This window comes from Halichoerus grypus, chromosome 8 (genome assembly GCF_964656455.1).
Source record: "Halichoerus grypus chromosome 8, mHalGry1.hap1.1, whole genome shotgun sequence".
NCBI classification, from domain to species: domain Eukaryota; kingdom Metazoa; phylum Chordata; class Mammalia; order Carnivora; family Phocidae; genus Halichoerus; species Halichoerus grypus.
Genome location: NC_135719.1, coordinates 47,741,812 through 48,024,979, shown reverse-complemented (window position 1 = coordinate 48,024,979; position 283,168 = coordinate 47,741,812). Strand labels below are relative to the sequence as shown.

The window sequence follows — 283,168 nt, the reverse complement described above, 5'->3', positions numbered from 1 at the left end:
GAGAGAGAGAGAGCACGCACACAAGCAGGGGGAGCGGCAGACAGAGGGAGAAGCAGACTCGCCGCTGCGCAGGGAGCCTGACACGGGACTCAATCCCAGGACCCTGGGATCATGACCTGAGCCGAAGGCAGATGCTTAACGACTGAGCCACCCAGGCAGCCCTTAAGACAGTTTTAAAATAGAAGAGAATGCATCAGATAAGCAAACTGACAGCTAAGTGACACAATGCAATAAAAAGTAAGGACCTATTTAAGTCACAGCAAATGGCTCTAAAATCCTCAAAGGGTGCACAAGGCATTCTATATGTTTAGGAAAGTACCATAATAATGAATGTTCAGAATTATGATGCTAAAGATAAAATATGGGGCTCAGTTGGTTAAGCATCTGCCTTTGGCTTAGGTCATAATCCCAGGGTCCTGGGATCAAGCCCCATGTCGGGCTCCTTGCTGAGCGGGGAGCCTGCTTCTCCTTTTGCCCCTCCCCTCCTTGTACACTCTCTCTCTCTCTCTCTCAAATTTTTAAAATCTTTTAAAAAAATAAAGATAAAATACGTGTCACATACTTTAAGGAGTCAGGGAAGAACGTATTTTTGAAAGATTCAGAATCAAGTTGAAGTGATTAAAAAACATTTTTAAGAGGTACTCCGCTATCCGGAGAACCATCTTGGATTCATTTATTCTTTGAGGATTCCAAATAGCTCATGCTCACACACACACACGCTCTTTCTCAGATATACATAAACTTAATATATCAGATTTTTCTATTCCTAGAGGCATTTTATTTTGCAGATAGTAAAGAAGTTAAAATTTCTAACATGCCCCTAATATATTAACGGTAGCACATAAAACCCAGCATAAAATTTACCATTTCCGAGGGACTGACTGTTACTCAGTAGCTTTGCCTGCCTTCTTTCCAAGGCCAGTTGTTTATTTCTCTCAATTCTCTGTTGTTGTTCTTCTGTTAGGCTTCTACCTGACTCAGAAGCAAAATTCTCACTTTCCAATGAGTTTGTCAAAAAGGGATCTGATTGGGTAGCAGTTACATCATGGCCATGATTTTCTCCTCCTTCATCTGCAGCAGAGATGAAAGTTAGTACATCTTTAGTTAGAAAAAGCTTAATGCAGCTATTAGTTAAAAACCAGTTTAAAGTAACAAGGTGCCAGACCTGAAGAAACTATTTGTTTCCTCAAATTGCTCTGGGGTGTGAGAATGTTCCAAATACTGATGACCCTTGAACAACAGAGGAGTTAGGGATGCCGACCCCCAGCACAGTCAAAAATCCACATAGAACTTCTGCCTCCCCCAAAGCTTAACTACTAATAGCCTACTGTTGACCAAAATACAAATAAAATAGTCAATTAACACATATTATCTATATGTATTTTATACTATACTTTTAAAGTCAGCTAGAGAAAAGAAAATGTTATTAAAGAAAAGCATAAGGAAGAGAAAATACATTTACAGTACTGACCCTTAAGAAATCTGTACGTGGACCTGCTCAATTCAAACCTGTGGTATTCAAGGGACACCTGTACGTGCTTGATTCAAACAAGTAAAAGGAATATTTATAAATCATTTTATTTTTTTTTTTAAAGAGGAGTGATCACTTTTTTTTTTTAAGATTTTATTTTATTTATTTGAGACAGAAAGAGAGAGAGAGCACAAGAGGGGGTAGGGTGACAGGGAGAAGCAGACTCCCTGCTTGGCAGGGAGCCCGATGCAGGACTCGATCCCAGGACTCCGGGATCATGACCTGAGCTGAAGGCAGACGCTTAACCGACTGAGCCACCCAGGCGCCCTTATAAATCATTTTAAAGAGACATTTTAAGTCAAATGGAACTACTAGTTTAAAAATATGCATGAACAGAAAGCACAAGTTCTTAGTTATGATTAGAAAATATTTTCTGCTTGGGCTAATGAACTTAAAAGAATCCAAACCATATTCTTGCTTTACCTGAAACAAAAACATTTTTTTTTTTTTTTTTTTTTTAAAGATTTTATTTATTTATTTGAGAGAGAGAGAATGAGAGACAGAGAGCATGAGAGGGAGGAGGGTCAGAGGGAGAAGCAGACTCCCTGCCGAGCAGGGAGCCCGATGCGGGACTCGATCCAGGGACTCCAGGATCATGACCTGAGCCGAAGGCAGTCGCTTAACCAACTGAGCCACCCAGGCGCCCTGAAACAAAAACATTTTAATAGCTTGCTATAGTGTCTCTATAACACAGTAATAATTTTATATAAGCTATTTTTTAATAGGGTAAAACTCACACACAAAATGAAAAAGGAGGGGTGCCTGGCTTGCTCAGTCAGAGCATGCAACTCTTGATCTTGGGGTTGTGAGTTTAAGACCCACAATGCGTGTAGAGATTACTTAAAAATAAAATCTTTCAGGGCACCTGGGTGGCTCAGTTGGTTAAGCAACTGCCTTCGGCTCAGGTCATGATCCTGGAGTCCCGGGACTGAGTCCCGCATCAGGCTCCCTGCTCAGCGGGGAGTCTGCTTCTCCCTCTGACCCTCCCCCCTCTCATGCTCTCTATCTCATTCTCTCTCTCAAATAAATAAATAAAATCTTTAAAAAAAAAAAAAAAGAATTTAGAAAAATTATTGAACTAACTTAAAATTATTGAACTAACTTAAAAGAAAGACAGGCAGTGACAAACTATCATTTATCCATATGACAGTTACTGTGTGGCCTGGGTGCTACCTTAAAAGAAGACAGCTCCACACGAGAGCTGGGCCCTCACTCATTTTTTAAATTTCAGCATACTGTGACATACAGCTGATTCTGATCGCCCAGTTAAGCAGACTGTCTAGTTTTAACACCAAAACAACCCCAACAAAATGCACAAGTGGTAGCTTAAAAAGATTTTTGAAAATACAATATATAGAAGAGAAGGTAGAAAACAGAGAAACAAACAATTAAGAAAACAGCACTTCACCTTCTTCCTACATCATTCACATTACAGGGTTAAAAAAAAAAGATGTCATCTGATCTGACAAGTAGGCAAAAAAAAAAAAACCACCAAGACCACCATTTGAAATACGAATTTTCACACACTAACCTTATTCTATATATATACTGTGCCTTGAGGTATTAGCTAATATAGTAAAAACCATCACAACTAGCAAACGTTTAAAATAGGTCCTTTATAATTATTCCGGTGAGGTTTAAAAATCCTATGATATTTAATTTTACAACCAAATCCCTTTTGATGTTTCTTCCTTAACAGTGAAAGACAAAAATCAATACACTTGTCCTTCCTGACATGGGAAAAAAAAAATGTAGCAAGAAACTAAGATGCATTCCTTTGTCAGGAAATATTGATGGGGTACAGGGAGAAAACATTGCTAGAGAAGTTAAGAAACAAGTATTAGAACCAATCATGCAATTCTGGGGTTTCTACTACGCTTCACCTTACCGGGTGTACAGGATTCCCAGTTAATGGTAATGACCTACGTAAAGAACTACTGTTTGTGAGCCATGAAAGGAGTCATCTCTTCCATAGTCCATGGCCTCTTTAATACAATATTTTATGGGAAACCAATGTGAACATAACCACTGATAGAGTGACTGATAAAAATGGGATTAAAAAAATTAGAACCACACATGAAATTCACTCACTGCAACATTAACAGGCAAGCGACTGTGGCAAAGAAGCTTAAGACAAATATTCAACGTGCTACACGATGCCATCATTTTGGCACATATAAACAAACAGATAAGCAAATATAATTAAAGGGAAATAAGTACTATGGGGAAAAAGGATAGGAGAATCAGGGCTGGGGGTTCCCAGTGAAGTACAACTTCACTGAGTTGACATTTGAGCACAGTTTGAAGGGGGTAAGAGAGCCACGCAGACTTGGGGGTGGGAAGGAGGACGAAGGGTATGTTCAAGGCAGAGTGTAAGAGTGCAAAATCCTTAAGACAAAAATGTGCCTGGGAGGTTCAAAGAACAGCTAGGAGGCAAGTAGTCGCTAAAGCAGTTTGAGTGGGGAACTGTAAAAGATACAGTTGTTAAGCGTCTGCCTTCGGCTCAGGTCATGATTCCAGGGTCCTGGGATCGAGCCCCACATCGGGCTCCCTGCTCTGCGGGAAGCCTGCTTCTCCCTCTCCCACTCCCCCTGCTTGTGTTCCCTCTCTCGTTGTGTCTCTCCCTGTCAAATAAATAAATAAAATCTTAAAAAAAAAAAGTGTTAGTTATCATATCAGTAGTACATGTACTATAAAAAATAAATAAAATGCTCAAAACACTTTTCCCGTTGTAGTGCCTTTATCCAAAAAATCTGAAGACCATTCTCAGAATACAGAGAAGACAGATTCAACAACAAACAAGGCTCTATGATAGAGGCCTCTTCTATGTATCCAGTATTTCAGCAAACCTATAATCCCATCAGTAGTCCCATGTTCACTTATGCCTCTGCACAAATGAGTCCCTCTCTCGAAAATCACCTTGGCCTGAACTCTACTGCTTATCATTCAAAGTACTTGTGATTTGTCCTCTGTGAGGTTTTCTTTCCCCTCCCCTGGGTAAAAGCAACTATGCTCTCCTTTGCAACCTACACTATGCCCTGTTTCTCTAATTTCAGCACCTATCAGATGATGTTATGTCTCACTCATTCACTAGTCTGCTAGCCCTTGAAGCAAGGGGTCTGATCTTATTCACCTTTATCCCTGAAAATCAAGCACATACTATGCAGCTCAAAAACTGCTACCAGAATAAACTACCTAACCCAGTGGCATGTGCTGTGGAATTTACTGTAGTTATTAATTCCTTTCCATATACCAAATCCTATGCCAGTGATACATACCATCTCTTACCAAAATATTAAATCTTGGATTAGTTAAATCACAATTCTTCACATTTTTAAAACCAATTTACCAATAACTTGGGGGGATTCTACAGGGAGCCTGTATTTTCTACCACATCTATTAAAAGTTTAAAAAACAGAACAGGGCGCCTGGGTGGCTCAGTTGGTTAAGCGACTGCCTTCGGCTCAGGTCATGGTCCTGGAGTCCCTGGATCGAGTCCCACATCGGGCTCCCTGCTCAGCAGGGAGTCGGCTTCTCCCTCTGACCCTCCTCCCTCTCATGCTCTCATCTCTCATTCTCTCTCTCTCAAATAAATAAATAAAATCTTTAAAAAAAATAAAAAACAGAACAAACAAACATGTATGGAGCCATCGCACAGAGAATCTGATAACTATACAGACCCTGTCGGCAGGAACCACGTTTTGATGTGTGTGACCGCCTATGGTTGCACTGTACAACTAACAAATGCAATCAATACCAGGAACAGTCACATGGGTCTTACTGAAGTCCTAGAGAAATCTTCCTCAACTAAAAATGGGGTTACATCCTGATAAGACCATCATCAGTTGACAATGTCTTAAGTCAAAAATGGATTCAATATGCCTCACCTATCTTAAATGTGCTCAGAACACTTACATCAGCCTAGTTAGGCAAAATCATGTAACACAAAGCCTATTTTATGATACAGTGTTGAATATCTCATGTAATTTATGGAATACTGTACTGAAAGTGGGAAAGAGAATGGTTGTATGGGTTCAAAATGGTTGTCAGTCTATCAGCTGTTTACCCTCATGACCATGTGGCTGGCTGGGCAGTGTGGCTGCTCCTGCCCAGCATCACAAGAGACTATCACAGCACATATGCTAGCCTGGGGAAAAAATCAAAATTTGAAATTCTAAGTATGGTTTCTACTGAATGCCTATCACTTCTGCACCATCATAAAGTCAAACAACCATAAGTCAAACCATTGTTAAGTTGGGGACCATCTGTGTACTGGATCTGTACTCTTAAGGGAAATGTAAACTATTTCATCATCAAATTATTCTAATTCCCCAGAGTCACTTTTATTGGTGTATCTGTATATGAACACTACATCTTGTCATTTATTTTCATTAACAAAGCACTACAAAGGATCAGTGGGTATCAGTTCTCAAAGGCTCAAGTTCTCTGACAATATATTTTTACAACATCTCTTAATGGCACTGGAGGCACGTCTTTAAGAAACAAGTGTCAAACAACATTCTAGATGTACCAAGGCATTTTAACTCATTCCTGTTTACTGTAATTATGTTTACTCAATTACTCAATATAGATGAAGAACCCAGTGCTTAATCTACCCTGCCCCAACTAGATCTATTTCTAAAAGCCATATTATTATAAATAAACCTATATTCTTACCATTATTGCTAATAAAATCTTCATGTAAAATAGGCAGGTCAAGTCGAATTCGTTTTAAACAGGTCTGAAAATAAAGAGTATTTTTACATTTTCATCAGTAACATTTGGGGGAAAATGAGAATTTATTCAATTCTTAGTTTCAAAAAAGTTGTTCGTCAAATAACTACTATTAACTTCTCTTGTACCATGACAGATTTCAAAATGAAAATGCCAAACAGTGACTTAGCCTCAACTAAAATCCATCCTTGGCACTATTTAGCATTATGAATGATATTCATAATAATCTCAACACCTACCTGAACTTCCTTTTTACTTCCCAGGTATTCAACTCTGTCAATAAAATCCTCGAATTGCAGTTTAGGGAATAGCCTATGTGCCCAATGCTCCATGTGTCTGATTAGCGTTTTCAAGTCTTCAGCCTGGCACATAAAAATAAAAATGCTAAATAGAAGACTCGTTCTCACAACTGACCTTGTCAGCAGATTTTAGAATTGAATAGTAATGCCAAAGTCACTGGTGTCATTTTATATTTATAAGATTAAGAAACTTCTGAAGAAACTTTAAGAAGAGAACTATTTATTGAGCTTAGAGGATTACAGTCTAAAAGAGCACTGGATATGATTAAAAAAAAAAAACCCCAGTATAAAAACTTAATGAAAGTGGGGCGCCTGGGTGGCTCAGTTGGTTGAGCGGCTGCCTTCGGCTCAGGTCATGATCCTGGAGTCCCAGGATCGAGTCCCGCATCGGGCTCCCTGCTCGGCGGGGAGTCTGCTTCTCCCTCTGACCCTCCCCCCTCTCATGTGCTCTCTCTCTCAAATAAATAAATAAAATCTTTAAAAAAAAAAAAAAACTTAATGAAAGTTAAAAGATAATCATGTATCTTTTTTTAAAAGAATTTATTTATTTGCGAGAGAGAGTGTAAGAGAGAGCACAAGCAGGGGGAATGGCAGAGGGAGAGGGACAAACAGTCTCCCTGCTGATCAGGTAGCCAGATGTGATGTGGGGCTGATGCAGAGCTCGATCCCAGGACTCAGGGACCATGAACTGAGCTGAAGGCAGATGGATAATCATGTATCTTTTCAGAACTGTAAAGTAATATGTGAAAATAAGCTTTAATAAAATATGTCAAGATATCTTTTAGGAATAACTAAACAAAATGACAGGTCCCTAAATCATATATAGAGAACAAAGCATTGAGAATTCAAAACTGAAAATATATTCAGAAATCCCAAGGGCAAAGTACAAAGACCAACAACAGTTTAAACATTCTCAGCAACTCCTCTTTATATATGAAATTTCAATTTAATACTAAAATTTTTAAAAATTAAAATGAAAAACAAAGTTTAATAAACTGGACTAATGAATAACAAAATTCCAAATTCCTGGTTTTAATGTAAAATATTTTGTTCTTTTCTTAACAGTATTTTAAAGATTTATTTATTTATTTTTGAGAAAGAGTGTGTGAGAGAGCTTGCACACACGAGTGGGGGTAAAGAGCAGAGGGAGAGAAATCTCCAAGCACACTCCCCACTAAGTGGGGAGCCCAATGTGGGGCTCTCTTGATCTCACAACCCTGAGATCATGACCCGAGCAGAAACCAAGAGGGGGACACTTAACTGACTGAGCCACCCAGGCGCCCCTTAACAGTATTTTAAAATAGAATAGTCAAGGGGTGCCTGGGTGGCTCAGTCTGTTAAGCATCTGCCTTTGGCTCAGGTCATGATCCGGGTCTCCTGCGATCGAGTCCCACATCGGGCTCCCTGCTCAGCGGGGAGTCTGCCTCTCCCTCTGCCTCTGCTGCTCCCCCTGCTTGTGCTCTGTCAAATAAATAATAATTAAAAAAAAAAAATAGAATAGTTGCGGGGTGCCTGGGTGGCTCAGTTGGTTGGGCAACTGCCTTCGGCTCAGGTCATGATCCTGGAGTCCCAGGATCGAGTCCCTCCCTGCTCAGCGGGGAGTCTGCTTCTCCCTCTGACCCTCCCCCTCTCATGTACACTCTCTCTCTCTTTCTCGCTCTCTCAAATAAATAAATAAATAAATAAATCCTTAAAAAAAAATAGAATAGTCAAAAGCACAGGCTCTGGATCACACTGTATAGAATCAAAATCTCAATCTGCTACTTAATAGTTGTATGACTTTAAGCAAATCACTTTGCCACTGTGCCTTCTTTTTCATGTATGAGAATAGTATTATACACACTTGGTAGGGTTATGAGAAATAAGTAATACAAGTAAAGTGCCTGACACAAAGTATACACTCAAATACTGGCCATTATTGTTGTTATCTGATCTTGTCTAAGAAGCCAATGGTCAACCCTACCAGTAACTAAACATGTAATACTAAGAGCTTGCTTCAGCAGCATATATATTAAAGTAATACTGAGAGTATGTGTTATCCTTCTCATTCTGATAATAAAGTTTATTTGTTTGTTTTTAATTCAATCACCTAAGATTATTTTCCAGTTGTTGGGGGGAGCTGGTCAGTCACCTCACAATGTCATGTTAGACCTAGGGGTCACAAGAGAAACACCTAAATACACCTAAATATGTCCCAAGTCATACATGGAGAAAAAAGCAGTGAGGATTCAACTTTGTGACAAAACAGTAAGAATTTCCAAGGGCAAAGTACAGAAGACTAAAAAGCATAAATGCCTGGAGCCCACCCTCACCCAGTGAAGAAACACGAAATTTTTATCCTTCATATAAACTCATTTATTTTAATAAAGTACTTATTATGAAAATGATGACTTCATTAAATTCAAAGCACCAATTCATCATTACAACCTGAAAATTTCAACAAGGGCAATGAATTAACTGAGATGAGTATGGTCTGGAGTTTTGTTTTGTTTTTGTTTTAAGTAAGCTCTACATCCAACCTGGGGCTTGAATTCACAACCCCAGATCAAGTCCCACGCTCCACTGACTGAGCCAGGTAGGTGTCCCTCTTTTTTTTTTTTTTTTGAGATGGGTATGCTTTTAAAATATCCTGATTTACATTTAGTTTTGTGGCAAAATAGGACACAGACTTCTCTCTTCCTGTCCGCTGAAGCTGAGCAAAGGTACTACAATTTTTCAGCCTCCCAGCTTCTGAAATCTTGGATTGATTGATTGATTGATTGATTGATTTTTATTTATTTATTTATTTAAAGTAAGCTCTACACCCAATCTGGGGCTTATATTCACGACCCCAAGATCAAGAGTCACATGCTCTACCAACTGAGCCAGCTGGGCACCCCTCTTGGGATTATTTTTTACTTTTTACCTCCTCATATCCCATTGCCTACAAGTACTGTATGTTGTTTATCTCTCTACTACTACCCTATCAGGCTATCTTCACCTTGTTCACCTTCACCCTGGTAGTGCGACAGTATCTGAATTTCTGAATTGCTGTCTGCTTCCAACCTCTTCCCTGTTTCCCATTATCCTGCATACCACACTAAGATGATGCTCACTGTTGTATTAACATTACTCTAGCTGGGCTATGAAAGAGGAAGTCTAAGCTCTCCCCTTAACTGTTGGCATTGGACACTTAAAACTCTAAAATTCCAGCGCCTGGGCGGCTCAGTCAGTTAAGCGGCTGCCTTCAGCTCAGCTCATGATCCCAGAGACCTAGAATGGAACCCCCAATCGGGCTCCCTGATCAGTGGGGAGTCTGCTTCTCCCTCTCCCTCTGCCACGCCCCTGCTTGTGCTCACTGTCAAATAAATAAATAAAATCTTTTAAAAAACTCTTAAAATTCCAATTTCCTTAACTAGATAATGGGACCAACACCTACCCTACAGGTTTGAGAATTAAAGTATTTGAAAATACTTCATAATCTGCAAAGTTCTACAAAGATATCTGCAAAAAATTGTTATCTATACTCTACATTATTCAAAGATAAGAGCCTTTTAGGGGTCCCTCGGTGGCTCAGTCAGTTAAGCATTTGACTCTTAATCTCAGCCCAGGTCTCGATCTCACAGTCATGAGTTCAAGCCCCACACTGGGCTCCATGCTAGGCATGAAGCCTACTTTAAAAAAAAAAAAGGAGGCGCCTGGGTGGCTCAGTCGTTAAGCGTCTGCCTTCGGCTCAGGTCATGATCCCAGGGTCCTGGGATCGAGCCCTTGATCGGGCTCCCTGCTTGGCGGGAGGCCTGCTTCTCCCTCTCCCACCCCTGCTGCTTGTGTTCCTTCTCTCACTGTGTCTCTCTGTCAAATAAATAAATAAAATCTTAAAAAAAAAAAAAGATAAGAACCTTTAAAATATACATTTAGACAGTGATCAACAGTTCTTAAATGTCTTCATTTTTCAACTTAAATGATGCCTATTATGAATCAGACACATGACAAGATATGTGTCATATCTTGGGGACACGTAAGTGATTGATACAGGTAAAGTCCTTGCTCTCCTGAAGCCTAAAATCACTCTTTAAGGTAGACTAAGTCAGTTTTATTCCTAGAAATTATAAAGTACAAACTCAGAGCTTACAGACTTCGATGTGATTTTCCTAAAGCCATACAGTGGCAAAAATGAGACTACAAGGTATGTTTTCTGATTCTTCAAGCAGTGCACTTTCCAGTACATCTTAGTTTCTCAAGAGATATGATGATAAATGATGGTATCTGTGAAACATTCTAAGAGTCCTCAGAACATGATCATGGGCCCACAGTTCTACTGATATTTGAAAGAACAAAGAATAAAAATCAGACATTTCTTACCTCATGACCTTTACCTTTGAATTTTGCCTTATCAAACACATGCCTTAATGCTGGAAGCCCTCTCTCTGAAGTTAATCTGTGAAGAGAAATATGTTTCGAATTTCAAGTTTTCTAGAGCCTCAAGGCCAAAGCAAAACCATAAGAAGAAAAAAATATCATCTGCTGAACTGAAAAAAAAAAAAAAATGCGCCTGGCTGGCTCAGTCAGTTGAGCATCCAACTCTTGATTTCAGCTCAGGCCATGATTTCAGGGTCGTCAGATCAAGTCCCACAGTGGGCTCCATGCTCAGGGCGGAGTCTGCTTGAGATTCTCTCTCTCCCTCTGCCCCCCCACTCTCTCAAATAAATAAATAAATATTAAAAAAAAAAAAAAAAAAGACAAATACTGATCTCCAAATCATCCCAAGTAAAAGTTTTTTAATATAAGGGGGAAAAAATAACATTAAAAAAAAAAAAGGGAATAAATGTTTAAGGAAATAGTAAATGTACCTCTGAGCATCCAGCTTGGGTATATTCCGTTTAACTGTTCTCTTTGGAGGTACAGGAACAGGTGCTCCTCTCCCTGACTCTGGGGAAATATACCAAGATTTGATATTACTTAAATAATTTAAGCCTCATCTATAAAACGTATCATTTCTATGCTAATAGATGGATAACTGAACACAGGCACTTTTTTGGAATTCTATACAGACCTTCATCAGGTTCAGCTCCTTCACCATTTTCTCTCTGTGGAGAAGCTGGAGGTGGAAAAGGAGGAAAAGTTTCATCTTCTACATGCTCATAATCTGGTAGGTCAATCAAGCCATTCTCCTGTGGCTCCAGCATCTTTTCCTCTACAGGAAAAAAAATAAATAAATAAACCTGTTTATTCATCCAAGTAGTCTCCTTATTACACAGTTAAGTTCCACCGGCAGCAAAATGCATGTGTTTCAGTCGGTTAAACCGTATTTCAAACTCACATCATGAAAAGAAGTACAGAGTAGTTATGGGAAAAAACCAGGTTAGAAATCAGAAGAAGTGAGTTCTAACATAGACCCTACCACCCAGTAACTGCATGATTTTCAGCAAATCATTTTACCTCAACTGTTGAGTCTCCCCTCAGAGGGTTTCAAACTATGGTCCAAATGGGTGTGAAATAGGCAGGGTTCAGGTACCTCACCCCCACTATAACCAGAGTAGCTTTTAAAAAATCTGTTTACATATTCCTCTTCTAGTTAAGGTTTCCTTTGACAGAAGGGAAATAATCCTCAGGTTGATAACCTGAAAGGATGCTTTTCAGTACCATCGAACTTGACCTCTTAGCAACAGCTAACACTTTTGATCAGTTTCTTTTTCTGGAAAAGCAGTTTTGTTGGCTTCTGAATCACAGTACTTACTTGGTTTTCCTCCCTTTCTGGACACTCCTCCTGGATCTTCTGTGCAGATTCATCTTCCCCTAATCTGGTCAGTAAGTATTCAAGACTCCATCCTAGGCCCTCTTCACTTCTTTACATACATGATTTTAATAATCATTTATAGATGAATATCTCTAATTTTTTATCTCTACCCAGAGATACCATCAAATCTAAGCTCCAGATCCCTACTTCTCATTTTATAGCTCTTCAATTTCTCAAAGGCAACTATAACTTCTCATGTACAAAACCAAACTTCTAAATTTTCCCAATTCAGTGGGTGATATCTATCCAGCCATGCAAGTAAGAAACCTGTAAGTCATTCTTGATACTTCCTTCCCCCATCCTACATATCCTGTCCATTCTACTTCTTAAACATCAGTTGAGTCTTTCATTTCTCCCTATCTCCACAACCACTTCCTAACATTTCTTCCTTTGGTCACTCCATTACTCATAACCACTTTTGCCTTTTTCAAACCATTCTCCATATTACAGCTAGAGTGAAGGTCTGGAAATATAAAGCCAATCACATTACCACTTAGCTTAAATATTTCAATGGCTTCCTACTGCTCTTGGGCTAATGATAACACTCCAAGGCTCTGTCTGGTTTGGCACCTTCCTACTTCTTCAGCCTCACTTCACACAACTCTTCATGATCTTTTCTTTCAGTTTCTTGAAAGAGCCATATCCCTCGGGCCATGAGTCCTTTGCTAAGGCTGTTTCCTATCTTGAAGGCTCTTCCCGGACTCCTTATCTCTTTCAGATCTCAACTCTCACCTCCTCAGATAAGTCTACCCCAATTTCCCTGAATTAAATCCTCCTATAATAAGCATTCAAAGTGTCAAGTACCAATTTCATAGCATTTACCCAGTTTCAATATTATATTCCATTTCTGTGATTATCTAATGTTTGTCTTCCATACTAGACTGCAGCTCTAAAAAGGCAAAGACCAGGTGAGTCTCTTTGTGCTCCACCACTGTATCCCCAAAGCTGGTATACAGCAGATGCTCCATAAATATTTGTTGAATGACGGAATAAAGATTCCAAAGCTTCCTTCAAACTGTAATACTACTAGAACTAAATGATCCCTAAAGGCTCTCCGATTCTAAATTTCCATGACCACAGATAACGTAACAACGTTATCAACTCCTTTTGATGACCCATCTTATCTTCAAGTAAGGTTCAATAACCACAGATTTTCAAAATTGGAAAGGCAGTTAGAGGTCATATAATCTAAAGTAGCCTTCTATCTACAATAAGGATATTCAAGTTAAGTTTAATTCTAGTCAAGTTTCTTTGGGAAGAAATGGAGTTCACACTCTTGAGAACAGGGAGCTGTGAGTTTGATGGCAGGGCACAAACTATATTAAGTGTAGCAAGATGCAATGTAAGGAACTGGCGAAGCATGGGGTGGGGTCTGTCAGTAAACTGGCTGTGAATAAGGCAGCTCTCTTATCTTTCACTTCTTGACGGTGGTTGCATACTGTTTTTAGACATCGATGAAATTCTCTTAGCTTCCCCGCCCCCTCCCCCAGTCCTCAAACTCTCACAGGAGTGAAGGTAACTAAGAAATTTAATATCCAAACTCCAATTCGTTCCCAGACCCTTAGGGGTCCAATGTCCAACTTCATCCAAATTATCAAAACAGTGGCCCGTGTCGAAAGGGAAGTCCCACCAGACTGACTCCATGTCCTCCTTTGCTAGCCACCCTAAAACCACTCTCCCACCCCATCCCCCCTCTCCACCCTTCCCATCCCCGCACCCCCCCAGTCTCCCTTCAACTTCATTCATCCATTCATCCCACATTCACAGGACGCTTTCTGTGCTTAGAAGCCCGTGGACTGATGCACGTTCCCTCCCGCTAAAAGGCTGGGTTTGGCGAGAGGCCGACCCGAAAGAGAAACGACAGGTAAAAGTGCCCGCCCTCTTCCCCACAGGTCGCGGCCTCTCCAGTCCCGCTCTGCCCAGGTCCGTCTCAGTCTTCTCCTCCGGCCTCCACACTCCCTCCCCGCGACTCCCCAGCACCCTGCTCCTCCGTCCCCCTCGCTCGACAGCCGCTTCCCGCAGGCCCTCCCACTCGCCCGCGTGCCCACTCTCACCTCAGGCCCACTGCGGCCGCCGCAGCGCGCGGTTGAGCGCGGGGCTAAGCGCGGCGGCCACACAGCGTTGATCGCGAGACTCTGTAGATCCCGCCGCGAGAAGGGGCCTCGGCGTTTGGCGCCAAATCTGCGCAGGGCTTGGGCGGAGTCCGCGGGACCCGCCTCCCCACAGGCACCGCCCACCCGCGTCCGTCCCCGCCTTCCCGGGGTCCCGCCCTCCCACGGCGCCCCTCCCGCCGCCTCCGCCCTCCGGAATTCCTTAGAGGAGGTGAACTTTATTTGCTTAAAGCTCGTGTTTGTTTCGCTCTAGGCACTTTAGACTTTCGGGAAACGTCTGTTTTCTAGAAAACTGGCTTGTGGATGGAGCAGAAAGAATAGAGGCGAAAGAATTTGATAAGAAACTACCGATTCTTCAGAGTTAATAACAATTCCTTGAACATTGAGTTTTATTGTTTATTGAATAATGAGCTGAGGAAAGGGGGGGGTAAAGCGTTAGTGTTAGGAGTGTAGACACAAAAATGTAAAAAATATGTTACCTTTAATTTTTTTTTTTTTTAAGTGAGTTAAGGGGAGCCTGACTGGCTCAATCCATAGAGCATGCGACTCTTGATTTCAGGGTAGTAAGTTCAAGCCCCACTTGGTATAGTTTACTTAAAAAAAGTGAGTCCAAATATATTCGTATTTACTTACTTGCCCACCCATTCACACAAGTGAGGAGAATAAATATGTAACTAATGGGGATGGGAACTGGGCATATGGGATGAGGTAGGTTGGGGACTTAACTCTGGACCTTTTTTTTAGCTTTACCCCAAAGTAGGGTCTGAACTCATGACCATGACCCTGAGATCAAGAGTCACTCGCTCTACCAACGGAGTTAGCCAGGCGCCCCTACACCTTTTTTAAACATATAAATACATTATTCAAAAAACAAAAAAAGTTATCTGTAGCAAATACAGCATCAAGATTTGACAAACCACGAAGATGAGTAGTGTTGCAACATTATTCTCTCTACTTTTCTATAGCTTGAAGTATTTTATTAAAATTATAAAAGAGGGTCGCCTGGGTGACTCAGTTGGTTAAGCGTCTGCCTTTGGCTCAGGTCATGATCCCAGGGCCCTGGGATTGAGTCCGAGTCTGCCTCCCTGCTCAGCAGGAAGTCTGCTTCTCCCTCTGCCTGCTACTCTCTCTCTGACAAAATCTTTTTAATAATAAATAAATAATAAAAGTATAAAAGAATAAATCAAATGTGTGAGAAGAATAAGATAAAATAAATTGCAAGCTATATTATCTATAAAGTTATGTATGCAAATATGTACATGTACCACATTTTCTTTAATTTTATGATTTTATTTATACATTTATTTATGTAAAAATATATATAAAACACATTTATTTATATCTGTACATGCAAGATAATATATGTTAATATTAAGCAATTAAGGGCGCCTGGGTGGCTCAGTTGGTTAAGCGACTGCCTTCGGCTCAGGCCATGATCCTGGAGTCCCGGGATCGAGTCCCGCATCGGGCTCCCTGCTCAGCAGGGAGTCTGCTTCTCCCTCTGACCCTCCTCCCTCTCATGCTCTCTGTCTCTCATTCTCTCTCTCGCAAATAAATAAAATCTTAAAAAAAAAAATTAAAAAAAAAAAAATATTAAGCAATTAAGAAAATGACCACTGGGGTGCCTGGCTGGCTCAGTGGGTAGAGCATGCAACTCTTGATCTCCGGGGTTGTAAGTCTGAGCCCCATGTTGGGAGTAGAGATTACTTAAAAATAAAATATTTTTTAAAAGAAAGAAAATTAACATTAATTTGAAGAGGAACTGTGTCAACTTCAAAAGTCTGAATAACTGAGGCAAGAGGCATTCTTCCAATTATCCAGATTACAGTGTATATTCCACACAAATAAAGTAAATGTAAAAGCACTTCAAAAAATTGAAAAGTTATACGTGTCCCCTCACCCACTCCCACACACAAAAGCCCAGAGCAGAAGCTCTGAGGATTTGAACCTCAGTTCCATCATTTACTACTTAGTGACATTGGACTGTGCTTCTGTTTTCTCAGTATTAATAACAGAACCTACTGAATAGGGTTATGAGGAGGATGAAATTATAGTACTTAATGTCACCTGTTATTATCCATATAATCTTTAGAATGTTTGACCCTTTGAGAAAATGTAAAGACTTTGGTAAGTTAGGGTGCCTGGGTGGCTCAGATGGTTAAGCGTCTGCCTTCGGCTCAGGTCATGATCCCAGGGTCCTGGGATGGAGTCCCGCATCGGGCTCCCTGCTCAGCGGGGAGCCTGCCTCTCTCTCTCTCTCTCTGTCTCTTATGAATAAATAAATAAAATCTTTAAAAAAAAAAAAAGACTTTGGTAAGTTATTTGTGGGCCCATGTGAATATAACTATCACTGACATATTATTGTCAAGACTAATTGTCCTTTTTGTTCATATGTGAGGAATACTAGAAATATATTTTCCGTAGCAATTTCACCAGAGATCTAAAGATAGCTTTCCCACAGACCATGTCATTAGCACGCTTTTAAAATAGCTTAATGGTTTTTTGTTTGTTTCAAAGATTTTATTTTAATCTCTACATCCAACATGGAGCTCAAACTCACAACCCTGAGATCAAGAGTCACATGCTGTACTGATTGAGCCAGGCAGGCCCCCAAAGAGTTTAATGTTTTTAAAAACGAATACTTTAAAGAAAAAAACAGACTATTAAAAAGCAAAGATTGAGTATGGAGTGTAAAAGTTTTTCTGACAAGCAGAGTACCCACCCAGTCCAGAGATGAGGTTTGAAAAAAGAGGAATGGAGTACATCTTTTACAACCAAAAGACCATGAACTATTTCTATCTATATCTATTAAGAAAGTGAAGTCTCGGGGCGCCTGGGTGGCTCAGTTGGTTGGGCGACTGCCTTCAGCTCAGGTCATGATCCTGGAGTCCTGGGATCAAGTCCTGCATCGGGCTCCCTGCTCAGTGGGGGGTCTGCTTCTCCCTCTGACCCTCTTCCCTCTCGTGCTCTCTCTCATTCTCTCTCTCAAATAAATAAATAAAATCTTTAAAAAAAAAAAAAAAAGTGAAGTCTCAGGGCGCCTGGGTGGCTCAGTTGTTTAAGCGACCGCCTTCGGCCCAGGTCATGATCCTGGAGTCCCGGGATCGAGTCCCACGTCGGGCTCCCTGCTCAGCAGGGAGTCTGCTTCTCTCTCTGACCCTCCCCCCTCTCATGCTCTCTCTCTCAAATAAATAAATAAAATCTTTAAAAAAAAAAAAAAAGTGAAGTCTCAGATTCTTATTGATTGGTTGGTGTTATTTGGGTTTAACACTTAGGTGAGTGCTGGGCTGGCTGGTGGTAGTGGTCTGCTGTGTATTTGGGGACTACATCTCAAGACTGTGGCATCCATTTGTCCCTGGCTTGTACATGACGTGCCCAAGTTGGGATTATATCACCCAATCAGGTCTACATCAGCATTAGCAATTGAGGTGGCGCAGGCCAGGAATAATAAATTCAGATCTGATTCAGCTACAAATAACAGAAAAAAAACTAAAATAAACTGAAATAGCAAGAAACAAAACAGAAAGCTTATTTGTTTCTCATGTATAAGAAATCTGGAGGGGGATGCCTGGGTGGCTCAGTCAGTTAAGCGTCGGCCTTTGGCTCTGGTCATGATCCCAGGGTCCTGGAATCAGTCCCACTTTGGGCTCCCTGCTCATCAGGGAGCCTGCTTCTCCCTCTGCCTGCCACTCCCCCTGCTTGTGCTCTCTCTCTCTGACAAATAAATAAATAAAATCTCAAAAAAGAAAGAAAGAAAGAAATCTGGAGGTAATGAGTCCAGTTGGTAAGGGGTTCCATAGTGTTAGGAATCCAGGCTCCTGTCTTCTTGCTTTACCACATAAGCATCTCATTCTCAAGTTCACCTCATTGTCCAAGATGGCTTCTAGAGCTCCAACTACATTCCAGTCAGTAGGAAAGAGGAAAAAACAACACATTTTAAGAACATTTCCCAGAAGTTGCATACAATTCTGTTTACATCTCATTATGCAGAATGTAATCACATGGCTACACACAGCTGCAAAGGAGACTGGGAACATTATCTTTACTGTTAGTGGTCATGGCCCAGAAAAAAATTTAGGGTTTCTGTTACTGTGAAAGGGGTAAAAAGATGTTGGGGGACATAGCAGACTGCCTCAAATAACAAAATAGAAATAATAAAACTAATACATTTATTTTTCAAATCTATAATTTTGGAGTATTTCCAAAAATATTAAGAACATGAATAGCTAGTACTTTCACAAAAATGCACACAAACAATTCTCAGCATAAGAAGACTATTACATCACTGTGCATTGTGTTATGCCTTCTGGAATCTTTCCTAGAATACATTCTTAAGCCACATTTTCAGCTCTACTAAGAACTTAAAAGTCTGACATGATCAAATCACTTTATTGCTCTGAGTCTGTTTGCTCTTCTGTAATACAAAAGGTGTGGATTAGATGATCCCCAAGGTACCGTTTTAATGAAGGACACTGAATAGTGATAAACCAGCAGGTACCTCTTGAGTGCTCTGTATTTTAGGTAATAAATCAAATGAATTAATATAAGATAAACTTTGAATATGCTATGTTTGGGAACTCCCATCATTTTATGAGTTTATCCCTAAGATTAAAGTTGAAAACTCACCTCTGCAAGGTTCCTTACTGCTAGGTCTACACTGGTTGCCCCAGTTTCTACAAATGAATGAGATTTTAGGTCAGAAGAGGGTGAAGTGAAGACAGAGGCACTGCTTACAATCTATTCTGACCGTCCCCGACCTCCCCTCCATAACAATAGTAACCACCTTCCAAAGGCAGGAGGGCTAGAGGTGCTTAGTGGTCATGTTGAGCATCTAGCATCAGTGGTGAGAGTGGAAGTCCACTTTTGCTCAGTGGTAGAGACACTTGTACCCAACCGTGGACTTACTACCCCCAGGCTTCTGGGGTCTCCAATGGAGCAACAGAACAATACAATTTTGGCATTAGTACTATATAGCTCCCAAGCCTTATTTTCTGCCCACTCAGATTCTGGGAGCCATCTGTATCCTTTAATACATTTCTTTTCTATTTAAACTAGTAATGAGATGAGACTGAATTGTGTTATTTGCAATGAAGAACCCTGGCTAACACATGTTGACTGATTATAAATGATAAAAGAAAAAAAAGGATAGAAGACAATATACTATTAAATGCTGATTTACTTGGAACCCAAAAGTTGTTAAGTGCTAGAAGAAAAATGAACAAGAGCTGGAGTAGTCAGGAAAGACTTCTGGAAAGATCTAGAACTTGAGCAGAATCTTGGAATCAACTCAGATTTGGATATATGTATGGGAAGTTGCCCTAAGATAAGGAAAATTATAGAAGTATAAAAAATTATTCAGCTTAGGGGCACTTGGCTGGCTCAGTCTATAGAGCATGTGAATCTTGATCTCACAGTCTTGAGTTCAAGCCCCATGTTGGGCATGGAGCCCACTTTAAAAAAAAAAATAATTAAGCTTCAGTAAAGAAACTGATCTGGTTGACTCAGATTGTGTTGTTAGGAAGAATGAAAAACAAGATTAGGACAGCTGTTTTGAACGGAGGAGTCTCATTATAGATTCTTTTTTTTCATAGCCCCTGAAGGTTTTAAATATTATTTGTATATAATTTTTGATACCTATAAAATAATATATGTAATATTCATGTATGTTATAAAGCATAACAATAGAATACACACACATGTCAACATACCATCCAACCAAAGAACTATTCCTACTATATGTTTATCCCTTTTCCCATTCCCCTGAATCTCCCATCCCACTGAGACCACCACTATCCTGAATTTTGTATTTATAATTCCTTTAAAACTAGTTTTAGTATGTATGTATAGGCCTAAAAATGTAAGCAATATGTTGTTTGGTATTGCTTCTTTTTAAGCTTTATACAAATGATAACAAAATGTATGTAATCTGCTTAGGCTTGCTTTTCTCATTCCATATTTTGTTCTGTGATTTTTCTGTGTTGTTTCATACAGTTGTAGTTTAGAAATTTTTCACTGCTGTATATTATTCTATTACTGGATGTGCCATAATTTATTTAACCATTTTCTTGTCAATAAACATTTGAAATGGTTTGAGGGTTTTGCAACTATGAATAGTGCTGCTATTGAGCATTCTTATATATGTGTTTCACATATGCATTCTTAGATGTGTATTGTTACATATGTATTGATTGTTATGTATATATTGATTTATATGTATATAAATCAAAGGAGCAAAGACCTTGAAAAGACAGATGGAATGGGATCCAGATCACAGAGAGAAGAGATAGCCTTTGATGGGAGGATACAGCACGTCTCTCCATTCTAATATGAAGGATGAAAAGCGTCGATGTAGGTTTGTGATAGGAAGTGAAGGATCAGAGAGGATGACTGGGTCACTCCATGGTTGTAGTTTTCCCAGGTAAGGTAAGTGCAACGGAAAGAGAAAGGGACAAGGGACTTGAAGTATTTGCAGGAGGTGATGGACCTTGGACTCTGCATTGAATGCAATAATGACAGGAAGAGACTGAGTGAAGACAGAGGCTTAAAGGAAGCTGAGTTCTGAATGGTGCCTCAGGTTTTTCCAGGAGAGCTCTTGAGCAAGTCAGCCCATTGTGGTCAAGGGTAGCATGTCTAAATTTGTGATGTTGAAGGCTGTATCATGCAGAGGCCCAGAGTATCAACTGGGTCTCCCTACTCCTTAAAGGTTAAGTATAACTGACTCAAATCCCATCACCTCCACTGCCTATGGAAGTTGAAGGCCCTCCCAAGATTTTTGTAAATACCCGGTGAGCCCTAGGTCCTCAGGGTCATCTGGGCCTCTGAGTGCCTGAATCTCACATATTATTTCTGTTCTGAACCATTTCAACTTAGGCCCTTTCTCCAGTTCCAACAATAAAAGTCACTCATTTAGTAGATATAGACACTCTTGTAAGGTTCCTGGAGAGAGGGTTACATTAAATCTAGCAAAACCCTCATCTTGATACCACTTTTCCCACTTTCCTCTCTCCTTCCCATCTCCTCTGTTGTAGATGCCATCTGTGTTCTGTCTTCTTAAGCTTGAGACCAACTGACACCTGCAGGATATGATTGGGAGGCAGTGTATGTGGGTGCTCACGAGTTCAAGCACTTAGAAAATAAAGGATTTCCCACTGGACAGCAACATGCAAAAGAATAAAACTGGACCACTTTCTTATTCTATACACAAAAATAAATTCAAAATTGATTAAAGATCTAAACGTGAGACAGGAAACCATTAAAGCCCTAGAGAAGAACACAGGCAGCAACCTCTGTGACATCGGCTAAGCAATTTCTTACTAGATATGTCTCCTGAGGCAAGGGAAACAAAAGCAAAAATAAATTATTGGGACTTCATCCAAATAAAATTTTCTGCACAGAGAAGGGAACAATCAACAAAACTAAAAGGCAACCTATAGAATGGGAGAAGATATTTACAAATGACATATCTGATAAAGGGTTAGTGATACAAAATATGTAAAGAACTTATAAAACTCAAACACCCAAAAAACAAATAATCCAGTTAAAAAATGGGCAGAAGACATGAATAGACATTTTTCCAAAAAAGACATACAGATGGCCAACAGACACATGAAAAGATGCTCAACATTACTCACTATTAGGAAAATGCAACTCAAACTACAATGAGATATGGTCTTACACCAGTCAGAATGGCTCAAATTAACAACACGGGAAACAACAGGTGTTGGCAAGGATGCACAGAAAGGGAAACCTTCGTGCACTGTTGGTGGGAATGCAAACTGGGGCAGCCACTCTGGAAAACAGTATGCAGGTTCCTCAAAAAGTTAAAAATAGAACTACCCTACAACCCAGCAATTGCAGTAGTAGGTATTTACCCAAAGGGTACAAAAATACTAATTCGAAGAGATACATGCACCTACATGTTTATAGCAGCATTGTCAACAATAGCCAAATTATGGAAAGAGCCCAGATGTCCATCAACTGATGAGTGGATAAAGAAGCTGTGGTATCTGTATACAATGGAGTGTTACTCAGCCATTAAAAAGAATGAAATCTTGGGCGCCTGGGTGGCTCAGTTGGTTAAGCGACTGCCTTCGGCTCAGGTCATGATCCTGGAGTCCCGGGATCGAGTCCCACATCGGGCTCCCTGCTCAGCAGGGAGTCTGCTTCTCCCTCTGACAGTGCCCCTTCTCATGCTCTCTCTCTCTATCTCATTCTCTCTCTCTCAAATAAATAAATAAAATCTTTAAAAAAAAAAAAAAAAGAATGAAATCTTGCCATTTGCAACGACGTGGATAGGGCTAGAGAGAATTATGCTATGTGAAATAAGTCACTCAAAGAAAAACAAATACCATATGATTTCACTCCTATGTGGAATTTAAGAAACAAAACAAACAAACATGGGGGGAAAAAGAGAGGCAAACCAAGAAACAGACTCTTAACTCTAGAGAACAAACTGATGGTGACCAGAGGGGAGGTGGGTGGAGGGATGGTTTAGAAAGATGATGGGGATTGAGGAGGGCACTTGCGATGAGCACCGGGTGTTGTATATAAGTGTTGAATCACTAAATTCTACACCTGAAACTAACATTACACTGTATGTTAACTAACTGGAATTTAAATAAAAACTTGGAGGAAAAAAAATACAGGATTTCCCAACAAGAAAACTTCTCTCCCTAAGAGGACATTCGCGCTATCAGTTAAGGTAATAAAACGTTATTCTCCATCCAAATAGAATTTAATGGAAATGAAGAGTGATCAGAAAGTATTCCCAAGGTGGGGTGGAGTGGAAGAAAGCACTCAGCCATCTGACATACTGAGACCAACACTATTTGATTTTTTTTTTTTAAGATTTTATTTATTTATTTGACAGAGAGAGACACAACGAGAGAGGGAACACAAGCAGGGGGAGTGGGAGAGGGAGAAGCAGGCTTCCCGCCCTGCAGGGAGCCGGACGCGGGGCTGATCCCAGGACCCTGGGACGATGACCTGAGCCAAAGGCAGACGCCTAACTACTGAGCCACCCAGGCACCCCAACACTATTTGATTTTCATGTCTCATGTTTCCGGTTATTTCTTCTGTGTTCCCAATAGTATCTGAAAAAATATTTGAAAAAAGAAAAACACTTAGGTTAGTTTTGACTCTTTCATAATTTTAAAATATTTTATGATCAATGCCTCATAGAAGCACTCTCACCAGGGGAGGGAGCTGAGGAGCTGTTCCTTAAACATTTTCACGAGCAAGGAGTATGTTTTAAAGATTCAAGGTTGAAGAGGTGTTATTCAAAACATGGAAAAAAATTTCCCTGAGCGCATTCAAATAGCAAAAATGTCTTAGAACACAAATAACACGAACTACAAAAAGAAAGATCAACAAATTTGACTTCATCAAAACAAAATGTTTGTTCTTCAAAGAAAATTAAAAGACAACCCACAGGCAGGTAGAAAATGGTTACAAAACATATATTCGACAAAGGACTTGTATACCATATAGCATATTTATAAAGAACTCTTGCAAGTCAACAATAAGACAAGCAACCCAATTCAAAATGGGCAAAGGATTTAAACATTCACTTCCCCAAAGAAGATACATGGATGTTAAATAAGCACATAGATAAGATGCTCAGTATCACTAGTCAGTAGAGAAATGCAATTAAAACCACAGCGAGGGGCGCCTGGGTGGCTCAGTCGTTAAGTGTCTGCCTTCAGCTCAGATCATGGTCCCAGGGTCCTGGGATCGAGCCCTGAGTCGGGCTCCCTGCTCGGCAGGAAGCCTCCTTCTCCCTCTCCCACTCCCCCTGTTTGTGTTCCTGCTCTCGCTGTCTCTCTCTCTCTGTCAAATAAATAAATAAAATCTTAAAAAATAATAATAATAAAAATAAATAAATAAATACTTTGAAAAATAGTTTGAAATTTTTTAAAAAGTTAAACATACACCTACTCTATGACTCAGCCGTTTTACTCTTAGGTATCTACCCAAGAGAAATGAAAACATATTCATGTAAAGACTTGTATACAGATGTTCCTAGCAGCTTTATTTATAATAGCTAAAAAACTTGAAACAACACAAATGTCCATCAAAACGTGAATAGAGGGGCGCCTGACTGACTCAGTCCCTGGAGCATATGACTCTTGATCTTGGGGTTGTGAGTTCGAGCCCCACGTTAGGTAGAGATTACTAAAAAAATAAATAAACTTCAAAAGAAAAAGAAAGGAAGGAAAACAAATTGTCGTATATCCATAAAATAGCACACTACTCAGCAGTCAATGAACTATTGACAAACACAACAACACGAATGAACATCAGCAATTATGCTCAGTGAAAGAAGCCAGACGTACAATTTCATTTATAGAAAAGTCTAGAAAATGCAAACTATACTAGGGCTATGGGCAGATGAGGAAAGGATTCTAAACAGGACGCCTGGGTGGCTCAGTCAGTTAAGTGTCTGCCTTCAGCTCAGGTCATGATCCCAGGGCCCTGGGATCAGTCCCGCATCCAGCTCCTTGCTCAGCAGGGAGCCTGGTTCTTCCTCTGCCTCTGCCTGCCGCTTCCCCTGCTTGTGTGCTTGCTCTTTCTCTCTCTCTCTCTCTCTCTGATAAAGAAATAAATAAATCTTTAAAGGGGCATGAGGCAACTATTGGGGTATGATGGGTGTGTTCGTTGTCTTGATGGTTTCTCCACATATAATGAAAGTGTTCAAATTTTATACTTTCTTTTGTTTTAAAGATTTATTTATTTATTTGAGAGAGAGAGAGCATGAGCACGAGCAGGGGGAGGGGCAGAGGGAGAGAGAGAGAGAGAAAGAGAGAAGCAGACTCCCCACTGAGCATGGAGCCCCATGCGGGGCTTGATGTAACGACCCTGAGATCATGACCTGAGCCAAAGCCAAGAGTCAGGCGCTTAGCCAACTGAGCCACCTGGGCGCCCCCAAATTTTCTACTTTCAATGTGTGCCATGTATCTTACGTGATTATGTCCCAATAGATCTGCAAAAAAGATTCAAAGTATAAGAGATGTTTTTAAAATATAGAAGAAAATACTCTCAATAGTATTTAAACTAATTTCATTATACTCACTGAGTTCCCAGTTTTCAAGGGCATACAGCACTGACTTCCTCTTACCTTATCGGAATTGAATGAGTAATTGCTTTTTTCTCACTGTTACTTTTAATTTTTTTTGTATGAAAAAACAAACAAACAGAAACAGTGAATAGAAGAAGTACCGCAGTTGTTAGGAGGGGAATTAAAAAAGCCACATGAATTAGCTGATTATTCCGTTTTATAGTTGTTCTTTCCAGTGGTTTTAACCCTTCACGGTGAGAATGCTTCTTTTTATGTTTACATTGTAAACAGATTAAATGGCTTGAAATAAAGCAAAATAATTTCATGTGGAAAGACACCATGCAATTTTTATTGCCCACAAGGGCAGAAAAGTTACAACAAAAAGTTTTTGAGTAAAAGCCTTGGAATATTTCTTTTTTTATGAGAGGACACTGCAGCACATTACAGATGGAGTTTTTTAGAAACCTGCTAAGGATTTTCCCTTCTCTAAAGTAGTACAGTTTAGTAGTTACTTTTACAAAGACTATAGACAGACATGTGAGGATAGATTCTTAGGTTTCCATGAGCTCTCAGGTAGGTAGCTCATCACCATAGAAAGAGCCCGGGGCTGTTGAAACAAGAGACCTGGATCCTAACCAATACTTGCTACTGCTTTATAATGTAACCCAAACTTTTCTGGCTACCAGTCTCTTCTATAAAACAGAGATCACACTGGATCATACTACTTCAATTATGTGCTTCAAGAGATTGTTTACAGGATCTGGCCAGAAAGAAAAGGGAGCAATCTCTTCGTTCGACATATATTTATGGACTGACTGTATGCCAGGTATGGTTCTCAGAGCCAGTGATGACATGGTGAACAAGACAGGTGTCCCTCTCTTCCAGCAGGGAACCAGAAAATAAGTAAGTAAAAAAACAAGGAAGATAATAAAGAAGAAAATAAAACGGTAATGTGACAGAGAGTGACTGGAGGGATAGTGTAGTCGGGATGAGGAAGTGACATTTGGTCGGGTCTTACGGCAAGAAGTAGGCACCCAAGCAAAAGGCTAAGTTAAGATGGCTCCATGCTGAGTGAACAGGAAGTCCAGAGGCCCCAAGGTAGGAACCAGCAGGTGTGTTCAGAAGGAGGAAAGGTCACAGTGGCCAGAGTTTAGTGACTAAGAGGGAAAGTAGGATGAAGTGAGGTGTGGAGGCAGGGGAGCTAGAAAGTTCTGATGACCGTTTTGGAGTTGGATCCATTGGTGGGCCATAAGCAGTAAACTAATTTTCGTTTGTTTGTTTTTTAAGCTCCTCTATGAGAAATGGACTCTCAGGATGTCAGAGGGAAAGTGGAGGGCCAGTTAGGATTCTTACACATTTGGGAGATAGAACTTACAGGCAGGCCCACCCCTGATGTTTGTAGGGCCCAGGGCAAGAGAATAAATGGAGGCCCAATACCAAATGATTACATATGTAGAAGTTACAAATTACAGGGGAGATCATTAAGTAAAATATGTTCTATCCTCCTATCTTGAAAAATACACTTTCAGGGATGCCTGGGTGGCTCAGATGGTTAAGCGTCTGCCTTCGTCTCAGGTCGTGATCCCAGGGTCCTGGGATCGAGTCCCGCATCGGGCTCCCTGCTCAGCAGGGAGCCTGCTTCTCCCTCTGCCTCTCCCTCTCTCTCTCTCTCTGTCTCTTAAGAATAAATAAATAAAATCTTAAAAAAAAAAAAAAGAAAGAAAGAAAAATACACTTTCATAACAAGGTGGAAGTCCAAGTCGGGATTTAGATTTCTCAGATTCCTTGGAATGCCATAATGAAATATGGGGAGAGCTGATCCCTAGCTTTCCTTCCTCGTCTGCTCCCTCTTCTCTTCCCACCTCCAATTGCACCCCACATTTCAAAGTCCAGAGATACTTGGACATCTAGCCCACCAGCCAAACTCTGTCTATCCCTTCTTCAAATAGGTTCTTGGCCACCCCTTGAACCTAGGGGAGTCTATGCCTGGGTGCAGTGCACCACTCTGTTCTTAGGAGGATGGACAGGAGAGGCCCCTGCAGGCTCTGGAAGCAAGCTCTGCACTGTTTGGACATGGAATTCTGGAGTCCTGGGTGACTAGAGAATGGTCTAGAAAGTGGGAAGCACAGACCCTGTGCAGGCGTAACCCCTTGGCCCTGTGGATGCCTCACAGTGTGGGAAGGGGTGTGGCCAGACAAGGGGCAGAGTGGAGCCTCTGAAGCTCAGGGCTGGAGCAGGACTACTGAGTTTTGTGACAGTTTGGATATGGGTGGTGCTGGAAATAGAGGAATCAAGATGGTTGCAGTGGGGTGAAGGACTGGAATCAAGTGTTTCAGTTAAAATGTTTTGAGTTTGAGGGGCTCCTGGGTGGCTCAGTCAATTGAGTGTCCAACTCTTGATTTCAGCTCAGGTCCTGATCTCAGGGTCGTGAGATCCAGCCCTGTGTTGGGCTCCGTGCTCAGCGGGGAGTCTGCTCAAGATTCTCTCTCTCTCTCTCCCCCTGCTCCTCCCCGCCATGCTCTTTCTCTCTCAAAATTAATAAATAATTCTTAAAAAAAATGTTTTGAGTTTGAGATGTACATTGGTACATCCATGTAGAAATTCCAAGGAGGCAGCTGGCTGTGTCTGAAATGCAGGAGGAGAGGTCGGGACTAGCAGTAGCAAAATCTGGAGCTCATCAACATATATGGTAGAGGTCACCTAAGCCAAGAGTGCAGACAAGAAAGGGACTGCGTCTGTGGCACTATGAACTAACAAATGCTCACCAACAAAATCTGGAAATACTGAAAAACATAAAATAACAAATAAAATAGTCACATCTATACTTTTATCTCTTAAAAACAAACACCGTTAATATTTTGACATTATTCCCTTTGTCTTTCCTTTCTCAATCTCTCTGTCATACATGGTTATATTGTATTTTAATAATAAAATGGTGCTCATTCACATTACTCATATACTTTTTATAAATTTTTTTTAGTAATATTTTCAGAATACTTTCCCATGCCACGACTAGTACTATCTTAAAGAGAGGTTTTTTAAAAAAGATTTTATTTGTTTATTTATTTATTTATTTATTTATTTATTTATTTATTTGAGAGAGTAAGTGCGCAAGCAGACGGAGGGGCAGATGGAGAGGGAGAGGCAGAGAATCTCAAACAGACTTCCTGCTGAATGCTGAGCATGACGTGGAGCTCCGCGCAGGTCTTAATGCAGGATTTGTCGTGGGGCTTGACCTCAGGACCCTGAAATCATGACCCTGAGATCATGACCTGAGCTGAAACCAAGAGTTTGATGCTTAACTGAATGAGCCACCCAGGCAACCCATAGAGATTTTTAAACGAATGCAATGAATTTCGTCATGCCGATATATCGTAAAATCCTCTAGTTTTGCACATTAATTTTTAAGATAATATAATTTATTACTTTTTTAACAGAGAAATCCAAAGAAGGAAACCAAAAATTGTCCATAAGTTTCCCACCTGGGAAATATCTGTTGATATTTTTGAAGAAAATAAAGTAGTACATTTATACGGACAGAAAAATCAAACAATATAAAAAGGTACAAAATAAAAAGTGAAAGTTTTTCTTTCCATTAAGCAAGTCTTTCTATAGGCAATTACTATTGAGGCACCTGGCTGGCTTAGTTGGTAGAGCATGTGACTCTTGATTTTAAGGTTGTGAGTTCAACCCCCCACATTGGTTGTAGAGATTACTTAAAAATAGAATCTTTTTTATTTTATTTTATTTTATTTATTTATTTTTAAAGATTGTATTTATTTATTTGACAGAGAGAGACACAGTGAGAGAGGGAACACAAGCAGTGGGAGTGGAGAGGGAGAAGCAGGCTTCCCGCTGAGCAGGGAGCCCGATGTGGGGCTCAATCCCATGACCTGAGCCGAAGGCAGATGCTTAACGACTGAGCCACCCAGGCGCCCCTTAAAAATAAAATCTTAAAGAAAATATTAAATAGAAGGTAATTACTATTAACAAATTCTTATAGTTTCTTCTAAGAAAAAAAAATTGAATTCAATAAAAGAGAGCAAGCAAGTTGAGTATAAAAGAATAATTAATTTCTATCTACATCTTAGTATTATGAGTAAAGGTAAAACAAACGTCCCTTTGTACATAAATCTTTGTGTACATCTCTGTTTATTTTCCTGAAATAAATTTCCAAATTTAGATTGTAGACATTATGGACTTTACATGAAATTTCTTCTTCTTCTTCTTTCTTTTTAATAGTTATAAACTGAGTTTGAATGATATCTAGATTTGTCATTTTCTAAGTTGGGCCCCAAATTCACAGAACTTAAAAAGAGTGTGGATCTGTCCAAATATACTGAGCTTATGCCAAATATGTTTGACATCTCTTTTTTTTTTTAAGATTTTATTTATTTATTTGACAGAGAGAGGCACAGCGAGAGAGGGAACACAAGCAGGGGGAGTGGGAGAGGGAGAAGCAGGCTTCCCGCGGAGCAGGGAACCTGATGCGGGGCTTGATCCCAGGACCCTGGGATCATGACCCAAGCCGAAGGCAGACGCCTAACGACTGAGCCACCCAGGCGTCCCTGTTTTGACATCTCTTGACCCTGAAGGTATCAAAATCAGAGAAAAGGATATTAGAAAAGGAAAAATAATCATATGTTGTTATTTGTGGCATTACCAAGATCTTTAATGTGTTTATAATTGGAGATACTTGAAAATATCACAGCCAGGGGCCCTTGGGACTCTTGATCTCAGGGTTGTGGGTTCAAGCCTCACATTTGGTGTGGAGCCTACATAAAAGAAAGAAAGAAAGCAATAAAGAAAGGAAAAAGGAAAGAAAGAAGAAAGAAAGAAAGAAAGAAAGAAAGAAAGAAAGAAAGAAAGAAAAAACACCACAGCCAAACAAATTTACCTGATGACTATTAAACAAAGCTAATTTGGGGGCACCTGGCTGGCTCAGTGGGTAGAGCATGCACTCTTGATCTCAAGATCTTGAGTTCAAGCTCCACAATGGGCATAGAGCTTAGTTAAAAAACAACAACAACTAATTTTACCTATCTATTTAGCAAGATACCAAGACTTTTATTTTTTTTTATTTTTTAAAGATTTTATTTATTTATTTAATTGACAGGGAGAGAGAGAGAGAGAGAGAGAGACAGCATGAGAGGGAACACAAGCACGGGGAGTGGGAGAGGAAGAAGTAGGCTTCCTGCTGAGCAGGGAGCCCAATGCAGGGCTCGATCCCAGGACCCTGGGATCATGACCTGAGCCGAAGGCAGTCGCTTAACCAACTGAGCCACCCAGGCGCCCCAGATACCAAGACTTTTAAAAGATTGTTGAACTGGGGCGCCTGGGTGGCTCAGTTGGTTAAGCGACTGCCTTTGGCTCAGGTCATGATCCTGGAGTCCCTGGATCGAGTCCCGCATCGGGCTCCCTGCTCGGCAGGGAGTCTGCTTCTCCCTCTGACCCTCCCCCCTCTCATGTGCTCTCTCTCATTCTCTCTCTCTCAAATAAATAAATAAAATCTTTAAAAAATAAAAAATAAAAAAATAATAAAATAAAATAAAAGATTGTTGAACTGGAAATCAGGAGACATGTCTCTGGTCTACCCCTAACTAGCTACATGACCTTGAAGTATACCACTGAACCCTCAGGCTGTGTTCCCCATTTATAGAAGGGATAAAATGGACTGCTTGGACACCATGACTTTTATGGTCTAGCTAAAATTCTAAAAGGAATTCAGTATCCCATTCTCTATATGCAGAAGCCCCATATCAGATGCCAGTCTAGGATCTAGTTATAAAGATCTATTTATTCAGAGAAAGCACACACAGGAGCAAGGATAAACAGCCGTTTGGTTTAGTAGTAATTATAATGACATTACCATGCTATCATTATAACAGTAACAATACTTTATATTTTATGAGGCTGTATAATGAAAACAATCTGGCACAGTGCAGAGATTCTTTGCTCCTTGGGAAGAGGTACAACTGCAAAATACATTGATGTATCAATAACTATAGCTCAAAATCTCATAAAATATATATAAACCCAGGACTACAATGTCGTGCACAGTTCATTGTTGAAGATGAAACTCTTTTCAGGCAAATTCTCAGCTCTCTGCAAGCTGACCTGGCCTTTGAGCAAGAGTGTGAATTATAAAAAGATTGCCAGTCAGGTGTTAGGATGATTCTGCCTGTGGAAGCCCTGTATGCTCTTATCACAGCTCCCAGATCACTGTAGATCAAACGGTCACTCTCATTTTAAATTTCCTGCTTATTATCTTTGCAAAGCACTTGGCAGAAAAAGGTGATACAGGGGTTTTCTATTGAGTAGAAGAAAGCATGAAAAACAGAAAAAAAAAAAAAAAGTCCAATGATGACAAGCATTCAAATGAATGTCCTAGGAAAGAGATTTGTTTCATCTCAGACCAGATTTGAGAAAAAGAATATCCGGGATCCTGGATTGTGATTCCAAAGGAAGTCAATACTTCCTTTCCACAGCTGCCCTACATGTAGGAAGCTGGTATGTCCCGAGTATATCTTCTTTCACTGTGCTACCCAAGGGTGAAAAGCAAAGTAGCACATCTCTCGGATGCCAAGCCAGGGTGAGGTCCCTACCCCCACTCCCCTCCAAAAAAGGTGCCGGATCTGACATCCTGCCTGGTTGAAGCCACATCCTTAGAGAGCAATTACACTGCGTCATTCCTCACCTTGTTGAGGCCTCTTTTCCTTTAAATGAAGGGGAAGTGACCATTAAAAGTGGTTCCCAAAATAACGCAGTGGTTTCATTGCATTCGGAATGTCAGACATCCGGAATTGAGGAAGCGGATGTACCTCCTCTGGGGGGGGGGGGGTTGCGTTGCCCTTGGCACTGTGACCCTTCGCTCTGTTAGTAGGAACGGCTGCCAAACTCACAGGGAGCTTAAAAATCTAGACAATGGATCATATTTCTTAGCTATTTATTTAAACCATTTAAAAATTAGCCCCACCCTGAACAAATGAATTATAGGCAAACAAAGTTAATGTTAGTAAAATTAGCAGAATCAGAGTTCACTTAACGATGGAAGAGTAGAAAACTGTAGTATTAAAACGAGAAAAAAGTGGAAGGTTGAATTTTTTCATATAGAATAACTTTTATTTGCAATACCTTGGCATTTTTTTCTTTTTTTTTTTTTTAAAGAGAGAGAGCGTGGGGGAGGGGCAGAGGGAGAGAGGGAGCTTTTTTCTTTTTTTTTTTTTAAGATTTTATTTATTTATTTGACAGAGAGAGACACAGCGAGAGAGGGAACACAAGGGGGGGAGAGGGAAAAGGAGAAGCAGGCCTCCCGTAGAGCAGGGAGCCCGATGAGGGGCTCTATCCCAGGACCCTGGGATCATGACCTGAGCCGAAGGCAGATGCTTAATGACTGAGCCACCCAGGCGCCCCTCTTTCTTTTTTTAAAAAAGATTTATTTATATTAGGGGGAGAGAGAGAGCATGAGCATGTGAGCTGGGGTAGGAGTAGAGGGAGAGGAGAGGGAGAATCCCAAGCAGACTACCTACCCACTGAGCACAGAGCCCAACCCAGGGCTCCATCTCACAATGCTGAGATAAAATGACCTGAGTCAAAATCAAGAGTCCAACACTTAGCTGACTGAGCCACCCAGGTGCCCCAATACCTTGGCATTTTTTATTTTGAATCTCCCAACAGAATTTTTCATAAGAGAATAAAAGAGCTTAATTTGTAAGGAACAAATATGGACTTGCCTCTAAAATAAAGCTCATAAATTGATAAAGTTCATCGATCCTATAATATCAACCACATGTGAGTACGGCTAAGCTAAACACCAGACTCCGTAATGTAAACGGAAGTTATCATTCAGTAGTGTATCATGAATGGTTTTTAATTTCCTTTTTACATTTTTCCAGTTTTTTCCCTACATAATACACTGGGATTAGTTATATAATTTTTTAAAAACCCACAAAATCTGAAACAAGAAACACAAGATGCTCAGAAGATGTAGGATTTGTCGTGGGGCTTGACCTCAGGACCCTGATGAAAGGCCTTATTACTCTTTCGATCTAAAAAGCAAAGTAAAACAAAACACATTTTGGTCAGTCTGACCTATTTTCTGAGAAAAAAACGTTTGATCGTGATTTCTTTTTTTAATCCCAGCTTTATTGAGATGTAATTGACACCGTGACATTCTGTAAGTTTAAGGTGTACAACTGCTGATTTGATACATTTGTATATTGCGAAATGATTTACCACCAAGGCATTAGCTAACACCTTCATTCTGTCGCGTAATTACCATTTCTTTTTTGCTATGAGAATATTTAAGATTTACTGCCTTAGCAACGTTCAAGTATATAATACTTGAATTACTAGCTATAACTGCCATACTGTACATTACATCCCCAGAACTTGTTAATCTTGTAACTGATAGTTTGTATCCTTTGACCAATATCTCCCTATTTTCCCCTCATCCCAGTCTCTAGTAACCACCACTTTATTCTCTATTTCTTGGAGTTTGGCTTTTTTAGATTCCACCTAAGAGGTATCACATAGTATTTTTCTTTCTCTGTCTGACTTATCTCACTTAGCGTGATGCCCTCATGGTCCATCCTTGTTGTTGTAAATGTCAGGATGTCTTTTTTCTTGAGACTGAATAGTATTGCACTGTGTATATATACTACATCTTCTTTATGCATTCATCCATTGACAAACACTTAGGTTATTCCCATATCTTGGCTATTGTGAATAATACTGCAATGAACATGGGATCGCAGCTATCTCCTTGAAATCCTGATGTCAATTCTTTTTTTTTTTTAATTTTTTTTTTTTTAAGATTTTGTTTATTTGCGAGAGAGAGAATGAGAGACAGAGAGCATGAGAGGGAGGAGGGTCAGAGGGAGAAGCAGACTCCCTGCTGAGCAGGGAGCCTGATGTGGGACTCGATCCCGGGACTCCAGGATCATGACCTGAGCCGAAGGCAGTCACTTAACCAACTGAGCCACCCAGGCGCCTCTGATGTCAATTCTTTTGGATAAATACCCAGAAGTGGGATTGCTGGGTAATATTGATGAGGGAACAGAAGGCCCCTGAGGACAAAGCCAAAGCGGGCACCCTACACGCCCCCCCACCCCCGCCTTGGGATATATGTGACATTCCTCAGGCACTCCTGGCTGCTCTAAAGGAAAAACAAATGGTTAACTGATAGAGATCACAGTCCTGCAGGACAGGAGTCTCCCTCAGTTTACAAATGTCCTGGTGATTTACAAGGAAGAAGCTTTCTTATCAATGGCCTAACTTCCAGAGACCCGTAACTCAGTTTCCTGAAGCCCTAACATCACCCTCCCCTCCATAAAATTAAGGGAGGCTGAGGCAGAAGGAAATGTAAATAAAATTGAATTTCTTTTGAACCTGAAGCCCATTGACAAGGACATGTGATAGGAGGAATGTAACATTCCTCCAGGAAACTCCCAACTGTCTTCATGTTAGTGCCTCATTAGAGGGAAAAACAACCTTGGCTTGACAATAACCAGGCCTCCAGTATCCTGAGAGTCTTTAGCATATGACAGTCCTTCTGGTCACCCCCTTTGTCCTTACCTCCTCAACTCCTGAGTGTATAATCAGCCACCGCTCACAACCCCGGGGGCTGCAACTCTTTCTGCCCATGGGTCCTGTCCCTGTGCTTTAATAAACCACCATTTTGCACCAAAGATGTCTCAAGTATTTTTTCTTGGTTGTCGGCTCCAAACCTCACCCCACTGAACCTGACATATATTCTAAAAGTTCATCATAATGGTAGTTTTATTTTTATTTTTACTTACTTAATTAATTTATTTTTAAGGAAACTCTGTATTGTTTTTCATACTGGCTATATCAATTTGCATTCCCACCAACAGTATACAAGGGTTCCCTTTTCTCCACATCCTGCCAATGCTTGTTATCACTTGTGTTTTTGATAATAGCCGTTCTAACAATATCTTATTGTAGTTTAGATTTGCATTTCCCTGATGATTAGTAATGCTGAGTGAATTTCTTTTTCTTTTCTCTTGTAATTGTTTTATTGAAGGGTAACGTACATCCAGAAAAGTACATAAAGCATAAATGGAATACACTTGTATAACCTACACCCAGATCAAGAAAGCAAACAATACTAGCACCCAAAAAACCCCCTTTAACTCACTTGCCTATCACTCTGCTCCTCAAGGATAACCACTATCCGAACTTCTAACACCATAGATAGGTTTGCCCATTTTGTACCATATATATTTAAAATATATATTAGTATTACTTTTTTGTGTCTTTGTGTCTTCCACTCAACAGGATGTTTGTGAGACTCACTCATATTGCTGCAGGTAGTCGTCTATTTTCACAAAACTATAGAATGTTACATTGTAGGAATTTACCACAATCTATCCATTTATGGCTGATGGACATTTGGGTTGTTTCCCCAATAACTGTTACAGATAGTGTTACTATGAACATTCTTGTACATGTTTTCCAATGAACATATATATTGATTTCTCTAGGTATACCCTTGGGAGTAGAATCTCTGAGTCATGGGGTAGAAGTAAGCTCAAACTTAGTAGATATGGTCAAACAGTTTTTTCAACTGGTTTCACACATTATTACTCCCACTATTGGGGTGAAAATCCTCTCCTAGTTGCTTTATATCTTAACAACATTTGATATTATCCTTTCCAATTTAGCCAGAATAGTGAGTGTAGTATCATAGTGTTTGGGTTTTTTTTTATTTTTTATTTTTTATTTTTATTTATTTATTTATTTTAAAGATTTTATTTATTTATTTGAGAGAGAAAGAATGAGAGACAGAGAGCATGAGAGGGAAGAGGATCAGAGGGAGAAGCAGACTCCCCGCTGAGCAGGGAGCCTGATGCGGGACTTGATCCTGGGACTCCAGGATCATGACCTGAGCCGAAGGCAGTCGCTTAACCAACTGAGCCACCCAGGCTCCCCTGTTTTGTTTTTTTTTAATTGTGATGAACTATACATTAAGTTTTTACCATTTTGGCCATTTTTTATTTTTATTTTTTTTTAAAGATTTTATTTATTTATTTGACAGAGAGGGACATAGCGAGAGAGGGAACACAAGCAGGGGGAGCGAGAGAGGGAGAAGCAGGCTCTCCGCTGAGCAGGAAGCCCGATGTGGGGCTCGATCCCAGGACCCCGGGATTATGACCCAAGCGGAAGGCATGATACTCAACGACTGAGCCACCCAGGCACCCCTTGGCCATTTTTTAAAAAGATTTATTTATTGGGGATGCCTGGGTGGCTCAGTTGGTTAAGCGTCTGCCTTCAGCTCAGGTCATGATCCTGGGGTCCTGGGATCGAGTCACGCCTAGGGCTCCCGGCTCAGCAGGGAGTCTGCTTCTCCCTCTCCCTCTGCTGCTCCCCTTGCTTGTGCTCTCTCTCTCTCTCTTTCTCTCTCTCTGTCTGTCTGACAAATAAATAAATAAAATCTGAAAAAAAAAGATTTATTTATTTTTAAAGAGAGAATGGGTGGGGGGAGGGGCAGAGAGAGAGGGAAAGAGTCTTTTTTTTTTCCTTTTTTGTGGTCTGTTTCCCCACTTTATTTTTTATTTTATTTTTATTATTAACATATATTATTTGTTTCAGGGGTACAGGTCTGTGATTCATCAGTCTTACCCAACACAGAGAGCTTACCACAATATGTACCCTCCCCAATGTCCATCACCAAGCCACCCCATCCCTCCACCCCCCTCCCCTCCAGGAACCCTCAGACTAAGAGTCTGTCATGGTTTGTCTCCCTCTCTGGTTTCATCTTGTTTCATTTAGAAAGAGAGATTCTTAAGCAGACTCTGTACTGAGCGCAGAGCCTGACTTGGGGGCTCGATCTCAGGACCCTGAGATCACAATCTGAGCTGAAACCAAGAGTCAGATGCTTAACCAACTGCACCACCCAGGCGCCCCACCATTTTGACCATTTTAAAGTGTACAGTTTAGTAGAAATAAGTACTCACGTTGTGATTCTTAATTCCCTCATAACTAAGGAAGTTCAGCATCTTTTCATGATTATTAACCATTTGAATATCTTCTTTTATTAAGTGCCTATTCAAGTCTTTTGCCCATTTTTCTATTGGATTGTTTGTCTTTTTCTTGTTTATATGTAGGAGTTTCTTTTTTTTTTAATTTTTAAAGATTTTGTTTATTTATTTGACAGAGAGAGAGAGAAAGAGCTCACAAGAAGGGGGAGTGGCAGGCAGAGGGAGAAGGAGGAGCAGGCTCCCCGCTGAGCAGATAGCCCAATGTGGGACCTGATCCCAGGACCCTAGGACCTGCACTGAAGGCAGACACTTAACTGATTGAGCTACCCAGGCTCCTCTATGTGTAGGAGTTTGTATATATTATGGACATGAGGTTTTCCCCCCAACATATGAATTGTAAATGTCTTCTCTATTTTTACCCTTTTTGAAGGTCAGAAGTAACTAACATTAATAGAGTCCAATTTATTGTATTTTTCCTTTATGATTTGTTTTTTGTGTCTTGTTTAAGAAATCTTTGCTGAGGTGCACCTGCTGGCTCAGTCATTAGAGCATGTGACTCTTGATCTTGGGGTTGTGAGTTCAAGACCCAGGTTGGGTGTAGAGCTTACTTAAAACCAAAGAAACAGGGGCGCCTGGGTGGCCCAGTCGTTAGGCATCTGCCTTCGGCTCGGGTCGTGGTCCTGGGGTCCTGGGATTGAGCCCCACATCGGGCTCCCTGCTCCGCGGGAAGTCTGCTTCTCCCTCTCCCACTCCCCCTGCTTGTGTTCCCTCTCTTGCTATGTCTCTGTCAGATAAATAAATAAAATCTTAAAAAAATAAAATAAAAACAAACCCAAAACAAGCAAACAACTCCCAAAAAAACACCCCCCCAAAGACTTCCCCTACCCTAATATTATGAAGATATTCCCCAATATTTTCTTCTAAAAGCTTTATTTAGTTCTATAATCCATTCAGAGTTGATTTGTTACATATGGTGTGATATAGGGATCAAGACTTACTTTTTCTCATATGGAGATTCAATTGGCCCAGCACCATTTATTTAAAAGATCATTCTTTCCCCCACTGCACTATATTATTATCTTTGTCAAAAATCAGGTGATCAAATATAGTTTGTTTCAGACTCTTTATTCTACCCCATTGGTCTACTTGTCTGCCCTCATGCTAGTGCCATACTGTCTTAAATACTCAAACTTAGATGGATCTCAATATCTGGTAGTACAGATCTTCCAGCTTAGTTCTTCAAGACTGTCTTGGCTTTTCTTGGCTCTTTCCCCTGAATTTCTTTGTTGATGTTGTTGCTTTAATAACAGCTTTATTGAGAGACAATGCATATATACCATATAATTCACTCATTTAAAGTGTATAATTCAATGGTTTTAATAAATTCACAGAGATGAGCAACCATCACCACAGTCAATTTTAGGACATTTTCATCACCTTAGAAAGAAACCTTATGCCCTTTAGCCATCATTCTACTGTCCCCAGTTCATCTGCCCCACCAAGCCCTAAACAACCACTAATCTATCTACTCTCTGTCTCTATAGATTTGCCTATTCTGGACATTTCATATAAATGGGATCATACAATATGTGACATTTTATGACTGACTGCTTTCACTTAGCATCATGTTTTCAATGTCTTTAATGCTGTAGCATGGATCAGCACTTCATTCCTCTTCGTGGCTGAGTAATATTCTATTGTATGGGTATGTCACCTTTTGTTTATCCATTCGTGAGTTGATGGAAATTTGGGTTGCTTCCACTCTTTGGCTATTATGAATAATGCTTCCATAAACATCTGTGTGTAAGTTTTTGTATGGATATATGTTTTTCATTTCTCTTGAGTATATAGTTAGGGTAGAATTTCTGGGTCATATGGTAGCCATATTTAACTGGGGGATTTGCAAGATGGTTTCCCAAAGTGTCTGCACTAGTTTACATTCCCATACTAATGTTAAAAATTAAAAAAAAAAAGTTTTTAACTGAGTAAGTTATATGCATAATAAAAAATTCAAACAGTACCAAGGGCTACAAGAACAAGAGGAAATCTTACTCTTTATATACTGCAGACACCTGGGTGGCTGACACCCTGCTCTGGACCACCAGGTGCAGGTGCTTACTTTGTGTTCTGCATACTTAATACCTTTAGGACTGAATAGGAAGGGGGAAGAGAAGGACTGAATATTTATTTATTTATTTATTTATTTATTTATTTATTTATTTATGAGTTGGGGGGAGGAGAGAGAGGCAGGGGAGGGGCAGAGGGAGAGGGTGAGAGAGAATCTCAGGCAGGCTCCATGCCCAGTGTGGAGCCCAAAGCTGGGGATCCCATGAACCCATGACCACAACATCATGACCTGAGCCCAAATCAAGAGTCTCCGCTTAACCAACTGAGCCACCCAGGCGCCCCTGAATCTACATTTTAAAAAATATGTATGGTGCCTCCTTTATACTTTATTAAGCTCTTTATTCACATCTTATTTCTTCAAGTTTCATATAACTGGACTCATTGGTTTAAAGGGATTTGTTTTTTTAAAGGGGAAGTTTCAAGGCTTTAAAAAATATTATCAATCTGCTCTCAAAAAAGGTTGCCCCAATTACGATCTTATCAGCATTGAGTACCCATCTCCTTGTACCCTCATCAGTAGATCAATAGTGTGTATTACAATTTTATATAAATCTATGTATCTATTTGCCAGTTTGTTAGGCGCAAGGAGTCTCTTGACAAGTTTTCTACTTCTTCACGCTCCCTCTCCTCTAGAAATGAGAAGAGGAGTTCTTTTTCTTATTCATATTAGAATTTCATCTCCTTCAACGTGACTCGGCCCTGGGAGGGTGCCCCAGTCACCGCAGAAGAGGAGACCGACTGGCACCGGGTCGGGTGAAGCCCACCTCTGGGTTAGCTCCGAAAACCTTTCCCGATGGGTCCACCTGAGTGCCGCGTGGCAGCAGAGGGCGCTGTGGAGCCAGCGCCGGACCCCGCCCCCAGGGCCGCGCGCCGCGCCCCCGTGACGTATTTCCGCGTCATCTGCCGCCGAGGCGTGCTCCTATTGGCTGTCGGCGAGGCAATAGGGGCGGAGCCGAGTGGGTGTGTGGAAAGCGCCGCAGCCCGGGTGGAGGGGGCGAGGCTTCCCTCTTCCACGCCCCTCCTCCGCCCTCCATTCCCTCCCTGGGACGTCTGCGCCGAGCGGCTGGAGCGCTGCGGTGGCGGCGGCGGCTGTACTTTCCGGGTTGAAGCTGGACCAGGGCTGTGGCGGTGTCGATCGAGCCTGAGGGACCGGTTGACTGAGGGAGTCAAAGAGGGAGGGAATCCCGGGCTGCCGAGCTGTGCCGGCGGGGAAGCCCTTCGATTCCCTGCGAGCCCCGGGCGAGCGGGGCGGGGGTCCCCCGAGACCGCCAGCGGCCCCTCGGCGCTGACGGGACCACGCGGGGCGCGCCCCCCGAAGGCAGCCTCGGGGCCCGCGGCCCCTACTTGGCCCTGCGCGGCGGGCGTGGGGCAGCTCGGAGGGAGGAAGCAAGAGAGGGGCCGCCCTCCGCTCGGAGTTAGAAGCGCCTTCCCGGGTCCAAAATGCCCAAGAAGAAGCCGACGCCCATCCAGCTGAACCCGGCTCCCGACGGCTCCGCGGTTAACGGGACCAGCTCGGCGGAGTAAGTCTGGGGTGGGCGGCGAGCGCCGGGCCGGGCTGCGGAGGCCCCTGCTGGGGTGTAGGAACCGAGTCGGTGTGCGCGGCGCGCGGGGCTCCGCTCGGGTTCGTCACGTACGTCTCAGGCTGGCAGGGGCCAGGAACTCCCGGCCGCCGAGGTATCGGTGACTAAGCACAGATTGTGCTCCTGACTCAGACCAGTCAGTGGACCCAACGGGTCCCGATTTTCCCCCTCTCCCGACCCTTGCAGTCATCCTTGGCCACTGACCATTCACTTTCTCCCCCTCAAGGATGAACACTGGTTCATCCCCCGCCCCTCCCCAGGATCGTCTGGGATCCTGGCCTGAGAAGGGAGCAAATGTCCTGGAAAGAATTAAGATCGCATCTGCTTCTTTGAGGCCGGCTCAGGGTATGGAGTGGAGTTGGGACGAGCAAGCCACGTCCTCACCTTTGTGCTTGACACCTGTGGGCCGGGAGTGCCGCCTCGTTGTGGCCACTGGCTGGCTGGCAGGGGCGTGTGTACACCGACATCCCCGTAGCTTTTCCCTTGCCGACTTCGGGGGCTCCAGCCCCTTGGCCTTCTTCCTGGAAACTTCTTGTCTCCAAGGGAGCTGCTTTCCTCTTCTTCATCTGACTCTTCATTCATTAACAAATCGCTCCTCACCAGTGACTCTCCTAACTTTCTGTCCTTTACCATGAGCCCTAAACTGACCTGAGACATGAACACCCATAGCCCTGAAAACCGCGCACAAGGTGCTCCATCTCTGCAGCTTCCAGTGTTGCTCACAAACCAGCCCTTGATCTCATTAAACAGGGAGGAGGCTGTTTAGTAGGGTGTTTCCGAACTCCCACAACTCTTTTTGCGTCCTGAGTAAGGGACAAGACTGTGAGGGAGAGAGACCCGGCTAGCTGGAGAATTAATCAGAAAAGATTCTTAATCTTTACCGGCACACTGGAGATGTATGGAAGCTAGCTGATGAAATGAGTGGAGTAGGCCTGAACCGTCTGCCCTTTGGTGATTTCTATAACCTTCCTTTCTTTCTTTAGATTTTAATAGCCTGGGGACCTGCTGGCTTGGTGACTCTGTCCATCCCTGTAATGATCACAAGGCCAGTGGAGGACCTATGGTGTGAACTCAGCTAGTTTCCTCAGGCCTGCTCCCAACAGATGCTCTTTGGTACTATAATGTCTCTTTTGTATAATATTGACTTGTACAGGTCAGATTCTATGCAGACAGTCCTTCAGACTTACTGTACAGAATTTTACCCCTTTAAAACAGATTGACATCCCCCCAGCACAGGGCAGGACAAGTTTTGACCACAGTGGCTGGTTGAATGTTGTGGCCTGACCATCCTGCTCCTGTTTGATTTGGAGGTAGGTACTGAGTGGAAGTACCTGTTGTCATTCTCTGGTTAATTGTGGCGCCACAGCTGTATTCTTGCAAATGGGAGGAATCTCATTAAAAAATACAGGGGCGCCTGGGTGGCACAGTCAGTTAAGTGTCCGACTCTTGGTTTCAGCTTGGGTCATGATACCGGGGTCCTGGGATCAGGCCCTGAGTCCAGCTCAATGAGGAGTCTGCTTGAGGATTTTTCTCTCTCTCTGCTCCTGCTCATGCTCTCTCTCTAAAATAAATAAGTAAATCTTTAAAAAAAGAAAAAATGCAAGCAGGAAAAGAATAAACTACTCTGGAGTTGGTGGCAGAAAAGTTTGGTGGGACTGGGAGGTTCTCAACAGTGATTAGGAGGTTGAACTCTGGAGTCAGGCTAAGTTTGAGTCCTGGCTCTGTTACTTTGTGGTTTTGTGACCTGGGACAAGTATCAGTCTTATCTAGCAGCTAAGGCTTAGTTAGGTTTAGTTTTATCATCTGCAAAAATGGAGCTAATGATACAACCTACTTAGGGTAGTCTTGAAAGTTAAATGAGCTAATACATAGTCAACCTTCCATAAATGTTGGCTGCTGGTGCCTTTGTTACTGGGTCAATGTTGAGAAAGCTGAAGGAAACTGGAAGGTAATTTCCATTCATGGTGGTGGATATGTATGTTAAGGTGCCTTTGCTTCTGGATAAGTGAGTCCCCGCGATTGCTTAGTTTTTTGTGCCATCTGCATCTACCTCCATGACTCATTGCTGTGTTACAATAGGGGGCACCTTTGTGTAGGCTGCCTGAGACAAACAGGGACTGTTCCCCTACATTTCCTGGCACTAAAGGGAGGAAAGCTGCACACATCTTCATCTTTCACCTTCGAGAGTGTTTCTCAAGTAAGGCCGCTGTTCTTGTGATTTCTGTGATTAGACCAGGGCACAGTTGTGAACATTACCAATGTAACGTAAACTAAAGAAGAAGGAAAAAAAAAATCCATTGACATTAAGGATCTCTTGGTACTAACTTGGCAAGGTTGCTTCTCCTCTGTGGCTCCTTGGCACTTTGGGATTTACCTCTAACTTAGCAGTTAATGCATTCAGATGGAGCTGGGTTACATGGGACCTGAAGTTTATGCAAGTTGCCAGGGTCCTTGAAGAAAAAAGAGTGCAAAAATACCTCTTTTGCAAATTTTGCAAAAATGCACGAGCATAATGCAAGGGTACTAAGTGTTAGCATGAAATAAATTGGAAATAAGATCATATCATTCCCGTTTCAAATGTTTTCATGGTTCCATTGCAGTTAGAATAAAATCCAGACTCCTCTTGGGCTGTGAGACCCAGAGATCTGCCCCCTGTGCCCCCCCCAACCACATTTCCTGCTGCTCCTTTCTTCCACCATACTAGTCTTCTTTCACTTCCTCCTTGGGATGGTCTGTACTCCCTCCAGGCCCTTGCACATGCTGCTCCTTTTGCCTAGAATGAATCATCCCTTCCTCTTCCCAAGCTAGGAAGGAAGTAATCATCATCTCTACCTAAATGTCATTTCCTCCGAGGTGTTCACAGACCACCTAATCTCTAAAGGAGGTCACTTTCCCATGTCATCTGATTTTTTTTTTTTTTTTTTTTTAGACAGGGCACTTAAGAGTGCCTGTCTTTTTAAAAAAAAAAAATTTTTTTTAAACGTAGGTTCCATAGCCAGTGTGGGGCCCAAACTCATGACCCTGTGATCAAGAGAGTCACATCTCCATTGAGCCAGCAGGTGCCTATCACCTGATTTTTTTTTTTTAATGACATTCATTCACTGTCTTTAGTTTTTTATTAGGATATTTTATTTTATTTTTTAAAGATTTTATTTATTTTTTGACAGAGACACAGCGAGAGAGGGAACACAAGCAGGGGGTATGGGAGAGGGAGAAGCAGGCTTCCTGCAGAGCAGGGAGCCCGACGTGGGGCTCGATCCCAGGACCCTGGGATCATGTCCCGAGCTGAAGGCAGATGCCCAACGAGTGAGCCACCCAGGCGCCCCTAGGATATTTTAAATATCTGTCTTTTCTGTACACCATAAACTGTAAGGTTAGGGCTGCCTTTTTCTGATTCATTGCTCTGTAAGTAGTCCCTGGAATACAGTAGCTGGCACATAATAAGTGCAAATGTGTTTGAGTAAATAAGTGAGTGACTTAAATTTCTAATATTTGCACAGTGTGTTAAACAAATCTTTTTGTACTTTTTCATTTATTTTCCCCTTTGCTGTTATTTCCCCCTCCCCATTTCCTTTTCTTTCACAGGCATTCACTCACCCACTCTAGGGTATTTAATATATGGTCTTAGAGTTCCACCCATTTGTTGGGTATGTGTACCTTTGGGAGGCAGATGGTATTGTTTTGTGGGTTTCTGTGCGGACAGTACTGAATGCGATTGTGCTGTTATTCTGCGTTAAGAAAGGAGATCCTGCCATTTGTGACAACATGGGTGAACCTGGAAGACGTTATATTAAATGAAATAAGTCAGACACAGAAGAAAAAAAGTGCTGCATGATCTCACTTATATGTGAAATCTAAAAAAAGGGTGGGGAATAAATACAAGCAGAGAGTAGATAGGTGGTTACCAGGGGTGGGGAGGTGGGGTGTTGGTCAAAGGGTACAAAGTTGCAGTTAATGTAGGATGAATAAGTCTAGAGAGCTGATGTACATATAGTTAATAATACTGTATTGAACACTGGAAATTTGCTAAGATAGTAGATTTCAAGTGCTCACATACACCAAAAAATGGTAATTATGTAAGGACATAGATATGTTTGTTAATTAACTTGACTGTAGTAATCATTTCCCTGTATGTGTATCAAATCTCATGTTGTATGCCCTAAATATATTGAAATTTTATAAAAATTACTGTTGTGCTGTTAATATGCCTCAGCTGGGATAGATTAGGTTATGTTGAGATTACAAACAACCAAAAAATCAGTAGTTCGACATATGTTCAGGTCAGTGGCAGTCTCTGTTCATTGGATTCCATTGGGGATCCAGGCTTATGGAGGTACCATCTCTGAAATATGGTCACACGAGAAGGGCATCTTGTGAACCACATTCTGGCTCCTAAAGTTTTTGTCCAGAAGGTCACTTTTGCTCTCATTTCATTGGCCAAAGCAAATCACATGGCCATACTGACCTTCAAAGGAAGGGGGGCTTCTTGGAAGGAGGAGAACCAGGACTATTTGAACAGAAGCAATGACCACCCCCAACTTTTCTTCCAGTTTATCTTTACCTTTTTTTTACTATTTATTTATTTATATTTATTCATGAGAGACAGAGAGAGAGAGAGAGGCAGAGGGAGAAGCAGGCTCCCAAGGAGCAGGGAGCCCGATGCAGGACTCAATCCCAGGACCCTGGGATCATGACCTGAGCTGAAGGCAGACGCTAAACCATCTGAGCCACCCAGGCGCCCTATCTTTACTTTTTTTTTAAAGAAATTTTTTATTTATTTATTTGAGAGAGAGAGAGAGAGAGCACAAGCAGGGGTGGGGTGGGGTGGGGAGGGAGAAGCAGGCTCCCTGTGGGGATCCAGACTCGGGGCTCGATCCCAGGACTCCAGGATCATGACCTGAGCCGAAGGCAGACACTCAACCAACTGAGCCACCCAGGCGCCCCTCTTTACTTTTTTTTAATGAAATACCATGTTTATGACCTATTCATGATGCTACATGATGCTATTCACTATTTCTCTTGGTTGCAGAGCGGTCATGTACCACATTTTACTTATTATCCTATGTCAGATCCCCTCTGTTTTCAGCCTTTTGCTGCATCAAACAGTACAGGCATGACCATCCTTGTGCACGGCTCCTTTTGAACACTTGTGAGAGTTCCTTGTGGGATATACTCAAATGGGATTGCTTGGTGTACCTTGTGTCTCCTTCCATGATGAGGCACATACTTAATCTCTTTCTTTGTTTCTGAAAGAACACTTTTAAAGTAATCTCCACACCCAACATAGGGCTCGAACTCATAACCCCAATATCAAGAGTTGCATGCTCTACCAACTGAGCCAGCCAGGCGCCCCTTAAAGAACACTTTTAATCTCCATGAGGAGAAGCTTGAGCCCTGAGAAGAAATCCCAGCACAGGGCAGTTCCCCAAACCTCACTTTTTCTTTAACTTCAGGCAAGTCCTTTGTACTTCCTGACTTTTGTTTTTTTATCTGTTCAGTACAAGGGGCCTTACAGAATCTTGACCTTAATGGCCTACAAGGTCCCACCCTATCAGGTCCTTTGTTTTCTTCCCCTGCCCCCCCTTACACCTGCACTCCGCCCCACTGTGCTCTGGTGTCGGTCTGCAGTGGGTGGGGCACATTCCCATCTCAGAGCTTTTGCATTTGCCATTCCATCTACCTGGAAGCTCTTCTCCTAAAAAACGTGCTTCCTCACTTCCTTCAGACCTGTGTCTGCACAAATGTCTCTTCACAGAGGTCATCCTTGATCACTCTGTCTAATCTGTAACATAGCACTCCCTGTCTCTGCCCCTTCCTTGTGCCCTGTCTTTCTTCACAGCACTTACCACTAATAGTGCACTGTGTGTGTTCGTCTGCTCCCCCTACCCTGCAAATGTGTAAGCTTCACGAAGGTGGGGGCTTGGCTTTGTTCCTTGGTCAGTGAGTAGAACAGTGTCTGTTCTTCAGTAGACACCTGCTGATGAAATGAAGCATTCCTACCCTGAAAGAGTATTGGGAAGATTAAACAAGGTAACTCATGTAAAAGTGCTTTGAAGGCCATAAAGTGCTGAATAAACGGGAGGGTGCATTGCTTGGCCGTGGTGTCATCCACAGATTTTGGCTTTTGAACTGTTTCACCGTAACCCTAAAACACTCAGACTGACTTAATGGTTGCATTCGGAGCATAGTTCCTGGCATCAGCACTTCTGCCAGGTTTGTAAGGGACACACGTCTATTAGGATGTGAAGGCCCTTCAGGAAGGGGACGGAAAGGTTAAGACAGGTTGATGTGCTTTTCGGGGGTCTCTGATGGCCTTTTCTGGGTTGTGTACCATGATAACTAGGAGCCTTTCAAGTGGTTTTAACTCATTTGTAGTAGAACTTGGACGTGTCTCCCTCTTTGTTGCTGCAATAACTAATACTGGCGCTGTCATTTGAGAACAGCTTCAGGTGAGTAGTCAGGCCAGCCGAAGCCTGTGTTCCTGGGAAGAATGCCCCTGCTGTTGTGGCAGCAGGTACAGAAAAGGCAAACAGATTCCTACAGATGACTTCGCCCATGGCAAGGAGATGTGGGGGGCCCTTGTTTGAACATAAACACTTAGAATATTCTAGTTTCACTTACTTGTGCATCTTTGAAAGAAAGGGAGAGGTTACTTTAGTAGAATAGCTATTGGCCCTGCCTTACCTATCTAGTTTGATTTTTCTCTATCCCAGTTCACCTGTTGTGGTCCACGCTGACCCCTTTACTGTCCTCCCTTCACCCCAGGATACTGCTTCCTACCTCTGTCTGGTTTTGCTCACATGGTTTCTTTTGTCTGGAATGCCCTCCTCCGCTTTCCTATGTGATTGTATTTTTGTTTTGTATTTGCCACCACACTTTAGCTTCCATGAGGGCAGGGACCATGACTGTCTTGTGTACTGATCTTTCTCCAGCATCTAGCAGAGTGTCTGGAATGAGTGAATGCTGCCCATCTTACAAGACCTAGCATAAATTTCATCTCCCATGTATACATATACATAATCTTGAGATTATGTAGTTTTCTGAGTAACTCCGTGCTATTCTAGGATTTGTCTTCAAGACTTATACTACTTCTTAATTGTTGATCTTGGCTATGTCATTTAACTTCACTGAGCCTTGGTTTTCCTTATTAGTAAAGTAAGGGTGATGATGTAACAAACTGTGAAGAAGGTGGGCAGATAAGCATCATCCAAAATAATGTATATGAAAGCACTTTATGATTACTGGAATGCTATTCAAAGGGGAAGTGTTGTTAATGATGCCATTTTGATTTCTTCCTTCTCAGAAAGCTGTTATCTTTTTTTTTTTTTAAGATTTTATTTATTTATTTGACAGAGAGAGAGCAAGAGAGGGAACACAAGCAGGGGGAGCAGCAGGCAGAGGGAGAGGGAGAAGCAGACCCCTTGCTGAGCAGGGAGCCTGATGTGGGGCCCGATCCCAGGACCCTGGGATCATGACCTGAGCCGAAGGCAGCCACTTAACTGACAGAGCCACCCAGGCGCCCCAGAAAGCTGTTATCTTTTGCTCTTAATACCAAATTCCAAATGCTGAGAAATCATGTTAATTTGGACATTTTATATGCTGCCTGTCTTTTAAAATCTAAGCCAAATCTGTATCTAATCAAGCCTTGAGACCTAACTTCCTGTTTACAACAAATACAGGGACAGAGGAACAAGTCAAATGACACCAGGAGGAAACCATCAGACAACTCCAGGATGTGGAACATGCTTTATGACAACTGACCTAGTCTTTTTAGAAAGTCAGTGTCATGGGTAAAAGCGGGGGGAGTGGTGTGGTTCTAGAATAACAGACTTAAAAAAAAAAAAAGGCGCCTGGGTGGCTCGGTTGAGCAACTGCCTTCTGCTCAGGTCATGATCCCGGAGTCCCGGGATCGAGTCCCACATCGGGCGCCCCACTTGGCAGGGAGTCTGGGTTCTCCCTCTGACCCTGCTCCCTCTTGTGCTCTCTCACTCTCTCTCAAATAAATAAATAAATCAATAGAATAACAGACTAAAGAGACATGCCAACCAAATGTAATGCATGAACCTCAGGTGGATACTGAGTCAAAAATGAAATAGTGACCAAATGCATTCTTGGGACAATTTGGGAAATTTGAATAGAGAATTATTAATTTTTTAGCTGTAATATTATGTAGGAGAATGTTCTTCATAGGTGATGCATGAGACTCACTTTGAAATGGTTCAAGAAAAAAATGCACATACACATATAGTAGATAAAGCAAGTGAGGCAAATTGTTCAGTTGTTTAGTTGGTTAGTTTATGAGTTTCACTCTTTTATTCTTTCCGTTTTTCTGTATGTTTGGAAAAATTCATAGTAAATATTTAAGGAGTATCCAAAGAACAAAACTCATCCTGAGTCTTATGCCCTTTTTAATGTTAACTCACATTTTCTTTCTCTTTCCCCTTTTGTACTTCTGGTCTATGTTATGTAATGAACATCACATTAAATGCAGTATCATTTAAAAATCATAATGCTTTCTTATTCACTAAGTGTTCCTTATGTCTTTTTTCCCTTAACTTGATTAGGGGCCATACCTTTTTGGACCCCTGGGTTTATAACACTGCTGATACAGTTAATCATTATTGGTAGATTGGACAAAACCAAAGTAATGTTTGTTTATTTATTTTTTTAAAAAGATTTATTTATTTATTTATTTTAGAGGGTGGGGAGCGGCAGAGAGAGTCTTAAGCATGTTCCACGCTGAGCACAGAGCCTGTCGTGGGGCTGGATCCCACACCCCAGATATCAAGACCCCAGCTGAAACCAAGAGCTATCAGATATCTAACTGATTGTGCCACCCAGGCACCCCAAAATAATGTTTGAACAAAGAAACTGGAGCGCCTAGGTGGCTCAGTTGGAGCATCAGACTCTTCGTTTGACTCAGGTCATGATCTCAGGGTCCTGGGATCGGGCCCCATGTGGGGCTCAGCGCAGAGTCTGCTTGAGATTCTTTCCCCCTCCCTCTCCCACCCCCTCTGCTCCTCCCTCGTCTCAAATAAATAAATAAGATCTTTAAATAAAGAAAGCAAATCAAAAACAAACCGACAGCAACAAAAAACCTCTTTGCTAGAGGAAAGCTTAAGGTCCCAATTTTGTTTGTTTTCTTCCAGAAGCTGCCAATTCTGAAAAATCATCTTACTGTCTTACTGCCGCTTGATTGTGTTTTTACTTCATGTCCTGTGTCCTGGTTCTGTTGCCCAAAGGCCTGTGAGAGCTGTTTGGAAGCTCCTATACCTGTTTGCTGAGTTAACTCCGCCCAGGATGAATGGTGTTTTGTTTTAAAGCAGCAAGTATTTTCTGGATCCTGGTGCAGGACAGACTGAAAGAGCTGATCCTGCCTCTGATTTCTCAGTGTAGTTCCCAGGGGCGTCCTGCTTTGATGTCAGCAAGGGAGTCAGATTAAGAAGAGGTTACAAGGGGGTTAAGAAGTGGAGAAGGGTAATGTGACCTCTTTTCCCCTCACCCCTTCTTTGAATATTTGCCTGCTTAAGCACAACTCTTTAAAAAATTTGAATGTATTAACACCTTTTAAAGAAGGAAACTACAGACATTAAACTTTCCATTTTAACTTTTTTTTGGACATTCCATTATATACGTGGCTGTGATCAGTTGATAAAGTACCCCTCCCCCGTCCAACCCCCCCCCAACTTTTACACATGGACATAATCCTCATGCTTGTCATTTATTTTTGGCCGAAGAGTAGAATTTGATGGAGTCTGGCTTTATAAATGATACTTCGTTGATTCGGGGGCTTCCAGATTTTTTTTTTTGAAGATTTTATTTATTTGAGAGAGAACGTGCAGTGGGGGGCAGGAAGAGCAGAGGGAGAGAGAATCTGAAGCGCAGAGCCTGACTTGGGGCTCCATCTCACGGCCCTGAGGCCCTGAGACCACGACCTGAACTGAAACCAAGAGTCGGGCACTTAACCGACTGCACCACCCAGGCGCCCCCAGATTTTTATTATGTACTGATAGTCTGATAAATGTTTTGAACCAATTTGTTTTGTTCTGCTTTTAGATTAATTCATACACCAAATCAGAGGCAGTGAACCATGTTGCCGCTGTTGTTACGTATTAACAGAATATGTTCCAAAAAAAGATGGAACCAATTATATTTCACCTGTTTCCTCAAGCTGCAGAAAGGTTTTTTTCTTCTTCTTCTTTTTCTTTTTTTTATAAAGCGCTGTGATTTTTGATAGTTTAATAGGTGGAAAGGGTTCCTTTGAAGGTCAATCTGCTTTACTTCAGGTGTTAGCCAGGCTGTATTTTTGAAATGGGATTATTTTCGGTATTTCCTCAATTCCGTTTGAACTAATATTTATTGAATGCTTAATGTAATTTGCTCTGCTAGAAGCTGGAGGCAGTTGAGTGAGATTGTCTTTGTCTCCAGGGATTTTATAAAATCTCATAAATTTTATGAGGACAGGGAGAGGTTGCAGGGGCACAGGAAGGAAACAAACGGATGCAGAGTAAGAAAAGTGCCCTGATGTACAAAGAAAGTACTGTGAGAGCTCGTTGAGAGGAGGAAGAAGGACTTCGAGTGGGGGAGATTAGGAGAGCCTTCGCGGAAGCAATGACATTTGAGCTGGGTCTTGAAGGATGGCTAGGATTTCCATGGGAATGGGGGGGGCAGGGCATGGCAGGAAGAGAGCACAGGATGGGCCACTTCACATAAGTGGGAAAGCCTGGGATGTCTGGAGGAGCCAGCAAGAAGTTGAGTGCGCCGGTGCATGGGTGCGGGTCAGAGGAGATGAAGCTGGAGAGGTAGGTGGGCTGGCTTTGTGGTAACCGCTAGACGTTTCAAAAAAGTCACATGCAAACTTTTCTTCTCTGGTGATTTTTTAATAGGTATGTCTGAATAGTTTTTATGTGCTTTGTATTTATTTGTTCATTTATGTCTTTTATTAATCACAATTGCTTGTCTTGTGGTTTGTTGAGGTCAGTGTGCTTTGTATTTTAAAGTTTTATCAATTATGTGGCTACTATGTTGTCCCATTGGCCAGATTTTCCTTTTATGTTGTGTTAAGAAAAACATCTTTATTTTTTTTGTCTTTAAAAGCATGTCTTTTATATGGGAGAGCCCTACTTTTCTGTAGTATTTAGACCTACCTCTTCACAACTTCACGGGAGTATGTGGCTTCTTTTTCTTACAGCCATTTCTCTCTTATTGGTTAATTCTGTGCCATCTGGAATTTATTAATGTGTTTGGTGTGAGGAATGGGTCTAATTGTTCTCCACAATGAGTTCTAGTATCTTATAGGACTTTATTAAATATAATTTATCTACCTATCTGTTGTATTTTCAGGTTTACTTTAATTTGGTTGTTAAGGTATTTTGATGTATTTCTAAAATTGCCTTTTAACTCTTATGTAGTTTTGATAGTTTTTTTTCAATTTGGTAGGGTTAATGAAAACTTTATTTAAAAAAAAATTTTTTTTTAAAGATTTTATTTTTTAGTAATCTCTACACCCAGCTTGGGGCTCGAACTCATGACCCTGAGATCAAGCGTGGCATGCTCTACCAACTGAGCCGGCCAGGTGCCCCTAATGAAAACTTTAACAACTTTCCTCGTGTACCTTTCCATTTATTAATGCCTCTTTTGTCTCCTATTGTAGTGGTATAGTTTCTTCTGAATAATTCTTCTGTGTCCTGAGTTAATATTTTAAAGACTTAACATTTTGATGTCATTTTTTGGATGCCATTGTGATTGAACATTTTTTAATTTCTATTTTCCATCTTGACCATGGTTTGATTTGTATGAATTGTTTATATCCTGCAGCTTTGTTAAAATCACTCATTATATCTAGTAATTTTTTGGTTGAATGTATATGCATTTCTAGGTTTACTAGTGTCATCTTTAAAACATAACTTATTTTTTCCTCTGAACACCTTTGTATTTTATAGCCATCCTGCATTGCTCTCAATAGCAGTTCTTGTGTTCCAGGGGAACACTATTAAGTATAATGATGCTTCCCAAGGACCTTCTGGGCAAGGAACATTTCTGCTTTTTCCAAAGAGCCATGAAAATAGGAAGCAGCTGCCTAGCTTAATAGAAGCAGAGCCTGTTCGGGCTGGATGGGACCTTACAGAGCCTTTAGCCCCCTTGCCTGCATTTGCAAGATGAAACCAGACCCAGAGAGGAGAAAAAACTTGCTGGGAGCTCACACAGCTGGAGGAGGAGTTGGTTTTCAGACTTGGATTTTCTTATGGTGTATGTATTACATGTTTTCATTTAGGATACTTGGTTGGAAAATTTTCCAGCCAAGTTTACCCAACACCAAATTTTGGTAACTTTATCCGGTATCCTAAAAAAAATTTTTTAAACTAATAATCTGAATTTTTTCAAGAAATAATCGGAATTTTTCCAAGTAATAATCTGAAGCTCTTGAAAAGGCACCCCTCTATATCACCATTCTCTTAGGTGTTTGAGTGAAAAGGGAATAAGGAAATGAGGGGAGGAAAGGGTATTTTAGTCCAGGATCCTTAGTAGGAGGGCCTATTTTTAAGCTTCATAATGTCAGTTTTAAAAGCAGTGGTTTTCAAAATAACCACAGACAAAAGTCTCCTTGAAATGAATGCCTTTCTGGAATTGACCTATTTTGAGTTTGTTACCAAGAAAGGTTCAGAATCTCGAATGCTCTTACTTGCATTTACTTTTCAGACAAAGTAGAACAATAAGTTGAGTGAATGATCTTCATGGATTCCAGATTCAGGTTAAATCTAGGAATATGGGAAGTTGTAAGAAGACATGACTAGCCAATCATATTGTTGTACTTACAGGCTTGTCTGGATCCAGGATAATTATAGTCTCTTTATTGAGTTGTAACTTATATTTCCAGGTTAATTTTAAAAACCTTCACCATGTTTGAGAGTCCAGAGTCAAAGTTATTTACCCAATTTGATTTCATACCATCCTTCAGTAAACGGTCCTTCCAGAACAGTCTGTCGGGGGAGGCCTCAGAGGTTAGCAAGAATTCCAAGTCAACTGTAAACCTTTTGTCTGATGGTTTACTGGAATCCAGATTGAAATCCTACCAAAATGCCAGCCTGTATTTCAGCTTCTTCCCCCCAGCCCCCAACAGGAAGACGGCAGCGGCTTAACATTCCAATAATCATTAATAGAAAATTAATACTGCTTCTTTTAGGCATTCATTTATGTCCACTATAAAGCTTGGTCATTGGTGCTGTGGAAAGGTTCCAGTCACTAGAGGATGGGCCAATGAAACACTTGGACCAGGCTTTTAACAAATATTAATTTAGGTAGAGACTGGGGCACCTGGCTGACTCAGTCAGTAGAGCATGCGGCTCTTGATCTCAAGGTTATAGGTTTGAGCCCCATGTTGGATATAGCGATTACTTAAAAAAATAAAGTCTTAAAAAAAATTTAGATAGGGACTGCAACATTTTTAAAATTTTATTGGAACACTCCCTTCTAAAACATAGTCTCTTTTGCCTTGTTTTATTTTGGTAACTATAACTAATGCTGGGCTAGCCATAAATGTAGCTTGTTGCATTTCTATTTCTGAGTGTTCTGAATCACTGAGCAATTACAAAATGAAAGGTTATCCTAAAGCGTTTCCAAATAAAGAAACCATAAAATATTAGGGGAAGTCAAGAGGAGAGCTAGGGAGGGAAGTACCAGAACCACCAACAGGTGTTCTGGTTGCATTGAACAAAGTGTCGCTTGGTATGCAAGCATGGGGAAGAGTTCTGTGAATTCCTGAATGCTGGTGTGAGGTGGAGGGGACCCAGGGTGAGCAGAAGTCAGCAGTTCCGGAGGCGCAGGGGACTTGGCTTACTGGCTCGCCCACAGCTGAGGACCTGAATCAATTCCTGAGCAAGTTGCATTCTTGAAAGACAAGGGCTGCATCTGTAGGAGCACAGCTGTTCATCTGTGGGGGTAATCATTAAGTACAGGTCCTAGATCCGGAAGGAACAGTAGGATGAAGTCCAAAGACATGAAACTTGTATCCCTGAAGGACACCATAACTGGAGAAAGAACTAACATTTATTGAGAGCCTGTCTGTCCTATTTACATGCATTATCTTGAATTTGCACTAAAATTCTGCAAGAAAGGTCGTAATATTCTGTTGTACAAATAAGGAAAATGAAGTTCAGGGGAGTTAAGTAATTTGAGGAAGGTCGCACAGCTAGAAAGTGTTGGGACTAAGTTTAGAACCCAGGTCTGACCTACTTGAACGTCCATGTTTTTCCCACATGACTGTCCAAAGATTATGTAAAATGGTAGAGGTCTTTAAAAAACAAATTTTTTAAAAGTAAGCCCTACGCCCAGTGCAGGGCTTGAACTCACAACCCTAAGATCAAGAGTTACACACTCTACCGACTGAGCCAGCCAGGCGCCCCACTAGAGGTCTTTTTCGAGTTGTACTTTCCAGAACTGGAGCCACTAGCCATATGTAGCTATTGAAATTTCAATGTATTAAAATTCAGTGAAGTTTAAAAACAAAAATCAGTTCCTAAGTTGCATAAGCCACACTTCAGGGGCCTGAGGTGGCATGTGACTAGTGGCTACTGTATCGGAGAGCACAGATAGAACATTCCCATCATTGCAGAAAATTAGTGCCTAGCGGTCATCCAATTTTACCCTTTTATTTATTTTTGCCTCTTATTTTGTGAAGGAGAAAATGAGGGACAAAGGAGGGAAGTAACGTGTTGAGTGTCCTATGTCTGGTTAATCCGGGCCTTTGGGCTGATTGCCTGGTGGCTTTCCCATGGTCCACACTCTCCTTTATAAACAATTAATAGACCGGAGGTGTGACTGCCCTACTCTCCCAGCCTTGCCTGGCCTTCAAACTAGATTCTTTTCTCCCAGAGTGCAGCCCTGTGTTTTCCTAAGTTCAAAGGGCACGTCCGGATTAGTTGCCTCTAGGAAAATGAGAGATGTTTGTTGGAAAGGAATTCCATGCTTAATGTATGAAACAGCACTTTGATTCCCCCTGCTTCGTGCTCTGCCTTCCTACCAAGCACTTTGTAACTAAATTTGCAGCTGCTAGCCATTTGTCTTCCAATCAAGGCCAACTTCAAAACAGTTCAGATGACAGAGGTATGTATACTTTGAATAGAAGCAGCTGCTTGTTGTTTGCTGTTGATTCGAATGGCTTTTGTGTGAGGGTCAAATAGATTTAGATTATGACTAAAATTACAACAATAGGTTTCAGACTTCTGTGTTAAGAAGATTCAGATGTATTAACATTCATTTAACTGATATTTATTACATACCTAATATAGACCAGGCACTGAGCTGAGAAATGGATGAAATGGACTTTTGCTGGAGATGGAAAAAGATGCCAGTATTCTGGGCGAGTCTAATGCACTTCAAAATCTTGCCTGAATTTTATTGTCAGCATTTGTCATCCATGTATTTACCTATTTTAGTCCTGAAATGCAGTGAAAGCTCCAGTTTGGATCATTGCTTTGAAGTAAAGTGAAAAATCATGTGCAAATGTCCTTTTAGTAGATGCTATTAAAGACAAATTATACACGCCAGTGTCTAAATGACAGTCTAAAGTGTATGCGTGTGTGTCTGGGGGATGGGCACGTGGGAACAAAAAGGAGTCATTGTACTAGGGTAGTATTTTTAGGAAGCCTTAAATGTGATATTTGATTTCAGTATATCACACTCATTGGTTTAGAAAGTTGTCTTTTAGAAACAGATTAAAGTTTGGGTTTTTTTCCTAAAGAAATGTTAAAGTCAGGTGCATGAGTATGGTCAGAGATTAAAAACAAGTTGAAGTGATGGCAAGGTATCCAGGAAAGTGCCTGTCTTTTCAGAGAGTACAAAGGCAGAGGTGGAGAGGACGTTAAAGATGGCGGGCACAGCTGGAAGGGGTCCCAGGGAGCCCTGATGTCTGGTCTTTAACTGCCTGAAGTGGTGTGGTGGTGGTGTTGGGGGGAGGGTGTGGGCAGAGCCCCCAGCTGACTTCTTGTATAGTTTTATAGAGTAGGGTCTCATTTCTAGAAGGTTGGGAATGGGCTTATGAGCGTTTTGGGGTCAACAGGCCCAAAGGCACGGTGGTCTGAGGAGGACATACTGTTCCCCTCTCAGAGTTTTGGATGCTAGCAATGCAGGGAAGAGTCCACTTTCCCAATCAGGTTTTAAATCATTGTTTCTACTTCTCCAGGTGTTTCATTTGAATCCAGAAATTAACCTCTCTTCCAGAGGGCTCCCTAAGTCTGCAGGCTTGAGAATTGTCAGGCTGCAGTGCTTTTGAGTAACAGTGTCTTGTGTAGAGGGAAAGTGAGATCTCAGCTCGTTCTCTGGGAGAACTGTTAATTTGCCATGTGACCACCCTCTGCCTGCTTGTCTGCAAAGTGGGCTGATGGGAATTCCTTCCTACCTTTCAGGGTTTATATAATGAGTCCACATGATCATAGAGGTCACCGCTGAGCACATTTTCAGGCTCATGGTAGATATCAAGTAGATTAAATTTTATTATCAAAAGGAATCTTGGAGGTCTCTCTTGGCATTCCTCTTTTTTGGCAGATAAAGAACCAGTACTGCAAAGAAGGGTTAAGGGGAGTGGGCCTCGTCATACAGTAGGTTCTCCTGTGAATGTGACTTTTGAGTAAGCATGGCCTGGAGACTGTGTGACATGGGGAAAAGGCTTTGGAGCTGGCAGACGTCGGTTTGAATCCTGACCCTGCCTCACTCTCTTGAGCGATCTTGTGCAAGTTCTTTCGCATCCTTGAGTCTGTTTGCACGTCTGTAAAATGGGCATAATGACACCTACCCAGCAGAAAGGATTCGTAGACACTCCATGTGTGTAAACTGGTTTTTATGATTAACAGGACTAATGATAAGGGCCAGAACTAGATTCCCTGCCAGGGTGCCTTATTCTCTATGAGGTGAGAAGGAGAGAAAATTCTTACCTCCCAAAGCACTTCCAGTGATGGGGCTCTTCAGCTGTTCTTTATCCAGACAGACAGACTAGAGACAGTGCTGGGCATATTTGCAAATTTGGGGAAGGAAGCAAAAGAATTCTTTTCAGTGAAACGGGAGGCTGCAAAAGGTGCCCAGGAAACAACTGGTACACAGTACATCCCAGTACAGACTCCTCCTAGCTTCTCCAGGACCGCTGTCTGCCCGACAAGAAGCAGCTTCGCTTTCTTCTCCAAGAGTTCAAAGGGGCTTTCCTGAGCCGTGCGTGCGTGCGTGTGTATGTGTGTGTGTGTGTGTGTGTGTTAGGAATAGGGAGGCGTAGACACTGACATAAAGGGAAGGTACCACTCTGGTGCTTCAAGCCAGATGTGGGGGCATCTGCTCTAGGTGGCTCTTGGGTTCCACTTTTTCATGGTTCATCCAGATGTCTTCCCCAATGGGTCCAGGCCTCTGCTCAGACTGTGTTCTGGGGATTCCCTTCTCTACCTTTCAATCCATGTTGCAACCCTAATCTTGTGTCAAAGCTCACTTTGTAGGTCACCTTTTATTTTATTTTTTTAAGATTTATTTTATTTATTTATTTTTAAAGATTTTATTTATTTATTTGACAGAGAGACAGCGAGAGAGGGAACACAAGCAGGGGGAGTGGGAGAGGGAGAAGCAGGCTTCCTACAGAGCAGGGAGCCCGATGCGGGGCTCCATCCCAGGACCCTGGGATCATGACCTGAGCCGAAGGCAGACGCTTAATGACTGAGCCACCCAGGCGCCCCAAGATTTATTTATTTTAGAGAGTGAGCGTGAGTTGAGGGGAGGGACAGAGGGAGAGAACCTTCAAGTAGACTTCCTGCTGAGTCCGATGCAGGGCTCGATTGCACGACCCGACCCGTGAGATCATGACCTGAGCTGAAACCAAGATGCTTAACTGACTGAGCCACCCAGGCGCGCCTGTAAGGTCACCTTTTGTGTAAATCTGTCACAGACCTGTCCTCCGCCTGACTCCAGGCAGTGGTCATTTTTCTGCCCTCCAGGGCTCTCTGTACATATCTCATCACACTGCAGTTGTTCTCGGAACTCCTGTCCATTTGGACAGAAATTGGGGAAACCTGGGACTGGGTCTTACTCATCTTTATCTCCAGTGCATGGCATGTTCCCTGCTGCCTGGTTTGGTGAAATTTTGCTGGGCGACTAAGTCCTGACATGGCAGTAAAGGCAGAGGGCAGAAGACACTCCTCTCCAGAGGTCAAGGCTCTGCTCAAGGCTCTGCTCATAATCCCTGCCAAATCTGACTTTGACTTATTTTGATTATTTTCCATTTAATATTTTGGCACAAGAAGGTCCCAGTGTTGGTAGTAATCATAGCATTTGTTCTGTGAGGCTTTGTATACTCCATTTTTTTTTTTTTTTTTAAGTTATCCAACGTGTCCAACGTGGGGCTTGACCTCATGACCCCAAGATCAAGTGTCCCATGCTCTACCAACTGAGCCGGCTGGGCGCCCCTCCTCTTCATTGTTTTTACATCCCTTTATTTCCTCATTCAAGCACATGAGGCGTGCGGGATGTGTATTATCTTTACTCAACAGATAGGAAACGGATTCTGGTTAAGGCTCCTGGTCTGTCACACCGGCAGCTAAGAGTGTTTATAGTCCTGTGTACTGCCTTTTCAGCCCGCAGCCCCTTCCTTGCGCCAAGGGGAAGCATTTGGTAAGCATATACTGGCAGTGACAGCTTCCCTATCCTCTGGTGTTCCCTCAACCCCCTGCCTGGTGCAGAGGAAGGCTCCGGGAATGTTTGGAGCCCGATGCATCAGCGAGCCTCTTTTGCATGCTGAGCTGAACACTTATCCCCAGCAAATGTTGGGCTCCTTTGATGGATATATGACATTGGTGGCTGAATTGTGGCTTTTCACACTCTCCCCCCACGCCTCTCCAGGGACTGGGATGGGACAGATGGTCATGGGCACAGGATTCTCAGCTCTGCATCCTCTCTGCAAATCACATTTGGGGAAAAGTTAAGTTTGTGCAATAATACAATTTCGGTAACACGGTTTCATGCTGCCGGTGAGTTGTTTAACACTCTGGATAAATCACACTTCAGCAGAACTCATTTGGGAACAGAGTTTAATTTCACTGTGGGTGGCTGTGATTCTCACCCACCAGCCCTCCCACCCCCCTAATAAATCTATGCTGATAAGGTGAATGCAGCTCTAAGCCAGGCTATTTCTGGACCTGGGAGAGCATTACATTGTATTAATCATCCTTTTCACCACCAACACCTTTCATTCCTTCTCCCCTAAGGATCGCTCCTTGTTTGTCCTTCAATGTTGTAGATGGAGAAGACCTTTATAATTCATCCTCCTGGCTGTGTGATGAAGGGATTGAGGCCCAGGGAGGCCAGGCGGCTTATGGCTAGTGAGCGACAGCCTGAAGGGAGATCCAGGATCCCCGACTTTTCTCTAGTGCGGGGCTCCTGTTCTCTGCCCCGCCCCACCGCCCACCCTTTGATTCTGTTTTACAGCCAGGGGAGAGTCTGTTCAGTTTAGAATGAATAGAGGTGACTGGGTCACTGTTAAACGCCCCCAGCCCAGAGTGAATTCAATTCCTCTTAACCCTTAACAGCCTCTCTTGACGTATCTTTGGTAAGGGCCGTGAAAGTCTTGACCGATTTCTGTATGGTCAGCTGCAGCCAGTGGGGTAACCCTGTGTGGGTTTGACTGATAGGATTTAACTTTTAGGGAAAAAAAGGAGAGGGATGATAAGAGTATGTGGAGGGAGAGAAAAAAATATTGTTAAATTCTCTCTTAACAGTATACCTTTTAACTTTCTGGCTCTAAAAATCACCATATTTTGATGGTTCAAATATGGCATATAAGACCTATAACCCAAGAACTGCTGAAGATTATTAAAATGTACAAAAGGTCCAAGCTTGGAGTTTGAAAAAGACTTCTCATTGATTCTAGAAGCTTCACTGTTCTATGTTCTCATGTTAATGGGGTTGGGGCGTCCTGGGAGCTCAGCAACTGGTGTGTCATTGACTGCTCTCTGGCCCTCCCCTGTCTGGGGGGCACACTCTTCGTCTACGTGGGAACTTTTGGGAGGGATGCATATGCCTGGCCAGCGAGAGGGGCCCAGCCGAGCTGCATGGGGGTGCACCCCATGTATGTAGCAGGAAGCCAGTTGTAACAGCAGAAGGTAGTTTTCCTCTGTACAGGATCTTACATGTAGTACGTAGTGTTTATTGATATTTTGATTGATTAAAAAAATATATATATATGTATCTCTTCCTCTTCTTTCTTGACTACAAAGATCTCGTCTCTTTAAGGGGAGAAGAGGAGCTTAATTGTGCCCTGCTCCTCTTCTAATACTGTGACCAGCATCCCCACAGTTACAGACTCTGTTCTGGAACTTAGTGGGCGCTCTTCCTTGTGTTGTAGGAGTGATCCCTAGAGGCAGACCGCTGAGGTTGGAGTCCTCCACCCCTGAACAATTATGTCATTTGGACTTCTTAAGTAAGGTCTGTCATCCCTAGCTTCCTCATTAGTAAGTGTGGGGGTGGTGGGAATACCTAACTTGTGGGGTTGTTTTGAGGGTTAAGTGTAAAATCATTAGCATAACACCTAAATCATAGTAAGCACTCAATAAAATGTTACCCATGACTTTGTACATTTCCTTTGGGGTTTCTCTGTCAAGTTTATTGGCAGTGTTTGCGAGCCTACCCTCTCCTTTAAGGTTGAAGTCCAGTATTATCTTGTCCATGAAACTTTGCTCTCCCTTAGAAAACTTCCAGTGGGGCTGTCCATGAACTACTTGGGAGACAAACCACTTTGTATGTGTGTGTGAGTGAGAGATCTTCATATGTATCTGTTGTTTCATTATGTACCTTGTGAGCTTTTGGAGACTAACAGTTTTGTCTTGATGCCCCATCTCTAGTCCAGGTCTGGTGTGTAGTAAGTGGTCTGTAAATGTGGAATGAATGAATGTTGGTATTAGCTTGCAGAGCTCATGTGGGACAGGAGATTTGCTTCACTGGTTTTTCACTGATACCAAATACAATGTTATGTGCACTGAGTTTCTCAATAGCTCTTCTTGAATCATTTCTCCTTTTTTAAAAGATTTTTATATGAGGGGCGCCTGGGTGGCTCAGTCTTTAAGCGTCTGCCTTCGGCTCAGGTCATGATCCCAGGGTCCTGGGATCGAGCCCCCCATCGGGCTCCCTGCTCCGCGGGAAGCCTGCTTCTCCCTCTCTCACTCCCCCTGCTTGTGTTCCCTCTCTCGCTGTGTCTCTCTCTGTCAAATAAATAAATAAAATCTTTAAAAAAAAAAAAAAGAGTCAGTTGATTTCTTCTTTTTGTCCTTTTTGACTGATTAAGCAAAGCTGGACCAGTTGGGGCCCCGACTTGGGACCAAGGGATGTGGCTCCTCCCAGATTCTGTTGTAGGTCAAATGCTTAAATTCAGTGCATGACATGAAGGAAGTTGGGAGTATTATCTGATTGTATGGATTCTAGTTACTAGACTGTAAATGACTGTGGTGGGTGAGGATGTCATAAATACACTAGCGGTTTGGGGGCCTAAAGGAGTTAAAGCTCCTCTCAGAATAGCCCTAGCAGCTCCTAGGAAGTAGCTTCCGAGGCAGGATGTGGCAAACCAGTGTGTAAATGAGCACGTTCTCCTTTGGAAGAAAAGGAAGTAGGTGGGGAGAAGTGAAGAGGAAGAGCTTGGTGGACAAATCTTTTTATCTGCTGCTGTAAGAACAAGCTTCTCTTTTGAATGCCAACCAGAGCCTGTAGAATTTTAACCCCAAGCAGCCAAGGTCCAAAGAATGCTTAATGATGCTGGTCTTGCAGTTTTCTTGTTTTTCTCCACAATGCCTCAAATTTAATACTCGGTGGAGTGTTGTCTTAGTAGGTTTTGTTTTCTAATCTTGATCATTGGTTATTAATGCTGTTTGAGGATTCACAGTTAATGTGAAGTGTCATCACAGTCACACTCTTCTAACCAAGAGTTAATTAATTAATTAATTAATTAATTATTGGCTTTTATTTTTAAGTAATTTTTCTACTCCCAACGTGGGGCTCAAACTCACGACCCTGAGATCAAGAGTTGCACATTCCACCAACTGAGCCAGCCAACCACCCCTAACCAAGAGTAATTTAGAAGAAAGTTTTTTGTCTCTTTGATGTGTTTACTTATTTATCTGTTTCGGAACACGTTCTCACCCATTGTCTGTCCAGGTGCTCATAACAGCCCTTGTGATACAGGGTAAGAGTGTGCTCTCATTTCAGGGTTCAAGGTTAGATGGCCTGTTACCGGCTCCGGACCTCCTGACTTCAAGTCCAGGGTTGTTCCCATAATCTTGGTACCTTTTGTTAAAAGCATGGTTTATACATTGGAGGTGAATTATTCACGGTGCAATTTTGCGAATAAAAATAGCCCTCTGGGATTCAGTAAGGCATGTGGGAAATGAAATAGGTGAACTGAACTTGGTGAGCTTCAGGCATCACTGGAAAGGCAGCTGCCACTTCCATTTGGATTGCATGGAGAGCAGTAATGCACGTCCGTGGTGGGTTTAGGAATTGGATCCGGGACTGTGGATCGGTGTGGGATAAATACTGTCAAAGGCTTTTTTGAGTCTGTCTTTGGACGAGGTAATGAGAGTTTAATTATCTGGAAGAGAAGTCTCCTGTGGGCTTCCAAGGATTTGGAAAGCAGAGCTCAGCAGCTTTTTTTTTTTTTTTTTTTTAAGATTTTATTTATTTGACAGAGAGAGACACAGCGAGAGAGGGAACAAAAGCAGGGGGAGTGGGAGAGGGAGGAGAAACAGGCTTCCTGTGGAGCAGAGAGCCCATTGCGGGGCTCGATCCCAGGACCCTGGGATTATGACCTGAACCGAAGGCAGACACTTAACAACTGAGCCACCCAGGCGCCCTCTTGACTCCATTTCTGTGAAGGTTCCAAACTAGAATTTTTGCACTTATCCGTATGGCTGTTTTGCACAAGCACAATATAGGTGATTTGACTCCAAAACCACACACTTAAATTGCATCCTGGTCAAATTGTGATGGTTTGCATGTATTTAGATTTTTAAATATAAAAAAAGTATTCTTAAGGCATTTTACATTTTTTTGTTTTTTTAAATTAAAAAATTAAAAAAAAAAGTCTTGTGGCATTTTTAGAAGCTAAGATGTCAGGCTGCTCTTTGCTGAACCCTGAACATCCTGAGGCATTCTAGGCTGGTGTGCTGGGACCATTTTTTTTTTAACTTAAGATTTTTTTTTTTTGAGGTATAATTGACATATCAGTGTGCTGATTGATACATTTGTGTATTGCAATATGATTACCACCATAGCCTTAGTTAACATCTCTATCATATCACATAATTATCATTTCTTTTTTGTGGTGAGAACATGTAAGATCTAATCTCTTAGCAGCTTTGCTGTATATGATACAGTATTGTTGACTGTGCTGTGCATTAGGTCCCTAAGACCTATTTTCCACTGCAGGTTTGTATCCTTTGACCAACATCTCCCCAATATCCCTTCCTTTTCCTCAAACCTAATTCTTTAGCCTGCTGTATACTGTGCCTTTCATGGACTAGCCCCAGCTTACCCTCCGGCCTCATCTGGATGATGCACCTACTCTCTGGCCACTTGGAACAGCCTGTAACTTTCAGTGCCTCTTTATTCATGCTGATGCCCAAGCCTGGAGTGCTTTTTCCCCTGCTGCAAAAACTTGGATTATCCTTCACGACTAAACTTGGACGTTACATTTGCTGACTTTCTCTTTCCCTTCCTCATCTTAGGTGGAATGGGGAGTCTTATTTCTGTTCTCATAGGCCCCTGTGCCCACCTCACTTTCAGCATTATGATCTACCTTACCCTGTAGTCATTTTTTTTTTTTTTAAGATTTTATTTATTTGACAGAGAGTGAGAGCAGGAACACAAGCAGGGGGAGTGGGAGAGGGAGAAGCAGGCTTTCCGCGGAGCATGGAGCCCGATGTGGGGCTCAATCCCAGGACCCCGGGATCATGACCTGAGCTGAAGGCAGACGCTTAACGACTGAGCCACCCAGGCGCCCCACCCTGTAGTCATTTCTGTACTTGTTGGTATCCTTCCCTGTGTTTGGCTTGCACTGTGATACCTGTTTGTTTCTTTCATCTCTACATCTTTTTTTTTTTTTTTTTTTTTTTAAGATTTTACTCATTTGACAGAGAGGGAGAGCGCACAAGCAGGGGGAGTGGCAGGCAGAGGGAGAAGCAGGCTCCCCGCTGAGTAGGGAGCCGGATGCGGGGCTCAATCCCAGGACCCTGAGATCATGACCTGAGCCAAAGGCAGACACTTAACCTACTGAGCCACCCAGGTGCCCCATCGTCTCTATATCTTTATCTTCCTGTCTCCCTCTCTCTCTCTCTCTCTCTCTCTCTCTCTCTCTCTCTCACACACACACACACACACACACACACACACACACACACACGCACACACACACTGCCTGGTGAGAGCAGGGACCTAAGTCTTCCTCATCTGTACCTTCCTAGCCTCTAGCATAGATAGTGCCTGTCCCACAGTGGGTGCTCCATGATAAATCTGCATTGCGTTTTCACAGCTGTGGGCGTAAATGGGTATAAGGCAGATGTCTGCTCAACCTCCCTATCCCCTGCCCTCCTCTAGATTGGAGCAGTCCTGCAGCTTTACATTCTCATGGTCACTTTTGCTTCTCTAGGACCCGCGGTTCCCTTTCTGTGTTTTTTTCTCTTCTTTTTGCTCTGTGTTGAATCAGCTTGGAATTTGGCCCTTTCTTTCTGGTTTCCACCAAACAACAATAAGAATGAAATATACACAGAGCTATTTTCGGGCACAGCAGATTGGACTGAAGGTCTGGGGTAGGGAGGGTGTATTACATTATAGCAATAAAGATAGCTTAACTTCTAGTGGTGTTAACTATCTTTGGTCTTAAATGACCTTTGCCCCTTTGCCATGGTGCCTCCTTCCCTCTTGTGCCACTTTACAGCCACTCTCCAAACAGGCTTCTCCCATCTTATTCTGCAGCATAAATCATTTCTCCCTCTGCTCCACCCTCCATGCTGTTCAGGCCTGCTTCTGCCCATCCCGTGGATCAGGCCCTTTTAAACTATGGGCAAGCCTTCTGGTCCTCTGGTAGCCTCTGCTGTGAGGGGGTTTGTTAACACAAACATTTACCTCCCCCGCTTCTTTCAGAAGACAGAAGCCAGCACAGTCCGTTTTGGTTTTAGTTAAGTTTTGTTTTCTGTGGTCTGTGATTTTACTTCTGCCAGGTAGGTTTTGACCCTACCAGGCCAACTGCTATTAATTCGAGGGCCTGACTAGTAGTTTTCTACAAAGCGAGCACTTGTATGGACTTCTAGTCATGGTCCTGAGACTGGGTTCCGTGCGCATTGCCAGACAGTGAAGTAGGGAGTGGAATTTTTTTCCCCCAGAGATGATGTGTGCTCAGAGGTGAGGTTTGCTGACCCCTCTTGTGGGTACTTTGATTAAGGAGAAGGGCCAGGCTTTCATAAACATGTGTTCTCGTATTTAAGGAAGGAACAAGTCTGGAGAACTGATGATTTCTCCGTGGGGACTAGAATTGGAGACACGTTTTGAATCTGTGTTGCTTCTGACTGTATCTTCCTGCCTTAGCTGGGCTTCTGAGCATTGGCTCTTTCCCTTTTTGCCCTGGGGACCCGACTGTCCTCATGGTTCTGGGTTAAGAGGTCTAAGATGATGGTCACTTTGGGTCCTGTACCGTTGAAGAGCAACTTGCACTGCGGATGCACAGAGTGGCAGGGGCTATTACTACGTAGGCAGTCTCTTTCTTCCTTTCTCTTTTTTTAAGTAGGCTCCATGCCGAACATGGGGTTTGAACTCACAACCCCGAGATCAAGAGTCACACGCTCTACTGGCTGAGTCAGCCAGGCACCCCTACATAGGCAGTTTCTAAAAGGTCTTTATCTACGTCAGCTTCTTAAGAGCAGGGAATGGGTGGGGTCAGATACATCATTTTTCTAAGGCCACAATCAGCCAGCTTGTCCTTTCAGGAACACGCCCATTGTGTGGCCACCACCAGACCCAGGGCTCCCTTTCTTCCTCGGATGATGACCACATATTTACTGGATGTTCCACTTGGGTTGTCCATAGTGTTTTCTCCCTTCCAGTACTGCCTGCCGCCTCCTCTCCGCCCTGCCTCCCTCAGTAGTCCCCTGGCTGTCTTCTGGCCACCTGAATTTTTACTGCTTCTATCGGCGTGCTTCACCTGGGCAGTGTCCTTCCCTTCCCGTCCCCACCTGGGCAGTGTCCTTCCCTTCCCGTCCCACTCAAAATGACTCAGCCTTGGATGTTCCTCTGAAAGGAATTCCTCTCTGGCCAGATTTAATTTGTTGCCTTTCCAGGAACCTTTTAGTAGAGTAGAGCACAGTTCTTTGCCTCAAAGGAATAAGTCGCTAACAGGTAAAAATACCTGTGTGATCGCTGATCGGGTGGGGGATTTGTTTGAAGGACCTGAGCTCTTTGGCTTATGGTGTGGAGAAAAGCTAGCTTTTGGAGTTCCAGCCCTACCTAGTCTTGCTTGCTCCTGGCCTCCATTTCCGTTTCTGTAAAATGGGAACAACGTACGTAATTTTTAATGTTGTGAGGATGAAGTGAGTTAATGGGAATAACATGGCTAGCATTTAAGAATCTCAGGTCTTCATCTAAATTTCATTCTTTATCAGACGGTGTCCCCCATTTGTCCTTATCAAGTAAAGGCTTTATTCCTTTTCATCCTCCATCTTCTGATCCTCCCCCTCCCCCCCATCTCCAAATTTCATCACTTGTTTTTTTTTTTTTTTTGTGCTTCTCCGGAAGACTGATCCTTTAGAAATTAATTCATATGTGGCTAATATGAAACAAATTTTGTCCATTGGAGAAGAAACCATAGTCTCTCAGTTCTTTCAAGCAACAATATGACACCCCCTCTCCGATTCAGGATGTTGTTCAATATTTAAGAAGAGTCTGTGTGAGTGGGTGGTCCTATCACTCCAGAGGTTCCTCTGTGTGGGTGCGTGCATGTGTTTTTCATCCTGACTCTGCAGAAACACACCATGGGAAGGCAATTTGTATCATTTCAGAAGCCTGTTTGATTCCAGGGAGTAAGTATTTGTGGATTTTGTTCGCTTTTGTTTTGTTTTCTAAGGGTAGGAACATGTGATTATTTATCCTTTTTTCCCTTTTTTTAAGTAGGCTCCACGCCCAGTGTGTGGCTTGACCTCATGACCGTGAGATCGAGAGTTGCACACACTACCAACTGAGCCAGCCAGGCACCCCACCCCTGTTTATGTTTTTTTTAATTAAACCTGTTTTCTTGACTTTGAAAAACATTTGTTGATTGGCCTGGAAGCTACTTGATTGAAAATGAAATTAAAGAGAAACACTTGTCCTGACCCTCATTTTCTTTTTTCTTTTTAAGTTACATTTCTCTAACACTTTCTGCTTATCACAGCCATATTCTCCATTTTCTACAGGGCAGACCGCACTAGAATGCCCTTTTTCGTTTTTTGCTGTCTAAATTTTATTTATCATTATAGACCAATTCAGGGCTCCTGTTCCTATAAAGCTTAACACTGATTATGCCAACATTTCCTGAACTACAGAGCTGTCTGTGTCCCAGGCCTCTTGAGAAAATTAGGGGAACTGGGAAACAGTCTTTGCCCCACAGTCTTTTTTGGGCGTGGTGGTGAAACCAATGAAAGGCAATAAGGGCAGTTTTTTTCTTTTTCTTTTTCTTTTTTTAAGTAGGCTCCATGCTGGGCTCGAACTCACAAGAGATCAAAGAGTCGAATGCTCAACCCACGGAGCCATTCCAGTGCCTTAAGGCAGTATTTAACTACATTGTACATTTTTGCCAGATTATTTATTATGTGAAAACATGAAGATGCAGGAATTTCATCAGTAGAATGGGACTGACAGTGGTGATCACATCATGGTGTTGTTAGACTAAAGGGACTCATCTACCTTTCGCAGAATGCCTGTCACACAGTACTCAGTAAATCAGTAGGAAGGACTAGCAAATTAATGTTACCCTTACTAACCAATAATTACTAACCAATACTATTAAATACTTGTTTAGCACTTTAGATGATTTCAGCATTTTTTACATTCCATTCTTAACTCTCCACAACAACCTTTTTTAATTTTTGTTTTTGTTTTTTTTTTTTTAAAGATTTTATTTATTTATTTGACAAAGAGAGAGGGAACACAAGCAAGGGGAGCAGCAGAGGGAGAAGCAGGCCTCCCGCGGAGCAGGGAGCCCGATGCGGGGCTCGATCCCAGGACCCTGGGATCATGACCTGAGCTGAAGGCAGACGCTTAACGACTGAGCCACCCAGGCGCCACCTAATTTTTGTTTTTTTTTTAAGTGCGCTCTACACCCATTGTGGGGCTTGAACTCATGACCCCAAGACAAGATCAGGAGTCGCATGCTCTACCGACTGAGCCAGCTGGGCACCCCATCCACAACAGCCTTTTATTTCTCATCACGTCATTGGCTTAAAGTGCCCTTAGCTGCCTGTGTTCCTCTCCCTGCTTCCCGAAGGGCCTTCTGGTGCCGAAATGTGTGCATTGTCAGAGAAGGCCTGTGAAGATAAAACAGTCCATATAGTCTCAGAGGAAAAGGCAGTGAGGATGGGAAAACGGTCAACGTGTGGACAAGCAGTAATGACCACGGGCCTCAAGCTGTACAGCATGGGAAGGCAGCCACCGTGTTTGTAGAGATGCATGGCCCTGGGACTTAGCTGCAAAGTTCTGTCCTTGGAAAACTGCAGGACGAATCTGGTTTTAGGATTAGAGAACTTTAGCATTGAAAAGGACTTTAAAGACCACCTAGTTTAACTCTGTTTTACCTGTGGGAACAGTCGAGGGGAAAGTAATGTGAATAGTTCACAGACTGAGTGCTTTCCAAGTTGAACCCAGGTCTGCTGACTCGCAAAGCCTTCACACTTATTTCTTAAACAAAGAGTATATGGCAGCCACATGCATGTTTTTTGTTTTTTTTCCTTTCTAGTAGTTTTATGTCCCACTGTGAAAGACCAGCTCTGTGCTGACCCAGAAGCAGCTCATTTCCTACATATGTCATTGGCCCTGGAAGTGGATCTGGGGGCTGCTTCCAAGAACGACTGTGAGACTCTGCTCACCTCTACGTCTGTCAGCAAGCAGAGGAGAGTAGGCGGCCAAGATACGATTTACATTAGCAGCCAGCGTCAAGGAAAAGGGAAAAAATACTTTTGCTAAATTCAGTGGAGCACATTATGAACTGGGCAAGGGAACGGCTGTACTGAAGCATGTCTTCCCGCAGCTGCTTACAAGACTAAGCCCAAAGCCGGGTTCAACACCAACACAAAGCAGAGGTCCATTGCTGGGGGAGGAGTCGGAAGCTTTCTCCTGCCCAAGAACTGCCACAGATGCAAGGTCGTTTTGGTTGCCATGGGGAGGAGGGGAAGTCCATGTTCACAGGGCCTGTTTAAGACTGAGGCTGGCCCAGGACAGGAGAGAACTTCCCTATCACCATTGGCACAATGGCTGGCTTCCCATGCTGTATAGTTTGAGGCCCGGGGTCATCACTTCTTGTCCACATGTGCACCCCACTGCCTGTTTTCTCATCCTCACTGCCTTTTCCTTTGAGACTGTTTGGACTGTTTTATCTTCACAGGCCTTCTCTGGGAATGCACGCATTTCGGCACCGGAAGGCTCTTTGGGAAGCAGGGAGAGGAACACAGGCAGCTAAGGGCACTTTAAGCCAATGACTTGATGAGAGATACAAGGTGGTCACAGAGATGATATGAGGGTGTTATGTAAAAGTAATTGCCCTCAACCCCTGGAGGAGGGGCAAAGGCATGGAGAAAGATCCCACTCTGTGGCCAGGCATCATGGGACAGTTCAGAGCTGAGGGAGGAGTAGGAACACTGAGAAAAAAAAAAAAATCTCTGCAGCTCAGGCTCCACTCTGAACACAAGATAAAACCCACTGCTGGAGAAATTGGCAGCCTGTGGTGCACGGAAATTACCAGTGTTCACCAGAAAACCCAAACCTAGCTCAACTCCCAACGAATACACGCTAACAGCATGACCGAAGAATGTGCCCGTTTCTAAGCATAAAGATGATGTACCTCAGTCCTTATTCTTCTATTACGGTGTGCACCACTCAGTGCAATATTAAAAGACACAAAAATCAAGAGAGAGAAAAAACCTGCAAGAGATAAGGCCGTCGATCTAGAACTAGACTCGGAGATGACCCAGCTGTTGGAATTAATGGACAGGGGCTTTAAAATAACCTATGATTGGGGCGTCTGGGTGGCTCAGTCGTTAAGCGTCTGTCTTCGGCTCAGGTCATGATCCCAGGGTCCTGGGATTGAGTCCCACATCGGGCTCCCTGCTCAGCGGGAAGCCTGCTTCTCCCTCTCCCACTCCCCCTGCTCGTGTTCCTGCTCTCGCTGTCTCTTTCTGTCAAATAAATAAAATCTTTAAAAAAAAAAAAAATAAAATAAAATAACCTATGATTATGGACAACATGCATGAACAAATGAGGAATTTCAGAAGAGATGGAAACTAAAGATAAAGTGAAAATGCTAGAAAATTTTAAAAACATGACATCAAAGGTCAACGGGTCTATCAGCAGACTGGAGGGAACTGAGGAAAGAATCAGTGACCCTGAAGATAGGTTAGTAGAAATTATCTTAATTGAAATAAAAAGTATCCAAACTGAGACACAAGGAGGAAAGGAATAAAAAGAAATCAGATCACAGCATCCAAGATATATGTATATAGAGAGAGGAAGAAATAGACATTGAGAGAGAGGAAACACAGACAGACACTGACCTGACTGGAAGTTTTTAAGGAATTGGCTTATGTAACTATGGAAGCCTGGGAAGTCCACAGTCTGCAGGGTAGCCTGGCAGGCTGGAGACCCATGGAAGACTTGAAGTCCAAAGGCAGCCTGCTGGCAGACTGTGAGGTCATTCTTTGTTCTGTTAAGGCCTTAAACTAACTGGATGAGTCCTACTCACATTACGGAGAGTAATCTGCTTTACTCAGAGTTCACCAATTTAAATGTTATTCTTATTCCTCCCCCCTCCCCACAAACCCCACTTTTGTAGAAACATTCTGAATAAAGTTTGACCAAATATCTTAGCATTGTGGCCCTGCCAAGCTGATACATAAAATTAACCATCACATGTCCCCTTCTGGTTACTGCCCCCACCCAAAAGCGTGTTCACTTTTCTAATTTATAACTGCATAGATTAGTTTTGCCTTTTTTTGAATTTGACATAGATGCAGAAGAACACATACTTTGTTGTTCCATCTGGCTTCTTTCTTACGTAATCCTAGAATTTTATTGCCTAGTTAGTTAAGCAGCCCTTCCCAGAGTGGCCTGCCGGGTTGAGGGGTAAGGGTGTAGAGCCCCTTCTCCACCATGCTGTTTGGGGCTGGCCTAAACTGTGCTCCCTAACACTGATGGGCTAGCCTAGGGTGGAGTCTGGAATCGGTTAGCTGTGCCTTTGGTCCTCTCTGCCTTCTCCCTTCAGGCCCATTCTTCTTTCCTTATACTCTTTGTTGTTTTATTTTTTAAAGATTTTATTTACTTATTTGAGAGAGAGAGAGAACATGAGCAGGGGAGGGCAGAGGGAGAGGGAGAAGCAGACTCCCCGCTGAGCAGGGAGCCTGATGTGGGGCTTGATCCCAGGACCCTGGGATCATGACCTGAGCAGAAGGCAGACGCTTAACCCACTGAGCCACCCAGGCGCCCTTTTCTCTTATACTCTTTGTAACTCCCACATCCCCCCTGTCCATGGTTTGACTCTGTAGAGAACCCTAAAGGCAGTTCTTTTCTTTTTTCCCCTTCACATTTCCCTTCTCTTGAAAATCTTCAGCTTTTCAACCAGAACGCACACTCAGTCTTACTCTCTACCTCCTCAGCTGGTTGTCACATTGACACAAGCTTGGATCTCAGAGACACCTAGACAGCTCTCCCCTCCCTTCTCTCCTCCTCCTCATGTACTTTTTTTTTTAACTGGGTGTGGAAACTGAGTACCAGAAAGAGTGGTAGCTTGCCCAAGATCTCACAGATGCGGGTGACAGAGCGTGAGGAAGGAGGGGTTGCAGTCAGTCTCTTGATGTGTTTGCCCTTGGCTTGGGTCTTCTGCCTGTTCTCTTCCTTCCCAGCCCCAGTAGCATTCTTACCTTCCAAATGTCATGGGGGAGAGAGAACTTCCCAACTCCCTGAGCTCTCCGAGGACACCCGCCTGCCTGCACTGGGATCTTTTCTCTGCTCCAGCACGGTGATTGTCATCCTCTGCTCGTCCCTCTGTGCTCCTTCCTGGCAGGGCCTGCCACCCGGGCTAGAGCAAGGCTCAGGCCGGTGACAGACCACTGGCTGGTGTTTGCATGCTGCTGTGGCTCATTTCTGTTTGGTGTGTGGCAGTTGGAAGCCCCCTTTCCTTTGTCTAGACGTCACCTCCCTCCCCCTTAAATCATTCCTTTAGGTCAGCTTCCCATTTCAGTGACCATCAGGGTTGGAGATGGTAGTGTGGGGCCTTGAGGAGCTCTGTTCTAAGAGTTGGGAGAGCTGGCCCGCCAGTAAGCTGTGTGACTCTGTCCTCTCTGGACCTCCGTTTCCTCACCTATAAAATGGGTCTTGCAGGTCCCTCCCTGTACCACGTTTTACACTGCTCCCTGATTTAAGCCCCCGAGCCACAAATGCAAGATTGCAGTTGTGGCCGAGTATTAGGCTTAGTGGATGGGTGGGATGAGGGAGAGGGAGGGAGATGTTCTTGCCCATAGGATCATCCTTTCTCCACCCACTTCATTGTGCCGCCCTCGTGTTTTCAGAACACAAATGACAACCCTTGTTTTTCTCCACTTTCCTTGCTCTTCTCTGCATTCCCATTTCAAACCTATAATCTTCTTGTATCTTGATGAACTTGTGTTTACTGTAAGACAGCCAGGGTGCAGAATTCATATTGCCCTGAGTTATATTCTCTCTGCTGTGGTGCATGGGGTGATGGGAGACAGACATTCACAGCTGGTCCCCGGAGAGGGCTGTGTGTGTGTGTGAGTGAGTGAGAGAGAGAGAGAGAGATTTATTGTTCTGGGCTCCAGAGTCCTTTCCCGATCCATAGTCCTGATTTTGCTGATGTCAGTTAAAGCCAAAGATTGTGCAGGAGACAGGTCCTGGTCCTCTGAGATTTGGAGACTTGTGGTGTGGTTGAGGGGTGACAGGCCCCTCTCTTCCTATTTTCTTTGCTGGAAGCATTTCACCTTGGGGTCGGGTGGGGCAGGAATGAGCCTTGTTGAACATCATTGACTCCCCGTACGGGAGGAAGCAGTACTAAACACTGCTGCGTTATTGATTGATTTCTTTTTAATGAGTACTGAAAGCTGTTTAGATGCCAGGATTTTCCTTTTGCCTTCAGATAAAATCCTTTGTCTTTCATTCTCTGCAACAGTTCTTAAGAAACTTTTCAAGGGTTTTAAGAGTTGTTACAGGAAAGGCAGTAACTTCTGGATCCCACTCTTGCTGCCTTGGCAGCTTCTACTCGTTCTTCAGCCTGCCCGCACCTGACCTGACACTAGTGTAGAAGCGTGTCAGAATTCCATTGTTCCTTCCCCTTGGTTTTCTGTTGTGGCCCTCCCCTGGTGAAGGAAGCAAGCATGGCGTCGTGCCTCCATTTGACAGAAGAGAAAAACGGAGCAGTGTCACAGTTCAGTGAGCAGTCTGGAGTCGCACAGCTAGCTGTTGACTACTTTGGGGTGAGAATCCGGGGTTCCTGACTACTACTGACTCGTCAGCTTGGCAGCACTGCCCACCCCCAGTCATCAGGAGAGTCAGGGCACCACAGCGTAGAGTCTGTGCTGTGTCCCTCTGTGGCTTAGCCTTCTGGAAGGACAGAGCAGGAGCCAGCTCCTTAGCAGTTAGACGGTCAAGCATAGGCGGTCGAGGAGGGAGGAAGCCCATACTGAGTTTTTCTTCCTGAAGGTGGGAGAATTACTTACTTCTACAGAGAGCGGGGAAAATGAGCAGAGTCAGCATTTCTTCTTTTTCTTTGCCAGCTGGATGGGGTTTCTTGTGGCCAGTGTTACTTGCAAGGCAACGTTGAGCTTGAGATGGAGGGCAGGCTGGATTGCATCTGGCGCAAAGGGCTCTTTGTGGAGGTGCCCCATCTTCATGTACAATTGAGCCCTGCTATGGCAAATGCCCTGCACTAGGATCTGACCCGTGTCTGCACGTTGCCTCCCTTGAAAGTATTGAACTTTTTGAAGAGGTAGTATAGCATTATGGTTAAAAATAGAGATTCTCACTGCCCAGGTTTCCATCCTTGCTCTGTTGCTTACTAGCTGTGTGACCCTGGAGAAGTCACTTCACCCATCTGTGCTTGAGTTTGCTATCTGATGTGGATTAAATGCATTAGCAAGTGTAAAACAGTACATGGTGCTGTGAGGAGAATGACTTCCTTCCATTCAGTCCTGCCCCCTCCCTCCTACCTGCTCAGCATGAGTGCGTGTTTGACGGAAGCCCTTAGAGTGGACTGCTGAGCCCTACAGGCAGCTGGAACCTCATCGAAGTTTTAGCTGTGGGGTGTGTCTGCGTTTGACAGGTCTCTCCAAACATCGTCATTGATGGGTTCCTGAGAGTCAGGAAACCTGAAGGTGGCTGTGCCCTCCCAGCCATGCTTCTTCTGGGCCCCTACACCTGAGAGACCGGGGCAGCTGTGAGACTTAGTTGAGCCTTTCAGCAGGATGAGAATATTACCAGGCGTCTTAGTCTGTTCAGGCTGCATAACAAAATGTCATAGACTGGTTGGCTTAAACAACAGAAAGGTTATTTTCTCATGGTCCTGGAGGCTTGAAGCCCAAGATGAGGGTCCCGGCGTGGTTGGGTTCTGGTGAGGCCTCTCTTCCTGGCCTGCAGACAGCTAGCTGCCTTCTCTTGGTGTCCTCACACCACCTTCTTTGGCGTGTGCCCAGAGGCAGGAAGGCTACCTCTCTTCTTATGGCCACCAGTCCTATCTGATTAGGATTCCACCCATATGACCTTATTTTAACCTTAAGCTCTTGAAAGTCCTGTCTCTAAACATACATACATTTGGGGTTAGGCCTTCAACATATGAATTTGAGGGAGACACAACTCAGTCCATAGCACCAGCCTTCCTTCCCTGAGAGCTACCCAGTGAGGACACTTGGTGAAAACAGCCTGGTGTCCTCTGTGGCCCTTATACTGTTATTTGTAAGGTATGTTGCATCTTCCCATAGACCAGGGAGGCGGGAGGTCTGGATCTCCCTGCCTTCTTGAGAGTTGGAATAGAGGGTGAATGAAAAGTGGAAGATTATGCTTACTTTTACCCGTCAAGCTCAGAAATGGCGTGTATGTTAGGGGGTGGGCACCAGCCTTCTGATGTGTAATGATGCTCTGTCCTGCCGCCCGAGTTGTTTGTTTAAACTAGGACTAAAATCACATGAAACGCAGTGGAAGCTCTCCTTACCACCGTCCCCTTAACGAACTCCCAGGAATAATGAATGCTTTTCCGTCCTCTGTAAATTCAGTACTGCCCACAAGCGTGCCGAATGCACAGCTCACAGGCTGCTCTCTGCCCTGCCCACTCGCCTCGGCACCCACTGGCTGAATTATGTGCTTACCAAAAGCCACTTTGTTCCCAGAGTCATTTGTACGGTTGTGGCTGCTATTGTAATTAAGTAAGGTACTTAAATATCAGATAAACTGGTGAAATATGCCTGCAAATGAAGTGGGGTTCCCCCCCCCTTTGAACACTAATTAAAAGCCATGGAAAGACTCAGTAAGTCCAACTCACTAAAACATTACTATAAAATTAGGTGAGCATTAAGATTGGGGAAAATCCTGAAACTCTTACAATTCTATGTTGATATTCTGTATCTACATTTTTACTCCACTTTAAAGAATCAGGCATTGGAAATGATAGTGTATCATGTTCTGGTTCATGTCAGGAGGATGGTGTGGGGCTCTTACCAGTGGAATTTTACTCAAAGAGAGGGCCTTGCCCTACCTACGTTAGAAGATGGGTGAATAAATGCACATTTATATATATTATTAAAAAATAAAAATTTTAGGTAAATATTTTTAGGATTCCTTGCTTTGATTAACCTGGTTCCTGACCTGATGACATTAGAGAGAAGAGTTTCTGCTGTTAGCATTCAGTTTAGAGCCTGTTAGAGCCTGTTTTGATGGTTTGGTTTGATTTCAGTTTAGTGGTTTTAGGAAATAGATTTTATTTTGTGTACGGTGTAAACTTAATAAATCCAATACTAGTGGGTCTTTTGGAACTGGGGTTTTAAAGCAAACGAAGGTGGCTCATTCTGGATTTTAGCAGATTCTTTGGTTCCTTCTGTAGACTTGCAGCATAGTGAGACCTAATTCCCTCATTTGACAAATGAGGAAACCAAGGCCTGGAGAGGAGAAGGGTGTCAGCGGGGAGGGGGGTCGGGTGGCGTAATGAAGGCGGTAGAGCGTGGAACCCTCCCCTGGAACCCCTGCGCTGGTTCTCCGGTCCGGCCCCGGAGCTGGAACTCTCCAGCACACAGATGCTCCTCTGGGGGGACCCCTCTGATGCTGGTTGTGACTTGTGCTCTCCCTTTGGGACAGGACCAACCTGGAGGCCTTGCAGAAGAAGCTGGAGGAGTTGGAGCTCGATGAGCAGCAGCGGAAGCGCCTTGAGGCCTTTCTCACCCAGAAGCAGAAGGTCGGGGAATTGAAGGATGATGACTTCGAGAAGATCAGTGAGCTGGGCGCCGGCAACGGTGGTGTGGTGTTCAAGGTCTCGCACAAGCCCTCCGGCCTGGTCATGGCCAGAAAGGTGAGGCCACTTAAAAAAAAAAAAAAAAAAAGACTGAATCAGGTTGGCCTTTGTTGGCCTTGGTGAATAGGTAATTGGATTATCTCTTGGAAGATCTGGGGCCTGGGGCCTGTGGGAGGAAGACTGACTTTTCACTCAGTACCTTTTTGTGCGGTTTGAATTTTGAGCTCCTGTTACCTGTCAGATTATAGGATAAACACCCTGATGGTGTGTTAGTGTATTTATCCCCACCCCCAGACTGGAAAAGAAAGGCAAGTGACCTTCCTTAGCTTTCTGCGTGCTCTGGAAAGAATGCAAGGGTGCCTGTTTGCCATTATCCGGGGCAGGAGAAGCCGCTTTCATTTAGGCAGCCCCGGCGATGCACCAAACACTGGTTTCGAGTGGTTTGCCTGTGCTCTGGCCCTGTGGGCGCTTCGCCTGCATCCCCCTGCAGTGTGGACATCTCTGCTCCCCGCCGTGGCTGGCAGTGTTGGAGCTGGACTTCCTGTCCACCCGGGGTCCTCCTCTTTCCGGACACGGCCCCTGCTGTGGCAAGGCTGGGCTCTTCCGTGGTTCCCGGCACACCGTCTTTAATCCCATCCGTATCCGTTTGCTCAGCCGCCCCTTCCCTCTTCTCAAACAGTGCCCACAGTGGTAAGCACTGCTCCCATGTCCTCTGGCACTCATTGTCTGTGACCCTTGCTAGCAGCTTAGTCTTACTCAGTAGCTGTTTCTTTTTTCTTTTTTAAGATTTATTTATTTATTAGAGAGAGAGAGAGCATGCAAGGGGGGAGGGTCAGAGGGAGAAGCAGACTCTCTGCTGAGCAGGGAGCCAGATGCGGGACTCGATCCTGGGACTCCAGAACATGACCTGAGCTGAAGGCAGTCGCCTAACCAACTGAGCCACCCAGGCGCCCTTAGTAGCTGTTTCATATGGCAGATGTGTCTGTCACCTGTCTTCCTGGGTGAAACCAGTGACAGCATGAGGGGCACATAAGGTGGCACCTGAGGCCCCGGCTGAATCTCCACCACCTTAGGCTCCAGAGGTCAAGGGGCAGTCTCCTGGGCAGCTCAGGTCCACATAACCAGTTCCTCATACCCTTCCACCCCCACAGCCCTCAGGTGACAGCCAGGTCTTCAAGGCTGCTTCTCCCTCCTCTCTCAGCTTCACAAATCCTTTGGGAAGAAACCCTCCATTCAGCTTTGTTCTTGGGAGGGGTGAGCCCCCGTTCCTCACTCTGGGCTCTAGGAGCAGAGGCACAGCCGCCCTCCCCTGGTTACAGCTCCCCCGGTACCAACACCTGCCTTGATAGGTTGGCACCGAGTGCTTTGGTCGGGCAGCAACTTGCCTGTGTTCTCTCTTCCTACCGTTAAGAGCTTAAGCATTGAAGAATGCTTGCATCCATGTGTTGTCCCTCTATCCATCCCTCTGTCCCTCCGTGCATCTATATATTTTTAAAGCCTCTCTTCCCCCCACTTTCTTTCCCCAGCTCATTCACCTGGAGATCAAGCCTGCGATCCGGAACCAGATCATACGGGAGCTGCAGGTTCTACATGAGTGCAACTCCCCCTACATCGTGGGCTTCTACGGTGCGTTCTACAGCGACGGCGAGATCAGTATCTGCATGGAGCACATGGTATGTGGCAGCCTGGCAGCCTCTGGGGCAACGGCCTCGGAGTTGGAGCTCTGGGCTCTTCTTTGCTTTGGGAGGCACCCCGCTGCCTCCCTGTTCCTCCCTGGATCCACATCCCTGTCTTGGGCATGTGGGAAGCCTGACCGTACAACCTGGAGTAACCGAAAGACCACAGGCCTCTTTCCTAGGTCCCCCCTCTCTTCAAAGAGAGGTGGCAGCAACCGGGTATCCCTGGTAGGTAGGCCTAGAGCACATCTCCCAATTTTCTTGTCCCCAAGGTTTAGATATGGGTGAAATCTGGTTAGTACAGTTTAAATCCATTTATGATGTACAGTGTTGTGTGCTAGGTACCCGGTTCTGGGGTTATGAGATGAGACACCCCTGTCTTCAGAGTCTGTGATCTGCTTGAAGGACAGTCTGGAGGGGTCTTTGGGCGTACAGAGAAGTAATGCCACCTGATGCACATCAGAGAGGGCAAGTAAGGGGGCACTTACGGGCTAATTGTGCGGATGTGAGCTGCCACTCTTTGTAGCATTAGCTGCCTGGAGTCCCTTCCTCCTCTTGGCGGTGCCTAACGAACAGTAACGGCGTCCACGACAATGATAATGCTAGCAATACTGATATGGACTAATGTGTTGGGTGTGTAGCATATCATGTACTATCCAACGCAGATTAATATTTTATTGCATTTTCTCAACACCTCATTGGATGGGTAGATCATCTGCATTTTACAAATGAGGAGACTGAGGTTCAGAGAAATGAATGACTTGCCCAAGGTCATGCAGCTAGTTAGCGGAATCAGTAGAATTTAAACCGAGGCTGTTGGACCCGAGTGCCTGTACTTTGTTGAATCTACTGGATAGTGACTGGGGCTCTGTTTCCATCCTTGATGCCAGAATTTCAGAGAGAGAGGCTGGCTTTGTGATCGCTATTTTTTCCTGTCCCCATGAGGCAACAGGGGACTTGGGAATCCGATATGTTTATTCATATCTCCCTTCCTCACAAAAATCCAAGTAGACGCTGTCTTGTTTGCCACTGTGTCTCCAAAGCCCAGAATAGCCCTGGGACACAGCAGGTGCTCAATAATGATTTGTTTATGGACTGTCACCTTCTCGTCAGGACCTGGGGCAAGTTTCTTTCTGATTCTGTTTCCTCGTTTTGTAAAACGGCCATTACTCTGCCTACCTCCTTGTAGATTAATCCTCGAGGATTAGTGAAAATAACGGAGTCTTGGCGCACTGACTCCAGGCCTGTCTTGGCGAACAGTAGCGCTTGCTTCATTCTCGATGGAGCCGACGGCTCGGAGACAAGAGCTGACGTGACCGAGTCTGCGCGCTTCTGACTGCCGTGCTTTCAGTCCTCGGGCCGGCAGAGTGTCCCTCAGCAGCTCCACTTCCTTCCTGACCCTGGATCTGCCCTGACCTCTGGGAATGAGCCCCGGTGCCTGGTCGTAATGAACTCCAGCAGCACCCTCCCCGGGAGGTTTGTCCCTTGCCGGTGCCCCATTATTTTGAACTTCTCTTCATGGTAACGATCAGGAAGTGCCGTGCACGCTCTCGTAGGCATCTGCGGACTGGTGTGGTGCCACGTGGAACGTGGAACCTGGAATGTCTTCTGCGTGCCTGCAAGTTACTGAGAAAGCTCTCGTTCTTCTTGCTTGAACAGGAGTGAAGCAGCCTCTGGGCAGCCTGTGAACATTTCTGGTTTGGTCCTCCCTCAGCCTTGGAGTGCTGATATTTTCTCCTTGGGTCTTAGCCGCCCTTTGGTGGGGTGCAGCGCAGGGGGAGCGGGCTATTCCTTACGCTTTGGGTTTCTTGGGCTCCTGGTGCTGTTGATGGTTGGTTTTCTAGCTCTAGCTCAGAGTTTTGGCATGAAGATGTGTAACTGGCAGTAGAAGTCCTTGAAAACTAGAAGGGGAAGAGGCTGGAGGTAATGGTGAGAAACCGGTGATGGGAAAGGCCAGAGGAGCCTTTTTCCTCTCAGGTGTTGCCACAATAATGGAAGGCGGGTGGCGGCATGGCTGGACATAATAGTAACTAGTTTTCCCATTTTGCACCACTTGGTGAGTCCTTTCCATGTTATGTAAGTTATTAATCACATCAGCCCTCTCCTGTGAGACACAGTGTGGACCACCCTCCCCAAGGTGGAACAAGGCCTCGAGAGGCTTAGTAATTAGTCTGAGTTCTATAGCCAGTAAATGTCAGAGAGCTTAATTCTAACTAGTGTCTCTAACCAGGTCTGCTTTCTTTAAATTTCATGCTCTTAGGATTTTCTCATCGTGCAGAGAAATGTTTGGACCGGCTCTTCTCTGGGGGCTCTTCTGTTTTTGGCACTTGCAGCCAGTCAGCGTTTACACTAGTTAGCATGGGTCCGGCTTCACAAACACTTACTTGTATGTAATACCTGTAACGTGAAGGGTGCCACAGGAGCTGCTGGGGGGATGGAGACCCTGTGAGCGGCCTCTCTGCTCCCCAGAGCTGGTCACAGGCTGGATGGCTGTGCTCTAGGGCCTTCTTAGGTGAGGGCTTCTGAGCACTGGCTCTGTGTCATCTCATGCCTACTGTCTTCTGACCCATCAGGTAATTTCCTGAATTACCTCCATGTTCTGTGTCACTCGGTGTTCCCCCTTTGTTAGAGGAACCAGGATGCTGTGTGTAGGGTGAACATGGTTGAACTCCAGGCTGCTTGCTTCAGAGGTGGGGATTAGGCCCCAAACATTGATAGCCAGTGGCCTTTTTGTTTATTCAGAACTTGCTGGAACCTGTTCTATTAGCCTTATGTCACCTCTTGCCATTTGGAGTTTAGTCTTTTTATTTGTCTTAAATGCACCTGTAGTGAGGCTTCCTCATTCTGGAATCCTTTATTCACTTTGGATTCATAGATATTGATCACAACCTTTGTGCCTCTTGCTCTGTCCTTCCCACCCAACCTTTCCCTCCAGGAGGACAAGAGGACTCAGGACGTGACAAGGGTTGGTTTCCCATTCTCTCAGCCCATTTCCAGTATCTGCAGGTCAGTTTTCCTCTCATGGATTTGGCTCTGCGGGCAGGGCAGGGTCCTCCCACATAAGCAGAAGATATCTCTGGAGTTACCCTGGGGAGTCTGAGCCTCGAAAATTGGCTTTCAGAAGCTGGGAGGGCCAAAACCTTTTGAGGGCCAAGCACAGTGTCTGGCACCTGTTGGGTGAAATGTGTTGAGGGACTGAATGAAGGAGGCCCAGATGGGGAGGGCATGGTCAGGCCTGCGGCGCAGTGGGAGAGAGAGAGGCCTAGGGTTTTCTGTTCCCAGGCATCCACAGGCCCCGAGAGCGCTGGAACAGTCTGTTGATACTAGTGGAGAGGCTCAGAGCTACCAGAGACAGGACCATGTAGTGAAGCTGTTGTGGCCTCAAGTCCAAGCAGCCACGCTCCAGAGTAGCTTTCTGCTCTAGCCCTGGACCCTCTTACCCCTTCTTCGTCCCTGAGCAGGCCTTCCCGCAGGAGAGCTCCTGTCCTGGCCTCCTCTGACAGGCAAGCTCTCTGACTGCTAGCAGCCACTTCTCTTTGGGGATTTCTGTTTTGTCTCAGCTTCCACATTTCAAAGGTGTAGTCGTGTAGAGCTCTGTTCATTAGTCACATCTCAACTTCAGAGGTTCTTGGCTTCTGTCTATGTCACTGTCTCTGTGTGTTCTTTGTCACTAACATTTTCCCCCAACACTTTATTAAGACAATTTCAAACACAGCAAGGTGTAATATGCCCTGTAAACCCACCACCCAGATTCTGCAGTTACTGCTTTGCCGTATTTGCTTTACCACATATTGCCCATCTATCCCTTCCTTGCTCACATCATTTCTTAGATGCATTTTAAAACGAATTTGTGTCACTGGCATCCATTGGGCCCCATCTTCTAAAGCACTCAGCCAAGGGCTGACCTTTGCTAGAAAGAAGCTGCGCTTGCACTGCCCAGTCTGGATTTTTTGAGACCGAGGGGTAAACGGATACCCCCTGATCAGGATAGGAATGCTTCTGCCTTGGGGGCAGTAGATTCCTGCTCAGGTGGTAGCTGAGCAACCAGGGAACTGAGGATTCAGGATGGATGGTTCTCATGCAGGAGTAAAAGCTTTTGAGCTCTCTCTCTTTTTTTTTTTCCGTAAAGCATTTGTCTCTTCTATAGAAAACCTTCACAAAAGCACCATTGATTTACTTAATAATTGGCTTCTAAAAATAAGCACAATTTCATCAGCTTTAGTCAAGGAAGGCAAGTCCTCGGCAACAGTGAAGTGAAATTAAAAGGTTGTAAGGTGAGTTGTAGGCAGCTCTGGGTAATTCTGACTGTGGTTCATGCTTCGTAAATCTTGCTAATAATCCCATTGTTCATACTGTAACTCTGCTTATAGCTGGGAAGGAGGTGAGAGGAAAGAGAGCCAAGGTTTCTTCCTTTTTTTTTTTTTTTTTTAATTTTATTTATTTATTTGACAGAGAGAGACATGGTGAGAGGGAACATAAGCAGGGGGAGTGGGAAAGGGAGAAGCAGACTTCCCGCTGAGCAGGGAGCCCGATTCGGGGCTCGATCCCAGGACCCTGGGACCATGACCTGAGCCGAAGGCAGACGCTTAGCGACTGAGCCACCCAAGCGCCTCTCTTCCTTTTTATTTTAATTTTTAATTTTTTTTTTTAAAGATTTTATTTATTTATCTGACAGAGAAACAGCGAGAGCAGGAACACAAGCAGGGGGAGTGGGAGAGGGAGAAGCAGGCTTCCTGCTGAGCAGGGAGCCCGATGCGGGACTCTATCCCAGGACCCTGGGATCATGACCTGAGCCAAAGGCAGATGCTTAACGACTGAGCCACCCAGGCGCCCCTCTCTTCCTTTTTAATAGGAATATTTACCCCCAACCTCCAGGGAAAGTGGGAGCCAGGCTGCCCTCTGTCCTAGGCTGTGGAACCTGAGAACCAAAGTTAGCATTTCTGCCTCATTTGAGTCAGATTTTGACAGTTGCTTTGTTACCTAGTTTTAACTGCATAGTCCTCCCTGATAATTAGGCAAAGCTGATCAAACAAAGGATCTGAAACCATATCCAACTGGAAGCAAAAGAGAAATGGCTTGGAAACTTTCTGCACTGGAGTCCCTCTTCCCATTGGTAAAGGAAATTGAGAGGTGCTATCATGTTTCTAGAAGCCTGCTGACTTGGGTGTGGTTACCTGGGCTCTGATGTCCTGATTTGGCCACCAGGGGCTTGCGGCATTGTGAAGGCGGCCAGGCTCACAGGTGACTCAAAACTCAGCCTGGATCACAGCTTGAGTAGGGCTCTTCCAAGGACTCTTGGAAAATAAATGGGTTTACAGGGGAGTTTTGTTTGGTTCTAGATTAATGATTCCACTGTCATGTCTGTGTGGGAATTCTGGCACATAGGCAGTTTTAGGTTGAATTTCAGGATCTTCCATCGTGCTCTTTGGTTGACTGACCCACCCCCCATTAATTCTGATTAGAAGACAAACATGTTCAGGGGTACTAGTGTGCATTTGAGAATTCACACTTGTACTGCTTTCTTTTCCCTCAGCATCTGTGATCCAGAGTTGACTATGACAGAGAGTGACTGGTCCAAATGCTCCTTTCCATAAGCATAGGATTTTTAAGTGGATAATCTATTTTTAACATTGTTTTAGGAGACATTTCCTGAGGGGTCTGTATCCCTGAATGAATCTTACTTATTTTCTCACCTCCTCTAGAAAGAAAGCAGTGTTGTATCTATCTTAGACTCCCGTTGCACAAACTGGACGTTTAGTAAATACTGTTAATTGATTTGCAGATTTAATTCTCCACTTTCATAAAGGAGTTCAATAATTTAAAAAGGTAAAACATTTATTCATTGTGGAAAATTTATAAACAATAGGAAAGCACAAAGAAGAAACTATCTTGCAACAAAAATCCCTCATCGTCTTACTACCTAGACTGGAAATAACCATTGGTAACATTTTGCATGTTCTGGTTTTGTGTGTGTACACACTTTTTTATGTCTATAAAAGTGTGAATATGGGACGCCTGGGTGGCTCAGTCAGTTAAACGTCTGCCTTCAGCTCAGGTCATGATCCTGGGGTCCTGGGATCGAGTTCCTCGTCGGGCTCCCTGCTCAGCGCGGAGCCTGCTTTTCCCTGAGCCGCTCCTGCTGCTTTGTGCTTGGACTCTTTCCCTCTTTCTGACAAATAAGTAAAATCTTAAAAAAAAAATCATTTATAAAAAAAAAAGTGGGAATATGTTCTGTCCTTCCGTTTATCATGTTGTGCCTTGTTCTGTGACCTTACGCTTGCCGACTGTGTCATTGAGGCTGGTGGTTTTGGAGGCAGGAAGCGTACAGAGATGTCTCTCTGCTTGGCCACATCTTGCCACCTCAGGTGCGGTTTCCATGTCCCTCCTGCTGCCAGCTCTTCACTTAGCCACTTCCTCCTCCGAGCATGTGGAGTGATGTCTGTTCTCCTCATTCAACTGTTTGTTCCCTGCCTTGTTTCAGAGGAGGATTTAAGGTGCCTTGCCTCATTGTGTTTTTTTCTGTATTTATAGGTTTTTTTCCATCCCTAGTTTCTCACCTATCCCTATGCCTTTCACAGAGGTGATTAATAAATGATAAATGACATTGGTAACTGCTCAGTGTAGATGAGATACTTTAAAAATCAGTCTAACACTCTCTCTCAAATAAGTAAATCTTTAAACAAAAAAAATGGGGCGCTTGGGTGGCGCAGTCAGTTGAACATCCAACTCTTGATTTCAGCTCAGGTTGTGATCTCAGGGTCGTGAGATCGAGCCCCGCATTGGGATCTGCACTCAGCAGGGCATCTGCTTGGGTTTCTCTCTCCCTCTACCCCTCGCCCTGTTCGCATGTGCTCGTGTGTGCATGCGTGCTCTCTCTCTCAAAATAAATAAATAAATCTTGAAAAATCAGTCTAAGTTTGCAGGAATTGTCTCTACTTCTGAGGGTGTTTTTAAATTATGGCTGGTAATTGGCAGCCCTTGAAGCCAGAAGGATATGAACCTGGTCCTGCCTCACTACATCAGGGTTCCCTGAGTGAAGCTTTTCTTCAAAATCTTAGGTTACAATGTAGAATCCATGAATGGGAAGGCCCTGGCGTGCGAGCCTGACAGAGGCTGGCTTCATACCCCATGCGTGTCGTGTCTCATATTCTACCTTTCCACCACCTCAGTCCAGGGTCAGGCCGTGTCACCCTGCTCATCAGCTCCTTCATGCTCTCCCTGCTCTTTCTCTCAGCTGCTGTGGTTTCCATCTGAAAGCAGGCAGCCTTCCATCTCCATCACAAAGGCATGTCTTGTTTTTTTCGGTGGGGCTCCATGACCTGGTCACAGATAGCCGTTCCTGGCCTGACCCATCCCTGCATTTCTTCATGCACCCACAGGGGAGTGAACCACATGTCCTCCCAGGAGGACTAAGCAGTCTGAGGTTTCTCTGCTTTTGATCTGATTGAAATACCTGTTCTTCCTCCACCATTCCAGGTATAGAAATCACGTTCATTTTTTGAGTAAGACTTCAACTCAAATTTCATCTTCTTCTTCTTTTTTTTTTTTTTTTTTAAGATTTTATTTATTTGAGGGGGGAAAGGGGCAGAGGGAGAGAATCTCAAGCAGACTCCCCACTGAGTGTGGAGCCCGATGCAGGGCTCCATCTCACGACCTGTGAGATCATGACCTGAGCCGAAATCAACAGTTGGACCTGTAACCAACTGAGCCACCCAGGCGCCCCTCAAATGCCTTTTTCTTCTCTTTCGTTTTTGTTTTTTAGTATTTAATTTATTTATTTGAGAGAGAGAGTGAGCGAGAGGGAGCACAAGCAGGGTGAAGGGCAGCGGGAGAAGCAGACTCCCCACTGAGCAGGGAGCCCAACACGGGACTCGATCCCGGGACTCCGGGACCATGACCCGAGCTGAAGGCAGATGCCCAACCAACTGAGCCACCCAGGCACCCCTTCTTGTCTCTTTTTTTTAAAATTTATAATTTAAATTCAATTTAATTAACATTAGCGTATTACTAGTTTCAGAGGTAGAATTTAGAGATTTATTAGTTGCATATAGCACCCGGTGCTCATTACATCACATGCCCTCCTTAATGCCCATCACCCAGTTACCTCATCCTCCCACTCACCTCCCCTCCAGCAACCCTCAGTTTGTTTCCTATAGTTAAGAATCTCTTACGGTTTGTCTCCCTCTCTGTTTCTGTCTTAATTTATTTTTCCTTCCCTTCCCCTATGTTCATCATTTTTGTTTCTTAAATTCCACACATGAGTGAAATCATACGGTATTTGTCCTTCTCCGACTGACTTATTTCGTTTAGCATAATATCCTCTAGTTTCATCCATGTCATTGCAAATGGCATGAGTTCATTATTTTTCATGGCTGCGTAATATCCCCCCCCCCCCCCCCCCCCCCCGTGTCTTCTTTATCCATTCATCTGTCGATGGACATCTGGTCTCTTTCCATATTTTGGCTGTTGTGGACATTGCTGCTATAAACATTGGGGTGCATGTGCCCCTTTGAATCACCTTGTTTGTATCCTTTGGATAAACACCTAGTAGTGCAATTGCTAGGTCATAGGGTAGCTCTATTTTTTACTTTTTGAGGAACCTCCATACTGTTTTCCAGAGTGGCTACACCAGTTTATATTCCCACCAACAGTGTAAGGGGGTTCCCCTTTCTCTGCATCCTTGCCAACATCTGTTGTTTCCTGACTTGTTAATTTTAGCCAACAAATGCCATTTTATAAAGTGAAGTCAGAATTACTTCTCTCTTCTGCATGTGTAACACTTTTCTTAAGAATTTATTCTGTTTTGTTATATTAGGAATTGTATATTTACCCTCCTAGTTTGTACATTTATTTTTTAAAAGATTTTATTTATTTATTTATTTGAGAGAGAGTGAGTGAGAGAGCATGAGCGGGGGGAGGGAGGGTGGGGAAAAGGGGCAGAAGGAGAGGGAGAAGCATACTCCCCACTGAGCAGGGAGCCCGATGTGGGGCTCAATCCCAGGACCTGGGATCATAACCTGAGCTGAAGGCAGATGCTTAACCAACTGAACCACCCAGGTGCCCCTGCACATTTATTGAGGTGGGAACTAGGTCTTTTTTTGTATCTCTTTCCTCCATAGAACCTAACACACTTCGTGACACTTGGTAGGATTTGTGGAATGAATTATTGCTTTCTGTGACATTTTTTCTTTTGATTTTATTAACTATGATTTTTTAGGATAATACCAAATACAAGTTGTGACTTATATGCTGGTGATAAAATGGCTGACATTTAGCGAGCATTTACTGTGGGCTAGACGTTGTCCTGAGTGCTTTATGTGTATTAGCTTGTTTAATACTTATAGTAGCCCTATGATTATTATAGTAGCCTTAAAATATCACCCCCATTTTACAAGTTGTGAGTGACATGGTCAAAGTTCCCTTGATAGTGAGCGGCAGAGTTGGTGGGATGTGAATTTAGACAGTTTGCCTCTAGAGCCTCTGGTCTTAACCATATACTGTTCTGTCAGTTCAGCACAAACCTTTTTTTTAAAGATTTTATTTTTAAGTAATCTCTGCACCCAATGTGGGGCTCGAACTCACAACTCCAAGATCAAGAGTCATGTCTTCTACCGACCGAGTCAGCCAAGAGCCCCAGCAAAGCTTTTTTTGATTCCTGAATTGGTAGTTCATTTAACAGTTATTCATATGATTTGAGTTTTTGGTTATTTCATCCCTCCCACAATGTTTTGCATTTCTGTCTTTGAGGTCTGGAACAAATCAAACGGTACCCTTCCAGGGGGATTTGCCACGCATGAGATACACTTCCCTGCTGAAGTTTAACACTAGAAAGAATAGTTAGAAACACTGTCACTAAATGGGCTGGTTTTCTTTTTCTTAGGATGGGGGTTCCTTGGATCAAGTTCTGAAGAAAGCTGGAAGAATTCCTGAGCAAATTTTAGGAAAAGTTAGCATTGCTGTGAGTATATTGTGCAATTTTTCTTCCAAGCCCCCTCATTGAGAAGTTAATGAGTTGGCAGGAAATGGACAAGGGAGGAAGATAATTAAGTCAATCAAGGGAAAGTTTATAAGAAAAGTAGGGTCTTTGCGCTAGAATTTTCTGTGTCTAGATTCTAGATACAATATTCTCTCTCTCTTTCTCGTCAGAACTAGAAAAGTAACTTTTTTTTTATATTAAAATCTGTGTCTGCAGAAATAGGACAGGGTGTCCAAAAGAATTCCCATTTGTGGCATGAGAAAGCCTCTTTTTATATTGCAGCTTTAGAAAACAAATTCAAGCACAGGGGTTTTTAAAGTTGTCTAAACTTGCAATAATCAGTGTTGCTTAAAGTAACTGTATACTGTGTAAAAAGGATGGTTTCTTTTTTTTTTAAGAATTTTTTATTTATTCATTTGAGACAGAGAGATAGAGAGAGAGAGAGAGAGAGAGAGTAGGAGCAGTGGGGAGAGGCAGAGGCAGAGGGAGAAGCAGACTCCCCGCCGAGCAGGGAGCCTGATGTGGGGCTCGATCCCAGGACCCGGAGATCATGACCCGAGCCGAAGGCAGACGCTTAATGACTGAGCCACCCAGGCGCCCCAAAAAGATGGTTTCTTGATAAGACAGGTTAAAAACCAAATAAAAAATAAGGGAAGAAGGCAAATTTGTGATGTTAGATGAAATATTTTCTAGATCATTTTAGAATACAGAGGCTGACTAACCACCATCATTTCAGTTTCCCATCTTGTGACATTGTCTTTCCTCTAGGTAATAAAAGGTCTGACATACCTGAGGGAGAAGCACAAGATAATGCACAGAGGTAAGAAGTTACTTGCTAGTTACTATGTTTTGAATTTTAGCTGAAATTGAAAAGTTGTTGCATTCTCTTTTGTGTTTGTTTCAGTGTAAAAGCCATTGAATAGTGTTTTTAATCTTCATAACAAGTCTTTGACTAGTTAGTTATTTAGTTTGAAGTAAGCTTTACGTCCAGCATGGGCCTTGAACTCAAGACCCTGAGATCAAAAGTTGCATGCTCTGCTGACATGCAGTCTCTCGACATTCCAGTAGGTGTGGAGGGATATCTCATTGTGATCTGAATTTACATCTCCCTAATGACTAATAATGTTCAATGTCTTTTCATGTGCTTATATGCCACCCATATATCTTTATTAGTAAGGCATCTGTTCAAAGGTTTACCCATTTTCCCAATTGGGTTATCTTTTTATTATTGATTTTTAAGAGGTCTTTATATATTCTAGACAGTGCTACTTGACAGATAAATGTTTTGCCAATATTTTCTCTTAGTCTGTGGCTTGCCTTTTCATTTTTGTATCTTTTGAAAAGCAAATGTTTTTTATTTAGATGAAGTTCAATTTCTTGATTTTTTTTCCTTTAGACTTTGTTGTGCCTTTTGTGTCCCATTTAAAAACCCTTTGCTGAAGCAGAGGTCACTGAGATAGTCTGTTTTCATTCAGAAGTTTTACAGCTTTAATTCATACAGTTAGACCTATGATCCCCTGAGAGTTCATTTTTCTTTGTGGTATGAGATAAGAGTAAGGGTTCATTTTTGGGCAAATGGATGTACAACTGTTACAACATTTGTTGACAAGTTATTCTTCCTCTATCGAACTACCTTGGAATCTTTGTCAGAAATCAACTGACTATATAGGTAAATATCTATTTCTGAATTCTTTTCTGTTCGATCTATTATGTTTAACTTCACACCAACACAACACTACCGATTATCACAGTGATAGCTTTATAGTAAATCTGGAAATCAGGTAGTCTAAGTGCCCCAACTTTGTTTTTCTTCAAAGCTGTTTTTGGCTGTTCTAGGTCCTTTGGCATTTCCATGTATATTTTAGATATAATTTGTCAATTCTACAAAAAAAGGTTATTGGGATTTTCAGTGGGATGGCCTTCAATCTACAGATCAATTAAAGCAAAACCGACACCTTAACAACCCTGATGGTGGTGGTTGCATAACATGAATGTATTTACTGCCAGAACTGTATGCTTAAAAACAGTTAAAATGGTAAATTTTATGTTATGCATATTTTTTATAGTGTTTGAAAAAAAATACCAATTTTAGCAATGTATCACCTAATCTACAGTGGCTCCTAAGCTGGCCAGTTGATTTCATCAGCCCACCTGACTCCTCCTCAGCCCTCCCTCCTCATACCTGTCACCATTAACACACTGTGGCTGAGTGGACGTGGTTCACAGCCCTGTGTTCTCCATTTTTCTGTCCTCTGGCTTCTTAAGCTTTTTTTTTTTCTTAATAAACTTTATTGAGGCATAATTTATATACCATAAAATACAGCCACTTTAGTGGAAGGTTTGATGTTTGATGTTTGATAAATCCATGCATGCTTCTAGTACCATGATTAAGATAGAACATTTCCACCACCCCAGAAGTACCCTTGCACTTCTGATGTTCATTTCTCCTTAGACCCTCAGGCAACCACTGGTGTACTTTCTATCACTATAGATTTGTTTTTACTTTCTCTATTTTATATAGATGGAAATAGTTTGTACTGTTTTTTAAGATTTTATTTATTTGAGAGAGAGAGGGAGGGAGAGAGCACAAGGGGTGGGGGGCTGCAGAGGGACAAGCAGACTCCTTGCTGTGAGCACGGAGCCTGATGGAGGGCTCCATCCCAGGACCCTAGGATCATGACCCGAGTTGAAGACAGATGCTTAACTGACTGAGCCACCCAGGCGCCCCCTGTGTGCTTCTGTTTATATAATTCTAGAAATTACAAACTGATCTGTAGTGATGAAGTGGAAACCAGTGGTTGCCTGGGGAGTGAGGGAAGGGGGGAAGGGAAGAATTAGAGGGGGCATAAGAAAACTTTTGGGGGTAATATGTTTATAATCTTGATTGTGGTGATGATCACATATATATATTCGTCAAATGATACACTTTAAGTATATGGGGTTTATTGTGTGAAAATTATATACCAATAGGGGTGCCTGGGTGGCTCAGTCAGTTAAGCGTCCGATTCTTGGTTTCAGCTCCGGTCATGATCTCAGGGTCATGGGTGGGATTGAGCCCCGTTTCAGGCTCTGAGCTCAGTAGGGAGTCTGCTTGAGATTCTCTCTCTCTCTCCCTCTGCCCCTCCGGGCTTGTTCTCTCTCTCTCTCTCAAGTAAGTAAATAAATCTTAAAGAGAAAATTATATACTAATAAAGCTGTAAAAAAGCAAAAAAAAAAAAAAAGTGAAGTTGCTGAAAATAGTGATAAAGCAAGTTTCTTAAAAGCAGCCAGGGAGGGGCACCTGGGTGGCTCAGTCGTTAAGCGTCTGCCTTCGGCTCAGATCATGATCCCAGGGTCCTGGGATCGAGCCCCGCATCGGGCTCCCTGCTTGGCGGGAGGCCTGCTTCTCCCTCTCCTCCTGCTTGTGTTCCCTCTCTCACTGTGTCTCTCTCTGTCAAATTAATAAATAAAATCTTTAAAAAAAAAAAAAAAACAGCCAGGGAAAGGGACAACCACTTTGAAAGAGAGTTTGGTAGTTTCTCTTAAAATTAAAACATACAACCAATCCATCAGCCCCATATCTCAATATTGACTTAGGAGAAATGAATACATTTGTCCACATAAAGACTTGTGCACAAATATTCATAGCATCTTTATTCACAGTAGACCCAAACTAGAACAAACAAAATATTCATCACCAGATGAGTGAATAAACAAATTTTGATATATTTAAACAACAGAATGCAACTCAACAATAAAAATGAACAAACTGTGTTGATACAGCTTGGATGAATCTCAAAAACATTATGCTGAATAAAGGAAGCCCTAGACAAAAGAATATATACTGTAGGATTCCACGTATATGACTGTCTAGGACAGATGTAATTAATCCACAGTAACATAGTAATCAAGTAGATTAGTGGTTGCCTGAGGGTGTTGGGGGCTGGAGTGGGGATCACTTTCAAAGGATATGAGGGAACTTCCTGGAGTAATGAAAATATTAAATCTTGATTTTGGTGGTGGGTTCACAGGGGTATACTGTATTCACAACGCATCAAACTATACACTTAAAATGCAAAACTGTAGAAAGCTTCCTACTTTCTAACTGCACTAGCTACCATTTTGTCCTTTTTCTAGTGATAATTAAGAAAAGTATCAATAAGGAGGTACAGTATGACTTGTGTGGGAAACAGTTTTCCAGCAGTATATGGACCTTGATCTGTTTTTTTTTTTCCCCCCCTCCAGACCTCTGAGTTCCAGGATAGAATATTCTAGTGTACTTATTTCTAGGAAATAGGAGTAGCTGAAAGGAGAGGAGAAATAAACATTTCTTGAGCATAGAGCTGTGTTTGAGGGCTGCAAATGACATAAATCTCACTTAGCGGGACCCATGAGGGACCATCAGTGTTGTAGAAGGATCTGGTGGAGGAAAGTCATTGTATCTATAAAATAGAGTCCTCTTCCTAGGTTGCTGTGAGGATTTAGGAAATTATATATGGAAAGCAACTAGCAAAATGGCTTGCATAAAGAGGGGCCGCCCTAACAAATGTGAATTGCCTTCCTTCTGCCTTTATGTAGTTTGTGAAGAAATGAAGACCCAGTGAGACTGAATTCCTTTTATGAGCTGGACCTTTGTGTGCTGCTTGCTTTTGCTCTTATTACTGCCTTTCCTGGGAATGCTTACTTCCCACCCCCACCCCCTCCCTCATACTCATACCTTTTCTAGGCTAAGTCTGCTCATCTTTTTAAGTATAGCCCTGAGGCTTGGGAATCTGCCAGTTAAGTTCAAATCTTAAGTCTCTTACAAACAGGGTGGATAAACTCTGAGTTATTTATTCACCTGTAAAGTGAGGAGAGTTCATGCCAAAGGGCAGTAATTGCAAATTACACACATATTTTGTATATTTGTGAGGATTAAAAGGGCGGCCTCACATAAATCATTAATAAATAATGTTACTGTTTAGCTTAGTTATATTGTTACTATAGTAATAGTGTGACTGTTTAGTTCAGACATCTCTTCCAAGAAGCGTTCCCATGAACCAACCCCTTCCCAAAGCAGATGAAGTGCTTTGCATCTGTATTCCTTTGGCACAGTGTCCATCCCTTTCTTACTGTAATAAATAATGACTGTTTATCGAGGGCCTGTGAGGCACCATGTGCTGTATTATGTGCTTTAGCTACTTTTCTCATTTATTGGTCACCCCGACCTTGTGCTAGGTCTCTTTTGCCTACTTATTACCGATGTGGAAACTGCGGCTCAGAGTTTGTTTTTCTCTCACTTGCCTGTGGTATCTTCAAGTCAGGAGCCATGTCTCCTTCATCTCTGCATCCCCAGCCCCTAACATGACAGCAGACAATGGCTCGCCCTTGAAGGGTTGTTAAATGGGTGGATGTGTGATTAACTTGTGCCAGAACACACAGGAATCAACAGTGAACCCGGGCCAAGAAGCCGTGTCTCCTGCTCCTAACACAGTCATTAGTCTAGGCCTGTGTTTTTCTCTTCCCCCTGCCTTCCATGTACCTACCGTGCGCTGTGTGTTTGATGGAGAGCTCTGACTGACTTCTGTTCCGGAGAGAGGAAAGTTTCAGCTCATTCTTGGAATAACCAACTTGCTTTTCCCTTTTGCCTGGTGCTGCCCCACTTTCTCAGGAATTTCTTTTCTGGCTCCACCAATTACTGTTCTTTGGCATGAAGAGCTGCTCTGTGAGCCAGATGGGTCTCTGGACAGATATCTTCGGTGGAGAGTTCATTCCTTGCCCAGCCAAGAAGGGGAAGTCACTGGGACTTCTGCTGCAATGAGCCGTGTGCACACGCAGCTTGGCCTGACTGCTCCGCGGTTCAGACTCCCGCTGTCATTCGTCTTTTCCAGAAGCCCCGAAGGAATTCACTGGGAGGCCTGGGCTGTGGAATGGTCTTCTTGCACAATGTGATTCCTGAGCAAGAAGAACAATGAGTGGATGATTCCTGGAAACCTGAGTTAGGGTGACAGTGGGACAGTCAGTCTCCCTGCCTCTGTCTTTAGGCTTCCTTGCTGCCAGTAAGTTTTTCCTCTGGTCTAAATACATTCTTTCCTGATGGAATTTAAACTCTGTTTCTTCTCGTTGTGTCCTTGAGGAGAAATGGGGAAGAATGAAGAGGCTTTTTCTCTGCCTCACATTTTTCTTTATTCCTACTTGTTGATAACTGATTTACTGGTGATAACTTAGTGATTATTTCAGCGAGCTTTCACTGTGGAATACACCAGCCCAGCACTTAGTAGTTTGTTTTTATTTTTTAATTTTAAATGTTTCATTTATTTGTCAGAGAGAGATAGCACAAGCAGGGGAGCTGCAGGCAGAAGGAGAGGGAGAAGCAGGTTCCCCGCTGAGCAGGGAGCCCGATGCGGGACTTGATCCCAGGACCCCGGGATTGTGACCTGAGCTGAAGGCAGACATTTAACCAACTGAGCCACCCAGATATCCCAGCACTTAGTAGTTTAAAAACAGTAGTGTTAAGGGGTGCCTGGGGGCTCAGTCGGTTGCATATGTGATTCTTGGTTTTGGTTCAGATCATGATGTCACGGGTTGTGAGATCGAGCCCCATGTCGGGCCCCATGCTCAGCGAGGAGTCTGCTCAAGATTCTCTGTCTCTCTGCCCCTCCCCCTGCTTGCTCTCTCTCAAATATCTTTAAAAAAAAAAAAACAAAAGAGAAAAACAGCAGTGTATTACTTTCTATAATTTTGTGGGTTGGTTGGGCCTCTTTCCTCATGTTTTCACTCATCCTCTGACATGGTAACGCCCTGGTTTCTTTCCACAATGGTCTTGGGGTTGAAACTGCTACTGAAGTAGTAGGAGGGGTAACTCTAATCAAGCACCATTGAAACCTCTGCTTCCAACAGGTTCGTTAATGTCCTGTTGGCTAAAAAAAAAAAAAAAAAAGTCATGTGATCAAGTCAGGACTTAAAACGTAGAGGGATAGATTCTATGTCGTTGGGAGCAGCTACAAAATATTATGGCCACAGTTTTTTCACTCTACCCTGGTGACAAAAGTTCAGTGTTTGAATTCTGACTATGCTATTTAATGTGAAACCTTGGGCAAGTTATTTAACTTCTCCAAGCCTCAGGGAAATGGAGAAAATAGTCTACCTACAGGGCTGTGAGGATTGAGACAATACCTACAAAGCACTTAAAATAGTGCTTGACCGACATAGTCGACATATATGTTACTGCGCTTAGCAGATGAATTAGTAGGTTTTTATGATTGCCAGATGCTGGTTTAAGCATCTCAAAACTTTTTTTTTTTCTTAAGGATTTTTATTTATTTGTCAGCACAAGCAGGAGGAGTGGCAGGCAGAGGGAGAATTAGGCTTCCCGCGGAGCAGAGAGCCCGATGCGGGACTCGATCCCAGGACCCTGGGATCATGACCTGAGCCAAAGGCAGACGCTTAACCGACTGAGCCACCCAGGCGTCCCAGCATCTCAAAACTCTTAAACGTTTTGAGATCCTGGGAAAGTTCAGAGAATTTTTTGAAGAGCTGGACCCACACACTTGAGTGGGGCAGGAACCAGGGCTACTCTGGTTGGGAGGCTGGGTTTCATCAGCAGAAAAGCAACTGCCCTCAGTCCCCAGCTAGCTTCCACGGTTGCTGCTGCTGGTCCCATTCGGCCTTCTTAGCCTCATGGTGGGTGTGGGAATAATGTCAGTAATGTAAAATGAAGCACACTTGTACTTACCAATTGCTTTTTCATTGAGAGGAAGAGCTATACTGGTAGTTGAAGGGGGGGTGGGGGACGACTGTTTCTCCAGCTAGGTAGCAGTCTCTTGAAAGTTTTTCATTTATCTTTAGTCGACCCGGTGAGTTGAAGGACCCTTGGTCCTAGTGAGATACCCTGCCTGGGGCATGCATGTGGCTAGTTTTCCTACATTTCTGATGTGTCCATGCTGGGTGCGAACCAGGTTCTCACCCTCATTCCTGACATGATGTGTCTTTGCTGCCACAGAGTGGGACTCCGTGGGCAGGACTAGTACAGCTGATATTCCCAGTGTCTGAAGTGATGGCTAGCTCTTCTGGACTCTTCATCTGCAGGGCACCAGTTCGCTCTGATCCTGTAGCTGGGGTGCAGGGGTACAAGAGCACCGGGCTCTGGGGGTTCCAAACAGACCAGGTTTGGCCACTGGCTGCTGACAAAATCCAAAGGCAGAGAGAGGACTGGTGGTGAAAAAAGAAAGGAATTTATTCCATTGAGGCCGACACCAGGAATATGGTGGACTGGTGTCTCCAAAGTGCTGAAAACACTTTCAGGTGGGGTTTTTTTTTTTTTAAGATTTTATTTATTTATTTATTTGAGAGAGAGTGAGAGAGAGAGAGAAGAGAGCGAGCGCACACAAGCCAAGGGGAGCGGCAAAGGGAGAAGCAGAGCAGGGAGCCCGATGTGGGGCTCGATCCAAGGACCCTGAGATCATGACCTGAGCCAAAGGCAGACGCTTAACTGACTGAGCCACCCAGGTACCCCACTTTCAGGTTTATTAAAGGAAAATGTGGGACAAAGGTTGGTGGGTACGTGCAGGTGGGCAGTAAAGGTCAGATCATTGTCTTGGGGCCACACAGGGTCTTGCTGGCGTCAGGGCAGTCCCTATTGCTTGAGGGGATAGTTCCCATCACAGGATGCTTTGCCCTCCAGGTCTTCTGCCTGAGTTAGAAGATGAGCTGGAAAGAAGAACTTACTCAGAAAGAACAGAGTGAGGTCGAGGAGGTAGTTGAGGTCCTCTGTCAGTCTGTCCTGGTGTTGTGAAGACATCGTATTCTCTTTCCCTTGGGTGTTCAAAGGGCGAAGCAGCCTGTGTGGCTCAGCCTGGTGTGTGTGGTTTGTGGGCTGTTGATCAGGGACTGGGTGTTAGATATGTGAGCCCCCTGGGACTTAAGTTGTGTCTGGAATCTCTGGGTAACGTTCTGGTGTCTAGTCATGGGTAGGCATGTGCTCATGTTCCTCCATGTTTATTTGCCCTTCTCCCTCACCGTTGCTTCCCCCATCCAAGGAAAGTAGTATTTGTATAATATTCATAGAATACCTACCAAGTGCAAGGTACTGAGTGCATCACTACAGAGGGCATGAAGATGGCTCAGAAATGAATTGCGTCCTCCAGGAGCTTGGAGTGTAACGGGAAAAGTGACTCTAAATACATGGTGGAACACAGCCAGTGTCATTTTTTATGCATGAATCGCTACCCTGCCAACTTTCAAATAGAATTTGATGTGATATAATTAGTCAGGATTCTTTGGTTGTGTAAGAAATCCAGTGCAAGATTACTTAATCAAAAGAGGGCATGTAATGGCGTGGGTCACCTGTTGGAAGGCAGGGATGAATATGGGGTTGAAATGACAGTCTCAGGACCCTGTTACCTCTCGGCCTTAGTCCTCCTGCTGTGGGCCTCCTTTACAGTCCGAGTCTTTTCACTGGGAGCAGCATGGACCCCACCAGCCCCGGGCCTTAGTGCTCTGTGCCAGAGAAAGCTCTGCCCACTCTCCCGCAGGCTTGAGTCACTGACTGGCTGCGGTTGGAGTGCCCGCCCACTTCTGAGCCAATCACTGTGTTCCAGGGCCTAGCGTGGTCTGGTTGGCCGTCTGGGATTATAAGCCCGCCCCCTGGCGGGATGGAGGGGCTTCTTGGTTGACTCCCTAGCAGAAACACTTGTTGGGAGGAGCATACCCCAAAAGAGAAGAGGGGTTTTATTACTAGAGGGTGGGGAGGAGGAACAGATGCTGAAAGCTAGCAAATTAGGAAGAAAAATTATTTTTCACTACAAATACAATTAAGCACTGGGTCAGAAAGACAAAAAACTGTTAACAGATCAAAACAATAATTAAACATTTAAGCAGAGGTGGGCAGACTGGTGGCCCACAGGCCACATATGGTCTACTGCCTATTTTTGTAGGGCCTGCAAGCCAAGAATTGTTTTTTCAGAATTTTGTGACATGTGATAATTGTGTGAAATTCAAATTTCAGTGTCCATAATGAAGTTTTGTTGGAACATAGCGTGCTTATTTAAGTGTTTTCCGTGACGGTTTTTGTGCTATAATGGCAAAGGTGAGTGGTTGCTTGTGAAAGAGACCATATGGCCCTCAGAGCCTAAAAATATTTGCTCTGTGGTCTTTTACAGAAAAAGCTTCCTAACTATTGAGTTTTAAGGGGAAGACGAATTCCCCAACTGAGGAAACTTTAGAATTTAAGCACAAGATTCAGCTCTAAGGTTTTCAGCTTTGAGTTCTTGGTGAAAACATGATGGACGGCATGGGTAGGAGAGAGGGTTTTTTCCCTGATCCTGAAGCTCTGAAGGGATTTAAGCACAATGGTTTTGAGGTGGTCTTTCCACTCCCTGTAGAAGGAGCTCCTAGGTCTGGTGCATCTAAAGCTGATTCACTTGGTTAGGCTATGAGTGCCAGGGTGGGAGGTGGGGGTCCTAAGGGTGCAGCTCTGATTTGCGTTGCCACCTGTCGTTCTTCTTAGCCCACTCCACTAACGAGGTCTTATTTTGATCAAGACTCCGAAGAAACATTATGTAAGTTAAATTGATAGACAGCTCATACAACTTAGCCCATAAATTGTTTCTGCCTTGGAGTTGCTGGCTGGTGAAGATCAGTAAATGCCAAGAATAGTTTTAAAAGTTGCCTCAACGCGTTTTTCTTTTCCTTCTGTCAGATGGGGCAGTGTGGCCTGCCTGGTCGTTACACGTGCGGTGTTGGATGAGTAGCCGGGGCTCGCCGCACCCTGGCACAGCCAGTCTCGATTTCTGACGGGATGCAGGGCCCACGGCTCTCTTCAGAGCCAGAGTAGCTTGTACCGGGGGCCGTCCTGCAAGGAGGGCAGTCTGGGAAAGTTCCTTATTGCCTGGGGAGCTGTCAGGTCCCAGTGAGAGTTAAGGCTTCTGCCGAGACTCTGGGAATGTTTTTGGATCCCAGTCCCTGGGGACAGCTCGTCGTGGGTGTGCTAGCTACAGCCTCCGGAGGAACCGTGTCCTCAGCCAGGGTTAAGGTTTAGGCCCCTGACATCTTCCTCTTGCCGTCGGCACCGATAGGCAAGATCGGAAGTGGCCCAAGTGTGCTTTTGGTTTGTTGTTTTACAAGCTCTTCGTGGCAGACTCACCTGTGGTGAGTTTCTGAATGGCTTCTTCTGTGACCCTTGCAAGACACTGTCCTACCTGCTGGGCCTTTTCTTGTGTCCTGCCAGGCTTCCCTGAGCGGAAAGTCACGGTGGCCCCTGAGGCTGCACACAGGGTTCTGTCCTGACTGCAGTCCCTCCATCTGTAGGCTGCCCCGGGGGCGTCTGGGAGGCGGCCGGGCTGCACTGCTGCTGCCTTTGCCCGCCAGTCTTATCCACCTGACAGCCTCAGCGGGGGCAGTGAATTTACAGGAAAAACCGATTCCTTTGAACTCTGTCTGGACTGCTCCACCTTACAGATGGAGAGGAACAGAGAGTGGCTAATTAGTAGCTAGCATCCAGTAAGCTGGTCTCTTGGTGAGAAATGTGAGTCACGTTCTCTCTAGAATTACCTCAGCTGCTAGACCCACAGCGATGGATCGTGGTTCCAGATGAGTGTCTCTTAGCTCTTCAAGCGAGGCAGATGGGCCGTCGGAGGAGGGAGAGTGCTTCCTCAGTCCCCTTAGGGAAGCACTGTGGAGGGGGTGTAATTGGCACTGAGCTCTGCAGCACAGGGAGACGTTATAAAGGAGTCTCAGGTAGAGCGGAACACAGGAATGGTGGCGCAGAGGCAGAAAACACAGGAAATAGCAAGTCGTTTGGGTTGTCTAGGTTCCTGACGGTGAGTGGTGGGAGTCCAGTAAGGAATGCTTGAAGCACTTGAGGGGAGTCTTTCAAGGTCCTGCTCAGGAGCTGGACCCTATCATAGACAGCGGGGAACAAAGGAGGACTCCTACACGGGGAAGTAAGGTGAGCTCTTTTTTGAAGAAGAGGGCCCTGGCTGCTGTGGTTAAGATGAGCCGGGGCGGGGGGGGGGGGGGTGGCGAGGTCAGTTAGGAGGCCATTGCCATGGTCCAGTAAGAGAGCGAGGGTCTGAGTCAGGAGAGTAGCTTGGGGCGGGGGAGCAGGTATGGGAGAGGTGGTCAGGGTTTATTCTGGGAAGCCCCTGGAGAGCAAAGGGCAGGTGCCGGTGCATTCAGATGGGGAGGGGAAGGGACCCTTCGTGACCCTTCCGTGACCCTTCCCCAGCTGGCTATGGTGCCAGGGAGCATGAGGCCCAAGCTTGTGCCTCAAGGCTGGACCTGGTCCCTCCAGGAAAGGCCTGAGAGGTAATCCTGGGAGAGCTGTGTCACGTCCCTTATCACGTCACAAAGCCTCGTTTCTAAGGGAAACCTGGGGCTCTCCTCAGTTACAGGTAACTTCTCGAGGAGGACCATGGACCCAGGAGAGCATGTTTGATTCAGAAGTCTGGTGACCAAGCAAGGAGCCGATGTCATTACCCGTCACCCAAGATGGAGCCCAGCTTATGATGCCCAGCACTGCAGAGTGACCACATGGTCTAGTGGTGCATCTCAGCATGAGGCTGGGAACCAGCATGAGGCTTGATAGCACCAAATTAATGAGAAACAGGTGTGGTGGGGTTTTCTGTTTCCATTGGAAACAGCACATTTCAGAGTTTATCATTGGAGATAAATGTCTCCTGCCTGTGAAGTGCGTGCGGTGCTGTCTTTGGATGGTGGTGGCAGGCACTGAGTCCCTCTTTCTCTCTCATCCTGGCTGCCCACAGAACCTTATAGAAAGTTCCCAACAGCTCAGCCATTGGCTCCCTGAGGGGTCCTGTCAGAGTCACCATCTCTGAGCCTCACCTTCCCCCTTCATGTAGGGCTAATCTCTTCCTTCTCCATCTCCTGGCACTGTCCTCAGGATCAGAGGAAACCCTAGGAGCACGTGTGTGTAACATTTTGCCTCGAGGTTGTGGCCTTTAAAAGTCCACTGAACATATAATGCTGGGCTCCTAAGAAGCTTCTAGTCCTAAGTTGTAGTTAGTGAGTGGTAGAGCCAGGATTCAAACCAGCTCTGCCTAACTCCAAAGTTGGTGGTGCCATTTCCACGCCATACTCTACGCCTACTTAATAGTGTAATTTTTGACACCAGTTGATAAGAACCAGTGGATATTAGGATTCTTGCTGATTAGTGAACACTAATTAGCTCCAACAGTAAAAGAACCAAACCCCAGGGAGGATGAGAATGCAGCTGTCCTGAGGGATAATGGTTTCCAGGGCCTCAAATGTCATTAGCTGTTATATTTCAATTGAGATGTATGTGTAAAAGATGCCCTTAGCGCTCTCATTGGCTTCTCTTCCGATGGCGACTTTATTCTGTCCTTTTGGCTGACGACTGTGGGAAGCATTGTCTCTGGCTTTTGTCTGATTATCAGGGAGGGAAGAGCCCCTCGCCCTCTGTTACAAAATCCTGAGGGAGGACCATTGGCCTGCTATGGGTCATGTGCCCGGACCTGCTGGGATCACCTTGGTGGGGGATGGGGGACAGTGAGTGGCCTGCCCTGTGTCAGGGCCCGGGGTCAGCGTTTTCTGTGGTGGCCGCCTGGAGCCGTTGGCTGGCGAGAGGGAGGAGCACTTCTCCCAAAGAAGAGTGTGTGGTGTGGGGAGGGCTCTGCTCAGGAGCCTCCACAAACACATCCCGTCCATCTGGCTCACATTTGTCCTTAAATCAGCAAACACACTCTGCTAAGTGCCCTTTTTTAGGGGCCTGTCCCAAGTTAAGCTAGAAATGACTGATGAGTGGCCTCTTTACCTCCTTTCCAGACTTCTCTGGTGCATGATGTGGACTTGTGACAGGCACAAATGGTCATGCCTTACTTTGGTGGAGTTTGGGCCACCCTAAATACAGTGATGTTACTAGAAATTCTCTCTCACTTGGCATTTAAAAATGAACAGATCTCCGGCTCTCTACCTTTCCTTTTTCCAATGTCTTTTCTCCCCCTCTCCTGCTGCTGAGCAAAATTAGCCTTCAGCAGGTCAGAACAGGTTTTTAAGCTAATTTCCCTTTCTTGAATTGTGGATGAGAAGTATCCAAATTAGGCAGCATTGTTTTCTTGCCTGCAGGTGGGTGATTGGCTTTGTGATAGACCACAGATTTGCTGTCCTCTGAATTAGCCTGCAGCCTGCAAAGGGAAATGTGTGCTTGAAGGCAGTTTCATCTATTTATCTATCTATCTATCTATCTTCCTTCCTTCCTTCTTTCCTTCCTTCCTTCCTTCCTTCCTTCTTCTTCTTCTTTTTTTTTTTTAAAGATTTTATGTATTTATTTGAGAGAGAGAGAGCACGTGTGCACAAGCAAGGGGAGCAGGAGAGGCAGAGGGAGAAGCAGGCTCCCTGCTGCTGGAGCCTGAGCAAGGAGCACGAGCCAGGAGCTTGATGTGAGGTTCAATTCTGGGACTCCAGGATCATGACTTGAGCGGAAGGCAGACGCTTAACCGACTGAGCCACCCAGGCACCCGGAGGCGGTTTCTTTTAATGGAGAAGTTACTTTGTGATCTTTGGCAAGGGACATCTATTTCCTTAATTCCTGATTTCTGTGTCTGTAAAATGGGGCTGCTCTGTCAAATATTATTAGGGGGTCATTGAAAATGAGAGACCAAGAGCCAGGACGCATCAGCTTTTCCCATGACTGCCCCTTTTTCTTTTCCTTTTGCTTTCTCCCCCCCCCCCACACACACACTCTTGAGTGTGACCCCTATACCTTTTGCTGTGGCTTTTGTTACATCCTGTTTTAAAAATGTTGACCATTTCTTAGAATGGCATGTACTAATGAAAACCAAATTCTGAAAAAGAAAAATGCACTCTGAGTGCTCCCAGTAGTGTCTCGTTTAATTGTTAGCATTTGCGTGCCTTTTGGGTCTAGATGAAAATTGAATTTGCAGAAAGGGGTGCACAAAGGTAGAAAATGAAAGCATTTCAAAACCAATGAATCTTGGGAGGGGAGAAAAAAAATTAAATTGAACTTGGTGGCCTTGGTTGTAAGAAGTGGAGAGAGAAAAGTAGCTGCTTGTTAGGACCTGGCCCGCGTGCTCCGAAAGCTCCCTGGTTGAACTCTGTTATGCAGAAGGGGTGGGAAGCAGCCTCTGGTCCCCCGCCGGCAAATATCTGCAGGTGGGACAGTGCTCTGGAGCTGAGAAGGAAGCACTCACTCACAGGAGCAGAGAAGCCTTTTCTCTCACAACCGGACTTAAAGGATTTGTCTATCCCAAGTCAGATCCTGTTCCCAGATAAAGCTTGTTACGTCTATGATGTGAGTGACCCTCTTCCCCAACCACAACTTTAAAAAAAATTGAGATATGATTGACCTATAACATTGTGTTAGTTTCAGGCATACGGCATGCTGATTTGACAGATTTATCTGTTGGGAAATGATCACCACAATAAGCTTAGCTAATATCCATCACCACGTGATTACATTTATTTTTCTTGTGATGAGAACTTTTAAGATGTCCTTGCAGGGGCGCCTGTGTGGCTCGGTCAGTAGAGCATGCAAGTCTTGATCTTGGGGTTGTGAGTTTGAGCCCTAGGTTGGGTGGAGAGGGTTCTTAAAAAAAAAAAAAAAAAAAGAGAAAAAAGTTGTACTCTCTTAGCAACTTTCAAATACGTACAATCCAGTATTGTTAACTATAGTCGCCATGTTGTACGTTACATCCCAGGAATATTTTATCTTAGAACTGGAAGTTTGTACCTTCTGACCACCGTCACCTGCAACTGAATAATGGCTTTTCTGAAACTTTGGAGTACAGTTCACCATTTGCCCTGTCATCTAGGCTCTGAATAATCAAGAGCCTGAGTACTGCTGTCGCCTCTGCCATTAGCTCCATGTGTAATCTTGACAGACGTCTCCCTGACTCTGGGCCTCAGTGTTTCTCATCCGTACACGGGGGTGTGTGGTGCTTCCTTCTCACCATTGTGAGGATTAAAGAGGCCTGTGTATTTAAAAGGCCTGGCATAGGAGGTCCTTGTTGAACCAGGGCTGTTGTGGTGTCTTCCCAGGCCGGCGGACTCGCCTGCGCCATCCCCCCACCCTCACCTTGCAGCTGCATCCGTTCTCCTTCGCTGGGGGAAGGCAGCGAGGGGGCAAAGCTGTGCTCTTGGGGAAGGTTGGGTGGGAGGGAGAAGGAGGTAACAGTTCATGGCTAACTGAAGGGCTTGGGATTTTCTCTGAATGTTAATTATCTTTGCTGTTTAATTGGCTCCCTGAGGTCATGGATAAGGTAACTGGAGGTGGCTCTGTGGAGACCATTATTTGACATACCAGGGTCGGCCACCTTTCCCTTCTATTCACCTTTAGAGAAGGGTTAATAGGGATCTACCAGGGTTGCTAAGAAGAGGTCATTTGAGGCCTAAAGTCACCATTTAAAAATCTTATTTGCCTCTGTTTCTTTAACCTTTGACTCACTCACTTATCCAGAGTTGTCTCACTTTTGGATTTAGCCTTTGTCACAGATGAGCCAGAGTCTGGCTTCCAGGTGTCATTCAGCTTGCTCCTCTGGGGCCTTCATTTCTTTTCTCTTCCTCCTGTTTCTCCTGTGCTCCCCAGTCCCTCCCCTGCCCCTCTGCCCTCTGTTCCTCCATGCCCCATCTCCTTCCATCTTGCGCCCCCATAGGGAATGCAACTTCCTGTAATATTCTTCTCTGCCAAACAGAAGGAGGTTACACTCGAATACAGTACCCTTTGGGGGGCTGACACTCACCTTGCTTCATCTGCCTGCGAAGACCTTGTCCACTAGTCAGGCTGGCATTGAGCCTGGCTGGTTGGAAGAATTCAGAGTTACCAGTCCACAGTGCCCTGAGCATCGCTCTCCCTTTGCCCTTACCATCATACCCACATGCACATTTTCTTGTTACTTTTCGGGTTCTGTCTCCGCTAGTGGTGATCGCCTTGAGGACACAGGCGGGAACTGGTCGTTTTTACTCGCAGCTCACTTGTAAGTGTTTATAGAATAAACAAATGACCCACTGAATTATTTAATCCAAACCCTTTGTTTTCCAGGAGTAGAGAATGCTCAGAAATTAAGTTAAAATCATGTGTTCTTGGGGGAAGAATTAGAAGGTTTTACACAGTGGTTATTTCTGGGGTAGAAAATAGGAGTGAAGAAAATACTTCATCCACTTAGTTTTTTCATAAAACCTCCTTGTTTGTTTTTGAAGAAGGAGGGCTTACTCACTGTTGCGGGGGCTGAGCAGGATCCGGGCCCCAAACCTTCGCCTCTCAGGTTTCCAGGGGAAGCTTGTCAGCCTGGGGGCCTTGTGGATGCTGGATACTTCTTTCAGAGTGCAGCCTAGCCCACCAGGTCCTGGAGCTCCTCCCAGCCTCACTCTCTTGATCTTGAGGGGGAGAGAAAGGGAACCCAAGGCCTAAAGAAGGCCTTGGGAGGTAGAGGGGGCCTGGGCCTGTGATTTGAACAGTGGTTGAGGTTGCCCCTGGGAAAGCTGTGGGAGGAAACCTGCTTAAACAAACCTCCCAGGGCTCTAGGAGCAGGGCAGGTTCCCAAGTGTGTAGGGGCGCAGAAGAACTTGCACCTGGAAGTTGAGGTGAGGGTGAGTGGGAGAGGCGCACGGTTCACGGGCGGGGGTGAGCACGGTTAGAGGGGCTGGCCTGAGCTGGGCGAGGTGGCCCCTGTGGGGCCGGGTCACAGCAGGAAGCTGGAGGGGCAAGGCTGGAGCAGTGGCAGGCTGGGAAAGGCAGGCCGAGAGGCAGGGGCTGTCCCGCCCGAGGAGGAGGGAGACGGTGAGCATGGGGCAGAGGAGGGAGGGTGGTGATTGTGGAGAGCAAAGGTGGGATGCTGGCAGGCGCAGAAGCAGTCTCTCCGGACTTGTGTGACGCGTACCTCTTCTGCCCCCAGAGAAGAGCCTGATTGGGCTGGGGCCGCCAGGGGGAAGCGTGCCCCGGCCTGGTGGCCCAGCCGCTCGCTCTGGAGTTGAGTGATTTAGAGGCCCAGGTCTGCAAGCAGCTTCTTGTCCGCCCTTCCAGGTCACCGAGAGGGACCGTGTGCGGTGTGGGTGGCTCCCAGGGTGTGGTCCAGGCAGGGGAAACTCCTCAGGGTTTCCCTCTGCTCCTCGGACCCATCCCCTGTGGTCTCTGCAGCCTCCCAGGCAGCGTTGTTCCCTGGCGGTGGGGGAGGCCGGAGCCGAGAGCCAGGGGTGGAGGAAAGTGCTGTTACGTAAGATTGGAGAAAAAGAGGCTTGCTTGCCATGGGAATAGAAATCAGATCCAAGCAGTGACAGAGGCTGTGTGGCCACTCCTGAGCAGCAGCCTGGAGAGAAGCCTCTGAGCCCACAGAGGGAGGAAAACCGGGTGGGGGCGCCTGGGTGGCTCACATGGTTAAGCGTCTGCGTTCGACTTGGGTCGTGGTCCCAGGGTCCTGGGATCGAGCCCCGTGTCGGGCTCCCTGCTTTGCAGGGAGCCTGCTTCTCCCTCCCCCCTCTGCTGCTCCCCCTGCTTGTGCTCTCTCTCTCTCAAATAAATAAATAAAATCTTAAAAAAAAAAAAAAGAAAAAAGAAAAAGAAAACCCGGGTGGGGGCGGGGGTGGAGGTGGGGGCTGCTCTCTGTTGGGGAGGGAGAAAGCAGGGGTCTGGTGCTGTGAACTGCTCATTGTGGAGGGCGGCCTGTGAAAGAATCTGTTGGCCCTGTAACGGGGTGTGCCGTGTGCTGTGTAAATGCCCACCGCGCACCAGGTCGGCCCTGGCCACCATCGGGCGAGGTCACAAGCGCTGTGACCGTCACCACCGCCTCACTGACCGTCACTGACCGGCGGGCCGGCGCTAGGGCCGCAGAGGGGCTGGCTCCAGGCTGTAGGTGGAACAGGCAGCAGGGCAGGGATTTGAAAACAGGTCTCTTTAGCCAGGGCTGCCCTTTTGCTTGAGAACAGGGCCTAAGCAGCCGTGGGCACGTTGGGAGGTGAGGGAGGCCTCGGCTTGGTGGTCCAGGCACAGGGGTGAAGGGCCGGGCATTGGGTGGCAAGTGTTGGAAGGTGTGCTGTGTGCTCTCCGAGCTCTGGCCTGCCGCTTGGCGGCTCCTGCTGCCTCCTGAACACTAACCTCTGGGGTCAGGCGTCTGTCCTGTTGGAGGAGGGCCACGATCCCGTGCGGATGGGGACCAGTCGCTCCTCGGCGGCAAGTGTTTGTCGGGGCCTGTCCTAATTGTAGGTGTGGGGAAGAAACCGAAGCCAAGTCAGTCCCTGACGTCCTGAGGTTGCCGATCTCCCCGTGTGTTTGAAGTGATTCCACAGGCGGCTGCATGACAGGAAGTGGCTGAGGGGAGCAGAGTTGGGTCATGTGGCAGGGGGGTGGGTGGGGAGAGGACAGGCCTAGGTATCAGAGAAGGTCTGACTTCTGGTTCCAGCTGCACCCAGTTTTTGCTGTGTGCCCTGGGACAAGTTCCTAGACCATTCTGGGCCTTAGACTGAAGGGGAGGAACCAGATTCCCTCTAAGGTGACTTCTGATGCTGGCGTTCTAGAAATCTATATGTAGGAGACACAGGGAGGGGGCCAAGGGGTTGGGAAAGGTCTTGTGTCCTGTGCCATGATGAGGGCTGGGTCTTGGGAAGATCACCCCAGTGGCTCTGAGTGCTCGTGTGTGGACACGGTGAGTTCAGAGCCGTTCCTTCACAAGGGTTGTGGAGCCTCCCGGCTGACAGTGGTGAGGCCGCGGCCGGCAGCCGGCAGCCCCGCCCTGGTGGAACTCCTGGGGGTGCAGGGAGGCTTGAGCTGGCTGAGCGCTGTGCTTACGACTGGACCCATCCCCTCGGGAACGAGGGGTGAGGTGGGAGGGGCAAGGGAAGGACTTACTGGGATACAAGAGGGTATTTTGTTTGTTTGTTTTTTTCTACTTTACCCTTGGAAAGATACTTACATAGACTTGTTAGAATCTGTTTAAGGATAAATACAAGCAAGGATATATCATTGTGCTTTGCAGATACTGCATTTTTTTTTTTTTTAATACACAAATTGACGGTTTGCATCAGTCCCGTGTTGAGCAAGTCTGTACCATTTTTCCAACAGCATTTGCTCACTTCATGTCTCTGGGTCACATTTTGGTAATTCTTGAATTTTTTTTTTTTTTTAAGATTTTATTTATTTATCCATGAGAGACAGAGAGAGGCAGAGGCAGAGGGAGAAGCAGGCTCCCCAAGGAGCAGGGAGCCCAATGGCGGGACTTGATCCCAGGACCCTGGGATCATGACCTGAGCCGAAGGCAGACGCTTAACCATCTGAGCCACCCAGGCTCCCCCCCCCCCCAGTTCTTGAATTTTTCAAACTTTTTCATTATTATATTTGTTATGGTGATCTGTGATCAGTGATTATGCCTTGCCGAAAGCTCAGGTTAACCGTGGTTAGCATTTTTAGCAATAAAGTATTTTTAAATTCAGGTATGTACATCTTTTTTTTTAGACAATGCTGCTGTATACTTACTAGACTACCGTCTAGTGTAAACATAACTTTTAAAAAAAATACTTATTTGACAGAGAGTGAGTGAGCATGAGTGGAGGGGTGGGGAGCAGGAGTGGGAGAAGCAGACTCCCTCCCGAGCATGGATTTCCCCCGATTGGGGCTTGATCCCAGGACCCTGAGATCATGACTTGAGCTGAAGTCAGTTGCTTAACCAGCTGAGACACACAGGTGTCCCAACATAAGTTTTATATGTACCAGAAACCCCCCAAAATTCATTTGACTCTCTTTATTGTGATACTTTATTGCGGTGGTCTGGAACCGAACCTGCCAGATCTCCGAGGTGGGCCTGTAAATGCATTCATCTGAGAGTACTGAAGGGAAAAATAATAAAATGGGAATAGTGGTTCTGGTAGTTTTGACTTAACGGGGATTTGGTTTTTTCCTCTAATTCTCCAGATACTCTATAATAGTGTCTTTCTTACTTCTGTCAAAGACTGCCTGTCCGGTTTATGCTTTGCCCCTGGGTATGGCCTGCTTATAGAGTGAGTCTCATTGCTGATGTCTGCCCACAGATCCCTGGCCTGGGGACTTTTACCGAGTCCCAGCCTCATTTCCCCACCTGTAAATGAGAACACTTGACCCTGCTCTGCCCACTTTACAGGGGAAACGGGGGAAGAAAACATTTGGAAGTTCACCTCCCTCTGCAAAGGGAAGGGCAGGTGAACTAGTAGTGAGGGGGCAGCTGGGTGGGAAGTGGGGGGGGCCCAAGTGCAGGGGAGGGGTCGGGGCTGGTTCTGGGGGTACTGCCTTGCCTGGCCCCGGCAGGGCCACCAGGGGCTCTTCTGGACTGACAGCTGGCTGCACCTGTGGAGGCTGTTTGGGAAATGACTTCCGAGAAAGTCAATCATAAGGCACCTCCCAGCCTCTGCCACGCATATTCAGAAAGCCCACAATGCTCCATGCTTGGTATCAAGGCCAAGAATCGAAATTCCTGCCCCCCATCTCTCTGTAGTCTTTGGTCTGTAGCCTCAGCAAGCATACAGGTCTTATTAGTTGTGTTTTTCTTCCTGCCTTATGATCCAACCATAGGTACTTGATCTTGCCAGTAAGGGTGATTGAAGCAACGAAGTTTGAAATCCCGATTATTCATGATAACTGATTACCTCCTGTGGGTCATGTGTTCAAGTCTGGATTCTCAGAGTGGGAATCCACTGACTTCCTGTCCTGCTTTTACAACAGGTTGCCATTTCCTCTCCTGACAATCCTTTCTTGAATCCTGAACAAGGGGGAATAAGGGACCTTGGTGTCCAGCGTTTGCAAGCCAGGGGCTGGCTCTGTGATGGCTGCAGGTCTTGGACTCATGGTCAGGGCTGGTCTGTCTGGAGAGCATTGACCCTTCCACTGCCCCCCAGTCCACCTGTGTCAACTCCCTCCTTTTCTGTGTTCTCTCCCCTGCAGATGTCAAGCCTTCCAACATCCTCGTGAACTCCCGTGGGGAGATCAAGCTCTGTGACTTTGGGGTCAGCGGGCAGCTCATCGACTCCATGGCCAACTCCTTCGTGGGCACACGGTCCTACATGTCGGTATGAGCAGTGGGTTCCATTTCTTGAGCATCTGGCCTGGTTGGGGATAGGGGTGAAGTGGGTGGCTTTTCCTGTGGAGCCAGAACCTGTGTGCTGGGTGATGGGGGTGGAGGAGAAGGAATTGAGGGAGGAGGCAGCATCCGCGTGTTCTCTTCTTCCCCCCCATGCCACGAGCTCCGCAGAGGCAGCAATAGGACCATGGGGCAGAGGGCGGGGTGGAATCTTAGTTGTCCCTAGGGGGCTGGCTTGGGGCCTGGCATGTGGTAGGTGCTTGGGGAGTGCTTGGTGAGCAGGCTAATGTTTGGTTGACTGAATGGGTGGTAAATGGCTAGGGTGCTGCAGAGAAGGATTCAGAAAGGGGGAAATGTGACTCTTGGTGAGTGCTGGTGTAGAGGGGCATTAGGGTGAGTGGGGATCTCCATGGAGGTGGCAGTGAGTGCGGGCACGGATCAGTCCGAGGGGGAGGCACAGAAGCTGGGGCATCCGAGCACATAGGGTGTTTTCCGCATTCTCATCCACATCCTTGAGTGATCTCATTTGTTCTATGTGTTTGCCCCGTGAAATGCAGATCATCGCTCCCGTTTTTAGAGATGAGGAAAGCCAGATGCAGAGCCTGGATTGAAAGCCAGGTCTCCTGGCCAGTTAGTCCCCTTTGCTCAGCACGCCCTCACTTGCCTCTTGGGTCCGATTCGGCAGCTGCTTCCAGTCCCCACCTTGACAGCCACTCTCAGCATGACTGGCCCAGTACTGACCCACATTTCCATGCCCTCCACTCCAGTGACACACGGTCTTTCAGAAACATGAAACCGGTGGGCCCTTCAGCTTCTTCCCTAAGTGTCTAAGTGTCTAAGAGTTGAGTAGCTAGCATTCTGGGCTGCTCACCTGCCAACTGCAAAGTTCAAAATCAGGTAACAGGCCCTGGGACCTATTGGTCCAGGGTTAGTGGTTTGGGTTTTTGTGGTTACATGGTCAGTTCGAAAATAGTCCAGTGTTTGAGTTAGTGAAAAATCCTATGGGAGATATTAATGATGTCCAAAAAAATGTACAGTGGTCAGAATGAAGATTTTTTTTTTTGTAGAGTTCTTGAAATACCTGTGCTATTTCAGTTAACGCTAGATAAAAATAGTGCTTTGTGTAGCACTATGTACTTTTTCCCTGACTACTCCTGCCAGTAACAACCCATATTGTGTAGCATTTTGCAGCATCTAACATATATTTCCATTTGGTTTGACCTTCTCAGTAACCCCCGTAAGGAGAAGCGGGTATTTTGTGATGTCCGTATTGTCGTCACCACCACCTTCATCAGCTTCACTTTATAGATGCGGAAACTGAGGCTCAGGATCATGTAGTTTACAAGTTGCAGAATTGGGACTTGAACATGATCTCCTGACCCCAGATCCTCTGCCTTTTCTGCTGTTCCATGTTGTCCAAGGACAGTCAGTGAGTCCATGGTGGAGCTGGTCTTAGAGCTCAACTTTCCCGACTATAAAGACCGGTGTTCTTTCTACCCACTGCACACCTCATTCATGACCCATGTTCCAGAAGCCGCATGTTCCAGACCCAGGTGACAAGATGAGCCTCGCAGGCTGGGCTTTGAACCAGCTACTGTGCACGTGCAAGGCAGTGATGAGGCTGGGCCCAGCTGGGGGCGAAGCTGGAGCCACAGCTGGAGCGGCAGCCAGGGTGCGGGCGGGCCGGAGGCTGTTAGCTGAGGGCAGTGAGGAGGCGTGGGTCAGAGCCCCGGGAGCCAGCTAGGATTTGGTGAACACAGTCGTTGGAGGCAGGGCAGAAACCAAATTTAAAGCAGTTAGTGGAGGTCCTAAAGAAGATCAAATCCATCAGCAGCTCCACGGCCAGGGCTAAGACCAAGCAGGGCGGCCCACTGCCTGCAGTGCAAACAAGCCTCAAAGGGGCAGGGATTCTTGAGGCCTCCCTTGAGCCTCCATGGGGACGGGTCTCTCCCTCTGCTGCGTGGGCCCGGATTAGCTCACAGGTGATCAGAACTGTCTGTGTCTCCTGCAGCCGGAAAGACTCCAGGGGACTCATTACTCGGTGCAGTCGGACATCTGGAGCATGGGGCTCTCTCTGGTTGAGATGGCGGTTGGGAGGTATCCCATCCCTCCTCCAGATGCCAAGGAGCTGGAGCTGATGTTTGGGTGCCAAGTGGAGGGAGATGCGGCTGAGACGCCACCCAGACCAAGGACCCCTGGAAGGCCCCTCAGCTGTGAGTGGCCTGGTGTGGCCCCCGCTTGGACTGGGGGCAGGGGGGGCGGGGACCTTACTCTTTTTTGGGTTTCTGGAGGGCTGATTCTCTGAACATTCTCCCAAGACTGACTGCCTGTCTCTGGATGCCAGGCTGGGGCCAGGGCGGGAAGCAGAGCAGGGGTCTCCAGGTGGGTGTTAACATTACTGTTACTACCAACATCTTCTCACCCTTTGTGAGTGCTGGCTGTGTTCCTGACACAGCATTTAGTACTTTATATGCACTATCTGAATTTTAAAAAATTATGACATCTTTTTTTAGGTAGATTTTTTTTTTGAGATAAAATTTATATAAGATGCACATTTTAAAGTGTACATTTTAGTGGATTTTAGTATATTCTTCTATGTTGTGCAACCATCACCACCGTGTACTTCCAGAACATGTCCATCACCCTAAAAGAAGCCTCACCTCCATGAGCAATCACTCCCATCTCCTCCCACCCCCAGCCCCTGGCAACCGCTAATCTACTTTGTGTCTCCATGGATTTGCCGAGTATTATCTAATTTTAATAGCGATCGTGTGTGAGCACTATGATGATAATCTCTATGTTAGATATGAGGAAACTGAGGCACAAAGTGCCTGACTTGTCAGGACTGCACACTGTAAGTGGCCAAGTCTGAGTCCTAGGTGCTGAGTGCTGTGCAGCACGGCCTGCCTTTCGGATCATGCATACTGAGAAGTAAACCTGGTACTTGGAAGATCCTGGCCCAGCCACCGTCTTCTGATGTACTTCCTGCTGGGACATTTGTGAACATGAGGACCTGGTGTCTGCCCCTGGGAGGCTCTCATGAGAGAGGGCATATATGAAGGGAGAAACAGAGGAGGGCAGGGATAGCTGATGGTGGTGGGTCACTGGAGGGGCTACGGCTGTGGCCCCTGAGGCTGGCCTGGGACTCTGGAGGATAAAAGAAGAAACCCAAGTTCAGGGAGAATTAAAACTGAGTCCTTGAGTTACTTTGTTATTACCTTATTTACTCCTATCTCAATGTGAGGAAGGGAAGAAGGGCAGACATAATGATTATCCATCTCCACTGCAGCAAATTCACTACTAAGCTTAGCAGTCAGTGGATCTGCCTGAGGTCGCAAACCTTGGAGGTGGTAGAGCCCAGACTCCTACCCCGGCTGGCCAGCTCTGCGGCCTTTGCTGCTCCCCTGTGTGTTCAGCCTTATCTGTGGCTCTGTGTCTCTGCTTATCATCCACAACCCTGTTCTGGTCCCCAGGACCCTTACTCCAGTCCCTAGCCTCACAGTGGCAAATAACTTCCTGTTTTTCTGAGAAGTGTTTTCTTTTTTCTTGTTATAAAATGTGTAGCTTATGGAATGGACAGCCGACCTCCCATGGCAATTTTTGAGTTGTTGGATTACATAGTCAACGAGGTAAGTACTGCATGGCTTCTTTGACTTTGGTATTTGCTTCTATTAAGAGAACAGTGTATTTGATTGGGATACCTGTGAGTTGTTCGCACAGTGAGGCTTTTTGGGCCCCAAGGGGATTCTTGTAGGGCATCATGCTCTTGGAATGGAGTGGCTGGTTTAGAGGTTACAGGTGTCCCTTCCCCAGGGAACATCTTTGGGTAGCTCTGAGTTTCTCTCCCTTTCTCAGAGTCAGGAGCCCCGAGTGTGCCCATTCCATTCTTACTGCTTCATTCACCAGGCATTTCTTGGGCGCTTACTGTGGGCTGCATGCACACTGCAGGGTGATGGTAGGGATGAGGTGCGGTCCACAGATGGAAAAACAGAAGTCCCTAGTTGTGAAGACTGTTAGCTTCATATGGGAGGCAAGACAAATACATACATACCTGTAGGATAGGGTCTTCTCTGGAAAGTGCCATTAAAAACCAGTAGATGTAAAAAAATGACAGTGTAGAAATAGTATGGAAAATATTCACTACAGATTGTGTGAAAAACACTACAAAGCACTACGTATATGGTGATCAGTTCTTTAAAAATATGAAAAAAATTCTGTGCATGTATGTGCATGTGAAGTCTGGAAAGTAGTATGAAACGGATTCTCTCGGGGTGATGGAAGTTTCTTTTGGCTTATTGCTGCTGGCGGACTTTAATGTAAAGAACACACATTATTTGTGTTTAAATTAAAAGAGGATCGAGGACACAAGAGACCGAGCAGCAGTCCTCCAACCTGGGTTAGAGGGGCGGGAGGCGGTGGCGCAGAGGGTGGGACAGGGCTAGAGGAGCAGGGCTTCGGGACGGGATGTCAGGTGGCAGGGCCAGCACGCCCGGCTCGGGGGCAGCCCGGGTAGCGCGTGAGAACCAGCTCCGTGAGGCTGGGGAGGCCGCTGGGGTGCACGGTAAAAGCATAGCCCTGTGCTCTTCTTCAAGAGACAAGAGGAATGACTTTTCATACTTTCTACTGCGCTCTAAAACCAGACCTCAGAAGGGTCCCCTTGTCCCTTACAAACTCAACAGGGAAAATCCTGCTTCACCCCAGCAGTTAATACATCACTGGCCGGGGAGGTTAACTGACCTCTCCTTGCTGTCCAGCTTTATGCTAAGCACCATGGGACATGGAACAGAAGTCAGATGTGATCTCAGCTGTTTAAGGACTCAACGAGGCAGAGTGCCTTGCGTCTGTGGTGGTCAAGAAGGCCACCCTCTACTGCTGGGACCTGAGCTGGGGGGGCCACATTAAGGGAGGAGACAGCCTGGGCTAAATAGGCCGCCGCCAGTCCCCGGGTGTGCCCTGCTTGCCTGTGGGGGGCCAGCTGGCTTCATTATCCTCTTCGTACAGGTGAGGAAGCTTCGGGCGCCAGGAAGAAAAGCTCAGGGCCTTCCCACCTAGTGCTCTTCCTTTACCACCCACACCTTCCAGGCCGCTGGGCTGTGTGGCAGCAGGTGCGGGCGCCTCACGGCTCCTGCTTTGCCCCCCATCCTGCTCAGGACTGTCCTGGCCTCCGGAGGCCAAGCTGTCCGTCTCTCCCTTGAGCGTTCCCTTTTTCCCCCTCAGCAGCAGGGACAGTCTGCAGGGTGCCCTGAGAGCTGGGTTTTAGTCCCTGACTCAGGTCAGGCTCACTGACCTGCTGTTCTGGTAAGGCCTTCTGGGCGAGAGGGGGAGGCAGGCCTTATAGGTGGCGTCAGTGGCTTAATTTCCGGTCTCAGATGGCCTGTTGATCTGGGCTGCACATCAGCGCAGTGCCATCCTGGGCACGGCCTGGGAGTCCGCTCACGAGGAGCTGCGCTCAGACCCAGCACAGGTCACGCGAGGGTGGAGTGCGTGCGCCAGGTGCCCCAGGGCCCTGTCCCGTATCACCCCGCGTGACCGCCACCGCAGACCCTGGGGAAACAGAGCTGTTGCCCGTGTCCTCGTGCCGATGCCTGTGCACGGCCGCATTCCTTTAGGGAGGGTGCAGGGAACGTTCCTTCCAGACTCAGGCTTCTGTCAGCCAATGTTTTATTATTAACCTTGCTCCACTTCTTCAGGGCTCAGAAAAGGGCTGGACATCTGTTACTATTTAGGTAGCTTCTGTGCCGTGCACAGGTGGGGGTCTGCACAGCCCCGAGCCGCGGCCGCTAGGAGGTGCTGGGGCTGTGTCCACGCCACACCCCGAGGCTTACAGTTGGGACTGTCACGAGGCCCTCCGCAGCTCGGAGAACGATAAACTAAGGTTCGCAGAGAAACAGTGATTTGTTTAGTCACTAGGCAAGTGAGTGGCAGAACGCTAACTGGGCCCCAGTTCTGAGTGTGCGTCGTGAGACCAGAGCTTCCGCCTGGCCTCCCGGGCCTGCCTCCCCGTGGCTGCGTAAGGGCAGCGCCGCGCCGAGGTCTGCAGGGGGGGAGGTCTGTGGGGAATACGGGTGGAGAAGGAAGCACGCCTTTCTTAGGTCCTGACGTGTATTTGCAGCCTCCTCCAAAACTGCCCAGTGGAGTATTCAGTCTGGAATTTCAAGATTTTGTGAATAAGTGGTAAGTCCGCTCCTTGCCCTCTGGAAGAGTTCGCTGCTTTTGTCAGCCTCCCTGCCCAGTCTTGGGGAGCAGAGCTCTGCCCTTTTCCCTGCACTTCCAGAGTGCCACGGCTTCGGGGACTGGTCCGACTACGGCAGTGGGTGAAGCTGCGGCTTTCGGCACCTCTCTGCCGGGCTTGGCATGGTGCCTTTTGGTCTTCGATTCCGCAGGCATTTGTTCACCTGCGGGCGGGCCGCTCTGCCAGGACAGGAAGGTCGAGAAGGCTCAGGCACTCCTCAGAACCTGTGGGGGGTGGGGGCTGCGGCAGGCACGTAAGTGCAAGTAATTGGAGGGGAAACCAGCACCAGGCAAGCTCTCTCACGTTATCTTTTTCTTTCAGCTTAATAAAAAACCCAGCAGAGAGAGCAGATCTGAAGCAACTCATGGTAAGTCCATTGATGTCCAATTTGTACACGTCCTGTTTATTCATTTGTCCTCTGTCAGTCTGCCTGCCCGGTACTCCCTGAGCACATTCCCTGCTCCGCCTCGGCTGCCGGGCAGTGTAAGGGCCGAGCGGAGGGCAGAGCTCCCCTGCCCAGGCCCCAGGGGAGGAGCGCAGGCTCAGGGCGGTGCGTGGGGGCTGTGGCCTCAGCTGGTGAGACGAGCAGAGCAGGCTCTTGCGGCAGCTGCTGGCCCAGGACGGGCTCCGGGAGCTCCTTCCAAGAGAAGCTCTAGACCCAGGACTCTCGACCTCTCCTTCCGGTTTTTTACCACCACTTACTCTGTTTCCCTGCACACAGGTTCATGCCTTTATCAAGAGATCGGACGGGGAGGAAGTGGATTTTGCAGGTTGGCTCTGCTCCACCATTGGCCTTAACCAGCCCAGCACACCGACCCACGCAGCCGGCGTCTAAGGACGTGGGAAGCGGCGAAGAGTGAGTCGCCTGCCCAGTGGTGTGCCATGTCGCTTCCGGGCCTCTGTTCAGACGTGCATCTCACCTATGACAAAGGATGAAGAACACAGCATGTGCCAAAATTCTACTTGTGTCATTTTTAATATTACTGTCTCTATTCTTCCTGTTCTCTCCCTAAGTGGATTGGCTTTGTGCTTGGGGCTATTTTTGTGTATGTCGATCAACACACGCACAACGTTGAATTACAGTGAAACTTTGGTGACCGTGGGTAGTCATTCTTACTTACTGAAAATTGCACTGCTCTTCCCTTGCCATGACGGCTAGCTGCCTGTATTTTTGGGATTCTCTGACACTTGGTGGTACTGCATTCTTGCCAGGCATACCTTCCATTTGAGTAGGAAGGGGCCTCGTAAGATCCTTCACAGGCAGTGCATGTGAAGCATGCTTTGCTGCTACGATAAAGAACATCAGAAAGTATGTATCATTTTATTATATTTTTGCTTTTGGTGTAGAATGAAGCAATTTCTATCAAAATCTAGCCAGAGCCCTTCACTGCCATGATAGCTGGGGCTTCACCAGTCTGTCTGCTGTGATGATTTATAGACTTCTGGTTGTATTTCTATATTTATTTTTAAATATATTATGTGGGATATTTAGTGGTTTATGTCTCAAGTTTGAATTAGCGTTTCTAATATGGTGGTTACTTTGAATGTTACAAATGGATCAAGGCATTAAAATGTATGAGATTTCTCTTTCCCCAAATCCAAGTATTGATGCTATTGTAAACAAGTGTGTATAGTGCCTAAAAATTGTATGAAAATCCTTTTAACCATTTCAGTCCAGATGTTTAACAAATCTAATCTCTTATTCTAATAAATATACTACCAAGTTAAAAGGATGGAAAAATAGGTCTCCTTTTGGGGTAGGATTTTCAGTGTCTCGGGTACACATACACAAGAAAGTCCAGTGATTTAGCCAAGCCTTCTTGTGAGGGCACAGGTGGAGACAGGAAGGAGGCTGGAAGGCAGAAATGCCATAGTGAAGACAAGTTCGGTGCCCTGGGCTTTAATGGATCCGTGATTCCAAGTTTTGGACTTTGTCCAACGCTTCTCTCCACTTACGTGTGAATCTTCCAGCTACCCTTCCTGTGGCACTGTGACTAGATTCCCTCTCTTTCTGCCATTTCTACACAGGGAAAACCATTAGGCAAGGTGGGGTTGGGGTGTCACTGGCGTGCTCCCAGGAGCACCCCGCTCTTAGCCAGCCCGACTGGTGTGGGAGCTTCCGCCCAGGACATCCAGTCCCATGCTGCTTTGCTCCACTGAGCAACTGTCTCCCCGCTTTCACCAGTGACTTTTTTCCATCTTCCTGGAGAGGAATGGACCTGGTGCTGGCTTTGTCCTGCCTGTGAGGTAGCAGTGAAGTCACAGAAAACAAAGCCATGTCCCAACTGACCACGGATGCCTTTTCTGCCCAAGTGACTTTCGGAACTTGAGGTACACGTGATGCTGCCCGGTTGGCACCTCTTCCACCATTTTCTTCCAGAGGCAGCTTAGAGAAAACCAAAATAAACACGTCTTTAAAAACAAAAGGCCTATTTTGTTTTCAAACTAAAAGCAGGACCTGGGTAAATCTCCTGAGTTGGTAGTTCCATTCTGGACCTACCAGAGCTTGGAATACAGGCAGGATTTTAAAAACTGCTCAGTCGTATATATATCGCTGCCTCAGCCAGTCCATTTTCTCTCGCTGTGAGGCTAACATCTGTTCTAAGTCAACAGTCTAACCTAAACAACATCCATTCAGACCAAGGTTTAAGACTCACACCCTGTATCTTTTGCTAAGGGATAGGACAGGATACGAACCGAGGTCTCGTTAAAATGTGCAAACTGCATCTAGGGAGGAAGGTGTCACCTAGAGTCTAATACCTGGATCTGAATGCTTTCATGTTCAGTGTCTTTTGAGGGGTATTTTAAATTCTCTATTTACATACAAAAGTGTGTTACATTTTGAGAGTCAAAAAGGTTTTTTTCCTGGTAATTTTTACCAAGAATGAGGTTACCTGCCTCAGTCTGGCTGTTTTGAGTTCCCTATGTCAAATCCCTTCCTTAGACTCCCTCTTGCTGAGACACCAACAACAGCTGTGTTTTTACATGATACCTTGTTAAGCACACCACAACCGCCTGTGAAAGTGCTGGCTCAGGTAGGCATACCTTTGACCACAGGACTCTGAGAGCTGCAGAGTTAAGAAGGCAAGCAACCAGTTAGTAGTAGAGCTAGAATTCACAGCCAACTTTTCTAGCTCTCAAAAACCCATGCTCCTATTTTAAATAAAACCCCAAGTGTACAGCTTGATTGCTTTTCATTGCAAAAGTTTTCACACGGTATTTTCCAAGAAACATGCTCATTTAAACTTCTATTTCCTTTAAGAGTAGCTCAAAATAACTTTAATGAAATGTTGATTAATAAATACACTCATGTTCTTTTCTGGAACAGTTACAGAAGAAGGTTTGCTTGAGGAGATTCTTTGTGTTCTGTTTGGCTTTTCTGTTGCTTGGGCAGGGCAAATTTTATAAAATTAAGCAACTACTTAACTGTATATTCACTGGAAGAGGGATAGTATGCATAAGCGAATCTAAACTGCAAGTACTAAGTTTTAACAACTGTTACTCTGTAACTGTCATTATTACAAAACCCAATCTCCCAGGCATAGTGATTTAATGGCACATTTCCTAAGTCCAGAAATGGGTTTTAAACCATCCTGCTGTATTTTTTGCCCCAGGGGAGGAACTAATCCTTTTCTCTGTTCCTATCTGGAAACCAGGAAGCTGCATGACAGCTCTTTATGTGTACTTTATTTCTAAGCACATTTTACCACCGAGATGTCTCAACCTACATACGATGGCAGCCCCACAAAGCCCTCCGCAGCACAGCAGTCCTACCTGCCCCACCGAGGGGTGGCGGCAGCTTGTGCTCTCAAGTGGCCCTCTGTGCTCCTCACTTGTCATCTTTCTCTCCTAGACCGTGGCCTTGCTCTGCTCACAATGGCTCGATGGCATGCAGACAGCCTTTAATTGGTTTTCTGAAGAGGCAACGTTGACTGGAAAGGCTGACTTGTATTTAAACTCCGCCCTTTGTGCAAATGGCAGACTTTCTCAATAGCACTGTAGAGGAAACTCTGTTTGGAGCATAATCACTAATACAGTCACGGCACCACCCGTACTGCTCAATGCTAAGACTCTGCTTTTCCATATGTTGCTAATTTTTGTTAAAGCGTTCTGAAACTTGAGTTCTTGATGGAACCATTTTCACAACTACACATCCTAAAGTTCTTCCTTGTAAAGCAGGCCAGAGGGCCCATGGAAAGACCATTTTTTTTGAAGAGACAAAAGTTCCTGAGATGTAGAAACTTAATTCCTGTAACTAAGCTTGGCTCTTCCCTACCCTGCTTCAGGAATCTGATTCTTCCTCCTCCTCCTCTTCCTCTTCGGGCACATGGCTCCTTGTGCTCAACTCCAGTGCAGTTTGGTTGATGGATGCTTCATTGTCTACATGCACCAACACCTGCTTTAGGCAAGGACATTATGGATTAGTAGGAAAGACACTGGCCTCAAAGCAGCAAATTCTTAAATAGGTTTTAAAATCAAATCTCATCTGCATCCTCATCCCCAATATTTATCATCAGGAGGTAAGGCCACTTCCTATTTCTCCAATTTCTACCCTGACCCTCTTACCTCCACCTCCCCATTGCCAAAATGGGAAGAGAGTAAATGCCCTAGATTTGACAGAATGTTACCTGATCTACAAACATGGTTCATGCGTAAGAATTATGCTGGCCTAGATGTGCTACTTTCAAATGGTTTTAAATGGCTTAAACACATCTGGGAGAAGTGCTCAAATATGGTATATTTAGAAAGAAGAATATTGTACTATTTTACTTGAGGACGTCAGACGTTAGTAGGAGGAGATGTTGAGGATTGGAATTCACTTTTTAGCACTATGCTTTGTAGCTGAAGCTACACTCTTTCTTAAATCCCAGGCTTACTTATTCATGAGGCAGTGGAAGTTTGTGACAAATGCCTGCAAAGCTCTCCAACTCTCCCTGGGTTCACTGGAGTAACCAGAGAGGTCAGATGACTAGAATGGTGCAGGCAATACAACAGTACCTTGTTAATCAAAGTGTGACCAGCTGGTAGAAAGGTGGGCTGTTTCCTGTCTAAAACAGTGATATGAAATAGCCAGTTTATTAAACTACAAAGCTCTCACAAGCAATTCCGAGTCCTCTGGGCTTGATAATGTAATTTACAAAAATTTCTGGCCTCCAAGCAGCATGAGAGCAGAATGCACTTTGCATTCTCTCCCTGGGCCCACACTTGATTCAACTTACATCATGTGACTGTTCAGGTGCAGGTTGAGAAGACAGCGTCTCATCCCCTCTCCTAGAACTAATCATTGACTGGAGGGCTAGTTCTTCAACCTAGAAAAGAGGGGAGGACACTTTGCTTACTATTTCACTGGGCTACTGACATGGCTAACATTTGCTGAGCATGCTGTCAAAGGCAGGCATCACGAGGAGACGTGAAAAGTGTCACCTCTGTGCAGCTCTAGAGGGAAGGGTGGGGCTCTTAATCTTATTCCCACATTTTTAAGGAAAAGAGCCCAGAAAACCTCCAGGCCTTTCCCCTGGGTGTACAGGTCTCTCAGCTGAGCCAAGACTTCCATTCCCCTAGATACAGCAGAGCTGGATAGAAAAGCCAAGTGTGCCCTTAAAAAAGCCAGGCGTCTTCTGATTCCACAGAAGGCCAATTCCCTGGACTCTAGATTTCTACCCAGTAATAAAGTGAAGGCAGGAAGAATGGAAAGTGGAAGTGTTTCCTGGAGCATAAGGGAACGGAGGCTTTAGAGGTCATGGGCATCATCATACACAACACACACCACTGGGTACTTGTGCAGGTACTAGTGATACAAAAACATAAATAACTGCAGGCCATTACAACTGTCCTGAGGAAAATAATACTATTTTGTTATGTCACAGCTGTACAGTGCTTTTAGCTTACAAAAAGCCTTCAAAACCCGCATCTCATTTGGGCTTAAAGATCCTGAAGAAGAGTTCTAAGCCGCCCTTATCAGGATCAGCTCACTGGGGCTAAAGAGGGCGGACTAGGCACAGGTGTGGGAAATGGCCCTGGTGCACCAAATCTCGTCCAGGCCATGGAGTCCGGAACAGCGGCCAGAATTCAAGCTACTGGGAACTCGGCGACAACTCTTTCCTCAGGCCCTGGCTCGCTTTCTTCGCACAACGGATCTACGAGTCTCTTCTGGCTTAACAATAGTGGAGCCGTTCCAAGCGCCAAAAGCAGCTAGTCAGTGGTGGCTAGCACATCCTGAGGGAGCTGGGGAGGAACGGGTCCGGGACGGGGAGAGCCTAGGCCGGGCTTAGGGAGGTCACACTTCCTCAGCGCAAGGGGTGCGGAGCACCTGCATTTACGGGTGCTGGGCTGTGGCGGTAGCCTTGCCACACGTACAGATCGCTGGACCTCAGCCTAGACCTGCAGGATCAAGATTCTGAGAGAAGTGGGCCCGCAACATCAAACACGCTCCCAGGTGCTTCCCAACCACCAGGTGGACGCCGCCGACGCCTAGGGTTCGCAGGGCGGCGGAGTAGAGGGGCAGCGGGGGGACACGCAGGGTCACCTTGAGCCGGTTCAGCTGGTCGTGCAGGGCCGCCTTCAACCGGAGCAGCGTCTCCTCCTCCTTGCGCAGCTCCTGAAGCCGGCTCAGCATGGCGCCTCCTCCCGCCCGCCGTCCGGCCCGGCGCTCGGTAATGACGTCACAACCCCCGCGTTCCCGGAAACCAAGCCGCGGGCTGGGCGGGGCTAGCGCCACGTGGGCCAAAGCGCTTCCTGCCGGCGTCCGCACTCTCGCTGGCTGCTTCACGTTCGACGGGCTCTGCCCAGCACAACCCCGGGTTTTTAACCAAAAAACGTAAGTTCAGTAATCATCAGGAATCCTAAAGCACAGGATGTGGAGCCATAAAGAATTCGGGAGATAAAAATGGTCAAGTACCCAGTTTCAAATGCTTTTGAGCAGTACTCCCAGCATCGAACTTAAGTTTTTTGCAACTGAAAGTTGTTTTAAACTCCTTAAAACCTGCAAACGCATCTGAGGGCAGAGACCAAAACCACGATCATCTAGCACAGAGGCTCACGAGCCCTGTTGATTTTTGCAGGCAAGGATTCCTGGCCACGTCAAAGTGGTTCCCAGGAGGCTGCGCAAATTAGAGCAGGACCATTAAAGCGGTGCTAACAAATTCAAATGGGATGTGGAGCCTTTAAATGCTGAGGGACAGAGATCTTTGCATCTGCAAACCAGAGGATCCATCACCTGGATGTGTACTTTAAGGTTACCAAAGGACACAAACCAGATGCAAAACAAGACCCTGACAAGAGACAAACACAGGTCAGGAAAGGTCAACCCTTAAGGTGGTTAAGACATACTGACAAAACAGGGTAGGGAAAAAATCCCCCATGTCCTTTTGGGTACACTTCTTTGCGGTATACTTGGTCAACATATCCCTTTACCAAAACTGCAAACCCAAGTAGTTCTGAAAAATGCTTCTGAGACTTTCATACTATGGGTCAAAATACTGAGGGTAACATTTCCCCTAATAACTGTACTCTATCACAGCAGGTTGTAATAGGAACCATCAATTTCTTTTTGCAGTGCCTCAAAATATATTCTGCCCTCTTGTGGTACTGAGAAAAAAACCCTCATGTAATTTCACCTATTTTCCAAGGCGTATTTTTTGTTTTGCGGGAGTGAGAATTCTTTTTAAGAAAGATTTGAGTGAGCGAGCCTGTGAGCAAGCATGTTGAGGGAAGAGGGAGAGAATCCCAAGCGGACTCCCCACTTAACTTGGAGACCAACACAGGGCTTGATCCCGTGACCCATGCATGAGCTCTTGACCTGACCCAAAACCAAAAGTGGCTGCTCAACAGATTGAGGCACCCAGGTACCCCGAGGAGTGCTAAATCTTCTAACAGCTTCTGCCATTTGAGAAGTCTTAACCACTTGCTTCTCAAAAACATTGTCACTACAAATTGGATTTTATATCTGGATTTATGCAGCATTCTTCTTCCCATTCAACTGCGTGATTTACTACAAAGGCAAGGCCCTGTTTTACACCAGACTATAAAATGGAACCAAGAGGCCAGACTTATGGGGGAACAAACAACAAAACTCTAAGATTCACAAACACATCCAAAAAGTCGTGTTTCTCACTGGCTTTGATCAGGTCTTTATTCAAAATTAGCTGTCCAAAAGGATTTGACTTTTATAGAATAAACCTAAGTTTTTAGGCAGTAGGCTTCTCCGCAGTGGGTTTCTTTTCTGCAGGCTTCTTGTCAGCTGCTGGTTTCTTGGTAGCTGCAGCCTTTTTCCCCACCACAGGTTTCTTCTGCTTCTTCACACCAGTAGCCTTCTTTCCTTTCTTCCCTACCACAGGCTTCTTGCTTGGAACCCCCTTCTCATCTGATTTGGCTTCTAAGGCTGCTGCTGCCTTATCCATTCGGAGTTTGTGCTACAACAAATTAAGAGAACAACTTAAGAATCCTATCTTTCTAAGAAAAAAAGTTGACCTATCATCAAAAACCAAATTAACACTCACATTCTTGGCCTGGCGAAGAATGGTATTCCGGCGCATGGTCTTTGCATATGGGTTTAGCTTCAACATGATCCTCAGGTTCTTCAGTGGATTCTTCTTCAGAACTCTGCGATGAATCTTCTTGCTGTAAAAAGGTGGTAGTAACATTAGTATTTTATTCACATTATCCACATTTTTGAAATAACCAGTAGTATGAGGCTTTAGCAAGAATAAGTATCACAACTTTACCGTGGTGCTCGGAGGGCTCTTTGGATCTCTGGACTTTTCAAGATTCTGCTAAGATCTGTATTAAGCATCTTATGCATGGGAAGGCTGAGAAGAAAAAAATGCTGAACAGTAAGATGCTCAATTCCTACTTCTCAATGAACACTGAAACCTTCCAGAGTTCCATCAGAATTTCCATCACACTACCATCGTTCAGAATATCTCACCATTACACAATATTGAATCTGTACATAAGGGGAAATGGCCACACAACATCATCCATTATTTAGAAAACATGCAAATGAATTCTGAATGTGAATATCCACAGCACGAACATCTGTGTTCAATATATGAACACGAAGAACACTCACTTGTAGTTACTCTTGAGGGAGGCAGCCTTACGCCAAGTGCCATACAGATCGTCTAACTTGCGGAAAGCACTTTCAGTCCAAATGCAGAAACGTCCCACGTGCCCACCAGGAGCAAGTTTCAAAATGTTCAGTTTGCTCACATTAAGTAAAGTAATTCCTTTTGAAGGGAAAAGAGAATTAGGGAGCCTGTATTTTAAACACAAGAAACACAGATCACGTGTCTGACTTGTGTGCTACATGAGGTACCCGAGAACTATGGCCCTACTTAGGCAGTTTCAACCACCGTGTACTCATGCAGCTGAGAATCAGAAGTTCCACAAAATCATGTGTTTCAGAAACACGGACCATAAAGTGGAATCTCATCATGTAAAAGCCAAGTAAGCTTGCATCATACGGGCATTGAAGTAAGAAGTACAATTACCAGGGATGTTTCTGAAGGCCTTGATGATACCGTTGTCTTCATTGTAGATGATGCAGGGTCCCCTGCGCTGGATACGACGACGGTTTCTCATTTTGCCCTTGCCAGCTCTCATTCGCTGAGAGGCATAGACCTAGAAAGAGAACATTTAGTATCTTGATTAAGGTATGAACCCTGCGATTGATCTTCAAAGTTAAACTCCACTTTACGATGAAAAGGAGCCACAACAAATTGCCCAACATTAACACACAGCCGTAAATGGCAGTCAGGATTCAAACCCAAGTTATAAGGTTTGAGTCCTTGCTCTCATATCCAGTTATACTGTCCTCCAGACATCTTTTGAAATTTAAAAATCTGACAAATTTGTGTTAAGGACCACCAAAATGGAAATTTGTTCATTAAGCCTACCTTTTTGATATCATTCCAGGCTTTAAGTTTCTTAAGAAGCAGAACAGCCTCCTTGGTCTTCTTGTAGCCTTCAACTTTATCTTCAACCACCAAGGGAAGTTCAGGAACTTCCTCAATACGATGACCTGATAATGCCAATCAACACCAACAAATACCTGGTTACCCTGAAACTTTTGAAAAATCGAGAAACATTTCATGTAATCCACAAAAGCAAAATAGCATATGATGTGCCAAATCAGAATTCCCACAAATATCATGTGTTTCAGAAACACGGACCAATTAAGTGGAATCTCATCATTTTGACAGTTTAAAATAGAGTAGGGACATGACTGAGTGGAAAGTTTTCTAATACACGAAATCACCACATTCCAATTAGTTCACCAGTTATTACACAATATTCACTGATGACTTACTATAGATTGAAGTAGAACTATTATTTAGTAGAGAGAAATTTAGTCAGGGAACATGGGGATGAATAGAATCTGCACAGGTTATTATTATTAACACGAATGAAATGGGTCAGGTGGAGGGAGAAAAAAAGGGTATTTTGTCCCATTCCTGTAATACAAAATATGCAAACCTTTAGACATGACCAGTGCGGGTAAGGCTGAGGCAGCCAGGGCAGAGCAGATGGCATATCGCTTCTGTGTTGTGTTCACTCTGCGATGCCAACGGCGCCAGGTTTTGGTTGGTGCAAACATGCGGCCCCCACGACACATCTATTTTCCCAGTTAAGAATCACATTTCCCAAATTTTAGGAATTATAAAAGGGTTAGGTCTTGCTCAGTAAGAATTTTCGTCACCCTTCTGAACCAGCTTACTGACAGCAGGCAACCGTCGCTGAGAACAGAGTAAGACGCAAATTACGACATCATTGCAAGCAAAACTTCCCAATGCCAAGCCCCTACCTGCCCAGAGCAATGACCTGGACACTATTGGTATGTTGGAAATATTTTCAAAACTGCTAATATGAATAAACCAGGTCCAGTCTGATAAATTCCACAAGAGCTGACCAATCCAGAGTAAAACAAAGGATACATTTCCAAAAGCACCCTGGCCAGAACGGTGAGTCCCTCCGCCTCGAACTCTGGGAATTCGAGCCACAGCTCTGCCAGTACCCCAAGACTCAGCACTGGTTTGATGACCTGAAATTGGGAAGAAATACAAGTTTTAGCTACTCAACCCTATCAACCTAGGACTATTATGCATGATAGCAACAGCATCAGAACATCCAGGAAAATCACGTTGATTCAGAAACACGGACCAATGGGAGTGGAATTTCATCACTGCTGTTAAGCAGGTCTTAAAAAATATCAACCCTTGAAAAATCCATACCTGCTAATTCACTGACAGCATATGGCTGTCTGTTGTTTTTGCGCAAGTTGGTGTGAACAAAGTTCACGATATCAGGTCGAATGGGAGCCTTGAACACAGCAGGCAAAGTAACATTTTTGCCAGATGATTCCCCCTTTTCGGAGTACACAGATATTAATGGACGAGCACACGCCTGGGAAAAAGAAAAAAATACTTATGTTGACAATATCAGAGACACTATTCTCACATATCAACAGTATCTTTATTTAGATATTTTAAAAGATTTTCTTTGAGAGAGAAAATGAGACAGCAGGAGAGGGAGGAGGGTCAGTGGGAGCAGCAGACTTCCTGCTGAGCAGGGAGCGCGATGTGGGACTCCATGATCATGACCTGAGCTGAAAGCAGTTGCTTAACCAACTGAGCCACCCAGGTGCCCCTCAACAGTATCTTTAAAGACTGAATTACAGATGAGATTCGAATTTGGGTAGACAGACAACTCTTAGGGCTGAAACAAAGGCTATTACGAACACACCATGTTTATTAACTTCAATAAATTCTTATACTCAAGAACATTTAGAATCTCAAAATCCACCACAAAATTTATCATTCAACTTTCAACCCAGGCCGTACAAAAGAAAATGATCGGAAGTATACTGTAAGGTTTGAAAATGCTATTTAATGCCACCATCTGAACTTTTGCCAACTGTCAGAAATCTGGTCTACCACAGCTCTACTTCAAATTTCTGCCCTTGGCCCCCTTCATCCTGAACACAGCTCATTAAACTTACCAACAAAAATACTGGTCATATTACTTTTTGCTCAACATCCTCCAAAGACTTACCATCTAAAAATAAACCTACTAAAGTTTTGAGGATGGCCTATGTGATCTGCTAGACCTCATCTCCCATAATCTTTTCCAGACATCACTGTCCCTACACTCAGGGCCATACCCCTTCTGCCTCGGTAATCGTTGTTTTCATCCTGAAGAGCCTCACACTCCTTCAGACCACCTTCTGGAAAGTTTCTCTGATCCCTTTACTGCCCAACTACTGCCTCCACTCCCATTCCCCATGTTAACAGCAATTACTACCGTACAATATGTTGGTGTTATTTGGTCAAATTATGATCCAAGCATCACGAGTGTTGTCTTTTTTTTCACTGAACTCCCCAGGGCACAAAAACACTACACAATGCATGTAACAAACATTATTTGTGGAAATGCAGTGCAAGTGACATTAGTCGTACCACGAGCTGTGAATGTGACGGTTTAGGGGACACCTAACAGAGCAATTTTTAAAGTAAGAGGATCGGGAAGCTTTTGTAGAGGCGATTCTTAAATGAACACAGACAAGAATTCAGAAAAACGTGGATATACAAATCTTTCCCAAGATCTCTCTCGAAACACGAAAATATTCCTTATTTAACAGCACGTGAAAACACAAGGCCCAAAATTGATTTTCACCCCGATTCAGCCTTAGGCCCCAAGAGTTTCCAAGTTGTCAGTAGAACCAATGCCTTATACGATCCAAGGAAAACTAGAATCCCAAAGGTTCCTCTGCACCTGAGAACGATCTGATGTCGCCCTGTGCTGGGACGCCCACGTTGCCTCTAAAATGGCTGCCGTAAAGCCGCACTACCCAGCTCCGAGCCACAAACAGACGCCTTTGACCCTCATCCCCTTTTCCTCGCTTTCTCTCCTGAAGATATTATGCCCCAAACCCCTAACCCATTCCTGCCGGGACCCGAGAGCAGGGAAAAGCCCACCAGAGAAAGCTTCCACTCACCATCGCGGGGAGAGGAGAGGGCCACGCTCCTCTCAACCCGGCGGCTCCTATAGGAAAAGGAAGTGCTTAGCACTTCCGCTCTATATGTAACCTTCAACTCGTCCGCCAACCTGCCCCGCCTCAGAACCAATCCAGAGACACAAAATATCGCTTTACCACTCTATAAAAAATAATAAATAGCGTGTTATTTCTTTACATGCATCAAACTACGGTACCCACTGACTTTAAAAGCCAACAAAAGCGCTTAGAAACAAGGGACTCCTTTTTGCGGACTAATCCCTAAGGAGGCGTGGCAACTCTCGCGAGACGAGATATCTTTTCCCCTTCAACCACTGCAACTTACTTTAACTTTTTCTTACGGGAATGGAAAACTGCTGGGGCGGAAAAAAACCGCTGTGTGCTCTAAAACAAAAGATTAACTTTGTGGACAAACGGGGCCTGTCGGAGGTGGGTGGGGTGTAAACGTAGTCCCGGCGAGGGGGTCATGACCCCGGACGTCAGCAGCCGGCGCGCAGTTCAGTTTGGCGGTCTCGGATTTGCAGTCAAACTGGGGCGTGATGTGGTCCCGAATGAACCGAGCTGCCGAGGAGCTTTACTCTCGTCTCCTGCAGTGAGTTGTAGCTGGTGCTGTTGCCTAGGGTGCGAGGGCAGCACTTCTCCCTGGGCGTATTTCTCGGTCCCCACCCCAAGCCTCTTTCCCCTGCTTTGGGGAGAAGTGCCTTGTCAGTTCTCAGCGGCGCCTAAGTTTCAGACTAAGGCAGCTTTCCTGGAGTCTGGGAGTTGGGGAAAGGCCGGTTATCTGCTCCAGCGTGGGGTTGGCCCTGTGGGGGCTTGCTTGTAGTCTCGTATAGGAGAAAACAACTGTACGTTATCAATCGGGGTGGAAGGTGACAAGTTTTTCGAGGCGCTTTATTCATGCGGATGATCCACCGAATTTAGGATATGTTAGAGACACCTCTCAGGATTTGGAAAACTGGATGTTGGCATCCTTCATCTGTTTAAAGCCTTTCTGGTGTGAAACGTATTGTCTATTCAGAATAATTATTTGTGCTACACTTGTAATAACGTAATAGTGTGTTGGGTTTTTTAAGTACCTTTATTTCACTGTGCTCTAAGACTTTGTTCTTAAAGTGAAGTGCTAGGACAAAAGGGGATTCCATCTAGTTCTGCATCCAACTTTAAAATCTAATCCAGCAGTTCTCAAATTTGAGCTTGCATCAGTCACCTGGAGGGTTGTCAAAACACAAGATTGCTGGGCCCCATTTCCAGGGTTTCTGATTTAGTAAGTCTGGGTGGGGCCAAAGAATTCTAACAAATTCCAGGTGAAACCTGCTGCTGGCTTGACACCACACTTTGAGAACCACTGATGTAATCTAACCCCTAATTTTCTAAATGCCATAATTTTTCATTATTTATCTTTATTGCTTTTTTTCCGCTTACAAAAGTAGTAATGTAGCGCCGGGGTGGCTCAGTCGGTTAAGCATCTGCCTTCGGCTCAGGTCACGATCCCAGGGTACTCGGATAGAGCCTCTCATTGGGCTCCCGGCTCTGCAGGGGATTCTGCTTCTCCTCCCTCTGGCTGCCGCTTCGCCCTGCTTGTGCTCTCTCTCTGTCAAATAAATAAATAAATAAAATCTTTAAAAAAAGTAATAATGCTTGACAATTTTTGAACATTATAGACAGAGCACTAGGTTCTTTATTAATGTCTTGGATGGTTTTCAGTATGACACCCTATAGATCTATCTCATTGTTTTTAACTGCTTTGTAATATTTTATCCTCTGTCTGTCTTATGTTTATTTAACCAGTTCCCCATTGATACAGTTTTATTTAGATCCTATTTATAATTCCCGGTTATTTCACGGAGCTTAGTCTTTTTCTCCACTTGTAAGCACAGAAGTCTCTTTTACTTCTCTTGAGTCCTTCACAATGCCTGTGCATCCAGTTGCCTACTGGAAATTTCCACGAGACCTCAAACTCAATATCTGCAAAACCGAATTCATCTTTTCCCAGCAACCTGACACTCTGCTCCTGAATCCTATCTCTGAATTAAGAGTTCCAAATCTAAGATTCTCACTTCTCTTTTCCAGCCCCCTCCCCAGCCCCCATTCCATCTAAATCAGTCACCTGGTACCCTTGTTTCCCCTCTATCTCTACTGCTTTTGTTCAGGCCATTGTCACTTATTCACAGCTATTTTCCTGGCCTCCAAGTTTATGCCCTCCATCTCATGGTCAGAGAGGTATTTGCCAGTTAAAATTTTTTAGTGGGGCGCCTGGGTGGCTCAGTGGGTTAAGCATCTGATCAGGTCATGATCCCGGGGTCCTGGGATTGAGCCCCACTTTGGGGCTTTGCTCAGCAGGGAGCCTGCTCCCTCTGCCTTTGCCCTCCCCCCTGCTCTCTCTCGTGCTCTCTGTCTCTTTCAAATAAATAACTAAATAAAATCTTTAAAATAAAATCTTTGAGTTCCTCTTGGTTTTCAGGATAAAATTCTAGTGGTATGGCAACATGTCTTCCATTGTGCGGCCACAGTACCCTGCACTCACCTCTGTTGGAGCACCCATCACCCTGTATTCTAACTGTGGACTTACTCTTTGGACTTCAGTCAAGACTATGAACCAGGGACTATGTTTTTGTTGTATATCCTGGACATCTAGGAAGAGTGCCTGCCTATAATATACATGACTGTTGAATAATTGAATAACATCCCTCAGTTATACACAAAGGGCAGTTATCTTTAAGAATAAGTCACTGTCTTGTCCAAAATGGCAAAAGTGAATCACAGGCCTAGCTCTCCTATTTTTATGTCAGGAAGTCAGAGTAGATCAAATAATAAATGGTATCCTGAAACAATTCCATTGGGCTTCTTTAGGTCTCTAAAGATTGTGTCTCTTTCAGAGTGTAGATCAGACTGATGGGCATTTTGGTATGTTTAATGGTTTATAGTTCACACGCTTTGGGATGACTATTTTAGAACTTTCTTGAATGAAACGATAATTATTAAATGATACCCGAGAGTTTTGTGCTTAAATTTTTAAAAGGAAGTTGTTTAACGTTATCAAATTTACTAAGTTTTTAGTGACCGCTCATAAAAATAGAGGGAGGATAGGTGTTTCTATTTTAGCCATAGAAATCTAGGACTAGGAACCTTAAATAACTTTTCCGTGGTTACCCACTGATTCAGTGGCAGATCAGAATCCAGTGATTTTTACTTCCTATAAGTTACATGGTATATTACATTTTAATAGTAACTGATGATGTGTTTTAGAAGATGAGAGTAGAGGTAGGTAACCTGATTTCCTGCTGCCTCTGAGAAGCTATTGTGCCCAGTTGTGGGTAGCAGTCTATTAATTTCTACCACATGTCTTTTTTTCTGATATTCTTCTTTTTTTTTTTTTTTAAAGATTTTATTTATTTGTCAGAGAGAGAGAGAGGTGCGTGCACACAAGCAGGGGGAGTGGCATACAGAAGGAGAAGCAGGCTCCCTGCTGAGCAAGGAGCCCTATGCGTGACTTGATCCCAGGACCCTGGGATCATGACCTGAGCCGAAGGCAGATGTTTAACTGACTGAGCCACCCAGGCGTCCCTTCTCATATTCTTTTTCTGCTTTTTCCCCCTCTTCCCAACCATGCCTTAGGGCTGCCAGGACTACTTTGCGCTTTGCTTTTCTCACTGGTGTCCTACAGAGGTAAAGTGATGACTACTGAATTTAAATATCAGAATACTATGACTCTGTTTTTCACGTGTAGTTCTTCATTTCAGGGAGTTTGATGAAGAAAAGAAAGGAATCCATAAAGATCCATTTATCTATGAGGTATGAACAATTTATTTCGTTTTTAAACACAACTCAGTAATCCTAACATTCTGCTTTTTTAAAAGTTGGGTTCATTGAAGTTAGTTTATAGTAAATCCCACCCTTTTAGGGTACAGTTCTATGAGTTTTTACAAATGCATCAGTCATATAACCACCCCCTTGATCAAGATCTAGAACATTTCTGTCACCTCCAAAAATCTCATGTCCCTTTATAATCAGCCCTTTGTCCCTGGCCTTTTCCAGAATGTTATATAAATAAAATCACACGGTATGTAGTCTTTTGGGTCTGGCTTCTGTCAAGGAATGTAATGCATTTGAGATTCATCTATGTTTTGTGTGTATCAGTAGTTCATTCCATTTTATTGTTGGATAGTATCCCATTGTATGGGTGTGCGACACTTACCACTTACCAGCTGATGGACACTTGGATTGTTTCCGGTTTTTGATAGTTATGAATAAAGCTGCTATAAACATTCATGGATTTATTAAGCATCTAATATATGCCAAGTGTTCCATAGCTAAAGTCCCCATATGGTTTAATCTATAAAATAATTAGTAAACTAAAATTAATTGTATGCTAAAAGACAAATAAGCTGGAGAGAAATAGTCATATAAGATACATGTTAATATCATATATATATAATACATAAAAAATTCTTAAAAATCAAAGAAAAACGACAACTGTAATAGAAGAATAGACAAAAGACATAAATAAGTAAGCCCAGAAAGAAAATTACAAGTAGAGTTGTTTCTTACTGTTTGAGTTTTCACTAACCAAACTCAGGAATTAAGTATATCTAGGTAAATGTTAATCCCTCCCCATTGGAATTCTTGCTTGATACGTATATAGTTTCCTAGGGCTGCCGTAACCACAAATTGGTTTGCTTAAAACATCAGAAGTTTATTCTGTTGCAATTCTGGAGACTAGGACTCTGAAATGGAGGTGTCAGGAGGGCCATGCTCCTATTGAAGGCTCTAGGAAAGGATCCTTCCTCAGCTCTTCCTAGTTTCTGGTGGTTTCCAACAATCCTTGGAGTTTCTTGGCTTGTAGACACATCACTCTAATTTCTGCAGCTGTCAATACATAGCATCCTTTTGTGTCTATGTCTCTAAATCTTTCCCTCCTTATAAGTACATCAGTAATTGGATTTAGGGCCCCCCCCCAGTCCAAGTTAATCCTCAACTTGATGACGTTTGCCAAGACCCTTCTTGTAAAGTCACATTCAGAGGAACCAGGAGTTAGGACTTCATGTCTTTCGGGGCATATTCAATCCACAATAGTACTTGAAACTCAAGAACCTAGTAGATTATAATAACACAACATCCTTTGCTTTCTGAACTTGGTATCTAAATGCTTTAGGATCCAAACTGAGAAATGAAATGGATTCAAGTAATGAGAGTTATTTGTCAATGATAAGCCTTTGAGAGACTGGTCACCTTCATTAGTAATCAAATAAATGAAAAAAACAGTAACAACCAAGATACTATTTTTTGCTGTGAGATGGTAAAAATAAACAGTGAAAATATACTCTGTGTTGCCATAAGTGATGGGAATGCAAATATGTGGGGGCAGCATATTTGCAAGGCAATTTGACAAAGTCGGTGTGTTTCTAACTATTCATCTTAAGAAAGTAATTCAAGGATGTCTATTATTGTTTATTATAGTAGATAACTTAAAAGTATCCAAATATTGGGGTGCCTGGGTGGCTCAGTCGTTAAGCGTCTGCATTCAGCTCAGGTCATGATCCCAGGGTCCTGGGATCGAGCCCCACATCAGGCTCCCTGCTCAGCGGGAAGCCTGCTTCTCCCTCTCCCACTCCCCCTGCTTGTGTTCCCTCTCTTGCTGTGTCTCTCTCTGTCAAATAAATAAATAAAATCTTTAAAAAAAAAAGTATCCAAATGTTGAACAAAATGGGATTAGTTATATGATGGTAGAGCCAAAGAACACTTAATGGGGTGGAAAGAAGTGTATGATACAGAATGTCTATTTTTATTAAGCAAAATCCTATCTAGATATCTAAATACTGAATACATTTCTACTTAAGTAGATTTATTTATGGAAAAAGATCTGACAAAATAGATGCCAACCATGCTAATAACAGTAGTGATTATCCTGGCTAGTAGAATTATATGTGAGTTACAGTGGCTTAGCTATCTATTTTCAGACCTTTCTGCAATGAACGTGCTTGCAATTGGAATGAAAAAATACATAGTTCCTAGAGATTGATAAAAGTTCTAAATTCCATAGTACAGTCAGAATGAAAGATCATATTTATAAACTGCTAATTATATGGTACATTATAGTAAGTACAGTATGAGTCAAGGAAGAGGATGTCTCTGATCCTAATCAAAAGAAGGCTCTATAAGGCAGGGTGCACTTTAGGGAGGCCTTGAAGCCTGTGTAGAAGTGAATAGAGCTAGGTTTGTCTAAACATGAAAAAACAACATGGCAAAGAATAAATGAATGCTTCTCTTTAGAACATTATGTCTTGTTCAAATTCTCTTTTTCAATTGCTTCTGTAAAATTAGTCTTTTTTTTTTTTAGTAACATAATGTATTATTTCAGGGGTACAAGTAAAATTAGTCTTTGTGTTTAAATATTTGTACTAATATATATGTGTGTACATATAACTGCTTGACTTTATCTATTTTTAATAGGCTGATGTTCAAGTGCAGTTGATCAGCAAAGGCCAACCAAATCCTTTAAAAAATATTCTAAATGAAAATGACATAGTATTCATCATGGAGAAATTGGTAAGTAGTGCTTACGCTTTGCACTTGTTTAATTCTTTTTTTTTTTTTTTTAAGATTTTATTTTTAAGTAATCTCTATCTTCATTGTGGGGCTCGAACCCCGAGATCAAGAGTCACATCCTCCACCAGCTGAGCCAGCCAGGCATCCCTGTCTTTGTTTAATTCCTAATAGCCAAATTCAGTTTATTGAGAATGATCTCAGATGTGCACATTTTTTTTTAATCAGCAAATTAGTGAAAGTGGATTCTAATTCTTTTAGAAGTAGATACAGTGGTGTCCAATAGAAGTATAATGAGAACTGTATAGGTAATTTAAAATTTTGTAGTAGCCTGATTTTTAAAAAAAGTGAAATTAATTATCATACAGTAATATTGACTTTTTTCTTTTGTTGTCCACTTCTTTGAATTTTAGCACATGTATAGATTCTGGTAATCACCACCACAATCAGGGCACAGAATAGTTCCATCACCCCTATGAAAAAAACTATGTATTTTTTCATTCCAATTGCAAGCATGTTCATTGCAGAAAGGTCTGAAAATAGATAGCTAAGCCATTGTAACTCACATATAATTCTACTAGCCAGGATAATCACTACTGTTATTAGCATGGTTGGCATCTATTTTGTCAGATCTTTTTCCATAAATAAATCAACTCCCTCATGCTATCCCTTTAAAATCCCCCTGGCAACCACTGATCTCTTCTCCCTTGGGGTAGTTTTATCTTTTTAAGAATGTCATGAATGGAATCATAGAGTCTGTAACCTTTTGAGTCTGGCTTCTTTCACTCTGTATAATGCCTTTGAGATTCATCCAAGTTGTATGTATATCAGTGGTTCATTTCTTGTAATAGCTGAGTAGATTCTGTGGTATGGATGTACCACTGTTTATTTATCTAGTCACTCTTTGAATGACATTTGGGCTGTTTTCTGTCTCCGGTGATCATGAATAGAGCTGCTGTTAATCATTTTTGTACAGATTTTTGTGTGAGTGTGTTTTTTCTTTATGGTAAATACCGAGGAGTGGGATTGTCTGAAATTAGGTTTAATAATGCTTTTTATTTAGTCTCATATATCTGATAATACCATTTCAATGCATAGTGAATATAAAAATCATTAATGAGATATTTTAAGGTTTTTTTTTCTTTCCCATACTGCATCTTTAGAGTCTGGTGCATGTTTACCCTTAGATCTTCATTTGGTCTGGCCCCCTTTCCAGTGCTCAGTGGCTGCGGGCGGCCAGCGCCTGTTGTACTGAACGCACAGCATAAGTAGCTATGACTCATGAAGTTCTACTTTTTAATTTTTGTTTGTGAAATGTAAGAGAAAACTTCTTATCTTTGCATCATTTTATAATTCCAGCCTGAAACCTTTGTGTTTTAATTATGGTGTTTTGGCAGAGCAATTATAGTGATTCTTGTTGAGTGGTGATAATGCTGTCAGGTTATACAGTTGCTTTGGGGCCAGAACACATTCCGTTGACTACATTTTTCCTGAAGTAGATTGGAACAGTCTCTACTAGGGGAACGTGGAGGTACTTTTACAAGGAACTCTTCTGTTTGCTTTAGGACCCTCATGCTGTCTGGTGAAAGAAGAGGGAGCTTTTCATTTGAATGCATACAATAGCTCCTTTTGGGGAAGGGGGCAACTTTGTTTTTTATGTTAATGAAAGGGTGGTGTTGTTTTTTTTTTTTTACGTTTTTTTATTTGAGAGAGAGAGAGAGATCACAAGCGGTGGGGAAGGGTAGAAGGAGAAGCAGACTCCTCTCTGAGCAGGGAGCCCGATGCAGGACTCCATCCCAGGAGCCTGGGATCATGACCCAAGCCAAAAGCAGATGCTTAACCGACTGAGCCACCCAGGTGCCCCTAATGAAAGAGTGTTATTACTGCTTATCTATAGTGAACAGATGCTTGGGAAATAATTATAGGTGAGTTATGTGGTTGAATTTAGACTTTTGTTATGGGGAAAAGGAAAAGTGTATGTAGAGCAAAAGCCAAAAAAATTAAGATGTTCAGATGAAGATGAGCCACCTAGGAAAAGATAAGAATGAGCCAAGGGGGATCTGGGAATGTGGTCGGGATCCCAGTGAGGACGCAGCTCGCCCTTGTGGGAAGGTCCCTGGAATTCACTGGGGCCCTGGCATTTTTGGATGAGGAGCAGTCAAAATGGCCATTGTCTCTGCAAAGATCAGTAGAGCTTACAGCATGAATTTTAGGTAGATGGGTATTAAACAGAAGAAAAAAATGACATTTTGGGTACCACCAGTTCTGGGAACTCTTTGGAAAGCCAGGCCTAGAAGGGACTGAGATCTGTGATCTGGCAAAAGAAATTCAAAGTTGGGGAAATATCTGGGTCTGATACCTATTAAGCGGGCGGAGTATTTACTGCCCGAAGGCTTAATTAATGGATAAGATCCTGAGTTTTGAAGTCAGACTGTCTAGATTCAAATGTTGCAGTTGCCATTCACTGGCTGTGATTCTAGGCAAGTTATTTAGCCATTTGCTACCTCAGTTTTCCCATCTATAAAACAGAGTTAATGGGGCACCTGGGTGGCTCAGTTGGTTAATGGTTCCACTCTTGGTTTTGGCTTGGGTCATGATCTTGGGGTCATGAGATCGAGCCCTCTCCCTCTGCCCCCCTCCCGAAAATAAATAAATAAAATCTTTAAAAAAAATTATAATAGTATCTATTTCAGGGTTTTTATGAAAAGTAACAGAAAACTTAGAACAATAGCTGTACATAGTAATGCTCAGGAAATGTTAACTCTTGGGGTTATTGTTATTATTGGCAAGGCTGAACTATGTAATTACTTAAACATGGAGATATTAGAAACACATAGATTTCAGAACCCTGTAACACGAATGAGAGCTGCTAGTCCTAAGAGTAGATTTAAGGAGTAAGGGCTGTGGCCCTTTGAGTTTTGGGAGTGAAAAATCAGGAGTCTCCCATGGGTTTCTCTTGGTGTTTTGTCTTTGGTTCATCATTTTATACATGTTGGAGCACTTCCTTTTCTAATGGCATCAGATGCTTCCTCTATCAGTAGCAACTTAGATCATTATCTTTTTATAGGACAGCGGAAATGCTTCTGATGGCAAGATTTGTTGGTACCAGACTGGTTTGTAGCTGTGATTCTTGCCATCACCCAGTCATTTGTGCTTAAGGGTTTGGAAACCAGTACATTATGTTCTAGCATAGTGAAGAATTGATTGGTGAGTGTTCTTTTACCTGACTAAATAATTAAAAAATATTTTTTAAGCCTTTGGACAAGGAAGAAACAAGTCATGTTGAAGAACCACAATGTGAAGAAACGGTTATTTCTGATTTCTCTACTGGAGAGAATGTCGGACCACTTGCTTTACCAGTTGGGAGAGCAAGGTAAGTTTTTCTTAGCATCGGGCTAGGAGGAGGGCTGAAGGCTAGGATTTAAGTGAAAGCGTTCTTACCAACATTGGGGAAAAAATATGTATCTAGTCCAGGTCCTTCCCTCCCTTCTTCCCCCTCTCCCTAGACACGATACCCAAATCTCCAGGGATAGCTTTACTTGAATATCCTATAGGTGTCCCAAGCATGACCAAGAAGACATTGTCATGGTCCCTTTCTCTACTCCCCCGTACTGTTTGTTCTTGCTTCTCAATTGTTTTCATTGTATTTGGTTCCCCTCCAGTCTTTCTTCCTTGCTGCCGCCAGAGATCTTCATAAATCACTGAAAGCCTGATTGTGTTGCTTCCTTGCTTAAAAATCCTTCACTGGTTTTTGTTGCCTCATGATACAATCCAAATTTCTTTTGAATGACACATAAGAACCTTCACTGTCCAGTCCAGAGCTCCTCCACCAGGGGAGCCATTCCCAGTCGGCGTTTGGAAATACGCAGGGATACTTCTTGGTTGTTACAGTGACTGAGGGGAGTGATTGGCCAGGGCTGTGGCTAGTGAATGTCCTGCAGTGCACTGGGCTCTCCTGCATGAGGAGGAATTATGCCACCCCGATGCCAGCAGTGCCCCTGGTAGAAAGCCTGCCGCCCCCATCTGCCTGGCCAGCTTCACTTCCTGCCTCCCGCTGTGTAGCTGCGGGCAGCTCTCCCCAGCTGGCCCCCCTTGCCTCCACAACCAAAGTTATTGCCGTCAAGGAGTTCTGGAGGATATAGTCATATAAATAATAACTGGACCGTAAGGACTCTAATAATAATATTCACAAAGTGACTCTCCTTCATGGTGGTTTTTGTTTGTTTTGCTAGGTAGAAGCTTGTAACATTTTTCTGTAGTTAAATTTATCAGTCTTTATGGCTTTTTGATTTTAAGTCATGTTTGGCCTTTTTTCTTTTCTCCCCGACAACTTAAACATTATTTATTGGTGTTGTTTTCTCCATCCAGTGTTTGTTTGGATTTATCCATATGCTTATCATTGCCTTGCTTTGCATTTGGAACCTTCCTTTTGGGATTATTGTATTTCCTTTCTGAAGTACAATCCCTTAGAACTTCCTTTGTTGAACATCTGTTGGTAATAAATTTTCATCTCTGAAAAATTTCAAGATACATTTTTGGGCAACTTTTAATTTTGATACACTTTCAAATTTACAGAAAAGTTGAAGGAATAGCACAAGAACTTCTGTGTACCCTTGACCCAGATTCACCAGTTATTTACATGTTACTGCATCTGCTTTGTGACTCTCTCTCATTCCTCCTCCTCCTCCTCCTCCTCCTTCTCCTCGTCCTCCCCCACTCTGCCACCTATATAACATACTCCTATCACCCACACACATTTTTTTAAATGAAATATTGAGAGAATGTTGGAGAAACTGTGCTCCTTTACCTCTAAATACTTCACTGTGTATTTTCTGAGAACAAGTATATTCTCTTATGTAAACACAGAACAATGACCAAAATCTGGAAGTTTAACAGTTACAGTACTATTATTCATACTCATTCACAGAGTATGCAGTTTTCTTTTTTTTTTTTTTTTAAGATTTTATTTATTTATTTGACAGAGAGAGACACAGCAAGAGAGGGAACGCAAGCAGGGGGAGTGGGAAAGGGAGAAGCAGGCTTCCCGCGGAGCAGGGAGCCCGATGCGGGGCTCGATCCCAGGACCCCGGGATCATGACCTGAGCCGAAGGCAGACGCTTAAGGACTGAGCCACCCAGGCACCCCGAGTGTGCAGTTTTCTTAAGTATTCCAATGACTGATGACCTCAAGCATCTTTCATGTGCTTATTGGCTTTTTTTTTTTTACCCCGGCTTTATTGAATATAATTAACATATCCTACCTATTTCTTTTGCTTCATCTCGCAGCCTGCTTTCCCTCCTACTGAACCTCTACCCTCACCCTATTGGACCCCCCACTTGTAGATAGCGCCATTCTCCTCACTTGCAGGTGCGTGTGTCTTCATCTGCCTGGTGTGCCCTTCTCCCAATTCTTCACTGGGTGAAATATTTATGTATTTTGCCACTTAATTTCCAGACTTTTGTTTCTGGGATACTGGGTATTGGAGTTTATAATTAGAAACGTATTTGGTCTTTGTCCACTGTTCCTGGCAGAGAGTTCCTAAAGCCCTTAGAATTTCCTAAGTGAGGAGAAAGAGGAAGGTGTTTTTTATTATGTTAGTGAGGTGGCTTTTGGGGGCACCTGGGTGGCTCAGTCAGTTGAGTGGCCAGCTCTTATTTTCCCCTCAGGTCGTGATCTCAGGGTCCTGGGATCCAACCCTGCATCAGGCTTTGTGCTCAGTGGGGAGTCTGCTTGAAGATTGATTCTTTCTCTCCCTCTCTGTCTGCCCCTCCCTCTGCTCACATGAACATGCGCTCTCTCTTTCTCTCAAATAAATAAATCTTTAAAAAAAGAAATTAGGTGGCTTTTGGAAAGCCCCTAGGTAACTTGTGGCTTGGGGCGGAGGGTTGTCAGGGTACCAACCCTGTGATTAGAGGGTTAGAACACTCAGCCCCACCCCTACCTCCAGAGAGGGGAGGAGGACTGGAGGTTGAGTTCAGTCCCCAATGGCCGGTGATTAATCATTTCATGCCTATGTGACTAAGGCTTCGTAAAAACCCAAAAGGAGAGTGTTTGGAGAACCTCTGGGTTGGTGAACAGGTGGAGATTTGGGGAGAGTGGCTCACTAGGAGAGGGCATGGGCTCTCTACACTCTTTCCCTATACCTTGCTCTGTGCATCTCTTCCATCTGGCTGTTCCTGAGTTATAACCTTTTATGATAAACCAGTGATCTAGTAAGTAAAGTGCTTTTCTGAGTTCTGTGAGTCTTTCTAGCAAATCAGTTGAACCCAAGGAGGAGGTTGTTGGAACCTCTGATCTATATCTGGTCAGTCAGAAGCACAGGTGACAACCTGGACTTGCCTTTGGCATCTAAAGGTGGGTGGCGATGGGCTGGGGTGCGTCTTGTAGGACTGAGCCCTTAACCTGTGGCATCTGATGCTGTCTCTGGGTAGATAGAATCAGAATTGGGTTGAATTGTAGGACACCCAGCTGGTGTCAGAAAATTACTTGGTATGAGGAAAAACCCCACACATTAGAGTTGGGTGCAGAATCTTAGTTGGTGACCAGAAGTAAGATCAGTCAGTGTCAGAATCGTAGATGCCCTTCATGATATCTTTGGAAAAGAAAACTTGATTGATGGACAGTTTCTACTTACAGTTTATTCTTCCTATTCTTGTTTTCAAGGCAGTTAATTGGACTTTACACCATGGCTCACAATCCTAATATGACCCACTTGAAGATTAATCATCCAGTTACTGCCCTTCCTCCCCTGTGGGTAAGGTGTGACAGTTCAGATCCTGAAGGGACCTGTTGGCTGGGAGCTGAGCTTGTCACCACAAATAACAGCATTACAGGAATTGTCTTATATACAGTCAGTTGTAAAGGTGAGAGCTCACTCATCTTACATTTATGGAGGGGGGTGTGCATTTATTTATTTGTGCTGTTACTGTGTTGTGGTTTTTACTGAAAACATATTGTGAAGAGGGAAGTGCACACAGTGGAACCTGTTAGCCACCAGGAACCTGCTCTGGTGTGTAACTTGCGGCATGTAGGAGGTATTCCAGAAACAGATCTCCAGAAATCTGAACAGGAGTTTATGGCTTTGTTTGTTAGTTTTATTTGGGTTTCATTTGGTTTATATGTGTGTATTTTTGGAAATTTTCATTGGAGGATAAAAAAGTGGAATATAATGACAATATAATTCCAATCTCATAGTAGATGTTTAATTATATTTTTGGTAGTAGGATTCTTACTAAACTCTGAAATCAGATTTGTATCCAATGTGCAGTAAACCAAATCTCTGAGTCACTGGGTTTGAAGCAGAGAAAATTGTATAATCAGAAAGGCAGCCCGTCGAGAGGGCAGGCAGGGGAGTATTCCCAAATCTGTCTTCCTGACTGAGCAAGTTTTATGATCCGAGGGGTTGAGATTGCATACATATTGATGAAAAGGGAGGGGGAAGTTTGTGACTATTCATGAGGAAAGATGGAGCATGCATATCCGGCAAACATAGGTAACATCTATCCCATGTTCACTTTGGGGTGGAGATTAACACCAGAACAAGGCATGACTCAGTCTCTGACACCAGGAGGTTATCTTAGGACAAGGAGAAGGAACTATGGGCATGCTTCATGAGCCCGTGGAAACTGGATGACGGGGTCTTGGGCTCATTATCTCGGGTAAGGGATGCAGAGCCTTGCTTGTTCATAGGCTGGAGCCATATCAATTGACCTTGAGTCCAGGCTTCCGCAGAGACAGCCAGTGGGGTCTCTGAAAAGACACAGTAGCTGATTAGAGAGAAACAGGTCTCTGAAAACCAGCTTTAAATTTTCTGCTGTGTTTCAACCTCATTAACTCAGTGGGGCATGGTTTCAGTATTGACCTCTGTTCCATTTTCCTTCCTTTGTCAAGATGTCATCTGGATTTAAAATTTAATGTCATCTGTTACTAGTGTAAAGTTGTGGTACCCTCAGAATTTGAGGGGTTGTCATTTTCCAACTCTAATAGTCTAATTTTGAATTGTACCTTTAAAATTATTTTTTCTTTTATGTCTTACAGCTGATAAAAATTACTCTGTAAATCTTGAAGACCTGAAAAGTTCACATAAGAAAAGACATCACTTATCTACGGTAGGTATTTCTCTCTTCTGCTCACATTAGTTTCTTCAGACAGTTATGGACCTGCCTCCCTAGTTCAGTGGGGTTTTTTTCACTCCTAATATGACTACATGTTGTTGTTTTTTTTTTTTGGTAGTATCAAAATCTTTGTGTTCATTTTCATTTCAGCTAATGACTAAAAATAGATTCTGCCTTGCCTTTTAGCCAGTCTTTGTAATGAAAAAGAATTGTGTTATTTTTCCATTTGGGATAAAAGTATGGCACTTTTTCTTCTGCTGGGAAAAAAAACCAAGGTAGTTTTTTTTTTTTTTTAAGATTTTATTTATTTATTTGAGAGAGAGAATGAGATAGAGAGAGAGCATGAGAGGGGGAAGGGTCAGAGGGAGAAGCAGACTCCCTGCTAAGCAGGGAGCCCGATGCGGGACTCGATCCCAGGACTCCAGGATCATGACCTGAGCCGAAGGCAGTCGCTTAACCAACTGAGCCACCCAGGCGCCCAAAACCAAGGTAGTTTTGATAACAGGCCTCTGGCCACGTGAAAGCGTAGCTAATAGTGGGCGGATATGCTCTTTTCAGGTAACAGCCAGGGGCTCCGCCCAGTATGAGCTCTTTAAGTCCACAGCCTTGGATGACACACTTGCTGCATCACAAACTACAATCACTTTGGATATTTCGTGGAGTCCTGTGGATGAGATTCTTCAAACCCCCCCACTTTCTTCAACTGCAGCTCTGGTAAGAGTGAACCCTGTTTTGTGTTGAGTTTATTCAATGCGGATTTACTTTTAACTTGCTTGCTGCTGGTGCTGCATACTTCCAGCCCCAGCACTGCTGGATGGTTCTGAGAGGCCCAGCCGACTCCTGAAGTCTCACTGGGGCAGCCAGTGGAGGTTTGGCCAGGTGACCTCATCTGTCAGTTGCCCACAATGGCCATTATGTAACTTTAGAATTTTCTAGCGATTAATAAAGTCTCTTGAGTTGGGATCCAAGTGAAATCATCAAAGTGACTTATTTCTGCTATTCTTAAAAGATTGCAAATATTGGCAACACATCAAGAACCATTATACTATTAAGGCTTTTCACCTTATATTTACATTTATAAGAATCTGTCTTAAGTTAATCGGAATTGGTAGCAAAAATATATGTGCAAAGATATTCCACACAGTGATAATAACTGTGTCCAAAATATTAAAAACAAATCTGACTGTTTAAGAGGGAAGTGCTTAAAATAGATTTCCCTGGTGAAATATTATACATTCTTTAAATATCATGATTTAAAGTGTCTTTAATGATAATAAGAAATGCTTATTGTTAAGCAAACAAAAGAAATAGACAATATATACAGTAGGATCTCAACTATGTTTTTGAAAACTGTGTACACAGATGCCTGGATAGTGTTAATTGTGTTTCCCTCGGGGTCGTGGGATGATGGATAATTATATTCTTAATGCTTTTCTTTTCCTGCAATAGGAATTTACATACAATGGCATTTACTTTTTCCCCCTTTTATCCCCCTTTTTTTTAAGGTTTTAGAAAGTTCCTAAAACTTTGACCTCTGGCTAAGACAGCACATTGTTGGTTTAGCTAGAAGGAGTCTATTGAACATATTTATTAGGGGGTGGTTATTTTTGGTATGTGGTAATGCTGAGTTTGTCACTGGGTCTTAAGATGTATTTATTTACATTTCTCCCACTTTCTTTTGGAAATTCAGTGGGAAAGGGCAGGAGAAGAGGGTATGAGGAGAGCAGTTGTTCCAGGTAGGCACAATCAGGGTATAGAGAGAGGTGTTGGTAGCATGAGTTTAGGTTACTTATTGGGATGGACAGGATCTATGGTATCTCTGGGGGTGATGTTCTAAATGGAGTATTACCCTACTTATTCAGTTCATTAATGCTTTATGAAATATATTTTTTAATGTGTGGGGAGTTTGAAATGCAAGTAACTGACTACTGTGCAGAGAAGATGGCATTACCAGTGAAAACTGACTTTGGGAACTTTTTAGAATATTAAAGTGGAATCGGGAGAGCCCAGAGGTCCTTTGAATCATCTTCAAAGAGAACTGAAATTTCTCCTTGTGAGTATCCTTCTGGAATTTGTGACTTGTATTAAATTTTATGTTTTCATAAAAATGTTTGTTAATATCATTGTTACTTTGTTTTGTGTTCAAGATTTATTCCAGGGCGCCTGGGTGGCTCAGTTGGTTAAGCGACTGCCTTCGGCTCAGGTCATGATCCCGGAGTCCAGGGATCGAGTCCCACATCAGGCTCCATGCTGAGCAGGGAGTCTGCTTCTCCCTCTGACCCTCCCTCCTCTCATGTGCTCTCTCTCATTCTCTCTCTCAAATAAATAAATAAAATCTTTAAAAAAAAAAAAAAAAAAAGATTTATTCCAAATGTTACGAATTCAGTAGATACTCTCGGCAATTTGGACAGTATGATTTTACTGCATGGTAGTTGTCCTTATAATCACAGGGAGCATTAGTTAGTTAAGAGCTACACTTCTTACCCCTTTTTACTGGAGTATTCGGTTTCTATTCATACAATGGATTCCCCTCTTTTTAGGTGGGTCAGCTGCCAATTTATTCCAAATGCATGTATAATCTGCTTATTGATAACTGGGATTTTGATTCATGCTAAGGATTAGTGAGCACGTGTTTCAAGAATTTTATGTCTCAGTGAGTTTTACTCTTCTACAAACTGAATTTCAAGGGGGTGCCTCATTTTAATGCAGTAGAAATTTGAAATGTCCTAGCCTGGCATAGAGAACCATTTATATCCAGTCACTGCCCTACTTACTTTTTTTTTTTTTTAACAGCTTTATTGAGATATAAATTAGATCCCATAAAATTCACTTGTTTCAAGTGCACATTTCAGTGGTTTTTAGGATACTTACAGAGTTGTACAACCGTGGCCATATATAATTTTGGAGCATTTTCAACAAAAGAAACCTGTACCTATTAGCAGTCACCTCCCAGCCCCACCAGCCCCGCGGCCACTAACCTTTGTTAATACTTTGTTGTACTTTGTTCCTTTTTATCGGCGAATAGCATTCCATCGTATAGCTATACCACGTTTCGTTCATCCGCTCACCAGCTAATGGACGATTCTGTTGTTTCTACTTTTTGACTATTATGAATAATGCTGCCATGAGCAGTCTTGTACAAGTTTTGTGGGACATATGTTTTCACATCTTTTGGGTGGAGTTGCTGGTCAGTGTGATAACTGTGTTTAAGCTTTTGAGGAGCTGCCAAACTATAACTGTTTTCCAAAGTGGCTGTACGATTTTACATTCCTACCAACAGTGTGTGTTCCAGTTTCTCCATATCCTTGCCAACACTTGGTATTGCCTTTTTATTATGATTATTATTAATTATTTTCACCATCCTAGTGGGGATGAAGTGGTATCTCATGGTTCTGAGTTGCATTTCCCTGATGGCTTACTGACTTTGAGCATCTTTTCATGTTCTTATTAGCTCCTACTTACTTCTTTAGCTTAATCTCACACCCTACTTCTACTCCCACCGAACCCCTAACCCTGGCCTGCTTATTGTACCTTGGTCCTGTCACACTGTCACTTTGTGCTGAGTGCGTCTTGCTCTCCCTAGCATGCCCTTCTCCCCCCGCCGGTGCTGGATGAGCTCTCTGTGACATCCTCACCTAGGATGATTGCACTGATCCCCCAGACTGGCTAATGCTGCCTGTGCTTTGTGCTGCGAGAGCGCTCCACTCACACCTCCTGTCAGAGTGTTTATCAAACACAGTGATGTGTTTGCTTCTCTGTCTCCCCTCCTAGACTTGAGTGACAGGTACCCTGCCTGCAGCATCTAGCACAGTACCAAGCATTTCTGATATTTCACCTCCGATTATTATTTCCCTGTTTGTATACAACTTGGTATTTTTTTCTCAACTTTCTCTCTGGAAAGCTCGTCTTTCAGGACCCTTCCTGTGGGCTTCCATCACACTTGTCTCCTCATGTCTCTGCCCTTCTCTCTCCACACCCTGGCAGAGAGCTTGTCACTCAGTGATTTGGCTAATGCCATTCTGAGGGAACTCCAGACTCTCTTCTTCAAGCTGATACCATTCCTCTTCCTTCCCACTTCCACCAAATTATTTCCCAGTTGAGTAGAGGGCTGTTGCCTCAAACAGTATTTCCGAAATGCAACTTGAGATCTTCTCTAGACAAGATCCTCTCAGAGAACCCCCCCCCCCCATTTCTGTCTGTGGTTCCACTGTTCCTTCAATTTCCCAGGCTAGAAACCTTCTATTTTAGTTTAGTAAGAACTATTGCTACCACCACACTAACACGGAAGGATGTTTTCTCCTTCCAGGCCCTGGTTCTTGGTCACGCTGCTTCGAAGAATGAAAAGGTAGACAGACAGAGTGGTGGGCAGCAAAGCAAGGTTTATTGAGTGATAGTACAAAGCTCCCAAAGAGGGAGGGGACCCGAGAAGGTGGCCGCCAGAGTTTCTCAATCTAGGGATTTTTATGGGCTTGTTAGCCGGCTGTTTTAATCTGACTAACCCTCCCTGCACCTGTCATCCAATCAGATTTTTGTCCCCTATCTATCACATGGGAAAGAGTGGAGGGCTTCTTCCAAGGTGGTGTAAAATCCTTTTAAGGGTGGTTTCCTCTTACGGCAGGGCCCCTTGTTCCTGCCTGTCTGCCTTCCAACTATCCTTCATCATAACCACCACAACTGGAAGCTGCCATTGTGTGCCAAGCAGGTGGTGCTGGATGGATCAGTTATTTTGCTGGAGACATCAGCAGTTGCTAAGTGGAAGACCTGATTCAAATACATGTCTGTCATTCAAATGCATGCCTGTCCATCTGACTTGAAAGTCCATGTTTTGTGATAACCTCCCTTATAAATTCACAGAATCTTAGATGGCCATAATCTCTTCCAAGCTCAGTCCCCTGTACTTTTGTAAATAGCTAGGATTTTTTCTTTTATTTTTTCCACATCTCCCTTCCTCTCTCCCCCCCTTTCTAATAAACTGTTCCTTTTTTCCTTTAAGCTTTTTCTCACTGCCCATCTTAGTTAAAGCTCTTATCACCTGCCTCCTGGACCACTCTAATGGTCATTTATTGTTTCTCAACAGGGACACTATGGGCGTTTTAGGCAGAACCATTTTTTATGCTTTGGGACCATTGTACACATTGCAAGATGCTTAGCATCCTTGGCCCCTACCAAACTAAATGCTCAAAGTGCCCTTGTACCCCCAGTCATTGTGACACCAAAACTATCTGCACATTTTTCCAAAGACCCCCCCGGGGGTGGAAAATGATATCACCTCTATTGAGAAACATTGTACTTTCTCTTCCTTAGAATCCATCCTGGGTATTTCTAACACGAATTCTTAACAACTTGATCATGTCACGTTCCTGCCAAAAAATCAACAATGGCTGTTGTCTTTCATATGAAGTAAAAAAATCTTTTCAGGCTTTAAGATATGTCTAGCCCCTGTTCCTTCTGATCTCATTTCCCACTGTTGCATAGGTGTTTTCTCCACCACGGCTGGACCTCGCCCCACCCTCTTCATGTTATTCCTTGCTCCGTCCCTGCTGTGCAGCTCCTGGGCCCCACATTTGCGCGCAGCTGATGTTTCACGTTGTGCCCCTGGCTATTCTGGTCTCCCTTTCCTTTGGTGTAGATACTGTATGTGTTGGCATATACATTTATATTATCTTTATATAAACTTCCATTCAGTTTCACGTTTTTTGCTGCCTGATTATTGCACCTGGATTATCAGTCCTTTTTAACCAAAATTACAAGTGTCTTCAGGGCAGGTTCATTAGTCTGGAATCCTCGGCAGCACTGACGCACATGGCATCACCCTTAGAACACCATCTTTGGTACCAGACTGCTGGGTGTGTGTCTTGGCACTGTTATAATGTGTGATCTTGAGCAAGTTACTTTACCTCTCTTGGCCTCAGTGAAATGGGGGATGATGGTAATATCTGCCTGATGGGGTTTTTGTGAGGATTAAATACCATTCTACATATAAAACACTTAGAACTGTTCCTGACATGGTTAAATGTTCAAGAAATGTTATAATGACTGGTATTATTATTAAATATATTCCTACTGATTAAACTATCTTTTTTTTGCTAAAAAATTTTTGGATTTCTTTTTTTTTTTTAATCTCCCTTAGGTTTTGGCTGATGGTTTGCGGACTGGTGTAACGGAATGGCCTGAGCCTCTGGAAGTAAAATCTGCTGTTGAACTTGTGCAGGAATTTCTGAATGGTCTTTATTTTCCTAACTCATGCTCTGTATATTGTTGATTTTTCTTAGTTGAGAATTTATACTTTCTAAATTTAAAAATAAGTTGTCTTTCTAGGCTTGGTATTCTTTTTGGTTGGGAAATTTATAAAGCTGTGAGGTCTCTCATGGTCAGAGGGACAGATTTGTTCTGAATTACTAACAGTAGAGGTCTAAGTAATTTTAAGAGTAGCATTGAATTTAAATTTTATATACCACAGCTGTATTTGAGATTGTAGGAAAAGAGGGATGGAACAGAAACCTTTGAGCACCTACCATGTGCCCAACGTTGTGTGTCAGGGGCTTTCACTGTATCTCAATTCATCCCCGCACTCCCACCTGGTGGGTGTACATCATAACCTCCAGTAGAGTCAAGTAATTTGCTAAAATCCCTGGTTATACTTCTACTGTCCTCATTTACCATTTGAAAATAGGATTAGGATGGAAATAATTTAGAAAGCAGAAAAATAAAATCTAGAGTTAACAAGCTTTTCTACTTTCTAGACTTAAATAAGCTGGATGGATTTGGTGATTCTACAAAAAAAGACACAGAGGTAAGCGATTCTTGTCAGTTAGAAATGTGCACTGAAATAGCTTTTAAAATTTGGTTGTACTGCTATCCTTCATGTCGTACTATTTCAAGTGGATCTGGTATAGCTAAGGCAGCATTTTTTTTTTTTTAATTTTATTATGTTATGTTAGTCACCATACATTACATCATTAGTTTTTGATGTAGTGATCCACGATCCATTGTTTTCGTATAACACCCAGTGCTCCATGCAGTACGTGCCCTCCTTAATACCCATCACCGGGCTAATCAATCCCCCCTCCCCCCTCCCCTCTAAAACCCTGTTTGTTTCTCAGGTCCATAGTCTCTCATGGTTCATCTCTCCCTCCAATTCCCCCTCCCCATTTTTCCCTTCCTCCTCCTAATGTCCTCCATGTTATTCCTTATGTTCCACAAATAAGTGAAACCATATGATAATTGACTTTCTCTGCTTGACTTATTTCACTTAGCATAATCTCCTCCAGTCCCATCCATGTTGATGTAAAAGTTGGGTATTCATCTTTTCTGATGGCTGAGTAATATTCCATTGTATACATGGACCACATCTTCTTTATCCATTCATCTGTTGAAGGGCATCTCGGCTCTTTCCACAGTTTGGCTATTGCGGACATTGCTGCTATGAACATTGGGGTGCATATGGCCCTTCTTTTCACTACATCTGTGTCTTTGGGGTAAATACCCAGTAGTGCAATTGCTGGGTCATAGGGTAGCTCTATTTTTAAATTTTTGAGGAACCTCCACACTGTTTTCCAAAGTGGCTGTACCAACTTGCATTCCCACTAACAGTGTAAGAGGGTTCCCCTTTCTCCACAACCTCTCCAACATTTGTTGTTTCTTTCCCTGTCCATTTTTGCCATTCTAACTGGTGTAAGGTGGTATCTCAGTGTGGTTTTGATTTGCATTTCCCTGATGGCTAATGATGATGAACATTTTTTCATGTGTCTGTTAGCTAAGGCAGCATTTTAAGGGTAGTTTTTTGTTGGTCTTTAATGTCAGCACTGGTGATTGTTTTACCTAAGGACTAAGAAATGCTATTGAAGAGAAGTAATACGTACGTATTATTAATTGATCAACTGCAGAGAAACAGAAATGACCAAGTCAAGATGCTATTAGATGGTATTATTATACTAATATACTATGAGATGATATGTTAATATGCCTTTCCTGGTATCATTAAATTAAGCTAAATAGGTTGTCAGTTGATGAAACAGGAAAATGGAGACAAATGTCATTTAAGTATTTTTGCATCGAAGGAAAGTTGAATGCTTGCTTTTAGGCATCACACTTGTATAACAATTTTAGGGGTCCCATTTTTCACTGTCACTTGATTGATCTCTCCTCACGATTGAATGAAGGTGTAGAAAATTCATTCCCATCTGTGGATCCCCATTTTCTCAGAGCAGCATTTGAAAGCTCACTGGCCTTGAACTATTCCTTTTCTTGCTTAATAAACTGAGTCACTCTCTGAACCTGCTTTTTCAGACAGTGAAGCATGACACTGCTGCGGTTGATCGCTCCATCGAATGTCTCTTCACAGTACGGGGGGATCTGGATTTTGCTGAGCAGCTGTGGTTCAAAATGAGTGGTAGTAGGTGTCTGTCATGACTGTGAAATAAAATGTTTCCTGTCATTTGTTAGGTTTACTTTTAAGTCTTTGAAAATAATACAGGACTAGTGTAGTACTAGTCTTGCGTGGAAGGCTGGTTCCTATTTTCTCAAATTCATTTCAATGATAAATTGGCACATTGTACTCAAGAATTATACTAAGATAAGGCAATTCATAGAGTCTGTTCTTCTCTCCTGCCTTGAGTATAAGACGTAGGTGGCTTTTATATTACATTTATATGAATAAACACCTCCACCTTAGTGGCATTATAATTATTAGCAAAAGGAAAAGATATTCCTTAATATTGCACTGTGTTACTTTGTGACAGTGAGTTTACTCTCTTACTTTAGAAATGTGTTAAATTTTTTTTTGCCTTTAATTTCTTTCCCCTTCCCCCACCTATAAAGTACAGATACTTCTATTTATTTGTCTATCCTTAAGATTGATGATATATTTGATCTGCAAAAATACCAGGAAAGTAATGTTGGACTGACTTGTTTTCCAAGGTGTGATTTCATATCAAGACTTGGTGAAGTGTTTCACATTGATCATGCAGAGTCTACAACGTGGTGATATACAGCCATGGGTAAGTTTAATAGTGTGTGTTAGAACACGTTTTCAGCTGCACAGCATAGGCCCGGGAACAGACTGCCTAAGTTTGAATCCAGCCCTGCTACTCTCTTAGCTGTGTAAGCTTGGGCAGGTTTCTTTACGTCTCTATGCCCCAGCATCCTCATCTGTACAGTAGAGGTAGGAAAAGTACCTATGTCATAGGGTTGTTTTAGGGCTTAAAAAAAAATTTTTTTTTAGGATTTTATTTATTTATTTGAGAGAGAGAGAGCACAAGCAAGGGGAGTAGCAGAGAGAGAGGGAGAAGCAGGCTCCCTGCCGAGTAGGGAGCCCGATGTGGGGCTCTTGATTTATATCAAGACCTGAGATCAAGACCTTATATCAAGACCCTGAGATCATGACCTAAGTCAAAGGCAGACGCTTAACCCATTGAGCCACCCAGGCACCCCATTAGGGCTAAATAATTTTATTCATGTAATGCAACTAGCACCCATCTCATAATTAAGTGTTCAGTATGTGTAAGATACTAGTACTGTAGTTGTTGCTGTGAATGATCATTCTCACATACTACTGATGAGAGCACAAATTGGGATATTCTCTATGAAGCAATTGTGGATAATACATTGAGATCCTCAAAATGTATCATGCATGCCCTTTAAATCATTAGTTTTTTTCTTAGGATCCACCCTAAACTCATACATAGGAATATGTATCAAGATTTTATGTGTTAGAATAGTCACCACAGCCTCATTTATAGTAGCAAAAAGTTATAAATAACCTAAATTTCACATTAATGGACTAAGTAAATAATGATATGGCCTCATAATGGCATTTGTGGTTGTTGCTAAAATGATGCTGACAGATGATGTGAAGTGCTTACAGTCTGCAGTAAAAAGAAAGGACTATACATTATTGCATAAAGAAAGTAACTTTTGGAGAGAAAAACCTGGGAATAAATATACCAAAACGTTAAAGCAGTTGCCTCTGGTGCTAGGGTTACAAATGAGTTTTTCCAACTGCATTCTACATTTCTACACTTTATGGGTTTTCCACAATGTACTTGTGCTTTTACAATCAAGGAAAAGCTAAGTAAAAAAACTAGAAACCAAAAGATTCCTCATTTCATAGGAATTCTTTGAAATAGGGTAGCTGCCAATTCATAACTCCAAAACTTAGAAACTTTCATGGGCGTGCACAGAGATCCGCTGCAAAGCGGAGGCATGTGAGTGCTGCCCCTCACTGGGCGGTGGTGGCTGTAGGCATTCTGGTTTTCTCACGCGACTTTCTGTGTTTGTGAGACGTTTGCCAGTATATCCCTGCCATGTGCAATGAGTGCAAACAACACGGAAATCATTTTTATTAAAACGAGGGAAACGTCAAAGGTTATGATGGAGCTTAGAGATGACAGACAGTGAGAAAATGTCCAGTATTTCAGGTATCTTTAAAATGAAGTGTTTAACATTTGGTACATGCGTTAGATCTGTAAGTTCACAGCCCTTCTTGATTTGCAGATGATCTAGTTAGTATGTGAGATATTGTAGACAAGGAGCGCCTTCTGACATATGTAGAGACCAGCGAGGGTGGGAGTTGTCCCGAAGTAGCAGGTGTTCTGTGCAGAGGAAGATGCTCAGTGTTGGGAAGGATGCCCAGGAGCACTTAATGAGCTAGGAGAAAGGGAGTCCTAGTTACAAAGCTTCAGAGGACCAACTCTGTCTTCTCTTTGGTGGAATTGTATCTGGGGGTGATCAGTTGAACCTCTTCATAGTTGCTTTGGACTAAAGCAAATCATATAGGAATGACACTTCAGGAATGGGCATGTTTATAACTTAGGGCTTTTTATTCAAACAATTTATGGTATCAGGAGACTAAAAATGCACGCTTATCATTTTTAGCTCATAGCTAATGCAGTTTGCTTCTCTTTTGTTTATTGGATTTGTTTATATTTTTATTTATGGTATATATATATTTTTATTATTTCTAGCTCCATAGTGGGAGTAACAGTTTACTCAGTAAGCTGATTCATCAGTCTTATCATGGAACCATGGACACAGTTGCTCTCAGTGGGACTATTCCAGTCAAGATGCTTTTGGAAATTGGTCTGGACAAACTAAAGAAAGATTATATCAGTTTTTTCATAGGTGAGTCCCTTTCCCAGCTCAAAAAATTAAAAAGCACTTCACAATCATCAGCCGTAGGTATTCTCAGATGTTCTCTTTCTACTTGGCCCTAGTCATTTATAGCTCTGGCTTTGGCTCTGGTTCACTGGGAGATTAGCACTTCTGTTCTCTGACATTTAGTTTCCTTCTTGATAGAGATACTCGATTAAATAGAACTCTAGTTTTTGTTTGGTTGTGTTTTGAGTTCAAACATTTTGAGATCCTACAAGGTTGGTGTAGTAAATAAAAAAAAAACCTTTTTGTGGGATGCTGTTTTAATACCCAACACTTGGTTGTTTTTATTAGAGGCAAGCTGTGATCATTTTAGAGTAGTATTAATATATATTTAATGTATAACATGCCAGAAAATTTGGCCATTTCTGAGGAACTATTTAGCTTGAGCATCCCTTTTATATATGAACTCTGAGAAATTTTACTTAGGTTCCTTATCAAGTAATAAACAATACCCAAAGCTTATTTGCATTTATGTGTTTTTTCTTACTAGGTCAGGAACTTGCATCTTTGAATCATTTGGTGAGTTTGTTTTTTTATTTTAAAGTTGATTTTTCTTTTATTCATTCTACCTGTAGATACTAAATACCTATTTGTGCCAGCCGCTGTCCTAGGACCTAGGAAACAGGTAGATAAGTAGACAGATAAATAAATAGCAGATAAAGTACTCCTTATTTTCATGAATCCCCCCTAGTCATTTCATTTGCCTGTTTTTTATTTTAATATGGTTTGTGGTCCTTAAACTTGGAGAATCTCCTTGAAGGCTTATTGAATTGCTAATTCCTGGGCCCTAGTGACTCCATAGGCCTGGGGCTCAAGAATATGTCTTTTTAAACAAGTCCTCTCCTATTTCAAATGATTCTGATGCTTTTTCCTTACTGTATTCGTTTTCTGTTACTGCATAACAAATTACAGTAGTCCCCACCTATCCATGAGGGATTACCATGGGCAGTACTGAATCCTATGTATACTGTGTCTTTTCCTATACACACTTACCTATCCTAAAGTTTAGGCACAGTCAGAGATTAACAGCAATAACTAAAAATAGAACAATTATAATGATATACTGAAATAAAAGTTATGTGGTGTGGTTTCTGTCTTTCTCAAAATATCTTACTATGCTCACCGGTCTTGTGATGTGAGATGACACAGTGCCAATGAGATCGAGTGAGGTGAATGATGTAGGTGTTGTGACCTAGTGTTAGACCACTATTGACCTTTCAGGAGGACTGAAACCATGGAAAGTGAAACCTTGGATAAAGGGGGGACTCCTGGAGTATAAACTTAGAAGCGTAAATGAACACAGATGTATTATATCACAGTTTCCTGGGGTTGGGCGTTCGGTACATTTTACCTGGGACGTCTGCTTAGGGTTTCACAAGGCTGAGATCAAGGTGTCATCCCCCTGCTTGACTAGGGAAAAATCTACTCCTCAGTTCCCTCATTTGTTGTTGGCAGAATTCATTTCCTTGTGGCCTGATGACCAAAGTTCCCATTTTATTCCTAGCTATTGGCCCACAGCCAGTCTCAGGTTTTAGGGGTTGCTTGTGGATGGGCAGTTTGTTTCTTCAGAGCCAACAGGATCTCTAATGCTTCACCTTCTCTTAAAAGTCTCACCTGATTAGGTAGGTCATAGTGATGACCAGGTGATAATCTCCCTTTTGATTAATTCAAAGGCAGTCATCTAGTAAACATATCATGGAAGTAACATCCCATCATATTCACAAGTTCTGGCCTCACTCAAGGGGAAGGGATTATACAAGATGTGTACATCAGGCAGTGGGAATCTTGGGGGCCATCATAGAATTCCACCTACCATATTTACCATGGACTATTTCCTTAGGAGCTGTTCTCAGAAATAGGATGTCTGAGCATTTTATGATGCTTGACATACATTGCCAAGTTTCTTTTTTTAAACGGTTGTACCACTTTACCAATAATAGATGAGTGGAAGCTTATCAATACACTTGATTAATTTCTTGGTACTTGTTACCTATTTTTAGAGGTGGACACTTCCGTCAACCCGGTAAAGGTATTGAAGTTAAGAATTATCTTGTGGATTTGCCAGTCATTCCATCTGAAGAGCTCGATGGGTGGTATTAGTTACCCCACTCAGGCCTCCTTGGTAAGGCAGTTCTTGGATTTGTTTAGACCAGAGAATGTAACGGTTTGCTGAGAACATTCTCAGTAACGACTTCACGTATAGTTTAGTCTGAAGAATAATATTGAAAGGTGGTAAATTTCTCCCTGGCTGCCTCCATTTTCCCCCCCGCATTGATCAAGCATAGTTGAGGTTTAGCAAGCGTAGCAATCTTTGTAAAGATTGTTCTTGTTCTTTAACTCCCTATTTTGCTTATACTGTTTTTCATTCCAGGAATATTTCATTACTCCATCAGTAGATATACAAGAACAGGTGTATCGTGTTCAAAAACTCCACCATATTCTAGAAATATTAGTCAGTTGCATGCTTTTCATTAAGCCCCAACACGAGCTCCTCTTTGCTTTAACACAGTAAGTATTGCTCTCTTGTTCCTGTCACATGAACATGAATTCTCTTGTGAAATAGCTGGAGCCGAAATTTGTGCAGTTTTTATTATCAGTTAGGCTGGAATCTGTACAGCGTGTCTTCACAGTACCAGAAGGGTTCTCAATCCCTGTCGGAGGAAGGGAAAGGCTTTGGATTCAGAAGGACTCAGGTTCGACACTTGGCTCTAGCACTTTCTGATTTCCTGAGGAAGTTTCCTTTCGCTGCATCTTGTTTTCTCATCTAGAGACAGGAACTAATAACCTCATGTGTTGGTTGTTGGGGTTAAATGATGGCCTGTGTATAAGTACCCAACACCTAATAGGTGCTTTATGACTCTTTCCTTTTCTTTTCTTTTTTTTTTTTTAAAGATTTTATTTATTTATTTGATAGAGAGAGACACAGCGAGAGAGGGAACAGAAGCAGGGGGAGTGGGAGTGGGAGAGGGAGAAGCAGGCTTTCTGCCAAGCAGGGAGCCCGATGTGGGGCTCGATCCCAGGACCCTGGAATCATGACCTGAGCCGAAGGCAGATGCTTAACAACTGAGCCACCCAGGCGCCCCTCCTTTTCTTTTCTTTCTATCCTTATACGTTGGGGCCAAACGAATCATTGCTAGATCTCCATGTGGTAATTGAATGGAACCAACTATTATTACCATACCTCTGTCAACAGTGCTGCTATAATTTTAGAGATTCTGCTGATCAGTTTGACCAGAAACAGTTTGGAACTATCCTCTTACGTGGGTTGCTGGTGTCTTACGTGTATTTGAAGCCTCACACTGGAATGAGAGAACCATCCGGGGGAAGGGCTGGCTTTTTCCCTGTGGAAGGAAATGTACCATGGCCTTTCCCAAAATCAGAATTTGTCTCCGTTGTACAGGGAAAAGTTTGAAATTATTGTTGTTTACAGAATCTAAAAGATTTATTTTCATTAAAGATGAATAGGGTAGGGCACCTGGGTGGCTCATCGTTAAGCGTCTGCCTTCGGCTCAGGTCATGATCCCAGGGTCCTGGGATTGAGTCCCACATCGGGCTCCCTGCTCGGCGGGAAGCCTGCTTCTCCCTCTCCCGCTGCCCCTGCTTGTGTTCCTGCCCTCGCTCTCTCTCTCTGTGTTAAATAAATAAAAAAAAAGATGAATAGGGTAAATGAGTTAACTCTTTAATTCCCCAGAGTCTGAAAACCATGGAAGCTGTATCATTGTCTCTCTTTTGCTTTTCTTTTTCTGATAACCTCTTTCTCCCCACTTATGCCTTTACTTTGGCTCAACTTAAGTATATTTTATATTTGTGAGAAATATGTCTTCTATTGATTTTTAAAAATTGGAGAAAAAAATTGAATGAGATTTCCTTTCAGAGTCAAAAGCGACCTAACTTTTGTGTCGGGGGAGGGGGCATTGTTTTGTTTGTTTACTTTTGTGGCCCTGAAATTATTCTTGTTGTTGTTTTGGTTAGTGGTACTGGATAAAAAGTTTCCCATATGAGCTTTATATTACCAGAAAGCCTTTATCTCCAAGGGACATTTTTTTTCCAAAAGAGGTCCATTTTTGTTGTTGGTGGTGGTGGTTTTTGTTTGTTTGTTTGTTTTAGATCCTGCGTAAAATATTACAAACAAAATCCTCTTGATGAGCAACACATTTTTCAGCTGCCAGTCAGACCAACTGCTGTAAAAAGCTTATATCAAAGGTCAGCAATTTAGTAATTATACTTTAAAGGGGGGTGCCTGGGTGGCCGTCTGCCTTTGGCTCGGGTCATGATCTCAGGGTCCTGGGATCAGGCCCCCATGTCTGGCTCCTCATTCAGTGGGGAGTCTGCTTCTCCCTCTCCCTCTTCTTCTGCCCCTCCCCCTACTTGTGCACATGTACTCTTTCTCTCTCTCTCTCTGTCTCTCAAATAAATAAATCTTTAAAAAAAAAAAATTATACTTTAAGCCTGGCTATAATTCCTGGGCAGTTTCTGTGTCCTTCCCCTGGGGATCTCATGACCAAGAGCTACTCCACCTCTGAAACCTTAATCATCTCTTTCTTGCTCTTTGACTATCATCTGATAGGAGTTCCCCCTCTTTCTTCTCCCAGACTTTCTTTTGTCTTTTCTCTTTCTATCTGTGGACCTCTAGTCTTTCATTTTTTCTCTCAGTCTGTAATTCCTTCACAGTATAGGGCAGAAAATATAGCCAGAAGGGAAATGACAGATTGGGAAGGAAGTGATCAGGGTAATGATGACAAAGTCAAGGGTATGGCTGTGGGAGTGAGAGGGTTTGGGATTGGGGAGGTATGGGGACTGGAGGCTAAGGTGACAGATTGGCCATCCACGTAGACTCTGAGGTTGCCTCCAATGATAGTCTCCCTGACTCTTCCCTCTGCATGCAATGTACTTGAAATTTCTCTTCTACCCAAGCCACTCTGTTTATACCCTCCCTCAGTTTGGTTCCTTCTCAGCCAAACCTTGTCATTCCTTGAAACTGCTCTGGCAGAGGTCCCCAGTGGCCTCCTAATTGCCAAATCTGGTGGACAACTTTCTAGTAAAAGTATGTTTTAGCCCCTTGTGTCATTAGCTGGCCCACCAGTTCTTTCTCCTTACAAGTAAGCACTTACAAGGTTGTTTGGCATTTAACACTATTCCTTTCTTGGACCTATCCCCTTGCTTCATTTCTGTGATGTAGCTTCTGTCTTAATTTTAACTATCTCTCTGGTGTACCTGCAAGACTGAGAGTAGATCTCTCTTCAAGTTCTTCCTCTGCCTGCTTCTCATGTGGGTTTTCACCAGAACTTCACCTTCTCCCTCCTTTTCTTCTTTCTTTCCGTCTTCCCTGGCTGATTGTATTCATACTAAAGGCCTCGCTTCCTCTGTGCTAATGATGATTCATAACTCATGTCTCTAGCTCCTGAGCTTCAGGCCGTGTTTCTGGATGCCTGTTAGATGTGAATGCCCAACGTCAGTGTCCCGTAGGTAGTTCGGACTCAAAACCCAAAATTTAGAATTGCAGCCTGTTCGTCTCTTCTTCCTCTGTGCCTCTCACATCAGGATTTCTCTAATGAGTGTGGAGGGAAGGAAGGACGGGAGGGAGGGATGGAGGGAGGAAGGAAATGAAGAAATAAGGAAGGAAATAACTCGGGCTTTTTTTTCCCCCTTTGATGTTTTTTCTTTCCTTAGTGAGAAGCCACAGAAATGGCAAGTGGAAATAAGTGGTGGTCAGAAGAAGGTGAAAACAGTTTGGCAGCTGAGTGACAGCGCACCTGTAGACCATCTGAGCTTCCACAAATCTGGTAAAGATGGTTTTTCATCTGTTCAGATAAGTTCTGCCAATAGAAGAGAAACAGAATCTTTACTAGCACATATGATAGCTCTCGTGCTCAGTTTTAAAGGATTTTCCTGAACTGCAGGTGTAAAACATATTTATTCTGGAAAAAAACCCTGGAAGAATGCTTTTTCTCATTATCCTCGATAGAGGATCTTTTATTAAAAGAGGTCAAGCAATAGGGATACAGGGAGTAAAAACAGATTATAAGGTTGGAATTCCAGCTCATTCTTTTGTGCACTCTTTCATTGATGATATTTCTGCCCTAATGTCTTCTCTGGGGGGCAGGAGGAGGGTTGATACTTCTAATGTTCTGTCAGATATGGTCCAAGTCAGTCAGAGAATGTGTGCGAGCCCCTGGCGTAATCAGCTGGCTCCAAGTATTTCTCCTTCAGCAAGCACCTGTAAGCTGTTATCTTCGTGTGTGTGGATTGCATGGTGCAGTCCTCTCGTTGTATAGGTCTTAAATGGCTGCATTTCAGATATTGCGATGATTATCCAAAATCAAATCTGATAGTTTTAAGACAGAATCTGAAAAGATTTCAAAGGCCTATAGTCAGCCACTGCTGCTGGTTGTTGAACTGCAGAGCTATACAAATAGTTCTATTTTAGAGATTGATACCTTGCAAAATTATTTCCAGAAAATGTTCTTCTCCCCAGAATATTTTTTGATTCAAGCATAATGGAAACTTCTCTATTCATATGGCTGAACGGTAGAAGTCCTAAAGAAACTGAAAAATTTTCCTGAGAACCATCAGTTAAAATTTTTCTAAGTGTGATATGAAACCTGGAGGGTATAAAGCTTGAAAATCAACCATATAAAATTAGAAAAATTTCTGCATGACAAAAAAATACCAGGGGCAAAACAACAAGGAAAATTAATTTGCAGCTCATGTTCAGGGGCTACATTGCCTAGTATATAAAGAACTCTTAAATCAGTAAGAAAAATATATTAATAACTCAATAGAAAAATGGGCAAGTAACACGAACAGTTTATTAAAAAGGAAATTCAGATGTCATCTTCAAAATAAAAGGTGCTCAGCCCCACGTATAGTAAGAGAAATGCACATTTATATTCCAGAGATACCATCTTTCACCTGCAGATTAGCAAAGATCAAAAAGTTTGGTGTATAGTCCCGGCAGGGATGTGAAGAGGTGGTCAGCCTCACACATTGCCGGTTGAAGTGTAAGGTTGTACAGCTCCTGTGGAGAGCGATATCCACCAAAATTTAAAATACATTTTGTAGGCCAGTAGTTTTACTAGTAGGGATTTATTCCATACATAAAACCAGACATGTGGAAAAAGACCTATGAACAAGTGTGATATTGTTTACAGTAGCAAAAGCGTGGAAAAAAATATGGAGAATGGGGCATAAGAAAAGATCTGGAAGGATACAATGAAATTTTAACCTGGAGGTGTGGCGTGGTGGGGGCAGGGGTTGTTCTCAGCTTCGGGTGAACATTAAAATCATTTAGGGAGCTTTTTAAAGTCTTAATACCAAGACCAAGTAAATCAGAATCTCTGGAACTGGTGCCTGGACATCAGTGATTTTTAACGTTCTCCAGGGGATTCTATTGTGCAACTAGTTTGAGAACCACCAATTTAAGCATTTTGTTTCTCTACCTGTGTTGTTTCAGGTTTGTTTTTTCTTTTTTAAAGACCTATATTTTATGATTAAAAATAAAGTTTTAAAGCTATGAACATATGTGATACATTTTTGGAAAATGCCGTTTCAAAGTAAGTTTTAGTACATAAAGATTAAACCTGTTTTATGAGGAAATTCATGCAAGATTAAACACCTTTTTCAATGATGCTGAATAAGTGAAATAGATTGAACGTAACTTCTAGAGTCTTTGATGCAGATTACTTCAAAAAAGAGTGAAACTTACTTTGGTTAGAGTTAAAACAATTTATTGATGCATTGTTCCAATGACTCCATCTATGAAAATAAGGAATTTTTTTTTTTTTTTAAATAGGAATTCTTACGAAATCGTATATTTGCGTGCTTGGGAAAGCACTCATACTCCATTTTGGCTAGAACTTTTTAACCTCTTCTCCCCATCTTATGTTCTTGATGTGTTTATCTAGAAATTATTCAGTCCTCAGCCCAAAGCAAGACCCACTGGTGAAGGAGGCCCTCAGTTGTAAGCAGTATGGGCTATTCAAAGACCCAATTGTGTAAATATTAAAGCCCAGTCATGATTTATTTTTGCCAAACATCATACGCATTTCAGAGGTTAGACTTTCTGCTTCCTTGGACTGAGCACTTAGGTCAACTACTAGCTTTTCAAGATATCTCATGTTGTGATATTGTAGAGTAAAACATTGGGATCAAAAGCTGGAAGACTTGAGAAGAAATGTCATGGGGAAGAGAATAATGATTTGCAGTGAACAGGGGAGAAGATCAGTGTCCGGGAGAGTGCCACTCTCCCAGGGGGCGCTCCGCAAATGATTGTTGAGAATGGTGAGAATGTGGAAACCAAAATGTTGACCCACAAGAATGGGGACATAATCTCATCTAAATGTTAATTGTACCATTTATTTTTTAAATACAACAGTCTTCAGCAGAGGAAAAAATGCATATGTGTCTGGCCCTAAGACTAGAAATCCCAAGTGGAAATTGGTTTCTGAAACATGTGTTAAGATTGGAAAAAGAGTTTAACCACAGTGGATGAGACACAAAGATAAAGCAGTAGGTTCCCAAATTAAAAATACAGGATTAAAAAAAAAAATCTGCTTTGTATTTTCTTTAATCACGTTTTCAGTGCACAAAGGGTTTACTATTTAGCAATTTTTTTTAAAGATTTTATTTATTTGCGAGAGAGAGAATGAGAGACAGAGAGCATGAGAGGGAGGAGGGTCAGAGGGAGAAGCAGACTCCCTGCTGAGCAGGGAAAAGGGTTTACTATTTAAAGGAATCGTCCCTGCTGGGTTTTGTCTCATGAATTCAAAGTAGAAGACACATGTCATTCAGATTACCTCTTGATTATTGTAACATTCAGCAGTATATACTAGAAAGGCCAGCAGGCTGGTAAGCAGTTCTGATCTCTGTTTACAGATGTTTCTGAGTTAACATTGAATGGTAGCCTGGAAGAAAGGATGTCCTTTACTAACCTGGTTACCTGCAGCCAGGTGCATTTCAAGTGAAGTCGGCTGATGGAGTCCTCTGTAAGGTAATATGTTCGCTTTGTGTTCCCCCCAAATACTTTGTAATGTATTAAGTATCTTATGTTTCAGTTTTTTCTACAACAGAAATGTTGATTTAATCCATTTGGAATATGGATTATTTTTCAGTAATCATGCAAGAGGCTTACCAGATGTTATTGAGCAACGCAAGTCTTTAATTTCCTTTCTACCTTCTGTAGTCACCTTAATAGGTCAGGTTAATCCTAAAACCAGAGAAACGAAAACATTTTTTTGAGTGGTAATGTCTTTGCATTTTAAATCTGTATATGTGGTAGAGAGTTTGATTTCAAAAACATTGATGCGAGAGGAAAACCCTGAACGAGGCTGTCGATTTGACATTGAAAGCAAAGTTCTGTTAAAAGCAATTTTACCCCAGCCCCCCGATATTTTATAGCAGCATTATCAACAATAGCCAAACTATGGAAAGAGCCCAAGTGTCCATCGACTGATGAATGGGTAAAATGAAATTTTTATTTCATTCCTATATACAATGGAATATTACTCAGCCATCAAAAAGAATGAAGTCTTGCCATTTGCAACAACATGGCTGGAACTAGAGTATATTATGCTATGTGAAAAAATCAGTCAGAGAATATGATTTCACTCCTATGTGGAACTTAAGAGAAAAAAAAACACGGATGAGCATATGGGATGGGGGAAAATAAAGAGAGGGGAATGAACCATGAGAGATTCTTAACATTAGAGAACAAACTGAGGGTTGATGGAGGGAGGTGAGTGGGGGATGGGCTAGATGGGTGATGGGCATTAAGGAGGGCACTTGTGTTGAGCACAGGGTGTTATATGTAAGTGATCAATCGTTAAATTTTACTCCTGAAACCAATATTGCACTGTATGTTAATTAACTATAATTTAAATAAAAATTTAAAAAGAACAAAACACTTTTACCCCAGCCCAGTTGTAGCGCTGAAGCCCCAGATGTAAATACCCTTTTTAAAATGTTTGAGATAGCCAAGAGAATTAATGCAATAGCATTTTCTACTATCTTACTGTTTTTGTGTTTCAGAAACCGTAGAATCTGGTAATTAATAAAATGCTTCATATCATTCTTTCTGAAGCCATGTTTTGTCCCCAAATAAATAGATGTTATTTAATTTTAGCATTTTATCATAATTAAAGAATAAAATGGACCTTCATTTTAAAAACCCTGAATATCTAGTTACAGAAAAGATATTAAATAATATTTCTTTGAGGTATTTCACTGAGGTTAATTGAATTTAGCACAAGAAAGTTTATCTCAGAAAAGTGTATGTGCTCACTTACTTGGTACCAACCTAATGCATTTTCCTAGTTGCTTGATAGAATTTAGAACCTGAAGGGATTGTTATCTGTAGATGATTGACTGTCCATTGTGTGTAGGACAGTGTTAGGATGGCAGTTATTTCCACATTAAAGTAATGTTTCTGGATAGATTTTTATTTTTATTTATTTATTTTTTCCAAAGGAAACTTTTTTTTTAAGTTTTTATTTTTTTTAAAGATTTCATTTATTTATTTGACAGAGAGAGACACAGCGAGAGAGGGAACAGAAGCAGGGGGAGTGGGAAAGGGAGAAGCAGGCTTCCCGCGGAGCAGGGAGCCCGACCCAGGGCTCGATCCTGGGACCCTGGAATCATGACCTGAGCCGAAGGCAGACGCCTAACAACTGAGCCACCCAGGCGCCCCTATTTTTATATATTTTTAAAAGATTTATTTATTCATTTAAGAGAGAGAGTATGAGCAGGGGGAGGGGCAGCGGGAGACAAGCAGACTTTGCAATGACCGGGGAACCTGTCACGGGACTCGATCCCAGGACTCTGGGATCATGACCTGAGCCAAAATCAAAAGAGTTGGATGCCTAACTGACTGAGCCACCCAGGCGCCTCTGGATAGAGTTTTAGAAGGAAAAAAAAAATCAAGTTATCAAAACAGTTTGTGCACTACGATTCCTTTTTTGCAAAATGAAGATAGATGCCTAACAGCAGAATATTAACATTGGCTTTGACAGGTGATTTTTATTTCATTTATGCTTACTTTTATTTTCTAATTTTTAAATCCCAGCACAAGACCAAAAAAAAAAAAAATTTATCACAGAGCCTGAAAACAGAAATGTATATAAACCTTCAAAGCAGAGAAAGGAGGAAGATCCCGAAGATTCTTGATGAAAGGTGAATCCACAAAATGGGTAATCCTGTCTCAGCTCTGGCTTCGCAGGAGGAGCATCAGGAGAACTGCAGAGATGAGTACACAGAGGGTGCAGACCGTAGGTACCACGATCTCTGTCACCATCTGCATGTGACTTAGCAGAGGCTCTGAAATGGGACAGAAAACACCACAAATGAGCATGTCATCATTTCAGCGAATATAGCCTCACCCTGAAAGATTCAGCTGTATTGGGAAAAACTTGGAAAATGGTATCATCAAGCTTTGTAATTATTCTCAGTTGCTCTAAAAGAGAACATGGTGAATTAAATGTTACTAAAAAAATTATGTGAGGGCTTTATAAAATATTTCACAAAGTATGGGGTAAAGAATGCCTACATTTGGTTCTTCCATAGGTATTAGAATAAAGTCTAAGTGTATGTTATACTTACCATAAATTCATATGAGGATATTAACTAACAGGCGAGTTCCAAGGTTGCTGTAATTTTCACTGGGGGGGGGGGGTTGTGAAAGAAAAATCCTGGGGAGCATTGGTAACCTTTCAAAGGTGTTATTGTGTATCTTAAGAGGTGTAAGAGTTTCCATATTGAAAGTTTGTGTGGCAATTCTTGCATGGTTAAGTAATAATCTTGAAGAGTTGAATGATAAGCCTGTTTCATGTACATGATTATAGTAGTGGACATTTATGTAATTCCCACTTCTAGGTTTTGTGCCTGCCACCCTGGCTACCATGATAAATAAGGCATGAGGCCCTGTTCCCACAGAATTCATAGACTCAGCAGTAAATTCTACATCATGTGTCTAGGTGATAAAATACAAGTTAATTTTGGTTTAAAGGAATATACATCCTTAATATTACCTGGTTATTTAGATGGGAGCAGGGCACGGTAGTGTATTGGCCTATAAAAATAGCTGAATTGGGGAAAAAAATACCTGAATTGGTAAGATTTGTTCCATCTAGCACTTTCCACCTCTGATACCACATTAAAGATGGGTTTGTTAAAACAGGAAGTATAGGGCGCCTGGGTGGCTCAGTCGGTTAAGCGACTGCCTTCCGCTCAGGTCATGATCCCAGGGTCCTGGGATCGAGTCCCGCATCGGGCTCCCTGCTCTGCGGGGAGCCTGCTTCTCCCTCTCCCACTCCCCCTGCTTATGTTCCCTCTCTCACTGTGTCTCTCTCTGTCAAATAAATAAATAAAATCTTTAAAAAAAAAACAAAAAAAACCAGGAAGTATATTTCTCTGATTGCCCTTAGGGAAAGACAGAATTCAAAGAAACACATGCTGTGTGCTGGCATTCATTAATATGTAGATGCATCTTTGTTATTCTACATCTCTGAGCCTTTTCGATCCTACTGCACAAGAAACCTTGCCTTCCGTGAGGTCAGGGACCTTGTTTGGTTTATTGCTGGGCTTAAAACACCCCTTAGCTAATAGTGAGTGCTCAATAATTACTTGCTGAATGAGTGAATATAATATCTGGAATGTTCTTTGCCTTCTCTTTATTTGAATATGGTTGCATTTTTTCCTCCTTCCACAAAGCCCACTGTAATCAAAATAGGTTTATAAACTGGCTGTATGATTCAGAAAGAATCAAACTAGGAGGGATAAAATATTTCTCTTTTGTGGTAGATTTTTAAAATGTTATTTGAAATGCTTATAAAACAGAAATTTGACATTGTTTCAAAATGAAGGAAAACATTTTTAATTGTATGTTTAGGAATGATTGACTTCAGGTAGATGCACATTTTGAGGTTTTGGTAACGTCATTATATGTATAATTATGTGCCTTACTTATCAAAGGGAAAAATTAAAATATACTCACCTGCAGCAAGCATCTGGTTGTTGATAGAACAAGTTTCCAAGGCTTTGAGGTACCAACTCTCCACCTAATAAAAACCCACTAGGTAAGTAATGTCATCTTAGACTAATTTTTTGCTGTTCCAAATCATTTTTGAAATAATGTGGGATTAAAAAAATTTAAATCTGCCTGGAGTTTAAATTAGTTAATATTTATTAAATACCTATGTGCATCATTGTGAGGGAGTCAAAAAACAGAACAAAACGAAACTGGTCTTTATTCTTGAGGAGCTTACAATCTAGCACTTTTCTAGAAATGCCAAACTGGTGAATGCCTATGAGTCACTGTTTGTTTATGGTGCCACTGAGCTCATCCTAAAAGGACGTTGGTAAACAACTGAGATTTATTTTTAGAAGTTATCTTTATTGAGACATTCTAAATTATGATTTTTATTTCCTGCCATCAATAGCAACATAGAGAACGGATAGAAAAATCTATAGGTGACTGAAAATGGTATGTTTTAAAGGATTGTTAATATTGTTTATTTTTAATCTCATTTTGGAACTAGTGGGAGAAAAGAAGTGAAAGTTATGGTCATTATACATTTAATTTGCCTGTTTCCATATATGTTGAAGAGTAAGTAGTTAGTATTTGTTTGCATTAAGATATAACATTTAGGATAACATTTAACTAGAAGTCTCTAATGACTCTTATAACCTAAAACAAACAGGACTTCTACATAACTTTCTTTGTTCTTCATGCTCTGCAAGTTAGGAGTGAATTTGAAGTGAGGACTGAATTTTAAGGCATGTTTACCCCATTCTAAGCAAATGAGCAAAGAGGAGGCACAAATTAGGGGAAGAATCAAAGGCCCATGTTCCCACAAAGCCCCGTCCTCCTCCACAGAGGAGAGAGGACAGAGGCTTGCCACACTGCACACCCCGAGCTGCTTAGCTCTTCAAAAATCTAGAACAAGTGAGGGGCGCCTGGCTGGCTCGGATGTAAGAGCCCATGACTCTTGTTCTTGGGTTCGTGAGTTCGAGCCCCACGTTGGTGTAGAGATTTAAAAAAAATCTAGAACAAGTAACATCAATAATTAGTCCTACCTCTCTTGGGTTGGGAAACCCATTGGCAGTGATAATCTTCCTGTAATATTGAACTGACGCCTTTGGGTAGCGCGGCTTATTTCTGTTGTTAAATTCGACGTAGTAGAATCCATATCTATCTGAGTATCCTTTCTCCCATTCAAACTTATCCAACAAAGACCAGGAAGTATACCCTTTTATATTAGCACCATCTTTTATAGCTGCAAAGACATTTTGTTCCATTTTTAATATATTTCACTTACTTGGAAAAATAACATTGTGAAGATAATTTTAAATGAATTCATTTATGAGATTTAGAAACAAGCTTTAGTCAATCACAGCTGTTAGCAAATTCAGTCCAAATTAAGTAGAAAATATGTGAAGGCCGTCTTCGTATCTCACCTTTTAGCATTTCATTTATGTAGCCCTTAAGGTACTGAATTCTCCATTCATCACATAACTGCATACAGTGTAATATTTGAGACGCGCCGTTTTCTGTCACATAGATGGGAGGATTGCCGTATTGAGTCTGAAATTGAGTCATAGGAATATCTTAAAAATTCCAACCTACAGGTGGGTTTCTGAGTCTGAGGCACATAGGGGAACGGTGTATTTAAGCCGCCGTATTCCAATCGAGTGTATTTAGCATTTGGGAGGTGCCAGCTCACACATTTATTTGGAGGTGAATGTAGATAGGAGCCAGTTCGTACGAAAGATTACATTTCTCAGTGACTCATCATTATAGAGAAAATGTACTTCAGGTCTTGTTCTTTCCCACATAGCTCATTTCAGGTGAGAAGGGCAGCCAAATAACTAAATGTGGGATGAAAATTTGTAGCTACGGTTCTATACCTTGAGATGGTTACTCATAGTCGGCATTAGTCTCTCAAGCCTGTATCTAGTAGCCTCTGAAGTAGAGGTGACTGAGTTTCACTTTAAAAGGGATGCACCTAACTGGAATTAAAATAAAAACGTTAAAAAAAATGTAGGCACCCGAGCCTAAGCTGTAAGATCATGAATGGAGGTCAGAAATGTTCACTGGGGGTACCTGGGTGGCTCAGTCAGTTGGGCGTCTGCCTCTTGATTTCAGCTGGGGTCATGGTCTTTGGGTTGTGAGATTGAGCCCCCTATGGGCTCAGCAGGGAGTCTGCTTGTCCCTCTCCTTCCCCTCCCCCAGCGCATGCTTGCATGCTCTCTCTCATTCTTTCTCAAATAAAATCTTCAAAGAAAAAAAATGGTCATTAAATAGCTTAATGTGATAATCACCTGAGCAAAGTGGAGGAGCCTCCTAAAGCCCCATGGCACAGAATAGAGCCACTTAGACCCTGGATCGGGCCAGTTTGGGTCAACCAGTTCTACTAAGTCACGATCATTCTGGTAGCTGGGCCCCTGGCGGGAGGGGTATTTCCTTTCTGTGATGTACCGAGTAGTAAAATGGCCTAATCCCAAGAAATCAGATGTGCCTTTAATGTAGCTTTTTTCCTGGAGTGAGAACACTGGTAACCTTGACATATCCAGGCCTTGCTCTGCACTCTTTTTCCCTATTGAGAGAGAAAAATAAGAATTTAACAAAGTTGGCGTTCTCCCAATCCTTTTGCTGTGACGTACCATGACGATACTGGCGTGTTGACATAAAAACTGTTATCCAGGTCCCGGGCTTTGGGGTTCGTTTGTGTGGAAAAAGTAGCCTTAGCTTTTTAATCTGGCATTTTGACATTTGAATACTATTCAAAATGTTAAAAGTTTATATTGCTTAAAAGTTATATTTTCATAGATCACTCAGTAAATGGTATGCAGACAACTTCGTAGCTATATGGAAAAGAAGTGGAGTTGGGATTCCTGTATTATTTCTTGTAGCCAAAATTGGTAATTTTGGTTGTCTCTGGGAAGAGAAGTGGAAGGCCATTCGTGGTGCGGACGGTGGCGTAGGGGACATACAGTCATGTTCATGCACCTTTGTAGTGTAGGCTGGTACGACCTCCGTGGTGGGAAATTTTGTCCTAGCATTTAAAATAGTAAAAGAGTATGTCCTTTCATTGGCCAGTTCCACATCTGTTTTATCCTACGTTTTACTCGCACGTGTAAAAGGATGTGTGTTCAAGGATATTCATTGTAGATTAAGTAGCAAAAGATTGGAAACAACCTAAATGTCTATCAGGAGAGACTGGTTAAATAAATGATCGGATATCCATCCGTACAACACTGCAGTCATTAGAATGAATGAGGCAGCACTTTATGTACCAACGTGGAAAGAATGCCAAGATGCATGTTGAAATGAAAGATGCAGAGTATTGCATATAACAAGCACACACACGGAGCAGCAGTGTTTTTGCTCACACGTGCACAATCCGTCTCGGGAAGTATGCTTCCTGCGGGGGAGGATGGGAGCAGTGGGGAGAGGGAGGGAGAGAAGCTTGACTTTTCACCTGAAGGCAGCCGCTTAACCGACTGAGCCACCCAGGCGCCCCTACTCTCTTGTAATTTAAAAAATTTGAAACATGCATAAAATCTTCGTATAATCTATGCAAAAAAAAAAAAAAGGTTTTAAATGAGTAAAGAAAAGTAACATTGTAGGAGTTGTTCTAAAATACAACCATAAACATGTTTCCAAAGAGGCTATTGGTTTAGATTAACTGAGTGAAAAGCTTGTATTATTATAAATACTTTAAGATCCTCGCCTGTTATTACTTTCAGTGACAGTAAGTTGAAAACCAAAAGGCATTGTCCCTGGACTGTCTAATACAGTGGCCACTGGCTACACATGGCCATTAGATGATGCATCAGTCACACTGAAGGACAGAATTTTTAATTTTTTAAAATTTAAATAGACACAAATGACTACAGGCTATCATATTGGACAGCACAGATAGAGAACACTTCCACCATCACTAGGAGTTCTGTTGGACAGCTCGGGTCTAGAACTACGCTCGTTCGTACATCGTGCTTATGAGATGCCTGAAAGTAATTTGTGTACAGGACTTCTGGCAGAATGCTTTCACTAAAGACAATATTAACTGCGCAGAGGATCCTTCTTCCCACATTGTAGCAGGAAAAATTCAGCCCCGTTTCCATTTGAATTACTACAAAGTTGGAGTTGGTGGGGTCTGGAATTAATTGGCCTGAAGCCCAAGAACTCTTCTTTGACAAATAATCAATTTGGCGGGCGCCTGAGTGGCTCAGATGGTTAAGCATCTGCTTTCGGCTCAGGTCATGATCCCAGGGTCCTGGGATCGAGTCCCGCATCAGGCTCCCTGCTCGGAAGGGGGCCTGCTTCTTCCTCTCCCTCTGCTGCTCCCCCTGCTTGTGCTCTTTCGCTCTCTCTGTCAAATGAATAAATAAAATCTTAAAAAAAAAAAAAATCAATTTGGCTTCTTTAATGCCATCCTGTTGTGGCTCCTGCCACAGCCTCTGAGGGTCCCGGGGCTGAATGCCAGGGGAGTGACGGGCTGTGCCCTGCAGGGCAGGGCAGGGGCATGGGCTCTGTCCTGAGGGCTTTTCCCTGGGCATCTTGAGGACATCATTCTCAGGATTTCAAACCTATGTGTATAGACGTGTCACAGAACTGGTTATTGCCGAGAGATTTTTAGAGATTATTTGTCTAATCCTTCATTTTCAGATGACAAAAATGTCACCCAAAGGGTGAAACCCCTTGCCCAGAGTCACTGGTTAGAGCTGAGTTGGAATTAGAACCTGCTGCTCCTATTCCAGGTAAGTCTGATAAATGGTGCTTTAGAAAGGGAATTTTTTGAAATGCTGACAGTTCTTTGTCAAACATCCAAAATAGCCTTGCTGTGTGAGATTGTAACCTGTGTCAATGCCACCCTTGTCTCTCTACAGGGGGATGCAGACTGCTACCTCTAAATAAACAGAGCTAATACTTTGATTCCTGTGGCCAGACACTGGTGGTTGCCCACCCAATCAATAGTCCCATGGCTGTCTTTCCCTCTTCCTCATCCTCCTTAGAGAGTCCTGGCTCCCCCAGCCTCTGAGGACGCTCTAGTCCCAGTGGTCTAGGACATTCTGGGGCATGTGACAGTTCCATCCCTTGAGGACTTCCCTTGAAGGGAAATCAGTTGTGGGTGGAGACCGTTTTCTGGGAAGATTGTCCTTGTTCTTAAAAATGGGTATTACCAAGCTATTTCCATTTTTCTGCCTCTGGGTGTTGATATGTAAAGATATGATGCCCGGAGCTGCTGCAGCCATCTTGTGGCCATAGGGAGTGGTTTGATGGGCTGGCTAAAGGTGCCAGAGTGAAAGATGGAATGGGCCTCAGTCCTCAAAGACATCCCTGAAGGCTGGATTAACTGGTCCTGGATCATCCTTTTCTGGACTCGGGACTTGAGGTGATAAATTCCCTACTTTTCAAGCCATTTTAGTTGGCGTTTTCTGTTATGTGGCACTTAAAGGCACCCAAACTGATAGAGCCTTGTGAGCTCTATGCGTCTTTATTTTCCTCTCTGACATTGTGGAAACCAGGACTTGGAAAGCATTTCTCAAGTGACAGAACCAGCGCCAGAACTGGCACTGCCCACAACTGTGTCTGTGACTTCTCTCTCCTACTTCACGTGAGAGGGAGTGGAGTGGGGAGAAGGAGACCGGAGAGCAGAACAGAAAAGAGAGCAGCCCGGAGAATGGCTCTACTTTCCCCTGGGTCCTGAAATTCTCAATCGCCATGTCTGGGGATTTGCCTGGGAGTCGTTCCTCCCCCCTCCCCAATTCAAATGCGCAGTTCTCAGTTCCTTGAGGGCTGGACTCTCCCTTGGGTGCCTCGCCCAAGCCCCGTGTGTTCTTCCATCCCCCTGCCTCTCCATCACCTCACTCACGCTCAGTACTGTTGCTGTGGTGCCTGGAGCTTAAAAATGTGACTTGGCTCACCGATCCGGTCCTTCATGACTTGAGGGTAGTCTCCGGCATAGATGGGGTTGGCAAACCAGCCCAGGCAGAACTGTAGGTATCTCTCGGCAGCTTCTATGTCCTTGTGGCTACTCATGTCCACGGGTTCCCCCCAATCGCAGTTTAATGAGATCCCCACCAGACCTTAAAAGAAAGGACAGGGGGGTGGCAGGTGCAAATGGCACCCCCCCCAGGGCTGTGTCCTAACGCATGGGTGGTGGGGCTCACCTCGCTGCTTGCCGCGCCACGTGCTGTTGTAGGAATGCCAGGCTTGGGCGTGGGCCTGAAAATGGAGGGGTGCATCAGAGGTGCCTGGCTGGCACATTTCTCTCCTGTCCTGACGAGAGATCAATCTGATGGAGTCCCATCTTTTCCCTGAGTCCAGCCTTGATGATCCTGATCCCTTGTCTCCCTCCCTCTGACCTCCAGAGACATCTGTTTTCTTTGTTCTGTAGAGAAACTTGGTCTAATTCTGGCACAAACACACAAACTACCTCTTTGTGTGATTTCTTGTTCCGAAGACTTTTGCTAAAGTTTCTTGTTTTGTTCCTGCTCGTCTTCTGTAGTCACTAGGCAGTACTTTTACCATAGGTGCTCAGCAAGTTTGGAAAATACCAAGCATCTGGAACAGTCTTGAGAATGGAATTCAAAATGTGCCGACCTGCCTTCTCTCCATACTCTCCATCAGTGACCCACTGAGGCCTTCAGAGCTCTACCCTTTAAATAGTCACAGTTTAAGGGGCGCCTGGGTGGCTCAGTCATTTGGGCATCCGACTCTTGATTTCGGCTCGGGCTGTGATCTCAGGGTCATGGGATGGAGCCCTGTGTCGGGCTTCCCACTCAGCGGGGAGTCTGCTTGAGATTCTCTCCCTCTGCCCCTCCCCCTGCTCGCTTGCTCTCTCTCTCTCTTTCTCAAATAAATAAATAAATCTTAAAAAAATATTCACAGTTTAAGAACTCATAAGCCAAATGTAGAAAGAATGAGGAAGTCCTCTCCCTGACAGGAATTTGAGAGTCCAGTATGTCACTCAGGGGCCCCTGACTTCCTGCTTGATCAGATTGTCCCCCTGCTGAGAGTCCACTGGGGCCATGCTGTCATCCTCCTCATCTGTGTCCTGCACTGTGACCCAGTCCCCTCCCCCCGCTCAAGCCGTCCCAGCAGCCTTGTGACTCACGAGGTACCCTGCAGCATCTCTGTCTCCTTCCCTCCCGAGCCCTTACTGAGCTTGGCCGCCTCCACGGCAGCTCTCCCAAGAAGGGGCCATTTTTTCTGTCACACCCCACATACCTCGGGGGAGTGGGTAGTGTCCGCCTTGCTCTTTATTACTGCTTGCAAACTATTTCTCCTTCCAAAACCCCAGGTCCTTTGAAGTCCGCGCCAGGAGACAAACACTCCTAACCCCTTCTTACAGTTGTCCTTCACCAACCCCGTTACTGCTGCTCATGCGTTGAAGATTTCAGCCCCTAGTTCACTGTCATCCCACCCCTTCCTCCTGTCACCGTTCCTCACAAGGCTGCTGGGACCTGTCGGTGACAAGTTTTCACACGCATGCGCTCCCTCCCCCTGACCGGATTGTAAGCTCTAGAGAGCACCCCCTGTTGTCTTGTGGCGGCGGCCAGCACCGGGTGGCTGGGTACTGCCTCCACAGAGCCTCGTGGAACGCAAGTGAACGTGCGAAGGTGTGGTGGAATATGCTGGAACCTCAGAGGGCTGAGCTCAGGCGCGGAGCCCCGGGGCAGGCTGAACTGACACTGCGGTCTGTCCCTCCACTCCGAACCCAGCCTTCACTCCCAGAAGGACCCACCTCACCTTAATGATGTGGTGCGCTGCCTTGTACAGGCCCGTGCCGGGGAGCTGCAAGCCTGGAGCGTGGCGGCCCGTCTCGTAGCCTTTCTCTGCCATTGTCTGCGGGGACGGCAAGCGGGCATCACAGCCCCCGTGAGAAGGGGGTAGGAGCGCTCTGGTCCGGGAAGGGGGGCTTCCCACCTGGAGGAGGGTCCTGCTTACCCGAGGATCACTGAAAGTGATCCAGTGCTTCACCCGGTCCCCAAAGGCCTCAAAGCACAGATTGGCGTAATCCCCGAAGTAGCTGATCATGCTCACATTCTGCCACCCACCGTACTTGACCTGGAGCAGCTGCAGACAGAGTGGAGAGAGAAGCAGCTATCCCCAAGGGTCTGCCTCTAGAAGAGACTTCTGGAGTCCATAGGCCTAGTATGTGGGAGAAACAGGGTGATGACCACCACAGAGGCTGTTGAGAGCAACAGAGAGCAAAGATGCGGAGTCTTGGGCGTTACAACCCGAGGATGGTGATGGCCATCACTTGGCCAGTGATGAACCATGAAGCAACATCAGTGGGGACAAGCTATGTGACATATACAATCAAGAGGGAGGGAACAGAGAAAGTTCAAGACTCTCATGCTTAAAAGGAATGTGATAGATTGAATATTTAAGAAAATTGGCCAAGGCAGAGAGGTCTGCTACTGGGAGAAGAACCTCAACTATACATCCAGAAGAAGTAAGACATGATGCAGGACATGGAAGCTCTGATTAGGATTTTGAGGGCCGTGCAGACGTGAGAAAGCCTAGAAGCTCTATTATGAGGGCGGGTTCTGCCTTCTTCAGTGGAGTACTCTTCCAACCAAAGCCAACTGCTTGTGAAGGTGGGGTTTTCCCAAGATTCAGCATTCCATTGAGAATGCCTAGTGAGCTCTCCCTGGTGGGTTTGAGGGCATGCTAAAGGGCCCGGTGAGTGAAAGCGGTTAAGCAGGGAAGAAGCTGGAACGTGGTCTCCAGTTTGTCTCCCTCAAGTCGGCTCTACGCCCCCAACCCCAACTTAGAGGCCTCTGACGGCTTACCTTCCCACAGAATGATCCCAGTCACCTTAGCTCGGCAGTCAAGGCCTTCCGGGCCTGGCCCCAAGCCACACCTCCCACCTCTACCCCTCCCACTCCTGCCTGCTCCCCAAACTCTTAACCCAATCACCTGCCATGCCCTCTCTGCCCCCTTGCCGTGCTCCTCCAACCAGAACACCCCTTCCACTTCATGCACCTCAACCTTTCAAAGCACTGATGGAACCCCATCCTATCCCCAGCAACCCCCTGAGGCCACATCTCCACTCTCTGACCTCCTGTGGCCTGTGTCACAGAGAGTCACCTACTGCCCCTTTCCCAGTAGGCCGTGATCTCCGTGGGGCCTTGCCGAGTGAAGGGAAAAATTACTTGGAATAGTGATGTCCGACAGTGACCTTGAGACTTAGCAGGACTTGCCTGGTGGGGGGAGCTGTGCTCAGATGATGCGGCTCAAACTCCTTAATTATGCCATTTCATCACATCTTGCTCAAAAGAGGTTTCTTTTTAGTTTGATTTGTTGTTTTTAGGCCAAGTGTTTTGGGAAAAACCAAAATCCACACTTATCACCTATTACAAACATCAGTGAAATCAGCACGATGTCCCTCCATGGGTGAGTCAGATTGCTTGGCTCCCTCCCATCTCTGGGTCCAGACCCCAGCCTTTGCCCCACCTTGGCAAGCCCCGTCCCCCAGTCAGGCTCCCCTGTGGAGCTGAGCCCCCCGGGCCTCACCTGTGGGAGATCCCAGTGGTGCAGGGTCACGATGGGGGTGATGTTGCTCTTCAGGAGGGCATCAATGAAGTCACTGTAGAACTTGATTCCCCTCTTGTTCACCTTGTCAGCTGAAGGTGAGATAAAAGGGGCCGTAGCCTTCCGAAGTGCAGTGCTGCTGGGCCCTGTGGCCTCTCTGGGGCCTGAAGAAGCCTCCAGCCCGCCCAATTCTGGGTCTGAGGGATGGCATGGGTGCCCGGCTGCCTGAAGAACCTGGGAGGGCTGCTGCCATGTTCCGGGGATGCTCTCCCTCCCCAGCACTCTGTGGTGTCCCCACAGAATCAACACGGCCAAAAGGGACCACACTTGGGCTTGGGAGGGGCTGCGCCGTCTCACCTCGGACGCCGGTGGGTAGGAGCCGAGGCCAAGACAGGGAGAATCGGTAGTGGCTCACGTGCAGCTCCCTGAGCAGGATGATGTCCTCCTGTGCAGACAGGGGTGGGAGGCAGGGTGGGGTCATCTAGAGCTCTGGGGTGGGGGTTAGGGGTCCTGCTGGGGGCCTGGGCCAGTGCTCCTCATTTATACAATAGGAGTGAAAGCACCTTCCTCCTGCCAAGAGTCAAATACATGCAGGATAGGGGACTGCTTTGAGGTGTCCATTGGGGTGTTCCTAATAAACTTGGGGGATGAATCCCCCAAGAAGTCAGCCCAGGGAGGAAAAGTGGGTCCTGAGCAGAGGGACTTCCTCCACAGGGGCCAATTCACAAGCAGAGACCAAGGGTTCAGGCCACGTGGCTTATAGACCCTGGGGTCATGGTATCAGCTGCTCAGCTGCCCATCGCTTGGAGTAAGGCCCTGGTTCAGGTGGAGCCCTGCTTTCCTTTCCTTTCTGCACATCCTCCCCTCTCCCCGCTCCCCCCAGCCCACCAATCCCCAGTCATCAATGGCCCCGTCCCTTTTTCCTGCAGTGGGATAGGGGCTGCTTAGCAGAGCACTAGATTGACGTTGTCCCCCGGGCCCCCCTCCTATGTCACTGTCCACCTCAGCTGGGTGCATATTCACCCCTCACACACACCTGTCACTCACCTGCACCTTGTAGTAACCATCACAAGCCACATCTGCTGTCTCATCCCCAAGCACCTTGCCCTTCCCACTGTGAGTGAAGGCATCCCAGATGCTGGGCCCTTTCCCATCCTGGTCCCAGGCTCCCTCCGTCTGGAAGGCGGAACTGCCCACGCCCCAGGAGAAGCCTGCAAGTAGAGACCTTAAGCTGGGCCCTGGGCCCCCTCCCACGCCCCCCCCCACCCAGCCCCTGGACTCTGGGCTGTGCCTCCTGGGCCACAGGGCAGGTCCCCTCCCCACAACCTGCCCCCGTCTCCCCAGGAGTGGGAGCCTGTGGGGCAGGGCGGGGGAGGACCTAACACATTGAAAACATTCATTTGCACAATTTTAGCTCTGATTAACATTCACTGTCTGTATAGTAAGTTTAAAAAAATCTGTTAGGAACTTCTATTTTAAAACAACTCTGTGGAGTTATTTTTCCCATCCTACCTGTCAGGAAACGAAAACACCAAAGTCTTTGGCAAGCCAGCCAAGGTGGGCAAACTGACAGACAGACGGACAGACCAACCGAGGAGTGGACATACCAAGTGGGAAGGTTCCATAGTAGAAGGAGGCCTCTTCTGGGGATCCCTTCCTGGTGGCCCCCAGCCTGGACACCAGCAGTAGCACCCACCAAAGTGTGACACCCCGCACTGGCTTCATGGCACCCGGCCCTCCCCCATTCCTGAAAAAGCACACCTGACAGGTGGAGGTCCATGTAGCCAGGGCTGGGGGGCCGGATCCCAGCTTGGGGGCGAAGGCCAGGAGGGGAGGAGGAGGGGAGGAGGTGGGGGTGCTTTATCTAGAGCAGCTTTGGCTCAGCTAGGGCAGCTGGTCCATTGCTCTGCTGGGAGCCACCAGCAGACGCCGAGGCTGAGCACCGGGTCCAGTTAAGGAGGAGATGAACGCGGGGCTTGGGGGGGGGGGTGCTCCAGGTCGGATGCGCCAGGCTCCAAACCACCCCCACTCCCTGTCTGATGGGGGATACCCAGCCCATACCCTGTGAGAGGCCCTGATCACATGGGGAAACCACTTCTGCCTTAGGGAAGCTCCAGTTGACGGGGGAGGCAAGACAACCCACAGATCCCCTGAAGCACCCCACCTATCACTGTGGCGGGGTGGTGGGGGGACAGACCTCTCCCCAAGCCGGGGGTCATGAGCAGGGTTGCCATCCCAGGGCCTCCAGTCCTGAGGGTCAGGACGATGCCCTCCCCCTGGGACCTCCTCTCTGGTGCAGCCAAGCCGGATTACCTGGGATCGTCCTGTGTCCCAGACACCCCCAGAGTAGCGGTGGCAGCCAGAGCGCTCTCAGACTGACCCCAGGGTGTGTGCTGCTCCCGAGAGCAGAGCCCACAGCGCAGGGAAGGCTCTGGTTGGGGGTGTGGTCAGTGGCCCAACCTCCCCCTACAAAGAACTTCAATAGCCCCATTCAGTGGAGAGGGCAGGAATGCTGAGCTGGCCAGTGGGGCCTGAGTCAGCTGCAGGGGCAGCTTGGCCCTGGGCCCTGGGGCATCCAGTCAGCCCCCTGGGAGGGCAGAGGGGCAGAGATCTGGGCCCCCTGACCCCTTCTGGTCCTGATGTGCCACGTTCTACACACCTTAGCCTGGGAAGCTGGAGGTGGGTGTGGCGGGGGGATCAGCATTTGCAGGCACCTCTCTTTGTGTCCACCTCTCCCTGCTGCCAGAGAAAATTCACGGCAGAAGATAAAGTTGGTTTTTCCACCTTACCTCCTTTGTTTGGACACTTCATTCATTCATTCCTTCACTCACTCCTTCACTCACTCACTCAACCAGGATTGCTTGCTAGAACACCCTCCCTGGGGGCTCAGCCCCTGTGGCTTCCCATCCTGGCTGCCCAGGTCCCCCAGTGTGACTCCCTTCACCCCATTTACCTCCAGCTCCCCTGCCTTTAACTGAGCCTCACTGGGGCTCTCTCAACTGGGTGCCCCTTTGCCCTCGGTGGTTGGTTAATCTCTTTCTGCCAGAGCAGAATGGGATTGGCCTGTGCCCTCCAGGGGCTCAAGGTCTGGTGGGGGAGGAAGGCGGGAGTTGGGGGGAGGGAAAGTGGTTCTAAACACTGTAGGGGGCGCGGGGGGGATCAGGACTCTAATGGAAGGTTGGACAGGACACTGTAGAGGCTCAGGGAGGTGGGGCTGGTTTCACAGGGGAGGGGACATTGGACCTGAGACACTTGAAGCCTGCAGAGGTGTTGGCTAGGTGGCGTGGAGCTGGGAAAGCATGGGAACAGACAGGGGAAACAGCCTGAGCAAAGGCCCTGAGGTGTGTTTTGGGAACTGGGAGCTTGGTATCTTCTCTCCTCTTGCATCTGTCGTGCAGTGCCCAGGCAAGCAGGGCTGTGTCCTCAGGGTGAGCAGGCCACTGGACAGCCACCCGAGTGTCCATCTCTCCTGTGGGTGGACTGCTGTGGCCAGTGCTGTGCTGTTTGCTCCAGGGCTGGTGCCTGCCTCACCGAGCTCGGGGCTCTGGGGACTCTGCTCTCTGGGCTGAGGTAGGCAGGATACATAAAACTTTAAGAGCTGATGTCATCTCTGAAAAATGCCCCCTTCCTGCAGAGCCAGAGGCCCAGTGTTTGTGTTGGAGGAGATGGTCAGCCTGGCATGGCTGGGGCTGCTTGGGGGCTGTCTGTCTCTGCTGTCCTATTCCTGTTCTCTCTCCTTCCACCAGCTCCAAGCCTGGCTCTGGCTGGAAGGACCTGGGTCTCACAGCGCGGTGACTCCCCACCACCTCCCTCCCCCTCCAGTCCAGGATCCAGGGCTGATTGGGGCCAGCCTGAGGCCTGCAGCAACCAGGGCAGGACCCTACCTTTGGGTCTGAGGTCCCTGGGGGCCAGGCCTGGCTGAAAAGCAGGTATGTTGGTGGGGGGGGGAAGGTGGCCTTTGGGCTCATGTAGCCCCTCCTTTTCTCTCCCTGCAAGAGGCTGCAGAGGTGGGAGCCCCTCTGCCAATAGCCCCCACAGCACCCAGCACGTAGCCCAGCTCTGTGACTTTCAGGAAGGGACTTGGTAAAGGCAGAACACCTGGGCAGCACTGGTGGGTGGCATGCATTTGGGTCCAGATATGGGAGAGGCCTAGCTCAGCCTGCTCTGTGGTTCAGGACCCTTCAGAGCTAACGGAGGGGCTAGAGTGGGAAAGACACTGGGGATTTGGGAAAAACAGATTCCTGCCTCCATGTAGCCAAGAAGTAGCTATGGGTTCCAGGGACAGTGACTTTCTCTCTCCAGGACCGAGGTTCCCTATCTATAAAATGAGAGCAGCTCTCTCAGGGTCCCCTGGCTGGTACTGTGGGGCCTCGCAATTCTCTTCCCTGGCCACAGGAGCTAGTTTTTCTCTCTCCAGAGGGGTCTCTAGGCTCCATCCACCACCACCACCACCCCCGGCCCTGCAACCCAACTCAGCCCTATCCAGCCCTGACCTGAGGGGACCAGTCCCAGGAGACAAGGTTCAGTGCTGGCGTGCTGTGTGACACTGGGCCACCCATTGCCCCTCTCTGGGCCTTTGTTTTCTCCCCTGTAAAAACTAAGGAGGCTGGCTCCTAGTTGTCTGGTCTTCCTTAGCTCTGGGGTTCTATTAAAGAGGTGATAGGCTGTTTTTAGGTTGTCTTGGTTTGGGTTTTGTAGGAGGCAGGGAAGCTGGTCAGGGCAGTGCTGATGATGCTGGGATGGAGGTGAGGTGTTTGCAGGGACGATGGTGGGGCGGCTTCGCCGGAGCATGTCAGGAGGTTGTGGGGTGTGTGTTCCAGGAGCGCTGGGGAAAAGACCCCCCCTCAGGGTGTAGATCTGTCCAGGGGGTCAGGAACACAGGGCCAGGAGTGGGGTGCTTGGCTTATAAGGAGCACTCTGGGCCCGAGTCAGACTTTCTTCTGAGGCTGGAGCAGAGCCTCTGGGGGAGGGGGCGGGGAGGAGGGTGGAAGGGATGGGGCGCGTGGCTCGTGGAGCAGAGGAGGGCAGTGGTTAAGCTCCAAGACTGGAGTCAGACATCACTTGGCTCCCCAGCTCAGCACCTGGCAGCTGGGTGTTTAGACACACGTCCCTGAACTTCTCTGAGCCGTTTTTCTTGTGTAAATGGGGATACGTGCTTCCTAACTGAAACGTTAAAGGACACGATAGATGTAAATGCTTCCTGCAGTGCCTGGCAGGGAGAAAGTCCCCAGCAAATGATCCCTGTCATCAACGCCATCACGTTCATCAACGCCATCACAAGGCTGACCCCCTCGTACCGGGGTGTTTTGGGTGCACAGCACCTGATGGTCTGATGAGGGGTTTCCGTGATCGGAGGGCTTTGGTTGTTTGGGAGATGCCCAAATCCTGCCATGCTGCGGGCTTTGCACGAGCCAGGCCCTCTGTCCCTGCTGAAGGCGAGCTTTGCGTCCTAGAGCCCCGGGCACTGCCCAGGGCCAGGGTGCCCAGGAGTCGGTGGACTTGGAGGGCAGCTGCTAGCTCGGGCCGTGGGAACAAAACGTAGGGCCTTTCACCTTCCAGCTGTGGATGATTAACATTCATAGTTCTCTTCACTTCTCAGAGTGCCCAACTTTTTGTTATAAAAGTGTTCAAACACACAGGAAGGTTGGAGGAATTGCACCTTTCACACCGTGCATCTGCCGAATGTCCGCTGAGACTCTATTTTACTCTGCTTTGCTTTATCACGGCCTCTCCTCCCCCTGCCAGCCAGCCAGCCAGCCACTCAGCTTCTCCTGTGCCTTTCCCAGTAAGGGGATGCTGAGTCACCGCACCCCTAAACACTTCAGTGGCACCTCACCAACTCTATTTGTTTCGGGCTCTGTTCTCTTCGAGGCAAAATCTGCTCCCAGTGAAATGCATGCATCCCACGTGCACTGTTCTGTGAGTTTTGACAAAAGCGGTCACATATCCCTAAACCACTACGTCCGACTCTGAGTCACACTGCATCTATCTGAGGACTTTGGGGGAAAATTCCTGCAGGTCTGAAGAACAGGAATCCCATGTCTTGTTTCCCGCTGAGCTCGGACTGCTTGGAAATGCTGAGATACATCTGCGGCCTGCCTCTAGCCTGGGCCCAGGACTTGACTAATGCATTTTTGTGTCATCTCACTCTCCCTTCCCCCTGATCTCCCGGCCTGTTATTTTTAAATCCTGAGGTATCTACCACTCGGCAAGCTGGTTCTCAAATCCTTTTTTTGGAACAAGACCGAAGGAGTGCTGCATAAATAATCATATTGGAATCTTCAGGAGGTTTCAGTGGTTGGTGGTGTCCAAATATGTGAAATGGAGGCTGTGCCGGTACGTCTGGAATGAATTGACACCCTAGCCACAGAGCACGGACCTGTGTGCATAGCGTGCATGTGTCCACACGCACGCACGCACGCACGCGGATCCTCTTCGTGGGCCAGGCTCTGGCACTCACTGTGAAACCGCCAGTTCTAAACCAAAGGAGCCCGCTCAGCAGTGGCCTTGCTGCCCAGGACCCTTGCAGGGCAGACGCTGGGGAGGGGCTGCCCTCAGATGGCTGGAGGCCAGCCCCTGCGATCAAACGCTGATGATGGTGACTGTTCTGGAACCAGGCTGCCCCGTGGGCCAGCGCTTCCCCACCTGAGAGCTCTTCGGTCTGAGCTCATTTGCTGGCAGCTTCTCTCCCGGGTCCTGCCTGGCGTTTTCTCCCCCAGCTCCACTCCTGGGGAGCCCCCAGGCCAGGCAGGTTCCAGATGGTGGAGGGTGGAGAGGGTGAGGACTGAAGCGGGGAGAGGCGGAGACTGTCAGCAAAAGTGGGAGAAAAGCCTCCCATCAATTTTCCTTCCTCAGAACCTTGTCTGGGTCTGTCTTCCAGAGCCTGCATCACCAAGCTCATCTCATGTTTACTGAAAAGCCTGTTTGATCGGAGTCTCTCTTCACCAGACTCCAATCTCGTCTGCTTTCATTCACGATTGCATATTATTTGTTTAAGGAATGAATGAATGGAGGTATTTTTGGTTTTGCCTTCCTCCCTGCACAAGCTCAGGGGACCATCCCTGGGCAGGGAGTAGGCCTGGGCTGGGGACTGGCTTCCTCGAGGACGGACCTCAGGGCTGCTTAGAGAACCTCGTTGGGGAGGAGGCGCCAGCTTGGAAGAGGGGAGCCTGGGTCCTTCTACAGGGAGTATTTCAAGGAACGATGCTGGTGACTACCTCCTAAGGAGGAAGGACCCACGAGGCCCAATGATGATCTCAGAAAGTTTCTGAAACAGTAGCCAAGGATCCAAAATTTTAAAGACAGTGAAAGATTCTTTTTTTTTTTTAAGATTATTTATTTATTTATTTGAGAGAGAGCGAGCACAAACAGGGGGAAGAGGAAGAAGTAGGCTCCCCGCTGACCCGGGACCCCCAATGTGGGCCTCGACCCCAGGACCCTGGGATCATGACCTGAGCCGAAGGCAGACACTTAACCGACTGAGCCACCCAGGCGCCCCAAGACAGTGGAAGATTCTAAGGCTTGTGTGTGTGTGTGTGTGTGTGTGTTTAGTATGAAAATAATATATGTGTAAAAATATATATATAACTTTTAAGTTTAAAAAATTACACAGAAAATACACAAATACATTCACATTACAAAGCAATGGCAACCATCCTGAAATAAATGGAACAAAAATGGGTGAGGCGCCTTCTCCTAGTCCCCTTCTCCCACCTTCCCTCCCAGAGATGGCCATTTCCAACAACTGGCCATATCCCTCCCTGCCTTTCCTCTGTGTTTTCATACAAATTAGGTACATATACGTATAGGTCACTTTGATTGTTTACATCAGTGGAGATAGGTAGAATTGTTTGGCAACTTGTGTTTTTTGTTTTTATATTGGGGGTCTTTCTGGATCAATGCACCCAGCACCTCCTCATTTGTTTTAATGCTTTCACAGCGTTCCATTGGATGGATGTTCCATAATTGATCTAACCAGTCCCCTGTGGGTGGACTTTTTTTTTTTTTTAAGATTTTATTTATTTTTTAACAGACAGAGACACAGCGAGAGAGGGAACACAAGCAGGGGGAGAGGGAGAGGGGAAAGCAGGCTTCCCGCCCGATGCGGGGCTCGATCCCAGGACCCTAGGACCATGACCTGAGCTGAAGGCAGACGCTTAACGACTGAGCCACCCAGGCGCCCCAACTTTTTTTTTTCCCCATGCTTTGCTCTCACAAAGAGTGCTACAGTGAATATGCCTGCCCCTGTAATTTCATCCCTGCGTGTGTACACCTATTCCTAAAAGTGGAATTGCTGAGTTAGTTGTGACTTTGACGGATGTTGCCAACTTGCCCTTCATTAGAGGTAAACCTCATTCTTTTTAACCAAAGCGTATTCAGTGTCAACATTTAACCACCGTAACTAGAGAGAGATGAGAAAGGCACTGTGGCTCAGTACGTGCAAACCAATGTGGCCTGTGGCTGGTGGCTGGGAAGGGCTTGACTCCTGCAGGGAGCTCAGCGGTGAGAGGGAGGTGTATATTCGCTCCAGCTAATTCCCGAGGAAACCATCACTGGTCCAGAGTTTTACAAAGTGTATTTCTGTGTCTAATCAATCTTGCTTAACCCTATTGAATGAGGAAGGGCAATATCACCTATTTTTGTCCCATTCTGTGGATGAGTAAACTGAGCGTTGAAAGAGTCAAAATCAAGGGACCAGCATGCTCAGGCTCTGAGTCTCCAACATGTCAACTGCTTTCCCCTTTCACTTCCTGTGTCTCTCCACTCTTGCCACCCCCTCTACACCAAATCCTCCCCAAATAATGCTGCTTTCAGGACGACCCCCCAAGCCACATCCTCAGGCCCCAGCAAACCTAGGAATATGTAATGAGATGAGAGGTAGTGAGGATTTGCCTGAAATACACCCCTGAGGCTGTCCCCGGGGTGAGAACTGATAGATTCTTATTGCTTGGACAGGCTCAAGGACAGATGGTAGGAACTGGGCTCCTTCTACCCAGCCCCTTCAGCCCCTTCACCCCCTAGGGCCAGAAAATTAGTTACTTAAGTTTGAAGAATAAATAACTGGGGGGGGGGGGAAGATGCATAAATTAACACATGTGTGGAAAGGCAAAAGACCTAAGTTATAAAGGTACTTCATCATGCAGACTCCATTTGGTTTTTTGGTGTGTGCAGTTGACCCTTGAACAACCGGCGGGGCGGGGGGTGGTTAGGGGCACTGAGCCCCGAACAGTCCAATATCCATGCATAACTTTTGACTCATCAAAAACTTAATAGTCTACTGTTGACTGAAAGCCTTACCAATACACTAAAAGTCAATTACCCCATATCTTGTATGTTACTTGTATTATATACTGTATTTTTATGATACAATAAGCTAGAGAAGAAAATGTTATTAGGAAAATCATAAGGAAGAGAAAATACATTTACAGTGCTGTTCTGTGTTTACTGATACTGTAAATTTATGCCATCTGTTTATAAGATGAATAATCTGTCTGTCCTTACATCAATCCTGTCTTACGTGATGCAAAGCGCGATAGATGTTCCACATACTGACAACACGAGGCATCAAAAATGAAAAGATAATGTCTGATCTGTTTTCCTGTGCATAAGGTTTGATAGATTTTAACTTTGTAATAGACTTGTATCTTATGGTAGACTAGTATCCACATCTATTTTATGCATTCATGACATACCTAACTTTGTCTTAATTTTTTTTGATATTTCTAGGGTATGTGGTTCATCTGAGTTTTATCAAATTGCCACAAACCTCCAAAAATTTTCCAATATATTTCATTGAAAAAAAGCTGTGTATAAGTGGACCCACGCAGTTCAAACCCACGTTGTTCAAGGGTCACCAGTAAATGTGTTTTTTTTTTTTTTTAAGATTTTATTTATTTGACAGAGACACAGCGAGAGAGGGAACACAAGCAGGGGGAGTGGGAGAGGGAGAAGCAGGCTTCCCGCAGAGCAGGGAGCCCGATGCGGGGCTCGATCCCAGGACCCTGGGATTATGACCTGAGCCGAAGGTAGACGCTTAACGACTGAGTCATCCAGGCGCCCTGTGTAAATGTGTTTTTAACAAATTTCTTCCCACCCTTTTCCCTGTTGTATTTTCACTCAGATGTGATCACCCTGTGTATCCAGTTTTGAATCCTGTTGTCTTCATTTCATTTAAGTTCATCAACACGTCACATATGCTTTATGGTAGCAGCTTCTAAGGTGGCACCCGGTGATCTTGATGGGGTTCCAGACATGCTACCCCAAAATATGGCACCTTGGCATATTGAATAGTTTAAGCTGAAAGAGTCTGAGAAGACAGCAGAAGCAGGAAGGTCACTTTGACCTTCCGTCTGCCCTTCTCCCCTGAACCAATTCAGAAAGCCTCCTGAGAGAGGTGCCCTCCCTATACGGGAAGAAAGGACCACCATTATCACCAAGGACAGAAACTCCAAGAAGAATCTGAACAAACAGGCCTTGCTAAGTTTCCCCCAGTTTACTACACTGGCCTCACATTCTCTGACCCATCATATTTCTGCACGACCGCCCACTCCTCGTCAAACCTAGCATAGAAATACCCAGGTCTGTTTTTTCTGGTCTTCATTTCCTTAGGAAGGCTCCCGTGTCATATGAAACTTATATTAAATATATTTGTATGCTCTTCTCCTGTTAATCTTGTCAGTTTAATTTTCAGAGCCAGCCAAGGACCCCAAGGGTGGAGGAACTTTTCCCTGGTATTCACACGCTCTCCCCTTGAACCTGGGCTAGACCTAGTGACTCCGTTCTAATGAATAGAATGCAGCAGAAATGAGGGGAGGTCACTTTACAGGTGACCCTTGAACAACGTGGGTTTGAACTGCATGGGTCCACTTATACACAGCTTTTTTTCAATGAAATATATTGGAAAATTTTTGGAGGTTTGTGGCAATTTCAAAAACTCAGATGAATCACATAGCCTAGAAATATCAAAAAAATTAAGAAATTACAGAGGCCCGTGTGCCTTCCAGTTTGCTCACTTGCTTGGAGGGAAGCCAGCTGCTGTGTTGTGGGCTGTCCTGTGGAGGGGCCCACAAGTTGAACTGATGTCTCAAGAGCCAACAGGGACCTGAGCAGGCCAACAGCCACACAAGTGAACTGGGAGGTGGATCCTCTCCCAGCCAAGCTTGGAGGTGATGGCAGCCTCCTGAGGGACCCTGACCCGGAGGCTCCCAGCCGAGCCACAGAAAGTCTGAGACAGTAAATGCCTGTTAAGCCACTAATTTTGAGGGTAATTTGTTTCTCAGAAATAGGTAGCTAATCCACATTCTCTGGTCTACATTTTCCTACTGTGGATGTCTGGGCTGCGTTTCACTTCTCATTAATATGAAATTCACTTTAGGGGCACCTGGGAGGCTCGGTCAGTTTAGGCATCTACCTTCGGCTCAGGTCGTGATCCCAGAGTCCTGGGATCAAGTCCCGCTTCGGGCTCCCTGCTCAGCAGGGAGTCTGATTCTCCCTCTCCTACTCCCCTGCTTGTGCTCTCTTGCTTTCTCTCTCTGTCAAATAAAAAATAAAAAAAAATCACTTTAGTGAATATCTTCCTGTCCAACGAGCCTTTTCCGAATGTAGCATTATTTCCAGAGGGTGACTCCATCAGGGAGATGATGGAGGTCAAGATTAAGACATGTATAATTTTTCAACATCCCCAAATTACTGTTCTCCAAACAAGGGGTGACCAAGTGGGGTCATGCCCAGGTCCCCATTTCCACACAACCTTGGCCAGCACCTTTCGTAGTCTTCCTGATGATCAGTGTTTCCAGCAACGATCAGATAATAATCAGGCCTTCCCTGCCTACCTCCCATGGTTATTATCCAACCTGAAATAAAAATCATGTCAATCAAAAGTCCCTTGGATTCCACACGGTGCTCTCCAAGGTTGAGAGAGGATAAAGTTTTTGCTTAGAATTGCAGGACTTTTCTAAGCTCTGCTTATCCCAGCCTCTTCCATTATAAGAGAGGAAGCAGGGGCTCAGAGATGACCACGGGTGTGCTTGGGGTCACAGCTAATTCATGGCAGGGCAAGGACAAGATAACCCAAGTCCTTTGCCTCCCTGCAGCAAGCTCCGCCTTTGAACCCAGCTTCCAGCCCTCACATAGCCTGAACCAGATATTCAGGCAGAACTGTAGGTCTCTCCTGCAGCCTCTGGGGATCCATAAAATCCCCACATTTCAAGAAAAGCTGGCTCCAAATCCTTCCTCCCTTTGCTAACCTGGCCATCCAACAACCCCCCCCCCCCGCATTTCCACTCCCTGAGGCCAGTAAGCCACCCCAATGTGGCTCTGCCCGGCTCACTCCTCCTGCATCTCAAGGCCGGCTGGCCCCTTGGCTCCAGCCTCCTTCTCTCTCCAGGCCCCTCTTTTAGGCCATGAACCCCAGCCCTGTTGTTTCCATCCCCCTGTCACCGTGGCCAAGAAAACAGGAAGCGTCTGAGTCACCCGTTGTCCCCTGGGCTTTGGCTGTCTGGGCCCGAGTTCTGGAGTCAGGGAAGGACAAGGAGGGAAGACGTTGTCTTCATAGAAGCCAACTGTCTTGTGGAGCCCACCTTCCCAGCACTGCCTTCCAGCTTGGGGGACCCCAAACAGCCCGTGGGCTAGGAACCTCCCTGGCTCTTCATGGGATAAAGGCAAGAGCACTACCTCAAGATTTGAAATTGTAGAGTTGGCTCTGCTCCCTACGGGCTGTGGACCCTTGGGCTTGTCTGGTGGTTCTCAAGCTTGTTTTCTTTCTTTCTTTCTTTTTTTTTTTTAAAGATTTTATTTATTTATTTGACAGATAGAGACATAGTGGGAGAGAGCACACAAGCTGAGGGAGCAGGAGTGGGAAAAGCAGGCTTCCCGCTGAGCAGGGAGCCCAATGTGGAGCTCGATCCCAGGGCCCTGGGACCATGACCTGAGCCGAAGGCAGACGCTTAACGACTGAGCCACCCAGGCGCCCCTCAAACTTGGTTATTTATTAAAATCACCCAGAGTGCTTTAAAAAAGACTGACCATGGGGCTCCAGCCCCAGAGATTCAGGTTTAATTTTTAAAAGCTCCCCAGGTGATTCCAAAGTGCAGCCAGGCTTGGGAACCACTCCCTGAGCCTCAGTTTCTCGTCTGTCAGGTAGGGCTCATAATGCCTACTTTCCACAGCTGCTGAGAAACAAGATATCCTGAGTGTGTTCAGGCACATTGAAATGTAAACACTAGTGTGAGAAGTCTTTCTATGCCCACCTGTGGGAGGGCTTGGGCGGAGGTGGGGTACTCTGAGGGTTCCCTTGCTCTTGAGAACTCAGGTCAGGATGACAGGGGCAGGACATCAGTGAGTGTGCTAAAGAGCACGAGCAAGCCTGTCTCCCGTCCCCCTGTGGTTGTGCTCCAAAGTGCCCAGCACCTGAGCAGAGGAAATGCAGGGGGCAAACAGCAGGTGTCACTCCAGGCCTGGCCCCCAACGAGCTTTTGGTTCAGTGGGGGAGAAGAGCAGGCATGCAATGGCTCAAAATACAAGGCAGAGGGATAAAAGTGTTCCAAGAGTGGAAGATACAAGCTGACAATGAGATGGGTTCTTGCTGGAGGGAGGAAGGAAGACTTCCTGTAGGAGATGGCATCTATGCCAGGGGGCTCCAGCAGGGTCTGGGGACTCCAGACTGAGGGACATACAGGAACAAAGGCAGAAAGGTAGGAAGGAAAGTGCATTCAAGGGGCGCCTGGGTGGCTCAGTCGTTAAGCGTCTGCCTTCGGCTCAGGTCATGATCCCAGGGTCCTGGGATCGAGCCCCGCATCGGGCTCCCTGCTCTGCGGGAAGCCTGCTTCTCCCTCTCCCATTCCCCCTGCTTGTATTCCCTCTCTCACTGTGTCTCTCTCTGTCACATAAATAAATAAAATCTTAAAAAAAAAAAAAAAGAAAGTGCATTCAAGACTTCCCATGGCTACCTGGAGGCAAGAGTGAGCATGGAGGGGACAGGACAGGTGGGAGGCCAGTCACCTGGGCAGAGGCCAGCCTTCCTTTCCAGTCCTTTCCCCTTGGGAACACAAGTATATACCGTATGATTCCATTTATGAACAACTACATTTATTTTAGGGGGTGATCTGATCACTCCGTATTTCAAGTATCTGTCTTTGATATCAATGGTTTCCTTGGCTATGTTGTCTTATCACCTGTGCACCTGGTTATCTTTTTTTTAATTTTAAAAATTATTTATAGATTTCTTTGAGTTTTTTTTTTAAGATTTATTTATTTATTTGAGAAAGAGAGAGAGAGAGCACAAGCAGGGGGAGGGGCAGAGGGAGAAGAAGGGAGAATCTCCAGCAGACGCCCCGCTGAGCACAGAGCCCCATGCAGGGCTCGATCTCACGACACATGAGACCATGACCTGAGCTGACACCAAGAGTTGGACGCCACCCAGGTGCCCCATTAAGTTTCTTTAAGTTTTTGTGCCTGGTTATCTTTGATTGTAGGTTGAACATTTGTTTGAAACATCACCCGGCTCATGACCTGAGCTGAAGGCAGATGCTCAATGGACTGAGCCACCCAGGCGTCCCCCCCCTTCTTTTTCTTTTAAATTGAAAAGATTGATAGTTAGGTACATATACTTATTTGCTTTTTCTGACAATACAAAAAATGTTCAAAACAATAATACCGAAATGAATTAAAAACATGCAGTGAGAGGCATGTGCCCCGCATCCAGCTGATGTGATTTGTCCTGGGTCTATGCAGCTCTTTGGGACCTCACTCCTGTCTTTCCTCAGGCTGCTGGGGCTGTTCTCCAAGGCCACATCCTTCCTGTCCAGGCTATTTCTTCCAGGAGAAATAAAACCTTTCTAGACTTTAAACTCAGTTTGCAAATCTTATTGTATTTATAAGCATCAAATTTTAACAATCTCTTTTGAGACATCTTTGAATAATGTTTGGTCCAGTTTATAAATTTAATCAAATATTTTAAAATATTTTATTTTGGGGGCTCCTGGGTGGCTCAGTCGTTAAGCGTCTGCCTTCGGCTCAGGTCATGATCCCAGGGTCCTGGGATCGAGCCCCGCATCGGGCTCCCTGCTCAGCGGGAAGCCTGCTTCTCCCTCTCCCACTCTCCCTGCTTGTGTTCCTGCTCTCGCTGTGTCTCTCTCTGTCAAATAAATAAATAAAATCTTAAAAAAAAAAATAAATAAAAATTTTATTTTGGAATTTTTTTTTTTTTAGGTATTCTCCATGCCCAATGTGGGGTTTGAATTCACAACCCCGAGATCAAGAGTTGCATGCTCTAGCGACTGAGCCAGCCTGGTGCCCCTTACAATATTTTAACCTTTATTCAAAAATTAGACTTCCTATTTTAGTAGTCCAATTTCTAACTGAACCAACAAGAGCTTTTCTCCTGAGTATTAAATAATCTTTATAAAACTGTAAGTTAAACTTATAAAAAAATCTAAAATAATAATAAAATTAAAATATGGTGAATTTGAAGTTCTCTTACATGTTCTACTATGATGTATAAACTCAGTAAGATTTCAACTTAAGATGCTCAGTTTAAATTATTCAGTTATATGTGTTCAGTAAATAGTTATAAGGCTGTTGCTGTAAAAGACCACATCACCTTATACATTATAAGCGTTATAGAGTAACAAATACACACTGATTACCTCGACACAAAAATATCAATGTCATGGCCAAGTAGCCCACATCCTTGGAGCCAAATGTTATACACACTTCCCAGATCTTCTGGTGCAGTTTCCTCCCAGGCAGACAGTCTGATTGGATTTTGCATTTGACCCTTACATTAGTGTGATAGACAGAATAAGATCATCCCTCCCCAAGATATCCACATCCTTATCCCCGGAACGTGTGAATATGTTACCTTACACGGCAAAAGGGACTTTGCAGGTGTGATTAAGTTAAGGATCTTGAGATGGGGAGAGTATCCTGCATTATCCAGGTGGGCCCAATGTAATCACAAGGGTCCTTATAAGGGACGGGGAGCAGGAGAGTCAGAGAGAGAGTTGGTAACCAAAGCAGAGGTCGGACTGATGTGATTGCTGGCTGAAAGGGAGCCAGGAGCCAAGACATGAGAGCGACCTCTAGAAGCTGAAAGAAGGCGAGGGAACAGATTCTCCCCCTAGAGCCTCCAGCAGGAATGCAGTCCTGCCAACACCTGATTTCAGCCCAGGGAAACCCATTTGGGACTTCTGACGTCCAGAGCTGTAAGACAATAAATACGTATTGTTTTAACCCACTAAATCTGTGGTAATTTGTTACAGCAGCAGTAAGAAACTAATACAGTATATAAATACAATTTTTCATTTAACCTTAAGATTTCTGAGTTCAATATGATCCTAAGATATGTAAATATCCGTTCTATGAATTTTAAGGACTTTTGAATGATCGCAACAATAAAATTACATTATAAAGATAAATGGAAGCTCAAGTTTGTCTACACAGTTGTGTTTGCCCAGCACACTCTGTTCCTCACTATCCCTCATTCCGTGTGGCTTCGTAAGCACTTACTGAACGTGATTGTTTGGGTTTGTTTCTAATCAGACAGGTTCACATTCTACAGCGGACAGTCCTAGTTCTTGGAATGTGGCTTCTGCAGCTACTGGGGCTTCTTGATGATATTCAGACACCCGAGGACTGTTGTAGATGTCACTTCTTTTTTTTTTTTTTAAGATTTATTTATTTATTCGACAGAGACAGCGAGAGAGGGAACACAAGCAGGGGGAGTTGGAGAGGGAGAAGCAGGCTTCCTGCCCTGCAGGGAGCCCGATGCGGGGCTCGATCCCAGGACCCTGGGACCATGACCCGAGCTGAAGGCAGATGCCCAACGACTGAGCTACCCAGGCGCCCTGTAGACGTCACTTCTATCAGCGACTATATGGGACAGGTCCCTAGGACGCGCGTGATGACAGCCGCAGAGAACCAGCATGCTGTGGTGTGCTCAGTGCAGGGACAGACTTGTGCAGAACATCTTCCCATCATAGAGGGGCGAGGGTCGGGGGGTGGTCAGGGCGACCTGGTGACGTGGGCCGAGAAGGGACAGCACACGACTGGCATGGCTGGGAAACATGAAAGAAAGGTTGCCATGCAACCTGGGGGACCCTTGGTGGGGAAGTGAGGAGACCCAGGCTGGGGCTGGTGGGCATCCCGCTGGAGCCGAACTCCTCCATCAGCTTGGATTCAGGCAGGCCTGGGTTTCCGTCCCAGGCCTGTCTTGTACTCAGTTTCTTCATCTGAACAGTGTTATCCATGCTAGATAGAACCTTCCTTTCCACAGGGAGGCAGGAGGCTACTGGAAGGGCAGGGAGGACAGCCTATGTCTAGGGAGGTAAGTCTGGCTCCAGCCGGTGCGGACCTGGGGATCTGAGCCCACTCACCTGCGAGGACATCCCTTGCCTCCTCATGGCCCGGACCCAGACCTTCACTCGCACTGATGGCAATACTGGCAAATGACCCAGTGAGGGGTGTGTGAGACTCCAGATTAAACTTCATGGACCAGAACCTGGGGGTGTGGCAGCTCGGGAATCTGATCCCCAGGGGACCCTGGAGCCTCACTGGAGTTGAGAACTGCTGGGTCCAGCCTCAGAACTCGAGTCTGGGTCTGCACAGACTGCTCCTGACCCACCAGCCCCTTTCACGGCCAGGCTCACGCCTCAGGCCTCGTGCTGGGTACGGTGACCTTCTCCAGGTCTGCCTTCCCACGGTCTCTTTGGGGTTTGTGCAGAATGCCCAGTTACATTTTAATTCCAGATGAGCAACTTAGGTTTTTTTAGTATAAGTATATTCCAAGATTTGCGTGGGACGTACTTACATTGAAAATATTACTTGTTTATCTGAAATCTAAATGAACCAGTCATCTTATATTTTACCTGATAACCCTATTGCCCAGGCCTGAGGCATCTTTCCTAGTTTTGAGACACCCTCATGCCCCTGGTGGACACACTGATGCCTGGGAGATTTCCCACCTGGGCCCACCATCACTGGTCAAAGTATCCAGGGAAACCTTGCGAGAGGTGGCTTGTGGTAATTTGTTAATTTTAAATTTGTAATTTGAAGAGTGAGTGGGAAGGAAGCCTGGAAGGTGTCCCCATAAAGGGGGCCAGGCTGAGAGAGGCCGCCTTCTAGGCTCTGACCCCCTTAGGCTCCCATGGATGGGGGAGAGGGTAAACACCACCCCTGCCCTCCCCTGCCACTCAGGTTTCCAGGATGGTGGGAGGGCTCAGAACTAGTGATGGTGAATCTGGAGGAAGTTCTGGAAACAGATATGGCAAGATAAGGATCCCTCCAGATGGCTCTGTCTGACATTGGATCATCTCATCCCGGGCCTCCTCTGGGCCCGTTTCCTGGGTAGAGGGGCGGCTGGCCTGCAGAGGGCGCCCTCCCCTCACGGTGCTGGTGGTGGCCACGAGGGCTGAGATGAGTCTGAGCGATAGGTCGGGCCAAGGAGGGGGGCGCTCAACCAGGTCAGAGACTTGTAATCTGTCAGACCCACCACCTCCTAACATAAAATATTGTGGATGCCCCTTTTACAGTCCTGAAATGAAATTCACACATATTACCACCAAGTCAGAGACATAAATACAACACAAATGTATGGCTTTAATTGTAATAGAAAGGAGAAATGAAATGAAAGCAATTGAGAATAAAATAAAAAGTATTTCAGTCTGTAAATGTTTAAGCATGGCTACACTAGGAAGGCCTTGCAATGTGTAATTACCTCTGGCTTTTAGCTGTAAACAGAAGCACTGAACGTGACAGGTCAAGTGCAGGTGCGTACAGGGTAGTTATTCAGGTGGGTCAACTACCTGCCAAGATTTTCTGAAAAAGGAATATTTTTTTCCTTAAAAAAAAAAAGTTTATTTTTTTTTAATCTTTAAGGACTCTCTACTCCCCAACATGGGGCTGGAACTCAAGAGTTGCATGGTCTTCTGACCAAGCCCTCCAGGCGCCCCTGAAAAAGGAATATTTCTTGATAAAATTCCAAACTAAACAAAGTACAGATCTTCCCGGGATTTACTTAGTAGTCGTCCTCCTAGAAAATGTGGTGTATATGCTTTTAGGGCCCACATACAACACAATACTTTGTGTGTAAAACCGAGTTAGGTTCTAGACTTGGAGATTTATTAAATAGGTTTTTCACCAATATGAGTCCTGGGACAGTTCTTCGCTGCAGGACCGTCCCCCTGCCCACCAGTGATGGCCCCCGCCCCCATCACTGTACCCACAATTCTATAAAACGTGCTCTGTGAGGGTCAGCATAAGGAGGCCACATGGGGAACCCGGAACCCCCAGCCTCCAGCTTGGCTGCCTGCACTGCAAGCTGGGGCTCACTGCACCCCCAGTTTACAGACACTCTGAACTCCGCTAGCTCCTAGGTCTGAGCCAAACACGGTGGCCCGCGGGTTGTTTGGGGTGTAGAGGGGAGGCAAAGGATACAGGATGGACTTCCCTCTATGTTCCCTCCTTTCCAGGGACTCTGTCTGGAGCCGGTGGGGGAGGAGACAGCCACGTGTCCAGTTGTGGTGGACAGGGTGACGTGGCTCCCAGATCCCTCTCCCAGGAAGGACTCGCTGCCCCGGCTGTTGGGAGTGCTGTCCACCCTTCAGGGATGGCCCCAGCTACAGAGCTGCTTCCCTAAGGTTACCCCCTCCTCCAGGCAGCCCACATCCACGGACTTCCTAAGCAAGGAATCTGAAGGCCTGGCCATCTGAGCCCCCCTTAGGACACCTCTGAAAGGCACAGGTGCTCCAGGGCTCCCGAGGGGTCGGACCTGTGCCGCAGCTCTGCTTCTCCCCCTGCCCACTCCCGCTCTGTCCTCTCCCTTCCACAGGTGTAGATCCCAAGGCCTCCTCAATAAACTCCTGTACCTTCAACTCCACCTTGGAGTCTTCTTAGAGAAGCCAACCTGTGACACCTGGCAACGGGCAGTGCTGGGGGATTGTGGGACCCAGGTCCTGGGAAGGGCAGCGTAGGAAAGGACGGGATCATTCCTGCTGCCGGCATTTGGGAGGGCCCCGTATCAGTCAGGGTCCTCCAGAGAAAAGGACCCAATAGGGTAAGTATAAATAGAAAGAGATTTAGTATGAGGGACAGGCTTGTGTGCTTGTGGAGGCTGAGGGGTCCCACCATCTGCTGCCGCCAAGCTGGAGGCCCCGGAGAGCTGGGGGTGGTGTTCCAAGTCCAAAACCAAAGGTCTGAGAACCCAGGGAGCCCACGGTGTAAGTCCCAGTCTGAGTCTAAAGGTCCAAGAACCCGAAGTGCTGATGTCCGAGGACGGAGAAGACGGATGTCCCAGCTCAAGGAGAGAGCAAATTCACCTCCCCTCTGCCTTTTTGTTCCATTCAGACCCTCAGATCGGAGGATGGCCACCCATACTGGTGAGGGTGATCTTCGCTCCATCTGCAGATCCACATGCCAAGATCTTCTGGAAACACCCCCATAGTCACACCCTGCAATAATGTTTTACCAGCTGTCTGGACATCGCTCAGCCCAATCAAGTCGACACATAACATTAGCCATCTCAGCCCTCCTAGAGGAGGTGGCCTGTGGGCCATCTTGAAGGACCATTAGGACTTGAAGAATCTGAGACTGGGCGGGAAGAAGGGCATTTCAGCTGATCACTATTTCCATCATCGCTGATGGCGTGCTCTTGTACCCTTGGGGTAGGTTATTTATACATTTCACATGAGCGGGGAGGCCAGCGTCGGGGAATGCTGAGGCGTGGGGCTCTGCTGGAAGAGAAGGCTGGATTGAGTGGGAACATAGGCTTTATCTGGAAGGCAATGGGGAGCTTTAGAGCAGGGAGAACTGTTGTAGGATAGGCATTTTTACAAAGGTCTCTGTGGTACAAATGCGTGTTGCATTAGAAAAGTCTGAGGCTGTTGCTGACGTCTGAGTGAGATCCCACGAGTCCTGCCCAGAGCCATGGCCATAGGGACACACGCAGGAAATGACTGGGGGGGGGGGAAGGGAAGGATGCCCCCGGCCCGGAGCTGAGCATGTGGAGGATGGTCACTGGGCAGGTGTGGATGGCTGCCGGGGACTCTGTGGTTTTTCTCAGTGGGGGGGGGGGAGATGGGGGAGTGAGTTTTCTCTTGTACAGGGTCTGCCTGGGGACCCATCAGATGCGAGGACCCCAGTCCCTGTTATGGCTGGCTCGAGGGGAGGGCCAGGAGAACAAGGGCTAGTATGAAGGTAACACTAGCTAATGTAACAAAGAACACCCTCACCCCAACACAGGCATATTCATTTCAGTGCCTTAACCCAATACAGTGTTCACCTGTGTACATCCTAATGCAGGTGCTCCTAGTTAGCAGGTGGCTCTTCTCCAGGGTGACCAAGGCTCCTCTAATTTGTGGCTCTATGCGCTCTAAGGTCCCCAGTGTTCCCTGCATTTAGTGGATGGATGGGCAAAGAGAGGGGCACACCCACTTCTTAAAGGCCTTGACCAAGAAGTGACACACATCACTTCTGCTTGCGTTCCACTGGTGAGAACCAATCAAGGGGCCATGCTAGATGCAAAGGCAGCTGGGAAATGTAGTCCATGGTTGGGCAGCCACTTCCCAGTGACCACTGCTTCTGGCAGAGGGGAGCAGGAGTGCTGGGTCCACAGGTAGTCATCTTGCCCCATCTGGCAGTGGGCCCGGCAGGAGGAAAGGCCCCCCAGTCTCCAGCAGGCTTCCAGGAACAGGTGTCCACACTGAGTGTTGAGGGCACTTTGTGCACCCTGTGGGTGGGATCTGCCCACCATAGGCTGGGGGGTGGTAGGGTGCGTGGAACGTGACCCTCACGTGCTCCGTATGTGATGTGGCAATTGTGGGCTCTGTGTGTGTTGTGCACAAGGGCAGTATTGGTTTTCTATTGCTGTGTAACAAATGAGCACACATTTAGCAGCTTATACAATATGCAGCGATTAACTCACAGGTTAGAAGTCGGGGGGGATGGTTGGGGTCTTTCCTGAGAGTCCTACAAGGCCAAAATCAAGGTGTGGCTGGGCTGGGCTCTTCTCTGGAGGCTCCAGGAAAGATGTGCTTCTAGCCTCAGGTTGTGGGCAGAATTCAGTCCCTTGCGATTGTAGGACTGACTGACGCTGTCTCTTTGCTGACTGTCTGCTGGGGGTCGCCCTGTTCTAGAAGGCACCCTCTGGTCCTTGCCGGTGGCCCCTCCACTGTCAAAGCCAGCAAACGTGTCAAATCCTTCTGGTGCCTTGGAGCTCTCTGATGTCTGCTGGTAACACATGCTTTTTTTAAAATTTTTATTTATTTGAGAGAGGGAGAGAGAGCACAAACAGGGGGAGGGGCAGAAGGAGAGGGAGAAGCAGGTTCCCCGCTGAGCAGGGAGTCAGACAGGGGGCTCGATCCCAGGACCCCGGGATCATGACCTGAGCCAAAGGCAGATGCTTAACTGACTGAACCACCCAGGCGCCCGGAAAACTTGCTCTTAAAGGGCTAGTGGGATTAGATTAAGCCTGCTCAGATAATCTCCCTTTTGCCATACACCATAATCACAGGAGTGATATCTCATCATATTCATAAGTATCACCCACACTCAGAGGGGAGGGGGTCCGACAAGGTCAAGGGTCAGTGGGGATCATTCTTAGAATTCTCGCTCCCACAAGGGCTGGGTCCAAATGTCCTTGATCCTAGTTTCCTCCTCTGCAAAGTGCAGATAATTGTATCACATGAAGATATGGTGAGAATTAAATTTATTTATCCATGTATATGAACAAACATTTGCCAAGCACCTTCTGTGTGCTGGGGGCTGCTCTGGGCACTAGGGATCCAGCTGCAAACATGACAGGCAAAGGTGACGTGCGGGAAGGGCTAGCAGCACACCTTGGCCTGTGCTTGGGCAGCGGTCACAGAGTTGCTGGCCTGGGGCTGACATTTCAGGCCTTTGTCATCCCTCCTCCCCTGCTGCCTGGCACAACCTCTTACACCCTCCTCAGGTCCAGGAGCAGACATCTCCCAGTTGTTGGGAGGACAAGCCACCTCCCCTGAGCTCAGGCATGCAAAGTGGTGGCATTCGCAGCAACTCTATCCATCAGCTCCAACCAAGGATTCAGAGAATTCATCCGCAGATGTCTCCTGGGACATTTAAAGCGATTAAGACAAATACCTACTGACTGCTCACGATGTGCTGTGCTTCCTCCAGGCTGCCCTCCCAGACTGCCCGCAGCAGGGCACGATCCCTCTTGGGCGACCATGGTCCAGCCTGCTCCTCTCCTGCGGCACGGTGCCCCCCACTCCCAGTCCCACTCCACTGGGGGGCCATATCTTACCTCCATTCCTGGCCTCTGTCTGGAGGAACAGTTGCCTAAGGAGGCAACTGATCGAATCCTGTCAATTTCAGCCTTGGCCCCTATGCCCCCAACTCTGGAGAAAATAGAGGCCAAGATAGAGGCTCTTGCTTTCAAGTGGTAGCTCTAAAGGCCTAAGCTCTCACCTTCCTCTCCCTGCGACTCCCATTTAAAGGGCTCCTTTGTGTACATCCACACTCCCCCCCCGGTCCTAGAGCCCCTTCTCACCTGAATCTTCAGTTCCAGTCCTATTTTACAGCCCGCTGTCACCCAAACTCAAGGACCCTCACCATTTCCCCAGTCCTAGAAATTCCTCCCTCCACCTGGACTCACAGATGTCTGAGGAGTGAATAATTGATGGTAGCTGAAGAGCAGAGCGGGAAGAGGGCTGGTTTGAATCCTGGCTGTTCCTCAGCGACTCGATGGGGAAGGTTATGTTCAGTGTGGTGGGGCCCCCCCCTGGAGTGAGCTGGGGCCGGGTTGCGGTGCAGATGGTCCGCAGTGGAGAGCTGGGGGGAGAGGACCCAGGGGCTGCTGGCATGGGCATCCGAGGACAGAGGAGGCTCCTGGACAGGAGTCAGGCTGAGGGACGTGGGCCAGGACGAAGCTCGGCTGTCAGAGGGGAGGGTCCCCTAGGCACAATGGGGGTCCTTGGGTTGTCACTGGGAAAGGAGACTTCTTGGTTCTGACCAAGAGGGGCCATGGAGGAAGAACATATTTTAAAAGGGTGGAAAACTCATGTTTATTAACCATTCTTTCCTGTGAGATCATGAGCTCTGCTTTGGGAACCTTAAAACCTAGGAGAACTTGGCAGGGGATCCTACAGGTGGCCTTGGCAGGTGGAGACCACAGCCTGGGAAACATGGATGGGTTGGTTATACGCAGATCTGAGCTCTGAATGACATGATGTCACTGGCGGGGACCCCCTCCTCCCCCAGGAGCAGGGGCTGCTGCTAGCCCTTAGCGGATACTCCTGGTTATAGATAAAGGATACGTACGTCCGGACTGCATGTGTGTGCTCCTCACCTTTCTGGGGGCTGTCTGCCGCATTTCCTTCGGCCCAGAGAGTAGAGAGCCGGCCCAGTAGAATGGATCACTGAGGAGGTGCCGGTTTTCTGTGACAGCCCAGCGAGAGAGGCTGCTGACCTCAGGGAGCAGGAACGCAGGCTGTCTGAAATCATGATGATGATGGACAGAAGGGGAAAGCCTGCATTTGTTCCTCGCACAGAGCTGCCAGGGTGAGCACACGTGTGTGTTTGCACACGAGCCTGTGCATAGCGGGACCCCAGGAGAATGACATTTCACTGGCTGAGCTCCAAGTCAGCTCCCAAGAAAATGTAAAATTCAAAGACACTTTGGTCTTGCTTCCTGCTGTGTTCCCAAGCGCCCTCAAGAATCACGGGCAGGCGGGCTGGAGCTCAGGGACCCATGTGAGGTGGGCAGTGCTGTTGGCGTGCTCAGCCAGGGCTCCTGTCCGGCGTGTCCCCGCCAGGTACCCTGCTCTTTGCCCAGAGGCCTCCTGAGGGTCCTTCTATGCCTTCGATTCCCAGCTATCCTTCCATGCCCAGCCTCCATCCCGAGCTTTAAACTGCGTGTTGGCCATGTCCCCGTTGTGGGGAGGGTAGATGGGAGCAGAAGGTGTGCTCTTCTCCGAGGGCAGATGGAAGCCGGGCCGACACCAGCGCTCACACCCAGGAAGCCAGAGCGCAGTCCCATGGCCCATCTAGCGACGAGGCAGGCTGGCAAAGGTGCCCGGCTCACAGGCAGGGGTTCTGTTATTAAAGGAAGAAAGCGAGAGTGGATTCTGGACAACAGTTAGCATTTTGTCCACAGAGCAAGAGAGATGGAGGGTGGATTGGAGGCTTGCATGTGGAGGCAGGGAGGCCAGGTTAGAGGCTATTGTAGTAAAATCCAAGGAAGAAGTTATGGTGACCTGGACCAGGAGGTGGCCGCTGGGGTGAGACAAGTGGAAGGACTCAAGAAATATTTAGGAGGTAGAACCAACAGGATTTGGTATTAAATATTGAGGGTGAAGGAGTAGAAGGGGTCAGGGGTGATTTCTGTATACCTGGCATGAAAATTGGGCACATTCATTCTGCAAACATTTATGGACTCAATCCTACACGGCAGGTACCATGCCCGGAGAAGTGGGGTGTTGGAGGAGAAAGAGTCACTCCCAGGAAATGGAGGCGGGGGGAGCTGTCAGATGCTTGGAAACCAGTTAGGATGGACACTGGGTGGACAGGACTTCAGGGGAAGCAGAATTTGCCTTTGGGCATGGGGTATTTGGTAGGGCTGAGCTCTCCTAGAGGAGGAGGCAGGCATTCCAGGTGAGTAAGCAGGAGGACCCAAGATTTGCAGTTGGCCCAAGTTATCAGGAAAAACTTTCTAGTGATGGTTTTGGGCACCATGGTGCAGAGCAAACCCTTTGGAACCAGATGGACCCGAACCAGATGGAACCCAGCAATCCACTTCCAGGAATGTATCCTACAGATAATACCCGAGCACGCGGGAAGCAACACAGACACAAGGCTATTTATTGCAGCATTATTTTTGGAATTGCAATAAGATTAGAAATAACCCAAATGTCCATCCGTATAGGATTGAGTTAATAAAGGATATATTTATGCGGTGAAAAAGAATGAAGTTCCTCTCTGTGTACTAATATGGAAAGACCTCTAAGATCTGCTGTAAGTGATAAAAGCAAGGCACAGATCGGTGTGTAGAGTTTACTACCATTTGGGTAAAGAAAAAAGGTGGGGAAGGAAGGATATCTATCTAAATATATCTGTGTATTTTTTTATATTCGCTTGTATATGCATGGAATATCTGTGGAAGGGACCCACAAGGAGTAGCTTCCAGGACAGAGAATTAAATGACTGGGAAGCATGGTTGGCTGGCAGACTTTTTATGGTACTGTTTTACTGCACTCTTTCATACTTTTGGAATTTCAGATTATGTGAATGTGTTTTTTTTAAAGATTTTATTTATTTATTTGAGAGAAAGTGAGAGTGAGCATGAGTGGGGGGAAGGGGCAGAGGCAGAGGGAGAAGCAGGATCCCCGCTGAGCAAGGAGCCCGACGTGGGTCTCGATCCCAGGACCCTGGGATCAGGACCTGAGCCGAAGTAGATGCTTCACTGACTGGGCCACCCAGGTGGTGGGGCTGGATTCCAACCCAGGTCTGATCAGCATCTGGGACCCAGATCTGCAGCAGACCATCAAAATCAGTAACTTTGGGCTTGGCAGATGCTTTCTGTAAAGGGCCAGAGAGTAAATATTTTAGGCTTTGCAGGCCACTCGGCATCTGTCATATCTGCTTAACTCCGCTGTTGTATGAAAACAGCTATAGGCAAGCTGTAAACGCATCGGGCTGTGTCCCAATAAAACTTTATTTGGGGACACTGAAATCTGGATGTGATACAATTTTCAGGTGTTGTGACATTTTATTCCACTTTTGGTGATCCTCCCCCCCAACCATTTAAAGTTGTAAAACCATGCTTAGCGCTCTCATAGCGGGGCTTGATCCCGGGACCTTGAGATCATGACCTGAGCTGAAATCAGGAGTTGGACGCTTAGCCAACTGAGCCACCCAGGTGCCCCGACCTGGTTCATTTTTAAAATGAGGAACAGCCCTTCTGAAGGGCCTGACCTTTCCAAATCTGGCCAGAAACTGGGATCTCTCTTGAGGCAGGAAGCGGGGGCAAAGTTTGGTCCCCAATGCTGCCCCTCTTATGCCCTGTTCTCCACCAGTTCCAAACCTGCCTCTGTGCGGGCCCTGCCTGGGCCAGCTCGGATGGTGGCAGGTGGTGGCGGGGCAGGGAAGGAGGGGAGACCTGGCCAGGGCTGCTGGGGGAGGCCACGCTGTCATCCGGGGCCTGCCTTCCTCTGGGAGGCAGGGGGCTGGAAGATTTTCTTTGAAAGCCTGCCTCCGAGTGTGGAGGGGCTCAAATGAGCAGGAGTGCAAGGACTACTCCCTTCAAAGGAGCTTCTTTGGATGCTAACTTCTCTTTTCTCCTCTCTGTTCTCTCTTTTTGGCTGGTCTCCTCTGCCCAGCCCTCTTTTCTTCCTCCTTTATTTGTTTCCTTCTCCCTGGTCCCCTGCCAACAAGGCCTGAGTGTTGCTGCTGGGCCTGTGCTCAGACAGCTCCTTCCTCCGGGAAGCCCTGAGGCCCTTTCCCCACCTGGATGTACTCTCCTTTTAGAAAGGTGTTACCTACTCCTCTCCCCCTGTGGCTGGGAACACATCCTCCTGGGTGATGGTCGGCCTTCTGAGAACCACGGCCCCCGGATTTGGTGCTCCCCAGTCTGGGACTCCAGACGGCCCCTCCCCCGCCCAGCCCGGAGGTCAAGGCCTTTCGTGATCTGCCTCAAGCTCTGTTCCCGCTGCCAAGGCCCTTACAGCCTCATAGGGGAAGGGGTATCCTAACCCCGTGCTGTCCAATAGCAATTCGACACGAGCCACGAGTGTAATTTTAATTGGTTTAGTAGCCACATTAAAAAAGCAAAAAGAAACAGGCAGAATTAATAATGGTGTGTTTTCTTGAACCCATCGTATCCAAAATGTTATCATGTCAACATGTCATTGATATAAAAATTATTGAGATACTTTATATTCTTTTATCTACTAAGTCTCAGAGAGCGCACTTTCCGCTCACAGTGCATCTCAGCTCAGACCCGCCCCATTTCAGGTTCCCAGTTTCACCAATGGCCACGTGTGCCAGGTGGCCCCCATGTTGGACAGCCCAGGCCTAACCTAGCCCTGACCCCTAATCCTTACCCCTCAAAACTGCATGAGTAACTGCCGGTTAAGTGTAATACAAGGCCCTGTTGGCAATGAAACTTGGGAGTTTTCTTTTTGCTTTGATTTCTCAGGGAAAAGGCAAGTGGCGCCTTGGCAAAGGGGGATCGCGCCTGTTGGAAGCTCCATAGGGGACAAGCAAGTCTTGTCTAGGAAGTGGGGAACGGGCTGCCCTTTGTGTGCGAGTCAAAACCCAGACGCTGTGATATGGGTCCCCAGAGGAAACCAGGTGGCTGCCTGGGGTGGGGGGGGGGCGGTCTCCGCAGGCATCTCGTACTCAGGAGGACAGGGCAGTGGGCTCTTGTCAATGCCAAGCTTTGAACCAAACTCTGCCACCCCGCGGGGTCCCGGCTGGGGGTGGCCACCTCTTGTTAGGGGCCTCGGGGAATGTTGCTGGAAGAGGGGTCTGTGTCTGAGCTGGGTCTCTCCTTTTCTCCTTTTGGCACCTCCGTCCATCTTTTCCTCTGTCTGCCCCCCGAGCTGATGAGCTGAGTGCCCCCGCTGTAAAGACCTGTATCTACCTGTTTCTCTCTTGAATGCCCAGGCTCCGGTTGGCTCCAGAGGAACATCCTGGGAGAGGTGGCTGGCAGATGCTGGATACGGGCCACCTGGAGGCCCGAGGGCACCTGTGGGCTGCCCCTCCCCCACCTGGGTCCTGGGACCAGGCAGGCGACCCCGCCCACCTGACTGTGGCTTCAAACACTAGCCCCTTCCACTCAGAGTCACTCACAAAATGTGTGTGAGTGTGCAAAGGGGACAGGGACTGAGAGTGGGGTAGGGCTGTCTGGGGCGCAGGGCTGATGGCTGGGGTCTCCAGGACTGGTCTGGTATAAAGGGACATTCATTCCTGACAGGTGTGTATGGGGCCTAGGCCTGGCCAGGGGCAGCCAAGCTTTCAGCAGGATTTAATCAGGCCTGAGGTGGGTCCCTCCCTCCTGAGAGCTGGAGTCGTGCTCTGGCAGAGGTCACCGTGTCGTGCTGGAACCCTGTGTGGGGAGCACAAAGCCAGCCTGAGCCAACTGACCACAGAACCAAATCACCCGGGTGACCAGCTGGTGCAGCCAGCTCGTGGTCCAGATGGGCAAACGGAGGCCCCAGGTGGCACGGAGAAATAAAGACTGATTCAGGGCCAGTCTATGCGAATCAGCTCACTGACATGGGGCTCATTACCCGTTTTACAGATGGAAAAATCAAGGTTCCAAAGCTTTATGAACTTGGTAGGTAAGTGGTAGAGCCACCTACCCCGGGACAGTGATGCAGTGCCTGTCGATGGGGATCCTCTTTCCCTCAGCTTCTCTATCCTTCAGGGCTCTGGCTGACCGACTTTAGGGACAGGGAGGGGGATTTCAGGGAGTGACCTGGGCAGTGTAACAGGTGTGTCTCGGGCCAACAATTCAGGTGAGCAAGAAATTTATTTTTCCATCCTTCTATTTACTGTCTGTTGCAAGCCCTCTTTGGTGAGTGGGGGCGCAAAAGGGGTCACGGTGCAAATGTAACTTCGGGCAGTGTGCGTTCTTCTCCTTTTCCCCAAGGGCTGGTTTCAACTTGATGGGCAGCTTGCTTCTCACTTCAGTTCCTCAGGTTGGGGACCTGAGGATCCTTCTGTGTTTCTGAAGACTTGCTGGGACCCAGAAATCTCTGAGGCTCACTTATAGAAATTTCTATAGATGTCTAGACATCTCCCCCAGAAATTCCCCCTTCTAAGTGAGGCTTTCCTTTATGCCTGAGCTCTCAGATGCAGCTCGGGCTCAGAGTTTCCCAAGATGTCTCAGATTTCACCAATGGGTTCCATCATCTCTCTTCCCTGCGGCCCAGGAGCTTGGTGGACAGTGAGGGATGTGGGGAGGTTGTCCTCTGCACTGACCACCAGCACATGCTACTCAGCTGATGGGGGCAAGGCTTCGTGTTGAGAGGGTCCCTGAGGGTCGAGGTGGCCTTCCACTCTCTTCCTTGGGGAGCATGTCTCATCATCAGTCAACTGTGAGTCCCCAGGGCCATGGGGATTACCGTGGCCCAGCTGGGTTCTGGAAGCCCTCTGGGCCACTGGTTTCCCTGCTCAAGCCTAGGGACGAGGGGCAGACTGGCTTCCCTGAAGGAGAGGGGGTCGTCTTTGTTTGCCCAGAATTAGGCGAGTGGTTCTCAGGACGAAGGGCTTTTAGTTCTAAAACTAGGATAGTCCTGGGTAAACTGAGATGAGCTGACACCCTGTCTTTTTCCCCTGCTATGGCTGGACTGGGGAGGGGAGGTAGGGTCAAAGGACCTTCATTTCTGTATTCTATGCTTGGGATAAGGTTCCAGGCAGACCAGGGGGGGAAAGACTCCTTGTCGAGTCCAGCCCCAGCCCTCCCCACTGTCCCCAGTCCCAGTGAAGGAGTAAGATTTGTTTCTGGTGCTCCCTGTCCTCATGCTCTGCTGCTCCCAAGCCTGGCCTCCTGTTGAAGGCAGTCCTAGGGACTTATGGATCCATAGGGCCGGGAGGCAAGGCCCCTGGGCCCATTATGCCTCCCTCTGTGACCTTGGGCAGGTCACTCCACTTCTCTCTCCCCCCAGTCTCTTTAGCTGTGAAACGGAGGGTTGGATTTAGCAGGTCCACTGAGGCCCCTCTAGTGTTGTTTTGAGCCCAGCAGCTTGAGCTGTTAGGCTTTGGGAAGGGCAGGTCAAGGACAAAGTCCTGCGGGTCTGGACAAAGGAAATAAATTAGTCCTGCACCAGGAGGGCAGTGGTTAGGGCTAGGGCCCCCTAGGACTTGGATTCATCCAGTGAGTCTGACCTTCCTCACTGCTGGAAGCAAACAGGAGTAAAGCGAATTGCCTAAAGTACCACAGCAAGTGGGTGATCCAGTCGGCGTTAGATGCCTGGTCCCCTGGCTTCTCCCCAGGCCTGTCTCGGCTCCTTCTCGGAACCACTCATCTTACAGAGCGCTCCCCACATGGAACGTCCCCTCCTGCCCAGCACACCCACGCCTCAGCCTCCCGTAGCTGCAGCACTGAGACCCCGCGAACACGGGGTGTGACAGGTGGGGCTCACGTCTGAGCTCGCTGCTGGAGATGCTGCGTGGGCACGGCTGCCCCAAAGTGTGGGGGAGGCGGGAGGTGGGGAGCGGCTGGGGGAACTAGGGGTGGGGAGCAGAGCCTGGGGCCCTGATGCCTGTGGGGTTTCAGTCTGGGTCCTTCTGTTGAGCCGGGGCTTGGCTTTCTCAGAGGTTCTCAGACGTGAACACCTAATATCTTCAGTAATAATAGCAACGACGGAGGTCATAGTAATGCAAGATTCCATTTATTGGGCACTTACTCTGTTCCTGGCTCTGTTCTTTGTACTTTAGTGCATTTAATGCTCACAACAGCCCTGCGGTACAGGGAGTATTATTATGACCATTTTACAGCTAAGAAAACCAGGCAGAGAGAGGTAAATGCTATCACACGGTCACTTCACTGAAGACGGAGGTCGGGGGGAGCAAGGTCGAGCTCCTATCCCCAGGAGGCTGAGTGGCGCGGAAGGTCTTGTTTTCTGAAATTTAGAGCAGAGTTTGCATTGTAACACCCAGAGGTGACAATTTTAATTAAAAAATGGTGTTTTAAATGACAACTCTTCTGGACCAAATCTTGGCATCAAATGAAACTCCAGTGGGGGTTGCCTTTGTATTTCCTGGGACATTTGGCTGGGCTGCCCCCAGGGGGCACTCACGCCCCATCCAGGAGGCATGTCTGGCCAGAGATACCTCCCCCCACAGCATGCAGGGCCCCCGAGTCGAGATTCTCCAGAGGGGCAGGAGATACTCTGCGGAAGTAGGGCACCAAACTTTGAACTCCATAGTATGGGTCCTCCCCTCATTAGCAGAGACCCCCCCCATCCCAGAATGGTGCAATGATGGGCTTCAGGGAATCTTTGTGTAAAATGATGTGAGGGGGACACAGAGGGTATTTCTAGGGAGAGAGCCCAAGGTTTTCATCAAGTATCACAAAAAAGGCTGATATACTTCATGGTTAGGAACTCTGCTCTGGGTTCCAGAATCCCAGGACAGGGGTGCTCCCTTCCCAACCATGGCTGACTCTCACCCCGGCAGGGCAGGCCATGTTAACGTCTCTAAGCACCCTGAGGAAAAGCCAACAGAGCCCTCCACTCTCTTCTTGGAAAGTAGGAGACTTGCAGAAAACGCCCTACCCATCCTGCCCCAGCTTGAGCAGTGTCGGGGGGGGGGGGCGGGAGGAAGCCCAGTCCCCCTGCTGCTCACTTGCCTCGTGGGCCTCAGTTTCCTCACTTGTAAAAGGGCAGAAATGAATATCTGCTTTGTAGGGTATTCTCAGGATCAAAGCTAAGTCTCATGGGCAGGGGTCTGTTACCCCTGCAGAGCTGAGACCAGGGAGCTTCTGGGCCATTCTTGGCTGATACTCCTTTTCCAGAGCCCAGGCCCTCTGCCTGCAGAGCAGAGACGGGGGCAGAGCGTGTTTTGCTGGCCAGGCTTTCCCGGCTGCAGCAGGAAAGCACTCGTCCTCCTGTAACAGGCAGGTGGTATGGTTAAGCTGGAATGTGAGCTCCACTAGGGTAGGAACTGGTCTCTCCTGTTCTCTGCTGTGTGCTCAGGGCCTAGAACATTAGGCCCCACACAGGAGGTGCTCAGTAAGTATTTGTTGAATAACAGATGGGGCCATGGGGAAGGGGTAGCCAGACATAGCCAGAAAAGTGTGCAGGAGGGGCTGTGACACTTTTATATCCAAAGGCCCAGGTTCAGCTTTGTTACCAACTTTCTGGGTGCTCTTGGGCACCCTTCTCCTCTCCAGGCCCGTGTTCCCATCTATAAAACGAGCGGCTGTCCCAGGGGGGCTCCAGGCTCCTTCCAGGCCCTGTGCGTTGGTGGGAACCATGACCACATGATTTGAGAGAGGGCGGCGGGGAAGGCATGAGCAGCCCAGGAGTTCTGAGGGGACAGGACAGGGGCGGGGGGCACTCTGTGGTTAGACCTAGACCCAGACCTTGGCAGCTGGGGCCTGTGGGAAGCTTCCTGCTGCCACCCACTGGACGTGCTCCCCTCACAGGCCCGCAGCCCTTCACCTGCTCAGCGGAAGGAGCTGCAGGAACACTCGCTCCTCTTCCGTTTGCAAGTGAAGCAAAGGCAAACGCTCCCAATGCTCATCCTGCTGGAAGCTCTGAGCAAAAGAGGTCCTGTCTGTAGCTGGGACCCTGCTCCACCCTTGGCCCTGGGTTGAAACGGCCTTCACAGCGCCCCCGGGCCCTGGGGAGATGGGCTTGTCCCGGGAGAGCCTTCAGTTAGCTTTGTGCTGGTTTGTAAGCCGCTCAGTACAAACCCCACCGCTGTGTCTTTTCTCTGTCCTCTCTTTCTGAGTTACTTCTGGGACTATAGCCTGATATAAAACGATCTGGAAATATAATTAGACACATTTCACTGTTTAATTTAAACAATGGATTTCCTCAGCAATATAGCATGTATTTTGTAATACTGGTGACGGATGACTATTAAAATGAGATTTCCAGGGTGCCTGGGTGGCTCAGTTGGTTAAGCAACTGCCTTCGGCTCAGGTCATGATCCTGGAGTCCCGGGATCGAGTCCCGCATCGGGCTCCCTGCTCGGCAGGGAGTCTGCTTCTCCCTCTGACCCTCCTCCCTCTCACGCTCTCTGTCTCTCATTCTCTCTCAAATAAATAAATAAAATCTTTAAAAAATAAAAAAATAAAAAAATAAATGAGATTTCCATCTGTCCTTCTGAGAAAGTTCTAGCACATTGCCCACTCCCTGCCCCAACCAGCACTGTCTCTAGCAACCACTGAAATAGTAGTAAATACAACCCAATTGCATTACAAATTACTTAGAACAAAAGTAGGATGTGCTTTTGGGTGAACAGTGCAGAATTAGATGAGATTTTTTAAAAATGAAAACTCTCCCTTCCCCTCCACTTAATAGGAACAGTTCGGTGTATCATGCCAGATGTTTCTATGCACTTATGAACTATGCACATATTTATGTGATTTTTTTGTACAAATAAAATAATAATCTACATATTGTTCTGCGACAGAGATACCCTTCAAGTCAGAACATGCGAGTCTCCCCTGTCGTTTGCATGACCACATTAATGGACATTCGGGTAGTTTCCAGTTTTCCATTATTGCAAAAAAAGTGCTGATATGACACTTTGTACCTAATCTTTGTGCACTTGTATGAATTTATCTGCAAGGCAACTTTCTAGAAGAGGGATTACTGAGTCCAAGAATATATAAATTTAAAATATTCATAGAGGGGTGCCTGACTGGCTCAGTCGGTGAAGCGTGCGACACTTGATCTTGGGGTTGTGAGTTCGAGCCCCACGTTGGGTGTGGAGACTACTTGAAAATCTTTGAAAATAAATCAAATATTCACAGATATCACCAAAGTGTCAAAATCAAATTTTCTGTCTATTTATATGTTCACAGTGTGCAATTGCTTAATTCACCACCATGACCAGGCCATCTTGCCAATCTTTATCTGATAGGTGAGGGTTGTATCCCAGCATTTTAATTTGCATTTCTCAATTGGAGGTGGAGCACCGCTGCTTATATTTATGGGCCTTTATATGTTCCCTGATATCCATGGCCCCACTTCTAAGTTGTCTGTTTCTTATTGATTATAAAAGAGCTTTACATATGAAGGACATTGTCAAATTAATTTTTGGCTTGTCCTAATTACTGGCAAGTATTTTTTCTTAATTTGTTTGTGTTTTATTGATTCATGTTTTATTTCCAAAATCGACATAGTAACAGTTATCAGAATTCTCTTTATGGAGTCCTGGTTTCTTGCTGAGTTGCATTTTTAATACTACAACCCCAGTGACTGGGATGGTCCTCAGTCCACACATTGAGATTTAGGGGAGGAAGTGTTTTGCCATTTGCAGCCGAAAAGTGAGTGGTGCAGAGGGTCTGCAGATATCCAGATATCCGGGGCAGCCAAGAGACCACATGGTGTGATGAAGAAAAGTCTAGACTTTAATGCTCCTCCTGGCTGCCCTGTCCTCCCTTGGTGTGTTTTTCCAAATGCACAATGAAGGGGATGAAAGAATTGAACTCCCAGGTCACTTCTGTTTTAACATTTGATGAGTCTATTCACATGTGGTATGCCCTCAGACAGGTTGTTGCGGCTTTTGGGAATTATTTCTTGACCTCCTTAAAGGGGGAGGGAGAGGGACGCCTGGGTGGCTCAGTCAGTTAAGCGTCTGCCTTCGGCTCAGGTCATGATCCCAGGGGCCTGGGATCGAGCCCCGTGTGGGCTTGTCCCTCTCCCTCTGCCCCTCTCCACCCCCCACTCATGGTCTCTCTCCCTGTCTCTCAAATAAATAAATAAAATCTTAAAAAAAAAAAAAGTGGCAGTAGAACAGGGTGAAGGGTCCGGTCCTTTATACCTCTGATAGGACTTCACAGCTGAGTTTCCCAACATTCCCCATGCCTCAGAGGCACCTGGGGAGCAGCCAAGATACCAACACCCGGGCCCCCCATCCAAGACAATTAGATGGGAGCCTCTGGAGGTGGCGTCTCTATAGCTTTTAATGCTCCCAGCTGACTGATGTCCCGTGTGTCTGGGGTGAGCCTGAGATTCGGCATTTCCAACAAGCTTCAGGAGACGCTGATGCTGCACGTCCAGGACCCCACTTGCAGTAGGAGGCCGGCAGCGCCGGCAACCCCGGGGAAGCTCCTTAGAAATGCAGTCTCGGATTGATCCCCCGATCTGGCTCCCACAGTGCTTCTGGGTAAACACACTCATCTTCAAACGCAGAGCTTTGGAGGTTACACCGTTGTCTTTGCTTTCTGATCATTCATCAAGCTGTATACTGATGCTCTTGCCAAGTAGAAAGGGACAGCTTATCCTAGACCCCAAAAAGGCTGGGGAACCCTGATGTGACCACACTTTGCAGCCCAGGCCATGCACATACGGGCAGTATTTGGGAGTCAAGAGCATGATGATGGTGCGTGCTTTTGCTCTCTTTCTAACGCAGAAGGAAGAAGGGAGTGAAGGGGTCCAGCTCAGCTACCAAGGAGTCCCCTGGGCGCGTGGATATTTAAAGTGGATCTTGGGTGAGCCTCAGGCTCCTCATCTGTACAGTGGGGCTAGCGATGCCTCATTCTCCGAGCTATTCAGTTTTGGGTCAAATAACCTTCAAGCAAAGCAGCTAGCCTGGCACATAGTAGGGGCTCAAGTCGAGCCAATCTAGCCCTCCGTGGGGGCTTCCTGTGAAAACAGGTTACGGCCAGACCTTGGTGCTGGGGTCACACATCGTGCTTAGTGAGGTCGGACAGACCTGGTTTGCCCCCTACTAGTGCTCATTTCATCTCCGTGCACCTCGGTTTGCTTGTCCGTTCAAGGCCGATAGTCAAACCACTTTGGCAGGGTTGTCATAAGGATTAAACGGGGCCACGTGTGCGAAGTGTGGCGGCCAGGGCCAGGCCCAGAGCCAGCAGCTCTCTGTGCCCTGGGGGGGATTCCTGGCTTCAGAGAACAGAGTCCCCTTTGACTCCGCTGACCACCGGGGTCATTAAACACAATCACTGAGCGCTGGAGACAAATATCTTCGCCCCACCTTTTCCTTGGCTGCAGCCCCTCGGGCCGGCCGGGTTTGGGTTGGCGGGCAGGGCGAGCGGCTCGGCTTTGATGGGAGTTGTGTTGAAGCTGGGAGGGGAGGTGTGGGGCTCCCAGCCGGCCTTGGTGGCTCAGGGCCAGGTCCTGCTCTTCACCCCCAGAGCCTGGCAGGGCCCTGCTGCCTTGGGCCAGTGGAGGGAGGGGACTTGTGGATGGAGGGAGGCACCGGTGGTTCCTCACACCATCCCTAAGACATGGGCATGGTTGTTATTCCCATTTTATCGGTGGGGTAACTGGGAGAATTGCTCCCCAGCTCTGGGGATCGCCAAGGTACGTGGGAAGGCAGAAGCAGCGCCTCCTGATTTGCCGTGAGTCTGAAAGTCCAATGCGTTCTCTGGAAGGTGCTTCATCTCCGGAAGACCCGCATTTAAATGAGCACATCAGACCCCGGAAGGGGTAGCACATGCCCACACAGGTTTCCCGGGCATCGGATTTGTGCCGAGGGAGCAGGGAGGATGAATCAGACACAGGCTCCGTACAGGCATGGGTTCAAATCCCAGCTCTGCCTCTGGCCAGCTGCAGGGACAGCTCCTCTGGCCCTCAGTTTCCTCATCTGTCAAATGGGGCGTTAAAGGGAACGTTAAATAAAGTAGTGTGCGGGAAAGTGATTTTTAAAACTGTGCCGGTTTATGCAAGGGAGGCATTATTAACCCTCCCGAGCTAAACTCCAAGTCTCTGTGACTGAAGCAGAAAAAGCACAGGGGAGAGCACATGAGGGGCTCTGGCAGCTCACACAGGAGCGGGCACGGGGTGGGAGACGGACGATGCGCTTCCAGTCAGAAGGCTGGAAGGGCAGGAGTCTTGTCTGTCCTGCCTTTCCTGCTCATTTTTCAGAGGAGGAGAAAGTAGCCCAGAGCGGGCTCTTGTCCCAAGATTGGAGAAGCAGGAGCTTGTCCCAGCTCTGGGCACGGGTTGCCGGTGTAGACTACAACGCAGTCCTGGGGAACTGCTTTAACCTCTCTGCGCCTCGCTTTTTCCCTCTGTCGGTCACACAGAGGGAGCTGCTGGAAATGCCTTGCTTCTGAGGCATGAGTACCTCTCATAGAATGACCCCGGGGTCCGTCGAAGTGGTCCCCCCAGAACTAGGCTTAGGTTGGATCAGACTAACGTGGATGGCAGAAGGGGTCAAGTTGGGCAGCCCCTCCCAGGGGGGTCCCAGAAACCTGTAGGGGAGGAGGGGGCCTTGGAGAGGACAGTGGCTTTGTCTCTGCTTGGACTCTGCTGTGGCCAAGGTGATCCTGAGCCCTGAGGAGGTGAGGAGGGAGGCGAGGATGCCAGGGGCCCCGCAGGCATTCCGATCCCAGGGTGGGACCCGACGTGAGGAGAGAAACCCGCCAGTGGTTGGGGGGCAGGCCTGGGGTCACGAGGGGAGGAGGAAGAGGAGGAGGCAGGGGACCGTTGCCAGCCAGGAAATGTCTGCCGGTTGGCATCAGGCGTTCTCGAGCTAGAGTGCTTCCTGTAAGCAGTACACACAAGCCCGGTGACCTCACCCCTCAGACATTCGGGGACAGCCCCCCATTCCAAATAGCCCATCCCATGGTCCCCTGGGACCGCAAACGGGCGGTAGTGTGGACCTCTCAGCATTGAAACAACATCCATTCACTCAACCATGTTTACTGAGCACCCACTTCTTGCGGGCACCATGCCAGGCACCAGCTCACAAAGAGAAACTTTGGAACTCAGTGGCTAATGGGCCTACCTTCTTCCAGCCAGTCCCCTGCACCCGGAGCTGGTGCAAATCTCCTTGTGTGCTCTTTTGGTGGGGACAATGAGGTCATCACTGATGAGGAAGAGTCCCTAGAGTGGGTAAGCCCCCGAGAAGCGGGATGGGGGATGGCCTGCAAACATGGGTTTGGCCCCACTCATGCCAAGTTGCTGCACTGGGGGTCTGTATCCCCCAACAGTCAATAGGGTGTCATCATCCTCACTTACAGGGACACAGCTGAAGCCTCTTGCCTCAGCCAGCGGGCAGGCCTTTGGAATCCATTTTACACCACTCAGCCTTCATAGCAATCCTACCAAGGAGACTATCTCCATCCTGCCTGGACATTCTGTCTCCTGGGAGCTCTGTTCATTCTTGGAGCAACTTGGGCTGTGCTGAGAGGGTTTGGCTTCCCACAGCTCTCTGGCCGCACAGGACCTGGAGAAGGCCTGACCCGTTTCTCTGCCTCTAGGTCTAACCAGGTCATCAGCAAGATTTGCTAGAGTGTAGACCATTTTGCTGACCTGTCCTCCTTCGGGTCCTGGAGGATATTGGGGGTGAGGAAGGACCATCCTATGTGAACGTATGAGACCAGTGCGGGCCACCATAATGACCACCTTTGTTCACACTTTGCCTTGTGAAGATACCGCATGTCTTAACTCATCTTATCCCAAAGACAGCTTTGTGAATTGCTGATAGTATCCCTAGTCTGCAGATGAGCAGATGAGGAAAATGACCCTTGAACAGATTGACCCGAGGCCCCTGAGCGAATGAGTGTGCGGGATTGAAGTCTCTGATTCCTCCGGGGAGGCTTCCAGAACCAGGCAGTGGAGGGGACAGGTTCTCCTCAGAGAAAAGGAGAAGGCCTTGCTTTTTACAACAGTGTGGACCTCCTGCAAAAGCTTCGAGGCCGGTGCAATAGAAGTCATCGGAATAAAACAATCAGAAAGTCCTGCATCACATCTACCCTAAATCCCCATGGCTGTAGTTCCCACAGCCTCACCTGGGCCGACAGGCTGCCTTCTCCACGGAATGGCACCAACCTCAGGCTGTCTAGATAGCGCTGGGGACCTGGGCAGGCTTCTGGCTGCCATCACAGCCTCCTCAAAGGGGGTTCCAGTTTGCCATCTGCTAAGTGGGGATATTGACAAATGGAGCGATGAGAAGAATGCATGGGGCACAGCACAGAACGGTTAGCACAGTAAGCTCTTCCAGTGGACTTCATTCTCCCCTCCCTATGAGGAGCTCAGCTTTCCCCCTGCCTGCTTGGAGATGGTATCCGAGAAAGGGGAGGCAGTTCAACTCTGTGTGCAGAATTTGGGGCCTTGGCTGCAGATAGCTGAGCTCAAAACCCAACTCTCTCTTGTCCCAGCCTTGATCAAGTCTGTCGATTCTATGACCTGCAGTTTTCTCGTGTATAAAATAATGCCCACCACGAGAATGAACGTCTCTCACACAGGCTCAGGTGTTACCCACCGGAGAGGAGATTCAGAGTCACTCTGGAGGGGGTAATGTTCAACCCAGAGGAGTGCCTCAAAGTTGGTGACATCTCAGAGCATTGGGAAGATGCATCGTGGTGAAACTGGGGAGAGGGTTTCTAGCACCTCCTAAAATCAAATCACCTGCATTATTAGTTACTCAGATAGAAAACCTGGCTCTGATCTTCCTAAAGGGAAACCAAGGTGCTCCAAGGAGGAACATAGCTCCCAGGAGACAGAATGCCCAGGTAGGACAGAGTCAGAGGCCTTGAAAGGAGAGTAGGCCGGAGCCTGGGCTCCTTCTGGTTTCCCTACCCTCAGCCTTTCCTTACCCTAGTTTAATCCAGGCCAGTGCAACAGAAACTTTTTGAGCTTTTACTATGTGCAGGTAGTATGGTAGGTACTTTGTAGGATCAGGTGAATCGTGGATCAGACATTAACTTTTCCCTTAAGAAGCTTACAGTTGAGTGAAAAGAATTAATGATAGGGGCGCCTGGATGGCTCAGTCATTTAGCGTCTGCCTTTGGCTCAGGTCATGATCTCAGGGTCCTGGGATCGAGCCCCGCATCGGGCTCCCTGCTCAGCGGGAAGCCTGCTTCTCCCTCTGCCCCTCCCCCTGCTTGTGTTCCCTCTCTCACTGTGTCTCTGTCAAATAAATAAATAAAATCTTAAAAAAAAAAAAGAATTAATGATAATATGAATAAGATCTCTCCATGCCCCCTGCCTCACGGCCACCTAGCACAGCCCTTGGTACACAGTAGGTGCTCAGTATATGTTGACTGAATGTAAGCTATGAACTATAATAGGCGGCAGACCCAGGTGGGTCTTTTATGGAGAGCCTTGATGGCTGCTTAAGAGTCCTCTGCTCCTCCATTTGTCCACTGATTCTTCGTCAAGACCGAGCAAGACGAGAGTCGGGCAAAACCCCAGCTTCTCCTCTCTCCTGCCACCCGCCCTCCTCTGAACTCCGAGGAGTCTCCGGATGTCAGGAGGAAGTGGCCAGGCTGCGGAAGGCAGGCTCATTTCCAGCGTGGGGCCGGGCCGCCAGCCCCGGGTCCTGTTTACACAGCAAGGCGGGCAGGCCGGTAGGACTTGGCGGCAAATGCGCTTCTGCCTCTGAGAACAGAAGACGCTAGCAGAGCCCGGCCAGGCCAGGCGCGGGGAGGCCTCTGCCAACGGGAAAGTCGAATGTAAAGAGTGTTTCCTCCCGGCCAGGCAGCCCCAGACTTTTGTCTCCAGTCTGTGGGCAGTTCCTCCAGTGATTCATAATCAGCGGGAACTTAAAAATAAACCCCACCTCGGCCTCGCACCACAGGCTGGCCGGCACCCGGGGGGCTTGGGAAACAGGGAGGTTGAGGAGAGGCCCCGAGGAGGGCCGAGGCACCTGGGTGAGGCTGGCTGCCGGGCAAGGGCGTCTCCGGCCGGGCAGGGCTTCGCCGGGCTGTTGCCAGGCGTCACGTTTTCCACCAAAGGACTTGGAAATTAGGCCGCTGGTCTGGAGCAAGGAACTCTGCAAGGCCTGGGTTTTCCCCTCCGGAGTGTGGTCGATGAAGCTAGGTAGAATTTTGAAACAGCTGGGCTTTAAGGCATATTTTGGATATAATTTCGAATTTATGGAAAAGTTGCAAAAAGTAGAACAGAGAACCCCTGTGTAACCTGTAACCAGATTCATCAACTGTTTACATTCTGTCCCATTTTCCTTCTTCGTTCTTTCTCTCGTATTTTTTTTTTTTTCCAGAACCATCTAAAAGTAGGCTTCCGGCATCACCCCTCTCTGGCCCCAGTGCCTTCGGTGTACGTTTCCTGAAACGGCCCGTGCTTGAATTCCTCACTGACCACTTACTAAGTGTATTACTCCAGGGCGAGCTGTTCAAGTCCCGCATCCCCCTCTGGGAAGCGGTGCTGCGAGGGCCCCTCATGCGGAGAGGACGACAAGTAACTGGAAACATCTGCTGGAATAGTAATAATCAGCACAGCTCATTATCATGTGCAGAGCAACTTGCACACATTATGTCATTCGGCCTGCACCACATCTCTCCTCTTCCAATGAAGAAATGGCCTCAGAGACGGTGTGTAATTCGTCACACAGCGCGCTAGGCTTTGCTGCCCACAGTAAGCACTGAATTCCGGGCCTGTCTCTTCCCTATACATATATTTGCTGTTTATTGCAATCAAAGGTTGGGCTCTAGGGCCTCAGTCTCCCCGTTGTGCTGTGGGCACAGGATCTCTGGGGTAGGATGCGAGATGCTTCGGCAGCAACCCAGCGCCCCAGACCCCTGGAGACCAGCTAGGAAGGAGCCCTTCCTGTGCCAGGGCTGGAGTGCAAGCTGCTCCAGCGGCCATATCGGCTTCCTCTGAGTTCTTCTGGCCACTGCATGATCTGGGCTCAAAACTCTTGCAGATTGTCTCTGGAAACTCCGGGAAATCTCACCAGAAGACCCCGAGCCTCCCGGGTCTCTGGAGGTCCTGCAGTGATGAGGCCTGGCCACCAGATGGCCCTACACAGGCCACCGTGCTCTCAAGGAAGAGACCTGTCCTCTGTCCAGTGTCTGAGAGTGGCCGCTCTCCTCCGAGTATGTTCGTTCTGCCATCCCATTAGCCTCTGGCTGCAGCCAAGGAAACTGAGACCACAGGGGGCAGCGACGCACTGTGGTCACTTGGCTCACCCTTTGGGCTTCCCAGGAGTGGTTACCTTGGTTGAGCAAGGCCACAGGACTGTGGCAGTTGCTGGATTTCTCTGGACCTGTGTTTCCAGGTGTGCAGGAAAGGGCGAGTCACTTCCGCCTGGCTTTCTTCAGGGGGTCTGGATGTCAGGTCAAACACCCAGGCTCGGCTGCCTCGTCCAGTCTGTGTTCTGTGTCGTCGCGGGTACGAAGAGCTGCCCATATCCGAAGTGCTCTGAGGCTCTAAGCCTGCACGCCAGAGAGCAGCCACCTACAGGCAAGCTCCACGCCGGCCTTCGGCTCCCAGAGCGACCTCGCTTGTAAACTCTAGTACAGGACACCCCGGGGCTCATCTCACCTGTGCCTTCCATTCCTCAGATTGAGGAAAGTCCAGAGAGGGCCAGTGACTTGCCCAAGGTCTCACAGTCCCACCTGACCACACCATAGTACACATCCCCTAACCCTGGGGACGGCCATCATGAACTCTTCTCTCTGCCCAGAGACCCAGCAAAGCCCGTGTGGGGAAGGGCTGATACAGCTGGGGCAGGAATGGGCACGTAGGGGGCCACCAGGCCCTGGAGGCCAGGCTGCAAACGGGCTCAGTTCAGAGCCCAAGGGACCTCCTTTTTCCTAAGGGACAGCCCTCCCTCACCCCAAGGTCTTCCATGGAAAAACCCCTCGGGGCTCACCTGCCCAGACCCTGGGGGGAATATTTTAAAAGTTTAAACACTCTCCAGGAACGTGCTACGTTTCTATTCATACAGTGTATCTATGATTTTATTTATGAAATAAGGCTTCTGTTCTCTGTTAATTAGTGGGCTCATGTAAAAACCCCCTCCCTTAGCTCAGGATGTGGGGCACAGGGGGAAAACCAATAAAAATATAAAAATATGGAATTCCAGATGCACTGGGCAGGACCAGGCTTCCTGCCTGGGGGTGGGGTGGGGGTGTACATTACCCCATATTAGTAACTGTCCAGAACCCCAGGCTGATAACGTGCATATTTTGGGAAGCACATGCTAGTAACTTGAACTCATTCATACTTAACTGTAACTGGCTGATGGAGTGGCTTTTCCTTGAGCAAGTTTGGATGGGGAAGAAGAGACGGAGCAGGGCCCTGAGAGCCCAGGAGCTGGGATGGGGAGGAACAGGGCAGAGGGTTGGGGGTGTGCACAGAGACTGGAAGTAGAGGGCCCCAGAGATTGCCCATATTGCCCACCTGCCAAAAGGAAATGGGAGATTTGTTTTCAGGAGAGGCCCGCCTGAGTTGCAGGGGGCACAGATAATAACTCTGTTTCCATGAGTCAGAGTTTGTAATGGGGTGGGGGTGGGGGGTGGAGAAAGAAGCATACCTGTGACCTAGAATTTCCCCAGCAGGAGGGGTCGGCCAGTAGTCCCAGCTGTACCCAGCTCTCTGCAGAGCCTCCCAACTGGCCTGGGAAGCAGGGACTGGGAAGTCATCTCCAGTTCTCTCCCCGTAGACTGAGGCCCAGAGAAAGAGAGGGGCTTGCCTAATAGTGGTCAACTGAGTGCCTGAATGCCTAGAAGACAACCAAGGTTTCTTACTCTGCGGCTTTTTACTCACATTCTGCCTGAATCTGGAGTTAGGCCAAACCAATTTCTGGCTCTGTGTCCCTGGACAAGTTAATGAACCTCTCCAAGCTCAGTTTCCCTCATCTGTAAAATGGGAGTGGTATCTCCTCTCTCCTGGGGTTGCTGACGGTATGTGATACTGTATGAAAGAGCCTGGCACACCGTAGGCCTGCGATTAATGGTAGCTATATCACAGAGGAGTTGGATTTTACTTGGGGTACAGTTCTTAAGGCAGCTTAACGCAAAAAAACCCAAAAATCCCCTTGAAAATCCTTTACGAAGGTACTATGAAGAGTTAAATCCTTATTGGGGGTTAAGTGGGGGAGAAAGAGGAAGGCTTTAGGGCTGCCCAGGAGCCAAGACGGTGAGGCATTGTGGCGGCCGACTGTATACCGTGGAAGGGGTGTAGGCAGGCCTGGCCAGTGTAGGAGGGTGGGTGCCGGGATGGGCAGGACCTTGAACGCCAGGTGAAGTCAGGCCCTGCTTGCTGCTGTCTGGAGGTGTTTGATTTTGGCAGTGGGGTGTTTCAGGGAGGTTCCGTGTGTGTGTGTGTGTGTGTGAATTTCCATCCACTCCTGAAGTTGTTTCTTGTGTGTGTGTGTGTGTGTGTGTGTGTGTGTGAATTTCCATCCACTCCCGAAGTTGTTTCTCTGCCGGAGAGCCGCCCGGTTATGGCTCCTGGCTGCCCCTGGGCGGCCTCTCCCAGCGCTCCTCCTCCCTGGCTGTCTGGCAGCCAACTGAATTTTATGTGGGGAATTTGAGGAATTTGAAAAGGCAGAATGCAAAATGCCACCGGTGGCGACTGCCTTGTCAGCCTCCAAGGGGGAAAAGCCCCCTGTTTGTGGGGCAGTGGAAGACAAGTGTGGAGCCCCGGGGTCCGGCCCCTGCCCCCGGCGCGCCCGGCCCCCAGCGCAGGTTCCTTAAGCCCCAGCCCTGCAAAGGGGGCGCTGTCACCACCGTCGAGCTGTTGGGGGGCCAGGCTCCGGAACGAGAGCCGGCCTTGTGCTCTCAGAGCGCGTCACCCGCCGCGTGTGGAGAGGTTACCGAGGATTCCTCGGTGCCCTGCTCTTCCCGAGCGGCGAGCGGAGTCCCGGGGAAGACTTCTGTCTGGGGCCCGGGGGGCAGACCTGGGCCGCGGCCAGCATCCCAGCGCCGGAGCCGGGGGGGGGGGGGGGGGGGAGGCCGGGCCGCCTGAGGTCGCCGGGCGGCCCCGGGCCCTGCGCCGCCCCGGACCCTCGGGGCCGCCTCGCCGCCCCCGGGCCTGCCCGCTGCGGGCGCCGGTGCCGGGAGCCGGGAGCCGCGCCCGGTCGGGGCGCCTCTATCTCCCGCGGCCGCGGCGTCTCCCAGTCTCGGCCGCCCGAGCGCCGGGCGTTATCTGCTCCCGGCCGGCCGGGCCCCTTCCCTCCTGCCTGCCTTCCCGCCGGGCCGGGGCCGCCGCGGCGACGGGCCGCTCCCGCCTTATCGGCCGCCCCCGCGAGCGCGCTGGTGGCCCCCCCCGCCCCCGGGCGCCGGGGATGCGGCAGGTCCCCTCACCCCGCCCGGCCCGCCCCTCCCCGGGCTGCCCCTGCCCGCCGCGCCCCCTCCCCCCAGGATGCCCCTTCCCTGACGTGCCCCCTCCCCACCAGGCCTCCCTCCCCAAGATGCCCCTTCCTCCAGCTGCTCCCCCCAAAGCTGCCCCCTCGGGGCCAAGCTGCTGGGAGTCCTGTCCCCAAGGGGCACTGCATCAGAAAAGGGTTTTTGTCAGATTTGTCCTTTCCTTAAAAAGATAAGCCTAACTATGCTTAATCCCATTTTTAGTCACGTTTTGAAGGATTTCACAAAAGAGACAAAGTTATGCAAAACAAAACAAAAAAACAAAAGCGCCCAGCTTCCAAACCCACTATATAGTGCTTATCTACCAGATCTTTGGAAAATGCTTCTACTCAGGGCTCAATGTGTTCAATGCAGCACCCCTTGGAAGCTCAGTTTCCCCACCTGAATATTTGACACTGTAGAACTTGAAGGTCCCCCCCACGGTGCAGAGACTGTGGGGTGCAGACCTCTGTAATAACAATTTGGCAGTATAGATGGAAAGCCATAAAAGTATTCATACCCTTTGACTCAGTAATCTCTTTCTGGGAATGTATCCCAAGGAAACAGTTCAGCAGCAGCAAAAGAAAAAAAACAAAACAAAACAAAAAACTACGGGTTCATCAATGTGTTATTTGTAAAGCGAGTACGCATATCTTTCTAAGTGCAAAATAGGAATACACAAGTTGCTTGGAACTGGGTTTGAACCCCCCATGGTCACCCACAAACCTTGAGTGATTGTCTTCACCTCACTGAATTTCCCTTTTCCTGTCTGGAAAGTGGAGAATCCCACCCCTCAGAGGGCTTTTGTAAGAATTCCAGGAGACAACCTGTGACACATCTACAGGGTTTGGGTAGAGGAAGAAAATAAAAAATGTTTATTTTCCTTTCTCCATCCTTACAGAAATGAAAGCTGGGGATATTTCAAGCCACATTTGTAAATACTAAAGAACATGCATCTGGTGGTGAAGAGCTTGGGATTTTTGAGTCCTTCAATATTGGATTAGATCAGAATCCTAGCTTCACCACTTATTTCACCACTTATTTCCTTGACAAGAGAATAAAAGATGTAATAGAACATACCCCCTAACTGTCGTGAGAGTTACATTAGGTAATATGCACAACATGTGTGCGTCTGGGCCTGTCATATAATAAGCACTCAATATTTGGTAGCTATTATTATTATTAAATAGTGTTTAAAACTGGAATTAGGGGCTCCTGGGTGGCTTAGTCGGATAAGCGTCTGCCTTCAGCTCAGGTCATGATCCCAGGGTCTGGGATTGAGCCCCATGTGGGGCTCCCTGCTCAGCAGGGAGTCTGCTTCTCCCTCTCCCTCTGCTACTCCCCCTGCTTGTGCTCTCTCTCTTCCTGTCAAATAAATAAATACAATCTTTTAAAAAAAAAACCTGGAAATAACTTCAGTACCCCAAAATACTACAAGCTAACTAAGCCAGTGACTCTTCTAGTGGAATATGATGCAGTATTTCAAAAGAGTAAGATAATTAATATAAACTAATGAGGAAAGATGTACAGGGTAAGTGCAAAACGAACATTGCATCCATCTGGATAACTGATCTAAATATGAAAAATCAGAAGTAAAAATATAAGGTGAATGCTTTAGGAAAAGTCTTGTATAATCTTGGGGGTAGGGAGAATCTTTTCGAGGAGCCAGGGACCCATGAGCACGAAGGAAAAGACAGGTTAGACCAAATTAAGATGTTTAGAGGTCTACACAGTAAGAGACTCCGCAAGCAAGTCTAGAGACAGTAGTAGATGGGGAGAAATATTCGGTATGTATAAAATAGACAAAGTGGGGGGCGCCCGGGTGGCTCAGTCATTAAGTGTCTGCCTTCGGCTCAGGTCATGATCCCAGGGTCTTGGGATCGAGCCCCATGCCAGGCTCCTTGCTCAGCGGGAAACCTGCTTCTCCCTCTCCCTCTGCCCCTTCCTGCTGCTCATGCGCTCGCTCTCTCTCGCTCGCTCACTCTTGCTCTATTTCAAATAAATAAATAAAATCTTAAAAAAATAAAATTAAGGGTTCGTGTCTTTCATATCCCTTTTGATCCCTCATGTGGAATTCCTATAAATTAATTGGAAAAAGTCAAACAATAGAAAAATGCACAGCATCACTTCACAGATGAGGAAATGCAAACGTGAGAAAGGCACACAACCTTCCCAGTTGCTGGGGAAACGCAAATAAAAATATAAACTAAATACCATTTTTCACCAAGCACTGTTGAAGTAGAAATGCGCATGCCCTTTGCCCCACCAGTCCCACTTTCAGAACTTTATCCATAAAATCTAGCCATTAAAAAAAATATTTTTTACTATAGTGTTCTTTATAATGACAGTCTGCCGTGTCTGCCTCTAGGGCGTAGAAGGATAAATTTGGTTACATCCAAACTTGAGAATACTGTGGACTGCTAAGAACGAGCTCGTTGAAGAGATAAGTGTTGGTGAAGATGTGGAGAAAGGGGAACCCTCGTGCACTGCTGGTGGGAATGCAAACTGGTGCAGCCACTGTGGAAAACAGTACGGAGGTTCCTCAAACAATTAAATATAGAATTACCATATGATCCGGTAATCCCGCTACTGGGCATTTATCCAAAGAATACAAAAACACTAATTCAAAAAGATATATGCACCCTTATGTTTATTGCAGCATTATTTACAATAGCCAAAATGTGGAAGCAACCCAAGTGTCCATCAGCTGATGAGTGGATAAAGAAGATGTGGTGTATGTATACAATGGAATATCACTCAGCCATCAAAAAGAATGAAATCTTGCCATTTGCAACAACGTGGATAGATCTAGAGACTATAATGCTAAGTGAAATAAGTCAGTCAGTGAAAGACAAATACCGTATGATTTCACTCATATACGGAATCCAAGAAAAAAACAAATGAACAAAGAAAAAAAGAGACAAACACAGAAACAGACTCTTAACTCTAGAGAACAAACTGATGGTGACCAGAGGGGAGGCAGATGGGGGATGGGGGAAATAGGTGATGGGGATTCAGTGGACACTTACCATGATGAGCACTGAGTAATGTGTAAAATTGGTGAATCACTATATTGTACACCTGTTTTAGTACATGTGCTGCCGAAGCGAGCACTGTATTGTACACCTGAAACTAACACTGTGAACTATACCAGAATTAAAAAAAAAAAAAAGAGAATGTATTCGCTCAATCCCATATACAGTGACTTGGGTTCTCTGTGATATTGATAGGCAAACCGAGACAATTGTGCAGTAGTATAGAAAGTATGATCCCATTTTGTGTTTAAAAAAAGCCTCTGTGTGTGTGTGTGTGTGTGTGAGAGAGAGAGAGAGAGAGAGAGAGAGAGAGAGAGGAGCAAGCTTCCCAGCTCTCAACCAGGGTATATATTTGGTTACGTTTGAGCCTAAGGAAAAGTGGGTGCATATATGAAAGAAAGCAGTAAGTGGTTTTGCCCATTTTTCTTTTTTTCCCTAGTTTTACTGAGATATAATTGACATATTGTATATGTTTCAGGTGTGCAACATGATGAATTGAGATATATTTTATATATCATATATATAAATACATATATATGATCACCGCCATAAGTTTAGCTAATTTTTTTTTTTTTAAGATTTTATTTATTTATTTGACAGAGAGAGACACAGTGAGAGAGGGAACACAAGCAGGGGGAGTGGGAGAGGGAGAAGCAGGCTTCCTGCCAAGCAGGGAGCCCGACGCGGGGCTCGATCCCAGGACCCTGGGATCATGACCCGAGCCGAAGGCAGACGCTTAACGACTGAGCCACCCAGCCGCCCCAGTTTAGCTAATTTTTAAGTGTCCAATACAATAGTGTTAACTATATATATTTTGTTGTGCAACAGATCTCTAGAACTTTTTCATCTTGCATAACTGAAACTCTATAGCCGTTGAACAACTCCCAATATCCCCCTCCCTTCAGCCCCTGGAAACCACATTCTACTTTCTGTTTCTATGAGTTTGATGACTTTAGAGACTTCATATAAAAGTAGAATCATGCAGGAATTGTCTTTTTTTTTAAAGATTTTATTTATTTGGGAGAGAGCAAGAGAGAGAGAAAGCACAAGCGGGGGGAGGGGTAGAGAAAGAGGGAGAAGCAGGCTCTCTGCTGAGCAGGAAGCCCTGAGCCATACTGGGGCTCGTTCCCAGGACCCTGGGATCAGGACCTGAGTGGAAGGCAGACACTTAACCGACTGAGCCACCCAAGCACCCGTAGAATTTATCTTTTTTCGACGGACTTATTTCACTTAGCATAATGCCCTCAGGGTTTATCCAGGTTGTAATGTCTGACAAGATTTCCTTCTTTTCTTAAGGCTGAATAACATTCCATTGTACGTATAGACTACATTTTGTTTTGTCCTTCCATAGACAGGTAGGTTGCTTCCACCTCTTGGCTATTGTGAATAATGCAGCAATAAACATGAATATGCAAATGTCTCTTTGAGATACTGTTTTCAATTCTTTTGGATATATACTGCTATGGACTGAATGTTTGTGTCCTCCCAAATTCATATGTTGAAACCCTAATCCTACTGCGGTGGTATTTAGAGATGGGGCCTTTGGGTGGTGATTAGACCATGAGTGTGGAGCCCTCATGAGTTAGTGGAATTTAATGCATTAGTAGAATTAGCTTTCTGCTCTTTTCAGTGTGAGGATCCAAGAAATCAGCAGCCTGCAGCCCAGAAGAGGGCCCTCAACAGAACTTGACCGTGCTGGTACCCTGATCTTGAACCTCCAGGCTCCAGAACCGTGAGAAGTACATTTCTGTGGTTTATAAGCCACACAATCTATGGTATTTTGTTATAGCAGTCCAAATGGACTAAGACATATACCAAGAAGTGGAGTTGCCGGATCATCTGGTAATTCTATTTTTACATTTTTGAGGAATTGCCATACTGTTTTCCATAGTGGCTGCACCATTTTACAGTTCCACCAAGATTGCACAAAAGTTCCAATTTCTCCACATTCTCACCAACACTTGTTATTTTCCAGTTTGTGTGTGTGTTTTTTGTTTTTGTTTTTGTTTTTTGTTTTAGATAGTGACCATCCTAATGAGTGTGAGGCAATTTTTCTTTGTGATTTTGATTTGCATTTCTCTGATGATTAGTGATGTCGAGCATATCTTCATGTGCTTGCTGGCCATTTGTATGTCTTTTTGGAGAAATGTCTATTCAAGTCCTTTGCCCATTTTACATCGGGTTATTTGGGGGTATTTTTGCTATTGAGTTACAGGGGTTACTTATATATTCTGGATATTAACCCCTTATTACACATATGATTTGCAAGTATTTTCTTCTGTTCTATCGGTTGCCTTTTTGCTCTGTTGGTTGTTTCCACTTTGTTTTCTGTGTTGCGTGGAAGTTTTTTAGTTTGGTGTAGTCCCACGCGTCTCTTTGCTTTTGTTCCCTGTGCTTTTTGCGCCAGATCCAAGCAATCCTTGCCCAATCCCATGTTATAGAGCTTCTCCCCTATGTTTTCTACTAGTAGCTCTGTGATATCAGGTCTTACACTTAGGTCTTTAACCCACTTTGAGTTGATTTTGTATCGAGTGTAAGATAAGGATCGGACTTCATTTTTTTTGCACATGAATGTGCAGTTTTCCCAACACCATTTGTGGAAGAGACTCTCCTTTCCCCATCATGTAGCCCTGGCATGCTTGTGGAAGATCATTTGACCATAAATAGGAGGGTTTGTTTCTGGGCTCTCTGGTTCCGTTGGTCTAGATGTCTGTTTCTGCTCCAGTACCATATTGTTTTCTGTATCATAGCTTTATAATATGTTTTAAGATCAGGAAGTGTGAGGCTTCCAATTTCGTTCTTCCTTCTCCTCCATATTTTAATGTGGCAGATTTCCATCAAGTACATGTTGAACTCTCAGCCCTGGGAAAGCTAAGAAGGCCCAGTGAAAGGACGTAGAATGGATTCCCACCTGGGGAAACTCCCATTGGGGCAGGCTGTTAGCTCCTGACATTGGGGGCCCACACGGCCTTCCACCATTGTCGCTCTTGGTCTGCTCAGCCTGCGACAGTCCCACGTTGGCTGGCTGGTGGGGGTTATGTTACTTTATCTTTTTCTTCTTTCATATCCCTCTTTCCTCCTCCCATCCCTCCTCCTATCCTTCCTTCTTTCCTTCCTCTTCTCTTCCCTTCCCCTTCTAGCCTGGCTGAACTGGGTGACTTGCCTAAAGTAACCTAGGAGTGATGCAAGGCACAGTCCTCCTGACCTTTGTCTCTTTCCTCAGGGAAAAGAGGAAGGAAGTGGGGAAATACCATTGTCCAGGCTCCAGGCTAAGAACTCCACTCTAAAGCTAGGGTTTTGTTTTTTTTTTTTTGCCTCTACTTCCTTATCTATAGGTCTACAGATGAGGAAACTGATGCTTAGTTGCTACTATGGGGTCTGAGGTTCCTGCCTGCGGCAGAATACTAGGGAAGTGCCTCACGTGGATCCTCTAAATGTCTCCTCCCAACAGCACTATGAGGGCAGTGATTATGCCCCCATTTTCCAGGTGAGGAACAGCCGGCTCCGAGCCCCAGGTCACACAGTTGGCTAATAAAAGAGCTGGGGTCCACACCCAGGCCATCAGGCTGTCCAGCTGGTGCTCCTGATCACCACGCACAGCCCCAGGCCCTGGTCGGCCCCCTCCCCTCCAAACCTCCCGGACAGAAGCCATTCAGGGAGGTCTCCCAATGGCTGTTTTATTGTGACGGATTAGGTCAAGTTTTGATGGTGTTACTTGTCACCCGTTTGCAAATGATGGATGGAGGCTGCAGTTTCCAAGGTGCAGAGTGTCCCTGGTCTCAGACACAGAGGGGCAGGTGCGAGTCAGGGGGGCAGGAAAGCCTTGAGGAGTGTAGGATTTGACCATGTCATGGGGAAGGCCATTCTAGTTAGATGGGACGACAATAAACGTGAGAGAACATCAGCTAGGCGATTGTCCTGCATCGAGACTATTCCAGGAGCTTTACATCTATTAATTCATGGAACCCACAAACAATCCTGTGAGGTAGGTGCTTTTATTATTCTGACACAAGAGGAAAGAGGCTCAGAGAGGCTCAGGACACACAGCTGGTGTGAGGAGGGCCTGAGCCAGGGCTGAGGTCCCAGTACTGCATGTTGGAGGGAGGCTGTGTGTTTAGGAAAGGCTTTTTTAATTTTTAAAGCAAAGGGTGGGTGTGGGGCCTCCCTTGTTGAAGGGACAGCTACGCAGAGCTCTTAGGCCTACAGAAGCCAGGTCATTTATCCTCTGTAAGCGCCCCTGTAAAATGGGACAATGACCATCTCTCCCCACATTCTCTCCTTTCCAAGCCCGCCCCCTCTGCCAACAGTAGAGAGAATTCTCAACTTTGCAGCAAAGCTCTGGGGCATTAGGGGCGCTGTTCCTAGGAAGGCCCCCGACTCTGGCAGCACGGGGTTAAAGCCAGTCTCTCCTCAGGTCCCTGCCAGCCCTGTGTCCCTGGCAGTCCTGCCCACTGCAGGGCTGTGGGAGCCCGGGGGGTTCTTCCTGCCCTGGCTCTCCCTCCGCAGGAGCCCATGCAGGACACCTGGGAGACCTAGGAACAGTTGTGCACCCACAATGTCCTAGGTAAAGACCCTTGAGTCCTGGCTCCCCCCTCACCCCACCTCGCTGTGTGACCTTGGAGCTTTCATTTGCTTCGCTGGGTTGTTGTGAAGACTAGATGAGTTTCTATTTGTGGGATGCTCTGCATACTGCCTGGCCCAGCGTGATTGCTACATGAGTGGTGCTTTTATTTTCATAATGCAGCAAATACTTAGGGAGCCGCCTGCCAGGCACCAGGCTAGGTGCTGGGAGACTGGGATGGATGGGGCAGAACCCTCTGGGCCCTCACGGGGCTCAGTGTCTGCAAGGGGGACCTGCCGTTCTGGCCTGGGCCTGAGGGCTTTCCTGGAATGTGGGCTTATCAGCACCCAAACCGGGAACATTGGTGGCAAACTGGGACAACTTGGTCACCTGACTGTCTAGTGGGGACACAGATCATTGAACAGGCCAGCCCAGGTAGGCATGGTAAAGAAGTCTGGGGTGTCCTGGAAGCCCTGAGTGGGGGAGGACCAAAACCTGGGGGGCAGGGAGGGCTTCCAGAAGGAGAGTGTTTAAACTGAGGCCTGGAGAATGAAGATGAATGAGTGAACAAGGAAAGGAGGGTGTTGGTGTGGGGGGAAGGGAGGACAGCGTGCTGGGCAGGGGAATGGCACGTGGGCAGAGCTGGGGGCCAGTAGGAATAGAGCACACGTGGACCAAGGTGTGCCCAGAAACACAGACACACACACCCAGGACACCCTCCCGCACCCAAGCTGGGGGCAGGGCTCATCGGCCAGTATGGCAGGCGGACCCGCTTGTATACCCATACATCTCACAGTCTCTGGGGAGAGTCCTAGAAGAGGGGGTGCTGTACCTAAAGATAGAAGCCCGATGGAGCTTTAGACCTGAGAACATGTTATGCCTACACCAAAAGATAAAATCATCTAAACCAACATCCGTGCATGCTGTGCTCATCTATGCCCGGCTCGTTGCAGCCAGGGGCCTGGAGGCAGAGGTCCCAAGACCCCCTAGCAAAGGCCTTCCCGGCCTTGGGGGGCCAAGCTGGCCCAGGAAGGGGAAGAGGCCACAGCCACACTGTCTGCCACCTGGGCCTCCCCCCAGGACCTCCGCAGGCAGAACTAAACAGTCCGGCTTATCAGCTGTCGCCGCGGTGTCCCACCCAGCGCTCTGAGCAGGGCTCGCTGCTGGGAAAGCAGCCCCCAGCCTTTTGCCAGGGACAGCACTGGCCCAGGGTGGGGAACCAGCGGGGGTGTTTTCCCAGGGTCAGCCTGAGGTAGGGGTGTCTGGTGAGTGGGTAGACCCGGGCCTGGAGCCTGGGAGTTGATCTGCTACAGATTTGCTGGGGAGTTTTACGGAATGAATTTGGGATGTTATTTTAAAATTATACAAGTGATCCCAAAATGTATTCTCCTTATAAAATAATCAGGTACCTCTTCAGCATGTGAATGATAAGTTCCCCCTCTCTGGAAACAGGCCTGTTGGGTGCTGGGTCCAAGCTGTACTTTGTAACATACTCGCCCTCATTCAGTACTCACAGCCCCCGGGGAGGCAGGCACCGAGCCCCAGCTGGGTGAAGGTTGTCCTGGACCCCAGGGCAGGGCTGCAGCAGAGCTGTCTCTGAGAACCTTCCCACTCTCTTCCGGGAGCCCCTCAGCAACTCCTCATTGAGAGGTGGGGACACTGATGTCAGGAAAGCATCATCTGGCCTCTCTGTGCCTCAGTGTTCTCATCCCAGCAATGGGTCAGACATTGTGGCCCTGCTTTCAGGGTAGGCACGAGGGTGGACCGGGGACTGTGGGTGTCTGTTGTGCCCAGGGATGAAGGGGTGGGGAGTTCCTCCTATGTTCACCTCTCTTCTCTCTATCCCAGGGGCCCCAGCCGGGGGCGATGGGGGTGTTGGCCCCAGCCACTGCCTTTGTCACCCAAGGCCTGTCAACCCCCCCGGGTTTGGTCCCCAGACACGGCACACCTCGCCTCCCCTGGCTGGCCCCTGGCTTCTTGTGCAGGGAGACTAGACTGTGGCCTGCTTGGCCAGCCTGGCTGGGCCAAACCCTCATCTCTGGGGGTGAGGAGAAGAGCTGGGAGGGGGAAGGAGGGAGGGAAGGAGGAGGGGCCTTCAAAGGGATAGTTTAGACAGACCAAGGGGGCTGGAAGTAGGAGGTGGGGGGATAGAGTCAGGGCAGAGGGGAGGGCTAGGGCTGGGCCCCTAACACCCACGGGCTCCCATACCTGACTCACCACCTCTTCCCCAACCTGCCCCAGCTCTTGTGGGGATTGGGGAGTATACCATCTACTTGGACTTAGGCTAAAATCTGGGTGTACCGCTGGTCCCTTGCTCCCCGAAGACAGCCAGTAACCAAGTCCTAGGACTCCTGCCTCCCAGCTCTCTCCCCAGCCTGGGCCTTCTCCCCTATGCTCTGGGGGCTCAGGCCTCTTTTCCTCCTGTCAGGACCTTGACCCTGGTTCCCGAGGGGCTCAATCAATGTTGCATGGGTGGACAAGAGTGAGGACAGACAGAACTAGGTGCTGAGGACAGGGAAGTTGGGAGCATGGGGGTACCCTCTTTAGATGAGCTCCCAGTGATCTGGGCCTGGGGGCATCCCATTCTGGTAGAGAAGACAGGAATATGTTCCTGGAGAGGCCTCGGCAACCCCCAGCCCTGAGCATCTCAGGGCAGGCCCAGCCAGGACCTTCTCAAGCAGGGAGGGCACTCCTGGCCTCTATGGCTTGTCCCTGGGTGGCATCATCTTCCGGAAGCTGTTCCCAAATACTCCCACGGGGTCCCTCCCTGGCTCGTACCCTCCCCAGCCCGGCGCAGCCTGCCGCAGGACGTCGGCTCCCTGTGGCCAGCCCCCCACGTCTCCCCAAGCTCTTGTCTCAGCCCTAGCTTCCTCTGCTCCTCGGCTCACAGCCCGGGCTCTGGCCACCGGCCCACTGAAGACGCTGGGCTGTTCCCTGGGAGCACCCTGCTTCTCTTCAGCCTTTGTTGGTGCCATAAGTTCTGCCTGAGGCTTCTCCCCACTCCTCCTCCTCCTGCAAAGCCTTGCCCCATCCAGGCCCCAAAATACAACCTTTTCAGGGCCACTTCCCGGATTCCTTCACTGACCACAGCTCTTAGCTTCCTCTGTCTGGTGTTGGAGTTGTTTCTGGTCTTATGTCTCCAGGAGCCTGGGAGGAGCTCCTTGACCCCAGTCTTGGCACTTGATCTTTCTCTGTTTTTTCTGTAGACTGGGGACGTTGCCCTTCTCTGCCCAGGTGGTCACCCCGTCACAGTGGCAGACGCCTGTCATCCCCTCCCAGGCAGGCTAGCTCGGGCTCAGAGTTGGTCAGCTCTGAGTTCGCATGTGACCCACTCCCTCCTGGCTGTGAGGCCTTGGACAACCAACTTAGACTCTCTGAGCCTTGATTTCCCCTTCTGAGGGAAACGGTTGAATCTACCTCCAGGAGTGCCTTAGATCCGGCCCTTCCTCTGGACGAGTCCCTCTCATGGAGGGCCAAAAGGGTGTGTCCACGCAGAGCCCACACACCCCCTTTCCTCCCAACTACACTCTAATCCCAGGGACTGGAAATCCCTCCCAGATGGCCTTGCCCCCTCTCCAGGGTCCACCCTCCTGAGGGCAGACACGATGCCAAAGTGCGCACCCCAAGGCTGGGCGGGGGTCTCGGGGCACGTGTTTGGAGGCGGTCTGGAGCTGGGGGTAGAAAGAGAAGGGGGAAGGCTGGGACGGGGGCCACCAGTTCCAGGGAGGGACTCTGGGAAATCTAAGCGTGAACTTGTCCTTCCCAGGGATTCTGAGGCTACCTTTGCTGCTGTGGCAAGGCAGGAGGATGGAACACTTGACTGATTGTTGATTTGACTTATAACTTTTAAATATTTTGATGTAGGGTGAGTGGACCTGCAAACATTTGGGGGGCCTGCACAGCTGGGGGGGATCGTGAGGGTTAACCCAGGTGGCTCCTGACTGTTGCTGGGAGCGCAGCAAGCCCAGGTAATGCTAGTTACTATCACCAAGGACAGGAAAGTCTGGGAACAGGAGTGTGGTGGAGATGGGCTGCGGGCGGAGGAGTCTGGAACCCGAGCAGGAGCTGAGCTGCCCCTGCCTTTGGAGCTCGCTGGCCGAACTCCCTACCGTGTCAGGGGGCCCGCGGGCTCAGGATTACTCTGCAGCTGCTGACAGCCTGGCCTCCCCTCTCCTTTCTCTGCGGGCTCTCAGCTCCCTAGGTCATCAGGGAGGGCCTCCCTGAGGAGGTGACATTTGCACTGGCCCAGGAGAGAGCTCACCATGTTGCAGTGAGGCTGCTCACGTGAAGAAAAAAAAACTTTTATGCCCTGGAGTAAGAATCAAAACCAGGGCTTCCATTAATGTTATAACTTTGAAGACTTAGTATTATTATTTTTTACTCTACAGCGATATATAGCCAAGTCATTGTTAAAATGGCAGCATATGGAGATAAGCAAAAACCAGAAAACCCCCCAAACCCAGAAACAACACTGGCCACCCCTCCACCGGAACAAAGCCACCATGAACATTTTCCTGGGGTTTCCTTACAGCCAAAGGTCTGAACCTATACTTCTCTGATGCAGCTCTCTGCACTGGGATGGCAACGTTTAATTCTAGCAAACTGTCTCCCGTGACCTGTCCTCTCCCTGTCCACCAGGATCCCCCCGCCCGGGTCTGCTCAGCCCTCCCTGGCCAGTCTCCTCCTTTGCCTGCATCGCCCTGCTGAGTCCAGCACCGAAGACTTTGCTGAGGGAGAGTCAAGACACGCAGAGGATCAGGCCGGGTGATCATCCGCGTTGACCCCATTTTATGTGAAAGGGACTGCTTGCCCAAGGACACGCAGCAACTTGGTGGCCCGGCTGGGGCAAGAGCTCAAATCTTCTGACGGCCAGTCTGGTGCCTTTCTCTAGGAACACCATTTGTAACCGTCCCCTGCTCGCCTCCTCTCGGTCTGGTTCCTTCCCATCCACCCAGACTGCCTCCTCCAGGGAGCCTCCCTGATTGCTATTCTGGACGCCTTCCCTCCCTCCTGCAGCTGGCTGATAATTACTAATATACCGAGCACTTTCTGTGTGCCAGGCGCCATTCTAAAAACCACAGGATAACCCGATGATCCCCATTTTACAGAAAAGGAGCCTGAGACTTTGAGACATGGAGTGCATTGCCCCAGGTCACCAATAGCTGGCAGTGACTGCCCCTGGGCCAGGCCACTGGCTCTAGAGCCCCTGTCCTTGGCCCTTTCTCTTCCTCCCCTCTGCCTCTTCCTGGGAGGGGAAGCCTTGACGGCAAAATCCTTCTAGGCAGCTGGGCGCAGCAGAAAGAGCCCTGAGTGGACGTAGGGTCTCGGTCCCATGGCTTCAAGTTCCAGCTCTGGGGCCCCTGCCCAGCTGGGGGAGCCCCACACCCTCCTCTGAAAAACAGCATTGCCATGTCTATGCTGTCCCCTTACAGGCCTGCGTGAGGACCAGTGGGCAGACTGATGGAAGCGTTTGCTCCCCAAATGTGACGCAGCCCTGAACTCCCACCAGCACTCCACACACAGCTTCGCACAGAAAAGGGACTCAGTCCAGAGAGACAGGGAGGTTCTGTTTGCTGAGGGACCTTTTTGAAGCCTGGAAGGAAGGGAGAGAGGGCCTGTCCTTCCCTCAACGTGGGGTGGAAGAGAGGGCCTGTCCTGGGAGTCAGGAGAGCTCGGCCCCCCACCCTGGCCCTCGAGACTATGTGGCCTTGGCCTCCCTTCTCCTCTCTGGTTTCCAGGGGAGGAAGGGCCTGGGTCTTGGCTCAGCATCCAGCTACTGTGTTCCCGGTTCTGAGCCCAGTCCTTCCAACAGGCCCATCCCTCCCACTTGTAGGAGGCTGGCCTGGAATGTGGGGGGCTTGGGCCCTGCCCCCGGAGGGGTTTTTTGTATGGTTTGGGAAGGACAACAGGGCAGAATTCCATGGTGGGTCTTCCTGGCAGGCACACGGGAGCATGATGCCAGCCCTAGGTCTCCTGGGGGCACCCCCGAGCCACGGAATGTGCTTCTAATGACAGTGTGCATGTGGCCGGCTGGACCCAAGCGTTTGACAGGATCCTAGTGCAAGGAACACGACCAGGTTCCTCCCATGGGGGCTGGTGGGGGCCACACTGGGAGGCCAGTCGGGGAGGAGGGCAAGAGAAACAAGGTGGTGATGTGATGTGGAGGACAGGGCGGGGGGGAGCGGCACGGGGTGAGCCCTGCTGTGGGAGGCAGGTGACTTTCTTGGCTGTGTGAACTTGGGCAGGTTACTTAGCCTTGCAGCTTCGCAGTCTCCACTTCAAAATGAAGGCGACCGTCTCTTTCTTGCAAGGATACTGTGAAGACCAGAGATGTGTGTAAAAGTGTTTGACATTGAGCCTTTACATGGGGGGCATAAAGAAAGAAAACCTTCAGGTCCTGGGGTAAGAATCAAAGCTGGGACTCCTGCGAATTTTGTCATTTTGAAAATTATTTTTCTTGGGGCCCCTGGGTGGCTCAGTCGTTAAGCGTCTGCCTTCGGCTCAGGTCATGATCCCAGGGTCCTGGGATCGAGCCCCTCATCGCGCTCCCTGCTCAGCGGGGAGCGTGCTTCTCCCTCTCCCTCTGCTGTTCCCCCTGCTTGTGCACTCTCTCTGTAAAATGAATAAATAAAATCTTTAAAAAAATAAAATAAAAATTTTATTATTTTAATAGAAATGATGCAAGTGATTGTAAAAAAATAGATATATATTTTAATAATATAGGAAAGTATAAGGACAAAACTACAAACCCTAGCACGCAGAGGTGGCCGAGGTTAGCTCAGGGAGCACCCTTCCAGTTGTGTCTCTGTGCAGATAGATGTCGCGCATTCACTTGATTTACATAAACAGGGTCAAATGATGGATGCCGTGTGAGCAATGTGTCACTTGCCTAATTCAGCCTCACAAAGCCACCTGTAGAAGGGTCAAGTGGTGACAGATGGCATCGTTGTAGCGTGGGGCCATTGTGGGGGTCAACAGTGGGATGCTGCTCTGTATTCCTAACGTGTGTGTCCTCCCTCCCCCCCGCCCAACCCCAGGCCCGTCTGTCGTATCCCAGGCAGTGGGTGCAGGGAGAGAAGCAGCAGCAGGGAGCCTTGCAGCTGAGACAGGGACTGAAAAGCTCACGTATCCTGGACCGTTCCGGGAGCCAGGGCAACTCAGTGGTCAAAGAGAGTCAATGCTGGTGCCGGGCTCCCTGCGTTCAAATCCCGGCTCTGCCGCTTGCTAGCCACCTCGCCTTGGGCATGTTACTTGATCTCCCTGTGCCTCAGTTTCCTCATTTGCAAACCAGGGATAGTAAGTGAACCTCCCCCCTAGGCTTGCCTGAAGTTTAAATGAGTTCATTGGAATAAAGCACAAAGCACACGTACCACTCCTGGCACCAGGGGAGTAATTCGTAAGTGTTGGTTGTTATTAATGCCACTATTATTATTCAGTGGCCACATTGCCCAGTCTGTGGAGCCAGAGGTCAATGCCACCGAAGCCAAACTGGCCTGCCCCTCCCTCCTTGAAACTTGCCCTCTTTGGGTCTTGTTTGCCAAAAGCACCCACCGTTTAGCAAGGTCTAGCAAGGTCTGGGGAGGCAGTGATCACACTGGTGTCATCCGTCAAGTCCTGGGCCCACGTAAGCCCGCAGTTACCCGTGGCTCCTTTGGCTGTCCATCCCCCAGGCCAGAAGCAGAGCCAAACTGTTGTTCTTGTGCTGGTTGTTTTATAAAAACAGGCCACTTGGAGTCCTCTCAACCGCCCTGCCATTGTACATAGAGGAAGCCTGAGGCCCAGAGAAGTAAATACCGTCACCCACTGTTTAGTGGCAAGCTGTGCCCCCGAGTGCAGACCACGAGCTCTCTTCCAGACACGGGGCGGTGATCTGCCCGAGACCAGCCTCCGTGTCCACGGGGGAGCCTCTCCCGAGGCTCTGTTAGCACAGCTCTGTGCTCCCTTCATGCTCGGTCTTCAAGGACCATAGGAATGCGTCCTCTGCCCTCTCGTTATACCAAGGAGGAAGCTGAGGCCCGGAGAACTGGCTGGGGCTCCCAGTGGGGGGCCGGAGCCCAAGCCTCCTGATGCCTGGGCCCATGCTGGGCCCCCTCTTCTCCCACCTTTCCTTACGGCCGGTGCCCTTGCTGAGCACCTCCGTGAAGGAGCCAGGAGCCAGAGGGGAGCGTGTGGGACCAATAAGGGGGCCAGGGAGGATGGCGCTCGGGGCCAGGCCTGAGGCACAGGACAGAGAACAGGATGTGGCTCAGGCCCAGACCCTATTCCAGGAGGGCTTCCATCGGTCCATCCACCGTAGGGTGGAGGGGTGGGGAGGTAAAGGCCAGGAAGGAAGGAAGGACAGACCCCGTGGTGTCAACTCCCAGGGAAACTACTGTTCATATTTTGGTAGAGCTCCTTTTTATTTTTTTATTTTTATGCCTGCGCATTAAAATATCTTTATGGATACATAGGTTGAAGACTATAGAATGATATTCTATATATTGTTACTTAAAGTTTCCTCCTTTTCTCACTTACCAACATTTCAATAACATTTCACCTTGCCAATAGATGTTTATCTACAGCGCCCTTCGTCCCTCACGGCTGTGAGCATTCGTGGCTGGGTAACCGTGGTTTGGGGAGCTAGCCCCAACAGGCCCAAGCGGTTTCAGTGACAGATACTGTAACACCCCAAGGTTCCTACCTCCAGGCCTTTGCCCTGAATGGTGAGGCTGGCTATAGAGCAGGAGGCCGAGAAGGCCTTCCCGAGGTGAGGTCTGTCCCCTGACAACCCTGGCTGGGAGGGGACGGGGGCGGTGGCTAGGGAGGGAGAAGGGCCACAGTCCTGGGACCCAGGCACAGATCTGCCTGCACCGAAGCCCTTCCTTGCCTGCTCTTGGGGCCTCTTGCAGAGCTGGGATGGTTTCCCCTAAATAGACTTTATGACTTTGCTGAGCTGGCAAAGTGCTTCCCCTCCAGCCCAGCCCCCCACCCCCCCCCACACCCCGTGGGCAGAGCAGCAGCGGACCACGCATTGAGGCAAATGTGGCCTGGGGCTAGCTTCATTCCCTGCTCTGCCCTCCAGACCCTGGGTCCCTGAGAGGCGACTTTGTTCCATGGCAGTGGGGGCCAAAGTCTGTTCTGGACCTGTGGAAGGCCTCGAAGAAGCAAGGAGGAGGGGTAGCTTGCCCTGGACCTGAGGGTCATCTGATCTTACTCGTCCTATGGCATGGGGAAACACTGAGGTCCAAGGTCTCACAGCAATGATGGATGGAAGCGCCAGGCCGGATGACCAGCCTGGGGCTTGGTCCATGGTACCTCATCTGTGGAAAAGCATTGCTGAGGAGACCACAGTCCTTGGAGCCCGTCTCCTCCTGGCACTGCCACATGGGACAATGGGCCAGTCACTTGACTTCTCTGGGCCTGTATCCCCTTTCCTGAAGTGGTTATAAGAATCGTCACATATATCACAGGATTGCTGTGAGGCTAAAGCCGGTTAGTACACACAGTGTTCTGAGCAGGACCCCCACACCTAAGTGCTCATTAACGCCAGCTGGTTTCTCTCTGGCACTCAGAGAAAGTGCAAGTCTGCTTGTACCCCCTCCAGGCCCTCCCCAATGTCCTCAATCCCCAGGTTTTCTGAGCTGGCAGAACACAGACGTGGAAAAAAAAAACACAGACATGAGGGTGGCATCTTTTGGGTGCCCTCACTTGAGGGACTCAAGATTATTCTCTTTATACTGTCTTCACTCGGATTCCAGGAGCCTGGATTTTATGGATATTTTTCCTTGTTGTGTCACCAAAAAACAGGAATTGGACTTCAGGATGGTTCTAGCTCCTTCCATTGCCAAAGCAGAGGATTCTGGGTTGGAGCCTGGAACAGGGCAGCTTGGCAGAGGGGGACTTGGTGGGTGTTATGGGCTGACTTGTGTCCCTCCAGAATTTATATGTTGAAGTCCTAACCCACAGTGCCGTAGAATATGACTGTATTTGGAGGTAGGGTCTTTAAAGAGGGAATTAGGCAAAAACGAGGTCATTAGGGTGGGCCCAATCCAATGAGATTGGTGACCTCGTGAGGAAAGGAGATCAGGACAGACTCATGTGGAGGGAAGACCGGGAGAAGGCAGTCTGAAGTGAAGGATGGCCATCTGCTAGCCAAGGACAGAGGCTGCAGAAGGAACCAGCCCTGCTGACCCCCGTGGTCCTGGGTTTCTAGCCTCCAGAGTTGGGAGAACAGAAACTTCTGTTCTTGAAGTCACGTGGTCTGTGCTTCTTTGTTATGGCAGCCTAGCAAACGAACAGGTTAGACTTTGGTCCCATAAGGACTGTCTTTGATTTACCAGGCTGTCAGAACCTGTTGAGGACAAAGAACCCGTGTGCTTCCAGAAGAGGACAGAGTCCTTCATCATGGGGCCAATGGACCCTGGGGTCTCTAGGATGATAAATATTGGCCCTACCGTGTGCCTGGCCCTGGCCATTCCTGTCTTCCTTAGTCATCACTGCACTTCGAGGTAGGTATTCTTAGTCGTGTTGCTCAAAGGGGGAAACAGAGGCTCAGAAAGTCATCTGACCAAGGATTCCAGCCAGCCTTGGTCTACCTCGCCCTCGGCCATGCTCTTGGCCCGCATACCCTGGTGCCCTCCAAGAAGGCCCCTTGTAGTGCCCTGTGCCCTGGCACCCCAGCATCCTGGGGACAAGGGAGAGCGGGGAAGGCCCAAGGCTCAGGGCAGGAGGGCCCTCCCCCAGCTTCCTTCAGCTCTTTTTCTGTTGTTTCTTTGCTCAGCTGGGCCCTGTTATCTTCCGCTGAGTCTGACGCCTAGTTCTTCCTGTTTAAAATTCAGACTCTGGACCTTTCCTTTGGGGGCGGTTATGTGTTTGTTTTGTGTTTGGATCCCCCCCCGACCTGCCTTTGCCACTTAAGCCCACAGACCCAGCACCAATCCTGTTTTCAGTACCTCAGTGCCCCAGTGAGCGAGGGGTCCTCCGCCCAATGCCCTGCCCGGGGGCACTTTGGTGGTAGGGGAGCAGGGAGGCGTCTGTTGCTCTTTCCCTGGTGTAATCTCCAGGCTCCATTAGCCCTGCCCTGCTGCCTCCTTGTCACCCCCAGCCCAAGCTGAGGGTCTCCAGGCTCCCAGGAGCACTCTGCTTTGAGCCTAGAGCACCCCAGGTAGGAGATTCAGCGATAGTGCAAGAAAAAATGATTCGGACATAAGTCACTCTGGGGAGCTCTAGTCTTGAGAGCTAGTCTCTAGCGCGGGCTACCTGCGTGGAAGAGCACTGAACCCGGAGTCAGGAGACCTGAGCTCCCCTCTTGACTTTCCAGCCCCTGCTGGGTGAGCTTGGGCACCTCACAGCCCTCCCTGGGCCTCTGCTCTGTCGCGGGAGGGCGGCTGAGGGGTTGAGCCGACTGGCTCCTGAGGACCTTCTAGTCTCATGAGCTGTCACTTAAAATGACCTAGGGTCTTTCATGAGATGCTCTTGGGGACTCCAGGTGGGGTGACTGTGGGAAGACACAGGGGGCAGAGCAAGCAGGGCGAACGGTCCGAGGGGCAGACCCGGCACAGCCCCTCCAGGCTGCCTCCCTTCTTTCTGGCCCTCCAGTACTTCCCATGCCCATAACAAACGCCGGGAAGGCCTCAGGCTGGAAGTGAGACTTTGGGAAGGTTCTTAACCTCTCTGGACCTCAGTGTGTTCCTCATCAAATGGAGATGATATCATCTTAGGGCTGCCAATGGCGCCTTGCCCACAGGATGTGCTGAGCGCACGGTGGTTCTGGTCGTCATTAGCTCCTGGTGGGGGAAAGTATGTGAGGGCTCCTTCCTTACCTGCTAGAGGGCAGGCGCCGGGTCTGACCCATCTTTGGGCACCCCTGGCCCAGGGACCATTGATTGAGAAGGGGGCCGCCTCAGTGGGATGTAGTGTCAGGCACCTCTCGAACCCCAAATCATATCCTCTCGGCTCGCCTTTGTACCCCAGCTCTTGCTGAGGCCGTGAGCTCTGCACAGGAGTAAAGTGATGGCCCCTTGCCTCGCCGCCCCGCTGATGCTTGTTTTCTGCCCCGGGGTGATCAGAACCAGTGGGCTATGTCTCCTTCCAATCTGCAGAGGGCTGATCCTGAGACCATTCCCCACAGTTCCTCCGAGGGGCCCAGCAGGAGGGAGTCCCAGTCGCCCACAGTGGTGACCAGCTCACTCACACCCCTTAGGCTGGCTCTCTGTCCTCCCCCTATTTCACCCACCCCAGTTCCTCCCTTCTGACTTTGAAGTGGAAGCTCCCCAGGGTCAGTGTGTGAGCTGTAGCCTCGTGCCTGAAAACCTCAGGCTGAGCCCACGGAGAGCCTGGAGCCTCAAGATGGAGCCCAGGCCTGTGGAGAGTCTGTCTCTGCCCCGATTCCCCCTGCTCCTCTCATGGGTCCGGTGAGCCAGGGAGGCATTGCTCTATCTTGTGGATGGAGCGCCTGGACGTAAGTGGCAGAGCTGGGCACTGAACCCCCACCTGCGGACTCCCAGTCCACACAGGTGTTGTTTGTTCCACTGGGTCCCCAGGGAAGGGCCAGTGCCCAGCCAGGCTTCACTCCTTTCCTCCCTCTGTCTGTAGGTTTTAGAATACCTTTCCTGGTTACTGATACTAGAAAAAAAGTCTAGCTGCTCTTCCCCATCCCTCGGCCCTTCCCCTTTGAGCCCTCAGGGAAGGACCCATAGTTGAGGGACAGGGGCCCTGGAGCCCCCCAGTCAGGGGGAAAGCTGACTGCCCTGGAGAGCCTTGCAGAGGCCCAGCTGTGAGGAGCTATGTCCTGAGTGGTCCTCTGGCGCCTCGGACAACCGAATCTGGCTTTGCAGCCTTGGTGAGGTATGGAGGGGACGGGAGGCTGGAATCTGGGGCCGGAGAGCCAGGTCCTAGCCTGACTGGCTGGGAGACTTGGGCCCAGTCAGAGGCTCCAAGATACCGCTCGTATTGGAGGATAATCGCAAGGAGGCTCCAGGGAGACGGGAGGGCCGGTGTGCTGGGGCCTGTCCCCGCTGGCACAGTCCCAGTCCCCAGCCCAGCCAGCTTGGGCATTAGGATGGGCAGGCACAGTGCTCACGGGCAGCCGGCTCCCAGCCTCCTGCTGCCAGCTCCCTAGGCCGCCGTCTGCACGTCCTGCCCTGCCCAGCCCGCCAGGGTGGCTGAGGGCTTGGAGCCGATGGAATCAGCGTGCCCTTCCCTCCTTTGTCTGCTGGTGCTTCCTTCCCTTCACAGTGTGCTTTCTTTTTTCTGGTTTATCAGGCCCTGGGGAAAGCGGGGGGCCAGCCAGACTCCCAGCCGAGCACCCCTGGGAGGCCGCCAGCCGGGAGCAGACGTCTGCGTCTCTGGGGCCAGAGGCTGGGCATCGCCTCCCTCCACCTGACCCCAGCAGCTCCAGTCTGGCGGCAGGGCCCTCTCCTAGCATGGGGGAGGCCGCCCAGTGTCCCTGAGCCCTAAAGCCTCCTTTCAGAGGCTCGAAGCCTGGGGGATGCTTAGGATACGCTGAGGCCCTCTTCCTCACTTTAGGAGAAAAGAAACTGCCCATCTTGTACCCTACTCTGAGGGGGAGCTTTGTGACCTTGGGCACGCATTCCGGCCCAGAAGCAGGAATTGCCTGGAAGGGCCTAACTCTCTAACTGCCCTACCAGCCCCCAGCTGCCTGTTGTATCCCTTAAGGCAACTGGCAAGGCAAGGTCTGTGTTCTGAAAGTCACGGCAGCCATGCACCTTGGCCTTGTCGCTCACTAGCTGGGCAAGTTAATGCCTGTGCCTCAGTTTCCAAGTCTGTACAATGGGGACATTGGTGCCTGCCTCACAGGCTGGGTGGAAGGCTAGAGGAGAGAATGTACACGACTGCCCACCCTGGAGCAGGCATTCTCCCGGGGGCGATATTGCTCCCCACCCCAACCGCAGGAGGCAGAAATCGGTTCTGAGAGGAGGTATGAGAAAATCTAGAAGATCTTCAGTCACCCATATACATACGGTGCTTAAACAGGTAGATAGTATCACTGGGCTATTAGAATGTTGTAGTGGGGAGTGATTAGAAAAAACTGTCTCTCGAGGCTCTTTGCTGGTGGGGGGGGTTGTGAAACAAAGGTTGAAAATCACTGCCCTTGAGCTAGAGCTCCGTTCACCCCTCCCCACAGACTTTTCCTCTAGTCCCTGGCTGGTCCCGTCCAGCACAGGCTTTACAGTAAGATCAGGAGCCAGGTTATGCTCATCTTTTCAAAAACTCATGAGAATGGGCAGTGGGATCATCTAAGTTTTGACACTGAAAAACTCACTCATTTGTTCAACCATACGTTTGACGTTTGCCAAAGGTCCCAAAGCTACCACTCAGGGTAAGGTACAAGGTGGGCAATGACAGCCCTGGTCCCAGCTCTCAATAAATAGAGGGACAGATGGTGGGGAAAGGTGGTAAGTCGGTCCTGGAGATGAGACCAAAGCCCTGTGGGCAGACTTGGTGTGCTGGCAAGCTTGTGCAGCTCAGAGAAGAGGGGACATTTGGGATGGGCTTTTATGGATGGGTAGGAGTTTCTCAGGTGGGAAAAGAGCAGAAAGAAGTGCCAGGTAGAGGAAACAGGCAGAGCAAAGATACAAAGGCATGCTGGGGGGTGGGGGGGGTGGGGTCATGAGTAGGACAGGAGGTGGGGTGGGGGGTGGGGACCACTACACTTAGTTAGGCTTCAGGGGGCAGCCTTGTTCCTAAATCTTCTTTGGTCCTATTTCTCCCCTGTCATGATATCCTTTTTACATACAGCTAATGTGTGTTCTTTGTAGAAACGTTGGAAAGCCTGGAGGAGTGAGCAGAAGCTCCAGTTTTCCACGTTGGAGGGGAGTTTTGAAGGAGTTTCTTTTTCCTATGTGTCTCTCACTATGTCTGAACCTGCCCTGTAGAGGGAGGGAAGGACGTGCACACACATCCTCTGGCTCTCTCTGCCCGGCCCTGGTGCTTTATGGGTGTTAATCCATCTCCTGCCACACCCTGTGGGAAGAGTGGCCCTTCCCTCCTTTTCACGGTGGGGAAAGTGGGGCCCAGAGCAACTCAAGGTCACACAGCTGGTGAGCAGTGGGCCCTGCATCGCAAGGTAGGCCTGTCAGTCTCCTGAGGCTCCTGTCACCACGCTGGGGGCCACGGATGGGCCTTGGGCCTTTCAAGCTGCACGTGAAAAGTTAGACAGCTGGAGAGTTCTGTGGGGCAGGTTCAAGTCTTCATGAGACTCCCAGATGGGTCCAGGTCCCAGACCAGAACCACTGTGGGCTCCAGAACAGCCCCCAGAGCTTACGGCCCTTCTCATGGGAGTCAAGGACACACAGCTCCTTTGGGGGTACCGGCTGGGGCACCACTGTGGCACAAGAGACGGAGCTCAAAGTGGAGAGAGACTAGGTCCTGTGGGGTCTCTTAGGCCTTACTTCCTATGCCCAACTTGGTCCACCCTCAGAAAGTTCTTCCTCACATCTACCCTAACGCTCTCCTGCAGAAGCTCAAGCATCTCGTTTTTCCTGCCGTCTGTGCTACCTAAAAGGAGAAACTAGCTCCAGGGAGTAGAAAAAGCTCCAGGTTCCTGGGTGCTTAAACTGGGAAGGATAAATAACCAAATAAAGGTGGGCCATAAACACCCACCCACACCTACACTCCCCCAACACACATACACACACACACACCCAGAGGACTCCTTGTAGGTCCCTTGGGAAGAGACAGGTTTTTGGCGGTTTTTTTGTTGTTGTTTTGTTTTTTTTCCCTGAAACGCCTGTCTTCAATTGCCCCCGACCCTCGAGCCTTTAGCCAACTAAGCCTACTGACTTACACCACCTATAGCAAGGTTTCCAGGTCCCTCGTGCAACAGGGCCATGCAAGCTGCCCTTGGGTTCTGCCCGGGCCTCCATTTCCCCATCTGTCACATGATGGGGTGGGACAAGTTGATCCATTTGGCTTATCCAGTACTCACTCTGTGATTTCAATGATCAGTCACCAATCACAGCTTTTGTTCATGTTCAAGTACCCTCTGCCACAGATGTCCTACCTCTCTTTTCTGTCAGATCTGCTCTACCCACCCTCAAGGCCTGCTGCAACGGCCACTGCTTCTGGGCAGTCTTTCCTGATTTTGCAAACCAGAAGCAGCTCCTGCTTTGTTCTGGATCTCCCCTTGCAGCACTTTATCTTGACAGCCCCTCTGGGAATTATGTCACTGCCAGCCCAGGAACAACCTGCAAGCTGGGGCTGTTTTGCTCCATCTGATTCCCCAGCACTAGCACGCTGCCTGGTGGGAAGACAATGCTCTGTGAGTTTATTGAATGAATGAACCAGTGAATGAGTGAGCGAGTGAGTCAGTGAGTGGATGAATCTCTATGCTCCTCCTTCCCCAGCCCCTAAGGGTCGGTGGCCTGGAAAACCTCCCCACTGCCTATGTCTCAGCATTTTGGTGTAATTGGCCCATGGTTGGTATTTCATGTGGCTCAGCTGGGAAGGCTGGGTGAAGTGCATGCACCAGTTTATTTGCCTTGGCTGGCCGGCCATGGTGCACAATGCTGCCTTAGTCTGGGGAGGCTCACGGGGGCCAGGGGAAGTGGGATGGGAAAGGCTTGCAATAGTCTAGAGATTCTGATTGCACCCAGATGCCCAGGTCACCAGCCCCCTGGGCCAGCCTCCCGGCCATCTGGCCTATCTCCAGGAGCCAGGGCTCAGAGATAGTTTGGCTGGTGCTGGAGGCCACCAGTCCTGGTCAGCAGATTGAAATGACTCCTGAGAGCAACTGCTTCAACTCTGGGCCAAGAATACAGCCAGGGAAACTGAGGCCTGAAGGCAAGAAGACTGCTGCCCCCAGAACCCATCATCAAATGTGCTAGAATCATAGAAACTGGATGGGGTGGGAACTCCAAGTTTACTTGGTCCAATTCTATGAATTATTTTTGTCTACATTTGTTTTGAAAAATGGGGGGTGGTGTCTGGAAGGCCACATACCGAGTGAGTATCAGCATAACTGCCTTTGGTCTTGTGGCTGTTGCATGTCAGACATGAGGCTAAGTGCTCCACCTCTAGAACAGCGTCCATTTATAAATGAGGAGACTGTGGCTCAGAGAAGTTAAGCAACCTGCTGAAGGTCACACAGCTGCTACGTGACAGAAGCCGGACTGAACTCAGGTCTAAGCAGACACTTGGGCTTGCACTCCTGATCCCTTGGCAGTAATGCCTCTTTGTCAGGTGGGCTGGACTGTGGATGAATTCTATTGCTTGGTTTTTGTTTATCTGCATTCTCTCATTTTTCTTCAATGACCACGGAATACTTGTATATTAAAATCAGCTAAATGAAAACAGCAGTTGTATATGAGTTTGTGTGTGTAAGTGTGTGTTTTAGTGATTTTAAACTAGGAAAGGGGGATCTATGCAGCTCTAAGTGTCTCTAGGCATCAGTTCAGAGAGGGAGCAGCAAGCCGGGCCCAAAGCACAGAGGGTCACGTGGATTTGGCCACACGTGGAAGTCACCAATTGAACCTGTCAAAAGCTGTTCAGTGGAGGGGTGAGGCAGAAGCCAGATGGACCAACTGAGGCCAAGCCCCTGGTGTCTCTTGTGTGGGCATCTGCCAGAGCCTCCCGTCTGGTCTCCCTGCTCTGTCCCCACCCTCCAGTCCATTCAGCACACAGTGGCCAGAGGACTCTTAAAAATATCGCCAGGCCGGGGCGCCTGGGGGGCTCAGTCGTTAGGCATCTGCCTTCAGCTCAGGTCATGATCCCGGGGTCCTGGGATCGAGCCCCGCATCGGGCTCCCTGCTCCACGGGAAGCCTGCTTCTCCCTCTCCCACTCCCCATGCTTGTGTTCCCTCTCTTGCTGTGTCTCTCTCTGTCAAATAAATAAAATCTTAAAAAAAATATCCCCAGGTCAAGGTGCTCCCAAGTTCCTAATGCTCTCTGCCTTCCCACTGCCACCCTTACCATGGACCACCTTGACCGTCCTGGTCCTGAAGCCCTCTGCCTCCTCCCCATTCATGTTTTGGGGCTCCGCTCTGAACAGAGGCTTGCTTCAAGGTTCTCCGCTAGGCAGGGCTCCCCTTCGGCTCCCTCATGACCCACACCCTCGCCCCCCTTCCCCAGGGTCTACTCAGCAGTCAGATCTCTGGGCAAACTGCCTTCCTTCGAAAGGAAGCATCCCTGAACCCCACCCCACCCCAACTCCAAAGTATGGCAGTTCTGTTTTCTACACACCATGCCCCTCCTGAAACCCTCCTCAAGCCGTCATTAAGTTTTTAACGGTGTTCCTTCTGTGTCTTTCTCTTCAGAATGCGAGCTACTGTGCGGGGCAGGGGCCAGCTCCGCAGCGTCCTCCGCACTTGCAGCAGCCGGCGCGGTGCCTGGCCTGGAGTGAGTGCCTGGGAGAGTTGAATGAATCAGTATTAATGAATGAAAACACGGAGACAAAAGGATGAAAGAAAAACACAAATACGGAAGGATTAAAGGACGTATATTGAGCAACTGCAGGCTCCAGAGAAGTTTGAGTGAGAAGTTGTAGGAGGGAGTGAGACACTTGCAGGGGCGGGGGGGGTGGCGGCTTAGCCCAGTCGCGCCGCCAGTCTCTCTGTCTTTCCATTTTAAAGGGTAATAATGATCATAATTGTTGGGCACACAGTATGTGGTCAGTAAGTGCTGGTAACCAGACCGGCACCGTCCCCTCGGGCTGGGGAAGCCCCCAGGACAGAAGGAGCCCCCCCTCCACCCCTGCCCCGCACCCCGCTGGCACCGCTCCCTGGAACCCAGCACCCCCCAGCCCCCCCGAAAGCCTGCGGGCAGTGGGGCGGCAGGGCTGCTCCACCGCGAGCTCCAAGGGTGAGACCGGGGCCGGGGGGGCGCCTCCGAGCACCCCCCCAGCCCTCCCGCCGCCCTCCCCGCGCCGCCGGATGTTTGAGGGCGGCTTCTGTCATCCCGCCGGCCGGGGAGGGGCCGCCCGCCGGCCGCCGCCTTATCGCGCCCTGTCTCCGCGCTGTCTCCCGCCGCCCGGCCTCCCGGCTGGCCGGCCTCTCCCCCGCCCGGCTCCACGCTGGCGCGCTGCTCCCTGCGGGCTCCCCGGGGGCGACGCTGGGGTGGGGGCGGCCCGCCGAGCCGCGCGGCCGTCCCCCCCCCGGGGGCCTGGGAGAGTGTGCGAGAGGGCGGGGGGGCGGGGTCGCTGGCGGTGGCGCCCCGAAGGCCCTCCCCACCCCCTTGGCAGCCGCCGTGGGAGGAACTGGCCAACTTGGAGCCGGGAGGGCCTTTTTGGGAGATTGCCCCATCCCCATTTTATAGGAGAGACACTGGGGCCCCGGGAGGGACACGACTGGCCAAAGCCACCCCCTCATCCCCCGGTCAAGATCTGGTTGCTTGCTCTGCTTAGAAGGCCCTGTTCTTCTCAGCTTATAGGACTCTTCCCCTCTACGGTGCCACCCAAATACCACCTTCAGCCCCTGAGTGATGGGGGACTAGAACCTCATCCATGAGAAAAGGACAGGAAGGCAGCTCTCTGCCCCCTCTCTGCTGCAGGCAGAGTAAGCCAGGACTTTGCAGGTGAAGACTCTTGGTGGAGAGGGGGGACTGGGGGGGGGAGGGGGAGGTGGTGTAACCTGCTCTCTGAGACTCTAAGGGAGGTCGGCCTTGCAGGGGATACATGAAAGGTGAGTCTGAGCTCAGATTTCATGCAGCCACTCAACAGCCCCCTTGCCCACTGCCAATGCCCCCTGTCAGCTAGGGGGGATGCTGAGCTGAGGGGCAGCGAAGAGCTTGGCTGGGGAAAGCGCAGGCCTTGTGGAGTCCTGGCCGAGGAGAGAAGCCAGGGAACACCCGGGGAGGGGTGTTTGAGCTGGTCTGGGGTGGTTAAAGGCAAGCAGGTAGAGAGGAGGAAGGCAGAGAGCCCAGCACAGGCAGAGGCCTAGAGGCCCATGTGAGGAGTCTGGAGAGAGCACAGGAGGGTGTAGGGGTGGCTGGGGAGCTGCAGATGACAAGGTGAGCTAGGGCCACGTTGAGAAGGCTCTTAGACCTCAAGGCAAGGACAGGAGAGCAGGGCTCATATAACCTGACCGTTACTTGACCGCCTTATTAAATTGATAAATAATAATAATAGGTGTTATGCCCATCTTAGAGGCAAGCAAACTGTGGCTCAGGCAAAGGACTTGGCCGAGACGACTAGAATTTGCACCGAGATCACGATGTGCAAAAGCCCAGGTTGCTACCTCCCTGTCACAGCCTCCAGGGAATGAAATTGTGGAGACGTCTGTAGTTCCATTTGCTCCGCTTTCCTCCCACCCTATTTTTCTGGATGAAGACACCCAGGTCCCAAGAGGAGCCAGGCTTGGCCCCATTTTCTTTCTTCCCAATTGGATGCCCCCCCTCCACCGCCCCCCATATCCTCCCGGTGTTCCCAGGCCAGGAGCTGGTTAACAACACAGATTTCCATCTCCCTGACCAGCCTCCTGCCCTCCCACTTAGCGAGTTCCGGGCAGGGCCTGGGAATCTGTATTTTTGGCAAGCGCTTTGGTGGTTCTGGGTCTGCTGCTTGCCCTCAGGCATTTGGGACCCATAAACTTTTCCTTGGAGCCTCTCACTGAGCCTCCTCTGGGCGGGCTTCCTCCTTCCTCCTCAGCTTGCCCCCCAAGGGCACACATTCTCCTGACTCCCCTCTGCTTGTGTGCACCCCAGGCCCTTCCTCTTCAGGCTCCCCTCTCTCAGGAAAGTGAAAACACATGGTTTCCTAGGCAACCGCATCCCTCCTCCCAGCTTGCCCTGAGACCTCCCAGCGTCTCTCAACCGTTCAGAAGAATATTTCAAATACCAGCCTCACCAGGCGGGGCCTGACAAAGCCTGAGTTCCCTTCCAAGCCTTCTCTCTGAGGGGCAAGAGCCCTGCTCCCCTCAAACCTGGAGGGGCAAGTTCCGGGCTGTCACCTTGGTTACCACCTAGGCCCGCTCTGCTCACTAGCTTTCAGCGGAGAGCAGAGATCCCTTGAATGGGGAGGCCGGAGCCTGGAGAGGGAAGGGACTCACCCAGGTCACTCGTCCAAACAGTGGCCTGAGTAAGGGACTGGAGGGAAAAGGAAGTAGGATTGGGTGAGTAGCCGCTACTCCAGGCAGGTGCTGGACGCTCCAGAGACGCTAACATGTTACCCCTCTCCACAGCCCTGTGAGGTCAGCTTCATTCCCATTTTATAGCTGAGAGATGAAGTACCTTGCCCTGTTCACCCAGAAAGTGAATGGCAGGGCCACGTTTCCGGAAGCCTGATCTGTCTTCCCAATAAGGCCACCGTCTTTGCACTTAGCCGCTGCTATTCTCAAGGCTGGGCGGCGGTCCGGGGAATTATGGGGCTCTGTGAATTCCTTCCTGATTATTATTTTTACATTTCCTCATTAGAAGATTTGGCTGAAGTTCTTTGGGGGCTGGGCTCCAGATGAGTTCCTCTCTCGCGCCTTCTCTCAGCCCTGACCCCTTGGTCACTATTTCTCAACCCAAGATGCCTTTAATTGGGTGGGTAAGGATAGAGAGGGGCCATCTGTGCAATTCTCGCCTTCTCTCTGGGCCTCAGTTTCCCTACTGATGTCGTAAGGGTGTTGGAATTGAAGAGTTTGAAGATCCGTCCTAGCTCAGATATTCTTGGGTTCTCACATCAAGTATACGGGTGTGTGATTGTGCATGAAATTGAGGGCAGTTAGGTGTGCGCGTGATTAGGCGTGTGATTGGATGTGGGGGCTGTTGAGTACGTGGGTGTAATTGTGTGTGTGAGTACATGTGTGTGGACTGTGTGTGTGTGATTGTATATGTGTGTGAACAGGGGCTGTGAATATATCTGTGTGTGTTTGGGGTGAGTGTGAGTATGTGTGCAATTTGTGTGTGTGTGTGTGTGTGCATATATGTAGGTTGTGTTGGGGGGTCTGTGTGCAGTTTGGGCTGTCTGTGAGTATGTTATTGTGAGAGATTGTGTGTGTGTATGTGGACGTGTGTGTGCATGATTATGTGTGGGCCATTTGGAGAGACTGTGTGTCTGCGTGTCATTGCGTGTCAGAGGGCCGTGAAGCCCCTTTGGAGCCTGGTTGATTAGGACCTGGCGTGGGCAGGCCGGGCAGAGGAGGGGACCCCAGCTGACCCCATGATGCCAGCAGGGTGGCGGGGCAGATCCCTTTGGTAATCAGCTCCAGACGCAGCTGCGTCGATTCTCTCTGACAGGAGGACACTGGAAATGCGTTCTGGCCCCAGCCAGGTCTCTTTGGGGGAAAAAATTAAAGGGGGAGGAAAAAGTCCCAAAAGGCAGATCTTTATTGAAACATTTCGTGACATGCACACCAACTAATTGATTTCCTTATTAGTAGCAGATTTTTCTCCCGGCCTTTTCTCCTGCCTGAACTTATAAAAATGAAGGGTGGAGAGCCAGCTCGGTACAGACCCTGGGCCAAGTTTCTCCGGGATCCTCCCAGGGCCAGGGAGTCAGCAAAGGCACGATGTGTGTTTGCTTTTCCAGGTCTCACTATAGGTAGAGAGGGCCTGAGCACCTGTGGGATCAGGTTTCAAAAGCCTGGGGAAGCCCTCTTGCCATCCCCTCAGTTTTTTCTGCCACTCCTTTGGCCTGAAATCCCACCGGTCCATTTACTGGGCTTCCTTCGGGTCAAAATGCCAATGTGCATGGGCGGGAGCTCTAAGCACCCTTAGTCATGTCTGTGTGGTTCATGCCGTGGGACTCTTGCGCCTCCATTTTCTCATCTGTACAACGGGAGGCTCCTGTTACTGATGTTACAGGGTACTTGTGAAAATTCGATCAGGGCTTGTGACTCCCTGAGCCCTTTGTAAATGTCAGTCGCTCCCATTACGATGAAAGTGAACGGCACAATTTAAGGCCTCAGCGTTCACGAGGCGGGGGCGGGGTGGGTGATGTGCGGCAGCCAAGTTCAGGTGGGGTCTCTCGGGAGATCCTTCACCTCCATCCAGAAAGCCAAGGCTACCCCTTTGTCTGGGCCTGTGGCAGGGGTGGCTCAAGTTTTTTTTTTTTTTTTTTAAAGATTTTTATTTATTTATTGAGAGAGAGAGAATGATAGAGAGAGAGCATGAGAGGGTGGAGGGTCAGAGGGAGAAGCAGACTCCTTGCTGAGCAGGGAGCCCGATGCGGGACTCGATCCTGGGACTCCAGGATCATGACCTGAGCCGAAGGCAGTCACTTAACCAACTGAGCCACCCAGGCGCCTGGGGTGGCTCAAGTTTTATCCAAGGGTTAGTGAAAGGAGAGGGAAAGACACTTCACCCAGATGGTTCCAATGGATGCTTCAGGCAGCCATCATTAACCCCATGTGTTGGAGGAGGAAACTGAGGCATGAGGCAGTTGACAAACATCCCAAAGAGCACGTAACTATGAGAGGAGAGGCATTTGAACCCAGGCCTGAGTGGTTCTGAACCTATGGGATGCTTTTTATTCATTTAAAAAAAAAAAATGCGGCCCCTTTTGTGCAGGTAGAGATGGAAAAGACAGCCTGAGCTCTTTTCCCCAAAATATCTCAAGGGACAGACAGATGAGGGGATGGGTATTGGGGATCGTGGTGTGACAACTGCTGTGACGGGCATAAGCCTGGCCCCTGGAAAGAGTACCAATACTGAGTGGTAGGATCAGGGAGGGCTTCCTGGAAGGGGTGGCACCTGAGTAGGCAGAGGGGCCTGATCCTGCAGGGCTGACCTTCAGCTGGCATGCATGGGCATGTCCGTACCCGTGGTTAAAATATCAATGCACTTACACATGCGCTCTAAATCACTGATGCCAATGTCCCCCCCTTCTCCCTGCTCTAATGCTCAGGCTGCCTGGCCCCTCCCCTAGGCCCCTGGGCCTCTCCATATCCAGAACCCCCTTAACGACACATCCAGGACCCTGCCAGAAGAGTGAGTGAACATTCCGACTATAGAGGCACAGAGGGGGCCCCACGGCCAGGCTGGTGTCCCTTGTTCCAATCTTGTTATCTCCCCCTGGCATGGGAGGTCCAGGGCGGTGGCTGGAAGCTGGTGTCTAGGCTGGGCAGACAGGCTCGCCGCTTGACATGTCCCCTTCCATTCCACGTGGACTTCCTAGTAATGACTGGGGGCCTCCGTGCAGTTCCTGTTCCCAGCGGCTCACAGTCGCCAGGCCCAGGGAGACAAAATGTCCCTGAATGTGGTGGGGCAGGGAGGGAACAATGTGGGGCGGGTGGAGGAGGGCTACAGGAAGCACGGCGGCGGGGACAGCCGGGGAGCTGGCTGCGGGGCTGGGGGTGACTCAGGAACTTGTGACTTGATAAGGTAAGATGATTCCAAAGGAACACACCCAGAGTCCAGGGGCTGGTAAATGGCTGACCTGACGGGATTCCTGGCACTTGTTCAGATACTTGTTCCTGAAGTAGGTCTCGCAGGTCTCCACACAGCAGAGGACCTTAAACCCTGTCCAGCCCAACGTGCTCTAGTCCTTGACCGCGTCAGGTAGGTACTATAACCCCAACTTCACAGAAGAAGCAACCGAGGTTCCGGGAGGTGGGATAGTGTGCCCCAGGTCACGCAGGAATGGCAGTGGAGCGGGAATATGCACAGACAGCTTGCGTGCAAACCAGGCTTCCGGACAGCACTGCCCCCAGGACCCAGGCACGCCCGCATCTGTCCTCAAAACAGATGCCTCAAAACAGAGGCCTCGTCCACAAAACCAGTACCCCCCAACACACCCTGAAAAGACCCCCAGCCAATAGGGCCGCTTTGCCGTGAGAACGCAAGAGCTTAAGAAAATGTTTGCAACTGGGAAAAAGAACACGTTCTGCCCCCCCCCCCCAGTACAATAAGAACAGTGCAAATGAAATGAATAGACGCAGTCAAAATCATATTCATTATAGGATCTGTGGGCTGAATGTGCCTCATATTGAGTGGGGCAGGAGCTCCAAAGTAAGAGTGCCCAGGGTTGAGAAAAGGCTCACAACGGTGCTGCTAAGCGTGGGTCCTCCTGCCTGCATGTGAACACCCCAGAGGCCCGCTGTGGCTGGGGGTCCGGGCAGCTGCGACCCTCGGGGCAGCCGTGTCACCTTGCTCAGGCTCCGTTTTCATTCCTAGCAAAACGGGACCACGATAGCTAGCTCACTCCAGGGTGATGGGAGGGTTAAATCCAATCCTGTGCGCAGAGCGCCTGGTCCCATAGTGGGGCTCTGCTATTGTTCTTGCCTCCTCAGGCCCTGCCCAATTTCAGGAAGTCTTTTTTGGCTGGAAACTTCTTAGGATGAAAGAATGTTGGAGAGAGAAGGCCGTTAGAGATAAGGCAGAGCCAGCCTCTCACGTGGGAGGGTGACTTCAGGAATGCTGAAGGCTGGAGTCTTCGGCCCTGTTCCCACCCTCGCTCTGGACCTAAACTCTGCCCTTCCAGCTTCTCCTATCCAGCCTCAGGCTTTGATTAGGTTACAGCCCCCCACGAGGGTTCTGGAAGCAGAGTCCAGGTCAGATTGATCTCTGTGTTTCTTTCTCTCGTGTTTAAAAACAGCTCTGTTGAGATGTGGTTGACATACAATAAATTGCACGTACTTAGAGTGTGCAACATGATAAGTTTTGACATGTTTACACTCATGAAACCATCACCGTAATCAAGAAAATGAACATGTCCATCACTGCCAAAAGTTTCCTCATGCCATTTTGTAAATCCTTCCCTCTCTCCTTCTCTCCCCACTCCTACCTCAGTCCCCAGGAGGCAACCACTGAGCTGCTTTAGGTCATTATACATTAGTTTCCATTTTCAAGAATTTTATATTAATGGACTCAGACAGTATATATATGTTCTTGTGTGTGAGGCTTCTTGCACTCAGCGCAATTATTTGGAGACTCATCCATAGCGTGTATACATCAACCTTTCCTTCCCTTTTATTGTGGAGTAGTATGCCTTCGAATGGATATCCCATAGTTTATCCATTCACCTGTTAATGGGCATTTGGGATGTTTCCAGTTTCTTACTATTGTAAATAAATCAGCTATGAAAATTCACATATAGTCTTTGTCTGAACATAAAGCTTTCATTACTCTTGGGTGAATACCTAGCTAGGAATGTGGGACACCGAGTCACATGGCAGATGTACATTTAACTTTTATAAGAAACTGCCAAACTGTTTTCCGATGTGGTTGGTCCTCTTCATTCTGACCACCAGCACGAGAAAATCCTAGTTGTTCCATATCAACACTTGATATAACTAGTCTTTCTGGTTTTAGACATTCTAATAGGTGTGTAATGATATCTTACTGTGGTTTTCGGTTACATTTCCCCAGTGACTAATGATATGGAACATTTTTTCATTTGCTTATTGGACATTTGTATATCTTTGGTGAAATGTCTGTTCAAATCATTTGCCCATTTTTAAATGGGTTGTTAATTTTCTCATTACCAAGTTTTGGTAATGAGAAGTTCTATATATGTTCTGGGTACAAGTCCTTTATCAAATATCTGATTTGCAAGTATTTTCTCCCAGTCTGTGGCTTATCTTTTTATTCTCTTACCACTGCCTTTCCAAGAGCAAAAGTTCTTACTTGGATCGATCAAATCCAATTTGTCATTTTTTCCCTTGCATCAATCATGTTTGGTGCTTATCTAAGAAATCTTTGCCTAATCCAAGGTCCTGAAGATTTTCTCCTGTGTTTTCTTCTAAGGTTTCACAGTATTAGGTTTTACATTTAAGTCTATGATCCTTTTTGAGTTAATTTTTATATTTGGTGCAAAGATTTTTGTTGTTTTGTTTGGCATATAGATATCCAATAGTCTCAGAACAATTTGTTGAAAAGACTCTTGTTTCTCCACTCAATTATCTTGGAACTTTTGTCAAAAATCAATTGAGCGTTTACATGTGGGTCATTTCTGGACTCTCTTCTGTTTCCCTGATCTCTTTGGCTATCTTGAGGGTGATGTCACACTGTCCTTGTTACTGTAGCCTTATAGTAAGTCTTGAGGGCAGGTAGTGTGAGTCCTCCAGCTTTTTTTTTTTCCAAAATTGTTTTGGCTATTTTAGGTCCTTTGCACTTCCCTATAGATTTTAGAATCAACTTGTCAATTTCAAATAAAAATTGCCTGGTGGGATTTCAGCTGGGTTTACTTCGGATCTATATGTGAATTTGGACAGAGTTGACATCTTAGCAATATTGAGTTTTCTGATATGTGAAGACGGTGTATCTTTCCACTTATTTATCTATGCTTTCATTTCCTCTTCACACTATTTTGTCATTTTCACTGTACAGCTCTTGCATATCTTTTGTTAGATTTATCTCTCTATTTTTTTTAGGTAGGCTTCATGCCCAGTGTGGAGCCCAACGTGGGGCTTAAACTCACAACCCTGAGATCAAGACCTTGGGCTGAGATCAAGAGTTGAACACTTAACCAACTGAGCCATGAGGCGCCCAGATTTATCAGTGTTGAATATTTTTAAATGCTATTTTAACTAGTAGCGTTTTTTTTTTTTTTGGTTTAAATTTCAAATTCTGATTTCCAATTCTGATTATTGACACTTTCACTTTCAGGTAGCAGGAACTGGATTTGCCTTGCCCCCTGAAAATAAGGGGAAAATCAGACAAAATACAAGAAACAGTATCTGTCAAAATGTTGGCTATCAGGCAATCTAGGACAGTGATGGAAAACAAATGAGATGAGCTATGATTGCCCCAGATTACTGCCTGGAGGGCATTTCCAGGCCACAGCAAAGGGACAGTGACCCACGTAGAGCTCAGCAGTCACCTTGAGTTGAGAAGATGGATCTGGGAGCCCAAGGAAGCCAAGGTAGCTAGAGTTCCCAGGGAAGGGTACTGGAGAGGCGGGAGCCACACGGGTAAAGTCAGATTTCCCTCTAGTAATCAGTTGCATACTGATCAGCACATGTGTGAGAAAGCTACCGTGGCCAGGAAAGAAGCCCTAAAGACTAGAAAGAACAGTACCTGGAGCTCTACAGGGCTCAGAATGGTGCCTGTGCCCAAAACCCAAATCTGACATTCGTTCCTAATGAAAACTCTGGATAAATTAGAAATAGAAGGGAACTTCTCAACCTGATTAAGGACATCTATAAAAAAATGCACACTTACCTTCATGATAAAAGACGGAATGCTTTCCCTCCTAAGATCAGGGACTGGACAAAGCTGTCCACTCTCACCGTTGTTTTCAACATTGTACTAGAGTTTGTAGCTAGTGTAGTCAGGCAAGAAAAAGAAAGAAAAACATCCAGACCGGAAAGGAAGAGTCCGGTTGGCTGCAGCTGGACCACAGACTTTTCTGGGCCTCTCGGGAGAATGGCGGTATGTGTGTGTGCATGCGTGTGCATGTGTGTGCATGTACACACACGTGTGGGCAGTGTTGTGTTGGTGTATGTGGCACCTTGCTTCTCTGAAATGTCCCTCAACATTGGGGAATGGAGGGATGCCTGGGTGGCTCAGTCAGTTAAGCGTCTGCCTTTTGCTCCAGTCCTGATCACAGGGTCCTGGGATCGAGCCCCGCATCAGGCTCCTGGGAGACTTTCTCCCTCTGCTCCTCCCCCTGCTCGTGCTCTCTCTCTCTGACAAATAAATAAAATCTTTTTTTTTAAGATTATTTATTTGACAGAGAGAGACACAGCAAGAGAGGGAACACAAGCAGGGGGCGTGGGAGAGGGAGAAGCAGGCTTCCCACGGAGCAGGGAGCCCGGTGCGGGGCTCAATCCCAGGGCCCTTGGATCATGACCTGAGCCGAAGGCAGACGCTTAATGACTGAGCCACCCAGGTGCCCCAAATAAATAAAATCTTAAAAACAAAAACAACAACAAAAAAACCCCATTGGGGAATGGAAAAATGTACCTCCAAGATTTGGCAGACATGACCCATGCAACCCCTCCAGTTTCTCTTAGGTGTCAGATTTTTTCTTAAAATTTGCCCAGCCAAACATTACAGTGGAGGCAAGGAGGGTCACGCTGATCTGAATTCAAGGACTGGCCACCTGGATGGGGCAAGTATCTTATCGTGAGACACGAGGTTGCAGGAGAAGGAGCAGACGATTCAGGGCGTGTGCACGTGGGCGACATGCAAGACACTGGGCACGTGACCTCATTTCTCCAGGCCTCGCTTTCCCGCCCTTTACAATGCAGAGAAGACTCTCTTCATGGCCTCCAGCTCAGGATTGGTGAGCTATTGATAACAGGTGAAAATGCTCTGAGGGGCCACTTTCTTCTTGCCAAGTGGTCAACCGCGAGTCCTTGACCGGCCCCCCTGTGTTCTCTTCCTTGCAGGTGGAGAGGGGCTGCTCTGAGGAAGGCCCCTGCCTCCTACCTGCCCCAGCACTGGAGGCCTTGAGGACACCAGGGCCCAGGCTGTCTGTCAGGTCTTTGGAGATGCTCCAGTGATCTCCTGGATATTTACAGATGGGGAGGTTTAAGGAACAATCTGAGAAACACCTGTGTGGTAGGCAGAATCAAGCCGCCCCCCTCCCTACGCATCTTCCCCAAATGTTGACGTCCTAACCCCCAGAACCTGTGAATTGTTAGTTTACATGGAGGTGAGGAATTCAGGTTGCAGGTGGAATTAAGGTTACTATCAGCTGATCTTAAGATGGAAAGATTATTTTCAACTATCTGGATGGGCCCAAGGTGATCCCAAGAGTCCTGAAGCATGGAAGACAGAGGCAGGAGGAGAGGGAGAGGTCTGAGGAAGGGAGCAGAGTTGGAACGGCATGTTGTAAGAAGGACTTGATTTGCTGTTGTGGGCTTTGAAGGTGGAGGAAGAGGTCCTGAAGCAGGGAGTGCGGGAGGCCGCTGGGAGCTAGGCAAGGCAAGGAAATGAATTATTCCCTAGCGGGCCCAGGAGGAACACAGCCTTGCTGACCTATTGAGTTTAGAGACCCATGGGCAGATTTCTGACTTCTGGAACTGAACGTAAGACATCTGTGTTAAGAAGTCTGTGGCCATTTGTTACAGCAGCAATGGGAAGCTAATATATTCCAGAAACCACTGCCCTGCCAGCTCTCAGCCCGTACTGGAAACTCCAGTGGATTCAGGGGCACAGCCTCCATCTTTGGGCTTCAGATGCACCGATGCTCCGAGAGTGGCCCTGAGGCCCCGAGGCTCTGCAGGCCTGTGTGTAGTCAGGAAGAGGTGCTGGCCAGCCTGTGAGGAGGCCAGAGCTCCAGCCAGGCCCCAGACCCACCCAGAGCCCCCGGGGAGAGCAGCTCTACCAGCTGCGTGGGGACAAGGGGCCCTGACTGGAGGGCCCGAATCCAAATCCTGGACTTGCTCTTCATTGGGCCTATGACTGTGGGCAAGGTACTTAACTTCTCTCTGCCCCGGTTTCCTTACCTGTGAAATGGGGACAGCAGGACATACCTCACAGGATCCTTAGAAAGGGTGAGTTCATGCTGAAACCTTGGAACAATGCTTGACACGTGATACTCACAAAATGTGTTATTTGTATTAAGACGACATGACATAGTTGCTGTCTTTAGGTGGCGAATGGTCTAGTGGGGAGACACACGTGTGGGAGGTGGGATGGGGAACATGAAGCAGGAGGGGCATCCTTTCTCTTGGGGTTAGGGGCTCAGGAAAGGCTAGAGGTCGACTGAAGCTTGAGCTGAGCTTCCCCATCGCACACGCACATCCCTGTTCCTTTAGTCATTCGACAAACCTTTATTGAGTCCCTACTTTGTGCCAGGCACTGTGCTGGGAGCTAGGCATGCGGCCGTGAACAAGAGAAAGTCCTGGGGAGAGGTGGGTGGGGGGATGGGGTAACTGGGTGACGGGCATTAAGGAGGGCACGTGATGGAATGAGCAACAGATGAATCACTAAATTCTACCCTGAAACTAATAATACCGTATATGTTAACTAAATTGAATTTAAATAATTAAAAAAAGAGAAAGTCCTGCCCCCCCTCCCCCGGAGCTCACAATGTGATGGACAATTCTGACAATAGAGACCAACAAAGGAATGCAAAAGATCAGGGGGCACAAATGTTCTGATGAAACCACAGGAAATAAGAGGGGCGAGGTGTGTATGGGGGCCACTTTATACTGGGTGGTGAAGGGAGCAGGGAGCCATTCCAGTGGGATCAGAGTGAATCCCAGAGTTTCAGATTCCAGTTCTGCCACTGCTGTGAGGCCTTAGACAAGTCCCTTCTCTCTCTGCCTCCGTGTGCTCATCTGCACGATGGGGATAACTATCTATGGGGTTGTGGAGAGGAGTAAATGAATTAATATAGGTGAAGTGTTTAGACAGTGCCTGGCACATTAGTAAGTGCTAGAAGTGTCTGCTGCTTTGACTTCTACTTTCCTAGCAAAGGGAACAGCAAGGGTGAAGTCCACGAGGTGGAAAAGGGCTTAGAATGTTGTAGGAGGAACAGGAAGGTCAGGAGTCGACAAGGGGAGTGTGGCCACGAATGAAGTTAGGAAGGCAGGGGCATGGGCCATTTTCCAGGGTCAGCTTGGCCCCCTTACTGCTCAGAAGCTTGCCATGGCTCCCCACTGCCTATCCGTGAAATTCCTACCTCCTGGCATGGTTTTCAAGGATCTCTACATTTCAGCTTCTTCTCTCTCCTCCGACCTGATTTGCCTGCCTCCCACCCCACCTTCTGCTCTGCTCAGTTGGAGCCTCTTACCTGCTTCCAGAAGTGCTTGGTGTCTGCTCATCCAGGCTCTCCCTTTCATAGGCCAGCCTGGAGCCCAGAGAGGGGTGTGACTAAGCCAGGGCCACACAGCGGATTAGGGACCAGGTCTGGAGCCCAGGTTTTCATGACTGAACCACAGTTTCTGTTTCCTAGGTGGGTCATTTTAACAGATGTTGTGCCTATCACAGTGTGATTTGAGTTGAGGAAGGGGTGAGAGGCAGGGCATGAGGAGGTGGAATCCACTAATTGGAAATTACTTCTGCAAAAACATTTGTGTCTGGGCCCCTTTAATGCTAAGCATACTGTCCCTGAGAAACAGAAGCCATTGGTGAGGCTGGGACACAGAGGGAGTAGACAGCCTCCGTCTGCCTTTGCTTGTGTCCACCCACTGCTTCCCTGGGAGAGCCGGAGATCCCCATCGGCTAGCTGGCTGTTTTTCAGTGCCCAGGATTATGCGAGGGGGTGATGGTAGAGCCTGCCACCATGGCCTGAGGAGGAGTAAGATTTAGAAAGGGGGGACCCCTTGGGAAAAATGCCATTCACCACTTGAAAATCTGTATTAGTCTATTGGGGCGGCCATAACAAAATACCAGACTGGGGTCTTAAACGATAGAAATTAACCTTCTCAGTTCTGGAGGCTGAAAGTCTAGGATCAAGGTGCCCCAGGGTAGCTTTCCTCCGTGGCATCTCTCTGTGGTTTAGAGATAGCCTCCTTCTTGCTGTCACTCACATGGTCTTTTCTCTGTGGCCACACATCCCCTGTGTCTCTCTGTGTGTCCAAATTTCCTCTTTTATAAGGATACCAATCATATTGGATTAGGGACCCCAGTGACAGCCTCATTTTAAGTGAATCACTTATTTAAAAGCCCTATTTTCAAATAGAGTGACATTCTGAGGTACGGGGTAGGGGTTGGGTTTCAACATACAAATTTTGGCCGGGGGTCGGGGGGGTGGGTGGGGGGTACAATTTAACCCATAACAAAACCAAACACCAACCAATGCTTATCTCTGAGCAGGACTGCAAAGACTGAGGACTCCCAGGAGAGAGGCATCAAGAGTTGGGCATTCTGGGAAAGTTTCCTGGAAGGGAGAAACTTGGAGTTTTGGTCAAAAGAAAGGTATTTACAAGGGCCTGAAAACACATGCAGGACGTGTTCTGGGGGGTGGGGGTGGGGCTGCGCCTGGGTGGCTCAGTCAGTTAAGGGTCCAACTCTTGATTTCAGCTCAGGTTATGATCTCTGGGTCCTGAGATCGAGCCCCATGCCAGGCTGCATGGTCAGCTTAGAGTCTGCTTGTCCCTCTCCCTCTGCTCCTTTTCCCACTCACACACTCTCTCTAAAAAAAAAAAAAAAAAGAAAAAGACAAGACAAGTTATTGAGTTGTCTAGGAGGGTCCTAGGGGCTGGTGGTGGTTCTAGGGGGTGAGTGCAGTGGGGAGGTGAGCTGTGAAAGGCCTGGGATCACAGGAGAAGGGCTTGGGCTTGATTCTATGGCAGTAGGGAGCCACTGATGATATTCTGCGCCCAAGAAAGATGGTGGCTGTGATTTAAGCCAGAATCAGGGAAATAACAGATTAATGGCTTTCAAATTTGAGCATGCAGCAGAATCACCTGGAGGGCTGGTTATACCAGATTGCTGGACCCAAGCTCCAGAGTTCAGTTGGTCTGGGGTGGGACTTGAGAATTTGCTCTTCTGACAAGTTCTCAGGGGATCCTGCTAATGCTGTCTGTGTATCACAATTCAAAAACCACTGGAAGCCTTGCTAGAGAGGGCAGGGAGGGGTCTGTTTCATCTCCCAAAGCCTCCAAGGCACAAGCAGTGGAAAGTCACGCCCCTACCAATTGCCACGCTTTACAGACACGGAAACTGAAGACCCGAAGGCCACGGCTTTAGTAGGGGGGTATTTCCAGGCCCTGAGCCTAGAACCTTGGGTCTGGGTGGCCCTGGCATCCGGCGCTTCGTGCAGGAAGGCTCCTGGGTCCAACGGCCTAGGCCCTTGCGGGGGCACTGCCATTTTGGGTTGGAAAACAGGTCCCAAAGAGCTGGGTCTCGCAGAGCGTACGGCAGGCAGCGGGGTAGCGAGCCCGGGCGGTCCTAGCAGGGGGCGGAGCTTTCCTGCAGCTCTCTGGGCGATGCGGCCCCTGCCTGCGTCAGCCCCGCCCCGCCACAGACCCCGCCCAGTGTAGCCCCGCCCCACGTGCGGCCCCGCCTTCCCCTGGGTTGTGTCCTCAACCCGGTGCCGTGAGTGTGGTCGCCTGCCTGGCTCCGCTGGTCTGGCTGAGTCAGGCTCTGCTGCCAGCATGGTGACCCTGGGACAGCTGAGAATGGAGACTGGCGACAAACAGGAGAGAGAAGAAGGGGCGTGGCCAGCCTGGGGAAGGAGTGCTGGACCAGGAGCCGGCCAACCAGGCTCCCGTGGGAGCCTCACCTTGAAGGACTGTGTGACCTAAAAGAACTTGCTGAACCTCTCTGGGCTGCATTCATTCAACGAAAAATTACAGTAGATTTGGTGTGTGCCAGGTGCTGGGGATACGGTGATGAACAGGCCCCGCGTGGCGAACAAGCCCTGGTTAAGGGTGTGACCACTGAATCCCAACTTTACACCCTACTGACTGGGTGACCTTGGGCAAGATAATCAACTTCTCTGTACTTCATTATCCTCATCAGTAACTTGGGAGTAACACCTACCTTGTAGGGCTGTGAGGATTAAATATATGTATACGTGTAAAATCCTAGGAATAGTGCCTATTAAGCACCATTATTAAGTGCCTAAGAATCTTCATTATTAGCTGTTGCTATCTTTACCCTCCTGGAGCTTGTATTCACTGACTTTAACTTTAAAATTTCTTTTTCATAATGAACTGACATATAAAAAAGAACATTAACACTGTGTTCCCATCATTCCTATTTAAGAAAGCATTATACATACATTTCTCTTTGCTCTAACTTTAGTCAAGCCTTGATAGTTCCTGCTCCTGAAGCCTCTAAAATCTCCTGCCTCCAACCCATCCTCTACTGTGCTCACAAACTGTGAGAGATCCGGATAAAACACAAATTGGACGTGGTCATAACTCTGCTTGAAAACTTCCACCTGTAAGATAAAGTCAAACACACCCCCTTGACATCCAGACCCTTCACTTCTGATCCTCTCTGACTCTTCCTGTTTGGTCTCTGCCTCCCACTTCGGTAAGTTCCTCTTACCATTTCTTAAGCGTCCCTCTTCTTTGTATATGTTGGCCCCTCGGCCTGGGGTCCCGTGCATTCCTTCTCTCTCTTTCGCTCGTTCCAGGAGAAGCACCATCCTTTGATTCCACCCAGGCTCCTGAGCACCTTCCCACTGGTGTGAGTGGGTATCTGTCCTCCCCTAGACTGTAAGATCCTGGCAGCAGGCCCTCTGCTGACTCATTTTCATCTCCTCCTAGTAAAGGGAAGGCATGTACTGCACTCCACAGTTGTAGCTGATTGTATCTGTGGCACTGTGCTAGGGCGTCATAAGGGTGGTCATCCAGGGACTCCAACGCCATCATTTTCATGGGGAATTAGAGTCCCTCAGCAGTAAAACCACTGGAGAAGAATACAGAGGTCATTAAATGGGGTCCCCATTTTAAAGCCACTCCAGCACAGTGCCATTTTCCTACTGTGCCCAGTTCCCCCTCCCAAGCCCATTCCTCCTCCTCCTTGCTTCTTGCTCCATCCCTGTCTCCTCTCTCTGAGGACACTGGGTTCCTCATGATGAGTAGATCTTCCCCAGGGACTAAGATGCAGGCCATGCAGTGACTGTGTCATCTATCCAAGAGGCTTGTGGTTTTGGGGAAACCAAGGCGATGCCAATCCTGGCCCCAGATCGCCTAGGTTCTAGGAGCAGAGAAGAGACGCTTCCAGAGCGGGGGCTCCCAGCCTGTTTCCATCCTGTCAGATATATTTGTAAAGCAGAGTCTCTTCACAGAAAGAGGGGAGCCTAAGTCCCCATTTAAGTAAATTGGGAATAAACTGGTTAAGTGCCTTCAAACTCTAGGGAGGGAGCTGGGTGGAGGAGGGAGGGGGGAGGAGAGGGGCAGGAAAAAAGGGACACTTCTATGCCTCTATGGATATTTTGAATTTTGTACTATATTCACGTCTGACCTATTTTTTTTAAGAACTGAAATCATACATTGGATGGTAATCAGAAGAGCTAGGTTCCAGTATTGCAAATACCAATTACCGGCCTGCTCACCTTGGTCTCTCTGAGCCTCGCTTTAATAACCACCCAGTTCCCAGCTCAAAGAGTAGGCACAAGGGAGACCTTTGTAAACTTGGTGGGGCTGGGTGCGCTTAATTATTATTTACTCTTCATTCAGTTCATCTCCGTAGACAATCACTGAGCCCTTCTCTCTGGCCGCAGTGTATGGGTCTCTCTGTACAAGTGTGGGTGTGTATGTCTGGGTGTGTGTGCTTCTGGACATGTTGGGGTGGTGTGTGGGATGACTATGGAGTTGGCCATTCCAGGGTCCCTGCCTGAAAGAGCTTCGGGTATGACAGGACAGGTGACCAAGTAAAAAACTTCCTCTAACACTCTTGAACTCTGTTAAAGGCCAAGTAAAGGGATGAAAAATGTGGGTGCCCAGAGGAGGGAACATAAATTCAAGCAGGGGCCTTTGCCTTGGCTGTTTTCCCTGCTTGGAAATGCTCTTCCCCCAGGATCCCCAAGGCCTACCCCCTTGCCTCCTACAACTCTTTCAGCAGATGGTACCTTCTCAAGGAGGCCCGCTTGACCACACTGTTTAAATAGCAACTCCACCCTGCAGTCCCGAAGCTCTTCTTTTATTTTTAGCCAAAGCCCTTATTTTCAATGGCAGTAAAGTTACCTATACTAAAAGTAACTTAAAATACTCTGTATTTTACTCATTTTGTTTACTGTATTTTACTCACTTTATTACTTATTTTACTCTGTTTCCCTCATGTCCTTCATTAGAATGCAAGCTCTGTGAGGGAAGGGACCATGTCCCTTTTGTTCACTGCTGTGCACCACCCCACTCCACCCGGACCTAGAACAGAACCTGGCATAGAGTAGGACACTCGGTACCTATTTGGGATATGGTGGTGATAGGGTGGTGCTCAGGGGTGGATGGCAGAGCGGCCATGGCCATGCCTGGGGAGGTAGCCAGAGGCCCAAGGCTATAGCCACGGACTAAAGGAGCACCCTGTGACGTGGGATCTGATGGATTCGTGGATGGTGGGGGTGGGAATGCTCCAGTGGGCATGGGGAGGAAGACATGGCCTGGAGAAAACCTGAGACACTTTGGGGACCATTCTGTATGCTCTAAATTCCAGCTCAGTGCCCATCCCTTCCCTCTGCCACCCTAAGAAACCGAGCCTGTTGCTATGGGGAAGGGGAGTTTCAGGGGCCTCACTAGTTTGTTGGGGAAGGTGATGGTGGACCCATTTGTGAAAACCAAAGTCTACTGCTGGCAGGTCCTTTGCCTATGAGAGAGTACCTATGCGGGGCATGGAGGGGGGGATGTTTAGAAGGGAGGAGGCAGCAGAAGGCCTGGTGCTGGTGGTGGCTGGATTATAGGCTCAGAGCAGAGATGTTTCTGTGAATGTCCAGAACAGAGAGCAAGGCCCAAGTAGAGGGCACCCTTGGGAACAGAGGCCAGAGAAGAAATGAAGCAGACACTGAGGCCAGGCTGGGAAGGGCCTCGAAGGCCAGGCCAAGGAGTCGGGAGAGAACCCAGGATGTCCAGGGAACACACGAGTATCTGGAGCTGAGAGTAGGAGGTGGCAAAGTAAGGAAGCTCCATTCAGGAAGAATTGCCACTCAGGGGTCTTTACCAATCTTTACAGAAGGAGAGGAGGAGACGTGCTCTCTAAGGCTTGGAGACAGAGAAGGGGGCAGAGTGGCCATTTCACTTGGGTGGCCCATTCATTTACTTTATCAGGCACTTAATGTGTCTGGACTCTATGCTGGGGCCTGGAGGTGCCACGAGGAATCAGGCCTAAACTTTGACCCCATGCGAGGGAGAGGGTACCTCAGGAGAGAGATGACAGGTTCAAAGAGGCTATGATTATGCCAGCTCAGAGATCAGGGAGGGCTGCCTGGATAGGAGGCATCTGAGCTGGGCACTGAATGGTGGTCAGGGGTTTGAAAGTCAGCTGATCCGTAAGAGAGGACGTTTGACTCAGGAGTTCCAAACCGGGGGGTTTGATGTGCACTATTACACTGAATTCCCCTAACAACTCTCAGAAGAGGTAGCCAAGGCGGAGGAGGGGATTTATCTTATGGATAAGGAAATAAAGATCTTGGGACCAAATCCAGAGAGGGTAAGGGCCCAGCCCTAGGTCACTAGCCTGAAAATAGCAGTTGGTTGGAACCCAGGGCTGTTGGACTCCCAGCCAAGTGCTCACCCTGCGAGTCCACAGCCGCCTCTGGCTATTTGGAGTTTGATTCACTGCGGCTTTCCAAAGTGCTATGGAGAAGCTGTCAGCTAATCTTCAACCCCCAGGACCTTGACCTGCCTCTGCCTGACCCCAGAGAGGATCCAGGACGCAGACCAGTGACCCACTGTCGGCTCCTCAGTGGTTGGCCAAGGGCAGGCAGAGGCCAGGATGGAAAAACCTCCTCAGACTTTGAGTCTGAGGGCTTGTGGCTGGTTCCGGCCATGCCAAGCCCTTCTGTACAGCCTTCTAAGCTTGTCACCTACCTGGGCCCTTCCAGTCTGCATCACTGTCCAATGGGACGCCGTTCACCCCAGCATTCCCCACCTTCGGTGAGTTGAGAAACTGAGGACATGGTGGACATGACCGTCCCAGGGAAGAGTAGCTGTTATTCCTTTGAGGGACTGGGGGTTGCCTGCAGCCCTCGAAAGATTACGAGAATGCTACCAGCTCTGCCTCCTGCAAGCTGCCTTTCTCTGAGCCCTCACCAGGCCCAGAGCTAAGTGCTGTCGGCACGGTAATTCATTGACTGGAGCATGGGTTGGAAAACACTGGAAGAAGCACTAGCACCAGTATGTACAGTCTGTGAAGATGATGGTGATGATGAAGCGGCCTCCCAAAGCAATGTGATGAATGGATTCCGAAGTCTTGGAGAGCAACGGAGAGCCTTGCAGATGATGTGCCCTGGCCCCTTGGCACAACTCTGGTCCTTTGCTTCCGTCATCTAAGTGACTGACATCCTTCCTGCACAGGCAGCCTGCTCCCGACCCTCAGCCCCCAACTCCTGGATGAGGTATTTAGGCCCCGAGCCAGGCCAGCTCTGGGATTCCTATTCCCGGGCAGCTCGGCTGCAGCCCCAGGAGGACAGCCAACAAGGGGCCCAGCAGCTTATCGCTCCGTGGAGAGTCTCCAGCGGGCAGACTGTCTCCACTGCTGCTGAGCCAAGCTGATAATGAGGACAGACCCTTGTGTTTACTGTGGCTGGGAGAGTGGGGCCTCCTGGGGGCGGCCCAGCTCCTCTGGGAACAGACTGTCTGTTTGCTGAGATACCATCGCATTCCTGCAGCCTCGGCCACCCCAGGATGGATGGGGGGGGGTTGCGAGGGAAGGGGAGGAGGAAATAGGACAGCTGCTGGCCCTCCGTTCCCCTGGGGCCCACACTGAGAAGGCCACCGCCCTGGGTCCTCCAGGGGGGTCTATGGTTTTCTGGCCTGCTTGTTGAGTCCTTCGTAAAGGTCATTAATAGCCAACGTGGGCATTCCCCTCTACAGTTTACAAAGCGGTTTGTCAACGGTGATCTATTTTGCTCTTCTAGATAACCTTCCGTGTAGGTAGTCTGGGGTGATGAAGTTTCACAGAAGAGAGCTGCCTAGTCAGGCAGGAGCAGAGGCTGACGGCGTGGAGGATGGACGTTGGGGCAGGAGCCCTTGAATGAGCCCCAGCTGACCAGTCCCACCCGCGATGACAACTAACCCTGGGAATGCTTACTGTGTGGTTGTGACGGTCAAAAGCACGTTAGATACGTTAGCTTGTTTATTCCTCACCAACAGCCCTTAGGAGGTAGGTGCTATCAATAGATCCATTTTACAGATGGGGAAACTGAGGCAGACCCAGGCAGAAAGTAGGAGGGCTGCGATTTGAACCCTAGCAGCATGGCTCCAGAATCTCCCATTTAACCACTGGGCTACATACACATCCAGCTTAAAGCCAGCTAGTGAAAGATGGGTTTCTAACTGGCTTACAGAGAGCAGTGGGCATTTCCAAGGGCAGAGGCGGCCTAGCAAAGCAAGAACGGGCTTTGGGATTAGACCAGGGTTCCACTCCCCGTGCTGACACTAACGAACCCTGAGGCCGACTTTCCCCTGAGTCTCCGTTTCCTCCTCTGGAAAGTGGAAGTAAGACCTGCCTTAGAAGTGAGTGTGAGAAATGATGGATGAGAAGGTTCTGGCACATGGCAGATTTTCATTAAATAATTACTATTATGACTTTGACACCTGAGCTGGGGAGGTGTCCTGCCCAAAACTGAGAGTTCAGAAGAGTATCTCTTAAAAGAGAGGCCCAATCTTCCTCGGCTATGGGAGCACAGAGGAGGAGGGACACCTAGTTGAAGGGATCTGGTGACTTCAGAGGAGGCAGCATGAGTGCACGGTTGGGACTCTGGCTTCAGAGCTCAACAGACTTGAGTTCAAGTTCTGATATCCAGCATGTGCTCTCTGGGTGGCCCTGGGGAGTTGCTTAACTTCTTTGTAAAATGAGAACACTGATAGAATCTTCCTCGTAGGGGTGTGAGAATAGGTGGGATCATTCAGGGAAAGGAGCCCTGGGCACATTGGCGGGCACATAGTACATACTCAACAAAATCCTGCGGCCATCAGCGTTCGTGGGAGGGGGTGGTAGGCAGAGGAATGGCCCCCAGCAAAGGCATCCATGTGTAGTACCTGGAACCTGCGAATATGTAGGTTACATGGAAAGGGGAATTGTGCTTGCTGGTGGACTTGAGGTTACTAGTCAGCTGACCTCGAGATGGGGAGATTATCCTGGCTTGTCACTGGGGACCCACTGTAATCACAAGGGTCCTTATGAATGGAAGGCAAGAGAGAGAGAGAACTTGTGTCAAAGTGATGTGAGGAGAAAGACTCCACCAGCCATTCTTGGTGCCAAAGATGAGGGAAGGGGACATGAACCAAGGAATGTGGGCTGCCTCTAGAAGATGGAAAAGCTCCCTTGAGCCCCTAGAAAGGTTTACAGTCCTGCCAATGCTCTGATTTTAGCTCAGTGACACCCATTTTGGACTTCAGACTCCCTGAACTGTAAAGTAATAAAATCTGAGTTGTTTAAAGCCACTAAGTTTGTGGTCATTTGTTATGGCAGCAAAAGGACACTAATACAGGGTATAAGTTGGTCCTTGAAGACTGGCAGGATGATAACAGGCAGAGGCAGGGCTCAGATGTATGAGAAGAAGAAACTGTACCCAACGGCCTTTAGGCTAGAAAGCACAAAGCATTTTTGAGGACTGGTGGGAAAGCCTGTTTGGTTCTTTGCAAAAATGAACACAATTCTCCATCCTTGTCCATATCCCCTTTGCAATGTAACTAGGCAGCTCTCCTCAACAAGAGATGGAGTCTGTCTCCCCCATGTCTTGAATCTGCACTTGGCCCTATGGCTTGCTTTGGCCAAGCATATACACGTTCTGAGCCTGGGCCACGAGAGGTCTTACACACTTCGGCACTCTCGTGGTTTTGAAACCCTGCCACCAGTCTATGACCAAGCTCAGGTACGACAGGCAGCCTCTAAAATGACTCCCAGTAATCCCCACCTCCTGAGATGAATGCCCTATGTAGTCTGCTCCCATCGAGTGCTGGCTGGACCTAGTGCCTCCCTTCTAATGGACAGAATGCAGCAAAAGAGATGAGTTGGCGTTTCTGAGATTAGCTGGCAAAAAGACTGCATGACTTCCATCTTGCTTTCCCTTTCTTGTTCTCTTGCTGGCTCGCTTTGAGGGAATCCAGCTGCTGTGCTGTGTCCTATGGAGGACCCCATCTGGCAAGAAAATGAAGCCTCTGGCCAACAGCTAGCCAGGACCTGAGACCTACCCAAATCCACATGAGCGAGCTGAAAAGTAGGTCCATCCCTGGAGCGTTGAGATGGCAGAAGCCCTAGTTGATACCTTGACTTTGGCCCTGTGACAGTCCTTGAGCCACAGATACCCAGCTAAGTGGTACTAGGCTTCCTGACCCCAAGGGACTGTGAGAAAATACCAGTTTGTTGTTTTTAGCTGAGTAATTTGTTATGCAGCTATAGATAACTAGTACCCCCACCAGACTGGTTTGCTGGGTGATGAGTGACATGTGGCCCAGTCACTTCCTTTCACCCAGACAACAACTAGACATGGGCGTGAGGTCGTCCTAGACCAGCTAGCCCTTAGCCAACCTGTCAGTTGCTTGCAGATGCGTGAGTGGGCCAAGCCAGGATCCGCTGTGCCTGGCCCAGAGCAGCAAAAGTTCCCGCTGACCTTGGACTTGGTAGCAATAATATACATTGTCGTTTTAAGTGACTGAGCCTTGAGTTGACTTTGTACCCAACAGTAGCTGACTGATATAACCTGTGTAGCCAGGGGTTCATGCCTGCAGTAGGAAATAGGGCTGGGAAGCTGTGCGGGGGCCTAAATGCGTAGGGCTTTGTGGCCAGGTTAAGGCATTTGGAGTTTAATTAGCAGGCAGTAGGGGCAGGTTTGGAGTGGGAGAACACGATCATGATCAGAGATGTGACTGAGGAAGTTTCTTCTGGCAGTGGCCTGCATCAGAGGCAGGGAGATCACTTAGGAGGCTGTTGTCAGGAGGCAGATGAGCCGTGATGGAGGCCTGAAATTGGGAAAATGTGAGGAATGGGAGAGACCAGTAGAGGCGGGATCAATGAAGACTGTTTGGGATTGGGTTGGGGGCAGGGCAACGGGAGAGTGGAAGTCAACACCCAGGTTTTGTTCCTGGGAGCCTGAATGGTTGGTCGTACTGTTGATAAAGATGGGGAAGTCAGCATGGGGGATAGGGAGATGCCAGCTAGCGGGATGGACTGAGTGTTCAGTGCTATAGAGACCTCTGGGAAGAGGCTCAGGAGACAGTGAGTCAAGGCTTCAAAGGGAGCTTGATCCCCTGCCTAGTGTAGTCAGGGAAGAGTAGAGAATGTACCTTCAGATGGGCAAATGAGAGAAGTGGAGAAAGGCCTAATTACAAGGGGGTGTGAGGGGTTTGGGCATTGCACAGGGGTGGTGAATGGGCCTGGGTTAGCAATGGGGGGCAGCTGTTATCACCCCCTGGGATGGAGAAGCCCCTGAGGACAGGAGCAGGAACCAGAACCAGGAGAGAGTGTGCATGGAGAGGGGTGCCTTACAGGAGCCGTGGCCTTTCGTAGAAGATGCGGATGACCCATGACCACCCAGCAAGGAGGACACAGGGGAATGAGCACCCTGACCACGCCTTCTTCCTGCCTGCGAGCACTTTCTGGTGTCCCCCGGTGGCCAAGTCCAACCTGAAGGCCGAGGGCAAGGTTGCGTGTTGATGTGGTCCCTGCACACCAGCCTCCCAGGACACAGAGGGGACCGAGTGGGGGAGGGGTGAGCGGAAGGTAACTGGCCACCTAACAGATGAAACTCCTGTAGCTTAAGTCAATCGGTGACCCTGATCTGGCAAAGGAGATTTGAGGGGCTATCTGCTAGGAGTTTCTGGGAAAAGGGTCTTGACTTTTAGGAAGGAGACCGCAGGAGAGCTGTTCATTGTATCTGCTGTGATGGCTGGAGCTGCAACGGCTATCTTGCCACGACGGGGGAGGCAGCCGCAGTCAAAACCAACCCACTGAGGATGGAAAAGCAAAGAGATGGAGAGAACCAGGTCCTTGATGACCTCGTGGAACTGCTCTGAGAACCCGAGGTTCCTTTTTTTTTTTTTTTTGCGTGAAATAATACAAGTTCTTATCATTAGAACCACTTTGAGTTGTATTTCCCGTTATTTGCAGCTCAAAGCTTCCTAAAGGACAGAGCTGCCTCCCACCATCTCCAGGCCCGTGTGCAAGCCCTTCAGCCTCCCGCAGCCTGCAGGCCAAGCCCCCCTGTTTCCCTCTGCTGACCCTGGGCTTGCATCCACTGCAGCAGATTCAATGCAGAATTGCAAAGGCTTTTTCAGTCTGTGCCGAAAGAGTCAGAAGTGGGCAATGGGCTGTTTGCGGAGCTGCCCCGTAGCTACTAGGGATGGGCTAGAGTGGCGGGGGGCACAGGCCTTGCGGGTCGTCATAACCAGCTTCGAGTCGGAGTCTACTGCTTTCTAACTGTGTGACTTTGGGCAAATTAGTTAACATCTCTGAGCCTTGGTTTTCTCACTGGAGGTGGTAAGGGTTGAATCAGATAGAAGAAGAAAAAAACAGTCAACCCTGACATGAATCCTAGACTTGAGAGGCTACCCTCTAAAGACTTCCTCCCCCTCTCTCCCTGTTCCTTTCCACCGCTGGGTTGGATGTGAGGGAGGTTGGGAAGGGCCCAAAGGGATATTGGCAAGAGAAACAACCCAGTGAGTTGACTGCACAAAAGGCCCCCCCTCCATGTGTTTGATGTATGAATGGATGAATGAATGAAAGAATAAATGGGAAAAAAATAAGAATGAGAGGGCTAGAGAGACAGGGAAATTTCGCCCACAGGGAGAAAGACTGATGGAGGACTTTGTAAAATTCCCCAGGATGAAATCTGCCCAGCTGAAAATAAATCCTCGTTCTGCTATTCAAGAGAAAGAGGGAGAACTGAGGTTGCCATAGACCCCTATGAGTCTCTGCCAGGGGTTTGCAGTCCTGATTGTCTGGACCAGAATAGCAGATGCTTTGCCTACACTGGACTCTCCAATTTGCCACAGACTCCACCACTCCCTAATGCCTCCCTCCTGCCGCACTCAGGATCGATACCCAGGGCACAGATGGCAGATCAGTCAGGAGAGGCTAGGTAATGCAGTGGTAACAAAAGCCCCTGAATCCCAGTGGCTTTATGACAACCGTGTTGATTTCTTGTTTATGCACTACATGGTGGGTTATTCAAAGTCTCTTGAAGATTGAGCTGAAGAAAGCTGCGTGGGGACACCCCTCTCTAATGACAGCAGCAGGGTGCGCAGAACATGGGAGACCCCACCCTGGCTCTTCAGTCACCTGCCCAGAAGTGTTTCACATCACATCTGCTCCTATTTCATGGGCCAAAGCAAGTCACATGGCCATACTTGAGTCAAGTTGGTGGAGAAGCACAATCCTCTGTTTCCAGTAAATAGGACTGGCAGTTTGTCAGCAGTCCTGACCCCCCACCATCAATGGGCTAGGTCAGAGGGGGCCTTGGGCTGACTGCAGCTCAGACATAGCTTGTTTGGCCTGTTCGGTATTTTAAATATTTTTTTTATAAGGTTTCCAACTTATATGACATCAAGATAGGTCCTATACAAATCTGTATAATCCTGGCTCACTTTGAAAAATTGGACTCTTTGGTAATAGTGGTTGTATTAATTGTTGTATTAATTAGGATTAAGTTGGGTGGATTATAACAGAAAAACTCAAAATAACAGAAGCCTAAGGAAGATAGATGTTTCTTCCATGAAAGAAGCCTGGAGATAAATAGGCAGCCCGGGACTGGGGCTGTGGATTTAATTATTAGGGGCTTAGGCTCGTTTTTCTCTCTGCTTTGTTGTCTACAGTGTATAGCTCCCACTTGCAAAGATTGCTTCATGCCCCATCATGGCTTCTAGTGCTCCAGCCAGCACATTCATACTCCAGGCCAGAGAAGGAAAGGTTAAAGGCAAACAATGGTGCCTCCCAGCTGAGTTGGCTCTCTTTCTACTGCCTTTCCAGAATCCCTGCACAAAGCTTCTACTCACATGTTATCTGCCAGAAATAGTCATCTGGGTATACCAAGTGCAAGGGAGGCTGGAGATAATCATGTGACTCTGCTCAGGCCAAGGTAGTCTTTTTGCCCCAGGATAAAATTTGCCCAGCTGAAAATAAATCCTTGTTCTACTATTAAAGAGAAAGAGGGAGAACTGAGGTTGCCATAGGCACCTATGAATCTCTGCCAGGGGTTTGTAGTCCTGATTGTCTGGACCAGAATAGCAGATGCTTTGCTTACACTGGGCTCTCCAATTTGCCACAGACCCCACCACTCCCTAATGCCGCCCCCCCCAGTGTCAGTTATTATTTATCATTGGGCTCATGCTGGCTTTATCTTTCTTAGTGGAATTAATAGGAAAAAGAAATATTTCCTATGTCTCTGTTGAAAATCAAGAGTAAAAGATATAGCAACATAGACATATGTTTCAAGAAAAATGAGAGTGGAAGTATATTTCTTGGGGGAAGAGAAAAATATTCCTAGCTGTGTATCATGCAAACAAGGTATATTGAAAAAAATGCAACTTGACACACTATTAAGAAAGAGCTGACTTGCTTTTTACTCACCACTCTGGCCTGGCAGGCATTTTACTGGTTGTGCAGCTAACTGGGAAGACAGTGGGCCTCAGATCTCCCTGGTTCTACACAGCTCACCCCTCTCCCTGAGAGGAGAACAGCCCCATTTTGTCCAACCCCTCTTACCCCTCATTTGGAATGATGTCGCCCTTCTTTGTATTCGGGGCTTATTTTGAGCAAGTTCAAAACCGTCTTGCAAAGTTCAAGATCATTATGGCAGGCAAAAATGCAGTGAAATAGCACACCACTGTCAGTTAATTACTAAAAATCCTTTAATAGCTGACATTATTATAAATTATATACCCATTATGACAGGGACAATTGGGCTCTCTGTTTTTCTTGCCCTGCATTGGAACCCCACACAATGCCGTCTTGTTGGGGAGAATGACCTGGGTGCACTTGGAAGCAAGTTGCGAGTTTACATGGGCTACCTATGCTGACCACAGCAGCCTGTGGGTCTCTGAGGACACCCTGTCCCTGAGTGGGGTTGAGGCTGCTGCCTGACTAGGCCCCAGAACGAACCCTGTCTCCATTCCTACCTGCTGTCCCTGCTTCTATGGCTACAAGTCCCTTCCCCATAGGCCTCCCAACTCCCTCTGCGCTGTTCCCTGCTCCTCTCCATGTCTAGGCTTAGCACAAAGAGCTTCTCCTCCAGGCAGCTTCCCCTGATTCCCATTCCAAAGCTCCAGACACATGGTAGGCTGGTTCTTTTTTGGTTTTGTTTTATTTATTTATGATTTTTATTTATTTATTTATGATTTTACTTATTAGAGAGACAGAGGGAGAGAATCTCAAGCAGACTCCCTGCTGAGCGGGGAGCCTGACATGGGGCTCGATCTCATGACCTTGAGATCATGACCTGAGCCAAAAACCAAGAGTTGGACGCTTAACCGACTGAGCCACCCGGGCGCCCCAGTTTTTGTTCTATTTTTGTCAGGTGCACCTTAAGCATCAACCTTGATGATGTTTTACAGATGTGTATTCGACGTGACCCCCTCCTACATCAAGATGTAGAACTAACTTAAAAATGTTCCTGTGCATGGGCATCCCCTTCGGAGCTTGTAAAAGATGCAGCTCCTGACCTAACCCAGAGATGCTGATTCAGGGGCCCAGGAGGGCAGGGTGACTGTGCCGGATCTTCGGGTGGAGGGGGCCCACAGCCCACCCTTGGGGAAACCCACTCAGTTCTTGCTGGGAAAGTCCTTGGGTCTTAGCTATTCCCCTCCTGTTAGGCGGGAGCCATGCTCTGGTCCTTTGCTGTCAGTGTGTCTGTCCAGCAAGGTTCCGGGCCAGAAGGGGCACCCACGGGGGGGAGTCTAGGCTGGCTGCTGTCTGAAGATGCTCAAGATGGGGGGACTGTCTATAAGAAAAGTGATGTTTGCCCCACTGCCTCCGGCAGCCACCGAGCGTTCGTGGTCTTGGACATTGTCAGGGTGAGAAGTCATCTACTGGACAAGATGGAGCATTCTCCAGCTCACTCCTTCCATCCACAGGAATCGCCACTCGATGCTCAGCCCTGCCCCCTGTTAGAATCCCCGGGGGAAGCTTGAAACAAAAAAACAAGCCCTGGCCCCACTTCAGATATTTTGATTTAATGGCTCTGGGGTGGGGACCAGGCTTTAGTAGTTTCTAAAGCTCCCAGGTGATTCTAATGCATAGTCAATGCCTAGAACCCCAAAGCAGAGAGGCCTGACTTGGAATTTTAAGCTGTCTTTATCTGACTGTGGTCGGTGTCCTTGACATCCACCTGCAGAGGTCTCCCTCCATCCTGGGGACAGATCAATCAGTAATATTGGGTGATTATCGAGCACCTAATCATCATGGCGGCACTGCATGTTGGCAGGGGGCACACTGAGCCCAGGAAACCCTAGCGATTGCCTTCAGAGCCCCAGTGGGTGAGGCGGGAGCGGGGATAGGGCCCATGTGGCTGGCTGGGATAGGGCCAGGCTGCCCTAGAGCCAGAGCCTGCCTCTTGACCACCAGCCACGGCCAGGGCACAGGCCCAGGGCCAACTTCCTCCTTTAGGCACAGGAGACATAGGGCCTAGGGCCCCACGATAATTTCTGGGGACTGATGAGATGTTTTCATTTGGTTTTTGTCTGAAATCAGAAAGAAAAAAATGACTAATAATAAATATATCACAATGAATCTACATTTGTCTTTATACCAATACACTTGTAAAATATACTTCTTTTTTTTTTTAATGGAAGAAGGGGCCATGAAGATGGAAGTGTCCAGGGCCCACGGAAGTCACAGCGCAGCCCTGCACACAGTCCTGGGCTCTGGAAGGCAGGCTCTGGCTACTGCGTCCCTCAGCCCCTTCCCTGACAGAGCACGGCTGGTGCTCGTGGGGACGAGGCCAGAAATGCTTATCACACACCTGCTGGGCGCCTAGCCCTGGGGAGGAAACAAGAGCATCAGGCGTGTCCTGGTTGGCCTAGGAAGAGAAGACGTACATACGGGAAACCAAGGACAAGACAGGACGCACTCTCCAGTGGTGGTCAAGTCTTACTTGGATGTCTTCTTGTGTTTATCATTTTTTCTGTCACTGGGTCCGGCCCTCTTTGGATAGAGTTGTTTCATGTATTTAATTCTTTTTTTTTTTTTTTTTAAGATTTTATTTGACAGAGAGAGAGAGAGAGTGAAAGAGGCAACACAAGCAGAGGGAGTGGGAGAGGGAGAAGCAGGCTCCCTGCTGAGCAGGGAGCCCAACACGGAGCTCGATCCCAGGACCCTGGGACCATGACCTGAGCCGAAGGCAGATGCTTAACCGACTGAGCCACCCAGGCGCCCTATATGTATTTAATTCTTCAACCACTATTCTTTTGTTGATTTATTCCTTTCTTCAACCAATGTTTACTATATTCATAATTCAGGTTTTTAAGAAAGATTATTTATTTTAGAGAAAGAGCAGGAGCACCAGAGCAGGGTGGTGTGGGGGGAGAGGGAGAGAGGGACAGAAGGAGAGGGAGAGAGAGAAATTCAGGCAGACTCCACGCTTGAGTGCAGAGCCCCATGAGGGGCTCGATCCCAGAACCCTGAGATCACGACCTGAGCTGAAACCAAGAGTCGGACACTTAACTGAATACACCACCCAGGAGCCCCAGTTCAGTTGTTTTAAAAAATATATTGGATTTAGGGCGCCTGGGTGGCTCAGATGGTTAAGCGTCTGCCTTCGGCTCAGGTCATGATCCCAGCGTCCTGGGATCGAGTCCCACATCGGGCTCCCTGCTCCTTGGGAGTCTGCTTCTCCCTCTGCCTCTCTCTCTCTCTCTCTCTCTGTCTCTCATGAATAAATAAATAAAATCTTAAAAATATATATATATATTGGATTTAATTATTTTTGAGTGGGTAATTCTGTCCACAGGGCAAAGATTCCAGAAGGTACCAAAGAGGGCAAACCAGGAGGGCTGGAGGCAGGAAAGAGAGGGAGGCTTCTTTTGGACTGAACCTTTGGTCTTGTTTAGATTTTGTACCGTGCGTAAGCAATATCTATTTAATAGAATGACTTAAAACAAGCGAGCAAGCAAAACAAAACAACCAAACAGTTAGGGGTTGAAAAATAACCTCCGTCTCACCTGGCTTCCAACCCCAGCCAACCTCTCCAACCCCACAGACAGCCGCCTTGATCAGCTTACCCTGTGTCTTCCCAAAGACATTGTATGCATATGCACACGATACTTTAAAAAAAAATTGTGCAAATTGTAGCATCCTGCCCGCATTGTTGTTGGTCATTTGGGATCTTGATCTTTTCATCCTGAAGCCCGCCTCTTTTTAAGAGGATGATAGGCCATCATTTATTTAACTAGATCCTCTACTGATAAAGTTAAGGTGGTTCACAATCGCTTTCTTACAAAGCGACGTGAGAGAGCGTAACTCCCCGCTCTTGGAGTGGTGCAGACGTAACTGTGTGCATACAGCATTTCAGTCCCGAGCAGGCACATCTGCAGGCTGTCTGCAGAAAGGAGAGCCCCAGCGTCAACAGCTGTGGGCATTGCTACAGGGAGGGGACGTCGGGAAGCTTCTACGAGGAGGCCTATTTGGCCGTATCGATCAAAAATGAAATCCCCACTCCCCCCATTTCTAGCACCTTCTGGGTGCTCGGCGAGGGGTAGAGAGATGAGGAGCACTCAGGCTGAGCTCTTGAGGGGCTCTCAGACGCAGACAAATCATTCCCAGCCCCAGGAAGGAGGGATGTCAAAATGCCAGGACAGTGCAAGGAAACTAGCCTTGGGCCTCTCACTGGGGAGAGAGAGAGAGGAAATGTTTGTTCAGAGGAAAAGAAGGAAGGGCATTCCAGCAGAAGGATCAGCATGTATGAAGACTGGATGTCACAGAGGACACAGGGGAACTGTGGGGCGTTCCGAGGAGCAGGCCCTCTCTTGTTCAGGGTCCATGTGGTGGGAGGAGGATATGAGGTGGGACCTGAGTGGCTCTCTCTGGCCATGGTGGTGTAGAGGAATGGCTGAACGCAGTCATGTCTTTGAATAAATTCCCAGACCCCGAGGGATATTACATAACTGTATGTATCGTCACAAAATGCCTTTGGCCTCTAGCAAGTGCCCAGTAGATACCTGTTGAAGTATAAAATGAGCCTTGTTCCTGGGCGTTATCTCTTCAGTGAGGGTCCCTGTATTCCCCTGAAGGCTGAGGGAGTGAGCTTCATCCAGGAGGCTCAGGGTCAGGTCGGGGTGGTGGTCTGATCCTGATAATGG

The 283,168-nt window shown here is 46.9% G+C and overlaps 6 protein-coding genes, 2 long non-coding RNA genes and 5 other non-coding genes across 22 annotated transcripts in view; 2 read left to right on the top strand and 11 right to left on the bottom strand.

Annotated features, from left to right (window-relative positions):
- The window catches only part of TIPIN (TIMELESS interacting protein), a 15,941-nt gene extending 1,397 nt beyond the window's left edge, over nt 1–14,544 (bottom strand). Inside the window, exons 1-7 of the mRNA XM_036087145.2 lie at nt 14,395–14,544; nt 11,597–11,737; nt 11,394–11,472; nt 10,906–10,981; nt 6,505–6,627; nt 6,209–6,272; nt 865–1,071 (exon numbers count right to left, since the gene is read on the bottom strand). Coding sequence (XP_035943038.1) covers nt 865–1,071; nt 6,209–6,272; nt 6,505–6,627; nt 10,906–10,981; nt 11,394–11,472; nt 11,597–11,729 — 682 coding nt within the window. The 5' untranslated portion in view covers nt 11,730–11,737; nt 14,395–14,544. The remainder of the gene's footprint in view (nt 1–864; nt 1,072–6,208; nt 6,273–6,504; nt 6,628–10,905; nt 10,982–11,393; nt 11,473–11,596; nt 11,738–14,394) is intronic.
- Nucleotides 5,168–5,301, bottom strand: LOC118532542 (small Cajal body-specific RNA 14). The gene has a single exon (XR_004915772.2).
- Nucleotides 7,088–8,982, bottom strand: LOC118532499 (uncharacterized). The gene is made up of 2 exons (XR_004915746.2): nt 8,654–8,982; nt 7,088–7,293 (listed from the first exon to the last, which is right to left on the bottom strand). It is a non-coding gene; the product is annotated as an uncharacterized LOC118532499 (long non-coding RNA).
- A 26,102-nt stretch (nt 14,545–40,646) lies between the features above and the next one.
- On the top strand, nt 40,647–119,567 carry MAP2K1 (mitogen-activated protein kinase kinase 1). Of its 2 annotated transcripts, none has more exons than XM_036087093.2 (11): nt 40,647–41,156; nt 77,811–78,021; nt 79,491–79,637; nt 89,521–89,598; nt 90,385–90,436; nt 111,470–111,594; nt 113,617–113,818; nt 115,170–115,234; nt 117,718–117,779; nt 118,159–118,204; nt 118,559–119,567. In XM_036087093.2, the coding sequence occupies exons 1-11, from the start codon at nt 41,077–41,079 to the stop codon at nt 118,670–118,672; spliced, it is 1,182 nt and encodes a 393-aa protein (XP_035942986.1). In that variant the 5' UTR covers nt 40,647–41,076; the 3' UTR covers nt 118,673–119,567. The 2 variants fall into 2 exon arrangements, with proteins under 2 accessions (XP_035942986.1, XP_077935296.1); XM_078079170.1 differs by lacking the exon at nt 40,647–41,156 and adding an exon at nt 73,373–73,473.
- On the bottom strand, nt 105,005–107,972 carry LOC118532469 (uncharacterized). The gene is made up of 4 exons (XR_004915730.2): nt 107,448–107,972; nt 106,785–106,944; nt 106,311–106,367; nt 105,005–105,157 (listed from the first exon to the last, which is right to left on the bottom strand). It is a non-coding gene; the product is annotated as an uncharacterized LOC118532469 (long non-coding RNA).
- On the bottom strand, nt 117,250–125,808 carry SNAPC5 (small nuclear RNA activating complex polypeptide 5). 5 transcript variants are annotated; one of them, XR_013450426.1, is made up of 6 exons: nt 124,364–125,808; nt 123,057–123,146; nt 122,114–122,236; nt 120,883–120,905; nt 120,128–120,223; nt 117,250–118,757 (listed from the first exon to the last, which is right to left on the bottom strand). XR_013450426.1 is itself a non-coding variant. In XM_078079171.1 (4 exons), the coding sequence occupies exons 1-3, from the start codon at nt 124,451–124,453 to the stop codon at nt 122,120–122,122; spliced, it is 297 nt and encodes a 98-aa protein (XP_077935297.1). In that variant the 5' UTR covers nt 124,454–125,808; the 3' UTR covers nt 117,250–118,757; nt 122,114–122,119. The 5 variants fall into 5 exon arrangements, 2 of the variants coding, with proteins under 2 accessions (XP_077935297.1, XP_035942989.2); XR_013450425.1 differs by lacking the exon at nt 120,883–120,905; XR_004915728.2 differs by lacking the exon at nt 120,883–120,905 and having other exon boundaries at nt 122,114–122,233; nt 124,364–124,545.
- A 134-nt stretch (nt 125,809–125,942) lies between these two features.
- RPL4 (ribosomal protein L4) lies at nt 125,943–130,971 on the bottom strand. The gene is made up of 10 exons (XM_036087092.2): nt 130,832–130,971; nt 129,069–129,240; nt 128,772–128,878; nt 128,314–128,452; nt 127,734–127,858; nt 127,329–127,458; nt 126,908–127,064; nt 126,561–126,644; nt 126,336–126,456; nt 125,943–126,248 (listed from the first exon to the last, which is right to left on the bottom strand). Exons 1-10 carry the CDS (start codon nt 130,832–130,834, stop codon nt 126,024–126,026), a joined length of 1,263 nt encoding a protein of 420 aa, XP_035942985.1. The 5' UTR covers nt 130,835–130,971; the 3' UTR covers nt 125,943–126,023.
- Nucleotides 127,209–127,278, bottom strand: LOC118532547 (small nucleolar RNA SNORD18). Its single transcript, XR_004915776.1, has one exon. It is a non-coding gene; the product is annotated as a small nucleolar RNA SNORD18 (small nucleolar RNA).
- Nucleotides 127,965–128,036, bottom strand: LOC118532546 (small nucleolar RNA SNORD18). The gene has a single exon (XR_004915775.1). It is a non-coding gene; the product is annotated as a small nucleolar RNA SNORD18 (small nucleolar RNA).
- Nucleotides 128,514–128,612, bottom strand: LOC118532541 (small nucleolar RNA SNORD16). Its single transcript, XR_004915771.1, has one exon. It is a non-coding gene; the product is annotated as a small nucleolar RNA SNORD16 (small nucleolar RNA).
- On the bottom strand, nt 128,952–129,024 carry LOC118532540 (small nucleolar RNA SNORD18). Its single transcript, XR_004915770.1, has one exon. It is a non-coding gene; the product is annotated as a small nucleolar RNA SNORD18 (small nucleolar RNA).
- On the top strand, nt 130,903–169,654 carry ZWILCH (zwilch kinetochore protein). Of its 3 annotated transcripts, XM_036087089.2 has the most exons (19): nt 130,903–131,441; nt 134,590–134,641; nt 137,300–137,395; nt 140,647–140,765; nt 144,056–144,255; nt 145,430–145,500; nt 146,065–146,220; nt 147,488–147,559; nt 151,637–151,730; nt 152,250–152,299; nt 153,796–153,901; nt 154,426–154,505; nt 156,471–156,627; nt 157,151–157,179; nt 159,032–159,168; nt 160,768–160,863; nt 162,331–162,443; nt 165,535–165,649; nt 167,720–169,654. In XM_036087089.2, the coding sequence occupies exons 1-18, from the start codon at nt 131,389–131,391 to the stop codon at nt 165,621–165,623; spliced, it is 1,770 nt and encodes a 589-aa protein (XP_035942982.1). In that variant the 5' UTR covers nt 130,903–131,388; the 3' UTR covers nt 165,624–165,649; nt 167,720–169,654. The 3 variants fall into 3 exon arrangements, with proteins under 3 accessions (XP_035942982.1, XP_035942983.1, XP_077935293.1); XM_036087090.2 differs by lacking the exon at nt 160,768–160,863; XM_078079167.1 differs by lacking the exons at nt 130,903–131,441; nt 134,590–134,641; nt 137,300–137,395 and adding an exon at nt 138,675–138,708.
- On the bottom strand, nt 167,855–180,925 carry LCTL (lactase like). 3 transcript variants are annotated; one of them, XM_036087097.2, is made up of 13 exons: nt 180,808–180,925; nt 180,248–180,411; nt 179,558–179,645; nt 179,183–179,292; nt 177,608–177,736; nt 177,410–177,505; nt 175,828–175,882; nt 175,582–175,743; nt 171,973–172,247; nt 171,109–171,235; nt 170,728–170,927; nt 169,646–169,709; nt 167,855–167,970 (listed from the first exon to the last, which is right to left on the bottom strand). In XM_036087097.2, exons 1-13 carry the CDS (start codon nt 180,923–180,925, stop codon nt 167,855–167,857), a joined length of 1,704 nt encoding a protein of 567 aa, XP_035942990.1. The 3 variants fall into 3 exon arrangements, with proteins under 3 accessions (XP_035942990.1, XP_077935294.1, XP_077935295.1); XM_078079168.1 differs by lacking the exons at nt 169,646–169,709; nt 170,728–170,927; nt 179,183–179,292; ... (1 more) ...; nt 180,248–180,411; nt 180,808–180,925 and having other exon boundaries at nt 177,608–177,733; XM_078079169.1 differs by lacking the exons at nt 169,646–169,709; nt 170,728–170,927; nt 177,410–177,505; ... (2 more) ...; nt 180,248–180,411; nt 180,808–180,925 and having other exon boundaries at nt 177,608–177,733.
- Between the last annotated feature and the right edge of the window lie 102,243 nt (nt 180,926–283,168).

Excerpts from the sequence above, each read along its gene's own strand:
- LCTL (XM_036087097.2), bottom strand. The coding sequence starts at position 180,925 with ATGAAGCCAGTGCGGGGTGTCACACTTTGGTGGGTGCTACTGCTGGTG. Across the intron at positions 180,412-180,807 it reads CTATGGAACCTTCCCACTTG|GCTTCTCCTGGGGCGTGGGC; the intron begins GTATGTCCACTC and ends CTCTACTTGCAG. Across the intron at positions 179,293-179,557 it reads CCTACCCACCGGCGTCCGAG|CTGACAAGGTGAACAAGAGG; the intron begins GTGAGACGGCGC and ends TCTCACCTTCAG.
- ZWILCH (XM_036087089.2), top strand. The coding sequence starts at position 131,389 with ATGTGGTCCCGAATGAACCGAGCTGCCGAGGAGCTTTACTCTCGTCTC. Across the intron at positions 131,442-134,589 it reads CTTTACTCTCGTCTCCTGCA|GGAGTTTGATGAAGAAAAGA; the intron begins GTGAGTTGTAGC and ends TCTTCATTTCAG. Across the intron at positions 151,731-152,249 it reads TGTGCAGGAATTTCTGAATG|ACTTAAATAAGCTGGATGGA; the intron begins GTCTTTATTTTC and ends TCTACTTTCTAG.
- MAP2K1 (XM_078079170.1), top strand. The coding sequence starts at position 73,388 with ATGGGGGAGAGAGAACTTCCCAACTCCCTGAGCTCTCCGAGGACACCC. Across the intron at positions 78,022-79,490 it reads GCCTGGTCATGGCCAGAAAG|CTCATTCACCTGGAGATCAA; the intron begins GTGAGGCCACTT and ends TTCTTTCCCCAG. Across the intron at positions 118,205-118,558 it reads CAGATCTGAAGCAACTCATG|GTTCATGCCTTTATCAAGAG; the intron begins GTAAGTCCATTG and ends CCCTGCACACAG.
- RPL4 (XM_036087092.2), bottom strand. Across the intron at positions 127,459-127,733 it reads CCTGGAATGATATCAAAAAG|GTCTATGCCTCTCAGCGAAT; the intron begins GTAGGCTTAATG and ends TTCTCTTTCTAG. Across the intron at positions 126,457-126,560 it reads AGAGCCCTCCGAGCACCACG|CAAGAAGATTCATCGCAGAG; the intron begins GTAAAGTTGTGA and ends ACCTTTTTACAG.
- SNAPC5 (XM_078079171.1), bottom strand. The coding sequence starts at position 124,453 with ATGCTGAGCCGGCTTCAGGAGCTGCGCAAGGAGGAGGAGACGCTGCTC. Across the intron at positions 123,147-124,363 it reads ACCAGCTGAACCGGCTCAAG|GTTGAAGAACTAGCCCTCCA; the intron begins GTGACCCTGCGT and ends CCTCTTTTCTAG. Across the intron at positions 122,237-123,056 it reads CACCTGAACAGTCACATGAT|CAGGTGTTGGTGCATGTAGA; the intron begins GTAAGTTGAATC and ends CCTTGCCTAAAG.